Here is a 288,358-nt window from a genome sequence, read left to right on the forward strand (position 1 = left end):
TAAATTGCCACAAATAATTCCCATCATTTTGGAATACCCAGTGTATTATATTGTACATGTAAAAGAAAAAATAAATAGTAGTGAAATTGAAATATTACAAAAATTTAGTTACATTTGTATATATGCAATAACCCTTCACATGCATTTTAGAGTACACAACATTTTTTTAAGTTTTGAAAACTTTAAATGGTTCTTACAATTTGGCATCAACACCCAGAAGTGCGATTGGCAGGAAATCCGACCCGAGGACAACAATATCTATACAGCCAAAGGTGCCACACCTAAGAATTATGAATAGGACACCATATGACAATCATGTGTTTCAGTTTGCATATTATAATAATCATATGTTTCCAAGCCTAAAACAAGAAAAACTTAGCAATGCTCACTAATTTGAAACCCCCAACTCCTCCAGTTGATAGCATGTACATTTTGGCCTCCATACTGATTTGGATAAAAAAACTAAAAAAGGTGGTGTTTAATGGGACTAAATAATACAGACTCTTTGAAAGTTCCATTTAATTCCATTCAGTGGTATAGGTGTAGTAACAAACAAGAGGCTCCCAGGAGCCTGAATTGCTCACCTGGTTAAATTTTTGCCTTTCAAGGGCAATAACTCTAACAAGAAGTTGTCCGAGAATTTTTTACTCCATGAAGACTTGGGTAGGACTTATCATGAGGATCATTTCATCAATTGAAAGTTTCATTCTATCTATTATAGTTTTCAAAGTTTCAACATCTTATCTTTAAACACTCCTAATTTTGGGGATTTGATACATCGTATCTACCCCAAATAACTTGAGATAAAGGATACTACAAACACTGTGAAGTCAGCCTCATATCTTGACCTACACTTAGAAATCGATGGTAAAGGAAAACTATTGACCAATCTTTACGACAAACATGATGACTTTTCATGCAACATTGTCAACTTTCCTTTCATCTGTGGCAACATCCCTTCAGCACCTGCATATGGAATGTTCATATCACAACTCATACGTTATGCCAGAGCTTCCCGAGACTATGCAGACTTTTTGTATCGCACTAGAATTCTAAGGGTACCAAGGTTATAGCGGTAATCAAAAGAATGTAATCCAAGGACAAATTCCAGACATGCAAAACAAAGAACACAAAGTAACCAAAACCATACATACAAAGTAACAAAAGCAAATGAGCAACTCAAACTCCACTAACAACTGGGAGCATGGACCAGATGCACCAGTAGGGAAAGTGTCCTCTGCTTTTCTAGAGACACCTGCCAAGTTGCTCCTAAAAAGTCCAGTCTGGGGTAGACGTTTGTCATAAGGATTGGTCAATAGTTTTCCTTTACCATTGATTTCTAAGATATGAGGCTGATTTCACTGTGTTTGTAGTATCCTTTATCTCAAGTTCTTTAGGGTAGATGTGATGTATCAAATCCCTGAAATTAGGATTGTTTAATGATAACACATCATCTTGGAGCTTAAAAAAAACCCAAAATAATACAACTTTCATTGAATTCTATTTACAGTTGTTTTTGAGAAGGAAATTTTTGAAAGTGATAACATCAAAAACAGCAAAAAATGTTCAAAAAGGGCAATAACCCCAACATGGGTAAACAGATTATCACCAAAATTTACTACAGATAGATATCATCATGCTGAATATTTTTACATATGTCAGAATTTGGCTAAACCTAACGATTTTGGAGATATATGCAAAAATCTGCTGTCTGACCCCTATGTTCTATTTTTAGTAATGGCAGCCATTGTTTTTAACCAATCAGAAATCCAAAAAGTTATTTTGTGCAGGATACTCTAAGGAACAGACATTATAAGTTTCATGCAAATCTATGCAGTAGTTTCAGAGGAGAAGATGTTTGAAGAAAATGACGACGGACGCCAAGTGATGGCAATAGCTCACCTGACTGACGGCCAGGTCAGCTAATAAGAGATGGTTCCTCCATGTCCCCATATTCATAAATTACTAAGTCTTTGTTTCACTACTTGAAACCACCAACTTGACTCGGATCAAAATCTAAATTAGGATGTGCACAATACGAACATGTAATAAAGATTCTGTGAAAGTTTCATTCAATTCCATTCAGTGGTATTGGAGGAGTAATAGATAAAAGATGGTACCCCCCCCCTGTGTAACAGAAGGAAGGACAGACAGACACTCCTATCAGGTGGGAGTTTAAAAACAAGAGAATACAGTCGAGCCTTGTATAGTCGAAGGGACCAGGTAAAAATGTTCGACTTATCCAAGGTTTGATTTACCCAAGGTCAAGTATAATCTGGAAATTGCTTGATTGATGATTGTTTCTGCATTTATATCATTTGTTGTGATTGTAAATGTAGATATAATTTTTTTTGCTGGGACTTTGATATTAGTTCGACTTACCCAAGATTTGGGCTCTTCTGAGTTTGACACATCAAGGTTAGACTGTAATATGACTATCATGTGTTAATAATCATATGATTATCATTCGAACTGAGCAGCATATGATAATCATATGTTGCATATTTAGCTGTGTACAACTTGTAGAGAATAATTAGAAAGATAAGAGAGACGTAGTGTGTATGTTTATGATTTACTGGTTCTTTGATAAATGATTTTTAACATCAATAAAATATTTCATTTTTAAAGACAAAATACACAAAATATGCAGATCAAATCATTTTTTAACTTGCATTGACTAAGATTTTAAAAAGCATGAAATACACATTTCTTTTACAGTTTTTAACACTTTTTTATCTTATATTTCAAGGTGAAAGTATCCTCAGGCATTAATACCTTATGACATTAAACATAATTTCTATATATCTTGACAAATTTCTTTAAGCCTTGATAGACTGATCCAAGCCAGTATACATGTAAAGCTGACACTGAATTATCAGATTGCACAGGTCCCATGACATATACTTCTGATGTTCATTCCACTTCCTTGATGATAGATTGTTTTCTGATGGGTATGTACGGTACAGTGCCTGGCTTGCTGTGTTTACGACGATTAGCCTCCCTGTAAAAAAAGTTCATAACAATAAAGTTTCCGTTTTCTTTGGGTAACAAATCTTAAATAGAAAAAAAAATTATCATTAGAGTGGGTCTATATTGCAATCACCTTATCTCAGCTTTTTATTAAAAGAAAATGCTCTGAAATCCTTAGAAATATGAAATATTGCTTTGTGCATGAGTTGTACTGTGTTTTGGTTGAGTAGGGTATTCTTAGCATAGTGTATTGTGCAACATCTTGATAACAATACTTTATTTGACAATATTTTAATTTGATTTGTAACAAGCTCTCTTATTGGTTGGTTCTCTTTGGGCCAACCAGCCAATGTCATTAATGTTGATTGGTCTGCACTCCACAATTCAAATAAACCACAAAATAATGTTTTGAAGGCAAATGAATTATTTTATATTTTGACTGTGTCATCCATTAGAAATTAATTGAGAAATGTTTCTATTTTTTGAACAGCTTACACTAAAAAACCTGTTCAACATTTAAAAACAGTCCTTGAATAAATTTTGATTCACAGCAGTAACAATGTTAAGGAAGGTGACCATGTGGTTTAAATATCTGCACATTTTAAATTTTGTAGAAAAAAAATAATCTATTAAGTTCACTTGAAATGAAAAAAATAATAACATCTGACCAACTAAATGCAAAATTCAGGAAAACCTGTCTTAACAGAACCAATGTTTAGTCTGAAGGTTCAGTTTTAGATAAGTTTCCCTTTACAATGAAATTCAATTTAGGTGGCATTTTATGGTCAACAGCAGTATTTTTAGTTTAATAGATTATGTTGAGCAGTTCCTTGCAATCATTCAAAAACCAAAAGGTCACATAGGGATGAACAAACTTTAGAATCACTAGTTGAAAGATTCATAATTAAATTAGTCCATATACTAAATCTTGCTAAAGCATGTAAATTTCAGTACTTTCTCAGAAAGCATATTTCACTGCAAATCTTACTATCTATATTGTCCAACAAAAAATTTCAAAACTCTGAATTTGAAAAAAAAGTTGCCATAACTGACTTCAGAGGAGAGGGTCATGACCTCACAATCAAGGCAAGCAAGCCACCATTAGACTATCAAAAAAGTCACATGATCATGATGTAAAAAGCCACAAATGACATACTTTCGTTTCTGTGATTGTTTGATAATTCTCAGTTCCTTCTGTCCATGGTATATCATCTTAGGAACATGGCGATGTCTATTGATTCGCTTGATTTCTGGATGGTAAGCAAATTTTTCCTTCAGTTTGGTACTGTAGTTAAAAGCAGTCTTTTCTCGAGGTTTCAGCTGTTAAAATGGAAAAGTGATTCATGGTCAAGAAAAACATACCAAACAAACAATGCTTTTTTAGTCTACATATGCTATACTTTCACATAACATTTTCTGTATTCAGATTTGCACTTTTGAGAAAATTATACATTTATCTCCCACTAAAAGCAACCAAATGAAGCCAAATCAAGAACGATAACTCTTGCAAAGTACAAATTTCATGTACAAAATATATAAATTTTATTTCAAAAGAGCAACACCCAAATAAAAAACTAAGACTGGTTATGTGATCTGTAACAGTTTCCAAACAAGAATAAAACTGAGTTTGGTGGGATTTTGACAGGCATGAATCACCTTCTGTCTGATTTTTAGAAATACTGATAGTTAAGAGCTTAAAATTCATTTTGTCATTTATTTTGGATAATGCTTCAAGTGTGCTTTACTTCAATAATGACTTAAGGAGGTAGATCTAGGGTAAGGGACACAACTCTTAAAATTCATTGGAATGTTTGTATTCAGCATTTTACATCAATCTAATGTAAGCATAAAAGTAACTTGGACTGATTTCATTCTGTTTCAAAGGAAAGCTTGAAAGGCTTTGATGAAATTGAATATGACATAAACAAATCACTGATTTCAAGAGTTATGTCCTTTACCCTAGGTCTATGACCTAAAACTTTGGAACTGGTTAATTCTTACTTGTATTATATTTCAAACATTTTTATCAGTAAAGACCTAGGTGAGTGGAATTTCCATGAAATTCTGTTACTTTGTTTATCAATGAGTAAAAATTTACATGATGAGTATTAAGTAAGAGTTATGTTTTTCACTTTGCAGACAAGGATTCACCTACTTTTAGCCATGTGAAATTTCCTAAACGATGTATGAGACGTAAAATAAACCTTTATGGTTTTGTGTAGATTCAAAAGAATTTTGGCAAGAAGGGTATTCTGGATTTGCAACAAAACTGTTTTTTAAAAGTGGGTAAAAAAGTCTGCCCGAAATACAACACTAGGAAATCTCAAGACACCCTTGGGTAACATTTCAATGTTCTCTAACTCTGCAGAACCTCCTTAGAGGACTTGAAATCTTATCCTTAGGTGCACTCTCAGAAATGTTAGATTATTTTTATATTTCCCTTTGTAATACTGAGTTGAAGTTTCTAATAAGATACTATTTTAATCTAATACTTACAACACCTAGTTTTTCAGAAGCATTTGCTTTCCAGATTCTAATATTCATTTCATCTGAACCAGACAAAATATATTTGTTATCAAGTGACCATCGTACAACTTCTACTCTCTGCATTCTTTTTGTGTGATAAATCTCTCTGAAATTATAACATACATGTATGAAAATATACAAATATATGTACATGTATAGGTCTTCTTTTTCTGACTGCAATACCATGAAAATTCATATTTTGTTGATTTTAAAATGGTCTGACTTGGAAAACTACATTTTGGATTTTGCTGAAATTTGATCTTGACCTACATTTTATGATACTTAACATCACTAAACTACATTCTTTGAGACGTTTAGGTATCCCACTCGCACGATACTTAAACACAGACTAAACGCTTACCAAACGCACAATTAACGAAGGCTTCTATCTTGTGTTTCAACAAATGCTCCCATCATGCGTTTAAATGCCCAATACACAATCAATCATAGCATGCAATTAAACACACAACAGACGAACGATTAAAATAAAAATATTAACAAATATTAATGAAGAAAGAAAAAAGCGAAAATAGAATCAATGAAAATACAAAAAATAACACAATTTTTGAATGAAATAAATAATGAATGTACAAAAATAAACAAATGCTGCTATCATGAATTTAAAGGAATGCTCCCAGCATGCGTGCAAACAAAGGCTTCTGTTGAGCGTTCAAATGAATGCTCCTAGCATGCTTTTACATTAACGCTTCTATCATGTGTTTAAAAAGATGCAGAACAATGTGTAAATGCATGATAAGCGATGCACTACATTAAAATGGGAAACATGAAAGTTTCAAGGAGTGAAGCAGAAGCATACTGTAATTGTACTAAATTTCGCAGGTACTTTTGAGGTACTTATTTTCATTGTAACCATTATTTTCCCATAGAAATTCTTTTTACTGTGTTCTTATTTTCACAGATAGTGCATGACCGCGAAATTTGTGAAAACAAGTATCGTTGACAAAATAAGTACAATGGTAATGGCATTATAAATCTCAAAAAGTTTTACTAGGATTCATTATTGGTTTATGACAAGTACTAAATTGGTACCTCATACCCCTATCTAGGTCAAGCATGAATGGCATAGTCCCTGTTAATTATAAGCTAATAGATATCAAACATTTGTTGAGATCCAAAAACATTAACAGCAGGCAAAAAGTATCTCACACATGGAGCATTCCTTTTTAGTTTCATAAAAATCCAAAAAGCCAATTTGAAGGAAAGTGTCTCATTACAGACAAGGCAAAAAAACATATTTCTTCAACAAAATGGGTGAGGAAGTGAAATACAATGAAGCCATATAAGACAAGTTGCATGTGTTTTATTAAAAATCTGTAAGAAAAACTTTTTTTCTTCTATATTTGAATACCCAGAAATGTTTTCCTGGTGTAAATTTACCTGCTATGAATTCTGTCAGTAGGAAAAATTCTGATTACTTTATCATAACCAGCAGAGGCAAATTCCTTCCCTGTTGGAGAGTAATCTACATCCATCACTGCAAGAATGTAACAAATACTTGAAAGAAGATAACAGATACTAATATTTAGAACAATTTTATACAAACAATCATCCTCCAGTTGTATTTACCGACTATAAGAATACCACTTGTATAGATAAAATGCATGACCTAGAGTGTTATCTCCCCTGATAAGATGATTTTATTTTTATCATTTCTCGGAACAAAATTTAAATTGAGCATGTCAGTTTCTCTCATACTATTTCTTGATAGGACTTCCAGTGGTGTAGTCAGGGCCATATCAATGTTGAGGCCTTTCATAGCAAATAAATGGGGGAGGGATTTATTTGTGTTGGTTTATGTTACAAGCATTTTGGAGTTTTGGCTTCTTGAAATACACTGTAGGCATGCCACTGACTTCTGAAGTGTAAATAAAAACTTGTAAAGTTTGGAAAATGTGGTACAGTTTCCCAGTTTACTGTAACTGATTATGAGTTTCTGAGTTCAAATTACATCAGTTACAAAGTTGTGATAATTTTTTCCTCTCAAGAATAATTATTTGTTCAATTTTAACATGTTCCTTACAATTTTAAGATATTTTCATCCTTTTTTTCTATTAACAATACACATGGGAGAAGGTAGACCAACATTTTTTAAACCATAAACTTCAAAATCAAACCTTGGGTGTAATGGTGGAAAGATGAACACACATAGGCTGTTGATTATCACATTTCTCCAGGCTTGGGGATTATTAAATTTAACACACCAGACTGTAGATATAGGATAAAGCATTGTTCTGTGCATGATTTAAATCTCCAAGTGTACTTGGCACAAGTAATAATATTTTGGTTAAGGAAAACCAGTGAAAATTTGATTGCTACTTACCAGCTGAAACATGGTCTACATGTACATTGATGGGTGTTGACAACTTCCTCATGTCAAATGAATATAAACTGTGAAATAGAAAATACAAACTACAAATGTAAGTCAACTAAAATGAATCGCTTAATTACCAATTAACAAAGAGACTTTTCTATTGCTTATTTCTGAACCCTGTACAATTATATTTCATCTGCTTTTAATTAGTGGGATATCCTAAAGCCAGTAGTATTTCAACACCCATTCTATTAATTCATTGATTGGGGTTTTATATCCTATGGACAATACATTTCAGGATGAGAACTTTTAATAAATTAAACAAACCCTGCTCTCTACCAGCTCGACACACTGAATAAGATTTTTTTATTATGCTAGCTCAAAGAAGCAACAGCCCAATTATTTGTACGTCACACTCCTAGTACACTATGTTTCTCCTACTCCCAGCTCACCATTGGTCACTCCTCCTACATGCTAACCATTGGTCACTCCTCCTATATGCTAACCATTGGTCACTCCTCCTATATGCTATGTGCTTGGGGAGTAGAAGTGACTACAAATTTTTCAGCTTAGGTGACTTGGATCGAATCAATGACCTCCCTGAGGCGATTGTACTGAGGCATTAATAATATTGAAATCAACATACTTGTAATCTTCATTAGCTACAGTGAAAACAAAAGCTTCCATTGGGTTCCATGCGATAGCATTAGATCTCATCTTTAGAATGACCTATTAAAGAAAGCAATACAAGAATATGACATTAAAACAGCGACACAAAACAATAAACCCAGTAAGTTGTATGCGCTACATACAATAAGTTTATATCAAACAGCATCCAAAATATTCTCCATCTACATAAGGCCACACATCAAATTTTAAATCAACACATCCACTGGAAGCCAAGATTTTTGTGATTTATACAGGTTTGAGAATTTTCATTGTACATTTCTAATTCTATAATTGCTTTCTAGGCTGCAATGCAGATTAAGCAAGTATTTAAAAACAAGGCCTAATCCAGAAGGAGTCCAATAGGTGCACATGCATCGCTTTTCAGAAGAAAAAAATACCCGAAAAATTACAGGAATGATTATCAAAGTACAGGTCAATTATGCAAATAAGGAAAAAACAGTGAAAATTTGAATTTCTTTTAATATCCTTCACATCCTAAGATCATCTCAGGCTCTTCAATGGGTCCACAAATTTGATCCCTGCTTTCTCCTTCATGTACATGCCTTTCCAGGTTAGGGGCTAAAAATTTGTATACTGTATCATATCAAGCTGTCTTCAGGTAAGCAATGGTAAGGGGTATTTTCAAGAAGCTCTGCAGCAGTTGTCAAGAGAGAAGGGACAGTTTCATGAAAATGGTGCAGTGAATTTTTTTGTTTTTTGCTCACTTGAAAACAATAACTAATCTGTCTACATGTGGATATGGTAAAAAGGTTAGACCCAATACTTACTTCCCTTTCCTTTGCTACCTGAACATTAAGGTCGTACTAGACATAGAAAAGGTCATGCATATTAAAAACTTACTTTTCTGAGAGGAGCAGAGCCTCTCATGTCATACAGTATAACACTTCTGTCTGATGCACAACTACCAACAATATTGGTCTAGGAAAAAAAAAACTGTTCATTGAATACAGAATACAAATAAGTGTACACAGTTAAAAGTGACTGCATGGATACAATATGACGCTCAATTTACATGTGTATGTACATGCACTTTTTTAATAGATAGCAGTGAATGTCTATCGAAATTCAAAGTTCACTGTGTTATAATTTTTGATAGTTATTAAGTGCTATGATCTCTAAGATATTACTTTTGGCATCATTTACCAAAATGTCACTTTACTTTTTATTCTTGTGTTAACTTTTTTGATGTCATTGATAATTTTGAATATCAATTAAAAATGTATATGAAAATATTAATAAATCATTGAGAAATGAAAAATCAATGCATTTAAAATCGTGAACAAACAAATAATAATTACTTGTGCAGAGAATGCTCTGGGATTTAACTCATACATGGAACAATTTAATCATACTCATTGGATCTTGGAGGTCATTGGCACTTACTATCATACATGTATTTGAAATCAAATGTTGATTGTATGAAATACTACCAAGGATCCGAAAATGGTAAAAAATGGCAGTCATTGACCGACAAATTTGGCAAATATCCGTCAACCATTTTCCAATATCAAACACAAAAAATTTGTCAACCCTTATAAATTACAGTAAGCATGGTTTTATTACTTTTTTATCCTGGCTACATGTTTCCTAACTGTTTATTGGAAATTATTTGACAGGTGTATGTCAATAATAATTAGCCAATGTGCAGCCACCTGTGACTGTGACTTTACCTGTAACTGATTAGTTGATTGCATAATTAAATTAATGCTACACGTGCAGCACCATTGCATATACAAATTAATTGAAGTGACTCAAAGAATTTTCATACATTTATTACTTGATTTAAATAAGAAAAAGATTGACAAATCCTTTTTCCCGTCGTTTTTCAGTGGTAACGAAAGTACACAGTGCTGAAACTATGAATCAGTCGTGGTTTGTTATTATTAATTCATTGATGGAATCTTTTTAATACAGAAGTCAACAACCCATTCAAGTCAATATACAAAATGTATCCGCGATTTTCATTTTTAAAATGATCAACATTTTTTCATCACCCGGAAGGTTTCGGCTGTTTGCCGATGTGATGAAAAAGTCCAGTAGACATGATGTTTTGTTTACATGTCCGAACATCCACATGTGGTCAAAACAAAATTTGTTCATGCGTTCGGATATTTTGTAAAAGACAGAGTACGTGATGGAATAAGACAAATTCTAATACTTATCTTTAAATAACTGCAAAAAGGGTTTTTGAAAGTTTATTCTCGATCTAGGCAGGTGAAAGACTAACACAAAAGTCTGCTGAAATTTGAAAAAATGTCCGACATGGGCTGTCCAAATTTACGGACCCTTAAATACTACATATGTAATTTTCACATATGTAAGCATTGGCTTGTACATAAATGATAATCACTTGTGATGGGATATGATTACAGTATGAAAATAGTGCAAGAGTGATATGTAAATTGAAACAAATGATTATCATTTGACCTTCAAATCATGTGAACAGTGAATTATATGTTGCATTAGGGGCATTGCTTATGATTTTAATGAGTGCCACTTTTGGCTGTTCACATGAGTCATGAATACAGACACAACAAAAAACAGAAAAAAACATATAAAAATTATATTAAAATTATACTTATGCACTGGTGTGATTATTAATTTTTTGTTTCTAAATTTCAGGGATGATTTTACGAGGTCTGCAAACAAAGCAGATATTGGCAAAATTGGAAGTACACGTAAATATACAGTAAGAAAAGAATTGTTGCAGTAAAATCTGGATTTGAAATAGCGGAATTCCGCTAAAAAGCGGGAAAAAATCATCCCTGAAATTTGTATAAAAAATGTGAAAATATTTTTATTTAATTGAATTTACAGTGTGGTTTAATGAGGTTATTTTTTGTAACAGTACCTGTACTTTTGCATTTAAAATCAAACTAACAACAGAATTGTGACTTTACCTCAGTTGGGTAGAATTTTTAACTGCCTGAAACTTTAAATGATACAACTTTACCCATTAGGCAATAGGCTTTAATTTGACTTCCTCAAACTAAATGTGATTTTACCTCAATTGGGTTGAATTTGACTGTCTGTAGACTGTCAACACCCCATGTAAATGACCGCATGGGCTCTGTCCGCTCCTCGTCCCAAATATCTAACTGCTGCCCACAGGTGGCATACTTATTCTCTGACCAATGGTGGTCAATAGAAGTAAATATTGTCTACAATGTCACGTAGAAAGATATAGTATTAAGATGTGTAGAATAAATAAGTTATTATAGAAGACAGTTCATCTTCACTTTCAATTTGTATTATGAAGTCCATTGCTGACATGCCAGAAGACTTTTCCTATACCAGACCTGATTTTACGAGGTCAACAAGCAAAGCAGAATTGGTAATGAAATTGTTTATTATATAAAAAGAATTATAACAGTAAAATCTCAATTACAAAAAACAGAATTCAACAACTTCCAATCAAGGAATGCTTATTTTAAAAGTAAAATAATAAATGATTTTAACACTGTATGCCTACTAGTAGTACTTGTTCCCCTGATTTTTGTAATCAGGTCATTGACATTACAGTGAAACTTCTCCAAATCAGACCCTCAGAAAACCTGTCTTCCCTTCAAACCAGATGTTTTCAAAAGTCCGGGCCGATATACCTTAAAACCTGCATGTTTTGTTTTCAATAGACCGGCCACCCCCTAAAACCACACATCGGCCGGTTTTTCACCATTTAAGTTAAATATTTCAAATAAAAACAACCTCTCAATTCCAGCTGCTCGGTCATTGTTCACCTGTAATAAAGTGTCAACAAAACTGTAAATGATTACGTAATATTATTTAATTAATAATTCAATCACTGACTGGTTTGCATTTCATCAGTGGACAGATGATAATTGAAGGGGATAGTAGTTTAAACAACAAATTTAATCCAGATATTACATTTTGTCACTGGTTGACTGTTAATTGGTGTGTACACACGTCAGGCAACCGGGTCATTATATAGCACAATTTAACGATCTTTTAACTGTCAATTAATGTGACCTGTACCAAAGCCAAAACAACATAGGGGTGAAATTATTAGACTTTGTTGATAGGTAATTTATGAAAACAATACATATAATTAATTACCATCAATAGCCCTTTGATCTTTAATACACATTCTTTCAAAACTGTGAACATTATTTTGTCCCGCAGTACCATTTTTAAAATCAAATCATTTACAAATGATGCAAGCTTTGAAATGTAATAAAAGGCCAAAAGTTTTGAATTGGCATTAAACATGTCTCGACCAACAAACTGACAAGGTGTAGGGTTATAGAACACATTAATGGAAGCAGCTTTTAGAATGCATTGTTATTTTTCACAAATCCAGCCATTTTTTCTTGTCCCAGTGGTGGTGGGTTTGGAGAAGTTTCACTGTATACACTTTCTTAATACCACATGACACTGGTTTAAAATGATAACATTATGTTTCTGACCGTGTTTTTACAGATACAGAGTACAACCCTAGTCTTGAAAGTACTGCAGAGAGCACACAAATTTTCATCTTATTTGTTTCATTTTTATCCTATATATTTTATTGGTTGTGATTTTATGTTGTAAGACAGATATTTCATGCATTTCAGAACAAGAATGTTTGATCAATCAAACAGACCCTGCTTTATACTACAGCTATCACATCAACCTGAGCTGGTTTTTTATTGTGCTAACTCACAGAAACAAAAGACACACATTATTTTAACTTGGAGTCATCACTCTATCTTCTATATACATGTATATGCCACATGCTTGCCAAAAAATCAGTGACAATCAATTTTAAAGTCTTTGATGTGACTTGGCCAAGGATCAATCAACAACCTCTCAAGTGTGCACACAACCATGGGACCACCCAAGTAGGTTTTTTCCTATAAGGTACATACAAGCTCATACAGTGAAATCAGTCTAAACCCAACCCTGAATTAACCAAAAACCTGCCTAAACCAGACCCTGAATTAACCAAAAACCTGTCTAAAACAGACTTTTGAAGTCTTATTGTGTCAGTTTAAACGTATTTTGAACCAGTATAAACTGTACACCTGTTCAAACCGACTGAATTCTACAGTCCTAAAGAGGTTCAGTTAAGAGGTTTTACTGTACATAACAAACCTTGCCAAGGATAGTAGTTACAGGTTCATCCTGTATCTCTCCAGCTTCTGATAAGCTCCATTGTTTTACAGTCTTATCATTTCCAACCTACAATATACAAATATAATTAAACATGTGTATGAATGCAACACTGATATCAGAATACTCTAAAAATTACATAAATCTTAAAAAGTTTACGTGCTTTTAGCTTCATGTTATTGTGACCCTATATACATACATGCATGTACATACAGATATACATATGTACCTTGCTTATACAACTGTATACATGCAATTGCCAGAGTTAACATGACATGTTCTTTTTTTTCAGTTTCACAAAAATAAAAAAAAATAGGTAGAATTTAGTAGTTTTCAAGCTATAGTTTTTTTAATTGTATAAAAGCACATGAAGATGCATGTGTTGTCATGCTCAGCATATCCAAATAGTACATGTTGTACAGGAAGCGTTGATATCAGACAGCAACCAAAACTGATTTAAACATTTGCCTATATAAGGCTACATACCAAATTTGAAATTAATCCATGATGTAGGAACATGTCACTTTGACATCTTGAATTCACAATTGTCTGTATATACCAGTTCCATACATGTGTATTACTCATTCTAAAATAACTTCCATGGAACTTAAAATGTACTTTAACTTGAAGACTGTTAAGTCAGCATATAGACAGACAGACAGACATATAAGAAATCTTACTGAAAAGAAAGACTGTCCTGATTGATGCATACATAGTCCCTGTACAAAACCTTCATGGGCCTGGATTGTCTGTAAACATGTTCTTTTAGATAAACTCCACACTTTTACCTACAAAGATAAAAAAATTCTACATACCTGAGGACAATCTTGAGTAAGGACAAGATGGCTCACCTGCCCGCTTAAGGAGGTAGATGTAAGCCGCAAGGAACATAACTTTTGAAATCAGTGATATGTTTGTACCATATTAAATTTCACCAAAGCCTATCAAGTTTTCATTTGAAACAGAATGATAAAAGTCCAAGTTACTTTGATGCTTATACATGAGATTGATGTAAAATGATGAAAACATACATTCTAATGACTTGTAACAGTTGTGTCTCTTATCCTAGGTCTACCTCCTTAAGTTGAAAAGTTGGCAAAATACTTTTTGATGCTTGGGATGATTAGAGGTACAATGTATATTAACATACAAAAAAAATTAAAAAGAATTTAATAAAAGTATCTTTTAATCTAAGTGGCAGGTTCCTTTCATTTTATAAATGCTTGGCTTCTATGGGAAACATAATGTTTTGATGATCTCAATTTTAAACTAACTAACATGACTAGAATTGTGTACACTTTATTTTATGTTTAAATTAATGGGTGATGTTAAAGACATGTGTCTGACAATATAACCGAAATTTGTGTTTTGTTTACCTTGCACAAAATAGCCAATACAAACTGATTAGGCCAAGAAAACAAAACCCTGTGTTTCTGATAACTAGCTCTAAAAACTACGGTTGGTACATAGAGACAGTCAAATTTTTTTTTATTTCAAAGTTTTATAGTTTTGACTGGTTTGTGTTGTAAAAATGGCAAAAAAAAAACTTTAAGGTAGGTGCAAAAAATTACAGAGGGTTGGGAAATGGGAAACATGAGTTACAGGTAATTTCTTTTTAGGCCTAATGAAAGACTACTCTACAATCTGAATCATGCAAACAATTCATCTACGTATACAAATACTAACCTCTCCATCACAAGCCCCAGACAGTAGTTGGCCTAAAGATGTTGGATGTTTACACAGACAGTGAACACCATCTTTGTGACCATCTAATGCTCCCAGGAAAGGTTTGGCAAATACTCTCTCAAGTTTAGTAGCATTCAGAGCTCGTACGTACTCTCTTGGTGCTTCAAATGGATGTAATTCAGGGTCATAATTTCTTGGAACTGAAAATAAATAACACAATACTGTGATTATATTTATGTTTTTTTTTTTTGGAAGGTACATTCATGTAGCCAGTTGACCCCATTTAAACAAGAGGCCCCCAGGAGCCTGAATCGCTCACCTTGCTAAAGTTTGTCTTTCAAGGGCAATAAATTTAACAAGGAGTTGTCCAACAATTTTGACTCAAGAAGACTTTGGTAGGACTATCATAAAGATCATTTCAGCAATAGAAAGTGAAAAAGTCTTTCTGTCTACTCTCTATTACGGTTCAAAATGTCAACAAAACAGGGTCTCTAGTGGAAAATTATCAAAACTTCGATAATAAATGTAATTTTTGTACCAAATTTGGTATCAGCATACACGAAAATGATTCTGGAATATCAATATCCAAATAAAAAAGAGGAGGGTTGCAGGGTCAGAGGAAATTTGGACTATACTCCGCGGTACCGTGGTATTCATTTGCAAGTATAGAAAATGGAATTACAGTACTAAACTTATCTTACTTGTTTATTATTTATTAGAATACATGTCCTTGAGATACAACTTCATATCAATGCGATAAAATATTCTAGCGGTGAAGTATGATTTCTCCCCATTCCAGACTCACTTCTCCCTATCACTCCTGGAAGGGAGAAGTCACTTCTCCTATTCACTGAATCCAAGATAATGCCCTGTAAGGAGTCACCTGACAACTTTGATCCCTGAAAACTTTTGAAGGCTTTATAATAAGGGTCATTTCAGCTATAGAAATAATTTTGCTAAACCTAACGGTTTTGGAGACATATGTGAAAAACTACTGTCTGACCCCTTTGTTCTATTTTTAGTAACGGCAGTCATATTTTTCGACGAATAAAAAATCCCCACATTAGTGCAATGCATGGTACCCCAAGAAACATTCATATCAAGTTTGGTTCCAATTGGTCAAGTAGTGTCAGAGGAGAAGAGTTTTGAAAAATACGACAGACATCAAGTGAAGGTAATTGCTCACATGGCCTTTGGCAAGGTGAGCTAAAAAGACTGAAAGGATAATATTAATTTCTCAACAGCATTTATTGTTTATCATAAATTGATTTGACTAGTACTTAATGCACATGTACCGGGGTACATACATTTGTACATGCTTATCTATGAACAGGCTTCAACAGGAGGGTTTGAATCTAAAATTTTGGCTTGGTAGTCAATAAGTAGTTCTTTAAAATATCACAATAGAAATTTTAGTAGCCCACACTAATTTTAGGTGCCATTGGTGTGTAGTATGGGCATCAGATGGGACAAAAAAGACGTAACTTCAGAAATGACATTTTTTCAACCAAATTATTTACATGTACAGTAAGAAACAGGTTGTTATGTTTATGAATGAATAGAGTAATTAGACTATAAACTCATTTTATCAGGAGGATTCGTACTACTTTATTATTGTTAAAAAATGGACAAGCATATACATGTACATTGTATCTCCAGTAAGCTGAAAGATATAAATAGGTGTCATTTTCGGAAATGAACATTGACACATCAAAATATATATCTCTAGAAGATCTGAAATTGTGCTTTCACCGTCTGTAGACTAAATTTTAACGAAAATATTGAAATTATTGTACAGTGTGTCATCAAATCTGACATATTTAGTACTAGATATTACTTTAAATAAAGCTTACTAACTTACTTCACTACTCAAAATCCAGTCCACTGAACTTGTAGTGACTGATTATTTCTAATGTGGGTAATTTTGATGGTCTTGTCATTCTTTGATATGTTCTATGCTATAATGTAGCATTCAGTAACTGCAACTGATCTTTAATTGGCTATCTCATTTTGTCTACAGGTTCTTATTGTGCTTACTGGAACTGTGCGACTTTCCATTAAGTCAAAGTCTTTCTATTGCATATTTGTGTTATAACTTATAATAACTTTCATTACCCTTGCGCAAAAAATTGTAAACTTAGTTTTCCATATGGCCATATACATGTAAGATGATGGCATAATAAAATACAAAGCCATATTGAATAAAAATGTTATAGATGGAACGAATGTCTGTTAAGTTGTAAAAATCAGTTTAAGGATGGATATATACTTCATTAATAATTGTCCACTAATACGGTACACCCTGAAATATGTACCCAGTACCCGTACCAAATTCCCCATACCCAAATCACTACATTGATGATTTTTCTAATATTATTAGGAAATTTTTACTGAAACTTGGTTCTAAAGTTCTGAATGATGTTTTATATCAATTGAAGGTAAAACTAGTTGAAAATATTAATATTTTCAAATTCAGTCAAGTTTATGTTCTCAAAAGATCCTGAAATGTGTAACCAGAAGTTACCAGTACCAAACTAATAATTAACTATTTCTCACTTTCCTGTCCGAATTTAACATTTTTCTGAAAACATTCAGAGGTTAAAACTTCACTTTTGAACTTTCGATAATGTTTTGACATATTAGATTCAAAATAGAAATGTCAGGGTTTGAATTCCATACTGCACTGTAGCATGAATGCATGAATCCCCGTATCAGCAAAGAATGGATACCATCTTTTCAAGAATGAAAAAGAATCAAGCCTCATAAATAGAATTTGTTGTGATTTTAATTTATCAACCTTGAATATTTTATTGATACTATGGAGTTCTAATGTGAAATATATCATAAAATTGTACAAATAACAAAAATACCGGACTTTCATTTTGGTTAACACATTTCGGTACTGAAAACTGAAAAAATTGAATATAAATCAAATTTTTGAACAACATTTTTAAAATCATTGGTTCTAGCCTAGCCATCATATCATTTTGTAAACATGTACAAATTACCAGATAGAAATATCACATAATGGAGAAATCACCTAAAAAGTATTTTGGTATGGCAAAAGTTGGTACGGGTATGGGTTACACATTTCGGTATGTACCTACTGATACTCATAAATCAAATTACATTTTTTGTATCACAACATGTATTATCATATGATATGCCTGCTCCTTTACCTTGGTGGAACTGATGTTTAGATTTCTTTTTAGGAAGCTTAATTTATTGGTGGATTATTGCATACAAATGAATGTCATGTAAACAACATACATGTATACAATAAAGCCACCAATACATTAAGTTTCCTAAAAAGAAATCTAAACATCAGTTCTACCAAGATAAAGGAGCAGGCATATAAATCGCTAGTCAGACCATCACTGGAATATACCTGCTCTATTTGGGATCCATACACTATAGATGACATAAATAAAATAGAAATGATTCAAAGGCATGCTGCTAGGTTTGTGACAAACAGGCATCACAATACATTTAGTGTCTCCAACATGATACAACATTTAAATTGAAGAAGCCTAGCTAATAGAAGATCAGACACAAGATTAATAATGTTATATAAAATCAATTACTTCCTAGTAACACCATCACAATGACAGACCTGTTAATTCCACCTCTCAGACATTCCCGAAACATACATGTACACTCATTATCCTTCCAAATTCCTCAGTGTCGGTTACAAGTCAGACAACAATCTTTCTTCCCAAGAACCATCAAATTATGTAACAGCATACCAATGAACATTGTTATGAGTGACTCAGTCCTGTCATTCAAAACAGCCATCTCAACTTACACCCGGAGTCATTAAACATCCACCAATGTATGTAGTTTTAAACACACTCTTATTGTTTTTTTTTAATTCACTCTTATGTCAATGTTTAAATTCACTTGTTTAATTTAGTTCAGAATTTGTAAATAGCATGCGCAGAGAAAAGTGACATTATCTTCAACTTTGGTCAGGAGATTGCAGAAGTAGATAATATGGTGATCATGACATATGATGAGGTATTCCATGAAGAGAATTTGATATATTACTGAGTGAATTTTATCGTGTGCTCGTTTGCTGTGTCAGATTATTTTATTACCTTTCATTAAAAGGCCGTTTAAAACTATAATTTGTTGCCTTAACCAAATACATGCAAGTCCCTTTTTTTCTAATATATTCTTACCTTTATGAATGTCTCGTTTAGTTTCTCTAAGATAATCGTCCGGATTTCTACTTAAAACTTTGATTTTCATTGCTATTTTTTTCTTTTAACCATTATTCATTTCCAGGTTCATGTTAATAAAAATGTTTATACAAAAACGTGCTCGATGTTTTCGTTTTTTTTTTATTCAGGGGACGTAACTTAATCAGTGACATTTCTAAAACCGAGTCAACATTTCGAGTGTGTACCTTAAATGTAGCAATTTAATATACATATATATTTAATCGTCTAAATAATGGTCAACAATCACTCTTTCGGGGTGATGGATCGTTAAAAACGATACGAAACATAACAATAAATTAAATAAACGTCTAAATATGTTTAACATCACCAGAAGATGGTAAAATTTAAATTGAATATTTCGGATTTGATATCCTTCTTCAGCATAAAACTCATAAAACTATATGAGCATAAAACGCACAAAACTTCACGAGCATAAAACTCACAAAGTTCAAGATCAAAACTATTTTTCACAAAGTAAGAGTTCTATAACAGACTACGGGGAGATCTATACGTAAATACCTGTCACAGTTTTTATTTTCTGTAGCTATGGATGTGGATTTGACAGAAGTAAACAAAGTGAAAAACTGAAAGTATTTATGGTATTCCATAGAGAAAAATGTTTTGAAGTAAGATTCTCAGTAAGTTTTTTTTTCAAAATCCTAGTCGAATTTTTGTATTACAGATTGTGGAGGCTATTTTAAAATAACCAAAACGAAAGAAGGAAAGAATAAACTATTTAGTTGGAACATTTATCAGGATCTTTATAAGACACAATTCAAAGCTCTATGGCAAGCCAAAGTGGACACAAATGATTATTTTCTAATATTAAAATGATTTTTTGACATTACAAATTCATTTTCTAATTTTACAAATTAGATTTCTTATATCACAAAGTACTTTTTAATATTAAAAATTCAATTGAATTTCTAATGTTAAAAATTCAATTGAATTTCTAACATTGAAAACGATTTTTTAATATTAGAAATTGATTTTCTAATATTAGAAAATGGGTTTGTTTTATTCAATTGCGATTTTTTAATAATAGAAAATCATTTTGTAATATTAAAAAATATGACTGATTTTGCAATATTGCAAAGTGAGTTTCTAATATTACAAATTCTTTTTCTAATATTACAAAATGAGTTTTTAATATTACAAAATGAATTTCTAATATTAAAAATATTTTCTGATATTAGGAAATGATTTTGTAATATTAAAAAATATGTTTTCCATTATTACAAGATACGTAATTTCTAATATCAAAAAGTGATTTTTCAAAATTGCAAATTCATTTTCTAATATTAAAAATTCAATTTGTAATATTACAAATTGTGTGATGTTTTGTAATATTATTTAATCAGGAATTTGTAATATTAGAAAATGAATTTTTAATATTACAAAATGAATTTTCAATATTACAAAATGAATTTCTAATATAAAAAATCTTCTCTAATATAAAAAAAATGGGTTTGGAATATTAAAAATTCATTTTCTAATATTACAAAATATTGACTTTTGTTCACTTTGGCTTGCCATAAAGCTCCTCCTCATGGAAAAAATGACCGAAGCATTTAGGAAAATTAATGGTGTTTTAAGAAGGAAGGAAAACAAGGGTCTCCCCGGAGCCTGAATCGTTCACCTGGTTAATTTTTTGCCTTTCAAGGGCAATAACTCTAATAAGGAGTAGTCCAACAATTTTGACTCATAGAAGACTTTGGTAAGACTTAACACAAGGATCATTTCATCAATTGAGAAGTCGCCCGAAAACTTTGATCTTCACAAACTTCTGTCGACTTTATCTTAAGGATTATTTCAGTCACCCCCCTTATGTAGTGTAATGAAAGTGACTTTTATCTGTTTACATGTACACATGGTTTTGCTATTATCAGGTGATTATCGCATGATTTTGTTATGCCGGATATGAAAAGTAGTGAGCTGAGCTCGGGGTGTTACATTCAACTGTTGAGTCTCAGTATTTCACATAATTTATAATGCTTAATGTGTTTGAAGACGATATTGAGTTAAAAACGTATGGGTAACACACGTCGCTTTGATTGATGTAAAATATTCCGGGACCAGTTTCACACTGTAATACCCGTGTTGAATAATCTCATTCTGCGACCATGGAAGTATAGTTATATAGATATCCATGGTGTAACATACTTTTTTAATCACAATGTAATATACATGCTTTATCTCATATCTTGACTAATGTACATCGTATGGAAATTTTTTTGTTTTTTGTTTGTTTGTTTTGATTTTCAAAGTGCCACGGCCGTTATTAATAACGTCCTTCTGTTATCTACAGGAAGTCTATAGGATATCTTTTTTGCGCCCATTCGAAGTTTGAAGAGTATACAACAATAAAATTGACCTGTTACACTGTGGATTATCGAAACAACTGATAACTACGGTATTTTCCTTACAAGCTGTAAAATGCAGTCGTCTTACTATAAAGATTTGCAAAATATTGTAATTCACGACTTATTATGTAAGAATTATTATATAAGGTAAATCAACTTTTCATATCATTACCGCCCGAATAGAATTAATCCAATCATCTTCTGTGTACGTAGGAAAAATTCACAGTCAGACAGATAGACATTTTTTTTTTGGAAAGTCTCACTTCTATTATACGTTTTAAGCTCCCAGGTGACCGTCTATGATTATTTAGACATTCAGTAGATTCTTTTGGAGGGTGAGGCTTATATACATTTATAATGCTCATCATAAAAAAATATCAACAAATACTTATATAATATGTGAGATATGAACAGTTCTAGAGATAGTTGAAATCGCTGGAAATTAGTAAACATGAATTATGATGATGTACATGCTACAATAAATTTACTACTAGTAACACACACTTTTTGTTGAAAACACAGACTGACCGACCCTGAATTCAAGGACTGGGTTGTCTAAAAGTTCTTCAGTACATGAACTATTATATATAACATGGGAATTAACTTTCAGTTGCAATGAACACTGTGATGCAAAGGTTTAAATTATGAATAACATGAAATGTATATAAGTAAATTAAAATTTTTGAATATATTCATCTTTTCCTTTTCACCCATGTTTTGGGTTCAGTGGAAAGTACTGATTGCAATCTTCGAAACATTTTCTAAGTATTGAAGGATCAAATGGAGTGAGATTTCATTCATTATCGAACATTATGATATTATGGTAAATCAAACTTTCTCGCAAGACAAATAAACCATGGAAAATTTCCCCCTATAACATGACCACAAGTTTGGTAAATGTAATTTCTAAAACAAACAAACTATGCTAATTATACAATAACACAAATCTTAGACCTTACTAAAACATTTGATCGTGAATACTTTACTTTGAACACACACAAACATTTTATTCTTTTCTAATTACAAATTGATTTGACATTTTAACATTAATATCATTGTATTATGATTGAATGACTAGAGTGCATTTCACTTGGAAGTTAATGATATAATTCCAAAGGGTTTTTGATCTTGTGTTGGATTATAGTTTTCCTTACGAGGAAATATTTAATGCAACAAACATTTTATGACGAATTGTTTTTAAGTGTGGTAGCCATAAACTCTATACACATTTAATTCTCCTAAATCTATCATATTTTAATACCTATCAACCATATATATTACAATTGACGCATTTACTGTCCGATGGAAACTTTTTGTATCTTTTCCAATAAAACATTAAACTTAATTATCCATATTTAGTATAACACGTCATTCCGCTTGATGTATTTCCCCTTTCAATTGAGATGTAGGAACTATCACTTGATAAAAGTGGGCCTACATAATTAAATTATATGCCACATTTACACTTTACGATGTATAAAAGGTGACATTATTATTTGCAATTAAATTTATCTGTATCACACAAGGTTCCATATACACTTTGTGGCGATTACTTATTTACAATTATTGATTGTGATACGAAGTTAATGATTAGACAATTAACGATATGAATACAAAGAATTATTGAGTGCGACAAAAGATATACATTTCAGTCACCTTCATTAAAATTTTCAGGTAACACAAGGGATTGCTGAAAGAGTGTGACAATATGGATAACTCTGTTCCAATCGCATTGCATTCACGAGTGAATTCAATGGAACCATGGTTTATTTTTGCAGCCACAGTGTCCTATATAGCAGTAATTATTAACATGTTTGTTTTCTGTGTTTTATTTAAGAAACAGTTCATGTCACCAGCAACGGTGTTACTACAAGGGCTAGCCTTCGCTGATGGACTCACAGCTTTGTTTATGTACGGATTTGAACCACTCTTTTTCAACAAGTTAATTCCTATTTCTGGAATGAATTACACGTTAAATAGAACGTTTGTCACCATTGAGTATCCATCGTGTGGACTGTATGTAAATGTAATGTTACTGGCCTGTGATTTTTTTCACCTAATGTCTGTCGCTATAACAACATGTCTTGGGTTACAAAAAGTCATCGCAATTCAGTTCCCATTCTGGACAAAAGCAAACGATTCCGTTCTATATTCAATCATCTGCTGTTTTATTTGTTTCTTTATTCCTGCGGGAATAAGTACTCCATTACTTACTGCACAAACATTTCACAGTTTGCAGGAAAACGGTCAAGATATTTGTTGGATGCGTGTCGGAACGTCGGGAATGGAAAATTACTTTCACAACTACCAACCTCTTATCGTTTCATTTATCTTTATCATTTTGTGTATGTTGATGTTGTTCTCTTCATTTTTTATAACTTTTAAATTGTGCAATAATGCATTTCGTCAGAAAATGCCCAAAGACATGTACAAATCTATAATTTTAGTTTTCATAGTTCTGATCATTTTTCTAACATCAGAAATACCAAGAATAATTGCAAATATAACCTACATTACAGAGATATCAAAAATCAAGGAAATGTTAGACAATTGCATATTCCGGACAGTTATGTCTGCCAGTCAACAGGACCGGAAGTTCTTTACATTTCTGAGTGCGATACAAGAAGGGGAATACCCTTTAGACTTCAATGAGACGGACTTAACAAGAGCGAGGACATTTTTTGAAGTAGTTAAGTTTTGTACTGTTCTTTCTTCCTTAACAAACTTTTACATTTATGCTGCAATGAGCAAATCTTTCCGTGCAAAGTTTAAAGCAGTGTTCATATGGAATGGAAGATTAGTGGATATCAAAAGATATCGGAAAACCTCAAACAGAAAGACAAGCCAAAACGCTCTCGTCTCCAATACATACACATGAAATTAGCCTTATATGTCCCCTTATGGCTTTTATACCTAAAAAAAATGCAACCTTAATGTGATGTCATTATATGTTCAATTAATGGAAATATCAATTTCAAAAGAGGTCGAAACTGTATTATTTTCTGCATTAGAGAACTCAAATTTAAGTAGTCTAAAGGCGATGCATTAAAAACTGAATATGCGTCATCAAAATCCATCAAATTTGCACTATTAAAGTGAACGATAAAAAAATTATACAACTGTACTTCCCTGACGTCAATTACGTCATTGACAACCAATGTTACTATGTTACAAAATTCATTATGGTCTGAAGAGCTTAGTGGTCGACTAAAATATTATGCCGAGTTATTTTCCAAACATTTATCATTGTACTAATAATAATCCTTCACATATAAATTACTTGATTGCTTACTCATCAATTCGATATTCAGTACTAGCCCTATTTTTTTTTTATTACATAAATGTTTTTTTTACATATGTTGTCGTACCAGCAGACAAAGCCCAAAACAACATTGTTTTTGTCTGCAAAATGTTTTATATCCAATGTTTATTATCAGAGGTAGACGTAGAAAATAATAGCAGTGATAAGACCTATAATGCTACCACTCTCCAAAGAAGAGATTGTGGAAAACCATAAATCTGTGCTATCCTCTTTTGGTCTCTCTACCAAGGACGATGATTGTGATTTACCGTCTATGTACTGGATTCCTAAACTTCACAAGAATCAATACAAACAACGTTTCATAGCTGGATCTGCAAAATGTACCACCAAACCTCTTTCAAAACTTTTAACTTCTATACTCACAACTGTCAAAGAGGGTCTGCAGTCCTACCACAACACTTGTTACTCCCGTAGTGGTATTAATTCAATGTGGATCCTTAAAAATTCGAAAGATCTCTTGAAGACAATCAGTTCAAGACTATTATCTGAATATAATAGCATTAAAACCTATAATTTTAATAGTTTTAGGTAGAGATTCCTCATAAAAACCTATAATTTTAATAGTTTTAGGTAGAGATTCCTCATACTTTGTAAGAAATAATTCCAAATCATCTTCCAAATATACAGAGGAAGATGTTTACAAAATGCTGGAATTTTGATCGACAACATATTTGTCCAGTGTGGTGGACGTGTTTTTCAACAAACGGGCGGCATTCCAATGGGAACAAATTGTGCTCCTTTACTTGCTGACATATTTCTTCACTCTTATGAGGCTGACTTTATAGCTAATTTGATCAGAAAGAAAGAATATCGTTTGGCTAGTTCCTTCAATCTCAGTTTCCGCTATATAGATGACGTATTTTCTTTAAACAATCCTAGTTTCTGGAATTTGATACATCGCATCTATCCAAAAGAACTTAAGATAAAGGATACTACAGACACTGTGAAGTCAGCCTCATATCTTGACCTACACTTAGAAATCGATGGTAAAGGAAAAATATTGACCAAACTTAACGACAAACGTGATGACTTTTCATTCAGAATTGTCAAGTTTCCTTTCATCTGTGGCAACATCCCTTCTGCTCCTGCGTATGGAGTGTTCATATCACAACTCATACGTTATGCCAGAGCTTGCCGAAACTACGCAGACTTTTTTGTATCGCGCTAGAACTCTAAGAAATAGGCTTCTGGAACAGGGCTATGTTGCTACAAGATTGAAGTCATCACTGCAGAAATTTTATGGTCGTCATCATGAACTCGTGGATCGTTAGGATGTACCCATCTGCACCATGAAAACTGATTTATTCAACGGGTCACGGTTTACCTCTCCTCGTTTGTTTACCCCGGACTTGACTTTTTATGAGCAACTCGGCGGGTGTTTCTAGAAAAGCAGAGGACGTTTACCCTACCATTGCACCTGGTCCATGCTCCCAGTTTTTAGTGGAGTCCGAGTTGCTCATTTACTTTTGTTACTTTGTATATATGATTTTAGTTACTTTATGTTCTTTGTTGTGTATGTCTGTTTTCCATGTCTGGTCTTTGTCCCTGGATTACATTCTTTTGATTACCACTGTAACCTTGGTACCTATGATTACTCTTTTACTTGATATTTAACATTGACTTAAGTACGTAAGTAATATAAAAAACCCTGAATCGTATTACTATATTATATTAGAAAAAATTGAGCAATATATAACAGATTAGCAAGAAAATTCGTTGAACGAAATTCGTTGTTGCTCAAAATTGAATTTTTCAGTCGGAAATAACACTAAAATATTACAAATATAAAAAAAAATTACAGATTGTGATGGAATGGAATTTTCGAGAAAAAAAAAGCTTATTTTTTTAAAAATGCAAATGAACTCAGCTTATTCAGGTAATTACTACTAAAAGAATATCGACGCAAGTTTATGCGTCTGGATTATCATTCGTTTACTGTTTTGTGCGAACGTTTTTGTAAACAATGCTATTCCTGATTTCCAGGTTTTTGTTTCTCTCGTACTTTTTCAAAAAGAGAGCTTTGATAAATTTGATAATCACGCGTAATAGAATACATAACCTGGGATTATTCATTGGATATGAAGAAGTAATGATGCTGAAAGTGCAGATGATGAGAGGTTCGTTGACAAACAATACCTGGATCATAAATATTACAACACGATAAAACTTATATCACAGAAGAAATAAAAAGTACAAACACAATAAACGAACAGCCTAAAATCCATAAAAACCATAACACTCGGGTGAACTCGTATGTTTCGGATGAGTGAGTGATTCTTGGTTCGTGCAAGACACCAGGAGAGATGAACGTTAAATGTCAAGTTCATTGGAAAGGAAAAACACCCATCACAATTTGGGGTTGCTGATCATACTCATGAGTTCGTTAATGGTTTATTTTATGAGCAACACGGCGGATGTTTCTAGAAAAGCAGAGGACGCTTACCCTACCGGTGCACCTGGTCCATGCTACCAGTTTTTAGTGGAGTCCGAGTTGCTCATTTACTTTTGTTACTTTGTATATATGATTTTAGTTACTTTATGTTCTTTGTTGTGTATGTCTGTTTTCCATGTCTGGTCTTTGTCCCTGGATTACATTCTTTTGATTACCGCTAGAATCTTGGTTCCCTTGATTACTCTTTCCAGATGAAGGTCAAGATTAGTTGCACAAATTAATGTGTCAATTGTGCCTTTAAACTCAAGTCATCGAATGTAGGAATATTTAGTGAAAACAAAACAAAATAAAATGTATACCAGTATGTAAACTTGTGTTCGATCTGTTAGAGTTTCTTACAGATGAATTCTAACTATGTATATAGGAAAAGAACAAGAAGTAAATGAGCACAGAAAGTGCACACTGCATACTGCATGCTGAACAACTTACCAAAGACACATAACAAATGTTTTGTTTATCTCAAAGTTCTTTTTAAGTTCATTTTAATTCTCAAAAAATATACATCTGATCAATATCACTTTTAGTAATATATAATCACAATAATTTTGAATGCCACATTTCAGTTTTGATATGGAGGTAGGCAAGTATGTAAGATACAATGTGTTTAATAGTGCACATGAATGTTCTAGCAATGAAACGCTCCTTTTCATGCACATGTAAAGAGTTAATGTATCTAGTGAAGAGAAGGTAGAACATAATCGTTACTTTTAAAGGAACGCCATGAGAAGGCAATATCGTTTAATAATCGTATATCATTCATGACATGTTTTAATACCCTACTTTGAGTACTTTAAAAAAGCATGGGAAATTAAACAGATTCCTTTAATAATCGTTTCGATTTATAAAAAAAACACATTCTCTTAAATTTTAACTACATATTGTGAAATGACACTTGATGAATTTATAAGTGCCAATTTCCGAGACGAGACGCCTTTCATCACGTTTTGTAGTATAAACAGATATTTCCGTGCAGAATGAAATTACTATGTCCGGGTACATTGATGAAAGACATGAGTCATGCCAATTGAAAACAAAATAAGTCATGTTTAGTTTTTTTTCCAAATACGTTCATTATATGTTTCTTTTCTCCACTCTCCACTGCAGCTTTAGAAATACTTGTGCTGTATTTAATTGATTAAATTGAAACTATTTTTTTTCGCCCACAACAGATCCTGTTAAAGGTAAGTTCACAGTACTGGTGAAAATAAATGTTCAATTGTCTTGAATATAGAGAATAGGTAATGGAAAATAAACAGATTTAAACAAGGAGGGGCTTGGGGATTTCAAATTGGGAGAATAGAGAAATTAGCTTCAAAATACTTTTTTTCATAAAGCTTATATTAAATTTTGTTAATAACTATATTTCAAATGTTTATAAATTAAAAAAAAAATTAAAAAGAAACTACTTGGTAGTGTCAAAATATTATTCAGACTAAATGTAATAGGGATTCTGTGGTGAATGGTAATTTTTCTATGGGGAATAAGGATTTCCCTGTGGAGATTGGGGATGGAGATAATTGGGCATAGGGAAAAGGGTGGTAAATGGTGAAAATAGGATGTTATGCCATTTAAAAACTATAAAATGGAAAAGAAAGTAGAAATATCTTAACATTTGGACAACGGGTTTGATTTGCCAGTGGTAGATATTAACATCTGAACTCTTTAAAGGATATTGAACATGATAAAATACTTTGTGGAAGAGATTCAAGCGACCCCTTCCAAGTCACTAACACAAGCCGCTACCTATAAGAAAATAATTGGGAATCGTCGGTTTATTAGTTGTTCAGGATTTGGCAACACAGCGCTTATTTGAAATGTTGAATTGACGCCATTAGAATGATAGAAACGTTCATAAAAGCAACAGACAAAAATATTAAGTTGACTTCATTTGAGTTATTTAATCGTGCGTTGTCGCGTATAATATTGTCTGCATTTGCTGGAGTTAGGAAAGTGTTGGAATCCCATTGCACTACTTCGTCCCCGCCGAACCTTTTTGCGACTGTTTTATGTCCGGAACCTCTAACTTTTGTTTAAATCGTGTTTTACGGTATAGTGTGATACCCATTTCACTGAAATGTTACGTTTGTCTTTACAGGGGGCAGGCAAAAGCAAACGCCTTTCCATCGGTCATTGAAGGCCAATATACTACCTTTTGCTGTTTTTATCTGTGGTTGGTGTCCCCTCAATGTACCAACTTTCTCCTCTATGTTCTGAAACTTGTTGCGAGCATTTTTTTTTTTAATTTTAAAAAGTATATAGGGTCAAAATATTTGACATTATAAGGTTGTTAAAACTTTAAGCAAACAATAAATATTTCCTCAAGTGAATTTACATATTCGAGTATACGTGCACTGTATATATTTTACGACTTGTAAACTTGACATGGCTTTTGACATATAACTAAAAGTGTTAGTTATTATTTGGAAATTCTGAATCGTCCAATACATGTACATGTATATTCAGAAACCGGGACCGAAACCCAATTAACCCACTCCAACATGTAAGTGTTTACAAATCGTTTTATATGGGTCCCCTAATTTCATCGCATCTACCCCAAAGAACTTGAGATTAAGGATACAACAGACATTGTGAAGTCAGCCTCATATCTTGACCTACACTTAGAAATCGATGGTAAAGGAAAACTATTAATCAAACTTTACAACAAACGTGATGACTTTTCATTCAGAATTGTCAACTTTCCTTTCATCTGTGGCAACATCCCTTCAGCACCTGCGTATGGAGTGTTCATATAACAAATCATACGTTATGCCAGAGCTTGCCAAAACTACGCAGACTTTTTGTATCGCGCTAGAACTCTAACAAATAGGCTTCTGGAACAGGGTTATGTTGGTACAAGATTGAAGTCACCACTACAGAAGTTTTATGGTCGTCATCATGAACTCGTGGATCGTTATGGTGTATCCATCTGCACCATGAAAACTGATTTATTCAACGGGTCATGGTTTTCCTTTCCTCGTTTGTCTACCCCGGACTTGACTTTTTATGAGCAACTCGGCGGGTGTTTCTGGATAGGCAAAATACGCTTACCCTACCGGTGCACCTGGTTCATTCTCCCAGTTTTTAGTGGATTCCGAATTGCTCATTTGCTTTTGTTACTTTGTATGTATGATTTTACTTACTTTATGTCTTTTGTGTTTGTCTGTTTTCCATATCTGGTCTTTGTCCCTGGATTACATTCTTTTGAGTACACCCATAACCTTGGTTCCCTTCATTACTCTTCCATAAATCTCATGCAAGCATCCAGTTAACTTAGGTTTATTTTAGGCTTTGATGAAGTTGAATATAATACAATCATATCACCGATGTCCATATACATATAAACTAGAAATACTGTGGGCAAATTTCCCTTGTCAATATTCCCAGCTCCCTTCCATGGAAACCATATGGGAAAACCAATCAATCAGACGGAAAACAAGAGAAGAGGTAGACAATGACATCATGTAATGAAGAGTGAAATATTCACCAAGATCTATCCTGTGGTTTTAGAGGAGTAGCAGATTAGAAAATAGCTCTTTGGTGTACCTATGACAATCTCTATGAATTGAACAAGGAAACCAAATAAGTAATTCAGATAAAAAAAACGAAATTAAAACCATTTATTAAAGGGTTTGTTTCAACAAGTTCTACTTAGTGGTTGCAAAGAAGTTTCGGATAAGAACTGACATCGGACATGATAACTATACACCTCTCGATTTGCGGGCTATCAATTGTTATACACGTTCTACTATAATTTTTCAGAGTTATTTCTGCTTCACAATGCATCATATCTAATTTTATGTGCATTGAATATAAACAAGTCTTATCTTAAAAAAAATAGCCAACTTTTGCTCTTTTTACTTATAATTTTTCTACATTTCATTCAGGAAATAACACATGGCATGCGATTTCGATACAGTTTTTTTGAACGCCACTAATTTATCAGTATGTGGCCAATTAGGAAACAGAATTGTGATCAGGTGACTTGCGATTCCATGGAAGAGCGACTTTAAGGTCAAAGGGTAAAAAGCGACACTATACGAGTGCGTCGCAAAAAAACAAAACAAAACAAAATCAAAGTTGTTTTTTCTATTTGTATCTAAATCGAAAACTACAATAGAATGTCTGCATTTGTATTTATTAATAGCTATTTAAAATATGTATTTTAGACACTTGCTCGTTATTATGACTAACTAGTGCATTGTTCATAAGATGAAAATCATATAATCTGGATGTATATACTTTCATTCTTCACCACAACTCCTTTGGTGTTTGTTTTGGTCTCCTCACATTAGGATTATAGATGTGGTGTGTCTGGTTGTTCAACCGATTATCAGGAAATAAATCTGAGAAAATAAATAAATCCTAATCTCATTTTGTGCTATTTGACCTAGATATGTTATAATTATTTCAAAGGAACGACAAAATCAATGGGATGAAATCTCTTTAAATTACATAACAAATCCTACCTGAATTGTTTGACGTCTGATAAGAATTTGAACTACTATGAGACATTGAAGATTTCCCATCTTGAATAAAGGATGTCTCGTTCTTAGATGAAGTTCTTACTACACTTGGTTCCGTTCCGGCGTTCTGAAAGAGACATTCGCGTCTTGTAATCTTCGGGAGTTTAAGAGCAGTATAAGTTATGGTTTATTACGCCAATGAATTCGAAAATGTCAGTACAAAGACATGACGATTGCAATAGATTATATCAATTTGAGTATATTTTGGTGGGATCGTTGTGCATGTCTTGTTGGCAATTCCCCATAACACAAAAGTTTGAAGTAAAGGAATATCCGCTATAATATAGCTAATTGAGACTAAACAACAACCTAGAAATCTAATTACAAATACCAAAGAACTCAAGATTCAGCAACTTCGCGAAACCTTTTCCGTGAACGAGTTAATATCCAAGGTTTCTCGACATGAGCTATCTGTACAATAGACCCTTTTGTGGTAAGTTTGTGAGCATGCTCAAAATACACTTCCGCGAGGTACGGCTTGAGTAGAACAAAAGAATTTTCCTCATGGAAGTGTATATTAAGCATGTTCTACGCATGTTTATCGACTACCCTACAAAAGGGTCAATAGTCGAAAGCGTAAATCTAAGGTACACAAAGAAATATAGAGTGATATGAAGTGACCTGTGAAGCAGCTATCTCTTTCTTCTTATCACTTTCTGGTTTACTATAGTTGTCATACAAATGGACACTCCATGGGTCGTTTGAGGGTAGAAACTTTATGGCAGCTATCGCCTTTCTCTGTTTCATGGCCTTGATTCTCTCTGCCTTTTTCTGAGATTCTGTGCGTTCATCGCTGAAACAAAACATTGTTTTTGCAAACAAATAGTACATTGAACCAACCATTTGATATTCTAAACATCAAAAACTCCAGATGTTACTTCTTGAAGTAAGCTAGCTTATATAATATAAATAGTCCGTTACCAAAAATTATTGTAAACGCATTAATTTTCTCGGTGTACTAATTTTCGCGACAGAAAAGCGCAAAAATTAGTACGACCGAAATTGATTTTCAACACTGTATCGCGCTTATATAGACGCGAAAATTGAAAACCGCCCATATGTCTACATGACAAATCCGCGAAAATTTTATGCGTTTCCAATATTGTTATTTTGAAAAATTCCTTTTAACGAATGCGTATGGTTTAAAATAACATGTATACACGTGTTAGTACATCTTAATCGAGATTTATTTTTTATAGACCGACCAACACAGTACATTCATTTTTAAACATTAACAAAATTCTTTTTCTAAAGTTACAGAAGAAATTATAACAATACTCACGTAGCTTTACATGAACAATGACAGTATCTATGACACAAAAACATCATCATCCCAATGTTTAACAGGACAACGAGAGCAGCCAAAGAATACCAGTAACCGTTATCTCCATAATTCTTTACCTCAAAGGGCTTCTCTGTAGTCGTAGTAGATGTTGTTGTGGTCTATATTATCAAACAAAATTATTTTTATAAATTTACCAAAATGACAGGCAAAATATTAGAAAGAGTCAAAAGTAATAATGAAAGGAAAGTCGCATTGCCATATGAAAGTAAAAACCCAGATATCGACGGTTGGAAACAGTCTTAATAGTAATATTTGGAACTGGTGGGTTAAACTGTGTGGTTCCATCAAATTTGTCGTTTTTAGATGTGAATAAAATATTGTAGCTTGACCAAATCACGAACATTTCAACTTTTCGTACCATTCGAACAATGTTTCATGAACAATACTTAATAATTTAATCGAGCGCCAGTTAGGTCAACTAATATAAAGCAATGACATGATGGCAAGCTTAAATGGTTCTACACTAAAACATTATAGCGACACATTTAAGCATATTCTGTTTATTAAAAAAAAACAAAACAAAACAAAACAAAACAAAAAACAAAACAAAAAAAAAAAAACCCCAAAAAGCGCTTTGATAATTCGATTTACCAGTATATTTCAAATACCACAGTGCCAACCGTTCAGCATACAATGCAACTTTGAAACATTTCGAAGGTAGAAACCTTCGTTATTACATGCGTCTAGGAATATAAAAAGATAGAAAACTTTTATTTTGCATACGTCTGGGAATATCAAAGACAGAAACTTTAGTTATTGCATATCTCTTGCAATATCAAAGATAAAAACCTTATATTTCGCAAATGTCTGGGAATATAAAAGATATAAACCTTAGTGATTGCATACCTGTGGGAATATCAAAAATAGAAGTCATAGTTATTGCATATATCTAGGAACATCAAAGAGAGAAACCATAGTTATTGCATACCACTAGGAATATCAAAGATAGAAACCGTAGTTATTGCATACCTCTGGGAAAATCAAAGAGAGAAACCTTAGTTATTGCAAACCTCTGGGAATATCAATGATAACGTTGCTGTGCCTTGTAGACCACCACCATCAGTAGCAGTTAACGGCATCGACACTGTTTGTCCATAATTAAAAATTGCTGAAATATCCTTGGCTACTGATATCGAGCCGTTCACGTCAATTGCAAAGTAGTCGTCGCCTAATGCTGATTGATCGATCGCATATATAATGGTATTCCAGGTCTCCGTGATATCCCCATCAGACGCCGACACGTTTACTAAAATAGTTCCTATGGACTCTTCTGGAAATAAAAACGCCGTGTATACCTCATGATCAAAAGTAGGAGTAAAATCATTCGTATCAGCAATATTGATTGTAAGATATTCCACAGCTGTGAGACCTCCCGTATCCGTGACAGTCACATTACATTCTGTTACTGGTGGATGACCGACATCAGAATCAAAGTCTCGTCCGAAGTAAACTTCTGCGTCATCCTCATCCATTTCAAAGTAAGTGGTGTTATATCCATTGCAATCCAAGGTAAATTTAAGGTTAGCTGTATCACCAGCGTCTGGATCTGTCGCAGCAATGGAAGCAGTTGCAAGCTGAGTTTCACCCTATATATGAATCAAGAAATTAAAAAAAAAATGATTTGCTTCTATACAATAGAACAATTTCAAACTTCTTCCGTTTTAGTGTATGACTGTTATTGAAAATATAATGAAAGAATAGAATAATTACGAGATAAATAAATTTGTACCAATGGCACAGCGATGGAAAATAGACGCACTTTTTCAAATGTACAAATCATAACAACACAAAAGTTGTTTTTTAATTTATTTATTTTAATAATGCAACGTTAGGTTTTCCACATTCGATCACATTCGGTCACTTGGGGATAGAAACCCATTAAGTCATTTGGGTACACAATCACGGACCAAACTTTAACGTAAGTCGATATTTATGACAAGGTGTGTCCCACAAAGACGCTAATATTATGAAAAGTTGAAGATAAGGAGGGTTGCTAAAAAAAGAAATGGAAAAACAAAACAAAAAATACTGGCAAATAAGATTAAAAAACCATTGTCCCATGATATAAGTGACGCACAAAAAGGCTTAAAAAACCAATTTATTGGAGAAAAGACAAGGTTATTTTATGATCTTACGCATTACTTGGAAGAAAATAATGTGGAAGGGTTGTTTTTACTATTTGATTTCGCAAAAAGATTTCATGAAACCTTATCATAAAAGATCTAGAAAGTTTTAATTTTGGACTCTCTGTATTTAGTTGGGTCACTTCACTATATAAACAGGAAAAACATTATTATTAAGCATTATTATTAAGGCAATCGTTCTTAATAACCACGTTTTACTTAGTCAATATGCAGATGATACCTTTTAAAACTTTAAAATTTCATTACGTGAATCTTTAAAGATTTCTGAGTAGTACGTGGGCTGAGATAACCCCCCGTTCACCCGGACTCATCAACCAAAATATGATTTTCAGATACCCTTATCCTTCCCATTTACGAATATTCTTCTCGCCAAAAAATAAACTGAAGCATTTTTGTATTTTTTGGCTACTTTTTATACCTCGTTGAGGCAAAAATCGTATTTTAAGTTTTTTTTTGATTCTACGAACTTCTTTTTTCTACAGAACGTAGTGAACTTACATATGTATATATCAGCATGTAGTCCAATGTCTCTGTTTTACAACAGTACCAAGAAACTTGCGGTAACACTAAAGGTTTTGCAGTAAAATGCGAAAAATATACCCCTACCCAGCCGAAAAATCGCTTAAATTGACATATTTTTCAATGTAAAAATCCCTAGAGTATTAACGCTTCAGTAAAAAATAGCTTTTGTGGTATTTTCTCTTTAGTATTATCACAATTTATACTTCTGGGGTTCTTTTGATGAATTTTGGCGATTTGCGTGGTCAGAAATTATCAAAAAATGCGAAAAATGGGATTTTCGATTTTTCGGTCAAAAGTCACATAAATTTGATTCTACAAGTTATTGCTCAACTAAAATGTCTCAAATTTGGTATCATTCGATAGATAATTTAACTTGCTACATAAATAAACCACGAAAAACTAGAAATAATTTTCAAAAAATGTTAAAAATATTACCCCTACCCCTAGAAAACTGTTCTCAGTATCAAACAAAATTCTCATTCACAGAATATCGCCATCGTAAAACTCATACCCTAGATATTCATAATTAAGACAATGATGTTCTCAATATATCTGATCAATTCAGGTGCTTACATTATCTTTTTGGGGTAATTTCTACTATAAAATCTTAAATTGGGGAATTTTTCAGAATTTCTTCTTTATCACCCATTATTTCCTTTTTGTCAGAATACCGTAGTTCGATAAAGCTTTTCTCTGATACAGTTCAGTAATACAATGTCTTAGCTTTAAAATGAGCTCTAGTAATAAATTTTTGGAACTTTTTTAAGTCAAGTTAGGTGAAAAATTTCCACCCCTACCTATGAATAAAAATGCTTCAACATGAACCCCCATGTTAATAATTAACATATAAACGGTGTGCAATAGACATGTTTGGTACTGCTGTTTTAATTATCGATGTATTCAACATATATTCTCATTTCAGAGGGAGGCGTATTTTTTCAGTTTCAATGCGACAATAATGAGTTTTTCATAAAAGGGGAATTTTAAGAATTTCATATTTCCTTCCATTTCACCTATAATTGGCTTTTTGTTTTTCAAATACCGATCTTCAAATAACCTTTTGTATATCCAAAAACAATTTTACAGTGTCTTAACTTTGTAATGAGCCCGCGTAATAAATAATTGAACTTTTCCTAGTCCAATTAGGTGAAAAATTGCCACACCCACCATCAAAAGAATACCTAAATATGACATGTATGAACCAATATGTTAATTTTTAGCACATAATCGATTTAAAAAGACATGTACTATTGTTTTAATTATCGATGTATTCATTATATCTTTTCATTTCAGGCGAGTTTTTTTCAGTTTCAATATGACAATAATGAGTTTTTGAAAAACAATTGGGAATTTTCGGATTTTAATATTTTCTTCCATTTCGCCTATAATGGGCAATTTTTTTAAGTACCCTACTTCAAACAAGCTTTTGTATATTCAAACACATTTATGTAGCATCTTACCTTTCTAATGAGCCAAGGCAATGCACAATTAAACGTATTCCAGGCCATTTGGGCGAAAGAATGGTACCCCATACCAACTAAGATCTGCCCCCATGTGAAAGAAAATGATCGTTTATAGCATACACGAACTGTACGCAATGTCTGTCTGGCATTTATTATGGAGATCTTCTTGTATCAATCACATTTTCAAGCAAAATTACACTTTTATTGTCCCGAAGACGACAAAATATTACAAAAAAGGGGAAATTTAAGAATACAACAGATTATCACGCATTTTAGCACGTAAATTGTATAATTGTTGTTTAAAATATCACAATTTTTACATGATTCAATTTTGTTTGCTATCATTATTTTTGTACATAAAAGGTTTCAAAGAAGCAACGACGATGAATGATTGGCATACATGTATCCAAAAACCATTAAAAAAATGCAAATCTACCACATACGAATTCTAGGTTTTTCAGACATTTTAGTAGGTATTGGGTACCATTCTGTCGCCTTTATCGCTTGGAATACGTTAAAGTATGCGATGCCTTGGCTCATAAAACAGCTTAGATGCTACATAGATGTGTTTGTATATGCCAAAGTTTGTTTGAAGTAGGGTACTTGAGAAAAAAATGTTAATTACCGTTGAAATGGAAGAAAATATGAAAATCCGAAAACACCCCTTTTTATGAAAATTTCATTATTGTCATATTGAAACTGAAAAAATTGCGCCTCTGAAATGAGAATACATGTTGAGTACATCGATAATTAAAATACTGGAACACAATATGTCTATTGTACACCGTTTATATGCCAAAAATTAACTTTCGGGGTTTAAAATGAATAATTCGAAAACAAGAGAAGTTTGACTTGGAATTACTACATGATTTGATGATATTTTATCTTAACTGGACTTCCACAGATGTCACACTTCTTGGAATAAAGTTTTCATTACGTGTTGGGAAATGGCAGTATGGTAAAAAATTACCAAAAAATTGTACATCTGCTTACATCCTTACCAAACCCAGAAGTTTCCATGATGAATATTCTGATCTTTTACAGTTTTATATGAGATGAAACATTAGGAAGTTTAAGAGAAACACTAATAAAAAATGTGATGGTGGTTTAAATATTATACACATTGAGTTTTATATTACATACCTAAAACTTAGTTGGTTTACAAGAATCATAAATGATAGTTTAGGAATTAGGCTAGATATTGCAGAAAAAAAAACAATCTATGAAGTTAAGAGGTTTCAGAATTTTTAGGTTGAAAAGATGAAAAAAAAAGACTGGAAACTATGGATTAATTTACAAACAGTTGTTGGAAGAATGTTTTAAAATGTTAATATATTGTCAAACCTGCAATAAAAACAAATTTAAAATTAAATTAGTAAACTCAAGACTTAGTACATTTTGTAAAGGTTTTAATGAAACCATTGAACATTTGTTTTTTAACTGTATTCATGAAAATAATCTGTATCACGATGTTTTATCAGTACAAAAAAGCTTATTCAACAAGAAAGAGTAATCAAGGGAACCAAGTTTATAACGGTAATCAAAATAATGTAATCCAGGGACAAAGACCAGACATGGAAAACAGACATACACAACAAAGAACATAAAGTAACTAAAATCATACATACAAAGTAACAAAAGTAAATGAGCAACTCGGACTCCACTAAAAACTGGGAGAATGGACCAGGTGCACCGGAAGGGTAAGCGTCCTAAATTTTATTTGGTTTTACTAAATAATTCCTTACTTCTTAATTTAGTCATGAATATTGCTAAACAATTATACATCTATGATGTAAATCTGAGGAAAAATTTCTATCATGAAAAAAATAAACTACAGAAAAACAAATAAAACAAACAAAAACAATAAGAAAATACGGACAAACCAAAACAAAGCAAAACAAAACACAAATAAAAAACAAATTCATGTGAATGTGATTCAGATGTACAAAAACCTTCGGACTGGATGAAAGCCAGAAATGACAGATTGATGGTTAAGAATGTCATTAAGTAGAAATTCACCAAGTGAGTGGGATATACCGGTTCTAACCCGGACCTGACTTTTTATGAGTAGCTCAGCGGATATTTCTAGAAAAGCACAGGACGGTTACCCTACCTGAGCACCTGATCCATACTCCTAGTTTTTAGTGGAGTGCGAGTTGCTCATTTACTTTTGTTGCTTTGTACGTATTACTTCGCTATTTCGTGTTCTTTGTTGTGTGTGTATGTTTTCCATGTCTGGTCTTTTTCCTGGATTATATTCTGTTGATTTCCGCTAGAATCAAATATTGTTTACATAAAAACATAGTTGAAACAACATTGTCTATTCCGACAATGTCACATAGTACGCTATCTTACGTAAAATATCAAAACGAAACGTACCGGTAATCAATGTTCGAATGAATCACTTATTTTTAAATAGCATGGTTCTGAAAAAGATACCCACTTAAAGCGAAAAAAATGTTTTTATATCTTCTTTACATACCACATTTTCAGTGTCGCTAATGATATAGTTTGCACCGGTAAATGATGGAGCTTCATTGACGTTTACGATGGATACCGTGACCGACGTTGTCGCAGTGTCCTTCCCGTCAGTGGCTTCGACACGTATAGCATAAGATGTCGTCGTTAACACGTCAAAGTCTATTTCTACTTTTGTTGCCAATTGACCGTCTGAAAAAAGTTTAAGTTTTGGTATTTTTAGTATGGCTATATATATTAGTCTTTTGTGGCGCTACATGTGCATGTAATGTCTGTAAAAAAGTGAAAGTACTGTGGTTTTATTAAACAGATGTTCGGTTACTCTTTGTCACACATGTACAGAATACCGACAAGTACAATATTTATACGATTAATATTTTTGTATTCTACAATTTTTAAAGAGTTTTATAGTTAATTACATGTATTTAGAATAAGTTAGTACATATGTATATATGGAACAGTATGAGATTGTTTAAAGAAAACATATTTACTGCTAGATCCTAGTTCGAAGTAGGTGTCGGCATCAGCGGTAATGGCTGCCATTGAATATGTTACTAGATCAATGGGACCAATATCTAGGTCAGTAGTCGAAAATGTGTAAATTACAGTTCCAGTGGGCATGTTCTCTTCCACTCCTATCTGGGTGTTCGGCGGGGTGTTTGCAAATTCTGGGATATCATTTATGTCTGAAAGTGGTAGAAATATTATATGTTACAGAGCATTTTTCTAAAATAAATAGCTTAAATCCTGCAGTATAGATATTAAGCAACGTAGTTTCTTTTCTTTTATTTTTTTAGCCTTCTATGATGTCATCTTTATCTTCGTGAAGTTGATAGAATATATTAAAATCATTTAATATTTCACAAATGGTAAAATAACACAAATTTGCCAATAATTTGCTTACTTGATATGTGTGTGCTAAGAACTTTCGGGCCGACAGACGTATGTCCGTCATTGACCGTCACTTTGACGTCATAACCAGGAACTTGTATTGTAGACAGATCTACAGTAGTCACCAAAATTCCAGCTTAAAAATAGTACGAAGAAATTTATCAATTTATATCCAGATTTACAGTTCTTTTTAAAAAAAAAAACGTTATGCATTTCAAAAGGAATATATATCAATATATCTATAACTGTGCTTTAACGTTATAATTCAAACGTTATAAACAATATCTGCTTGTTGGAACTATCATTACATTCAGTTTATCGTTTACACCAAAGTCTCTAGATGAATTTAATTCTTTGTATTGGAATACTGCAGAAGAATATGTTGACTTAACAAAGTAATTTGACCGATAAGAAACTGAAAACAGGTCTTTATAAAACAATAAACTAAGGTACAAAATCAAAGCAATGAAAGGTTTCGTTTTTCTTAGACTTATTAAATTAAATTATGAGTTTATTGTTTATACAAATGCCATTTTGTGAACTATTTCCTTCTATGAATTCTTCTAGAGAGTGTGTTGATTGACAAATAAATGCCCGAAGTTAAGACAACATAATATGGAACGGAAGTACTTGAATTTATCTTTATAGTCATTTTCTTGATTTTCTGTCTTCAATGTACAAGCACAACTTACCAGAAGTTATGCTAAAAGGGCAAGATGTTACAGGTTCACAGACAATTGAATACGTCAGTGACGTAGTGTCTGGGTCAGTCACGAGAACATCAAAAGTAGTTCCGGCGTCTGTCGTCTGCTGTGGAAATGTGGTGTCATCTGGAGTATAAATATGATGTTTCTATTTTTTCATTTAAAACACTAAACTTACTGATAATGCATTCCGCAGTGTATCGGCGATTGAAATAAGATTAAAAATTTCCAAGTATTTTGTACTGAATTTTAAATGTTTGTGTTAAAATCTTATCAAAGGAAGCAACCCTTTAGCTTTTCTGGGGTGCTAGAGGCAGGTTGCCTTTTTCTATTCTGCATTCAATTTTTCAATATTATTTCAGTAATATTTTCATCTTGTCTTTCATTGAAAATTTCTTCCTATCCATACAAAATCAACTAGTAGTTTCGTGATATAACTTAAAATATTTATGTATCAATAAACAATAAAATGTCGTTTGTTCACGAATTATCCCTCCATACACCAATTTTCAACACTTCCTACTTCTTTTATATATTTGTAACATCGCATCAACCCATTCTTTGTTTACATCGTTAGATCTGAAGAATATTACAGTTACCTGGTAAATTGGTGAATTCAGGTGGAGTATTTTTCAATACATATACCATCAAATGACCTATTTCCGATTGTTTACGTTCATCTGTACATGTCACACTGATGTCATAACGAACTACAGTGTCATAATCAAAATCAAAGCTTGTTCCACTAACAGGCACGTAGTATATCCCATAAACTACAAAAGGAATTTCCATTTAATACATATAAGCACATTTGCTGTGATAACCGACTTCTGTGAACTCCGGTATAAAGCGAGACCAAGTTACATGCATGCTTAAGGATGTTTGCTGCTCATGTTAAGCCGTTTTTGTCAGATTTTCGGACTCCTCTGGTTTTATCCATTTCATAGGATTGATATTTATTGCCTAGTGACTCGCACTTTTCTTTTCATAATTTCATAAAGCACACCTTAAAGTGTTATTTGGTGAGTTCTTGTTATTTTTCATGTGTTTTGATAGACAAGACCTTCTAAGACAAAAACCCATCGAACATCAAGAGAAACCCTTTTCCCTCCAAAATTTCCAATGCTTATATCTCAAAAACGTGTACACTGACTCATCAATTGTTGTGTTTTTATAACATGAACGATCTTACAAGGCTTCATAACCCTTACAAATCCTGATCATTTTTAAACAGAGCAGTGAACATCCTTAAGAAGCATAAAAGAAACATTTCTATATCGATCGAATAGGTTGAGTACATGTATACATCTCGAATAATACCTCGTGCCTACATTCCACAGACGCAAAATAACCAGGCGTTGTACACATCACGAACAAACCTCATGCCTTAATTCGCCTCACTCAAATGACCAGTTGTATATACCCCGAACAATACAGTACCTCATGTCTAAATTCACAAAGAGTTGATATATCACGAACCATACCTCATGTCTAAATTCGACTCGTTCAAATGACCAAGAGTTGTGTATATTATGAACAATACCTCATGCCTATATTCCACATTCCAAAGACCAAAAATGACTAGGCGTTGTACACATCACGAACAATTCATCATGCCAAAATTCGACTCACTTAAAGTGCCAGGAGTTGTATACATTACAAACAATATTTCATGCCTAAATTCCACTAAAAACCCTAAGAACAAGATGGAGTATGTATCACGAACAATAACCATGCCTCAAGGCAACTTAAAACAAGAGGCTCCAAGGAGCCTGAATCGCTCACCTGGTTAAATATTTGCCTTTCAAGGGTAATAACTCTAACAAGGAATTGTCTGACAATTTGACTCAAAGAGGCATTTGGTTGAACTTATCATAAGGATCATTTTATCAATTGAAAGTTACTTTTTGTAGATCACAGTTTTGAAAATATTGACTGAAAACATCATTCTTCACAGTTCTAGGGCAATAACTCTAAAACGGAGTCGTCTGACAACTTTGATCTCTGCACACTTTTGTAGACCTTATCATAAGGATCATTTCACCAACTGAAAGTTTCTTGCTATCTATCATAGTTTTCAAGATATTAACTGAAAACTGTTAGCACATCATTTTCCACCTTTGACGGGCAATAAGTCTAACAAGGAGTCATTTGACAACTTTGACTTATTGCAGACTTTTGTAAGCCTTATAATTAGAATCATTTCAGCAATTAAAAGAATTCGGCTAAATCTATCGATATTGGTGATATATGCGAAACACTTCTGTCTGACTCCTATGTTCTATTTTTAACACCAACGGCCATGTTTGTCGACGGATCAAAAATCCTCACACCAGATCTATGCAGAACACACTAAGGAACATTCATACCAAGTTTGGTTATGGTTGGTCTAGTAGTTATAGAGGAGAAGATTTTTTAAAGAAATAACATTAAAAATGCAACATGTAGGGAAACGAACGTCGAGAAATGGCAATAACTCCAACATGGCCTTACGGATTAAAACGAAAATTTAATCGAAGATAGATCTCATCATGCTGAACTCTTTTATCCATGTCAGAATTTGGCCAGACCTAATGGTTTTTGGAGATATATGCAAAAAACTTCTGACAGACCCTATGTTCTATTTTTAGTAAAAGCGGCCAAGTTTATCGACGAATGAAAAAATCCTCACATTAGATCTATGCAAAACATCCTAAGGAACAATCATACCAAGTTAGGTTCTGATTGGTTAAGTGGTTTCAGAGGAGAAGGTTTTTGAAAGAAATGAAATTAAAAAATAACAAAAAAACATAGATAAAGGGCAATAATTCCAACATTGCTTAACAGATCAAAACGAAAATTTGACCACAGATAGACCTCACCATGAACACTTTTATTCAGTCAGAATTTGGCTTAACCTTACGGTTTTGGAGATATATACAAAAACTACTGTCTGACCCCTATGGTCTATGTTTAGTAACAGCGGCCATGTTTTTCGACAGATAAAAAATCCCTACGTCAGTTCTATGCAGGGTACCCCAAAGAACATTCATACCAATTTTGGTTCCAATTTATCAAATGGTGTCAGAGGAAAAGAATTTTGAAAAATTGTTAACGACGACGACAGACGACAAGGACGGACGCCAAGTGATGACAATAGCTCACATGGCCTCTGGCCAGTCAAGCTGAAAATCAGAAGTTGAATTGATCACGAGTAAAACACCATGCCTTAATTCCACTCACCAGAGGAACCAGGAGCTGTTTCTTTGACTTGAAACACATTCGTGTCCGGTTTAACGCTCTGTATTGAGCATGAGATTGGTTCGCCATCTGTTACCGTCATTGAATGTAATAACGTTTCACTTGTTTCGGTTTCATCAATTTCTGCTGAAGATGGTAAAGTTGTTATGATGCATTGCTGAAATGAGTCTGATACGTCATTATAGGTTTTACGTGTTTTTGTAGAGTTCTGCAAGCTAAATAGTTGACGTATGATTTTATCCACAGGCTTATAAGTATCTACGTTTGTGGCGGTTCACACATACTTCAAATTCAATTCCATACTGGGAGGTCAACAGTTGTAGGATTGAAGAATAAAGAAATCGCAATGGGAGTAAACGGAATAGCAGTTTTAATCGAGTACACGGTGTTTCTACGAACGTTATACTACCTTTGATATTAAAGCAACGGAGATGGTTTTTATATTTGGAGACGTATTTCTAACGTACTTGTTTTCATGAATTCCGAAAAATCTTGGCTTGTCTCGTATAAAACTATTAACCGGTTTCCATTAAATAAAAGGTAAATGGCAAATATACAACTGATCCTTTGCAAAGAAAATAAAAACTCAGAAAAACATTTGCATACGGATACTAGAAGATGAGAGACAGATTATATAGAAAAAAAAACTAAGAGTAAGCTCCTAGTAACTATATGGTCAAAATATGAAAAATGTCGTCAAACAAAAATTGGATCTTACTTCATTCTAATATTGTATGTCAAAATGCCTATATATCGCTTATGTCAAAATATCAAGTAGCTGTGACAAGAAGCTGCACTTAATATCCCCATATCCAAATAAGCGGGAGGACATATGATAAAAATATGAAAAACCAGGTATATCCACCAAAGCCTTTTGCTTCACAAAAAGGAAGGTGATTTTTTAAAACACTAAAGTTATCGTTTTAATTTGATGATTTTGTTATTCCCTGAATAGATTGTACTAAATAGTAGAAATAAAGTATTTCTGTTTGAACCAAATGGGGCATAACACAGACATCTTTACATTGACTTAAATGGTTAAGTTTAATAAACATATATATATTGCTCCAACGTACAATCAATTTACTTATGTTGTTATAACATTATGGAGGTCATCTGCAAGAAGTGACTTACTTGATTTTGAATGAATATAGTAACCGATTCCAATGTGTTCTCAGAACAGGAGTCTGTGATTTTGGGGGATATTAGCTCTGAAAAGCTGGTAGTTTGACTCAGAGACGCTGAGACACTAAGCTCATCTGCAATATTAACAGAAAAGTATTTATATTTCAAAATTAAAAATATTAAACGCCATACTAATGAACCAGGACATCGACGAGCTAATTCGTCTGGATTATTTTCGATTATATCTTTACAGTTTTTGAAAAATATCGAAGGAAATCATGTCGAGTAAAATATCATATTGTGCAGGTTACAGTTTTCAATACTGTTAAGTTACTTAGTATTCGATTATAAAGAAATGTATGCTGATCTAGTTTTTCGTGATCTGTTGGTGGCACTCCTTACATATCATTTAAGAGTCAGAATATCAAGGTTATCAAAATTGGCTTTCAAATGGGAGTGATCCATTGGTCTGGCCCAAGTACCAAAAACCAAATATGAAAATTATGTAAGTTGGAGAATGTTCTAATGTCCATAAATGATATAAATAATTTTTTACACTACACGATCCTATAACTTTGATTGTAGTTACCATGGAAACTAAGACTATCGTCAGACCTGAGTATTGTTTTATTTGTAATTCTAAAGCAACAGATACATTATTTTCACAAATTATTCAGGTTTATTTTGAAATTGATTAATTATGACATGATATGTAACTTCGGCATTAACATCTTCCTTTACTCTTTTTGATAATAATGCTGTCCATTCAATTCAATTTTCATCTGAATGTGACAAAAGTTGATGGAAATTGTCATCTACTTTCAATTTATAAAATAGTTAGAATTGTGCAGTTAAAATATTTTTTTATCAAGTTTTTTTTATAGATAAAGCCAAATTCAAAGATATTAGCCAATAAATCCAAGACATTCTGATTTGTCCAAAGGTCTGTTGTACAGCAAAAGTCCGTGGTTTGGGGTTTAACAAGCGGAGAACCAAGTGTGTTGTTGTAAATAAGGGCAGCTATACATTATATAGCTGCAGAGTAATGCAGTCTTAACTACAAATACTGTCAGAGCATATTTGTATAAAGACTTGGTTCCGACCCAGCACTTATTAAAAGGATAGTTTTCAGACTATAATTTCTCATTTTTGCCACTATTTTGCGTAAAATAATTAACTACATGTATTATTGATAATTTCCATCTTTTACCCTTATTTTCAGTTTTTATATGAAATCTTTTTTTATTGGTTGTTTACAGTGTGTGAAGATCATCTCTGTTTCATATGTTCACGTTAAGGCCATGTTTGAATTATGACGTATCTGAATCATCCTACTGTTGACGTTCAGGTCTTGTGTTGCCGCTACTGTGCTACTGACTGGTATAGAAAATTTAAAATTTCAAAAGAAGTTGGCACGTACACTTAAATACATGTAACTTGTTCATAGTATTGTACACTTAAACACGTTACTTGTTCATATTATTGCCACGTTGCGATTGTCAATCTAGACTGGAATTATTTTAAGAAGCATTCCAGCGATAAATCATGTAAAGTGTGATTCATGGTTGAAAAGCCTTCATATTTTTTATTTTTTATTTTTGATATTTTGTTTAAAATGCTATAATTATATAGAAAATACTGTAAAATTCAAAATTTAGGGAGATAAATCTGTAAATGATACTAAAATACAAAAGAAACTCTTGGATTTTTCAATATGGATGGACTATTTCCAAAGAGCAGACCGATTAGAAGAATAATTATACATTTCATCATATAGACCTACCTGAAAACAAAGCAACTAAAAACAAAATTAAAAATGTGTAACATTTTTGGGGTGTATTATATATTAAAGAATTCGCATGATTCTTACAAAGACTGCTACTTAATTTCTCCCATCTTCAATCAACTTACAGGTAAAGGGATCTAATGTGAAATAGCTACTAGCAGAGTTCAAAGTCACGGCATAATTGTCGTTAATTGTATCATGTGGTTCCAAAGTCATTATAACGTCACCAATAGCCAAATGATCATACACGTGAAGTTTGGATGGCAAATTGGTGAAGTATGGCAAAACGTCTGAAATACAAACAAAGAAGGTTAATGTTTCTGAAAAAAAATGTGAAAAATACATTTTTGTAGAATTGTAGAAAAAATACATGAACAAGTTTTACATGTAACACTTGACTCGACAATGTAACAAATATTAAAGCCACAAAGCCTGGTCTATTAGGAAACATCCTTTGACTCGTAATATTGGTTTTTCCTTTTTTTGAAGAATCAACTAATGGTCAAATACTTGTAAAATGACATTTAGTAACTGTTAAGTAGCACTCCAGCTAAGGATCATGCAAAATGTGATTCATGGGTACATATTTTTATTTTTGATATTTTGTTTGAAATGTCATAGTAAACAGAAATTATTATGTGGTTTTTCATATAACCCGTGCTCTTAGGAGATAAAAATTATATAGAATGCACTGTAGATTTCAAAATTAAGGGAGATAACTCTATAAATGACACTCAAATACAATAGAATCTACTGGATTTTCAATGTGGATTATCTCCTTAGAGCAGGCAGATTTGAATGAATAATTACACATTTCATAGTATAAACCCATAAAACAACTTAATTACAACAATAAAAATATGTAGCCTTTTTTGGGGTGCATCACATTTTTCAGATTTTGCATGATTCTTACAAAGACAGCTACTTAAATACATACAGCTAAGGATTGTTTTGATTGCTTGTAAGATTATGTGATTTAAACGATATTAGGTCGGTTTACATTGAAAAAACCGCGATGCGGTATATGTTGCATTGTAAACCGACTCAAAGTCGTTTATATCCCATAATCTTACCAAAAATTTAAAGCTGCTTTAACTGCCAGATCTGTTCATTTTTGATTCTACTGAATTTTGCTGATTCAGTGAAGTAATATGGTAGTAATGCAATTGAAGCAATAAATGTCGATAATACCTAACAGAATATTGTGAAAACAACGTTTTTTTAATCAAAGAAGGTCGATATGCTTTGCTCTCATCTAATATTTTTTTCTCCATTACTTCTGAAGATTGCTGACATTTACCTGGGTTAAAAATGCTTTCACTTTGGTAAAAAATAGCAATAACAGATACACAGGTAAGCACATGTCTTGTTTTCATTTCATTTCATCTATTTCTTGATTAGTTTTCAAATAAATAATGTGATTACTGACCACATTTGTGCCATATTATTTCACTATACGTAAATTACTAAAGGAACCTTATATTCAAACATTTTACTTTTACGGCTAGAGTCCATCAAAGAAACGGGTCATCCATGCCGTTGATCAGCCACTTTCGCTTTGCAATAAGAGCTTTTTAAGAATCGACCCTTACAGCACATGTGCGGATTCAGGTCACCAGAAGTTACATGCATACGAATTTTATCTAGGTCGACTTTTGTCGTGCAAGACGATATACGTGTCGACACCTATTTTATGTATTTAATGCACTTTATTGGTGATTATCAAATGAAATTATACAGGAAAGGTACAATTTAGTAGAATTAATTCATATATTTCAACAGAAACAAACAATTACGAAAATGACAGCTAAAACAGTTTTAAAACAATTCTTATATTTTAATTAAAAAAAACCAAAAAAAAAACAAAAAACAAAAAAAAAAACAAAAAAAAACAAACAAACAAACAAACAAAGCAAAAACAGAAAACAGAAAATAAAAATAAATATAATATATAAAATCAACATTTTTAACGCGGATCAATACCGATTGCGCCATTTGTAATGCATGTTTTTTAGTGTATTGTGATAACCCATTGAAGTAGTTCCGTAGTAAAGGGACGAGGCTAAAATACCAAGTTAGCTTATACGAAATAGACAATTTGCTCGATAACACGGAATTAAGATTTTCACAAAAAAATTATACATTTATTGTTAAAGATATAATTTTGCGAGGAAATAAACACACAATGATGAAACAATACAGCTGTAGAAATATATGTGTGATTTTATTCACCTCGTTTTGATCTACTTACTTGCTACAACATCGGCAACAATGGCAAAATTTCTGTTGTCATAGTAACTGTTTATTGGAAATGTATATTCGTTTCCTACTGTAACTGATGCTGTATAATAGTATGTTTTATCTGCATAAGAACTTGAGACGCCGGTGTAGGGTATCATTTCACTTCCCGTTGTATACCTGTATCAATATACCTTAGCCAGATACATGCAAGTTATTGTAGCCATAGGCATGATACGGATTTCCGCCGTTTAATAAAAAGGAATTTTGAATTTGTTCACAATTAAGACGTCATATGAGCTAAAATTATATTACGAGCTTGGACGTATCAAATAAAAAACATAAAGAGCTTTTAATAGCACGCATAGTTTCCTTTTCGTGAAAAAAGGAATCCAGAAAAATATATGATTGTTTTTACTATACGTTCTCTTAATTTAACCGCGTGCAAGGTTTACTTTAGATGCGTTAAATATCATCAGTGCGTGTAAATTCAGTGTTTAGTAGGTCTATCAGCACAAATTAATCCTGTCAAAAAAAACCACCACCGAGATTCCCAAGAAACAATGGTCTGTAATGTAGGATATAAACAGTTAAGATCAAGACTTTGTGATTGCATATCAATAATAAATGTGCATTATCTAATAATTACCATCCAATAAAGTCGTTCTCTACAAATGCTATCCTCTGATCCGGTGGAACTTCAAACTCGACCAGAGACGTAGATCCTCCAGGGATATCTGGGGGTAAAATATAAAGGCCCTCTTATAATACCATCTAAGAAAGATCGGCTCGATATCTACCTTAAGTTTATATGATCTAAAGCTTTGCCCTCGGAGGTACGGATCTATTTCAAACGAAACAATTTTGTTAGTAATGCAGATATCGGTGATGTCTTGATCAACGTGACTATGAGAGACTGTAGAACCCCCGATCTGCGTTAAAAGGTTCGAAATACGTCATTAGCGACATTTTTACATTTAGTAGTCATTCATTGTTTTCGACCTCTGACGTTCATGTTTCCCATTTAGCGTTCGTGCATCGTTTATCGCGCGTTTACACATCATTTTGCGTTTGTTTGAACGCACGATAAATGCACGATAGAAGCATTCGTTTAAACGCACGCTAGGAGCGTTGTTTAAACGCACGATATAAGCGTTAGTTTATTTTTGAACTTTGATTATTTACTTGATTCAACTGTTATTTATATATATATTTTGTTATCATTAATTTATATATTTTCATAAATTCTACTTTCTATTTTTCCATTCTTCATTATTTGTTAATATCATTATTTTCCATCGTTCGTCTATCGTGCGTTTGGTGAGCGTTTAGCGTGCGTTTTGATATCGTGCGTGTGTTAAACCTAAACGTCTCAAAGAGTGTATAGAACAGGAGCGGATCCAGACAATTTGAAAAAGGAGGGGTGCCAGTCGGTCAGAAAGTGGGGCGCTAGAAAATTATTTGTCATTTTGTTGTCAAATTTTACATTAAAAAGGAGGAGTGCCAACCCTCTGCACCCTCCCCGTGGATCTACAACTAAGCACTGTCTACCTGGACATTGGTTGTCATCGACAAGACCGCTTGTTCTCTTACAGGTTAAACCTGTCTCATATTTAAACTGACAGTTTTGAATTTCAATTGTCCATTATTCCATAACACGGTAGAAATGTGTAGCTTTCTCTTTGGCATTTTAAATCATGATGGTACAGATTCTGTATACATTTACAAATGTATAATCGAATGGCAACATATAATGCTTAAATTGGAGATAATCTATATATACTTACTTGGTACTGTAAAAGAGTTTTCTGCGACAAGTGTGTATTTGTTACCCGACCCTCCGCGCCACACCTGAAGCTTAATTGTACCAGTATTTGAAACATAGAACCGCCATGATTTTATCACTCCGCAACAATCAAACTGAGTTCTTCCGTCGGTCATAACATAGGCTCTACCTATTCAAAAATAAATCATGAAAACTTAATGTTGAATTTGGATGCAATACATTCATGTAGTTCTATTAAAAAATATCTTTAAAACAGATATCTTTGCCATTTTAAAGCATTGCCTGGTAAGATACTTGTAAATCAAGATGCAATCAAAATCTCTTCTCTTTGATAGTTACCTGTACTAGATACTGTGTTGCCAATATATGACGAGGGAGGGTCAGCTAGGCCAATAGTTGTTGTACTACATACTGCAAAGTAAACAGTAAATAATTATTAATTAGAACATAACAAAGATAAACGAATAAAAAATTCAAAATTTGAGGAATTCGATAAATTTATCATAACATTCATTAAAAAGAAACAAATGTATCTTTTTGACAATCTTGCCAGGCTCCTTTGTTCTTGTCCAATTTAATCTAACGCTAAGTCTTGTTTATACGTGTCATTTACTTGGTACAGAATTATAGAATATTTATTTATGAATCAAACAAATTTATAAAAATTGTCTTTGTAGGATAAATAGTAGTTCACATCATGTTTGTTCAACAAGTCACCTAAACTGAGATTTTTTTGTGTCTAATAAATTAATTCATATATTTTTTATTCTAATTGTTTTTTTTAATATTCTACTATGTATCACAGGTGATTTAGACTACAAAATGAAATTCTAACCTATGATATCTACACTTATGTAAAATTGATCATCCGAAATTACAGCCTAAAACACACGTATGATATTGTAACACACGAATAAATGGTATTCAAACTTGAATCATGGGTCGTTACGATGTATCCATCTGCACCATGAAGAAGTGATTCGTTTCACTTGTCATAGTTTTCCTTCTTTCTTCGTCTACCCTGGACTTGACTTTCTATAAGCAGCCCGATGGGTGTTTCTAGAAAAGCAGAGGACGCTTAATCTACCAGAGCACCTCGTCCAGTTTTTAGTGGAGTCCGAGTTGTTCATTTATTTTTGTTACTCTGTTTGTATTGTGTTGGTTATTTTATGTTCTTTCTTGTGTGTGTTTTCCATGTCTGGGTTTTGTCCCTGAATTACAATCTTTTGACTTCGGATAGAATCTCGGTTACCTTGATTGCTCTTTGAAACAATTTAATAAAACATAACAAATACTAGAAATTCAAAACTTAACAATTTTTCAGCCTACTTCTGAATGTACAAAAATGGTCCTTTGTCAGTGGTCTATTATGTACAGTGAATCCGTCAAAACCTACTCATATGGACTTTAAGTAGCACTCCAGCTAAGAATCATGCAAAATGTGATTAGTGGTTTGAAAGGCTACATATATATTTATTTCTGATATTTTGTTTATAAAGTGTCATAGTTTACAGAAATTAACATGTGACTTTTCATGTAACCCATGTTCTTAGGAGACAAAAATTGTATAGAATGTACTGGAAATTTTCTAAATTAAGGGAGATGATTCTGTAAATTACAATAGAATCTGTTGGATTTTCCAGGTGGATTATCTCCTAAGACCAGACAGATTGGAATGAACAATTATATATTTTATTATATAGACCTATAAAACAACTTAATAACAACGCACAATAAAAATATGTAACCTTTTTTTCAGGTGTATCACATTTTGCAGAATTTGCATGATTCTTACAAAGATTGCTACTTAAAATTTGTTCTGTTTAAACAAGTGCTTGGTTAACCTAGGTTCAAAGTAAAAATTACAGATAAGTTGAGTTCTAACCTCTCAGGGGGAACTTTCAGAAGAGCCGGCTCTACGGCAGTTCTAAAAGTGTCACAGAACAGTTCTAGAGCCAGCTCTTCCGACAGTTCTGCTACTAAAGCCAGCTCTTCTGACAGTTCTATCAGTAGAGCCGACTTTACGAGAACAGTTCTACTAGTAGAATCAGCTCTACTGCTAGAACTGTTTTGTGAGGAGTAAGAACTGATCTCAATGACATTTGTATTTAGTGATATAAACACACTTTATATAGTGTCTGGTTTTTCCACTGTTCTGTTTAGACAGGTTTCAATGTATCTAAATTAATTCTTACCTGCGGCATTGAATGCTTTCACACTGACTAGAAATATTAGAACTTGTAAAATGACCATCGATCTTTCAGAATATACCACCAAAATACTGCTTTATAACCAGTCTATCCAAATTCATTTTTGTTGAATGTAGCCATTTTGTAAAAACACTGTCACCATATTTGGTTCTTAAGTTTTAAATTCCCCCTTTTCGTTTGATAAAAGAGTAATCGTGATCATGTTACTATTGTTTTTACGCAGTCAGTATTGTAGTATGGTATATGATATTCTATTGTTTGTTTAAAGACTGTTATGAGAGTATTTAATTGATTGACCTTTCAAAAAAAATATTTTATAAATGTCAACCGTAAGCCGTCGAACCGCAAGTATTTGCTCTCACTATCCAATATACAGACCGACTATGATGATGATTGGTTTTTTTTTACGGTAGCCCTTTATAATAATAGTAAATACTTATATAGATCACCAGAAGGTCTTTAATAAGCGTAAACACAAATAAGTAAGCTCTGGAAGGCACCGACAACAAAAGTTATGACATCCATGGTAACAGAACGAAAACACTTCTTCAAAATAGCTAAAAAAATCATATAACGACACGAAAACTCATTAATGTGCTACATTTCCTCACTGTGGACAGGTACATGTACATGTCTCCGATTGGGTTAAACTTGTTTTATAAGGCATAACCCATTCCCATTCAATATAAAATACCTAAGTGTCGCATCATACCAGCCCCCCTCATTGTTTTCTTAGAAGTGAAAACGTTGTTGAGTTTTGTATACCTGTATCCCTATAGAGAGCTGGTTTGGATGAGTGCCCAGTGCCCCCCTCATTGTTTTCTTAGGAGTGAAAACGTTGTGGAGTTTTGTATACCTGTATCCCTATAGAGAGCTGGTTTGGATGAGTGCCCCCTTCATTGTTTTCTTAGGAGTGAAAACGTTGTTGAGTTTTGTATACCTGTATCCCTATAGAGAGCTGGTTTGGATGAGTGCCCCCCTCATTGTTTTCTTAGGAGTGAAAACGTTGTTGAGTTTTGTATACCTGTATCCCTATAGAGAGCTGGTTTGGATGAGTGCCCCTCATTGTTTTCTTAGGAGTGAAAACGTTGTGGAGTTTTGTATACCTGTATCCCTATAGAGAGCTGGTTTGGATGAGTAACATAATTCAGATTGAGCTGATCCATTATATCACCCTCAACTGCAGACGATATGTTTTATATTAATATCTGATTATCATTAAGTTGTTATTTAGATACATTTTTTTGTAGAAATTGTCCGAATGTAATTTTTCTTTTTTCTTTCACACAACTTATTTTTTAACTATTTCTTACCCAATTTTTCAAAGTCAGGATCGAAATATTATTTAACGACCAAAGAACCCCCCTCCCCCCGGAAGTTAAATGGTGCATCCCTAAGCAAAGTTTCATATCCTCATGCCAATGCACTTTCCTGAAAAAAAAAGGTTTAATCTGGGACTAAGACGCTTATTGATCCAAGGTTTAATTTGACCCAAGGGTATGGGAGGAGCTGATGTTTTACGACGACAAACACAAAGAGAAGACTTGAAAAGGTGGTATGGCCCGTTGGGGAAAAAATACAAACTCCATTAAAATACACTTGGAATAAACAATCTGACTGCTCCAGACATGCGTTGCGTCAATGACGTATTTTTGCAGCGATCGATTAATTCAAGATTAGCAGTCTCTACATGTATCTGTAACCCTGGTGCTATTCGCAGGTTATCATGAGGCTTTGCCCAAGTTTTCACTCCATGGCCAGTGGGCAGCAAGAAAGTATAACCTATATTTTTATTTTATCATGTGACCCGTGCGGGTCCGGGTGTCAAAAGAATAGGCCCGCAGCAGCGCTACGCTGGTCGTAAAAGGTGACTAAATAGTGCTCAGAACCCTGGCCGGAGACTAGGGCGCTCTGCCCATAGAGCAACTGGGTTGTGTGCCCCAGGTGGTCAAATGGGGTAACCCTTGCATGTTACATGCTGGGGTCGTCAGGCCATAATCCGAAAACCTGCCTGCAAACCATAGTGGTGCACCGTGTTGGGAAATATGCCACTATCCTCGCACGTTAAAGAACCCTTCTGTGGTATTCTCCCGTAGTAGGAACCATAGGACTCCGCCACAGGAGGCTAAATTGCCTGACCCTATCCACCTCTCCCAATTTCCAGTGGCAAGCAAAATTTGTCGACCCAATTATCCTTTTGTTCCATCCCATATTTTATTTCATCATCATTTCATGTTCATTAGATTATTCATTTCATGTTCATCGCCTGAATGTAGCTGAAATATTGCTACTCGGGCGTTAAACCCCAACAATCAATCAATCAATCAATCAATCAATCATATGTTATTAATAATTCTGCTTATGTGCACGTTATTGTGGAGCTTTCTTGGTCTGGTTTGAGTGTGTTAACGGTTTTCCATTGTTGAAGACCCTCATACAACATCAAGACGGAGAAGAGGCATTAAAGCCCTGTTCCTTGATATCGGTTATTTTCAATGTATCGTGTCAGTTTTTTTTTCAGACGCACATTCACTCCGTAACCACCATTTAATATGCATATATACAAATACTGCGATCAACTCCCAAACTTGTACTTATTCGCTTATAATTTTTCAATGGTTGAATTGGCAAGAAAGCCGAAAGGGGGCTTTTTGTTCTATTATTCTGCGAAATTTTCTGTTAGTTATCAAAGAATTACGCCCAATAATGCTTTCAGGTGGGTTATCAAAGTGGTCTCTATCTTCTCGAAATATATTTTTTTATCTTGCTCAAAATCGAACATGCATATATTTTTGTGCTTAACAACTGTACAGAGTTTAGTTTATCAAATGGTAAACGCCGGGAGACGAATGGACAGACAGGCGGACACTCAACTGAATTTTCATGCATAATAAAAAGTTTAGGCTTCATTCACACTTTATCCAACTGTACATATTGCTCGAACAAAAAATTTTATCATACAATGTAATAAAAGAAAGACAACTACATGTATACTACAAGATTTTCCAGACTTGATACTACATCCAAATGCGTGAAAATGTCATTACCTGTTGTTTTTGAGTGATGAACCAGACGTTTTTGTTTTTGTTTTGTTTTGTTTTGTTTTGTTTTTGTTTGTTTGTTTGTTTTTTATTTTTATTTTTTTTTTTTTTTTTGGGGGGGGGCCGTTTGTACACCCTTTAATTTTCTCTAAGTTCTACTCTATCTAGTTAAAAGGTGCATAACAAATTCTATAATTTTATTTAATTCAATATTGTACTCGAAACAATGGATAGGGGGTTTACCAGTTATGCCAGTTTACACATAAAATGGGGGAGGGGTCCGGACTTCGGGCGCAGATGTTTACACATACATATGGAAGGGGGAAGATTTATTTCGACACGTTCTACGGCTTTCCATGTCTGGACAGTTTTGCACCTCAGAAAATTGGTGGATGTCGTTTAATTAAGCAAAATAATGAACGTACAATATTCGTGTAACACATGTAAACATGATCCGGACAGTACGTCGATTGAGAATGCGCGAAAGCGTATGAAAACACATGGACCAATGACGGTCTCCGAATTGGGATTTTCGGAGGAAAAAGTCCCAAAAATTCGCGTTTTCCGAAGAAAAAAGATCGTTTCAAAGATAAATTTAGGAAGTACAGAACACTACATTTATACCTCATATCACAAATATATTTGACCTTGTATGGTTTCAGAGGAGTTGCGGCTCAAAGAAATCGGTCTCTGTATTGGAGTTAAGAAATGGAAAAAAAAGAAAAAGAAACGAGTTACATGTATTTTACTTTAAGCGGCATTTTAGATCCTGTACACGTTCAATAAAACATATTCCGTGCTTCATAGAAATGTGATTTATTCCATAAATTAAATACAAATTAATTGAAGACATGGAACTTATTCAACTCTTCCCTTCAATACCTTAAGGTTAAGAAAATTATATAAGTATATAAAACGCAGACAAGCCTGTATGCATACGGACGATAGTCGTGTTGATTATTCAAGCGCTTCAGACTATATAAAATGACTGAAAATTAGCTTCACTTATTATAAATTCTAAAAAATATATCTTCATAATTTAAATCTACTGTCGCATGGGTTCAGTCGGTGGTACCGGAGTATTAAACCCCCCTTTTATTAGAAAAGTTTGCCAATTTCATGCAAAATTAAGACAACTAATTCATGTAATAGCATGGGTCCCCCTTTTTTCTCCGGTCCATTCATGTTTACAATCTCTTGATGTTTCTCTGCTGTTCCATTAATCTGATTATAGGGGGTATTGCACAAAATATGATATCTGTATTTAATATTCAAACACAGGTTGCAAATTCTCCAATGAAGATATGAACTAGGAAATAGATATGAATGGTTCCATGATTTTCACCCGCACTAGTCTATTTTTAAATCATTCCTACCTTCCTTCACGGTCTGTCGCATTAGGTTCTATAAGGGCGGGTTTCGTTGGAAAGGCGAATCCATGGCCCGTTTAGCGAAGGTGTCTTAAGGGTAGGAGAAGGGAGGTAAATAGTGAATGTTTTTTAAAGGATACGTTCCTTCAAGAACTACTTTTTAATTGTGTAAGTTTGTTTGTTTGTTTGTTGGGATTTAACGTCCGAGCAGCAATATTTCAGCTATATTCAGACGATGAACATGAAATGAATAATCTAATGAACATGAAATGATGATGAAATGAAAAAGGGATTGGACACAAGGACAGTAGGGTCGACAAATTTTGATTGCCACTGGAAATAGGGAGAGGTGGGTAGGGTCGGGCAATTTAGCCTCCTGTGGCGGAGCCCTATGGTTCCTACTCCGGGAGAATACCACAGTAGGGTTCTTTAACGTGCGAGGAGCGTGGCATCTTTCCCAACACGGTGCACCACTATGGTTTGCGGTCAGGTTTTCCATATTATAGCCTGACCACCCCAGCATGTAACACGCCAGGGGTACCCCATTCTACCACCTGGAATACACATCCCAGTTGCTTTGTGGACAGAGCGCCCTAACCCCCGGCTAGGGTTCTGAGCACTATTTAGTGGCCTTTTACGACAAGCTTAGCGCTGCTGCAGGCCTATTCGTTTCACACCCGGACCTGCACGGGGCTAATTGTGTAAGAAATACCATTCAAGATGTTGGAGTACATGGGGAAGTGGGATTAGAAGCGAAAGCTTTTTAGGATAAAGTTTGTGAAAATTAAGATTTTAATTCAAGCATTTTTTAATGTTAGGGCGCGTAAAAGGGACATGTTTCTTCTGTAGATTATTTATTAGACGAAAATGTGGACAAGTACGTATTCAACAGTGAAAAAAAATGCGAGTAGGTTTCTGTTGGAGATTGTATATTAAACGAAAAATTGTGAATGTTTCTTCTGCAGATTATATATTAGAAGAATCTCCTAGGGTTTATTCATCAAAGGATAATGTATGAAAGCTTCTTCTGGAGATTATCAATTAGATGGATAAAATAAGATTATCTTCTGCTATAGACTATTTACCAGAGGAAAAGGTGTGAATGTTTCTTTTTGAGATTGAAAGAGAGAGTGTTACATTTTAGAGAATATTAATGAGAGGAAAACGTATAATGTTTCTTCATAACTTCATTAATTAGACGAAATTGTACGACTGCTTCTTCTGGAGATTATTTTTTACACAAAAATTTGTAAATAATACAATCCATTTCATGAATTCTTCGCCTATCACTGATGTCAGTTATTTTCGTCAAATATAAACAATGCGAAAGACAACACTGGATATCTTTCGTAAAGTGTTTCAAATTCAATAGCAATTGCACAGATGTCCTGAGAGTCCTCTCTAGATTCAGCACTATCTCGCAGAAAACAGCACAACAAATTCTGAAACATAAATATTAAATGTTGATTTATCAATGTTTACGCAATATTTACATGTAAAGCTACACACCATTTACACGGGTATGCCTTTACGAATTTGCTGCATATTGACTACACTATTTATATCCAATTCTTTAAGTGTTACACTTATCGCAGTCTTGAAATTTTAGTATAAAGTGAATTTGCTTTTTGAAGTAAAGGACTTATGGAGGTAGACCTAGGGTAAGGGACACAACTCTTACAAGTCATTGGAACGTTTGTATTCAGCATTTTACATCAACCTCATGTAAGCATCAAAGTAACTTGGACTGATTTCATTTTTGATTGCTTGATAGGCTTTGGTGAAATTGAATATGATACAATTAAAAATATCACTGATTTCAAGAGTTATTTCCCTCACTCTAAATCTACCTCCTTAAACAAGAATTATGTGCAATATTACCCTGACAAATATCAGCAAATATACCAGTTATTGTAGATATATACAATATAAGTACATTGTCGATAATTATTGAAGGTATGTGATGAGGCGACGGAACGGGTAGGAAATTCGAGGCTCCGCCGAGCTATTTCCCCCGTTCCAAGCCGAATACACATATCTTCAATAATTTTCGACAATGTACCTATATTGTTTTTATCCGCTTATATTAATAGTTTTGTGCGTGTGTACATTTTTAAAATAAAAATATAAAATGCATATTCCCTGAGGAGCCCCGATCGTTAAACCGGAAGAAAACAATTAATACGCATGGCGCATGACTCAGTAAACATTGAAATTTAATCCGCATCATATAATCCGTAAAAGTTGTTTGAAGAAAATAAGCATTGTATCAAAATTTATTTAATTCCAATAGACAAATAAGTAAAATGAACAATAAATACAAATATTTCAAATGTTGTAAAGTCGATTTTAAGAACATTAAGGTTTTGAATTTCGCGAGGAATGTGGAAGCGGACTTGTTTCTGTTTGGTATATGGCAGTAGATTTCAGGGGTGAAATTTGTGCACTAGTTTCTTTGGAATTTGAAATATTTGTTTGAGATTTTTGAAGAAGGGAAGGCAGTTGTATGGGCAGATCTATAATGTAGTGTTCCTTTGATTCATTATCTTGGGGTTTAGGCAGTAATAAATCCAAGAGCATTACAGTTTCCTGGACATTTGTCTCTTCAAGAGTTTTATCAAATTGTGATGCTTCAATTTCTTTAAGTGGGGACCAGTTTATGTTAAATTGTGACGGACACTCTGGCTCCGAGTCCGACATGACTGAAATGACAGGGGAAGTCGTCTTCAAACTGATAATGAATCAAATCTGAACGAAATTTGGGATTTGCCATATATATGACGGTGAAAAAAATACAAACAAAATCATTATTTGGTTTACATAAAATCTTTTATTTCATTCAGCTAAAAAATGTAAAAACGAAATAAAACATCGAAAAAAAGATTAACCGGATATGCAATCGCAATTTGTTTATATCGTATCTATGGTGGATGCCATGATTAATTTATGAATACCAGAAAAAAGTAGTTCCGCCGATCACGTGAGTGGGAGGAGCCAGAAAGTCGATAACCTGCTAATGTACAAATACAGCAAAAAAATAACCGTATTCCTTTATTCGTTTAATTAATAACCTCATTGCAGGATAAAACTAATTAAGTGTCAATCAAGATCCGAATCCCTTCAGGAGATCAAAACTCATATATGATGAGAATCTCTTTTTGGACCATTCCTGCGACTCATTATATATTTTATTGAATGGTGCTTTTTTTCTCACGCGTATTAAGATCCTTATTCTATCCCTTCTCATATACGAATCTTTCATGCGAATCCTTGCGAAACTTCTAATTAAATTACAAGATTCGTAAAACTAATACGAGTCCTTGCGAAAGAGACCACTTATACGAGTGATTTGCATGTGTTTTATGATTGGTTACGAGTATGAATGACCATTTTACGATTTACTACGAATGATTGCGATGCGTTTACGATAATAGTTCACAATTAATTGCGATTAAATACAAGTCATGTACGATCTATTAACAAATGCATACGATGTTGTAAAGAATAATTGCGAGTGCAATACGAATCGTTACGTCTTAGTCCAAGCTTCAATTTACGGATATTTAACAAATAGTTTACGATAACATAACAAGTGCTCTACTTGCGGTTTATTTTCGAGCGTTTTACGATCGTAAATGATTTTTCAATGAGATTGCAGTTTGTCATATAAATGCAAGCCATACAGCCTTATACATTCTTCAAATGAACATTTGACATGGTTTTGGAAAGAAATAAGTCAATATTATACCAACAAATCTTTCGACTTCTCCGTCCACTTGCACAACAACCTAACGCTATTCGTCCTGGGCAAATCATTCGTATATATTTAATTTAGCAAATTGCTCGCTTGAATTCGTGTTAATTCGTAAAAATTGAAAAACCATCGTAAACTACCGTAACATTGGTACTTGCAATCATTCGTAAATGAATCGTAAAACAATCCTATAAAATAGATATTCAAAATTTAATTTTCTTACGAATGTTTTACCAGTTCTTGAAAAATCGGTTGACAATGCCTTACGAATAGTTAAGAGCGGTTTGCGAGCTCTTCAATGAAATTTCAATAAAGATTCGTGGACATTTGCATTACAATTTTGGACATGTCAGAAAAGAGTTGTTTACGAATGCCGACGAGTTTAATATGATTGATTGCGAATGACTAAGAATTGATGATTGTGAAGGATTCATAAGAAAGGTTCGTGTAGGTGAAGAGGATATCAGACATTAACTTGAAAACTTATAGAGAACGGTTACGTCTATGGTAGTAAAAGTAGATACACAAGCGGATTTAGAAATTTTGGAACGAGTGGGTTCTAGAACTTTTGCTCAGAAAAAAATTAACAAAATTTTCCAACAAAAAGGGTGGTTTCAATCCATTTGGTACCCCCACTGGTTATACATGTAACTAACTGCATGCAGAGCGTAGCATCCAAAACGAGGATGGTTTGATTAGGGCGGTATAAAGAAAACACAGCCATTTCGACCATTATCGACCCATTCGGAAGCGAAAATTTCGTACCTTCTATATCAATTTTTCCATCTTTATTTGCGTCTGTCAACTGAAAGAACTCCTCACATTCTTCTTCCGTTAACTCGTCACCAACGTTCTTAAGAGCACGTGTCAGCTGTTTCCGGTTCAAAAAGCCTTTGCCTTCTGTATCGAAACGTTTAAATGCTCTGCGCAGTTCTCCTTCTTGATATTCCAGGACGTCGTAGTGATGGACCATCATTTTTTCAAATTCTTCAAAACTGATGTAGCCGTTTTCTAGAAAAAAAGTAAGTGTTATTTGAAAAGGCAAAACACAGTGTCTAGATAACAATATAAAAACTCTAAGGCAAAAAAAAAATAATAGTCAAGTGTTTTCTGCTACATGCACAAGCAAGTCAAAATGAGGTAGGTGTGTAAGAAAAAATATTTTATTTTCAAAAACGTTCTATATTGCCTTAAGAAACAATCTAGAATTTAACATTGCTTATAGGGTAGGTTAGGTAGCAGAAACAGATATATTATTTTTTTCGGCCTAATGAAAAAAAAACAAAAGTATTGGTCCGATCTATGACCCTTTTGTGGCAAGTAGATGAGCATGTAAAGTATACACTTTCGTGAGGTAGGGCTTGGGTAGAACAAAATGATTTTCCCGTGGAAGAATTTATTGAGCAAATCTCCACGCATGCTCATCGACTATCCAATAGCACAATTCCCACTAAATAAATAACACTCATGCACAAAATACAATATGGATTCACACTCGTTCCCCAAATACCGTTATCGTCAACTTCGGAGACCCATTTCTCCGCCTCTTTTAGTGTTGGATTCAATCCTAGGACTCTGGCACCCCGGACTATCTCAGTGGCGTTAACTTGGTTGTCGCCGTTCTGGTCTAAAACGCTCCATGCCTTTTTGATTTCTGTAAATAAATAATGTGAGTTTATGGTATGCCTATGATGGACGGAGCTGAAAAAAATAGCGCCCTCGCACTTGCGCAATCGCCTACTTCCGCGTCGACAAATTTCGTCACTTCCGTCATAACATTCTTAACCAATCATACATGAAGTTCTAGTCTGCCATTCTTCATATTAAAATAATACATCTACTAGTACCAGTCCATATAAAATTCAGACACTGCCCACATCAAAGTGGTTAATTGTTAAGAAAAACCCAATCAACAAACGCGGATTTTCCAATCTACATATGCTATATTTTTATGTAGCAATTCTCTTTCAATATTCAGTTCTTTACTTAAATTGAGAAAAACATTTATCTCCCACTAAAATCAACCAAGTTAAACAAAATCAAGAACAATAACTCTTTCAGAATGCAAGTTTCATGTACAATCTTTATATTTTTTTTCTCAAAAATGCAACGACAAAATTAAAAACTAAGACTGGCTGTTTGATCTGAACAAGAAATAAAAATAAATTCATTGGGATTCTGACATGCATCAATCACGTCCTGTCTGATTTTTGTAGACAGATACTTAAACAGACACATAAATGAATCCCGCTTTTCTATATTTCCTTAATTTTAATTTTCTAATATTTTTTCTTTATCAAACATACTCTGATTAAAATCATTGATAAAAGTTACATTGACTGCTAATTTGATGCCCCTATCTATTGCAATATAATATTGTGTGTATACTAATGGGTTTATACAGTACCTCTTTTATATTTTTCTGCATTTTCTGATGGTTTTATATGATCGTCCATTCTGCAATATTAAAACAGATCTGATGCTTATAAATATAACGAGACAAAATTCAGGGTAAAAGAAGAAAAACATAATATAAGTACCCTCTGAAAAAAGAATACTCCTGTAAAAAACAACAAAAAAACCCCCCCCCCCAAAAAAAAAAAAAAAAAAAAAAAAAAAAACTTAAAACAAAAAACAAAACAAAATGAAAAATAAACTGAACGAAACAAAGGACACAAAGACACTAAACAATAGCAAATGATAAACTTCAAAAAAATGTATATCCTCTATAATGTACCGCTATCATGTGTGTGAGTTGAATAAACGAAGCCCCATTTTTAATGAAACGACGTGGTCAAATAAAGTGGGCAAAAGAATAGACACGATAGCCAAAAATAATCAAAGAAAAAATACTTCGTGCACAAAATGGCTCTTTTTCTTTGGTTATGTCGATATGAACATTATAAGAATAAAATAAACGGACTCATGTGTAATTATAGAACATCAACATCAAGTATCCACCCAAAAATATCATTTATTGAAAGAAAATGTAAAACAGGTGCAAAAGTAATAACTTACTTTAAAATATTTGGAAGTACGTGGTGGATCCTCGTTCTAAAGTGTCAAACTGGGGTGTGAACTTAATATAAACTTTAGCTAAGATTATCCTAAAATGGGACAAAACACCAGATCATATTGTATGATTCCATATTAAATCCAACAATAACTCCACATTTAAAAATTAATTGACCGTTTACAGATTAATTGTTAAGACAAATATTTTCGAAATAGCCACGGACAATTGCAGATCAAAGGAATGAGCTATATAAACCATTTCATAATCTCCTTAACTAATTCGACTTTCAAATGTAGGTTAATCATGATTTAGATAAATAACTATTCCAATTCATCTTTCTGACTATCATTTATAAGGTTTTAAATGGAATGTCAATTTTTATTGTCAAGGAAGGCTATTTATTGCCTGAACTTGACTTAAAAATCGTCGGCAAGGGGGATTCAACCGGAAGTGGATATTGCCACATGGAACTGCCTAAATTTTCCGCGGTCTATTCTCTTTACCCTCCCCCTTTTCCATCTTGCAAATTTACGTTAGTATATCGCTCCGCCGCCGATCAATATATGATGCTTTATTTTTCGTAAGACAATTTATTCTGACATCAAAGCTTTTGTAATATTTGTTGAATTGCAATATTTCTATGGTTTTGTGCTTATCTTAAATGTCCTTGCACCCGTTTTTCTGAGGAACCCAAGCTGCCAACCCCCATTTTCAAAGTGTGTGGATCCGCCTCTGCCAGATGGGTCCTGAAGGTTTGAGAAAGTGTTCTAGTGTTTGAAAATTACAGATATTTTTGTGAACAATTTTGATAAAAAATATTTTTACATATGCTAAGGGTTTTCAAGTTGTTCTATATTTTATACACATTGTACTGTTAAATACATGTAAATCCTGTATATATCATTTGTGTTTGATTTGATCCCAGGAATTTACAAATGTACATGTAGCAAATAATATGAAGTATTTAAACTAGAAAATAAACATTTGAATCATGGAATTGTTAAATTAATATGATTTCGAAAGCAGAAACATAAACAATGTCTGTTTCAAAGGTAAGAATTAAAGGCAATGTAATTAAAATTAGATCTTAATTGCTCCCCCTTTTTTTCTATGTCACATGAAGTCATGGGACAAAGGAAAAAGGGGGAGCAATTAAAATCTAATCATGTGATTCATATGAAATTAAGCCATATGGCATATTTATCACATTCAGTAGTTGATCTTGATCTATCAAAAAGAGTGATATCTAGTAAAAATTAGGTATTTATATGTAGCCAAACAAACTTTTAGAGCATAAAGAGTCCCCGCTTATAATATTACTGCTGAAAATTTTCATAAATACGTAAAAAACGATTTGATTACATTTTTATTGTATTAGAAATTGCCCTATTCTCAAATTTTCAATCATTGTGGCTGACCTGTGATTTAAATACCCTATATCATACCCCTAGACTTATATTGCATACCCTTAATCACAAGCCCAGACCTATTTCGCGTACCCCTAGACCTATATTGCATACTTTACAAATGTATATCACACCCCTAGACCTATATGACATACCCTATATCACACCCCAAGACCTGTATGGCAAACCATATACCACACCCTTAGGCCTACGGGGTATATGGCATACCATATATCACACCCCTAGATCTATATTGCATACCTTATATCACACCCTACACAGAACACACTTGAAGTATAATTAAAATATATGTTTTGATGAACATGACATGTCAAAATCTGTATTTGATGGGGTATCAATCCTCGACCTATATCACCCTGCCACCAATAGCCCTAAGTGGGTTGACATAGGATCCTTGTGTTCATACCGCATGTGATACAGATTTTGGCATGTACTATTCAGTATGGAATATACATGTGTATTATATCCATATACATGTAAGTCATAATTGATTATCAATATGGTTCTTTTTTAGTGCATTGTCAAGATATACATTTAGAATGCAGATCTTTAAGTTACATACTGAAGAACACATTTAATTAGGTTAGTGAAGGTATACATAAGTTTGTTCATATACTTCCAATGTACACAATGATTTGAAATTTTCAGAACCGGTGATAGGTCTACTGTAAACATTGCTAGTGCAGAACAGTTCTCATATGCCTTAGCAAAATTTGCAGTTTACATTTGTAAATCTGTGAACAGGAAATTTATACTGAAAACTTCAAAAAATACATGTGCATGTACTCTATGGTTACTGCCATATGCAGTACAGTACTAATTAAAGATTTCATACATGAAATTATGATATTTGTAATATAATAATACTTGTATCAAATACATTACTTGCTCATAAATAAATCAACATGAAGGGATGGATCCCGATATTTTGAAATCGGGGGTCCAGACATCATTGTAAATCATCGGATAACTAGAAACAATACATGGGAGAAGCCCTAAAGCAATATCATTAGTAAACTTTCCAGTTTCTGTATCTAGAAGTTTTGTCTAGTACATGAAATGACATTAATTTATTGTTTTAAACTCACCACTTCAAACTACTTTAATGATCTTCCTGGTTATGACTGGATGTTGTTTTAACAATGACCACCTGTCAGCCAGGTGAAAAGTAACCTGTTCTACTCTTACTTATGTTATCTGTTATTAACAGTTATTGAAACAAAGATGTGCTCATGAAGTACACTGTACTACATTTTTGTAAAGTTTGTTATGTTTTCTTTAAGATAAATTTGAATTATTTTAGAGAAAGAAGTGTTTATTTTTTCTTAATTAAGACATCTGATAGAGATAGTTTAAGAATAACATTTCAGAACACTAAAATATAATATATATTTATCGATTAACTTTTTACAATGTAGGACAGAAATTATAATGCTACAGAAATGTTGTTTGCAAAATTTCAATCAACCAGTACTGACTGGGTGGCTTAAAAACCAGTAAAACATGGGACAATGATAACCACCCAACCTCTATTTTGGCCTGATTTTGCACACAATTATATGTACATGTAAGAATATTTCTCATCAAGAGGAGGTTTCTGTACTTCCATATGATGTGACTAAAATACATGTATTTTTTCATGCATTTACATATTGTAACATTTTGCAATTATCAAAGGCACTGTTATCATCTTTTCCTTGATTTCTTTTCAGTGGTAATCCATTTTAAAGTTTCACTAGATGTAGCGAGAAGGAAGCAAAAGCAAAATGAACTAGTTTTTTGACGGGACACTATTTAGGCATGAAACAAAGTTCATGATTCTCAAGTGCTGGTACATGTCAACATCTCTTAATAAAAACTACAAATATGAAGTCTGATTTCGTAGCACTTATTTGTTGTCAAAGCATAATAATTACTTGTATTTTAATATAATTCGTACCGGTGAAACAATCATGCAGAAAAAATGAAAGAAATGCACATACATTATTGAAGGCAGACAGGTATAAAACACTCTGCTTAAATGCAATAATGATTCATCATAAAAAAAGATACTCGTGGGGTATGAGTTCACTAGTAACCTTTTTGTTTTGGAAAGTAGAAAAGATGGATTCATATTCAAAGTGCGTTTGTTATAAAGAAAGACAAAATATTTCCTGTATTCACTACATCTCTTTATCCTTGACTTTCCATCTTGACTGGAATCTTAAATTGCTAAAATATATGAGGTACAACCAAAAGTTTTTTAGTTTAAAGATTGTTAAACTGCATAGTAGTTTTGATAACAAGAGTTTGTATCCTTGTTTGAATTGAAAAGTTCCGAGAGAAATGTAATTATTTATTGTACAAAAGTGTATAGTTTTGACATTTTCAACTTATGGCCTAATCTAGACAACAATGATAAGAACAAGCTTTATTAAATTTTGTTTGAAAACTAACAACATTGACATATTTGTTCATTTAATCTATTATAAATCACTGTCAAAGAGAGCACAAACAAGGAGAAGTTTTTTTTTGCTCATTTCTCCCTTTAGATTAGGTCCTTGGTCAGCCTAGCTCCCCTAGTCCACAGGATTCATTTCTACTTCATGCATCTCCACCCGAAATTTCAAAGTATGGATTTTGTCCTACTTTGAAAATCCATATAATATTGATAGTCAGTGATTCACAGTGGAGATAATATTTTTGAAGAAATGCTGGTTTAGGTGTAAAGTGTCAAGAAATTTGAGAACAATAAAAGAACAGAAGATCCATAAATGCATTAATAAACAAGCAGTATTGATATGCATTTCATTAATACAGATGGTTCTCTTTAAAATGACTAAGTTTTTTATCGTTTTTTTAGCTAGCATTTTGGTTACATGAATATTTATGAGGTCTTCCTTGACTCAGTGCCTCAGCTCTTTGGTTATGATAAGTGTTTACCCGTGAGTGCTAGTAGCAGTTGTCAAATATTTGAGTCTTTTTCCTGCGCTTTGCCGTGGATTATGGAGTTGAATTACAGTACTGTAGGAACGTCCCATTTTATTGATGATTTTATCTTTGTTGGTCCTCCAAATTCGTCTAAATGTTTGAATGACCAGAAGATTTTTTTTGGGCATTATGCTCAAAATTAGGAGTTCCAATTAAAAAGGAGAAAACTGTTCGCCCTATGACAGTACTTACAGTATATGGCATTGAGGTTGATTCCAGTCAGTTAGACTTGCGTCTACCTGTGGACAAGATAGCAAAAATTCGGGCTGCTTTAGCCACCAGTTATAAGCGAAAGAAATCCATTTGAGGGATTTACGACGTCTTATTGGGCTTCTTAATCATGCATTCATTGTGGTTAGCCCTGGTAGAGCTTTCCTTAGACGTCTCATCGACCTTACTTTGGGAATTTCTAAGCCACATTATCATATCAGATTAATTGAAGAAGCTAGGGCTTGGAAGATTTTTCTAGACTCCTTTAATGGCAAATCAGTCGTGGTTGTCTTCTGACCATTTCCGGTTATTCACTGATGCCTCTCGGGTAAACTTGGTTTGCTGGTGTTTTCGGTTCTTCTTGGTTTGCTTTATCTTGGCCACAGGAATTTATACATTACCGAATAGCTATCAAAAACTTACTCAAGCAAATTCTGGAACAGGATTATGTTGCTACAAGATTGTAGTCATCACTACAGAAGTTTTATGGTCGTCATCATGAACTCGTGGATCGTTATGGTATATCCATCTGCACCATGAAAACTGATTTATTCAACGGGTCATAGTTTTCCTTTTGTCTACCCCGGATTTGGCATTTTATGAGCAACTCCGCGGGTGTTTCTAGAAAAGCAGAGGACGCTTACCCTACCGGTGCACCTGGTCCATGCTCCCAGTTTTTAGTGGAGTCCGAGTTGCTCATTTACTTTTGTTACTTTGTATGTACGATTTTAGTTACTTTATGCTTTGTTGTGTATGTCTGTTTTCCATGTCTGGTCTTTGTCCCTGGGTTGCATTCTTTTGATTACCGCTATAACCTTGGTTCCCTTGATTACTCTTTCCCATTATTCTTTGTCTTGATTTGGGGTAATTCCTTAGCCAAGTCGAAAGTTGTGTGTTTTTCAGACAATCAAGCAGTGATTGAAATTATTGATAAACAATCTTGCAAAGACAAAGTTCTGATGAGATTAGTCAGGAGGTTAGTTATTGCCGCTATGCACTGGAATGTATGTTTTAGAGCAAAACATATTCCTGGGAAATCAAACAAAGTAGCTGACCATATGTCTGGTTTTCAATTTCAGGAGACCCGACATCTAGCTCCGTGGTTTTCTCCCAATGCAACTTCAATCCCAGACCATTTGTTCCGAAATTAGATTCTCAGTCAAGAACGCTCCTACAGTCAGATCTTTCCAAGTCAACCAAGTCTGCATACAGATATAGTTAAAAATTATTAATTGAATTTTGTATTCTTAAGAACTTGATTTTGTCATTACCTTTATCTTCTGTGCTAATGTGCAACTTCATTGGTTACTTATTTGCCAGGCCCTATGGTCCTTTTACTATTACATCACACATATGAGCTCTAAGTTATATCCATAAGATTTTTGACATGGAGGACAAATCCAACTCATTTATTGTCCGAAAAATGCTAAAAGGTTGAGATAATGCCCAGGGTTCCAGGTGTGACTCTTTTACCTATCACTAAAACTATTTTAACCCAAATGTTGTTTAAGATTGAAGTAGGTATCAGTGACTATGCTTTAAGATTACTCCTCAAAGCTGTTTTTCTGTTATCATTTCTGCCTTCTTGCGTTTAGGAGAGATTTTGTTAAAGTCAAAGGAGGACTCAACGAGAATAATACAAACTGGTGATGTTCAATTTTCTGATTTCGATACGGATATCTTTTCCTCTCTACCAAAAATAGCCACATTGACGCTGCTCCATTTTATGAACATCAAATTACACCACCCTGTCTCAATATCTCTGGCAGCTTGTTTGTCTGACCAAACTTTCTGCCCTGTCAGAGCTTCGTTTGTATACTTACAGCATTTGGGTCTCTTTGATGGTCCTCTCTTTCAGTTTTCTAACCATAAGTCTGTAACCCACCATTTTGTTACTACACACATTACCAAGATTTTACAATTCATACAGACAATACTTTCTATAAAGGCCACAGTTTTTGCATTGGTGCAGCTACCCATTTTGCCAATCTAGGTAACTCAGAATCTTACATTAAGAAGCTTGGCCGTTGGAACTCAAATGCAGTAGAAAGATATACAAATGCATTATAATTGATAATTTTAAATTGTAGTAAATTTAGCTGTTGAATTTTACTTACTTGGATGAGGCTAGATTTTGCCTGCTCATTTGGACTTAGATCCATTTATAACTATGTACATTTACCTGTACCAGATATATATTCAGTTATTTACTATACGTACTTATTTGTTTTATTGCCTGTGCTTATTTTCATCATATCTGAGGCCAGAATTTGACTGCTTAATGACTTTTCAAGTTTGAATTCACTTATTCACTTTCATGTGAATACAGCGCAATTTATTGCCTTCAATAAAGGAGGTCGGGATTTGCCTGCTCAGTGACCTTTCAAGTTGGATTCACTTATTCACTTTCATGTTAATACAGCATAATTTATTGCCTTCACAGATAAGAGGTCAGGATTTGCCTACTCAGTGACTTTTCACTTATTCAATTTCATGTGAATATAGCACAATTTATTGCCTTCACAGATAAGAGGTTAGGATTTGCCTGCTCAGTGACCTTTCAAGTTGGATTCACTTATTCACTTTCATGTGAATACAGCACAATTTATTGCCTTCACAGATAAGAGGTCAGGATTTGCCTACTCAGTGACTTTTCACTTATTCAATTTCATGTGAATATAGCACAATTTATTGCCTTCACAGATAAGAGGTCAGGATTTGCCTGCTCAGTGACCTTTCAAGATTGGATTCACTTATTCACTTTCATGTGAATATAGCACAATTTATTGCCTTCACAGATAAGAGGTCAGGATTTGCCTGCTCAGTGACCTTTCAAATTTGGATTCACTTATTCACTTTCATGTGAATATAGCACGATTTATTGCCTTCACAGATAGGAGGTCAGGATTTGCCTGCTCAGTGACATTTCACTTATTCAATTTCATGTGAATACAGCACAATTTATTGCCTTCACGGATAGGTCAGGATTTGCCTCCTCAGTGACATTTCACTTATTCAATTTCATGTGAATACAGCACAATTTAATGCCTTCACAGATAGGTCAGGATTTGCCTGCTCCTTATATTTTTCAACATTTATATGTAATTGTTTTTTCACGTGACAAAGCACATTGATAATTATGGATGTAGGTACATGTAATTCCCTTATGTTAATAAGTGGGTACATGTCTTGGGACAAATTTGATTGCTTTATATAAATTATGTTTAGTATGGGTGACTAGGTTTTCACCAGCCCTGGCTGGTGGCTCATGATTCATTTCCTACATAATATTTGTTGTATCATATATATAGGTAATTGTTAAATGTACGTATTGTTGGTCAGCAAGTGGCCGCTTCAGTACATGTACACGGTGCATTTCAGTGTTACTCTTACATGTATGTGTTTTAATGTGTTGAATATATTGTTTTGTTCTTTTGGTTCTATCCCTAAACTCCCTGTGCTCACTACTCCAGGTATGTCGGCGCCGCCATTGACTGTTCAATGTCGGTTACGGCCGTTTTTTAGGCCATACCATTTTGGTTGTAAGGAATTTTGTATACTTTTTAGGGAGTGTCAACTGTATTATCAATTTTACATTATTTGCCTCATCTCTGACAGTGACACTCAAATTTAATGTACATATGTTACTTATTTTTACTGTTTGAGTTTTCTTCATTTAATAAATGACAATTATAGGATATTTTGTTTTATTTATGTCCTTACCAAAAAAACTTAGTGGAGTAGCTTGTTGTCCTCCTTTTTCTAAAGGATAAACTTGAGAATTGGTGCAATATAAATAACGATGTATTGTCAGTATACCATATCCATCTCTTATTGACAGTTTAAAGGCAATTCAGTGTAGAAAGTTGAGAAGTAATGTTGTAGCGCCGAATGGTACGTCAGCCTAGTCTCCATCCTACAACCCTGACCATTTTTCAAATAGGCAGTGGCGAATCCAGATGTTACATCCATGAAACTCCGTCTTTTGTTGAAAATGTTGTTAATGTTAAGCAAAAGTGGGCAATTGATAGCCTAAAATTTAAGATTATGATTTTAAACTCAATTCTATTGAAAAATGTAGCGCTGTATGATTAATTTAAAGACAAAACCAAAAAAAAAAAAAAAAAACAAATCATACGACTACTTTTATCTCTTATATAAAAACGTTATATAATCCCTTCTTTTTCCCCTTTCATAGTAATTGATCCGGAATTAATTAGTACTATCGGGTCAAAATGAAAAGAATCCGCAGCTTATCACGTCAATATGTAGGTTAACTGATTCTAAAAATAACTACCTGGTCTTATAATTCATGAACCCGCAAATAACCCAGGCTTAACAATGGTCAAGTAACCACTCCTTGATCTGTATGCGACTTGACATTAGCGTCAACGCAGTAGCCCAGTTGCTGCCAGGACATACTCCAACATAGTTCTTCGGTCAGGTATTCCGAAGGCTTGGCTCCACCACCCAAAACTGCTGGTCAATTACTTACAAAATCGGTGTTGCGAGACCAGAAAAGTAGATCAGATAAAATAATAATAATAATAATAATAATAATAATAATACCCCCACCAAACAAACAAAGAAGAAAAAAAAAAGACCAATCATCAGAGCGTGTAAATTATCGCAGATAAGCTACAATATTGTTTACTGATGTGGCATATGCAGAAATTTCAATACGAGATGAAATGTGGCTTCGGTCCTTACGGTGCACCTATTATCACCTGTTAGCATGTAGTCCGGGAATACCTCTTGCTCACCTTCGTTTCAAACATTGCGAGTGTAAAGTGTTTTTTGTTCAAAAGCGCGTTCAATAAATAGTATTTTTTTCTATTCACTCAAACCATAGTGAATCAGAAGCACAGGAGAGTCCCGGGGATAGAAACTTTTAAGCTCGTGTTTGAGGTCATTTCCTTTTATAGTCAAAAGATGCTGGTTCTCTGTTTCGATTTAATGGTTTTGTAAATGACAATTTTTTCTATGAAATAATCTGAACCAACGGCAATTGTAGGAGTAATCAAGGAAAGCAAGATTTTATCGGAAATAAAAAAAAACATATAATTCAGGAACATAGACCAGATATGGAAAACGAAAACAGACACACACAGCAGAAACCAAGAAATAACCAAAATCATACATACAAAGCAACAAAAGTGAATGAGCAACTCGGACTCCACTAAAAACTAGGAACATGGGCCTGGTGCCCTAGTAGGATAAGCGTCCACTGTTTTTCTAGATACACCCGCCGAGTTAATCATAAAATGTCAAGTCCGGGGTAGACGAAAGAGGAATAAAAAGCTAGGACATGTTGAACAAAAACGGTTCTCATGGTACTTTAATCTATCGTAATCCACTAGCTCCACGCAGCGGCAGATGTGGTAAGGCCTCCGTTTTCTTTCTTACTTAACCGCTGCAGACAACCTCGCTTGTTTTCCCAATAACCGATAGGAACCAACTTTCTCTAATTCTACTTCCGGTTTATCTGGTACGTCGTTTGAGACGAACAAATTATGGAAAACAAATTTGTGGTTCAAGTGGAATTGAGAAATTTCAAATTGGAACTGAGAAATGTCAATTTGGAGCTGAGAAATATTACGTCGCAACCGCGAAATGTCAACTTGGGAGTGAGAAATGTGAAAGAAGTCATGGCACTACGGTCTTTCGAAGGAACCGTATAATGAAAAGCAGCCACATTTACATTGCGTTGAATCATCCACTTCAACCTAAAATTTCAAGATCTTGTAAAATCTGTGAGGGTTGTCTGTGGCGTTTAGAATTGCGTATTTGACGATGTAATATTTGGAAGCAGGAGAATCTAGTGATAACCATATTAACTACGATTGCTGATTTTTTTGTTTGTTTTTATTCAAGTACATGCACTATGATTCTTACACGTGCCTATACTTAATTCCATAATTGCTCTAAAATTTCAAGTGCTTAACTAGTTGATCTGAATGGCGCCTTTTGAGGATAATTCGATAATGATAAAGAAAGAAGGAGAATTAAATGTGATCAAAGTATTAACTTTACAGCCATATTAAATCACTTCAAATCTAAACCATTTTTGAAGGGTACTTGGTTTTTCATAATAGAGATTCCATGATCTCCTCCTTATTAAAATGTGTTAATTGCAATTAGGTATCATTTTAGAACAATCATTTCAATGCGACAGAAGTTCTTCTAAAGACATTGAATAATTTTTATTAAGTCACCTTAATTACAATATGCTTAAGGTAAGTGGATAGTAGATTTATTCATAATTATATTCAATTTATATATAGTTTTTCTATTTTCTTGACTCATACGTAACGAGGTCATATTTTGTAAAATTGTCAGGGTGTACATTGTAATTTCAATGTGTTTGTCTCAATGAGATTTTCGGCTACAATGTTTTAATTTTCCGACTCTGAGACGTTCATAGAAGGTAAGCGTATATTCTGTTCATTGTTTCACATGTTCGTTTTCATTTTTTAAACATATTCCGTATATTACCGATGCATTCAATGGACAAATCTTAACAAAATCAAGGATCCCTCCGATTGATAAGACTTAGTACCGAGTCGCGATTGCAATGCTCTCAATATTAGAATGTTTGTACTCGAATGGTCTAAGTCAAGATATAATTTATCACGGGCGGATCCAGTAATTTTGAAAGAGGCGTTCCAAATAAAAATGGGATTCCAGGCTTTATCTGCTGATTTTACCAAAAAATACTGAATGAAATAAACGAAATTTGCTGACAAATTAAAGGGGGTCTGAGCATTTTAACTCTTTCATTGGGGCCAATCAGATCTGGGACACGTGCCATCAAAATTGTGAATCTTTGCCAATTAGAGCTGCCCCGTGCAGGTCCGGGTGTTAAAAGAATAGGCCTACAGCAGCGCTAAGCTTGTCGTATAAGGCGACTAAATAGTGCTCAGAAACCTAGCCGGGGGCTAGGCGCTCTGCCCACAGAGCAACTGAGATGTGTGCCCCAGGTGGTGGAATGGGGTAGCCCTGGCGTGTTGCATGCTGGGGTTGTCAGGCTATAATACGGAAAACCTGACCGCAAACCATAGTGGTGCACCGTGTTGGGAAAGATGCCACGTTCCTCGCACTTTAAAGAACCCTGCTGTGGTATTCGATAGGAGTAGGAACCTTTGCACTCCGCCACAGGAGGCTAAATTGCCCGACCTTACCCATCCCCCGTTTTTCCAGTGGCAATCAAAATTTGTCGACCCCATTGCCCTTGTGTCCCATCCCGTTTTCATTTCATCATTATTTCATGTTCATTTTATCATCCATTTCATGTTCATCGTCTGAATATAGCTGAAATATTGCTGCTCGGACGTTAAACCCCAACAAACAAACAAAAACAAACCAATTGGAGCTCAAGCAAACTATCTGTGCCATCATCATATGATAATCATGATGCGTATTAAGTACCAGTCCGTATAAAATTCAGGCGTTGCCATTTGTAGAGGTGATTCATGGTGCAGAAAATCAAAAAAAAAAAAAAAAAAAAAAAAAAAAAAATTGGGGTCTTTAAGTACATTCCATTGTATAGTGTCATTTTGGTTTTCAGATTTGTATTTTTGAGAAAACCACGCACTCATCTCCCATCTTCCAAACTATACAATACATTGTAACTCTCGCAAAGAACTAATTTTATACAGAATCTATATTATCTCAAAAGTGGAACCACCAAGTGACAAACTAAGGAAACTGTCTGTATTTGTTTCTGAATAAGAAAGGGTTTGACATACTCGAATCACCTACTGTCTGATTTTTTTTTAAAAGTTTACCTTTGTTTGCGAAAGAAAGGTTATTTCTGCTTTGTCATTATGAAGCTGAAAATTATAAAGAAATTAAAACTGATAAAAGACAATCGTAACATCTATATTTGTATCTTAATCTGTATTTTAATACAAAGCTTCCGTGTTCTAGACCAATTAACGCTTAAAGGTCGCAGTGGATCTAATGGATTTCTGTAATGTCAGATCCGGAATATTTGTCCAACCGGTTCCGGGCAAATCAATTCAATGCCTTAAAATGAAGCAATTTCCGTTGTTTCGATCAATGTACAGTAAGTTCAAGGTTAGCAATAGGTGCACATGTATTCGATGCTGAACTGAACGTTGTTTTCTACTTTTCTTACATATATTACATGTACTTGAAGGAGCCATATGCAATTCGTTGTAATTAGTTGTTGAAAAAAAATGATGATTGAAATTTAAGAATTACGTCAGAAAAAAATATGAAAATGCAGCTAGGAACTATAAATGAAGTGGACAACAAAATCAAAGAAAAGGTTTGTATTTTACTTTCCTAGTTAGCTTATATACCATAGATCTAAAGTATTTCATTATAATCTCTGATACTTCTAAACAAAATTAGATAGAAGTTCGAAATCTTTAATAAAGATGTTGCAATACCAGTGTATTGATCTTATAAAATTGGCATGGATCCAGGGAAAATAATAATAATAATAATAATAATAATAATAATACACATAGACCAACACACGTAAATTGTCAATTATCTTACGTAGTTTTTCGATGTTTGTCAGTCTTCCTGAATTTCAAATTTTTCACTTTATTTACTTAGAAAATGAAAATAAAGATGTCTATGAAGACAGATTTCTGTTTTTATTCCGTCCATTATACTGTAAACTATACATTTAAATGTGCGCCAATGCAAATACCAGGCAGTTGTTGGCACGTGACAAATTTTGTTTTCAAAAATAATTTCATCTATTTCATATCGCAAATGCATTCTTTCTAAAAGCTGAATGTTAATTTTTGATTAACTGCAACAATTAAAGAGAAATAAATTACATTAAAAGTATTAAAATTCAAAATAGAGATAACTCTTCCATTTTGTTCAAAATTTTGTTGCTTTCTTAGGGAAGTTAAAAATTATTTTCTGAGCCATCCATTGTCTATTAAAAAACTTTTTGTACTATTGGATGTACATATGATATAAACATTACATTGGAACAAAAAAATCCGTGGGGTAAAATTTACCATGTGCCACTCATATCATAGAAATTGTCTGGTTCCTAAATGGAGAGTCTTAAAAAATAACGCATGGCCTGTTCAGACTTCGTACACGCAGCGCTGAAATACGGTTATGATTAGGATAAAAGTATTACAATTCGTTTTGAAGTCCAGTATGTTTTTTTATTATTTTTCTTTTGTTTTGATGAAATGTGCAAGCAATAAAAAGCCGTTTTTTATTTTTGAGTGTCTTAAATTTTGAGACATTCTAAATTTTTCATCGGTATTTCGTAACTCATACAATGTACGTATTGTCAGTGACATTTTAAGAATTCCGATAAATCAATTTCAGATTGATGGAGTATTCTCCTATTATATTGTACCAGGCTTCGTAGGCATTATTTAAATATGTCTATCGTAATAAAATCGTGATTGGGAAATCGTTCCAAGGAAAAAAAATCTTATTGCAATTGGAAATTTACCCAGAAATAGACATTTATGACCAAATTACGTGTTAAGTAGATTTTGATCCTGAATGGAATTTCCTCTTTATTATAAAAAACCAAACACGACCCTTTGAAGAGAGCTCTTTAAAAAATATTTTCATCCGAATGGCATAACTACGTGGATTATTCTGTCAGTTTAAAGAATACTTAGTTAGATATTTCGGAATTTTATTAGCGAGACTGGTTGGAGGAGTTTGGTTGTTTGTCAAATCATAAAATAATTTGAAATGAAAATATATGACTGTATTTATAGGCTGTTACATAACATTTCCCCTATCGCCCTCGGTATCAGTCCGGCCCGCGTAGTCGAGAGCTGATATGAGGGTTTTTACCTGGGCAATATGGAAAATACCATGTAATAAAATATTGATCACATGTTGATTATTCTAAAACATGCATAAATATCAGCAATTTCTTCAACCAAAATGAGCAAGTACATGTATCAACGAATAAAGAACCATAGAACTCAAGAAAATATGCAAGCAAGTTCTATTTAAAAAAATGCCACTATTATCTGTTATCGTACCTATAAATATCAATTGTCTAATTTCCAGTAGAGGCCTCGGAAAGAATTCAAAATGTGGATAGCTAAGAAACTTTGAAGCATACATATTTATGTCAGTATTTGTTTCTTAATTTCATTACTTGTACTCTTTTGATTTCTGTTCGAATCTTGGTTCCTTTGATTACACTTGTAATACACACTGTTGCAAGTTCGATACATATCGTATTCCACAACGGTATAGACAATGCACATGCTTACTAAATAAATAGCCCTGGCTGATAACAAGTTATTGTCCCGACAGATCAAGTTATTGCCCTGGACTGATAACTTACTTATACGCCCGGTATTATCAAATATGCAAGAAAAGAATAAAATAAACGCATCAAGATAAAAAATGTGATGAAAAGAAGCTTATTACATGGATTTCTCCAAATCGCCATCGGTACCAGCCCGAGAGTCCAGTATCAAGGCCGAGATTAATAATATAATATTGCATTTTGATATTTTTTAGGGAAGCAATTTAAATATAGTAGAAGATAAGAGGCTTAGGGCCTCTAGTGGACGTAGAAAGTCAGGTTTAGAAACTCAGTCTGATAAAAATACAACCTCAAATTCGGAAACGTCGGAAAAACCCAAAAGTCAACTTATACAAAATTTGAGCACTAAACTTGAAATAAGAAGAAAGAGTGAGGAACTCGAAAGCCTTGATGCACTTGAAAGAGAGGCTTTCAACCAAACTTTGATATACGCAGCAAAATCTGCTCTTAGTAGTATACAAGCATCCAAAGTGTTGGAACCAGCCTCTGAAAATAACGAAATTGGCAGTGAAGTAAAGCAAGAGAAAGTTGAAGAGACTGACAAATTCATTACTGAAAGTAGGCCAACGAGTCGAAATAAGTGCAAAAATTGTAACTCACGAAATTCTGCAAAAACGGGAAGAAACAATAGGCGCGACAGTTATTCAGCTGATAGTTCTAGAAAATGTTCCGCATGTGAAATTGAACAAGATTTTAAAAGAATGGCAACGAGGAAGAAATCAACACGGAGGAAAGAGTCAGTAATCTTGATACCAGTTAAAGAAGTTAAAAATCTTACTCCAGCACAGATTTCAGGTATATATTTTTAAAGTAATAAATGATGATGCAAGGTCTTAGACTATTTTACGTCAGCTCAAAAGAGGTGGCAAACCGAGTGACAAAGAAGTTGGTCATGTATGCTTTTGGCTGGAAATACTATGTTTTGTACTTTTTAAATTTTTTTAGCAATTGCCACATGCTTGTTCATTCTCATGCTTCATATATTTCTTGTATGATTGTCAGTTACAACTCATGTGAAACTATCTTGAGTAAAAAAATGAGTGGCCACTGCCTTCCACACTTTAAAATTGCAGAAATATTAAAAATCAAATTATTTCTGGATTAACATCATAAATCTCGTCAAAAACAGCTAATATTCAGTGTTTGTGACCATTTTACTATACTACTTTATATATATATAAACTTTTCTTAATTTGATAATCTCACTCTTTGACAGATTTTCATTGTAAAGTCATCAAAACATGGTATTTATGTTTTTGCTTCATGACGTCATGCACAAACATTGGGGGAATTTGAATCTCTGGTTATTTTTTGTTGTTTTAAGAAATAAAAAGACAAAAAGGAAATAAACAAACAAACACAAACAAACGAACAAAATCATCACTTTCACCGATCTCTATCATAATGGTTAAATGACAATAATTCCGATCTAATTTGCAAATGCCTTTTTCGTGCATTATGACTGGTTGTTCACTTTTTACGACCTCAGCGACGACAGTTTTTTTAACAGTGTTAATTCTTGTACAAATCGTAAACAGCATGGCTTCTATCGCTCCGACGAAAGACAGAATCGTTTAGAGGCTTAAAACGGTATTATCTGCTTTATTTAATTCATTTTGACATTATATATTCAAAACAACAGTTTTGAAAGAATATAATTATCAGTAGCCCTAAATACTTTGTATATTGAAATTGACAACCTTGTCACGTTGTCCGTTGAATGACGCCATTTGCAATGTCGATATCGGGTGTCATTTCACTGAATGAGAGTCAAAAAAAAAAAAAAAAAAAAAAAAAAAAAAAAACACAAACAAAAAAAAAAAAAAAAAACAAAACAAAAAAAAAACTGATACTGTTCAGATAGGGATTGGAATTTTAAGGGACTAAATACTGTATACCAGAATTTATGGATGAGTAAAATCGGACCATTCATTTACAAACCTGCCACAAAAGTACTTCGCCTTTTATTTTTTTTGTGAGTGAATGGTCCGATTTTACTCATCGATAAATCCTATGATATTTTTAATACTGAGAAATCTGATAATCCATTAGTTACAATGTAAGAAACTATATTTACTACCATATCAGTATCTAATTTTACACAAAAGTTATTTTCTTCAGAAATCAAGAAATCATTTAACGACCTCGATGTAAATAAAGATGGCAGGGTGTCAAAACGTGAACTGATGATCGGAGCATATCGGCTTGGTATGAATCCGACCGACGATGACGTGGACTCCATGTTTAAATCGGCTGATAAGAATGGTGAGTTTTTCTTTCATGAAATTTTGTCGATTTGGAAAGAAAGGCGAAAATACTGAAATTCCTACAAAAAGGGCGGTGGTATCTGTTTCAAAAAGGGGAAATCCTTGTGGAAAAACGTTCGATAACAAATAAACTGACAAGTACAAACAAGCAGAAAGACAAAGCAATATACAAACAGTGACGACTAACACAATCCTAACCGAAATCCGGGATGTGAACTCAGATGTTCTGAAATGGAGAGCAGTTCCTGCTTTCAGAATAAGTATTGTCGTGCTACCCGTTACCCTAGATTTTGTCTGACAATGAGGACGAAAATCTACGACAAATGTAGTTCATTAGTAATTCTTGAAACAGTTACGCCATTGGGCATGGTGGCGACTGTAAAACTTTGAAGCAATCGATTTAGGCTTTTGGACAACATATCCCTGTTCGTTTGAGTAAGTTCACCTGAAAATAGACCGGTGCAAAAACGTAACTCACGATATTAATTCTACAAAAAGCTGAAAAATCCCTTTACGTCAATCTCTCATCTTTTGCTCCTCTGAAATATCTTTTTTACCACTCACACGATTTGTTAGTCTGACATTGATTGATTGATTAAATATGGTTTTGATGGTTTTACATCCTTTAGCAGATATTTTATACATTTTGCACGAAGAGAATTTTTAATCTATTAGCGCACAGGAGCAACATGCAAATTGAAGGAAAAACAACATAACATTTAGTATTATGAAAATCATTTTGTGAATCCTTGCACGACTGATACATGAAATAAATTTGAAACATATAATAGACCATTCCTCTCATCCCTTAAGAGTCGCCTGCAATAAAATCCAGATCTTTTGACTATATAGTGTCTTGATTGATTTTGGAGTTAACAAAGTTCTTCGCGACAATATACGAATGTAGTGGAATCTTGCTTACAAGACAAAAATAGGAAAAGTCACAAATTGTTTTAATTTTATTGTACATTTCTTTCATGACTAATGCAATTTATGCTCTTTGAAATGATGAAACTGTAGCTAATTGATAAAGGCATCATCACGGAGGTCAGTATCACCAGCCACTTATCCATAATGAAATCACTACACCGGAATAACACTACAAGATTATCGTCCAAAGGGCAAAAATGGTTACTCATTAAATCTGAAAAAATATAATTGATAAAAGCTGTTGAAAATAAGTACAAATGAAACTAAAACAAACATATTTAATTACAATGTATTTGGAATTTTTAGGGGATGGATTTATCGATTTCAATGAATACGTAGACATGATGAAACAAAATTACGTCACAATTGACATAGAGCGGGAAAGAATGAAGGCTGCATTTGCCATGTTGGATTTTGACGGTGATGGATATATCTCGAAGGAAGAACTTGTCAAATCTCTGGTAACAAAGCAGTCGGGTATTACCGAAGCGGACATTGACGATATTTTACGAGATGCTGACATGGATGGAAATGACCAGATTGATTTTAACGGTATTAATTATATTAGATATTTGAGGGAAGAACATTTTTTCCCAGCTTTCCTTTTAAATTCAAAGTCCTATATATGTAGAATGTAAGACCAAGACTACATGTATGAATGGCTAAAAAAATGTTCTGACGGAAGTTACGAAATTTGTCGACACTTGCTTGTGCTTGTGTGTTAAATACATAAAAAAGATGCATTTAGCAATCTTTCAGCGCTAAATGTAATGTATCATTAATGTATGAATGAAAACATTTCATTGCGGAATGTCCTAGATATTGACTTTAGCTGAACCTTAATTTGAATGTTTTTCTTTACTTTTTTTCAGAGTTTGTCGATTCAACAATATGCGCAAAGCTATTCTAGTATGGACCAAGTGATGACTACTAAAAGTCAAAAGCAATATTACATTTCTTTACAAACTATAGATAGACTATGACTGAAGTTTTTTTTTATAATTCCATTATTCAAGTTCCTTTCTTTATATCTAATGGTGTATATATATATATTGCTGGTCTAGTGTTCTAGGGCGGTGGACTTTGTGCAGGCGGTGTTGCCATAGATGTCACAGCAGTACGAGTTCGAGTCTCGCGGAGGGAACGACCAGAAATTTGCATCGCAAATGTGACAGTTTTTATCATCGTTGGGAATTTTTCAGACCTTTCTATATATATATATATATATATGTATATACAACGTCTCAGAATGTGACGACTCTATTCGCTACACTGCTCCATCGGATCAAATTGATACAGGGAAGATATGTAAACGTATAGAAAGGTCTGAAAAATTCCCAACGATGTTAGAACTGTCAAATTTGCGATGCAAATGTTTGGTCGTTCCCTCCGCGGGACTCGAACTCGTACCGCTGTGACATCTATGGCAACACCGCCTGCACAAAGCGCCCTAGACCACTCGGCCAGCTAGGCTATATAAAAATATAGCTTTCGCTGGCCGGGTCATTCCTCCTCGTAGGATTAATCTAGGGCTGTAACTTAGTACACGATGTATGGTAGTACGGGACAGTTCATTTAGGTGTTATTATGTAGGATAGAGGATCAAATTAATGGTTAATCCTACGAGGAGGAATATATATATATATATATATATGAACGTCTTAGAATGTGACGACTCAATTCGCTACACTGCTCCATCGGATCAAATTGATACAGGGAAGATAATATAAACTTGTAGAAGGGTCTGAAAAATTCCCAACGATCTCGTACCACTGTGACATCTATGGCAACACCGCCTGCACATGGTCAAAGACCCTAAACCACTCGGCCATCTAGCCTATATAAAAATATAGCTTTCGCTTTTCGTCATTCCCCCTGTATTTACGGAGCGGAAGGTTTATAACTGGATCTAAATTGATAAGTATAGCGCCAATATACATATAAACAGAAACAATGCGTCAATATATTTGAACATAGAAACAAGGCTTCAGGTACGTTGAATGTATTTTAAATCACTAGACCAATGAAAAAAGAAGACCATCTGTAATATAACACAATATGGCCCAACGCAGAATTATAGGATCCTGACCACCCTCTCATCTTGCCAGATCCTGCCACCAATCATTGCAATCGTTTAATTTCAATCATTTACGTTGCAATAAAATACAATCCATAAAAAATGTCATACTAAGTAATAAAAAACATTCTGAATGCGCGAAAAAAGAATAGAAAAATCAATGATTAATAAGTATTGAGTTCACTTCAAGAACAAACACGTGCAGTTTTCCGACCTTGTCGGATATTTAAAGAAAATCATGAAAAATGGTAACACTATACAGTCAAATCTGTACCATAATAAAGAACAACGTTTGGCTTTTGGAACTTTTTCATGTGATCACAAATTCAACCTCGCAAATCAATAACGTTGCACTTTGCGATTCTGTAAATATTAGGGTTTTGAAAGATAGAAACGATAATACCGCATCCTCCTAGTCTGTAAATATCCACATTTTGACTAACACCCTTCACCATCAAAAAAAAAAAAAAAAAGAGAAAAAGAAAAAAAAAGATCCTTTTTCACCTAGTGATTACGAAAATGACGCCTTGGTGACAAATCCAGCACCATACAAAACATGTACTTCTAATTTAATGTCTATAGGCAAATTAACTTTCGCAATGCACAATAAACTCTGCTTACTTACTGAACAATAATGTTAAACAAAGTTTTCCCAGAATTTATCGATGTGTAAAATCGGACCATTCACTCACAAAAAAACGAAAGTCTGAAGTACTTTTATGTCATGTTTGGTAAAATATGAGTGTGGGACCCATTCTTGTGCATTCACGCAACCAAGTGACCATATACGGAGTGTCACACAAAACCTACAATTCAATATAACAAGAATAGTTATGGCGTACATATATAAGCGACAACTCCCCAGGGATGGTAATGTCAGCCACCAATTGGTCTTCACTGAACGACGAGGAAACCTTTAAACCATAGGGCAGGCTGCAGCTGACCCCAAAACATCATTGTACACAGGTACAGCGAAACATGCCCCTATATACTTAAGTAACTTAAAAAGTGAACTAAGGTGAAAACGAAACAGACATACAGAGACCAGGCTAAAACATATGAATTGAAAATGAAAATAATTCTTCAGTATCAAATACAACAATGTTACAATATAAAATACATGTTAATCAAATGGTAACGTTGTCATATAATTTTGATGGATGATTGCACAACACTAAATTAATAATTTGGCAACTAATCTAGTTATGCTAAGTGTTAATTAATGATAATTGAAATTATGTTGAAAGCTTACATTCATGTAATTTTATAAGACTAAACCTAGTTTTAGTGAATGGCCTTACGAGTTATTACGATGACGCAATTTGGTAGGTTACATAATTTTGTCTGGTTTACACTTTATTATTTTACAAAGAAAATAAAAGTACATCATGCATACTGATGACATTATAAAAAGATTGAAACATGACTCAACACAAATTCTCCAATCCAATAATATGCCACATGGTGAGTTTACCTTATTACTTAGCTAGATGACGTTATCATATGTTGCATTTTACTTTCATCCCATGACCTTCTCCATCACATACCTCATATCTACGTCGTGCTCAACTCAAGTAAATGTCAATAAGCTGTCAAAGTTGAATTTGAAGATTTTGTAAAGACGTCAGCACTACTCGATAAGTGTATGCAGGGATTGATCCTGATATAAAAAAAGTGTGTCCCCAACGTGATCTTTTCTTTCTTCTTCGATTCAAGTGTATTGAAGAGTCATCTAATCATGCCACCAATAAAACAATGTCTTTATATGATCAGTCAGAGTATGTCCTTCTCGTATCAATCAAACTTTGCCATTTTTTGTCAAACAAACTAGACAATTCTCAAATTATAAACATAAAATTTTGTTGTTCTCTGACCAAACAATTCGACTCTCTTAACGACCAGACTGACTATTACTGACTATTTTTGATCAATCAACCTATCATGCTTTTCCCTGGTCGGTCCCATTTTGTATTATCCCGACTGAACAAACCATGTGACTCCCTGAAAATAAAACGTAGTCTGCCATTTTATGATCAATCAAACTATGCATCACTCTGACCAATCAAACTATGTCTTACTCTGACCAATCATATAATACATTTCTCTGATCAATCAAACTATGCCTCTCCGACCAATCAAACCATGCCTTACTCTGACCAATCAAACTATGCCTCTCTCTGACCAATCAAACTATGCCTTACTCTGACGAATCAAGCTATGCCTTACTCTGACCAATCATACAATACATTTCTCTGACCAATCAAACTATGCCTCACTCTGACCAATCATACAATACATTTCTCTGACCAATCAAACTATGCCTCTCTCCGACCAATCAAACCATGCCTTACTCTGACCAATCAAACTATGCATCTCTCTGACCAATCAAACTATGCCTTACTTTGACCAATCATACAATACATTTCTCTGACCAATCAAACTATGCCTCTCTCCGACCAATCAAACCATGCCATACTCTGACCAATCAAACTAGCCTCTCTCTGACCAATCAAACTATGCCTTACTCTGACCAATCAAACTATGCCTTACTCTGACCAATCATACAATACATTTCTCTGATCAATTAAGCTATGCCTCTTTCTGACCAATCAAACCATGCCTTACTCTGACCAATCAAGCTATGTCTTACTCTGACCAATCAAGCTATGTCTTTCTCTGACCAATCATACAATATATTTCTCTGATCAATTAAACTATGCCTCATTCTGACCAATCATACAATACATTTCTCTGACCAGTCAAATTATGCTTCACTCTGACCAATCAAACTATATCTCACTCTGACCAATCAAACTATGTCTCACTCTGACCAATCAAACAATACATTTCCCTGACCATCCATGACTTGCTCTCACAAATCGATGTATTCTCTTGCTTGATCGTTAAAATCTTTAAACATGAGCTTCAAACATGAGCAAAATTTACATTTGACAATCAGGACTAAAATGATTTTCTTATTATCTGTATTTCAGATTTATATACTTGTGGTATTTGAAATTGAACACCAAAAGTCAGACAAGTATGAAATTTGATCTGAAGAGCACTTTGACCGAATTCAGTGATGGGACACATGCAATAATTTTAAGTCTATTTTTAAATAATAAATATTCATGTTTTTTGGCCCTTTAATGCATGATAAGGTTACGGTATCTGATATGGTTAAGATAATCTTTAGCCTTAAAGTGGAGTTAAAATCTAAGTATGAATACTAATTGGATGTTTCTTTGTAGGAAAATCCATATTCCTTTATTTATTTGATGATAAGGTTTGCAAATTTAACCAGGCGCGCCTTTATATATGCTGAGTAGACATATTAGTTATTCATTTACCGGTACATTATTATTTAGTGGCAAGGTGTATGGGCTTTAAGATATGAATAATGCCCAAAATAATAACTTTTCTGTAATAATATGAAAGTTGTTTATAACATAGTAAAATATATTATATAGAGGAAAATAATATTTCATGGCATTAGTTCATAGAAATTTCGACAAATTGGTGCCACAATTTTACGTCATTCAACAAAAAATGCTGAGAATTATGAATTTTTTTTTTTCGAACATATTCACACCACTACGACTATGTCCACACCCAAGAAACAACTTCGTATTTACACATATGATAAACTATGTAATAATAACTGTATTTACTAAATATGAAGTTGTTTCTTGAATGCGGACACCTTTTCTTTGCCAAAAATATGTCCAGAAAGTGACACAAAAAAGTACAAAATGTGACAGAATATCTGAATATTGGTAGCTACAAGTATTTTGTCTGCCCTATCAATGCCATAATTATCAGAAGTTGTATATTTTCTCATTTGTGATGGATTCACAATCACAATCAAGTGTAAGTGTCAGTAAGAATCAGGCAAAATGGTAAAAATCAGAAACATGCATGTCAAAACCCCACCTATCTGATAATGTCATATCACTCAGGAATACTTTCTCTATTTGAAATGGCCATTATTTGATCTCTGCATCAATGGCTTTGCGCAGAAATTTTTCAATAAAATCTTAGAAAAAATGAGTTAGCGGCCCTTTAAATGTTCATTTTCAGTGCATTGCAATGAAAGTATAGGTTAATGGTCCAGCATGGCATGGCAAATCTTTTTTTCCTTGATTCTGATGGTGCAAATAGTCAAGTTACACTATCAAAATTATGTTTTTTTTCATATCATGTTTCACCTACTGCCTGATTCTTACAAGGGCTGTCACTTAAATCATTCACAATGTCTGATTAATTTTCAGTTGTATTTTAGGCCATCAAGATACTGTATAACCTCTTCTCCCTTACGAATCGACATTAGACAAATTATTTGAGTTGTTTAAATTTGTCCTTTCTTATATTAAAAAAATAACCTATAGCTAATTACTAATTAGCTGCACGTGACTTCATTGACCCTTTCGTGTTGACTGCGGGCAGTCGAAGGACATGATTAATATACACTTCCACCAGGAGAACCATTTGGTTCTAAACCAAACCCTGCCTCGGGATAGTGCACATGTATATAACGCATGCTCATTTACATCCCCGCATCTAACAAGATAATAATCATGATAGATACGAAATATATGCTTAAGGCACATTCTTTATAAAAAAATTTGATGAGACCGGGATTCTAACAATTCTTGCTAATGTCATATTTCTGGTATAAACGATGTTGTACAATTGTGTTGGTAAGAAGAACAATGAAAAACAATCCACAAATAGTTATGCTAATATCCAATGTAATAACAAAACCCTTAATACTGGAACAGGTTTGAGGCGTCTCAGCAACGTCAATAGAATAGCCACCGACATTTTCAGGATTGTATAATTCCGATGTTGGACGATCGACATTCTGTCACTACTTAGCGGTTTAAGTAAAAGACATATCGGTTATTAGCCTCGGGGTTACCTTAATTTTATTCTACAAAATGTCAAAAAAAAAAAAAATTTCGAAAAAATGATTTAAAAGTTAATTACACTATAAAAATATGATAAAAGTCTTTCACCAGTATAAATTAGGCAGCAGATATTAGATGTCTTTTTCCTACTACTTACCCTATTTTTGTGCCTACTTTAGACATTCTATGGCTATTTTGGCCCAAGCACCGTTAATGTTCAAATTGTTTCCTATTAACTCAATGAAAAATGTAACATCAGCAAAATCATATTCCAGCTGTCTAGTTATAAAACCTGTTCTTTTTAAACTTAAGGGAGTGATGATTGAAAACCTAGATGGTAAGTGGCACATGTTACTTTCTTACCATGTCATTATCAACCCATTCAAGATACCAAAAAAAACTTATATTTTATAAAATATTAAGCCCGTGCAGGTCCGGGTGTTAAAAGAATAGGCCTGTAGCAGCGCTAAGCTTGTCGTAAAGGCGACTAAATAGTGCTCAGAACCCTAGCCTGCCCACAGAGCAACTGGGATGTGTGCCCCAGGTGGTGAAATGGGGTACCCGTGGCGTATTACATGCTGGGGTGGTCAGGCTATAATACGGAAAACCTGACCGCAAACCATAGTGGTGCACCGTGTTGGGAAAGATGCCACGTTCCTCGCACGTTAAAGAATCCTACTTTGGTATTCTCCCGGAGTAGGAACCATAGGGCTCCACCACAGGAGGCTAAATTGCCCGACCCTACCCATCTCTCCCTATTTCCAGTGGCAATCAAAATTTGTCGACCCCATTATCCTTGTGTCCCATCCCCTTTTCATTTCATCATCATTTCATGTTCATTTTATCATCAATTTCATGTTCATCGTCTGGATATAGCTGAGGTATTGCTACTCGGACGTTAAACCCAAACAAACAAACAAACATATAAAACATTAATGTTGTTTAAAATCTACTGAGACGGTAAGAATTAAATGAATACAAAAAGGACTACACGTTTTAACACTGTAAAAGAAACGATTCTTTATCCTGTAAAAAAATATGATGAATTATTTAGAAAGTTTGAAAATATAGTTTAAATCATCCACTTTTGATACAGAAAATGTACTGTACGTTTTCATATCATCATGAGATTAAAATGGCTGTGAAAAAAAACAATAATAAGAATAACATTTACAGTGTAATGTCATATCTAATGATCTATCTTGTTTCTTCAATAAAATGATTGGGTTCTCTCTATAGCTAAGTTGTCTTGAAAAATGTGTGATTTGCTCGATTGGTCTTCCCATTTATCAATAAGACATCGACCGAATATATTCGTGCAAAAAGACAGGTATTCTTGTTTGACCTATTTGTATAATTTTCTTAACAAAGAATGATAGCTTTAACTCCTGTGAGTTACAAAACGCATTAAAAACATTAATGATTGATCATTGTCGAATGAAAACTAATCAGTGACTGTCACATATGAATCTCCTTTTGGTTGATACATGACCATATATGGAACCTGCATGTTTTGGAATATCAACATCGTGTGGAAATATATGTTTCTCTTTCAGTGTATTCTTGCTTAATTGATTATTTGCTTCTTTTTTCTGTACCTATTTTTTGGCGGAAGCCTTTGCAAAGACATTGTGACATCAGATCCAACATCAAAGTCCCTGGCCGACCAAACTTAAACTTTTCTCACAACATAAAAAAAGTCACATTCTGATTAAATCGTTCACCAAAGGTTTCATACACGAACAAAATAGGATAGCAAAACAACATACAGAATACCAACACTTTTTGCAGTAGATAATCAACACAAAGAATATTGTAATTTTGAACATCACAGACAATGTTATAATAAACGAGAAACATTATTTTAACATAGTACATCGGTACGACCGCTTTAAGAATAAGATCTGGGAATTCCAAGTCTAATCGAAACGCTGTGTATTGAACAGATAAAATAATATAGCAGACTATGTTTAAAAAACATCCTACGCAAAATTTACCAATTACTTACATATATAGAGGTTAACCGGTGTACTTACATAAAAAAAGTATTTTAATTAATTGATAAAAACATAATATTATCTCATGCCCTATCTTTAAGATTTGTGATATTCGAAATTGCATTGACGTATATTGTATGGACATTTGGTTAGTCAAATGTTAGACAAGTATGAAATCTAATTTGAAAAGTCGATTGAACAAATCCAATAGATTTTGATCTATCTTTAGAGCGAACATATTCATGTTTTATCAGCACTTTCATGCTCGATAATGTTAAAGTATCTCATATAAATAAGATAATCTTTAATATTTAATTCATTTGATGATCAGATTTGCAATCCAGACGTGTCTTTACGTATGGTACGTACAACTCATTGTCATTCATTTGGGGGCAAATGTTTAATTCGAAAGGTAAAAGTGAAAGTTTCTTTTTATTGACATTCGATAAAAGGTTTGTGTTGCCTCATCATATCTTTACCAACACGTTTGAAATTAAATTATAAACAATGAACTAGTTACTCATTAGTAGCTAGTGACCCAGTATACCATTTAGCGATATCTTCGTTGTAGTTGAAATCATAGTAATATTTTCTTACGCTAGTTCTACACGAAATCATGCCTCACGGCATTATACAGTACCTGGCCGATCAGTGCAACAAAAATCACGATCGGTCATCGATCACCGATCAGCTTCCGGTCAGTCATCGATCCGTAAAATCGATCCATTTAACTGGTAATCGCATCACATGACCACAGAGCGGTCAATGTATTTTACGGTTTTTGTTGTTTTCTTTGTCAATTTTACCAATATTTACATGATGTAAAATATTTAAATATCAATTTATACGTTTTTCTTTTATTTAAAACAGATCTTAAGTCATTTTACATAACAAAACTGCGATCAGATCGGATACCGGTCATCGGTCATCGATCAGTCAGCAATCAATCAGTCAACGGTCATCGATCCGTAAAATCGTTGAGCGGATCGGTTCAAGGACTGTACGTGAACGTCCCGCATGTTCAATGACAAAATCCCATTTTGCAGGAAAACATCTCTAACTTAAAAAAGGTAAAAAACGAAATATAGACAAAATAATGTTTTAAAACATGGTATAGCCGCATAACAACCCTTTCTTTAAATGCAATGTCTATTGAAATATCTGTTAAATTAAATTCAAATAACAGACCACGATATGCTTTTGTTAAACTTTTAGAAAGCTGCATATTTAACAAAATGGCCGTCAAATTATACAAAACATTAACATTATTATTATGAACAAGACGATCTCAGGATCCTGAATCACTTCCCTGGTTAAATTCTTTGCCTTCCAAGAGCAATAATTCTAACAAAAAGTTGTCCCACAATTTTGACTCAAAGAAGACTTTGGTAGGACTTATCATAAGAATAATTCCATCAACTGAAAGTTCTTTCTCTCAGTTATTGTCATGAAGATATTTGTAAAAAACTGGTAAAATATCATTTTTTACCTTTCATCGGCAATTACTCTAACAAGGAGCTTTGATCCGCGCAGACCTTTGAAGGCCTTACCATAAGAATAATTCAGCAATTGAAAGTTTCTTTCTATCTTAGATTTCAAGATATTGGCTGAAAACTGTGAAAAAAAATGTTTTCATCTCACAAGGACAATATCTTTAACAAGCCACGAAATCTTTGATCAAATGCTGACTTTTGTAGGCCTTTAAAAATATTATTTCGGCATTAAAAGAACTTGGTTTAACTTGACGGTTTTGGAGATTTATGTGAAAAACTTTTTTCTGACCCCTTTGTTCCATTTTGGTAGGAGCGGCCATGTTTCTCGGCACATAAAAAATTCCCATGAGAGATCTATGCAAAATAGCCACAGAAATATTCATACTAAGTTTCGTTCCAATTGGTCTGGTAGTTTCAGAAAAGAAAACTTATAGCACAATCAATTAGAAAGAGTGAATAACTAAAATGTTATCACGGGTGGTTCTTGTTTAACAAATTTGATATTATAATCTCTTGATTTAATCCGGTATGATGAGTATTTTAAGTGTATTCGCCAAAGGAAGTTAAAAAGTACATTTTGTTGATACATCTTTACCGAACATCATGATTTTATTTGAAAAAAAATATTTTTTTGGTCTGGAGCTGATATGTCATTTAACTGCTTGTTTATTTATATTCAGTTTTTTTTTTTATTATTTCCGTAGACACATGGGACTCAAAACTTAAAACAAACTGGTCTTTTAATGTGTGTTTAATTGTATAATAGGTTTTCCACAGTAGCCAGATTTTAAAGGAGGAGGGTTGTGATCATTCCAAAGTACTTTAACCACGACGCATTTTGTGAGCCTGTCCCAAAATAAGGAATTTCTGGCTTTTTTTATTCCTTGTTTCGTTTTCACCTTTAGTTTATTTTTTTATTTTACTGAGTATATAGGGGCAATTTGTTCGCTTTACCTGGGTATAATGCTGTTTTAGGGCCAGCTACAGCCTGTCCTGTGGTTTGAGGGTTTCCTCGTCGTTTATTGAAGACAAATAGAAGCTTTGACGTAAACACCATAACTATAGGATATATAAGTCTCGTTCTTGTTTCATTTTCTTAACCGGAATTTACGACGTATAACGTATTGAAAACCGAAGACCGATCTGTATTTTATTGTTTATTTCCGGGTACTCAAAACGCTGTATAACAATGCAAAATCTTCTATTTTATGTTTTTTTCTTAATATCTTTATCATGTAGAAATAGATATTTGTCATTATTTATCGATATTTTTTACATAAAAAGATATTTTGCCCTCAACACTGAACTCAACGCTCCCTAAATAACCCATCCTCGTGAAATCACAGTGTCACATGACGAGACTTACATACCCTGTTCTCGTTATATTTAAACAGACGAATACAACAAAATTAAAGTAAAAGGAACTACTTTGACCTTTACGTTTCATGCTTTTCCGGTTTCCAGTTCCTGGTTATTCAGTGGAAGTGTAATGTTAATTTGAGCGTCAAGACTCTAAATGGGTTGTACAGACAAAAGATGATATTAACGATTATTTAAGAAAATGACAAAATATATGTTCTTTGAACCGTTTAAACCTTTAGCTTAATTGTGATAAATATTGTGATGCTCGGCAAAATATAGAAGTCTTTTAAAGTATTACAAAAAAAAAATACGAACAACTTATAAGCGTTTTAACAAATTTTCAAATTTTACCTTTAGGGTGATTTCAAAATACATAATGTGATTAAATATTTTCCCTGATTTAAATATTAAAAGATGTATCATGAATCAACTAGTGAAGAACGAAGAAGTGAAAAATAAAAGCATGATAATGGCCAAACTAATAATAATAATAATAAAAAAATAGATGAATTTATTTCTTCTCTGTCAATGAAACGTTTGCCGTATCGGCATATCTTTAGTTTATATTACTTGTACGGTAAAAGGTTACATTTATAAGTGATCGGTCTGTCCATCTGTTAGCTTGTCCATCCGTTTGGTGTTCGGATGATCGTAAGGAAAACCCTTTTGACTTATTTTCAATAGTGCCTGAATGGACCACAATGTACTAATTAAGTTAGAATATTTTTATGACATTTGTTATTTGTTGATAATTGCTTCTTTTCCATAACTTACAACGGAGAAGTATTTTGATCTCCAAATCATTTATTTTTAAAATAGTACTTACTACTATCGAGTCCCTATAGAATATTTCGCATCAAATCTGTACAATATCAAATAAAATTTAATATTTAAGAGTTCTTTTACAATTACATTGTTATTATTTTTCATTAAAAAGATACATTTTTCGTATGAAAAAATACTGCAATATTTCCCCATCCTACCAATTCAAAATCCCCACCCCAATACGCATCCCCTTCCCCCCTGCACTATCCCATTCCCCATCCGCAATATACCATAGAATTGGAAGATTTCCACATAGAAGTACTGTACGAGTTTTAATTTTGAAAATTCGTTTTTCATCTGAGGTATTAAATTATAAAACTTATTTGTAATTTCAAAATGTTTACAGACATCCAAGGTTATTCTGTTTACACATATTTAACAAGTTACATAAATTACAATTATATCTGATAATGAAATATCCTTAGAGTACATAATTTCAATTGTAATTCAAATGATATTTCGCATTAAAAAGTTTCATTCACCGATTTTCAACCGCGCAATCGCTTCTTTCACATTAATCCACGCCTGTTAAATAAATTCGTGAATGTTTAATCTCACACTTTCTACTGCGAAAACGTCACAACACGAATATCATTCCGTCGTTCACAAAATTAAAAAAAATACGTTGAAAATAGCAGCGAATAATGAAGGAAAACTTTATAATAATTAAAATAATAATAATGAATTGGTTATCATGCATAACCAATAGTAATAAAGGGAACCAAGGTTACAGCGGCAATAACAAAAATGTAATACAGGGACAAAGACCAGACATGAAAGAGTAATCAAGGGAACCAAGGTTACAGCGGTAATCAAAAGAATGTAATCCAGGGACAAAGACCAGACATGGAAAACAGACATACACAACAAATAACACAAAATAACTAAAATCATACATACAAAGTAACAAAAGCAAATGAGGAACTCGGACTCCATTTAATACTGGGAGCATGGACCAGGTGCACCGGTAGGGTAAGCGTCCACTGCTTTTCTAGAAACACTCGCCGAGTTTTTCATAAAAAGTCGTCAGTGGTAGACAAAGGAGGAATAGAATCACTCGTGCAAAGAACGCATTAAGATTTAACTCGTCCGCAGAACAATATCTGTAGATTCGTTAAATCCAGGCGTTCTTTGGCACTCGTGATAATATTTAAGTTATTTACTCTTTCCAATGAAATATCCTATTATTTTTATCATCAGGATGCTGTACATGTGATTCTTAAGGTATAACTTCTAAACCAAAGATTTGTATAAGAAGACTTTGAAATAGAAAGCCAAATAAAGTAACGAAAAAAATTTCTACCGTAAGTGTAAATAAATATGATCGAAGGTAATTAAAACTGAAATCAACCAATCAATCAATAATTCATATTTTGGATGTCAACTAGTAGTCAACTTCCCGAGTACTCGCTCGGCATTCCGAGATCGAGTACCATTGAAGTATTAGGATAGCAATATTTCATACATGAATTAGAAAATTGTAAACCTGTAAAATTCGTGTCAAAAATCATATCTCTATTTGACATATGAATGGCTTTTGCATAATTTACTGAATAAAGTATGATATATATATATATATATATATATATATATATATATATATATATATATATATATATATATATATATATATATATATATATATATATATATATAGCTTATGCGTATAATGAAACCAGTGAATCGTGCTTTTCAACATGGAATCAAAGCGATGACTGTCACGTTTTAATCTTGTTTTAAATATCACCACTGGATAAAATTCCAGTGTCAGGCTGATAATTGGCACTCACCATATTACTATCAAATATATACGATAAGTCTTATGGTATATTTGACAGTCAATGAAAAGAGTAGAGTCATTACGCGCTTCTCCAAGTGTAACATTTTAATATATATTAAGAAACTATAGTCAATTTATTCTTATACTTTGTTTGAAAAGTTGAATAATTTAAATAAAATTAGCCCATCAATCTCCTTCGTAAATAAAATTTTCGCTTTTTCAATGCTAAACATCTCGGATGCACTAATGCATAACCCCTCCTCTTCATGACAATAAGTACAGTACAATGGAAGTAACTTTGCTGACTTGTCATGACTATTTCTCATGCCCTTTAAATTAATTTCACATCATGTATAGCAGAAATTGTGAGTTAGCGGAGTGATACATAGTATACCATGAAACGGCTATAGGTCTGCGGAAGAGATTGTTTATGCTTCTTTATGAAACCAATTTACTGGCACGTGGCCTTAGACGTACATTATAAGTAGATTATTTTGTAAATAATTAAATTTGATTTCGTATAAGCTTTTTGATTGTTTGATTTTCGTTTCGTATAATCTGTTAAAACAATCCTGTCATGTTCTGAGAATTAGCCTATAGAATGGTTAATTCAACTTTGCATGTTTTACTCAAAACCGACCAAAGCAATATATAGATCAAGTGTTTATTAGTAAAACAAAAATACTAATAATACACATATCAAAATTTGATATCTTCAATTTTCAAGGAATAACTTCCATGTTGATAATTTCATTACACTCGGAATAAATTATAGAATTTATGGAAATTTGATAATTATGCAGAAATATATCATTTCAAGGCACTTGAATTGATTATATTAAAAACATTTGCAAAAACAGTCCAAAAATTTTCACATACTATTATTTTGATAATTTTGATATGTTGGGCTGTTTTGATTAAGTCTACTTCAGTTTATTTAAAGTACACAAAATACATTTTCATGTCTATAAATAGTGACGAATTGACAAAAAACATTATACACGACTTAATGTAATTTTATTACCTATGCATTCAACTTTGAATACTATGTTCATGATGGTGTACCCGCCATGGAGTGATGAAATGGATTTTTTCATAGTATTAATGTACCAAAATAAATGGTTATATCAAAATGATTGCTAAAAATACATAAACAAATATGAAATTGGTATCTTTACTAACATGAAAGAATATAGCACTTGTTTGAACTTTAAATTATTTTCAGCTTGGTATTAAGTTGAAAAAATAGGGTACATAAACTTTGATTTTAAACACTTCATGTACTTAATAGACGTCCACAATTTAAGTAACAGTCTTTGTAAGAATCATGCAAAATCTGAAAAATGTGATACACCCCAAAAAAGGCTACATATTTTTATTTTTGTAATTAAGTTGCTTTATGGGTCTATACTATGAAATGTGTAATTATTCATTCTAATCTACCTGCTCTTAGGAGATTATCAACATTGAAATTTCAATAGATTATATTGTACTTGAGAGTCATTTACAGAGTTACTGTCCTTTATATTGAAATCTACAGTGCATTCTATATAATTTTTATCTCATAAGAACACGGGTTATATGAAGAACTAAATGTAGATTTCTGTTTACTATAGCTATTCAAAATAAAAAGAAAATCAAAAATATAAATATGTAGACTTTTTACCCATGAATCACATTTTGCATGATTTATAGATGGAGTGCTACTTAAAACGCTGGTTTGAATGACAATGAATGACATTTTTGTACTTTTTGAGGAATAAGAAGTCTTACAAAAACCTGATTAGAATTTTACTATGTTGCACGGTTAAACAGCATTTAAGGTATCCGACCCATAAATAGCCCCAAAACAACCAGCGAAATAATTTGGTTTTTTATCAGTAGTTATAAGCAGAGGTGTCAAGTGGTTCTTACTGTAAAATAAAAAATCCGTAAAATGTTCAAGTTATTAGCACAGGGCATGGTTATACCACCCTTTTTGACATATTTTGGGGGGTAGGGGTACAAGAAATGTTCAAATGACAGTAGCCACTTTAATATAATATACTACTATATACCTCAAGAGGAACCATAATGATGTTCTTATCAATTGCAACTAATAAAATTTTCATGGATATAAGTTGTTTTAAAACCTGACAAACAGACTGTAAAGATATGTAATATTATCTTAGATATTTTTGTCTATCCCTTTTTACAAATTTCGAAAGAAGACCTGAATGATATTATACAGGTGCACCATTTCCTTATTTAATTATGATCATACATGTTCATATATGTATTCATTTTAGGTTTTCCATGGCATAAAACGAGCTGATTGATAAACCTTAAACATGTTTAAACATAAGGAATGACAGGATAATACTATATAAACGCATGGATATAAACAATCATCTTAAGATGTGTGATCTTTTTAATGTTCGTCGAATAAACGTACATCGTACAAACGTGTATCTTGCATGTACTTTGCGTTTTCCTTTCTCTATGGAAAACGGCGATCGAAAAGTTAGAAACAAATGCTGTGACTATAAAGACAGGATATACAGGATATAATATTATTTCTTTTTTAATGATTGATTGTTTTATTTGAAAGCATTTACTTTAACTGTACAATTAAGAGTGCTAAGTTTTTGGTTGATCTGTAATTTCCCAGATAGCTGGTTTCTTATCATCTATAATCTCTTGAATGATATAAGATTTTAATTTTCACAATATATAGCATTCACAATTTCCCATTCCTATTTTTACGATCAATTTCCCTGTTGTGTTTTCTTTATTAAATTACTAGCTTATAAACTTAAATTTTACATTCAAATATTCAAATATAATAACATTTTCAACTTTTGAACTGTTGTTTTTAACTAAATTATAGAAATCGTAATGTTCAAATGATTCCTTCAAAACTCCACATAAACATTCTCGATTGCCAATCCCCGCCACTAATCCCATATATAAGAAATTTAATCTATACAAGTACTTTACATGTGGCCAGCATGAGTTCATTTGTAAAACGTTATATTCAATTGTCCGTAAATAAAAGGATGGAATAATTACAAAATACAACAGCTTACCTCAAAAATAATGTAGTGACGTCACAACACACCCATAAATACGTCTTTACCAATTGGAAACGTGGTGAACAATATCGATCCCAGAAAGGGATACAAATTTAATCATACCATTGCTTTATTTTTAAAATCATTTGATGTAAAATTTGAAAAAAAAATTGTTTTGATTGTTGGGTGTATATCAATTACCGTTTTTATAGAAATCCTTGATTTTTGGGATAAAAACTTCATCTAGGCTTTGACATGATACTTGCATTCTGAACTAATTTTAATTTCCTTTGTAAAGAAAACAAAATTTAGAAAAGCAAATACAAATACAAAAAACAAACAAACAAAACAAATAAAAAAAAACAAAAAACAAAAACAAAACAAAACAAAACAAAACAAAACAAAAAACAAAATACAAAATAATAATCATTGTCAGTGTTATTTACATCCAATCAGATAAATCGCAAAATATGAGAAAAAAATTCTGATGTGTTTCAACAAAATTTATTGAGACCGTTTTTTGTAGGATTAAATAAATATCTCCATGTTTCCGATAGAACGGGATATGACCGCAAAGATCATGATGATTTCGAATTTTATTTCGATGTCTATTTTATTTCTAACCCAATTTACCGAGAGAAAATTGGTTTTAGTATTTAAAATAAGTTAAAGCTAATATGCATTTATGCTTACAATGTAATTGTGTTTACAAATTTACGTGCATTTTTTTCAAGTACAGTTATATATGATGTATGACCATTTTGTCGTGATTTAAACAAATTCTTGTAAAGGAGTCTCGCCAATGAAAGAGTAATCAAGGAAACCTAGGTTATAGCGGTAATCAAAAGAATGTAATCCAGGGACAAAGACCAGACATGGAAAACAGACATTCACAACAAAGAACATAAAGTAACTAAAATCATACATACAAAGTAAGGAAAGTAAATGAGCAACTCGGACTCCACTAAAAACTGGGAGCATGGACCAGGTGCACCGGTAGGGTAAGCATCCTCTGCTTTTCTAGAAATAAAACTGCATGCCAATTTTATAATGATTTTACATTTTACGATGATAAACAACTAAAATACAATCATAATATATTACAATTTTCTATTAAAACTCCTAAAGTACATATTAAAAATGTTTTATTATTTGTAGTCTTCAGCAAAGCTAATGTTCCATAAATGAATTTTCTGGATGATATATGAGACGTGCATTAAATGTAAATGAATATAATAACACCACTATAGGAACATACTTACAATACATTGTAGAACATATTTTGCATGATATGTACTTCTAAATGTTTGTCTATATTAAATGTTATTACATGACGTCGATACGCTGTAACAATGTCAGAAACATCTGTACGGTAATAAGATGTTTAACTTTCTATTAATGAAACGAAACTCAAGGTTCATGTGAGTGTATGTCATATTTTAAACGATATAAAGTGAAATATTCTGATTCATTTTTAATCAAAAGACATGTTTTGTAATTGTTATCAAAATCCTTAATCATCGCATTTACAATTACTTTTCCAAAACGAGAACAAACCCGATTAGATGAAAACAAATCGTAAGAAAATGAAATTCTTTTTCAACATTACTTACATCTACATTTCTCTTTTTGACAGCCACATAAATTGAAAAGAGACGAAGTTTTCGTCTTCACCCAGCGAATTCTGACGAGTTTGGGGCGAATTCAAAAGACAGAGTGCGCTAAATAAAGTTTCGTAATGGAAGACGACTCAAAGTGCGGGATAGGTTGCTTCAGACCGGACAGTCTGCAGTGTTTTACAACAATCAAATACTTTACATTTTTCTATTCCATATCAGCGTTGATGTCATCAACGCTTAGCGTCTATGTCTCATCACAAATTACGACGCTCGAAAAGCAATTCGGTTTCACTAGTACTCAAAGTGGTTTCTTAATGAGCTGTAATGATATCGGATACCTTTCTGTGACGTTGTTTATTAGTTACCTGGCAGATAAATTGCACGCACCACGTGTTTTATCACTATCAACCGTTCTGTTTGGCGTTGCCGGGATTATATGTACCATTCCGTATTTTATTTCCCCATCTAAACAACTAGTCAATCAAAAAACACATGCGATTTCGAACAAGACTCTACCCTTATCGCCCTACTTAATGCCATCAACTAAGTTGTGCGACACTTCAAGGTCAAGTGATCAATTTCATCAAGGTGTCAGCTGCGAGTCACAACAAGAAATTCATTCATACGTTGGCGTAGCCAATAGTTTTACACCAGTAGCTATGTCAATAATAGCTATGGGCATGATTATACAGGGAATCGGAAAAAGTCCAAGACAGGCTTTTGTAACGGTCTTTATTGACAGCAATGTTCCAAAAACACAAACAGCAGTTTATGTTGGTATGGCGATATTATTCCGTTTTATTATGTTGAAGTACAAAAAAATGTCTGGATGTTCACTATAGTCATCCGCAATGATTATCAACATTATAAATTACAATGATGCTTCGACAGAAAAATCATAACAAAAAACATCTCCTAAATATACAACTATTTATTCATACTAGCCATGAATTCCAATTAATCCTTTAAAATGCAATTACTGATCCAAGCTTCGCCTGAGATCGGTTATACGTCAAATTATTGCATTGTAACTGCCCATTTGATGGTGTTAAGTGTCAGTTTCTGTAAGAAGCCAGGCAGTGGGTGACACAAGCACGAAAAAAATCCACCAATTGAAAGTTTAATTTGCTTATTTGCATCAATGGTATCGAGGAAAAAAAAAAGTTTGTCATATCATGTTGGTAAAATGAGTTATGATTGTATCGAAATGCACTGAAAACGATTATTTCAAGGGCAAATAACACTGTCAAAAAACATAATTTTTCTAACATTTAATTGAAAAATTTCTGAGCAAAATCAAAAGAAACATAGATCAAATAATGGCTTTTTCAAATACATTAAGCAGCATTGAGTGAAATTATACTGTTAGATCGATGGGGTTTTGAAATGCATGTTTCTGATTTTTTTCATTTTGTCTGATTCTTACAAATACTTACACTAAACAAGACCGATTCAAAACATTATTAGCTCAGAACTCATTCTAATTATGTATCACCTAAATGGAATCATATATCATATCATATAACAAAAAATCAAACAAACAAAAACAAATATTCAGAAAAATGAACTTGAAAATATTGAATTTTCGCTAGTTGGTTCGATTATATTTTACTATAATATCTTATATAATATATGTAGGCTGTGTTATTGGTATTTCAATATTTGGACCAGCTTTAGGCATGGGACTTGGAGGACTACTTACTAGGATATACGTTACACTTGAAGGTAATACTAATTTGTGCAACGTTGGAGATATGCGTGATCACCACAACGCACACATAAGATGTTTACCAAGTATGTTTCATACGTGTACAGAATATCAACGATCAATTAAACTTTAAATTAAAGTTTTTCCAACGAAGTGTTTAGTTTAAAAGTTGTTTTACTAAATTTTCAAGTTCAAAATTTTACGAATGACGTTCTGACAAGCCACGGAGACTATTACCGTTTCAAGCGACTAAAAATTTTTACAAACTGCCATTTTCATTCATGTTCATATCGGATAAAGCCCACTCCGTGTCTCCTGGAATATAACAAATATAGATTTTGTATCTTTTGTATTTAATACTTTAAGGAGGTAGACCTAAGGTAAAGGACAAAACTCTTAAAAACCATTTGAACGTTTGTATTCATTATTTTATATCAATCTTATGTAAGCATCAGAGTAACTTGAATTGATTTCATCCTGTTTAAAATGAAAGCTTGAAAGACTTTGATGCAATTGAATATAACATAAACATATCACTGATTTCACAGTTATGTCCCTTACTTAGGTCTATCTCTTTAAAATTGCATAATAAAAAAGATACAGTGCATTTGTGCAGTAAAATATTAATTACAACTTATGATTCATGTGTTTTTTTTTCAGATGTGAATATCTCACCAAGAGATCCTAGATGGATTGGGGCATGGTGGTTAGGATTTTTGGCTTTTGGTTTAGGAAGTATTTTGACTGCTATTCCAGTCATGTGCTTTCCACGGAGGCTGCACAAAATACCAATAAAAAAAGCTGCATCTGATTCACATAAATCAAAAATTTCGATAAAGAAATTTGCTTACAGTAATTACGAATAAAAATTTTTTTTTTATCTATTCGTTACGGTAGCCTAGTTAATAAGTACTGTAATATGTTTCAAAGTTTGCAATGCATTATTTTTTGTTATATTCCCAGTGAATATAAAAGCGCAAAAAATAGTACCCACATTTTTTATGAGCAACTAGTTGGGTGTTTCTAAGAGTAATCAAGGGAACCAAGGTTATAGCGGTAATCAAAAGAATGTAATCCAGGGACAAAGACCAGACATGGAAAACAGACATACACAACAAAGAACATAAAGTAACTATAAAGTAAACTGGGAGCATGGTCCAGGTGCACCGGTAAGGTAAGCGCCCTCTGCTTTTCTAGAAACACCCACCGAGTTGCAAATAAAAAGTCAAATCCGGGGTAGAAAAGCGAGGAAAGGAAAACCATGACCTGTTGAATAAATCAATTTTCATGGTGCAGATTGATACACCATAACGATCCAAGAGTTCATGTTGACGACCATACAACTTCTGTAGTGATGACTTCAATCTTGTAGCAACATAACCCTTTTCCAGAAGCCTATTTGTTAGAGTTATAGCGCGTAGTTGCGGCAAACTCTGGCATAACGTATGAGTTATGATATGAACACTTCATACGCAGGTGCTGAAGGGATGTTGCCACAGAAAAAAAGCAGAGGACGCTTACCCTACCGGCACATCTGGTCCATCATCCCAATTTTAGTTGAGTCCGAGTTACTTTTATTACTTTCTATGTATTATTTTGACTATTTTATGTACTTTGTTGGGTGTATATATTTTCCATGTCTTGTCTTTGTCCATGGTTTACATCTATTTGATTTCCGCTAGAATCATGGTTCTTTTGATGATTACTCTGTTACTCTAACGTTTAACTTCTTAATTTGACAAATGTAGGTGATAAAACCAACTCTGGAATTATTTAAGGGTTATGAACATCGTATAAATTTGTTAACTAGTGTGCTTTTTCACTAAAATGGTTTTGTTATATATAACTTAAAGCAACAAAAAGAATATAGTCATTTCGCGAAAAAATCTTCAATATCCTATACATACGATTGCTGTTTCTCAATTACAGATTTTTTTAAGCAGATGTTCGAACTATTAAGAAACAAACTTTATGTGTTGATTGTCCTGGGAAAATGTCTCAGTTTTCTCGTCGTAAGTGGTGGCATGGCGTTTGGACCTAAATATTTAGAGACACAATTTAATTTGCCTGCGTGGAAAGCTAATATGTTAATAGGTAAATACAAATAATTCTAACGATATGAAAAAATGTTAATTTCACTCCTTTTCCTATGTTATAAGTAAGAAGCAGAATAGTTTTGATCCATCCTTAGAAACATTCATACAAAAAAGTAATAATAAAAGTGTTCTGAAATACATACCTAATATATACATATTATTATTTACTTCATTTTTTCACGTAAATAAGTATGCTATGGTATTTTTTGTGGGATAATAAATAAATCAATGAAATGACTGAAAGAAAATAATAGATAAACATTAATTTGTATACAAACACAATAAAAATGCTAATGCCTGCAGATTCGAAGATCGTTGTATTCTTATACACTTTGTCAATTTGCGAAAGAGTTTTAAATCTATATTAGGGAGACATACTTAATTATGGATATGTTTTAGGACTTAGTAAACTTGTCACTATTTCTATCGGCACATTCATGAGTGGTTTTTTAACAACCAAAAAGAAACTGGCACCACTGCAGTGCAGCAAGGTCATTGTATTGATATCATTGCTTGGCACAGTTTATTATGCAATTGTACTTGGTATTGGATGTGGTAATCCTGAAATAACTGGGTACAACAAGTAAGTCGGTGTAATTCAATTTCACAGTACATGCGCCAAAAAGGAAAAATAAATTTATACACGCTTTCAATATACTGGTAGATAAATTGTAAGTTTTAATTTAATTAATTAGGATTATGTCCCTTACACTAGATCTACGTCCTTAAATGCATTTTGAACCTGCGTAAACCGAACAACTGTATACCCCGGATAAGTTTTATAGTTAAAAAGAATTTTGGTGAGTGCTGACAGGTTGCACTGTATTTTAGATAAAAAAATATATATCATATTTCCTGCCACCAGAAAGAAAAAAATAGGGTAGATAAGTAGGGGTTATATTTTATTTTTCGAAAACATTGTATATTGAATTTTGGTGGAAACAATCTAGAAAGCCAAAAGTATCATAAGATGTTTAAGGTAGATAGAGCAGTAGGAAACTAAAATAAAATAAGGTATATGGCACGGCATTTTATTAAGTGTATAATTTGCAGATGGAAATGCTGGTTACTAGATACATTGTATGGTACATTATATGGTTACAATTCTATATCTTAACATGAATGACGGCGTTGTGTGAAAAAAGTCGCTTACGGCTGAAAACAATAGTAGGACAAAAATGTACATTAAAAAGGAAGGTAGCTAAAAACGCTTGTTTTTAATTTTTCATTCTAGATTTTACCCGAACGCAACAATAGAATGTGTTAATACATGTAAATGCGGACCAGACGAATATTTTCCGATATGCGGATCAGATATGAGGAATTATATGTCTCCTTGCTATGCTGGATGCACCGTGACATCTCTGAAGGTACACCCACCATTCCTTTTTATAGTATAACATGTCAATTTATGTGACGTTCTTTCCATTTTATTTGTAGATGACTGTAAATCAAATTCTCTATTGAATTTGTTTTGGCTAGTTGGTTGATCACTCTTCTAACACTGATTGATGTAAACAAAAATCAAATCACACTGCTGGTTGACCAAAGATTCCTTAACAATTAAACAATCTGGTATTCAGACTTGTTTTACCCCGACATAAACCAGATTTTATTTATCATATTTTTTTTAAAAAGTGCCGTATAATGCATTTCAAAATGCCTAAAGCACTATGGCCTCATTTTTTGTAGTGCATATGGTTTCTTTTTCGATAGTTTTAATTGTAATACTTCTTGACAATTAATCTTTGGATGTAGATCTTGTTATATAATTGATTTTAATGCTGCAGATGAGAGGTAAGTGTAGTCAAGGAAAATTATGGCGGTAATCAAAAGAATGTAATCCAGGGACAATGACCAGACAAGGAAAACAGACATACACAACAAAGAACAGTTAACTCATTGAACAGCATATTTGCAATGTTTATGATTGGCACCTTTAAATTGTATTAACTCAATCAAACGATTCAAAAGAACAAAATGCAGCATTTGTTTTTATACTTTTATACACATTGATAGGGTAAAGTCTAATATGAATTTAGGCTTTTCCTATTAGGGAAGAAGCTAATTGTACTAAACAAAATTTTATCTTGTTGATTATGCATCGCTATGTTGTTATAGCGCTGATATCTCGACCAACGTAAGTATTAATATACATAGGACATCACTGACGTTCCGTTTCTATAAACGGTATACACATGTCCATTAGTTGAATAAGAGTATACGTAATGCTATTTATAATCATGTTTTTTTTTCATGAATTTTCCTACATATAAGTTCATATGTTTCATTAAGAATGAAAATCTGGCTGGAAAATGTAAGCAAAAGTCTTATCTGTGCTTTTCAGTTATATGAACAATAGTTTTATTCGGAAGACAAATTAGTCCATTGGCTTCAAGTGTCCACCGTACACCCCCATTCACCAACTTCATGGTGATTTTTACGTCCACGTACTAAATATCTTTATGTCAAAAATTCGATTGTGGTTTGATATCAGTTGTTACCGTTCACTTAATTGGCTTGCATAAATGTAAAACGGAAAGGGGGGGTTTCCACGTCTAGGGGAAAGGTTATGGCGATACTTTGTAACACAACATGTAACTGTCAAGGTTATCCTGATTCGTTGTTTGCTGTTCGATGAATTTTCAAAATATAATTTTGTCGGTACAGTTGCAATATTTAAGGGTTACTGACTTATAAATGAATTTAAAAAAATGCAGACTGTATGATGGATAAACAATATGTACTCAATATATTTATAGTTTTATTTATTAGCACTACGTAATGCATAGACGAAAGACAAACATGGCCACGGGAAAACGATCCAAAAAGCAGACATTTGTTTTTGAGGTTATGTCTATACATATATGACTTATGGCACACATCACTTTTGTATGCCTTTTCTCTATCATGTTTCATTTGGTGGGCCAGTACGACCTGCTTGTGGCTAAAGCTTTCGTTACAGGTTCCACATTTGTAATTCATTTTGCTTTCACGTACAGCTCCTTGGTGACATCTTAAATTCTGGACGGCTGCAAAAGACATTCAACGCAACCATTCCTGGGTATGGCGGAGTGAGTCAGGGCATGTCTTCTTAGTTCTGACTGGTAATGGAATCTTTTGGGACAATCGTCCTGATAAGTGGTTTCCCGTGACGTTTTTTATGTTTTCTTAAGCTGTCCTTAATGAAAGTTGTTTTCCACGTACAATGTTTTACATTTAAAAGCATATATCTACATAAATTGTTTTATTTTATATTTTGAATTATATCAAAAACGTCATTTTACACACTTTGAATTAACTATAGGAATTATTTTTGCCATCCATGTTTAGATAAAGAAAAAAAAAAGTTTGTATGTGTTGTCAGTTTGTTTTACAAAAGTTATAAATTTACAAATAGGTAAACAATTGAACATTTGATTGTTTGGAATATGAATTGCAAGCATATGTTCGGGAATTATGCATGGAAATGACGACTCATTTTTTGCTAAAACCAAGTCATATACATTGTTCTTTATCCCTTCTAAATATATTTGTACGACTATTGCCCTCTCGTATATCGAGTGTACCGTTATAAAAACAACTATTTTCAGCACATTTATACTTGCAAATATTAGATTCTTTCTTCATTAATCAATTTCATGCGTATATAAAGAAATAATAATTGAAAGATTTAAAATTTTGCCCTTTAACAGTGTTTTATATCCCCAGTACTTCCGTTTTACGCATGCCTTATATATTTATGCGACGGTTACGCAATGTAAACTCGATAATAACCTATCTAAATTTAGCATTGTATGGTAAGATGGGACGGACATATATACATATATTTATCCCCGACTGGGTATCAATACTGACATTTGATTGGATAGCTAAACGTCGCTAAAAATCCCATATCCCCGGACGTTGCCAAGCAATATCCCCGGGGTTTGCTAGACATTTCCCTGGGAACGTCACGCGCACTGCTGACAACGTACAAGATGGCAAAGTGATTTGCTTCACACACAGCGAGTGCAATCCTCGATGAAAGAGCCAAAGAGCATTGCACCCAGCATCGAAAAGGCAAACAAAAAAGCAGCAAACTTGGTATGACAATATCTAGTCAAAAAAATGAAGATTTGAACACTTTAGCCCCGAAAGATTAAATGAGGATCTTAACCACCTCAATGAATGATGAATTCTGTACACTCCATATATATAATTAAATGTCGAATTAATCCTTTGATGGCAGTAATTTGTCCTGTTTTTAAGATTTTTTACGCACATGACTTTGCTTCGTCGTCATCATCGTCAATGAAATTCCTGACCTAGTTTAGTTCGACGTCACATCTTTGACCCATGAACTTTTGACATCTGTGACGTAGCGCTCGATACGTTGACCGGCAAAAAACATTGTCGATTTCCATTGTTATTTCAATTATAACACCTTATATTTGGGCACCTGTATGGTTCTGCCAAAGGTAGTACCCTACATCCGATAAAAAGCACTCAAAATTTGCATATTTCACTATATTCACTATTGCAAAAACGTCACATTTGCGTTACATGTTGTGTTGAAATCCCCTAGAATAACGCCAGTTTAAGCTTGAAACCGGGAACAAAATTATCATCTACGTTTGTATGCGTAGATATGGAGATTTTAAGCCCTTCAGTACTACCGTACACCCTTCGGTTTCGCCTCAGGATGTACTAACGTACTTCAGGGATTTAAAATCTCCATATCTACGGATACTAAAGTAGATAACTTATGATATTCTCCGAATTGGTTCGTTTGATTTTGCTTTGCTTCTTTAAAAATAACTTTAAATCGGGTATTTTGTATCCAAAACTTGTGTATTCCTTCCAGAAAGCAATCATTTGTTTTTTCTCAGCCAACCCGCAACTTAACATTAGACATTAGACCGCGTGATATGGTTTGATTTCATGTGAAAGACAGATGTAATGGTTTTCCTTGTATTGTATAAATGATATATGTCATGATTGGTTCTTTCATTAAAGCTTACATTTTGTATAGAAGCATTCATTCAATCATTCACGAATTAATTAATTCATTGATTAATTTATTCATTCATAAACCATAACAGAGATGTTCAATGGCAAATGTGCTAGTATATCAGTCTCAAAATCTAAATAATTTCTGTGTACCGAAAGCAGGTCATGATCATTACTTGTATTACAGGTGTTCTCTAACTGTTCATGTATTGACGACGGGGGCACTGCTGTCCCAGGGCTCTGCACATCCGACTGCGATATGTTGATTCCATTCATCATTTTATCATGTGTCTTTGGACTATTGGATGCTTTAACTATAATGCCTACAATGATATTTTTGATAAGGTACAAAGTTATGCAGTTACAGGTTCATCAAACGTGAAAAAAATATATCAACATAATGCAGTTACAAATTCTAGGCGAAACTAAAAGCATCACAAACACGAAAAGCAAATAGGAAAAACAAAATTATTATTGCAAATACTATAGTAAAAGTCAAAACATTTCAAATTTGTTGCGTCGCACATCACCATACAAAGCCTTTTCTGAAATTCGAATGTGGTCTTCTATTTCGAATTAGGATTGGAATACTTTTGCTGTATTTTCTGTTTTTCATTCCTGAATTTCTTACGTATTCGGTTCAGTTGCTGCTGATGAAAGGAAACAGGTGCACAACTTATCAAAATCTGAAATACGTATGTGTCTAGTACTTTTATTGTTAAAGGTCAGAATCATTTGATCTGTATTTTAAACGACAAATATAATACACAGAGCTCACAAATGGATAGTTCACATTCATTCAAATTGAAAAAGAAATTACATGTATTCCTATATCAAAACGGGTTCACAGGATACATGTGGTAGCAAATAATACAAAAAAAGCTACGTTCATGTGTCCAAATTACATGAGCATAATAGAGAAATGGCAATAAATATTTACATTTTTTATTTCAGATCTGTGCGTGACAACCAGAAAGGAATAGCTATAGCTCTCTCTGCTTTTATGACATCGTTATGTGGTAACTTCTAAATAAACTAATAGGTTTACAAAGAATTACAAAATGTAGTTATAATGAACCATTCAAACCCTAAGTGAACAAATGACTGAAAACGATAAATGTACAAATACATGTACACAATCTTAATAAATAAATGTTCAAAAAAAAAAAAAAAACTGGCTTGGGTCACAACGTAGATTTAAATATATTCTTTTTTATTTGTTTGTAATAATATTTCGAAACATGATTGAAAAGAGATGCAAAAATGTAACAAGTGATATAATAAACAATACCGGTTCACTTAAGGAAAGATTTTAATCAGTCTTATGAAAGAATTTACCCAATTACCGCATCTTTCATATTCATAGTCTGTACAGAACATTAGTCGAACACGAATAAATACCTTAAATGGTTATTACAAGATGAAGTCACACGTACATGTAATTAAAAGATAGTATTAAGGATATAAATTCTTTATTTTAAATAAAGCCTTCTTGTATTTCACTATGAAAGGGTTCTGGAAAAAATTAGTGTAGACCATGACTTTAGATATAATAGACAACTCTAGTTACAGATGCAAGCAATAAGCATCAATGCAAATTTGTTATTAATTTTCATAATTTGTAAACTTAGTATTCATGTGGTAAAATGAGTGATAACTTATCATTTTATAAATGTGATTATATCTGTTATACATATGTTTAGGTTGGTTCCTTGGGCCGTTAGTTTTTGGAGAAATAATTGACTTGTGCTGCCAAATATGGTCATCAAAATGTGGTGCAAAAGGATCATGCGCGTTATATGACAATGATCATTTCCGGTATGCAATATTTGGTACAACCTTAGCCATTCGCTTTATTGTATTTTTATTTGACTCAGTATGTTACTTCCTTGCAAGAACGAAAACCGATTGGAGCACGAAAGATGCTTTTGAAACTAACATTGACATAGAAGAGAAAGATGGTTTTATCAACAACGAAGAAAAAGAAACGGTTACCGTTCCGTAAACGCAAGCCAAATATTACGACTATACTGAATTCGAGCAGGATGCAATATAGTTTTAGAATGGAAAATCGTGCCGCAAACACCTTCTTACTCTTCAAACGTTTTTTTTATTATTGCTTATACTCATTATTAACAGATTTCTTTTTAAATGGCTTGCTTTGGCAACCTCTTTTCGTTTAATTAGAGAGTTTATCGTGCTTAATTTCTTTTAACACTTCAGTAGCGAACTATCTTATTGTGGTATCTTGTCGTTTATTTCCTTTTTAGTTAATACTGTAACTCTGGATATTTGAAATAAACTTCAATTTTCCACAATTATGAATGTATGTATTAGACATGCTATTAATTCAAGGGTCGTTATGAAAGTAATACATGCAAACAAAAACCAAAAAACAAAAAAACAAAAAACAAAACAAAACAAAACACACACAAAAAAAACCGAACCTAAACGAAACATTTATATTTGACATACACGTAATGGGAAGAAAATTACTTTAACATTAAACCAGCTCAGATAATAATTTTGCACAGTTTTAATTCAAGTATGAATCTCATAGAAGTAGCATCGCATTAAACGCTAGCCAAAACACAATTTGACTTCAGAAACTAATATGATTTCTGACTTCGCCAATGATGGACGGAGCTCATTCATTATTTACGGTGCACCGCCGTGTTTCGAGGGTGGGTAGAAATAAAATCCAAACAAGATATTAAAACATGCATTTCTCCTATTTTAACTTCTGGTCATTTCTTGAGTTATTTCCATCCACTCCACTTTGCCCTGGGTGTAGTCTCATTCGCAATAGTATACTTGTCATACTCTCATAAGGAGTATTCGCAATGAAATTTCGGATTTCAAAGTTTTTAATGAGCCCTTATTCGCTTAAATCCCTGAGGTAACATTTTTGTACCTAGTTTGAAATATCATCTATTTTACGAAAATATACGTGATTTTAGGCTCGCATAAAAGTGACATTTGTTTTCACCCTCTTCTTCAATTAAATGTTGTCATTTTGGCAATGAGCATCAGTATCTTCCTCGCGAAACTAAATAACTACATTGCACTGAGTGAATTAGTTTTGGGATTGAAGTATTCAGCTGATGGTTAATATTTCAATGCATTACACAAATTTGACACCTAGTGTATGTATACATATATTAGTAGACACTAAATAAATTTATTTACACGATTAAAACGGGATAAATGTTAGCGTTTACTAGTATGCATTGATAAAATTACTAATATTGTACATGTACATGGTATGTTTCCTTTAATTTTCACACATTTTGAAGTTAATATGCAGGCATCTCCCTTTGATTCTTCCAATTTAGGCCAAATCTCACACATTTGCATCTTGGAAAGGTTGACAGCTCTGGGTTTTGTAAATTAGTTTTGTAAATGTTTATCACTGTTTTGCAGGTAGAAGAATTTAATCTCTTGGAATACAACTTATTAACTTATCATGCCTGATATGGTTATACAAACCTTTATATCTAATATGAATTACATTGGTTTGCAGTGTATATGCTAGTTTAAGTTTGAAATTCACAGCACATGGAATGTTGTTATTGACTAAATTTAATTTTGTTAAATTGTTTATTTTGTTGTGTTTAATCTAACTTTGTTCTTCAAACTTTAGTTATGCATGTATTGTTTGAAAGTGGAAGGCACAGTGGAAAATCCAGAAAATTTTCAAAATTAACTCCTTGGATTAAATTTTCAGCGGTATTTTTTTTAATCCATGTAGTCTTACTACCCTAACTATCAAATCAATATAAGGCTCAGAGTTAGCAAGCATTTGATTTTTAATATGGGGAGGGGCTTAGGATCAAATTTCTATTCTGCCCATCTTGAAAACATTAATTAAAGTTCCAGCTTTCTTTTTTTCTCTGGATTTGTTTAATATTACAACAAATAATGATACAATAAAAGGTTCTGCCGTTTTCTTAAAATGGGCTGTCCTGCCTTTTTTATTTCTTGATACTTTTAATCGTAATGATTCTCACAACTTGTTGACTTTTTATTACAAATTTAAAGTTGTACAGATGTAAGAATAAATGCACAGCAGAAACATTTACACATCTTTTCAGAATTATTAGTATATAATAAAGGGAAACTTGACTAAAATTGCACTGCATCATTAGTTTCTGTTAAAAAAAGAAATTTACCTGTGCATGTTGGTGAAATTGCATTTCTAAAACCTTTTTTTCTCATAATTTTCCTAGCAAAACTTTTTATTTCTTGATACTTTTAATCTTGGATTTTCATTTCAAGTTGATCGTAACCCTTCCCAATTAAAACTAAATAGTAGTTACCTAAGGATTGTATTTGTATTTGATTAACTGAAAGATATAAAGATGTCAGTACATTTAATGATTGAATTTAGAATCTTAACAACTAAAATGTATTTATTACAACGATGTTGTTCATAATAACATACAAGTATCGGTTAAACATGTGTGTACAAGTAAGCAACTGATAGATTTTAGAAAGGGTGCATGGCACAGATAGGCTTTGCATTTTGTTATAACATATTGACCATGTTGTATATTTACAGGTCATGTTCATAATGGCAACTTGAATATTGACCCTTAGTATAGTTACCGCAGCTGAATTAGTATGAGAATATTATAATAATGTGATTTGTTTAGAAAAATTTTAATAATACAATTTGATATTGAAAACAGTCTGTGGTATACATGAATAGGTACTGTAAAATGTCATTAATAAGTCTGCATCAGGGTCATTCAGTGTCTATTGTCTCTGCCAAATTCTATGTTGATTTCGAAATGTATATGTATACCTACATGTAACCCTTGGAATACGCTTTCTTCATTTGATGTTAGCGTTTCCATACTTCTGATTTATTTTTATATCCGTGAAAAAAGTAAACAATTTACTAAGTTTAAGAAAAAAGTATGAATTTATGTCATTTAAAACTACATGCATACCAAGCTAAAGGATTTTTGAGTATGAAGCAGGAAGAGTATATAACAATAATTAAGCCAATTTTAAAGATTGGTTTTTAAATCATCATTATTACAAGGAAAGTAAAACATACAACTATGTTAAGATTGCTTTAGTATGCACATATTTCTCCTGAATGCAGTAAGTTAAACGTAATGGACTTTATCAAATCTAAACTTCTCAAAACTACACTGTTCAATTACCCTTTATATTACTTCATGTACTATATAAATGTAAACTAAAATGCAAATATGGGTATGTTTTATCAGATATGAGTGTATAAAATAAATGGTGTCAACAAGTTTTTTTATGAAATAAATAAATACATAAAGGTGGCAAAGCATGAAAATATTTACAAGTAACTGTAAACAATACAAGGTACTGCATGACACATACATGGACTGATCAGAATATTCCTACCTACCTGTTAGAATAATTTTGTCCTAAGTCGGACTGAAGAAATAAGCACACAATGTCTATTTAACAAATTCAAAATGCCGATTAGAGTGTAGATCTCTATACTGGACCATTCGTTTGATCTGTCAACATTCGAGTTAAAAACAAACACATGTGTAACGACATTGTTTACATTTCGGTCGCAACTAAACGTTGCGGATGGTCACTGATTAGGGCGGATCACATTTGTTTGCCTTAAATACCTTGTCCTGCTGGTTTTGGGTATTGATTATCGAAATCTTACATGTTCTTCTATTCTTCGAATTTAACGAGTTGTAATCCAACCTTTTGTTTTAGTATTTTTAGGGAAATTATTGACGTAAACTGAAAAAGTTACATACAAATAATTACAGAAGACTGTGCTTCGCACATGTTGTGTAATGATAAGGTCGGTATTAATTGCCTATTTGTTTATTTGATATGTTTGAGTTTCCGATTATGTTGCATCTATACTTTGTATCTAGATGTTATGTTAAGGAGGTAGAGGTAAAGGACATAACTCTAGAAATCAGTGATTTGTTTGTATCATATTCAATGTCACCAAAGCCTATCAAGCTTTTGTTTGAAACAAAATGAAATAAGTCTTAGTGACTATATATATAAAGTTAGCAAAAAGGCTGAGCGGAAATAGCCGCGTGCACGTCCGGGTGTCAAAAGAATAGGCCTGCAGCATCGCTAAGCTTGACGTTAAAGGCGACTAAATAGTGCTCAGAAACCTAGCCGGGGGCTAGGCGCTCTGCCCACAGAGCAACTAGAATGAGTGCCCCAGGTGGTGGAATGGGGTCCCCCTGGTGTGTTTCATGCTGGGGTTGTCAGGCTATAATACGGAAAACCTGACCGCAAACCATAGTGGTGCACCGTGTTGGGAAAGATGCCACGTTCCTTGCACGTTAAAGAACCCTGCTGTGGTATTCGATAGGAGTAGGACCGTTTGCGCTCCGCCACAGGAGGCTAAATTGTCCGTCCTTACCCATCCCTCCCTTTTTCTTATGGCAATGAAAAATTTGTCGACCCTATTATCCTTGTGTCCAATCCTTTTTTTCATTTCATCATCATCATTTCATGTTCATTTTATCATCCCTTTCATGTTCACCGCCTGAATATAGCTGAAATATTGCTGCTCGGGCGTTGAACCCCAGCAATTAATCAATCAATCAATCAATCAATTGAGCGGAAATGTTCCAAGTATACAGACCAGGCAGGGAAAAAGACATACATTACAAAGCAACAAAATAAAATGAACAAACTGGACTTAACTAAAATTTGAAGGCATGTCCCATGAAATCCAGTTTTTTTAAAGTACTTTTAGGAAAACCATTGACGTAAACTGAGGAAGATACATACAATTAATTACATACACATGTGAGACAGTGTCGCGTACATGTGTTTTGTCTAAATTTTTTATATAAATAACAGTTTGATTAAACTAAAATACTAGGGCGACATATAATGACAAAAGTAATGACCCAGAACTAAGCTACGAATACTCAAATACGTCAAAACTGCATGTCCATAAGTTGAATAGACTATTATTTTACAGTTTGAACTAATATCTCAATGGTAAACTTTTACTTTATCTGTTTCTGACTTTCATCATGTAAGGTATTTTATTAAGGAATACTTTTTAAATAAGGATGTTCTTGCATATCAACATTTTAGTTGTCTTGTCTTTCAATTACGAGTCTATTTCAACAGTTTATTAAAAGCGAAACTTTTGTGCTGGAACGAAATACTGTTTAAGTATTATAAATATTCAAGGTCAGTCAAATTAATTTTGGTGACAAATGCATACATTTAATACGTTCTAACGATTCAACGCATGCTCAAGAGATACCGTGAAATATGCCTAAACAGAAGACCTTTTTGATCTTAAACTTCAATTGGTTTCAACAGATGTTCATTTATCATTGTTCAGATACATATACAATTAGTGTAAAGCGTCTTTCAAAAGTGTCAGATTAGACAGGTTTATATAATTCTCAGGGTTCGATATGGACGATTCTTACTATATGCCGATGTGATCATAGTGTCATCCACCATGCTTTTAGTTCAATTCATGTCTTCTGACTTTAATTGTATGAATACAATCAGACAAAAAAAAGATAAAAAATCATGATAAGACGAACTTTGCCTTGAACTGAAAAAAAAGTATTCTCTGGTAACCTTCAACATAAGTTAAAGATCAGGTATCAATTTTAGTCGATTTAGTGAGACACACGCTATATTTCATGTACACATTATTGTAAAGAGCAGAATATGTTTCATACCTGGTCCATGCTCCTTATTTTTAGTGGAGTCCGCGTAACTCATTTACTTTTGTTACTGTGTATGAATTATCTTAGTTTCTTTTTTGTTCTTTGTTGTATTTTTCTGTTTTCCATATCGGGTCTCTGTCGCTGGATTATATTTTTTTGATTTCCGCTAGAATCTTGGTTCCCTTGAAAACCCCTTTACAGAGATATTCATGTCGATATCCCTTGTCGTCACGGGTTGATAAAAAGTGGGTCAGAGGTCAAACGTTCTTCTTTCTCTTTGCTTTTACAAGTGTATATATGGCACCGTTTTGTAAGAAAATCCCATGTGTATCAAATGTTATCTTAACTTCAAGGATTTATTTTAATATAATAATATTTCATTTCATTTTATTCTTGTCAGTTGTATATGAACGTGATTGAGTAAATATTGAGTATTTGACGCTATGTACATCTTAAATGTAAAGGTGTTATTGACATTTTTAAAAATTGATTTTTGTGTAAACGTGACACTAGATTTCAGATAACCCTATTTTTTGTAAAAGTTTCTTGTAGGAACGCATCACCATTCAAAAAATCTGTAATAACCTTTCACTTTCCACTTTGTTGTGCTAGAGCATATACCACTGCAAAGTACAATAACAGGTGTAAGGAATTCTTATCTAAGAAAAATCATAGCCGCTTTTAAGTTAGAACGGGATTATCAAACCAGGAGAGTGACTCGGGCTCTTCGGAGCCTCTAGTCTCTGGTGCATGTTTGGGCAAGTTTAGTATTCACTATTGTAAACATTTAAACAGAATGTTATGTTCAACAATCATCTTTTTCAGTTTTTAACAAGGCAACTTTCAAGACCGACTGATTATCAAAGTAATACGTTTTAAGTGACGAAATATTATTTTGATTTGTTCAGGTAGGCTCATTTTCACACACAATGAAAAAAAACAAACATAAATAAAACGACCATTTACAACATATCATGCTTTCAGTTAGATTTTTGTAAACTATAGTCCAAGTCACCTCAGATTGTTTGCGGTTTTTTGCGTTTATTTTTGTAATTACTCGACGGTTCCTTTCAAAAACTTGCCATTTTATTCATGTCGTTCTGTACTACGATTTCCTTACAATTATTTTTCGTTCTTACCTCCGAAATTGAAAAAACTCAAAATTTATTTTTCCTACGAGAATTTTGCATTGAATGTATTGTTTATCCGCCATCTTGTTTCTATGGATATTTTGAAATGTTCCCTATTATCTCACAATTGAAGAGCTGAAATACCATGATTTCCCGCCATATTTACTAGATACTCAACAACGAGTTCACGATGACGACCATAAAATTTCTGTAGTGATGACTTCAATCTTGTAGCAACATAACCCTGTTCCAGAATGCTATTTGTTAGAGTTCTAGCGCGATACAAAAAGTCTGCATAGTTTCGGCAAGCTCTGGCCTAACCTTTGAGTTGTGATATGAAAACTCCATACGCAGGTGCTGAAGGGATGTTGACACAGATGAAAGGAAAGTTGACAATTTGAATGGAAAGTCATCACGTTTGTCGTAAAGTTTGGTCAAAAGTTTTACTTTACCATCGATTTCTAAGTGTAGGTCAGGATACGAATGATGTTGTAAGTACATGTATGTATTATAATAATTTTAGAGGCCATTTTCCATGTACATTATTGTTAATAATTGTATAGTGTGAAGAAAGTGGCATAGAAATTGGTTCGAAGATAGCCCTAGGATTGATTAATGATCCTAATGACTTTTTTATTCTAATTATAATTGAAATGTTTTCAAAAGATACAGAAGGTTTCATTTGTTTGTTTTATATCAACGACAAAGGTATGAATAGTTTAAAAAGTCCTGTTGCATTAGAATCCTATTGTACAGCGTGCGCAAACTGAATGATTTTGATAGCCTATCTTAGTGCATACTACCATTCAAACTGGTTGTCAATATCACCCTTTCCTTGTTCGATACAATTTCGTAGTTCGTTCTCATTGCATATTTTAGAACTGAAAAGTTATAGGTACTTCAATTTATTCGATTAATTCAAAGTTATGTGAAATGCAACATGTTTAAAGATATAATCTTTATTAAATGCAATTATTATCTTTGCACATCATTTTATATTGTCAATTTAAGTTGTTACAACTGTATTTTAATAAGATGAGTAAATGTGTATATAGAAATAGACAAGATAGATACGAGACACTTTATTTCATATGTGAGGTGTATGTAGTGGTAAAGGTTTTTTTACGTCCCTGACTACCCTTTCAGGTCACGCACGGATGGCGATGTAAGTTTTTTTTTTAACGTCCCTGACTACCCTTTCAGGTCTCGCACGGATGGCGATGTAAGGGTTTTTTTTAACGTCCCTGACTACCCTTTCAGGTCTTGCACGGATGTCGATGTAAGGGTTTCTTAACGTCCCTGACTACCGTTTCAGGTCTTGCACGGATCGCGATGTAAGTATTTTGTAATGTTTGATCAGTATTGTGTCCATAAAATTTGATAGCTGGTTGCATAGAATGCAAAAAAAGCACTACAAGGTCGAATGGTAGCGTGAAATGTGTTTTTCAATGATTTGTTTGTTTAGTTTTAATACGTTTTTTGACTGGTTGGTTCTCTTTAAGCAAACCGAATTATTTTGAATGACATGATTTGGTAATATGATGTCAGTCTTGTTATTCCATATAAATATACAATTTTCTTATAAGCACATAATTGTTTGTATATTTCAAAATCAGAAAGATAACTGAGGCGTACGAATTGTCACGACAATAATATCAACTGTATGTCCCATTTCTATCATTTCTGGTAAAGCACTGGTTAACGGGTGGTTTTAGTTTTTGCAACAAACTTGTAACAACTTTATATTTTTTTCTGAAATTGTCTTCAGAGAATAGACTTTTCCGGTTAAGAGTAATCAAGGGAACCAAGGTAATAGCAGTAATCAAAAGAATATAATGCAGGGACAAAGAGCAGACATGGAAAACAGACTTACACAACAAAGAACATAAAGTAACTAAAATCATACATAGAAAGTAACAAAAGCCAGTGAGCAACTTGGACTCCACTAAAAAACATCAAAGAAGAGAAAATATCAAAAATAAATCACTTTATAATGGAATACATTATTTTCATAATAAAGACTTTATGCTCTATACATCAGTTAGGGAATAAATTACTAGAATTTATCATTATTTTACAACTGACTGGCCATTTGTGTCACATTATTTTAACCCCGAGCGATAGCTAATGATATATCCCGTAGAAAAAGCTCCATAGACACTAATAGTAGTGCAAACTACTAGTGAATAAAACAAAACTACGGTTGTATGCACCTGATTTGTTTGAACTTTCAATTTACTGCACAAACCAATTCATTTTCCATTATTCTTATCCCATTACCAAAGGGGAATTCCTCTTTCCCATAAAATACACATTGCATCTTCCTTTACCAAATATGCATATTATTATTATGTCTTCAACATTTAAAATATAATGTGCAGATTTTTAAAGACATTCTTTCATATAAATTCATTATTTAAAAACTGATTTCCCCATCTCTCATACACCAGATACCATGTTCCCATCACCCTACCCCCCATATACCATTGAATGGGAAGATTACCTCTAACAAGTACGGTATGTTCGACCATTTCACTTAATATGGCTATAAAAAGATTGTTTTTCTATTATCTTGACCATGGTCATATTTGTAGATATCATATGGATTAACTAAGGGCACAAGTATAAAGTATTGATTGAATAACGAAACAAATCCAGACCTACCTGATCAAAAGACAACTGTCAACCCGGACGAAAAAAATAATATCTTTTCTCGTTCAGTGCTTTCCGTTTCTGTTAAGACCGAATAAATTAACCTTTCTTTCTTCTTTTCACTTGGTTTTATTTGAATTGTTACCTTTTAAGGAGTTAGACCTAAGGTAAGGGACATAACTCATGAAATCAGTGATATGTGTGTATTGTATTCAATTTCACTAAGCATCTCAAGCTTTCGTTTGAAACAGAATTAAATGGATCGAAGTTAATTAGATTCTTACATAGGATTGATGTAAAATGCTGAATACAGACGTTCCAATTTTTTAGGTGTTATGTCCCTCACCCTAGGTCTACCCCCTTCAATGAGAATACTTTTAACTAGTTTATTGTTCACCTGTAACATCCCCGTATTAAGTTATAAACTACGAGTGTACTTATAACGGATTTTGTTCAAATAAATGACGATGATTTTTATCTCTATTTACAATGTCATATCACAAATATATAAATAATAAGATAATCGACCTTCGTTTGATGTATTGTGTATGATAGAAACTGATATATATCTAAGTTTTTAAATTATGAAATCTGGTTTGAGGGAATCGCATCACTAAATTCTTTGGCACATATTTAATCACAAACAAAGGTAAGCTTATCTTAAAGTATGACATGACACACATTTTTAAGCACTTGCACGACAAAAAGTTTGGGTCATCATGTGCTGGTATAAATTACAGGGACTTTCAGTATTTGATCGAAATGACAATGAAACATATGATTAATGATTAGTGCAGTTTCTTTATACATTCAATGCCGGAAAAGTACAAAAGTTCGCTGGATTATGCTTTTGATGCTATAAATGAGGTAATCTTTTATCAATCTAAATATTTGTATCGTGAGGGTAAGTGGTATACTGAAATACATGCAGAAAATAAATCAAAACATTTGTCATTTATGTTCATACTGCTTGGTGGTGTGAAACCTCTGCTATTAAAACGTGACTATAGTATGCTGTAAACAGAATACAACGACTACACTTTCTAAAACCATACATGTCGCTTGCATCATAGAATTATGTTGACCACATTTCCATTTTAAAAAAAAAAAACAAAACAAAAATCAGTTAAATTATATGCATCTTTTATACTCAACACTTAAAAAATAGTTAAAAAAATAGGTAAAAAAGTTAAGATATTTTGTTCAGAAGAAATCTAATAAGGACCCTAATACAAACACAAACAGAACAGCGGCCAACAAAATATTAACGTGGGTAATCTCCCATTGTTTGTTTCACTTTTATCTCAACACTTTTTATTCGAATTTTGGGTCAACATTTGGAAATAATTAAATTGAAATAACGTATCTTCAATTCAGTCTGCGTATGCAATATTTGTACATAACATTCTCTTCCGTATTTAAAGTTTTTAGAGCTTGCAAAACGCCACTCTCATATACAATTTCTCTCTCTCTCTCTCTCTCTCTTTAGATATGACAGTTGACAATTTTCATATTAGTGTTTTTTTTTACTTTTCTACTCATCATATCCATTCTCGTTAGTAAGAGGAATCGAACGTCTGTCGCAGCGTAGAGCTTGGATCCGTTACTGTTTCTTAAATAGAAAAAGAATAATTCCGCAGGCTTTTGATATGCATGATTCACCTTTTGCCTAATTTCCATAAGGAATCCTCCTAAACAGTCTGTGTTATTTAGTGGTTGGATACCATAAAAAGATGTTAACAATAACACTTAATACTAATTAGACATTAATCTACAGTAAAACCTGACAAAACCGAACCATTAATAAACCAAAACACTTTTTAAAAATCAGACAAGTATTAAGTAGCCGTCATTATAAAAATCAGACAGAAGGTGATTCATTCATGTCAAAAACCCACCAAAGTCAGTTTTATTTCTTGTTTAGAAAAATTACTGATCATATAACCAGTCTTAGTTTTTCATTTGGTTGTTGCGCTTTTGAGAAAAAAAGTTATATAGATTGTACATGAAATTGGCATTTTGCAAGAGTTATAGTTCTTGATTAGGTTTGATTTGGTCGCTGTTAGTGGGAGATAAATGTCTGATTGCAGAAATAATTCTTGTTATGTGAATGTATAGCAAATGTAGATTGAAAAAGCATTGTTAGTTTGGTGTTTTTTTTATGAATCACTTTACCATTGGTAGCGTCTGAATTTTATGTGGACTGGTACTTAATGTCTTAATATCGAATTCAAAGTATCTAGAACCTGAGTAAATCGAACCTGTGTCTAAACAGTACCCATTCTACAGTTGTTCGGTTTTTTGAGTTTTTAATGTATTAGATTTTCATGCGTTATGACTCTTATGGCCATGAACAAGTTGTCAACTTTACTCTATAATAAGAATACATTTATGATAATAACAAAGTATAACAAAAGCTCAATTTTCTCATGTGTGTAACTCCAAATTATTATTTTTTTTGCAGAAGACAAATTCCCAACAGACACAAGTGAAACTAAATCATTAAATCCGTGATGGAAGACGATATCAAGTGCGGGATAGGATGCATCAGACCAGACAGTCTACAGTGTTGTACAACTGTCAAGTACTTTACATTCTTCTATTCCATATCAGCGTTGATGTCATCAACACTAAGTGTCTATGTTGCATCACAGGTTACAACGCTCGAAAAACAGTTTGGTTTCACTAGTACTCAGAGTGGTTTTATAATGAGTTGTAACGACATTGGATACCTGTCTGTGACGTTGTTTGTCAGTTACCTGGCTGAAAAATTGCACGCACCGCGTGTTTTATCATTGTCAGCGATTTTGTTTGGTGTGGCTGGAATCATCTGTGCAGCTCCTTACTTTATTTCTCCATCTAATCAACGTTTTGATAAAAATATTCAGGCAATGAACAACGAAACAACCTTTTTCTCAGGTTTCATGCCGTCAACTAAATTATGTGATTTGTCAACAATTAATTCTTCACTTCATGATTTCAGCTGCGAATCAAAAGAAGGAACACAGTCATTTGTTGGCGTGGCAAATGAATTTACTCCAGTTGCCTTGTCGTTAATTGCTATTGGTATGATTGTTCAAGGCATCGGAAAAAGTCCAAGACAGGCTTTCATAACCGTTTTTATTGATAACAATGTCCCTAAATCACAGACAGCATTATATGTAGGTAATGATCTATTATAGTGAATGTCTTTATTGAACCATGAATAATCCGAAATTCTCTCTAAACAGATTTGCAAACCCTAAACAACCTGAAAATATGTCGAAACCATAAATATCGTAAAGTTCCTATATGTCATATGAATGTCATTTAAACCGAACATCAATCTTGACCAAACGAGTTTTAAAATAAAGAACGAGTTCGGTTTAGACAGGTTTCACTGTATTTAGTCATTCATATGTAAAACCAAGTTGAACACACACAGATTTAAACTTTACAAATAAATCTACAATAGTGACTAGTGGACTTATATCATATCAAGTTTGGTTTACCTTTTGTTAAGTCGTGATTTAGCAACCTTTTGATATTTAAATCTGTACACAAGATACATTTTTTTTTAAAAAATACACAAATACATGTGGACAAGATGCTTGTTTTCTGCATGAATGATATTATTATCAGTTATGTAAAAAAAGTGTGAAAAAAAGGCAGACAGTCTTATCACAAATGTAAGATTTTCTCAAATGTGCAGATCTGAATAAAGAAAAAAAATGTTATGTGAAAATATAGCATAGGTAGACTGAAATATCGTCGATTGTTTTGTGGGTTTTTACACAATGAATTACTTTACCATTGGCATTGTCTGATATTTATGTGGACTAGTATTTAAGTACAAAGAAATATTTCGAAATCAGTCTACATACTTTGAATAATATATTACATATAATTAGCAACTGTTAAAACAGAAGATGGGGAAGAGGAAGAGTTAATTACAATTATGTCGTCGTAATAAAAATAAATGCTAAACAAGTTAAGAACCTGCAAATCCAAACACATGGAATGATGACAGTTGTCGGTAAACAGGTAATCGAGATTCCATTATTGTCTAGTATATCTTTTCTCTTCCCAAAGCCGATAGACGATAAACTATATACCGCTTGATTATATACAGGTTTCATCATCGCTGTCTCTATATTTGGTCCTGCTTTAGGATTTGGACTTGGTGGGCTGTTTAGTAAGATTTACGTAACTTTAGAAGGTACTTTTATTTCTGAATTCTTGAAAATGTACTAGATGTATATATACATTTAACAACAATATATATATATATATATATATATATATATATATATATATATATATATATATATATATATATATACAGTTATGATTATTTTCATATTGTCCAAACAATTTATGATACCAGTTGCAGTTTCAGTACTTAATTGTAAAAAGAATTGTTCGAGCTAAAAGCTATGTCAGACAGTTTTAACTTAAAGATTCAATTTACTTTTGCTTAAATGTATATACTTCGATAAATTAAACAGTAATTTGTTTGAAGTTTCAGTTATCTCATATTTCTTTAGATGTCAACATTTCACCAAGAGATCCAAGATGGATTGGTGCCTGGTGGATAGGGTTTCTTGCATTTGGTATTGGAAGCATTTTGTCAGCATTCCCAGTTATGCTCTTTCCACGAAGATTAGGAAAAATTAAAAGCAAGAAAAATGCAGATGGCGTGCAGAAATCACAAACGCCCATGCGAAAGTTCATGCTTGGTTCGTATAATATAAAATGGATGATTGAAATTTGAAGTTCAGTTTAGATAGACAACACTTGCAAAGTCTTAGTTATTGCTATAATACTGCATATCTCATATATAACTATTAAAATATTCTTCAATAATATTGAAGCAATTTAGCATATTCCTAGGTTAAAAAGAAGAGTGAAGATGATAATATTAGCAATCGGATACATTTTGAAAAACAAACAAACAAAAAAAACCTGAATAAGTTAACACGTTTACAATGTAATAAGAAGTTAAACTATTTTTGTTGGTTGTCTTAAAAATAATATAAAACATCCATCTACCCAAGTACTTGCAATAATCCGAATGTACAAATTCAATGACGAGGTGCGAAGAGAAAATATAGACGACACGAGAGTATCTAAATAACATTCATGCTCTGGAAGATAAGCTGTTAAAACAATAAAAACAAATAAATTAATTTAAGATAAATACTGTAATTTGATTGGTTAAAATAATTTTGTTACATCTCAATGGGTAAAACAAATATTGACACGCCCCTATTCAGTTATCAAAATATGTTTTAAAATTAATTTATAAGAATTGGCTATGATAAAAATTTTGTTTATAAAAAATAACATAATTTTTCCATGTACATATTTTGTTTATTTCACTTCGCGCAATAAACAATATGTTATTTTTCAATAGGCAAATTTTTGTTATTGCAATTCTTTAATAACAAGAGTAACACAAAACGTAATTGTCCACAAATGTTATTTTTTAGATTTTCTTAAGCAGGTGTTTGAATTGCTTCAGAACAAGCTCTACGTATTTATTACTGTCAGTAAATGTCTTGTTCTCCTCATTGTTAGTGGTGGAATAGCTTTCGGACCAAAATATGTCGAAACACAGTTTTCCGTGCCTGCGTGGAAAGCAAATATCTTAATAGGTAAATACAAGGAAATAAAACAAAAATAAAAAAATAAACTAAGAATGTTGTCTTTTGTAATGATAGAACAAAAAAGCATCATAAAGGCGAAATCCTCACGCGAGTTTTACCTATGTCCATAAAATCAACGAGGGTTTAATTTCAGTCTGTTAAGAAGTAATATACTGAACAAATGCCAATCAAATTTCAAGTCCTTCTTGTCATTTTAAAATGAGGAATCGTTCATGAAAACACTTTGCAGTTCCGATTGTGCAAATACGAATTTTTATATTTTTTGGGACAACAAAGTCTCAAGACTACTAAGACTTCAGTCGGCACTCAAATTTAGATAAATGGCAGATCTTTCAAGAAGGTTTCTCCAGTTAATGACTTTGTCTGAATATACAACGACCTAACAGGAAAGGGGATAGTTTATACAATAATTAGCATAAATAGATACATCTCTGTATTGCTTATATGTATATTTTCGGAAGACAATTATACATTTATTGTGTTTCCAGGAATTAGTCGAATAGTTACGACTTCTATCGGTTCATTTATTGGAGGGTTACTTACATCAAAAAAGAAATTAACGCCGCTTCAGTGCAGTAAGCTCATTGTCTTTGTGACCATGTTCGGAGTAGCTTATCATGCAATTGGTTTTGGAGTTGGTTGCAATACTCCTGAAATAATAGGTTATAACAAGTAAGAAACATCTCTTTAATTTAATATTTTAATTCAGACGTTTTAAGAATAATTTCCATACTACAGTTTGCATGTGTGTTTAATAGTATCTCAATTTAACTTCCCGTCTTCTAAAAGACAAACCATGGTTTGCGGTTCTCCGTTCGACAATCGTTCATCCGTCCGATAACACATCTAAAATTAACTCGATTTAAGAAGATTTTGATCACTTTATACAATATTTATTAATATTGCTAAACAATATTTTCATCAAAATTCATGGATCTTATTCACTTATTCATTTGAGGTAGATCAATATTTCTAATAGATCAATGTTTCTAGTTCGGCTGGAAGATTACATTGAATGAACATACATTAGAATTTGAATGTTAAAAAATAGGTCAGCAAACGAAATAATTGCGTTTTAATAAAGTCATATTTATATTGATTCTGTTGGGGAAATTTCACTATTACGCAAAGAATCAAAAACTGGGATTTAATTCTTCCACAATTTATATCAAGAACACTTAAATAACATTCCTTCATATAAAGAAAACCGGGGGTCACCGAACATTTTCTTCTTGTAGTGAAATAAAATGAAACCTAAATTTCCGATTACACTTCTATAGAACATTTTCCCGCCAGGTATCTCTCTTTAAAAGAGGCTTTATGCAATTAATTTGGTAAATTTACCATACAACTGTTTACGTTAAAAATACTTTTGAAATAATTTTAAAATATTGTTTAGAAAAGAACGTTCATTGTATTAGTTATGATCTATCTTAAATCAAAGTAGTATTTCGTTTAGATTTTTTACCAGTTTAATGCGATTCTAAATTATGAAAATGACGGGAAAAGATGGTTGATACTAAATTTCAAAATTGCTAAGTTAGAAGTCTCTAAATAAAATAAACATCGTAATAATAAACAAAAGTGCCCTGTGTGTGTTGTGTATAAAAAAATACCGTTTTTTCCAGTCGAAGTGAAATTTGCTACCTCTTTTTGTTGTAGATTTAACGCGAACTCGACTTTGGGATGTGGTTACACGTGTAACTGTAGGAGCGATGAGTATTTTCCAATATGTGGTTCAGACAACAAGAATTACTTGTCACCGTGTTATGCTGGGTGTATTGCTAAAACTGTAAAGGTAGCATATACTATTTTTTTATATTTGGTTCACTTGAATGCTCAGGAAACAGTTGCTGGAAGAAAAAATAATGAATATTTGGAATATTTACACAATAAAATTTATAGAATTGTTTAAGTGGCAGTCTTAGTAAGAATATGCAAATTCTGTAATATGTGATAGAATCCCATAGAAGTTTTGTATTTTTGTTAATAAGTTGCTTTGCAGGTTTACATGATGAAATGTATAGTTATTCATTCCAAACTCTCTGAAAAAAATCCACAATGAAAGGCAAACAGATTCTTAAGTTATATTCCTTTATTTTCAATTATACGGTACATTCTAATTATTTTTTAACTCATAAGAACAAAAGTTATATGAAAAAACCACATGTTAAATTCTGCTTACTATTACATTTTAAATAAAATATTTAAATAGAAAATATATAAGCTTTCTAACCATAAATCACATTTTCCATGTTCTTAGCTGGACTACTACTTAAGTAAACGATAGGGATATTCCCGTTATCTGGGACTACAGTAATGTTAATCTCACTCACAATTCGTTCAACATTTTGACATGTGAATCGTTTATCAGGACGAACCAAATAATGTTTTAGAAATTGTCGTGGTGACAGCTGCAGCCTGACATGCTGTGTTAGGGTTTCAGGTCATTCATTGAAGACCCATGGGTGACCTTGAGCTGACATTGTTTACAGTTGGGGTTATTGTCTCTTTCACATATTCATCATATTAATTCTCATTGTATTTCAGTCATTATATTTTCTGGTTCATGTTCCCAATTTTTAGTGGAGTCCGAGTTGCTCATTTACTATTGTTACTTTGTTTGTACTATTTTAGTTATTTTAAGTTCTTTGTTGTGTATATCATTTTTCCACGTCTGGTCTTTCTCCTTGGATTGCATTCTTTTGATTTCCTCTAGAATCTTGGTCCCCTTGATTACTCTTTGACCTTTGTCATTAGAGGAACTGAAAACCAGACCAGATTTTACTCTGACAAGAGTTTGGATATTTATCTGTATATTACTCTCATCTTGAAATTTGTTGAAATAAAGCCTTGTTATTTAAGACTGTTAAAGGCGTAATTATTCTAAAGCATATCAATTGATATACATAACTTGTTTTTCGTATACAGGTTACTCCTGCTTTACATTAATTTTCCTGTTTCGAACTACGATGGAACCCTAATTTAACAGCTCCTTTATCAAAGCGCCATTGGTGAAGTTTGAATTGGGCAATTTTTGTATAACGTACATAACTTTATATTTACATTCTTTGTCATGTGTACACTTTTAGTAGAAGTTTTACTTTCTTTCTATAGAAATGTTATTATTAATCATTATATAGATAGCAATGATTTACCGAATGTTCCCAGTGTAAAAATAATCGATAATTCGCACGGTGAAATAAATTTGGTAATTTCACTCTCGCAGTTTATCACGCCAAAATTTTACAACACGAATATTAATCCGCCGTTCACAAAATATAAAATTCATTTTGGAAATAGAAATTAATAATGGAGAAAGTCTGCATAATAAATAGAATGATCAATTGGTTATCGCCAATTACGAAAATATGATCATAAGTGCCAAGAACGCAGTAAGACTCAACTCGTGCGCGGATAAAGTTCCGCACACTCGTTAATGGTTAACCGAGGGAACCAAGTTTCTAGCGGTAATAAAAAAATGTAATTCTGTAATCCAGGCGTTATTCGGTACTCGTGATCATATTTTGGTTATTCACTCTTTCTAATTGATTATCCTATTAATATCTCGATTTGTGTCAAACTGATATTGTTATTATTATTGCAGGGCTTCTCCAACTGCTCCTGTATAAATAATGGTGGAACTGCCGTTCCCGGACTGTGTCCCACCGAATGCAACATGTTACTTCCATTCTTAATCTTGTCATGTATGTTCGGACTTTTGGATGCCATAGGCATAATGCCAGGACTAATATTCATGATAAGGTATATAACAGTCTCTTCCTACGTGAGAAACATTAAGTTAAACTGGCAAAGAAATTGATCTCAAATGTATATCATCTGCATTTCTTATTGTCTTTTATAATTGCGAAAGAGATAAAAATATACTTAAAGCAAAATTATTCGATAAACTTAATGTCAATATCACACACCAACAGAAGGGGCGGAAATTGGGACAGTTTCTAATATCAGCGTCCGTTATATCTATCGATGTTAATTAATCTGGAAATGCTAGCTAGAGATGTTCACCATCTTCATTTTATCAACCGAAGAACAACTTGGAATCAAAGAAATTATATACACTGTAATCTTCCTCTTATCTTGATCTTCATATTGAGAGGTTGTCCATGAGTAAACCATGCAAAACCGTCCGAAAGTGATATTGGCAATATCATATAAACGTTAGTGCATCTGGTAGGACACCATGAGAAACTTATAATTGCAAAATATTTTTCTCGAAAAATAATCAGGGTCTGTATCAGTCTCTCGCTAATCACACAAAAATGAATCACTTGGATAAATGTATTTAAGCTTCTTTACCTGAAATAGAAATAACAATGGTTTGTATTTAAAAAAAAATAAATTTATTCTTCAGGCACATTTTTAACTAGTATCAATCCATTTAAATGAAGGAGTACTATAAAACCCATGTTTAAAACATACACAACTACATTAAATAGTTTAATACCTCATTATATGTACTTAGCATTTAGTTGTTTGATTAAAAATACATGCACATGCACATGTATTTATATATCAAATATCAGAAGCATGTGCATTGTATAAGAGACTGGATTCGTATACATGTATATCAGAATTTATTGACATACATTAAGGCTGATCCATGTAGACCCCATGTGGCTCATCCCTCTTATAAAATTCGAACTAAAAAAAATGTTATATTTTGTTTGTTACGACACTAAAAATATTTCGAAAGAATTCAAATAAATAATCAAGCATATCCGTTATTTAAGCAAAATAATTTGTAAATGCTAAACTCTTTGTAAAATCTGTTAATTCGCCTTTCAACAGATTTGAATATGGGAAAAATAAAATTGAATGAAAAATAAGCGTTCTTAACCATATATATTTTACCCCTTTTTCATTTAATCATTTTTAAACCTACAAATATATTGAGCATGTTGAGTATGCTTGTTTCAACCATTGTCTATTGATGTGTCATGACCAATTATTGTAAATATTCGTATTTGTACAAAAAACTAAAAGTACCTTACCTAATAATCAGTACATATAAAATGTCTTTAATCGTTCCAGTTTCCTTCGATTAGTTCATCTTTTGTACACAAACAGTGTGTCCTTGTCCCAGCTTATATGTTCAATGTTCAATGATAAATGTGCAAATATACTTGTTTGTATGACATGTAAAATAACGCAATGATTTGCAGGTCCTCTTCTTTCACTTCAGTTAACCGATGTTCCTTCACAAACTTATCGTAATCCAGTGAATCCAAAAACTGTAAAAGTATGATGTCCATCTGTTACTGAATATCGAAAATATATAAACAAGACTTTTTCTTTTACTGAAAGGCATTTATAAAATGATCGGTCCTTTGTACACTTAGGAACGATTTACATCCCGATGAACTATTTTCGATACATTCATTTTCTGTAAATCGAAGTATAAAAACACATTTCAAAATATAATAGCATTAAAACTTATGATTTTTCAACACTGTACACTTCTATTCCCCATACTCAGTTAAAATCGCGACTTAAAACTATTATACATCGTTGTTTTTCCAAAAAAGATGATACACCTGGATACATATATATATAGTTCTTGGTAGAGATTCCATATACTTTGTACGAAATAATTCAAAATAATCTTCCAAATATACAGAGAAAGATGTTTACAAAATGCTGGAATTTTTAATCGACAACATATTTGTTCAGTGTGGTGGACGTGTTTGTCAACAAACGGTCGGCATTCAAATGGAAACAAATTGTGATCCTTTACTTCCTGACCCATTCCGTCGTTTTTATGAGGCTGCCTTTATAACTGATCCGATCCGAAAGAAAGAATACCGTTTGGCTAGGTCCTTTGATCTCAGTATCCTCTGTATAGATGACGTATTGTCTTTAAACAATCCTAATTTCGGGGATTTGATACATCGCATCTACCCCATAGAATTTGAGATAAAGGATACTACAGACAGTGTGAAGTCAGCCTCAAATCTTGACCTACACTTAGAAATCGATGGTAAAGCAAATCTATTGACCAAACTTTACGACAAACGTGATGACTTTTCATTCAGAATTGTAAACTTTCTTTTCATCTGTGGGAACATCCCGTCAGCACCTCCGTATGGAGTATTCATATCACAACTCATACGTTATGCCAGAGCTTGCCGACACTATGCAGACTTTTTGTAAACTCTAACAAATAGGCTTCTGGAACAGAAGTTTTATGGTCGTCTTCATGAACTCGTGGATCGTTATGGTGTATCCATCTGCACCATGGAAACTGATTTATTCAACGAGTCGTAGTTTTTCTTTCCACGTTTGTCTACCCTTGACTCGACTTTTCATGAGCAAATTGACGGGTGTTTCTGGAAAAGCAGAGGACGCTTACCCTACCGGTGCACTTGGTCCATGCTCCCAGCTTTTAGTGGAGTCCGAGTTGCTCATTTGCTTTTGTTACTTTGTATGTATGATTTTAGTTACTTTATGTTCTTTGTTGTGTATATCATTTTTCCACGTCTGGTCTTTGTCCTTGGATTGCATTCTTTTGATTACCGCTATAACCTTGGTTTCCCTGATTACTCTTTCAATTAATGTCAGTAGGTACTTACGAATACGTCTTTTGAACTAAAAATAAAAAGGCATTTTTATAGGGGGAATACATGTACAGGGGAAGGAAACGTCCTCCTGGGCACTGGACTACAGCGTAACTAACTCGTCCCATACATGTTTGTCTAAGCATATTGTATTCAATGAGTTTTAATACGTCCTGCTCTGTTTAATTAATTCGAAATCACATATTTCTGTACTTCAGATATAAAATTTGAATGGGAATATCGCTTAAATATTGTCCCAATTTTAACAAAAATACCTCTATTTTACATGGTAAAAAATATGAAAATATTAAATGCCCAGCATGAAACTCTATACCATATAAATATAATACAGTTTCAACCTTTCGATTACAACAATGATAACTTTTAAGCGTTATTTTAGCTTGTATGGGCTTTTTGAATATCAATGGCAAGTCATGATGAAATCTGGCACGTCTTTAAAGAAATGCCCCAATACTTAAAAATGGTTGTTACTAAAAATAGAACAATGTCTGGTCATTATCATATAGGTTTTAAACAGTTGTATACGGAGCAATATAAAATCGAATGTTTGGCATGGGAAATGGGGAATAAAAAAATGGAAAAAATTCTTCTAATTAACAGCATATCGAAATTTACAATATATAAAACTGGTATTTTTTGTATTTAAGAACCTCTGGGTCGACACAACTGCTGGTGGACCTGAGGCCCCCGAGGGTATTCACCAAACCAGTAGTCAGACTTGTCTGACCCCGAGTAATATCATATTTTATCTACCCTATTTATGAAATCTTGCTGTATTCCAAATTTAAAAATATGTAAAACACCGAGGCGTCATTCCTTACAATTCATATGGTAGATCCTCTCGGTGATGGATTTGGCGTCCTCTTCCGACAGATTTGGTTATGAGTACTTCTTGTATACAACTAATATTTTGATCATCCTACATAATTGATTTTAATGCTCTGATGATAAGTTTCTCCTTGAAACACGTATACAGCATATCGAAATTTACAATATATATAACTGGTGTTTTTGTATTGATAAGAAAACACACCCTTGCATTTTTTGTATTGATAAGAAAACACACCCTTGCATGACATAGCATTTCTTGTACTTAAAAAGAAAACAATTAATTTATTTGAATTTCAATTGAATATGAAAGGAAAATTTGGCTTAGGGCAAACAAGACAGGATGAAATTAGAAGTTTTGTACTACAAAGGAACTCTAAATAAGGTTCTTCTTTCGTTAGTTAAAGTATCAAGATTTTCTAAATCTTCATCTAAATATTCAAGTGGTTGTAGTAGAGCAAGGTTTTCTTGTTTCTTCTAGTTGTTTTTTTCGAACGCCCCCATGTATATTTTGTAAGATATTGCAGCAGCGTTACTTAAGGAGGAAGATCTATGGTAAGGGACATAACTCTTGAAATCAGTGATATGTTTGTATCATATTCAATTTAGCCAAAGCTTTCATTTGGAACATAATGAATTCAGTCCAAATTAATTTAATGCTTACATGAGATTGGAATAAAATGCTGAATAAAACGTCCAAATGATTTGTAAGAGTTGTGTCTCCTACCTTTGGTCTACCTCCTAAGTGGGGAAATGTAAGCAGTGAAAGGGTGTCCGTCCATTTTTACTTTGTTTTTTTCTTTTCTACCTTCTTCCCCCCATATAAAGTTGCATGTCTGTCATTCTAATCAAATATTCATTCACTATCGATATACTGAACAGAGTCAGCCTTATGTACAACATATGGATAGTGAATATTTACCAGTGTATATATATTACTTGTAAAATATTTATACAGAGACTTATAAGGAGTTAATAGAGAACCAAATCATTGAACTATATGAACTTGTACAATATACTGGTGTGAAAATATTGCAAGGAAGGAGGCAATTAAGTACAGTTTTACTTTTTTAGATCAGTTCGTGAAAACCAAAAAGGGATTGCCATCGCTCTACATGCTTTCTTGACATCGTTATGTGGTAAGGTACCTCGATATATTAATATTTTTTGAGATGTACATCATAATTAAATGTATTTTTTCATATTACTTTGAAAATGGGGAAAGAACCATACGCGTCGTAGTTTTTATATCATAACGTATTTCGAAATGATATGTTTAAAATTGTTTCTTCTTTACAATGGAATGATGTGATTCTCCACTTTATATGACTAATCTCTGTTTTGAATTACCTCATGTTTTACGTTTTAATCAGATTTGATATCAGAAATGATTTTGCGAAAAACTCCAACCTGCAACCATATCTTCAAATCACATGTATGTAATGCGTACGTTAGTGAATCATGAGAATCGATGTCGAGTTCTTTCTTTTTTGTCACATTGTCCGTGAGTTTTCCTCTGTTTACTGCTGTGATGTGTTGGTGTACTTTATTCAACATTTGTTACTTGCCAATACATGCATACACTATAATGGTAGAGGTGACGTAAGGTGCGGACAATCCATCCAACGGACAAATCTGTTTTGATCTATGAACGCCATAGTTTAACGTAAAAATGGAATTTGCTGGATACCAATCTACTTTTTCCAAAACAAACATTCTTTTCCTAGGTAAAACAATCAAACCAAGGACATTAAATTTAGCAAAAAAACCATTTAATGCACAATATATGTTATGTCTATTTCAAAAGCGCAACTGTCGATAGGTAAACTAAAGTTTTAATCTGATCTTTTACTCCTTCTATGTATGTACATTTATAGAGGCATGTGATGGGATTAGACATGTCCACATCAGCTTTTTTCGATATGTATTATAACTTCTACTAAGATACGCTTCTTTTGTTGTATAATATGATTATTGGATATTGTCCTGAATATTTATCAGATTTACTTCCCGCATTAGTATCTGAGATATCAGTGTATAACTTACACAATAACCGCTATTATAGCGTCCCTCCAACTACACTTTTATTGTATCAACAGTTCTTTTTGCCCGTTACATTGAGCCTATGGAACAATTTGAATATCTCCTTACGAGAATCACCTTCTTCTGTTATATTTTAATTACGTATAACATTAAAATATCGTAATAATAATGCTATCAGTATGCCACCACCGTTTTAACTTATTGGTAAACGATTCATGATTTTGACTTGCACGAATTAGAAATAAGTGTAGTGTTTGAAAAACGACTTATTTAGAGCACATATTATTTTTTATTAAAAGCTGTTCTTGTGGGGCTATGTCAGAAGACGCAGAACATTTTTTCTCGACTGTCCAAATTTTACTGTGCAACGAAACATTTGACTGGTCTAGTAACAAATATTTGTCAAGACACTCTGCTTTTTGGAGATGATAATTTGAGTTATGAATTTAACTCATAGATTTTTAGTTATGTTCAAACGTTCATTGAAGCTACTAGGCGGGTTTCACATGAATAATATAATGTCGTTACATTCAGCTTGTTGGGTATATCGTGACTACTACTTTATTTTTATCATGTTCCACTGTAACATTGATGCATGCGCGTCTTGAAAAAATCAACTTATAACTCATTTAAACATAATACATTCAATTTGAGTAAATATTTTTCGATATGGCTGTCTAATTTTATTCAAGCTTACTCAAGTGTATATTTTAGGAGAAGGCATTGATAAGTTGTACAACTTGTGTTTAATCCAATTGTCTTTGACAATAAATATGTTTAAATCAAATACGCGTTATATATATTTCAGGTTGGTTTCTTGGACCGTTAGTCTTTGGAGAGATAATTGATTTATGCTGCAAAATATGGTCATCGAAATGTGGTGCAAAAGGATCATGCGCATTATATGACAATTACCAGTTCCGGTATGCAATATTTGGTATAAGCTTAGTTATACGCTTTATTGGCTTTGTGTTTGACCTAATTTGTTACCTTATTGCTAGAAATAAATCTGACTGGAGCACAGAGGATACTTATGTAGAAGAAAACAAAATACCAGAAAAAGAAGGATTTATAACCGAAATGAAAGAAACAGCTATTTTATCATAATTTTACTAACAGTCCTAGAGTTGTGTGTCAGTTAGGGAAGAATTTAATAACGAATCTGTAAAGTGAACGATAGAAATATTTACTTAATGACAACGACTATAAATATTGACTTCCATTGGTGTACGAATGTAAAGTTACCTTCAGCCTTTGTTTTCACTATTTACTTAAAGACTGTTACAAATAAACTGTGAAAGGTTAACACTTTATAACATCATATGCGGATAAACGATCTGCAAGGTATGTAACAAATACATCAAAGAGCATGTATGGTTCTGAAATAGTGGCAAAGTAATGAAGTGAAATGAATAATGTATGATATACATTATATACCCCAATTACGAAGTATATTATAGTGCACTGTGAAGCCTTCTCCCAGCATCTAAAAAATGGATATATATATTGATATATATACATACTTTTCGTCCTTTTTTACTGTTTTCATGCATGGTAATGATTCAAGAAAGGTAGAGTATTACATAGAAACCTAGACCAAATCATAGTTAATCGGTTTTACCAAAAAAAAAAAAGAAAAATATTTTACAATTTATTGACAAACATAAGTTTAATTTTGTTTGCTCTATTTAAACAAATCCAATTGGCATGTATTACGTCGATAAACAATACGTTTTGATAACAGAACACTTATTGTTTTGCATGTTGCATTTAATTCAAAACGATTAGATTTAATGACTACGACAAAACATTCAGTTGTGATGCTGGGCATATTTAATCTATCATTAAGTTTTCACAAAGAGTTTCAAAAGGAAGGAAAAGAATCCAACGCAATTATTGCATGACTGAATAATTTCAGACACACTCCATTAAGATGTCTGTGTTCAGGGACTCGTTAGTGAACATGAAATTTCACCTTTGGGTCTTGCACTCACTGTGAACAATTATTAATATTCTACCTTTCCGCAGCATGATGATTTTTGTATTCGAGTAAATATGCCACTTGAAAGAATGTGAGATATGTCAGGAAGAATCCCCATCTTAATATTTATCATTAAAAGAAGTATGTGTTATTGTTTTACTCGTAAAGTTCGCATAATATTTTTGTATCAAATATTCGAATATGAATCAACATATTTTGAATGACGGTTTTTTTTTCAAATAATTTCACGAGAAAAACAAACAGAAAAAATATACAATTTTTTTTGAATATCAAAATTGAAAGTGTGTGAAGCGTTTAAACAATACTTAGAACATTTAAAAAATGTAATTGGTAATTACTGAATACTTGAAAAACAAACTTGAATGTGACTATCAATTAAAGCAGACGTAACTTGAGAACATGTTTCACCCGAGATAAATGACCGTATAACCCTTAAATCTTCATTATTTTCCAGGAGCTAAAATATTTTTTTAAAGCTTATTTTTATGGAATATTGCTTTGTAAATTTAATTGCGAACTACACATTTCAATAATAAATATTCTTATTGTTAATGTTTTATATATTCATATTTGACGATTAAGGATTATTGTGGCTGCAAACATCGCATGTCCCACAACAAAATATCGATTAGGCTACAAGGTTGTCACGAAGGCTTCACTGCAAACTATTTATTGTTCAGGCCTCACACTTACAAACATATTGAGATAAGGATGAAATAGCTACAGAATCGTATCTAGCTCTTGACAGGTCCGACAAAAACAAATTTATAAAGACCGTATTACCTTCGCCTCTTCTGCATGAACAAGATGTAAGCCCCGGTATATTTTGAAAGAAAGGAAAAATGGAAAGGATATGGAAATTCGGGAAAGACGCAAAATAAATAAGTAAATAAAATGAAATAATAATAATCAAAAATTTAATAAGAATAAAAAAAAATAAATAAAATAATTCAAAATGCAGAAACATTAGTAAATATAATCCAAATTTACGGTCAATGGTCAATGGTCACTTTGTCATAAACATCTTTACTCTCGTAGTCCTAAAACATTTAATTTTACTTTCTTGGGACGTTATATGTATTTTTTACAATAATATTAAATTCTCACAAATAATAATCATAAAAAGTGATATATTATTTACGTGTCACAATCATTTATAACTACAGTGGAAACAGGAGCCCCAGTCAAATTTGTAATTTACACCATGAACAATCTGCATGTTCTCCACGTGCCACTGACATTAGATTAGAGTTTTCATTTTACTAGAAAAACCAGATTTAAGAATATCTGAATTTCATTATACTTTATTTCAAAGTAGTAACTTACTGATAACAAGACCTACATATATACCGAAAATTAATAGACATTGTACATTTTTCTACCTAAAAAAACCAACATAAATCCAAGTATACCATTCGTTGTAAGACATGCATCCCTACTTTAGTCAATGAAACTTCACATATTTCACACTATTTCTAATATCGTTATTGAAACCAGTTATTACATGTAGATGAGTAATCAAGGGAACCTAAATTCTAGTTGTAATTAAAAGAATGTAATCCAGCGAAAAGACAAGACTTGGAAAACATGCACGCACAACAAAGAAAATAACCAAAATAATACATACACAGTTAAAAAAGTAAATAAGCAACTCAAACCTTACTAAAACTGAGAGCATGGACCAAGTGTACCGGTAAGGTAAGCATCCTCTGCTTTTCTAGACACACTCGCCGAGTTGCCCACAAAACGTCTGGGGTAAAAAAGGCAAACTGTAAACAAATCAGTTTTCATGGTGCAGATGGATACATCGTATCGATCGACGAGTTTATGATGACGACCATAACTTTTGTGGTGATAACTTTAATCTTGTAATCTTGTAGCAACATAACACTGTTCCAGAAGAATAATTGTAAGAAGTCAAGCGCGATAAAAAAAAAGGTCTGCGTAATTATTGTAGATATCAACAAAAACACACATATTTCAACTATGTCATTTCCATGTAAGAATAATTCCGCCAACAAATTTCAATGCCGTAACATAAATATATCAATCGCTTCTCCTAAAAACAACTGGGGCACATAAAGAATTATTATATAAAGTGATACTTTCAAGTGAATACACTTTATATCTACAAAGATAAAAGTCTAGAGCCAGGGTCTTGTTAATGAGTCATTTTGTTTAAATAAGACGTTTGTATTTGAAATGAAAATGAACGTAAATGACATGAAGATTTTCCATGACCTTTTTTTCTACCTCCGAATTTTCATACCTTTAAAATGCTAGGTGACTGTTCAAATTGTTATAACATTTTTTTAAAGAAAACAAATGCATAGAAGGCGGGAAATGTTATGGATAAATCATCTCACAGGTAATTGAAGGGCTATTGGCAATTTTCTGAAAGTAACAATTCCCATACATATGAGAATGTTGCCTTGAATCGTTTCTTATACATATGTTTTTTGGTCATGTACATGCAGTAAATTGTGGTTATAATTTAAGAAAATTCACAGCACATAATTGTTATAAATATCAAACGAAAAAGAAATAGAACATGATCATGTATTTAGGGAAAATCAAAAGACCAATATATTTGAAAATAATTTATCATGAAATCGTTTTTGCGAGAGTTGGTGAATGTAAAGATCGCTAAGCGTTATTTATTGATACTAAACAAGTATTATTCTATCAGAACTTAATTGGTGAGCTTGTGATTCTATATCTTGTTATTTCACCTACGAGAGATTTTGTTAAAAAGCGTAATTTCACTCAGAAATTGCAATTTCTTTGCTAATTTTATAGATGATTCACGCGATCTTGTATATTAGTCGTCTCCAGCTGCAGTTGTGGCTGTGTTACGTGAAAGTCAATAATTAATTTCTTTTCTCGCCATTTAAGACCATATGTTGACCTGCATCAATATAATTGTTCATTGCGTGGTATTTAGTTGTTGATTATCTTATTGGCAATTATGCCACAACTCATGTTTTTATATTAGATGTGCCATTTTATGATTCTTCAACATATATTGTTTATTGATATTTTTCATTTACCCATGAGTTAATGATATTTTTTTTTCAGTTGTTAAATATGCCGTTAGTGTTGTTTAAGTAAAAAAAAATTACTGATTACTTATTTTAACGAAAACAAAACACAAACAGACAAGCAGACAAAAATAAACGCTGATAAAGTCTTCAGTGTTAAAATGAAATTACAGGAAATTTTCTAATATCACAATTTTACAGATTACGTTATATAACAACAATATTTCTCGGGAGTTGTTAATCATATGACGGGTTTTGTCAACCTTCCTTTCATCTGTGGCAACAATCCTTCTGTACCTGCGTATGGAGTGTTCATATCAAAACTCATACCTTATGCTAGAGCTTGCCGAAACTACGCAGGCTTTTTATATCACGCTAGAATTCTAACAATAAAACTTCTGGAACAGTGTTATGAATCTACATTGAAGTCACCATTACAGAGGTTTTATGGTCGTCATCATGAACTCTTGGATCGTTACAGTGTATCCATCTGCGCAATGAAGACTGATTTGTTCAACGTGTCATAGTTTTCCTTTCCTCTTTCGTCTACCCCGGATTTGACTTTTTATGAGCAACTCAGCTGGTGTTTCTAGAAAAGAAGAGGACGCTTATCCTACCGGTGCACCAGGTCCATGCTCACAGTTTTTAGTGGAGTCCAAGTTGCTCAATTACTTTTGTTACTTTGTATGCATAATTTAGTTACTTTATTTGTTGTGTATGTTTGTTTTCTATGTCTGGTCTTTGTCCCTGGATAATATTGTTTTGATTACTGATATTACCTTGATTACCTTGATTACTCTTTGCTACAGGTGTGCTAGAGGTGTTAATATTTTTTTCACCTTTTTAGGTGGCAATTACTACAAGCTATACAGCATTTTTAGTATCAGTTGTTTATAAATGAAAAAGTAAAGTGTCCATTTTAAGTACCGCTATGTTTCTAAAACACCGTTAAACCGAATGTCCGCGATAACAACCGATTAGCCGATTACATGTATACCTGCATAATGAGTATTGTCTGTCGATTTATCACAATGTATATTGATTAAGTGAGTATAAGTGAATGACTGATAGATATCTGAAATAAAATGATTTTTTATTGTAGTCATATCTTGTTTGTACAGGAACAGTAATACTTTCATTTTAAATTTGTACTGGTATTAATTCTTGTCAGTAGTAAACATATGTTTTCACTGTTTAGTAAGGTTGTTGTTGTTTCTTTCCCTGCTTTCATTTTCTAATATTACTACGTGGGCATCTTTATTCTAACATATACAAGAAATATTGTATGCATTCACGCATATACAATTACCGAAGTTAATGTTAAAAGCCTATATAAAACGCAAAGCACCTCATATAGAATGCATGTATAATATATTTCACACGAAAATCATGGTAACATTTTGTACCGTTGAACAAGTACTTAATAAATTAGGAACCTGGGTTCCTACAAACAAATATATGTGATGCGTACTTAATATAACAGTTATACATGTAACAAAACTTCTGCGATTCTATGCAATAAAGAAACTCAATTTAATTGTGTTGGCTTATAGGCAAAAGACCTACATGATATGAATACTAACAAAGTCATGTCCAGTGCACTCCCCTGTCATTTTATCTGCCTTTATACTTAAAAAGGGAATCTTACACTATTTGATATAGATCAATTTCAACACAAATCTAGCTAGCTTAGTGTGTACTTTAAATAGCTCTCTAGGTAGAAATCTGCTCTTTTATTTTAATAATAGTATTGTATGTTCTGCATGTCAGCATTCCGTTTTCGTTGTTTAAACTTCAGTAAATATTGATCAGGAAATGCTTGTAGACATAAACCCTTTTATATCCACAAACAATTTTAATCGTCATGTCACGTTTGTTATCTTCTTCCTTCTAGATATACTTGAAAACAAATGTAACACTTTGTAAAATATATAATGGAGATAATTGTCACTGGGATATTTATTACTGTTTATTTCTTAACTACTTCACAGTCAATTGGTTCTTGTGAGTAAACTAAAATATAATGTTATAAAAATACATTGTTAGATTATTTAGTATAATGTATTGATAATTATAACTTCATTTCTAAGTAATGCAAAGGAAAAGTGCATAACTGGATAGTGAATAGTACTTGTTACGATTGTAAGTACTTCTTTGTTTATCTTCTACGTCATACGGCTTATGGTTAAACTTGTATGTTTGTGTAACTACGTTTATTCCTTGGAACAACCCAAATTGTTTAAAAAGGTAAACTTCACAAGCTTTACACATGTGTTTTCTCATCAATAGACACTAAACTTTATCAAAGTATGGTAAAAGAAGCGAATGATTGAGTATGTTTCTTCATTTTCCACCAATAAATACATTATTAATCTTCTTGACACACGACTTTGTTCCACTCCCATGGGATAAAAAGTCTATATTCGAAGAAAGTTATGATTGTATTTTTTTCAATTGAAACGAATAATATCCTGTAGATAATTAAGCAATATGAATATATATTACGCTAGATTAGACGGAAATATTTAATTTAGACGTTCCTAGTGAACTGGTAACATGGGAAGAAGCAGCAGGAATATGCAAAAAGAACAATTCTTCAATCTCAGACAATATTACAGACATTACAAGAAGAATATGGAATAGAGAATATGACTTTTGGTTGCCACAGTACACAGCTATTACTCCGTGGATTGGTTTAGTAGGTATGTTAAAATATATAAAATAAAGTCTATGGTTAAGTTACAGGTATAATATCCTACAACCAGTGTAGTTGTTGATAAGGTTTCAATATAATCTGTCATTTCAAATAGATAGTGTAGAATAATTGTTACATTTTCATCAAACAATAATTAAACTAAATGTTTGTTTATAATTTTCGTTAATGAATGATCGCCTGTACTTACATGTATTTTAAGTTCTTATTACCTTTGTGGATAACAATTTAACTCTATTTACTTGCGTGTCTTGTATTGTAAGAAACAATTTGACGGAAAGATTCGTTTTAAATAAAATGCCCGTAATTGTATCGTTTGAGTGCCAATGTGAGCCTAAAAAAGTCAAATACATTTTTTTTTATAAAAGGTCGCTTAGTCGGTATGGTACTGATACCAATGCTAGTAGATCGACATTGAAACAAAGAATCTTCCGTAACTACTTCTACGTGTTTAGTTTCCTTATTACCAAAACATGCAAGTACAAAAATGAAAAAAAAGATAAATATTCAAAAAGATTTTTTACCAGTAACACGAAACATTTTTTCAAAGTTTCTTAAAAAAAACACCAGACTCCCATCTGCAAACCTTATCGTTCGTCAATGCTTTCCGTCATTTCCTTTTCACGCTATGCCTCAAACTCTTTTATTTGTACTCCGGTTCGATATTAGAAGAAATAAGTTCCAAATTTGCTCTTTCTTCAGACTGTTTACTTTTACTATACAAACGTAAATAGCGTCATAACAACCCACATAGGTCATGGTAGCGCCCCGTAGGCAAGGGAAATTAAAATTTCTTAATTGTAAAAAGATCAGAATGAATAAGTACAAAAGAAACATTTTTTTTTTCATTTAAGTATTCAAGATCATTTTTCAGATTAGTTTTAACATGTTTAACTTGCATAAATAACAGTTCTTGCTTATATTTTGTGTATTTTGTATGCAGAAACTTTTCATTGTCCATTTTAAACTAGAAAGTTACACACACAAATGACGTGAACTAATTGGTTATGTTATATCCAATAGCCATTTCATAAAAGCATTTAGACATCACGCTTATGAGAAGCCCTACAACATGTCCATAAAGACAATATCTGCCTCTGATTGTCGCCTTTAAAATGTACCCCACATCGTGACTGTAGCATTGCATCGAAACGGATAAAACAAATTAAAGATCGGAACCGCAGCAATTATATAAACTATATAATTCGTTAACAGTATCTAAATTAACGTGGTTACAAGGCATTTACATTTCTATTATATACATTAGGCTAACAAATAACATTATATTGTAAAATGGGAAACATTAATTTCTTAATTTTAGGTTGTGTAAATATTGATGGTATACACTATAATACGAAGACAGATAATGTATCATTTGGAATCTGTTATATCTTGTGCACCATGTCTTCAATTTTTGCATACAAGGTAACTTATTCAGAAAAAAAGATAATTTATGTTATTGTTACATCTAATAAAAATATCTATGTGATATATTGTTATATCATGAATACTAAGGAACATTGTCCTGGGTAGAGTTTATATTGCAAGAGTTTACAGTATTCGTGGAAAACCATTTTAATGTATGGCAATATAATTAAGTCTTCTTTAAAATGAACTTTTGTAACGAATAACGTCATAAATATTGAATATATTTACACTGGTGCAATATGGAAATTTAATGCATTGCCTTCTATAAGAAAATTATATTGCTTAAGAATAATTTAGTTTATTGATCATTTTTCGTGTTTGAAATAAGGAACGAAGAAGATAGTGAGATAACGACTAGAGTGTACTTGTGTCGCGCATAATGTGAAACTAAAAGTCTAGTTTTGGACGATACTCTAGTTCACGAATGGTGGGCTATGTACAAACACCGAAACAAAGCAAAACACATTTGTCTTCGTTTTAAACGTGTAATTGGATAACTAGTGTACTTAACTTGTTTTGTTGAATATGTAGTTAAAAGTTGTGAAATACCCGTCAAAAAACCATATATCAGTACAATATTATACATGTTTGTGATTTTGTTTGTATATTAGGCCTCTAGTTAATTAAAACAAGTCGTATCGGGTTTATAATAGCCGTACTTGTCATTTGTAATTTAGTGCAGGGGTCCATTGTGACTTAACAAGAACCAGTTTGAAAATAAACAAAAGGCGTAGTCAGCAGTTTATTTATAACAATGACACCAGAGCTCTATTTCAGTGTGTTTTCATGATGTTTTCAAGATAAGGCTATAAGAATATAAAAATGATTTTAATAGTTTACAAAATGTACATCCACAACTGTACGAAACATTATGAAAACAAGATTTTATATTGAACAAGTTGACATTCGTTTATTTGGCAATGTTATATTGAACAAGTTGACATTCGTTTATTTGGCAATGTTATATGGAACAAGTTTACATTCGTTTATTTGGGCAAATTTATATTAAATACGTTAGGTCGTATTGTTGTATTAAAATATTTTCCCAGTTTTATTTTAATGTCGAATTTGATTATATTTTTAATATAGTTGACAACGCCGTTTAGTAGTTAAATTATCGTTTTATTGTAGACAAGATTTGTTACACTAAATTTAAGACAAATGCAATCTTAAAACTTTGTTTTCTTATTTATTTGCCTGGATTCTTATTTACAGGAAAATGTGTGTTTGTGTTTGCAAAGCGATATATTCTCAATAGTAAACAAAGTTAGCTGCAATATAAACTCGGAAGAGGCTAAAGAATTTCTTGTTTACAAAGGTATTTACTTAAAATGCTTACAAAAGCTATTTAAGATAAAATGGTTCTGATTCGCACAGCTTCCTCATATCCGCGGTTTTGTCCAGGTGTAGGATAATAATTCTTCTTTCGGGTTTACTTTTTGGACATATTGGTATAACGAGAATAGGTATTGTGAATATGTCAAAGAGCCAACAACCCCACCGGATAACAAAATATCACCCAAAGGCCACCTATTTGTCTTTGATAAACGACGAGATAACCATCGCGCAAAAGGGCAGGCTACAGTTTGCCATAAAACACCATTATACATAGGTACAGCGAAAGTATTGTCCCTATATACTCAAGTAACATAAAAATAAACTAAAGGTGAAAAAAAACAAGACAAACTGAGGTAAAAAATATTAGACTTGGGACAGGCACAAAAAATGCGGCGGGTTTAAGTACTTCTGCGTGCTTACAACCTTCTCCCTTTAAAATCTTGCCACTGTGTAAAACTCTTACACAATAAAAACATATACATTATATAAAAATCATTATAAAAGGTCTGAGTTCCTTGCTAAAACGGAAATAACGAAAAGAAACTGAATATAAATAACACGCATGTACAAACTAAGTACTTTTAGCAGTTAATTGACTTGCAAGCTCCAGACCAGTTTACATCTACAAAAAGTTATGTCCGTATTGTATATAAAATAAATCCCAATTCTTGCCATGACAAGTTTATAACCACGATACATCAGGAGTCATAGAATAAGGACATAAATAAACTTACAAAAGGGCACTTCATTTGTACAAACACATACAATTGTCTGGGCTATTCAATACTTATTGATAATAAGAATATTTTATCCATACTTTATCTACTATCTCGCAGAGTATCACATTTTACTCTCAGAGTGTGCAATACAATATCTCCTCGGAACAATCTATGTTTAATTCAAAATCAATCACTTTAAGTTTTCATTCTATGTAAGGAAGCGTGACAAGTCCATGAAACTGTGATTTAAAACATGCCTTAGACTAACATCGTAAATAGCAAAGGTGTCGCGAAGTAATTACTAATAAATAAGAAAAAATATTCTTTTACAAGGAGCAGTAGATGACATAGGAAATCCAGGGGCATACAATGTCATAATGTCGTAAACAGCGAATGTTTTCTTGCCACTGTGTAAAACTCTTACACAAAAAAACACATATATATTATATAAAAATCATTATTTAAGGTATGAGGTCCTTGCTAAAACGGAAATAAAGAAAAGAAACTGAATATAAATAACACACATGTACAAACTAAGGAATACTAGCACTTAATTTGACTTGCAAGCTCCAGACTAGTTTACATCTACAAAAAGTTATGTCCGTATTGTATATAAAATAAATCCCAATTCTTGCCATGACAAGTTTATAACCACGATACATCAGGAGTCATAGAATAAGGACACAACCCTTTTCATGTCAAAAACTGCTTTTAAATATAGTATTCTATTTTCGATGAAAAGACCCAATGATCGAACCAATATTAATACCATAATGCTATCCGTATCGATTTGACAACAATGTCATAAATATATCCCTTACGAGTGAACCTATCCCACGGTTCAGTTAGCTTTTTTGGTGTGTATCGAGCTTTTCATGCGTTGTGTAGAATGTTACCGTAAAACAAAGGGTGGGAGATAACCGCACGTATTAATCCTTAACAAGTTTGCATTTTAGAATGAGTTACTTAGTATCGGTTGAATGTAAATGCTTTTACGTGCTCGTGATGCCGGAAACCTTAATGTAGTAATTTCTCGGTTTCATCAATATATATTTTGTTAAAATCCGAAACATTGTTACAAATACAAGCAAATCGAACATATTGTGATATGTAAATAGCATATGGTGGTGCCGTTTGATAGTATTAAGTTTACCATTATCGAAATGAATACTAAGATCAAGAAACGTACATTTGTTAGTACCATTATTTGCTTTATACACGTTTTAGCAAGATATAGTGGTTGAAGAAATAAAATTTATTGTTACCTTTTTGTACACCTTTGAATTCGTTTTATAAGATGGTCGGTCGCATGCGACACTGTGTGTGGCCTTGTCGTTGTATTCAGACTGCGATTTACGAGGAAAGTGATTACTTTCTATTATCTTTACATAAATATGTTTCAGGTTTCTACACTTCAACACTTAACCATGATTTCTGTTATATTTACCAATTTCTATCCACAGATAATGTGAAGTACAATTGAGTGCATAATGTATTTTTTACAGTTATAACAGATTCGTATGAAAATATCCAATCTGGTACATGTAGGATAGGCAAATGCCGTAACCAGGCGCCGGATATGCCCACATATGTTCCGGATTTGAAAAGCTACAGGGCTTCAGCATGTAATGGTGGTTACAATATAGCAGTCAAATGCAGTAAAGTTTGATATTATTTTTTTATAGTTCTTGGAAGAGATTCCTCATACTTTGTAAGAAATAATTCCAAATCATCTTCCAAATATACAGAGGAAGATGTTTATAAAATGCTGGAATTTTTAATTGACAACATATTTGTCCAGTGTGGTGGACGTGTTTTTCAACAAACGGTCGGCATTCCAATGGGAACAAATTGTGCTCCTTTATGTGCTAACATATTCCTTCACTCTTATGAGGCTGACTTTATAGCTGATCTGATCAGAAAGAAAGAATATCGTTTGGCTAGATCTTTCAATCTCAGTTTCGCTATATAGATGACGTATTATCTTTAAAAAAGCCTAATTTCGGAGATTTGATACATCGCATCTACCCAAAAGAACTTGACATAAAGGATACTACAGACACTGTAAAGTCGGCCTCATATCTTGACCTACACTTAGAAATCGATGATAAAGGAAAACTGTTGACCAAACTTTACGACAAAAGTGATGACTTTTCATTCAGAATTGTCAACTTTCCTTTCATCTGTGGCAACATCCCTTCAGCTCCTGCGTATAGAGTGTTCATATCACAACTCATACGTTATGCCAGAGCTTGCCGAAACTTCGTAGACTTTTTGTATCGCGCTAGAGCTCCAACAAATAGATTTCTGGAACAGGGGTATGTTGTCATCACTACAGAAGTTTTATGGTCGTTATCATGAACTCGTGGATCGTTATGGTGTATCCATCAGCACCATGAAAACTGATTTATTCAACTGGTCATAGTTTTCCTTCCCTCGTTTGTCTACCCCGGACTTGACTTTTTATGAGCAACTCGGCGGGTGTTTCTAGAAAAGCAGAGGAAGCTTATCCTACCGGTGCACTTGGTCCATGCTCCCAGTTTTTGGTGGAGTCCGAGTTGCTCATTTACTTTCGTTACTTTGTATGTATGATTTTAGTTACTTTATGTTCTTTGTTGTGTATGTCTGTTTTCCATGTCTGGTCTTTGTCCCTGGATTACATTCTTTTGATTACCACTATAACTTTGGTTTCCTTGATTACTCCTTTAATCATGTAATAAATTATAAGGCAATGTTGCTTGTGATTGAATTAATAACTTATGTCTTTGATATGTCACAGCATGAAGTTGTACGATACTATACTAGGATTTTTAAGTTTTCAAGTGTTAAACAAGGACACTTGCAGTAAAGACTAGTATCAACAAATACATAATGTTGATCTAGGTCTCTGATACTTTCCTCCATGGTTTCGTTTCTAAAGAATACTTTTTCGCCTGATATTTGGCAGCTGCCATTGGGGAATTTTTCAGCGATCGCCGACCATCTCTGAGGACACAAATTGTGATAAATCTGGTATGCCAATTTTTTCCGATGCGTTTGTTTATACAATGCGACTCCATCACATAGCATCAATATGTTACGTACATTGTTGTATAGCCTTGTCATATAGCAAATGTTACATCGAATTTGTTTTAGCCTTTGATCATAATTCATCGTCGATGATGTGGAATCGCAAATATCGAGCCGTCCAAGAAAAATAGTAATAAAGAATAAGTTATGATAATATTTACTTGCTATTTTAATCCCAAGGAAACGACCATGCACTATACCCCCGCATTTGTACAGAACTATGTTCTAAAATAGTCGTCAATTATATTTCTTTTTGATCAAATAGACAAGATTAATGTCAATTAGCAGTAGATGTAAACAGATGAATGGAAAATAAATTTAAAGTCACATGTGAATTATTTAAGTATACTGTTTTTTTCCCTCAGTAATTGCATTGAATAAACTTACAAAAGGGCACTTTATATGTACAAACACATACAGTTGTCTGGGATATTCAATACTTATTGATAATAAGAATATTTTATCCATATTTTATCTAATATCGTGCAGAGTATCACATTTCACTCTCAGATTGTGCAATACAATATCTGCTCGGGACAATCTATCAAAATCAATCACTTAAATTTTCATTCTATGTATGGAAGCGTGACAAGTCCATGAAACTGTGATTCAAAACATGTCATAGACTAACATCGTAAATAGCAAAGGTGTCGCGAAGTAATTACTAATTAATAAGAAAAAAATATCCTTTTTTCAAGGAGCAGTAGATGACATAGGAAAGCCAGGGGCATAAAATGTCATAATGTCGTAAACAGCGAATATCTTCTATTTGAAATGGGTTATGATTGCATTACAGATTATTTTCTACTACTATAATTAGGATCTGGAGCAATGGAACAATGGAGTGTCAAAATTAACCGCTGAACAGAACTGCCAACAACATAATTCATCAATGTTACCATTCAATTTAAGTAGTTTTTGTGCAATTAATGGAATGAATGCACAAACTGACTTTTGGTTAGCTGTAACAAGGAAAACGTTTAGAAATGAAATTCAATTCGAAGGTAATAATTCTTTTATTTCATGAAAGGAAACAAAAACCTTTAAAAAATAAATAAGTCACATGAAACTTACATTGATAGACCAAACTGCCAAACGGTTAGTCAGCTAATTTTCCAGTTTTACAAGAAGCTGCATTTATGTATTAATTTCTAGTAGTTCATATGCTAATTCTTTTACGATCAATCCTTAATTTCGTTTCTGAATACAAACAACTTACTAATTTTTCATAAATGTGTTTAAAGAATTAGCAACATTGGGAAAAAAAAAGAAAAACAAAAAACAAAAAACAAAAAAAAAAAAAAAACCAAAAAAACGGGAGATCTTAATACACGAAATGAATAGTATAGGAGTACTAAAACTTAACATAACGAAATAGTGAGCCAAATTCGGAGATGAGTTATCCACAAAATACCATATGATATCAATATTAAAGATTCCAGTATTATATGAACGCGTTTTAAGACGTGACCTCTAATCATGATCAGAAGTAATAGAACCAAATGTTTGACTCTTTTCACAAGACGGTTTGCTATTATGTAATGGTGTTGCTGTGATCTCAAACATTTCCACAAGGTTTAATGCTTTCTCTCCATGAAATCAAATAAAAAATCCGAAACGTCAGCATTTGGATAATATATATACGGTACAATCCAAAAACATAGCCTGAACGTGAAAATAGAGAACAAAGACGATCTACACAAAAGTTCCGCCAGCGTCATCCGGCATATTGTCCCGAAATAGCCCCCTTAAAAATGAAATTAAATTGTTTTTTCTCGATATTTCCCGTAAATATTATATTTACATCGTTCTTTACTTTTGAAAAGCAATTTAAGGCAACAATTCTTTTTTAATCACACGAACAAAGAGAAATGGCATTTCTTTCAAAAATAAATTTAAAAAAAGACGACCCTTTTTCGAAAATAAAAAAAAAAAAAGAATCAAGTATGCCCAAATCAAATACGGGCGTGCACTGAGGACAGGTATAGTTACTCCTACAAACAAAAAACTGAACTTGCTTAAAACGTGAATGCCACAAACCTGGAATTTTGATGATTGAAACGCTATACCACTCATTTGCCAAGCACTCTGAGACTTTAGGACCTGAGACTTAAATTATTAAATTATTGCATATTATTCAATAAAATACCCCCACAGTATTGTTCTTCATACTTAGTTCATGGAAACCTGAAAGTAGATGGCTACTAATAAGAATCATTGGCGCAAATTTTCTTGACAAAGTTAGTATTGTTTTCATAATTAATATGTTTATAAATATTCTGCTGACTTCACAAGTTGCAAAATGTTTGAAAGTTGGATGCACCATTTTGTCTTTGTGTGGACAAGAAATTTTTACTGCTTCCATTTATACTTTTTCTCGGAGTATACTTGTTTATTGAAGGCAAAATGCTTTAAATTTTATTTAGTAAATCAAGAAATCATACCTAATCATGCCGAAGACAGCGTGCAAAATCGAAATCTCAAGCAAATAAAATTCAAACTATAGCTCGAAATAATGGAGAAATTGTATGCAAGTGAAAAAAAATGTATTCAGTTCACATATATTACATTTGTATTTGCAAATTTATAACTACTCAATGTAACTGATTTGTATTATCGATGGTTGTTAACATAGATATACTTTTGATAATTTCAGATCCGATTCCAGTTTCAAAATCATTACTAAATTGTAGATGCGGGTGGTTTGGGAATGGATCCTACAAAACGAAAGATTGTGATTGTAATGTTACGAACAATGTATTTTGTGCAACAGAAGGTGTGTTTATTTATGATATGGATGAAATGTGGTTTCTAGGGTGAAAATGAACTGATGAGGTTTCGTGACGATTTGATTAAATAGGTGCTGTTGCCAAGAAAATCGGTTTATCCGCAAAACTTCAAAATATTCCGATTAGGATGGAATTGGTTTTTGGAGAAGAAACTGATACGCTGAATCCAAATTCTGCAATTTTGGGACTGGAGGCATAGTTGCGGTGGGTTTTTGGAGCCTTTCCTGGTCCTTCACATTATAATTATCTCTGGTTTCTTTTTGCAATTATCTGTAGATAGTTAAAAAAAACTACTTTTTTGACAAATTAGTTGTTTCGTGGTCGTGTAAATGTTTTATGATGGAGTGACCTATTTACTTTACTCCCCATTGGCTTTCTTAGTTAAAATTTTAGCAACACTTTTGAGGCAACATTGATGCGAATATCATTCGTCGCTTCTCCTATTAAAATCAGATTGTAATTCATTGATAAAGCTATATTGTGGGTAACATATTCCGTTTAATCAGCTACACTTAATTGATGGAACAATTTTTCAAACAAGATTTTGTATAAGCCGTAAAAACTTTTTGAAATCTGATGAGTGTAAAAAATACAAACAACTGCAAAAGCAAAACAAAATGAATGTATCATGTCAAAAATAAAAGATACAAGAGTAACTGTGCATAAGTCTACCAAAATGTCATATTTTCCTGTCCTATTGTTCACAGCTACAACGCCTGTTTCAAATCACTCTGTCTCTAGACGTGTAGCATTAACACAAGGTAAGTTTTTGATGTTGTTTGTGTACAGCTGTTATAGAAGACCATATACCAAAACGAGATGCGAACTCAACAAAGTTAAATACGTTAAGCACAAATACACAAACATATGAAGAGATTGATGAATAACAAAAGCGATTGATGTAATCATTTCAGTTTATTTTATTAGGTGAGAGGCCCACGACAATGAAACCGTCATCAAAGCACACAAAATCTCGAGCTGAGAGTACAACAAAACGTATGATATTCAAACGTGAGTTCATCAATTTACTGAACCAAGGGCATGCCAACTGTGGTTAATGTGAACAGGCACATAATAATCGGATCTAGCATGACTAAGTGGATGCACATGCATGGAGTTTCTCGCCTCGAAATATATGAAACGTTATACCACAATCAATTCATTTAATATGTCTTACATTATTTCAAAGTATGTTCAAAATTTAAAAAAAACCCACAGCTTTAAAAATTACTCTTATTGTATAAAAGCTTTTCCATTAGGAACAAATTGAATTTAAAATGTGCATTGAAGTTCATTGAAGTCTATAAACTAACAACTTCTTATGAAAATAACATTTTACCATGATCACTGATTTTGAGTTGCTTATAATAAATCAACAAAACAAGAACCAAATCAGATACAAGAAAAAGAAAAGAAAAAAAAAGCAAACCTATAAAACACTTAATAATAATAATTAACGTTTTATCTGGTATAGTTACACAAAGTTACGTTTCAGACAGTTTTTTTGATTAAGTACTAACGAATCTGTACTCAGAATTGCGGAATTAAAAAGCGCGATTCTTGCACTTTTGTTGTAATGACGATCAAGTGCACTTGTATTCTTTGGGTAGGGTAGAATTTTCGGCATTCATTTTGTGGTTTGAGCAAGCGACAAACACTATCCTGTGGTCTCGACGTTATCGCCGTCTTACGGTGACTAGGCCACCATTATGAAATACAGTTTGCATTAGGTTAAACAACAAACAATAAAAAAAAACAAAACAAAACAAAGCAAACAAACTTCTTCTATTGTTTTTTTTTCTCCCACGGATATAGATTCACCAAATTCAGCTCAGTTACAAACAACTTTGTAAGTCATAGGGAAATCTACAAAGTATTAGTTATTATTGAGTTAAACTATGTTAGTTAAAGAAATGTATAATGAATTTGTTAAGACATTAGATTAAATCTAGATTACTTTTAGATAAAAAAGGAAAACAAAATTATTAATAAAACAAATGAATATAAAAACGAAAGGAAATAGGAATACATACAAAAAGGAGTAATAATTCAGGTTTTGATGAACACAAAACTGAGACATATGACTTTATTTTACCAAGGCGAGTTAATAATATCTTCTACTAGTGAGACGTTCCTTTTAAACATATTATTTATAAGGCTTAATAGGGGAGTGTGTTACCATCATGCCTTCAAGTCAAGGTTTCCACTATCTTCAAACACAAGGACATCTAGCTTGTATTATGTTTTTTGTATCATGTTTAATATTCTCATGCCGCTTTGTATAGCTTTTATATACCAAAAGTATATAGTTTGATTGTAGCAAGTCATCCTTTATATTTTCAGAAAACAAAGATCTGTCACCAAATTCAGTACATGAACCACAAAAAACGACAACAAAGCCATCCATAGGTATTACCGAGAATGAGAACAAAACCGGAAATAAGAAAATAGGTAATATATATATATAAGAATATTTTGAGGAAATCTGAACACTTTTCTAAGACAAATGTGTAGGTTTATATAGCTAAATCAAGAACGTAGAAAAAAAACTTGCTTATACCGTTCAATCTGCAGATATTTTAAGGTTAACTGTACATGTACTGCTCAAATAAAAAAAAATAAATAAACGTTATCTCTCAATCAATTAATAATGTTATTGTTATATTGAATATTTTATCAGCATACGAAATGACATTAAAGTATAAAGTATTGAAATAATTATAAAATATGCTTTCTTGTAACAAAACACATTTTTCTTACCGTTTTCTAAAAACAGGACCACTTGCAGGTGGAGTTACAGGGGGTGCACTTCTATTGGGTATTGTTTTAGTGATTGTTGTCCTTCTAAGAAAAAGGTAAAACACATGTAGCTCCTACAAAGATATCTCGGTTGTGTTTAAGTATTGATCACACGAAATAGAATAAAAAAACAATGGTACTTTTTATATGGAATCTTTCTGTTCACAATTGTTATGTGTTTAATTAAGATGTGCATTGTCTTCTTATTATTGATATGCTATCACTCCTTTGTCCAACGAACTATTCAACCATTCTGCATATGCATACTGTAAAATGAACACACGCCAAAAAAAAAGGACAAAAAAATTAAACGTAAAACACATTGATCAAATTATATCAATATTTATGAAATAATTTCTAGGTTAAATATTTATTGTATTATATTTGCCGTGCATAATTTTTTATCAAACACACAGGTTTGGTGTCAACAAAGAGCAAAACGCTCCTGAATTTGTCCAGAAACGAAATTGTCCTATTATTGATAATATATTATCTACAAACATGACTATATCGAACCAGAATGATGGGGAGGAACCACATAAATTGGAATTACACAATGTTTATGCAAATGTCAACAAGCAAAGAAGCGACATCCAGGGGAAATCTGAAAATAAATTAACATACGTTGACTTGCCCGAAGGTGAATACGATCGTTTGGGAAATATGTTGGTTAGAAAAATAGACACTGTCTGTGATATGTATGATACAGGTATGGGTTAATTACGACAGTTGTGGTAATATATCGAGCGACATAAATGATATTTATGACACTTCGTATAACACTGGATCAAATGAATATTCTTCATATCCAAGTTCAGGACTATCAATTCGCAAGGAAATTAATGGCGAGGATAACTACGATCATTTTATGCTAACATGACTTTAACGAAAAAAAGAAATATGTTACTAAAGACAAATTCATTCCGAAATATGTTTTTTTTTATTTCTTGTTTTAATAAAGACTGATTATTGTCGCATTATCATAACAAAAAGGTTTGTTAAGCAAACTTTCATGTGAAACTATTCTTATATGTAATTAAACATGTATACATGTATGATCATCATTATATGTTTCACAGATCATTATAGCAACACATTTGTGATTATTTTCATGAAATTTCATTGCAATTATTAAGTTCTTTGTAGTGGTAATTTTGACTACCTGTACTCTTCTTGATGTCGGTTTTAAGAGATCATAAGCAGGTAGTATAAAAGGTGAAGGAACACGTGCATTTCTATCGCTAACGTTTGTCAATTGCGTCCAAAAAAGTATTGAAAGACTTGAAGATCGAGGACTTCAAAATCCAAACCACGTGATCGTTCCTGTGAAAATTCTATATATTCTGATTCGATTCCTCTGGTCGCGTTATTTAGAAAAATATGTCGGTAAAGTCCCTAGTAAAGGGCCAAAATACCATATACTATACTACGTTTATCGGAATAATAGCTGTACAATTATTAAATTTAAAAGGAAAAGTACAGGCACATTTGTACCTAAGATAAGTCAAACAGAAAGGACAAAGTACGATAAAGCCCACATTTGGCTTTCTGCGTGACTTAACATTAGAGATAGGGAACGTATTGTGTTTCTGTTGTATATCATATATAAATCACATTTATAAGCATATCATGTTTCAAGAATTAACAATATGATGTGAACATTTGACAAATCTGTTTCTTGTGCGTCAAATATGCCAAAACTTGGCACTTTGTGGAACATTTTTTTTTAATTTTGATTGTGTCCGCCAACTTGACTCAAAAATATTGTCTATAATTTCTAGTTGCACCTTTAATAAGAATCCAAGTCGGCGAATATAAACATGAGTTTCAATTGCGGCGTCCTTTGAAATTTGACGATTTCTTTTAATTCTGTACTTTCTGGCAGGTTTTCGTTATCGACAAAACTTAAAATTGATGAAATGACTAACATCTAAAACCATATTAAAACAGTTTCTTCATCCTTTTAACAATGCGTATCGCATTTTTGTTATTTACTTCAAAATATGCTTTGTTTGTGAAATAGGGGTATGGCCATTATTGTTACTTATCTTCTAACGAAAGTACAATACATTTAATATTTTAAACCGTGCTTCATTTTTTGCCTATTCTCTACCTGATGAATAGTTTGCCTTTTGTCCTTTTCTGAAACCATCACATATCATATACATTATATTTTCTGCGAAAGGGTTTCGGCCAGGAATTGAATGACACGAGTACAAAAAGGCTTTGATTACATTTCAGTGCAGGTGAACGCCACGAGGTCTTTAATCTTGAAACGTTGTTTTCATAATGGCAATTATGTTTTCATACCGGTAGACAAAAGCTCAAAACAATATAGATGTCGTCTTCAAAGTAATTACATCCAATGTTTTTGATCAAACATGATTGCAGTAAACACCAACATTAACAAAAAGCATATTGCTACCACACACTTTAAGTACCAAAAATAGTTGAACATCATAAATCCTATCCTTTTTCGAGTTCTCTACCACTGACGATTACTGTTATCTTTTGTCCTTATATAAGAAACTTACCAAAGAACTATTACATATGACGCTTCAAAGCACAATCTGCAAAATCAACTTATAGGAAAAGGAACAGATACTCAGATGGTGAAACGCAACAAATACATCACCGTATTAATTTTATAGTATATACTTACAGAGATCGTCAACAATGTCTCTAACAAGTGTAAACATACACTAAACATGATGAAATAAGCTCTGAAAGGCCCCGACAACAAATGTGATAAAATCCGCTGTAAAAGAGCAATGTCATTTCAAAAGAAACTAAAAGTAAAATAACGTAAACGCCAAGACACATTTTTGACCACCATTTCCTAAATGTAGACCGGCGCATGGCTGATAAAATAGAAAATGATGGCACTCACAACTGTCAAAGAGGGTCAACAGTCCTACCAGAATACTTGTTACTCCTAAGGTGGTATTAATTCAATGTGGATCCTGAAAAAATCGAATGATCTTCTAGAGACAATCAGTTTAAGACAATGATCTGAATATAATAGCATTAAAACCTATGATATTTTTAACACTGTATACATGTATTCCCTATACTCAGTTAAAATTCCGACTTAAAAACATTATACATCGTTGTATTTGTTGCAAAATAAATAGTACATTGAGATAAAATATATATAGTTCCTGGTAGAGATTCCTCATACTTTGTAATAAATAATTTCAAATAATATTCCAAATATACAGAGGAAGATGTTTACAAAATGTGCTCCTTTACTCTTTTACTTGCTGACCTATTCCTTCACTCTTATGTGGCTGACTTTATAGCTGATCTGATCCGAAAGAAAGAATATAGTTTGGCTAGATCCTTTAATCTTAGATTCCGCTATATAGATGATGCATTTTTTTTTTTAAACAATTCTTATTTCGGGGATTTGATACATCGCATCTAACCAAAAAAAAAAAAAAAAAAAACTTGATAGAAAGGATACTATAGACACTGTGAAGTCTGCCTCATATCTTGACCTACGCTTAGAAATCGATGGTAAAGGAAAACTATTGACCAAACGTACAACAATTGTGATGACTTTTCATTCCGTATTGTCTACTTTCCTTTCATCTATGGCAACATCCCTTCAGCACCTGCGTATGGAGTGTTTATATCACAACTCAAACATTATGCAGAGCTTGTCGAAACTACGAAAACTTTTTTTGTATTGCGCTAGAGACTTCTTACATTTGGGCTTCTGTGACAGAGTTACTTTGCTACAGGATTGACGTCATCACTACAGAATTACTATGGTCGTCATTATGAACGTGTGAATTGTTACGGTGTAACCATCTGCACCATAAAAACTGATTTATTTAAGGTATCATAGTTTTCTTCATTTTACGTTTACCCCGGACTTGACATTTTATGAGCAAGTCGGTGGGTGTTTCTAGAAAAGCAGAAGCCACTTTCCCTATACACCTATAATAGATACTCCCAGTTTTTAGTGGAGTCCGAGTTGCTCATTTGCTGTTGATACTTTGTATGTATGATTTAAGTTATTTCATATTCTTTATTGTGTATGTCTGTTTTCCATTTCTGCCCTTTGTCCCTGGATTAAATTCTTTTTATTACCGCTATAACCTTGGTTCCCTTGATTATTATTAAAGTGATAATTTGACATTGGCACATAAATGCCTTAAAAATAAACAATTAATATGTTTTACTTGCGAGATTGTAATATAAATAACATTAGAAATAATATGTCACTACATTTCCAGTGGACTGGAATTGCTATAGAAACACCAAGTACTAAATATGTTAGATGTGATGTAGTGCAACACTTAAAATTATTTAGATTTTACATAGGAGTCTAAGATCTGTATTTGTGAAAAGAAGATTCAAATAATAGATTATGATTTAAAAATAGCATCCTATACAAATACATCTACTAAGGGCAATTGATAAATCCGTCGAATATTTTTGAAAGAATGTGCTCTATATTTTCATATAAAAACTGGTTTGAGCAAAACCATATTTTCAGAGCCCGGAACCGCTGTCATACTTCAGATCAAACTATTGTAACTTTGTTTATAGATGTTTGTGGTTTCCAAAAAAGCTTTTTCTGTGAGTAAACTGTTGCGTTCATCACAGTCTGGCACTTTATTTCAAATAGGAGCAAAACAGACAAGTTATGTAATGTAAATAGCATGGAATATCACCATTTAGTTATGTGATATTAAAAGTAGGAAAATCAAAATCGTCTCTTTTGTCATAAATTTTGTATAAAGGCTGCCATATTTAGTGTTATATACACATCGACAAAACATGTGCGAGTACAAGTTCTTGAGTTGATTTCTATGGCATTGATCGCTTAGCAAGGATTATTAATGGCTTAAATGTTATCAAGATCTCTTAAAGTATTATTATTGAATTTAAACAACAGATTTAGATCATGTTTTTAAAGATCTTAAAAAAAACTGTCTGTACATGTAAAACGAATTACCAAAAAAATATAAATATTGTAAATTAAAAGATGCAATTGTTGGCCGTATATAAATTTATTAAAAGCCAGATTTGTCAAAGGATTGTTTAATTTAATTTGAAACTTTTCCTGAAAAAAGTGTATGTGGCAGTATTTTACACAGGGTGCATAATCATCACGATCTACAGACTCTTACAAATCTACATGATTGTGAATCACATCTAGTACCTTAAACTAATTTTGAAACCACTGAACAGTTAACAGCGTTATATTCATAACCTTTAATGAAACAGTTAATAACACAATTTTTAATAATAGTTAATGTATAGATACATACATCAACAGTATTAGTAGTAGAAGATGAAATAAAACGTGATTAAATCGGTCATTTCATGAAGTTTATGTATCCAGTATAAGGTCGGAACGGTATCATGAGCAGTGTTAGTACATAATAAAGCAGCTGATTTATGATGTTCTTAAGTTATTTCACTCTAGGTAGATTCCTTATTCGAGTAAATTAGTCATTTTGTGGCATTGCACTTAGAGATTTGTGAGTAGCCATATTTGTAAGCACTATATATCTGAGCGGCGGTGGCAATACCGTCGGATAAGTTTTTAAGCCGTTTGCCAAATATTTACTTACAGCTATCAAAGATAGTTTTCTGCCTTAAAACGGCATTTCCTTCTAATTGATTTTGATCCTAAAATACTAGAAAGATAGGTCGTCTAAAAACTCCCAATATTAGATTATAACTTTAATATAATAAAATCAAAAAGTTTGATTTTTACAATTCTTAAAACTACTGTTACCCATATCAGGACACATAGCATTATATTCCGTTGTTAATCCAAGAAAAACGGAACACCAATACACAAATACATGTGCGTAACAATTTTCAGAGATTCTTCATACTAAATTTGTAAAAAAACGATACCAACTTATCTGTTAAATGTTAAAATATACCGAAATTATATATATATATATTATATATTTATTTATATATAAATTATCAAATCTGATCTTATCCGAAAGAAGTAACAATCTCATATCTTAGAGATCGACGGAAAAGGGATATACATGTTCAAACTATACAAGATACATGATTACTACTCATTTCGTATTATCAATCTTTCTTTCATCCCTTTAACACATGTATGTGGAGTTAAACAATGTTGTACGGCGCTTGACTACCTCCAACTAGGTGTCTGAAACAGAGTTATGCTTCTACAAGATTAAAGTTATCACTACAAAGGTTTATCGGTCGTCATGATGAACCTCTTTCGTCTACCCCGGATGTAACATTTCATAAGCAACTTGAGTTGCCATTTAGTCATGTTTCTGCTTGTATATTATTCTATCCTGGCAGATATCAGGGTCAATGACAAAAAATATACACTAATGGCGTAAGCTCAGCAAATGGAGTTTCAAGACTTGCTTTGTAAATAAAGTGCCAAACGTGAGAGTTAGGGAGAACAAGAAGCTATGTACAAATGTGATAGTCCAAAAAGTTTTTGTAGGAGAAAGGTAGACCATCTATCAAGTTATATTTATATTACGTCAAATGGCAAAATTTATCGTGTGCTTTCAGAGAGATACACATTTTACTTCTTTTCAAGTCTTCGTGGTAATTTATAGTCCTTTATTAATTTGTACCGCATGATTTATTGCTTTAATATTTCAAATTAAAAATCAATTTCCAGCGGTTTAAAAAAAAAATAATTGCTTTTGTTTTATGGTGGTTTTTTGTTACCTTAGTATAATTTTTTAGATTTGTCAAAATGTATCCAACCTACGTCCTACGTCTACATCATGATATTTAGTTGAAGTGAATGATTTCTTCCTATTGTATAAAATGTTTGACACGTGTCGGCGAGCTTCATTACTGTTGCTATATAATTACTAGATTATACTCACTTACAACACGCATGACGGGTGGTGCTGGCGGAAAAGGACATGCTTACCCTTTAGATCACCTGATGTCATTCCCGGTTTTTTCTTGGAGTTCATATTGCTTATGCTTTAGTTTTTTGTCGTGTGAGGTGTTGTTTTCCTTAACTTCAGTTTGTATATTTAATTGCTTTTATTCGGTTTGAAACAGAAACGATCTACACTGTGTGTGTAGATCGTATCTCTTTCGTGTACCGGGGTACTCACGTGTAGGACATGTATTTTTTACTTATTTGAATCATCATACTTATTTGTTGCCAGTATTTTACCAGATCCGTATATCTAAGTTTCCGCTATACAAATGGCGTATTGTCTATTAGCAATCCTAATTTCGGTAATTTTATATATCGCGTCGACCCTAATGGACTTGAAATAAAGGACACTACAGAAAATGTGTACTCTAGATATTATTTTATGAGATGTTTTATACATTGATTTGTATCTAGGTATCTTTTTATGGGTAACTAATCATTTAAAGAAAATAAGTAACCAAATTCCAGGATATCATGAAACAAATAATAATAATGATAAAAACTTCCGGAAGCAAAGTTAATTGGAAACGATATCCACAAAATTAGATTTCTTTCGGATGGCATTATCTTTGATATCCGATTCCACATTGAGAACCCTGTTGTTTTTTTACCTTGTCATAGTTTTCCTTTTCTCTTTCGTCTACTCCGGTTATGTCATTTTATGAAGAAGTCGGTGGATGTTTCTAGAAAAGCCGTAAGCGTTTTTTCACCACCGGTGTATCTGTTCCTTGCTCCCAGTATTTAGCGTAGTCTGTGTTGCTACTTTACTTGTGTTTCTTTGTACATATTATTTTATTTACTTCACGTTCGTTTTTGTGTGTGTTCATTTTTCACCGGATTATATTCTTATGGTAAACATTCGAATCTTGGTTTTCTTGTTACTTTTTCAGTTGAAAGATAACCTTTACTGTTGACATTGTCATAGCATTCATAAAGTATAGCATTACTATGTTTGGGTATAAAGTATATATTTCTTTTTACGGAAATTTTTTTTTATAAAAAGGTGAAACTGTTCGTTGGGAGGTATATCATTAAGAGAAAACGAAGCTTAATAGGGTGGATGGAATTATCTTGGTGATTGAAATCAATGGCCGAAAATGTATTACACACATGATATCAGTTCTCAAATAAAACCAATTCCAATATGTGCAAAAGTCTGTGTGGTTTATAAGAGTTTATTTGTTCATTAAACATTTACAATACCAGAGACAGTGATGAAAACGACCTACGAACTCCTGTATCAGGAGACAGAATAATTTGTACTTTTTTGAATAAAAAATCTATTACATAAATATTTAAAAAGGAGATTCGGAGATCAGGCAGTAATTTGAGGTGTTACAATTGTCATCATTACATTACTTTGACATTGCCTTTAACGATATCGAACCTGATTATCAGTTCTTTACAAAGTTCATTCTAGTTCTATGGAGCTTGAATAGTGGGCAATGGCTGTTGGGACTTTAATTTTGTAACGTTTGAATGTTTTAAGTGTGTCAATAAGTGTCAATGCTGCACCAGTTTCCGAAGACCACGATGTAGCAAAAACATTGTCAACTATGCATCAACAGTAGTTGTCGCACAAGCAGACAAAGCCAAAAACAACATTTAATTTATCTGTAAAACAATATACATCCGCTTACCCTACCGGTGCACCTGGTCTATGCTCCAAGTTTTTATTTGAGTTCGAGTAGATCATTTACTTTTGTTATTTTGTATATATGATTTTAGTTACTTCATGTTCTTTGTTGTGTATGTCTGTTTTTCATGTCGTTTAGCTAGATCATTTAAACCTTTAATCTCAGTGTCCGCTATATAGACGTATATCGTTAAACAATCACCGTTTCGAGGATTCCAAACATCGCATGTACCCCAAAATACTTGAGATAAGGGATAGTAAACTTTGTGAAGTCAGTCAGCTACACTAAGCAATCGATGGTAAAGGAAAACTATTATCCAAATTATACGACCAACGTGATGACATTTTATTCCGTAGTGTCAATTTTCTTATATCTGTGGCAACATCCCGATAATACCTGACATTTTTATATCACAACTAATACGTTATGCCAGGGCTTCAAATAACTATGCAGACTTTTTGTTTTGCGCTATAGACTTCTTACAAATAGACGTCTGGAACAGGGTTATGTTGCTACAAGATTGCAGTCATTAATAAAAAAAAATATGGTCTTCATAATGAACTCGAGGATCATTACACTGTATCCATCTGCACCGTGATAACTGATTTGTTCAACGTTTCATAATTATCTTTTCTTCTTTCGTCTACATTGGACTTGACTTTTTATGAGCAACTCGGCGGGCAATGCTAGAACAGCAGGAGACGCTCACCCTACATCCTGGTCCATGTTCCCAATTTTAGTGGAGTCCGAGTTGCCCATTTAATTTTGTAAGTTGTATGTATTATTTTGGTAATTTTATGTTATTTGCTATGCGTTTCTTTTTTTCAATCTGGTCTTTGTCCATAGACGACATTCCTCTGATTACCGCTATAATATTGGTTCCCTTGATTGTTCTTTATTATCATAGGTAGACGTAGAAAATAATAGCAGTAACAAGATCTGTACTGCAGCCACACCCTCCAAAGAAAATATTGTGGAAAAGCATTATTCTGTGCTATCCTCGTTTGGTCTCTTTACCAAAGACGATGGTTGTGACTTACCGTTTTTGTACTGGATGCCTTAATCGACAAGAATTCATACTAACAACTTTACATTGCTGGATCTGCAAAATGTAACTCCAAACCTCTTTCAAATCCTTTAACGTCCGAACGAATAGCTGTCAAAGAGACTCACCAATCCTGCCATTGCACGTTTTAATTCCGTAGTGAAACCCTCAATTCAAGATTATCATAAGAATACAATATCATAAAAACCTATGCTTTTTCAACTCTTTATACTCCTACATGTATTGTAGATTCCCGTGATCAGTTACAAGTCCGAATCAAAAACATTATACATCGTTTTGACTCCAAAGAAGACGATACACGTACATACAAATCTATAGTTCTTGGTAGCGATTCTCCATAATTTGTAAACAAAATTACCGAATCATCTTCTAAATATACCGAAGTAGATGATTTTAAAATGCTGGAATGTTTTATCGACAACGTATTTGTCCAGTTTGATGGACGCGTTATTCAACAAACGGTCGGCATTCCACTATGAACAAAGTACGGACCTTCTTCTTGCTGACCCATCCTTTATTCTTATGAGGCTAATCTGATCCATTGAAATGTAACCAAATAATAGTATTAATATCTTCAGTGGGCAACTTTCACATGCACTTTTTTGACATGGTTTCTATTACGTCTACTAACGGATTTCGAATAAAAATATTTGGAATTAAGAAATGCATAAATCACGTGTAAGCTCAAGTCTGGTTCTTATGCAGAGCTGCACTTATTGCCTTATTTTTTTTAAAAAATATTAAAATAACATGCTGAACCGTACTTTCAACTGAACAGAATCACCTATTATTTTTTCAGTATATACGGGTAAAATGACGATACATCCCAAGTAAGTAAATACTGGCTGTCAAATATGCCATAAAAATACATGATATCATTATGTAACCTCCTTTATTGACGTAATTAAGAAGGAAGTTTTTGAATAGACACATAAACCGATAAAAGCCACACAGATTTATTACAAAAGTGTATTCATGTTCACGGTAAACAATGCGATATACCGTTACACGTCCGTGTCCGCTTTTTACACTGAGTGCAGTTTTATATAGATTTATAAATTAGAATGAATTCCCACAATAAAGTTGGAATTTATGTGATATTTATTCAAAACAGTAAGTCTTACTTTTATTCCTGAGAAGAATATCATAACTTTTATGTTTTATAACATATATGGAATATTGATAATCATAAACGTTTTTTGTTAAAGGCATGCTTTGATGAATATCAATACATAGAACGTATACATTTTATGAACGTCTTTGTATCAAGCACATAAAGAGGATGTAAATAAGGTTTTTCCTATAAGACGATGACATTTCTATTTTATAAATTATTGATAATTTCACAAATTAGTATGCTCTTTTCAGTTTCGTACTTAACAGGGTCATAAGTAACCAAACTTTTAAGATGTGGGCTTTGAACAGATAATTACATTGTTTAAAAAGAGACAAAACAAGAAAATACCCGTACTCAGTGTTTCAATTTAACTCCCTGTCAGACAAAAAGCAAGCTCTTAGTGATTCTAAGGTCAGGAGTTAAATTCTAAATGGTTATTTTTCAGAGGACTTTGTCATGTATTATCTGGCAACGATGTCTGAATTATTGATTCCGTAGGCCTGCCACCTATGTTCAATGACATTTATTTTGTGCAACCGGGCAATAATGTCGCGAATATGTAAATCCAGAGATTATGAATAAACGCCCTATGCGACACCATAATAATAATAATTGAAACTGGTAGTCGGTTCACTATAATATAATCAGAGAATTTTACTATCTGGACATTTAGAACTTAATCAGAAAAAAACACGATCAAAACTTCAAAATTCAAAATAATTAATTTACAATGTGCTGATAATAAAATTAAAACCTAATTTGAAGTTCATTTGCATTTAAAAAATAGTACGTGATTTGTTTATATTATTTTGGATTTGTCTCATAACCTCAGCTGAAAAAAATGATATCTTCTGTATAGTATTTATAACAAAATGTTTGACGGACGTTCTTTATTTTTAATGACGTAACTAAAAATACAATATGGATCAATTAGTGGTATTGACACCCTTCAATTACGACCACGTTGCATACTTGACATGTGTACGTTCATATCTCTCGCTTGGCTTGACCGTCCTAAATTTGTGTAATACACTTTAGTCTGATTATGAAATAACAAAGATTTTCTTCCACTTATTCGAATATTAAGTGTCAAGTACTCCTTTTCGTGTGACTGGGGCAAGGTTCATTAGAAATATGATGCTATCTGTAGAAGGAGTTTGAGTTTGAGTTTGAGTTTTGACCTATAGAATATTGGCGCTTTAGAATTTATGTTTATCATTGAACTCAACGGAAATTAAAAAAAAAGAGAGACTAAGTAATCAAAAACGTTTTTTTTTTAAATTTTATCTAGGCGTAATTGTATTTTGTAAAATATGTGATTCCGAAATAAATGTAATTAAGCAAAAAATCTTTTTTTTCGTTGTTGACAGTAAAATCTACGTGCCAAAAACCGGAAACTCATTAAGCCACCTCACCTAAGCGATTGTTTTGAATTGTTAACTACATAGTCACACTTAATAATCGCAGACAGAATACGGAAATAAATTGTCCCATGATATGTATACGCTCCGTAACTAAGATTCGAACCGGCTATTGATATTTTCTAGGGACATTTGTGTAGTGAACTCCAGAACCATATGATTAATTTTTTCCTAAGTGTTAAAATAACCTTTTGGTTCATTTCTGACAAAGTATATATTAAATATATTGCGTTGTGAAAATTCTTGTCATGGATTGATTGGACGTGAATTCATATGAAGGAATATTAATTTTAGGCCTTACTGTGAGATCACGGTTCAATATTTTACTTTTTTGTTCATTGAGAGAATGGATTCTAATTTCAAACAACTAAGTCTTTCAAGCAGTGAAAATAGAGCTTAAACATAACCGAAAAACGAAAACGAAACATATTATAATATATACATGCACGCTGTCAAAACAGTTGTGACTGTGTAAAAACTAATAGAATCAAGTTCTGATTTGAGAACTCAGCATTGACATATTTGATCACAAATGCATAACATTTATGATACGTGTCGACCTGTGTAGTGAGTGCTTTTTTGTCAAATCAATTTGTCTGTTTTTTTTTCAAAAGTTTTTTTTCTCACTTTTATCAGTATTAAAATGATATATCTTATATTTACTTCGGTAGTGATCATGGGTGAAGTGCAGTTCGATGGAGCAGGAATAAACTGGTTCAATGCATCTATAGAGTGTAGAGTGAAAGGACTTGGACTTGAACATGACAACTTTACTTTGTCAAACTTTGATGAATTAAAAGGACAGACGTTTTGGATTGGTATCATAAAGTATAGAGAAACTTCACCTTGGCTAGAGACAATCGGTAAGGACCCGTGCGAGTTTCGCGTAGTATCATTTTAGTATGCTTCGAACAAATCCGACATGAATGTTCTACTTTTTATTGGACCAAATTATATACAGCATGTAGGTAAACTGACATTATAGAAGTAATAAATCAGACATTCAGACATGCTCTTTAACACATAAATTTTAATAATTAATCATGTACTCATGTAATCATGTAATCATGCAATATAAACTACCAAGAATTGCAAGTAACAGTGACATAAGTAGCAATTTAAGTAGAAGTCTTGTGAAATGTGATTCACCCAAAAAAAGGCTACATATTTTTATTTTTGTAATTAAGTTGTTTTATGGGTCTAAACTATGACATGTGCAATTATTCATTCAGGTCTGCTTGCTCTTAGGAGATAAACCACATTGAAAATCCAATAGATTCTATAATATTTGAGTGTCATTTACAGAGTTATCTCCCTTAACTTTGAAATCTACAGTGCATTCTTTACAATTTTATCTCCTAAAACCACGGGTTATATGAAAAACTGAATGTTAATTTCTGTTTACTATGACAATTCAAACAAAATATCAAAAATTAAAATATGTAGGCTTTTTACCCATGAATCACATTTTGAACGATTCTTAGCTGGAATTCTACTTAACTTCATAGAAATTTATCTCGAATTTTGGAAGCTCTGTAAAAAATATTTTTTCCAAGGATGCGCACTTGTCTGATATTTCTAAATGAATAAGCTGCAGTAATTGTAAAAAAAGGCATTTTTCAAAACCATACAATCTACAAAAAGTAGTCACTAAACATTATTTTGTAAGAACAAAAAAAACACTGCATTTTTTATTTTTTTATTAAGTGTAAAACTTTAATCTTATTTTTCGTTGAACTTCGCTCATTGCATAGCAAGTCAATATTTTTAGTGACCTATTATGTAACTGTAATAAAAGTAGTATATCATTCCATTCTTCTGTGTTCATTTTAAACAGCTCGATTGATTTTGTTCGTGCAACGTAGTTATCTACAGTTATAAACTTTTCTTCCTCTGTTTCGTGATTGTCTTAAAATGTTAAGTAGTATTCGATTTTATATCACTATATATTTTTATTTGATTTCTGCTTACATTTGCCTATTTGTAATACATTTAAACAACCATTTTTGTTCCTTCTATTAATCTTGTATTTTTTTCCAAGAGGCAATAACCTAATAACAAATTAAAAAAATGACAAATGAGTCACCTTTTTTAATTTTTTTACAAAACTTAAACTGATGATTGATCGCAAAATTGGCACTGTTTTTATTTTAATTTGGTCTTTCTCACAATATCACTATAATTTTTAGGTTGCTTTTATTTCAAGGGAGATAATAATGCTGTAACCAATTTAAAGTCGATTGTAGAGTGTCAACTGCACTGCAATTCATCAGTATATTTAAGTTACCAGGTAAAGCTCATTGCATCAACGTTTTCTTTCAATACACATGGGAAAAACGTATGTATGTATTCATTTGTTTTATACATGCATGCTTTTCTCTCTAAGATTTCAAATGTTAATGTCAGATTTTTAACACAACATGTTTCAATAATGAAAAAAAAGCAACAAATTTATGAGTTTTCGATGATGCATATAACAAACATCTGTTATATGGTAAAGGTAATTCTAATTACAAAATTAATGCATAGCAACAACAGTTTGATCCGAGTGTTTCTTTTATTAGTCAGACAAAAATAAATACAAAATACTTTGGCTACGAACTGTATCGGATGGAGATGTTGACGGTGACTGCTTTAAAAAACTGTTTTAAATTTTATGTTATTGTTAATCATTCACACTTGTTCGAATATTGATATATCTTTGAGATAACAAAGTAGTAGGAAGAATGCTTGAATAAATTAAACATGAATTAAATCAGAATAGTTATTTTGATAAGAAATTTCAAACAGCTTTTCCTAACATATAATCTACTTTGAAAACTTGTCTTTATAGTCTATATTAGTTATTTGGTCTCACACTGATATGCTGCACCGTCGAACAACTTTCTCTGGAGGGGTAGGGGTAGCACATTCGAAAAGTCAGGCGGAGATATATTTGAACTTTTGGCAGACGTTTCGATTCTTGAATTCCATTCTCCAGATAAAACTTTCATTCAATATTAGGTAGTACTCAGATTCCATAGAGGGACTTTTATAATTTCCATGCTTAAAAGAAGATACTCTTCATCCTTAAAATATAAATGTTGTCCTATTGCTTGTATGTCTTACATGTATATATTGATTTCTCTTATAATGTGACGGATGTCTAGACATTGTATTTTTTTCAGTTTTGATAATGCTGTATTCAATTAGTTTCCTTTTTCAGTTTTGGTCCTGCACTTGAATTTTGAGGTCTTCCTGAATTTCCGTTCTTTTTACATGCTGCAGTATTTTTGTTTGCCGGTGGTCATTTTGTAGAGGCTAATGCGGTACAGCTCTTGAATGGTATAAACTTCCGACTTCCAGTATGGACTGCAACATATTTAATGATAACTAATTTATAATTTGTATTTCTGAAGAAATTCACAGGAGATTGTAGATGCTTGATGGAAGTAAACGATACAGAAAAAGTCAGTGTAAAAAATTGTTCCAGCCAATTTCCTTTAGATGACAAGGCATTGGTTTACAAACGTAAGCTAATATCTCATAAAATAGTAACAAAAACCCCCCCCCCCCAAAAAAAAAAAAAAAAAAAAACAACAGTTAACTCTATCGTATTGCTTCATCTTATGGTTTATCATACGAGTGAACACTATAAATAGAAATATCACTAAACAATAATAAATATATTCTGCATAAAATACAAGAAAAAGGGTTATGTAAATATTATTGAGTAGACATTGTAGATATAGATGCAATACATTCAAACATGTATTTTGATAGTGTGAAGATATAAACCGAGTTTTTTTTTCCTTAGGTTTTCAATTCAATGAGTTGTATGACGTGAATGAATACAAAGACTGCATGGTATCAGTTTGTAGAACTAACGTATCATTACAAGCTTACAGCTGTAAAAATGCCAACTTTACAGTAAAAACTTTATGCGGTACGAATGTTATCACTGATAAATGTTTCTCTGTAGGTTTTGCTTTTACTTCAAATCTTATGTGTATGTTTATTATACCTTTTCAACTTTGAAACAAAGTTACAAATAACGTTTAATTCAACTATTTTGTCTGTTCATTGTAGAAAGATACATTTGCTTGGATCCTCATTTCATGCATTTAACCTTTTTTTCAAATTTCAGAAATAATTCGTTTCTTTTTATCTTATTATCGAGAACCAAGTCTGAATGATACTGAGCCCTTTTACTGTCTTGTACTATACTTATCTTCAGATTCTTTTACCCGTACAAACTTTTAAAAAATTGTCCAGTTTATGACCGTCTGGTACGTGTCATTCGCATACAATGCACTACATGACCATCATGTTTTTAATACATTCGAGTACAGCGAGATCTCCCGTCTCAAGTAGCATAATGGAAAAATATCTTAAAGCATTGAAAAATATATATAACGGTCTAAACAATTCCAGCGATGTTAGAACTGTCAAATTTGCGATGCAAATTTTTGGTCGCTCCCTCCGCGGGACTCGAACTCGTACCGTTGGATATCTATGGCAACGTCTTAGAATGTGACGACTTTATTCGCTACAATGCTCCATCGGATCAAATTGATACAGGGAAGATAATGGAAACTTTTAGAAAGGTCTGAAAAAATCAATTCCCAACGATGTTAGAACTGTCAAATTTTTGGACGTTCCTACAGCGGGACTCGAACTCGTACCGCTGTGACATCTATAACAGCACGGCCTGCACAAAGTACGGTGCCCTAGACCACTCGTCCAGCTAGGCTATATAAAAATATAGCCTTCGCTGGCCAGGTCATTCCTCCTTTTTTGGGAATTTTTCAGCACGGAAGATAATGTAAACGTATAGAAAGGTCTGAAAAATTCCCAGCGATGCAAATGTTTGGACGTTCCCTTCTAACATCGGAATTTTTCAGACCTTTCTATACGTTTTCGTTATCTTCACTGTATCAATTTGATCCAATGGAGCAGTGTAGCGAGTAGAGTCGCCACATTCTAAGACGTTTGAATGATAATGATTTGTTGTGACATGCATCATTAATTTTATCCTCTATCCTACCTAATGACACCTAGATGAACTGTCTCGTACTACCTTGCATCGTGTACTAATTTAGAGCCCTGGTTTAATCATACAAGGAGGAAGGACCCGGTCTGCGAAAACTATATTTTTATATAGCCTAGCTGGCCGAGTGGTCTAGGGTGCTGGAATTTGTGCAGGCGGTGTTGCTATAGATTTCACAGCGGTACGAGTTCGAGGAACGACCAGAAATTTGGGATGGAAATTTGATAGTTTTAACATCTTTGGGAAGTTTTCAGACCTTTCTATATATATATATATATATATATGCATGTATATACAAACAATAAAAACATGGTATTTTTTGTATTATGTGTTTGTTGTTGCTGCTGACACTCGAAAAGTTGATTGAACGTTAGCGCTAATTTGTATATATATTATGTTTAGTTATCTAGTGATTTATCTTTTTACATGTACATCCTTAAATAACATTATTGTATAAGTATATATGTCACAGAGGACGGGAATCCTCCAAGCAGAGAAACATTCTGGACATACAATTACTCAAACGCACGACAAAAATGCTATGAAACTGGTAAACAATTGCTGTCGACAGAGGTTTGTGATCAAAATAGAACTCGAAGCTGGACAAATGCATTCCGAAAAACAAAACTTGTGGAATATTTTGAGGGTAAATATTTATAATCTTACACATTTTACATACTTTATATTATGCTGTTATTTTATTATGGAACAGAACAAGCATTAATGTCCATTTGGTTTGGTAAAGGCATTGTTTTTTTTTAATTACATAAAGATTCAACGATTGCATGATTCCATTTTTGTCAAGTTCAAATTTAATAATAGACAGGATCAACATAGAAAAATAAAGTAATTTAAATAATATATTGAATGAAAACCTACCACAGTTTGCTTTGCTTATCCTTTGCAATGTGGTCTTAAATTATAATTATTTTTCAAATTAGAGCTTATCAAAAGCATGTTTGTTTGTTATGACGTTAAAAATGTATTTGTAGCTAAATCCGAAGATGTTACTCCTGTGGAATGTCTGACCGGTACAATTGTGAACACCACAGGAAAGCAAGAACTGCAACTACTGCCAGAGTCTTGCCATGACAAGTTAAATTATTATGCCTGTAAAGTCTATAAACCAAGTGAGTTTTGTCTGGAATACAAATCATTATTGATACAATTACACTTGCGAATATATTTCGCCAGAATTCGATTATATGCATAAAAATAACCAAAAATATGTTCGGATATCTCAATTGTATTTTTTACGCATCTTATACATTCCTTGGCAGCCAACGTAAAATTTGTCTAAAATCGAAATAAATTTCTTATTTGAATTTAGTCGTGATTTAATTGACAAAATAAATGTGAAACGTCAAGCTTACATTGATATTGGACTTCTGTGTATTTTGTAATTTATTATGATACAAATCTGGATTGTTTTAGGAAGTAAATTCCGTAGTTTTGATGCATAATGAACAAGTAAAATATGATAACTAACCGTTACAATGCAACAATCGTAAAATCACAAAGTAGACTTATTTGTGTGCACTATATTCGTTAATGCTAATTGTATACTGATGTGTTTTTTTTTCTATAACCAATTGCCTACCTCACCACTTTTTTATGCTGAAGACGAATATCGCTTATCCGAAATATTCAATGTAAATTTTACCATCTTTTGGTGATGTTAAACATATTTAGACCTTTATGTAATTTATTGTTAGGTTTCGCATCGTTTTTAACTATCCATCACCCCGTAAGAGTGATTGTTGACTTTAATTTAGTCGATGATTATTATACTACTTCATTTTATACAAATGATTTCAAATGAATAATACTTTACCTGATGAGGTTGATTATACGTGTGTTTTGTGAATTGTATTCTTGAATTTGGTACATAAGTTTATGTGAAGACTTTACGGTAAGAACAATAAGATCGTTTGTCATTTTCTTTTTGCTTATCGTTACTCAATCAATTGTATCTTTGCCTTTTTCATCCGCACATTTCTTTGATATTTACAGATTCCAATTTTCCGATTCCTTATATCTTATCTGACACGTACAAATATCACAAAGATTATAATTCTTATATTTTTAAAGTAATTTAATTCGTGAATTAAAGAAGAAACACAAATTCGTGGATTCTTAAATTCGTTGTTTTGAAGTCTTATGTATTGAAGTGTATACATCGATGGAAATTTCCTTTTCGTTGGGAATCAAATTTCGTTGTTTGGCCTATCCATGAAAACAACAAAAATTGGTACTCCACAGTGGCCAGATTGAAAACGGGAGGGTTGTGATCAAGCCACAGTACTTTAACCTACCTGCATTTTTGGACTTGTTCAAAGTAAAACAAATTCTGACCTTTGTTTGTCTATTAAAGCAGGTAATAAATTTTCCTGTATTTGTGTATATTAATGTTTTGGGGCCAGCTGCTCCCTACACTAGTCTGTGGTGTGAAGGTTTCTTTGTCGTTCATTGAGGATCCATTGGTTGCCTTGATCTGACTTTTTTGTCGTCCCAGTATTGCAGTTATCTCTTTAATACATACACAATATCCATTTTCGTTATATATTGTGTAACAGAAATCTCATAGTCTACAGAGGATGTATGACTGTGCCATCTTTATATTGTATACTTCTTTGTCGTAGGTTTAAGTAAATCGTTTTTGCTTCAGGAAATGTCTTCGAATACTTATATTTATTGACTGTATCATTCAGTGTGGTTATTGACCAAATAAATTGATTTTGTATACACACTAAAAATAATTACTTTATTTTCTAAAAATCATGCACGTCAAAAAATGTTAATGACACGATGACAACTCCAAATGAAAGATCAGACTTATGAAAAAGGAGGCAAAACAAAATAAAAACGAACAGTTTTTTTTAATTAAATAAAAATAAAATAAAATAAAACATAACAAACGAACAAAGTTTGAAAAAAAAATGAACCAATAAAGGTACGCAAAATACACGCATACCAGAATAAAGACTCAGAAAGTATTTGTTTTCATAATTGCCTAAAAAAGGTGGCATGCACCAATCGTCAGTCATTTGTTTGCATCCATGAATCGTATATTTTAAGAATACACGTATCACTTTGTTGTGCAACAATTGGTTACAAGTATGATATTATATCTTCTCGGAATATTTCAATAACAATAAAATGTTATTGTCCCTGGTCAATAAATTCTTTTTTAGTCAACTTTCCTTTCCACCCAACAAGGTAAGACTATCACTGATCTTTCTTTCAAACACTCGAGGCTAACATATTTGCTAAACTTGTTACCTGTTGCCATGTCTGTCAACTTTGAAAAGTAATCTATCTGATCCGGGAACACCAATAAACGGCTGCTTTACCTCTTAATAGTTACTAATAGTAACGATTTACATTACGTTTAATATTACAAATTATATACAAAATATAAAAAAAATACTTATAGTTTGATAACTTCCAAGATGGAAAGGATGGCAGTGGTTGAGTTGTCCTACTCACAAAATATGAATGTTTTATAAAACAAATCGTGCTTTGACTTCGTATTACTTTTGACGATTATCAGCCAAAATGAATTATAGTGGTTCTACCCCAGCACTTTGTGTAACAATAATATTTCCGACGTTGTTAGTCTCGTACGAATCTAAACAACTGTATGCTGGTGATTCTATGCTATAACGATTTTACGAGCTGACGATTATACTTTTTTCCTGCAAATTAATGGGGATGAATAATAATTATCATTTGAACTGTTCACTACTATCTGATATTGATGCGAGGTATATGTTCTTGCTAAATATGTATAATCTACTAGAAAGAAAATTTAGGTTTTCTTCTTATTCCATGTAATATTTAGTCGTGTTTGTTTTCGGCACTGAAGATATACAGAATTTTGTCCTAGCTATCTGTTAGCATATTGAATATTATATACATTTTCTACTCTCTGTAAAAAGTTATGAAAATGTATCTTGATTCTGAATACTTGTAATATTATAGTGTATAGTCTTGCTTCAATATGTGCTGATTCCTCAACTTTGAAGATAATTATCATTCACTAATTTATCTGGCATTTCATCTTCGCGTTTTTAGTATCTCAAATTTTGTTTTGCATTATTTACAGAAGTCATGGAAATATAATCTTGATTTGTTAGGCGCAACGTGACCTTAAACTGTAATGACCTAAGTTTGATTTGATTGATTTGAACCAGGCCAAAATTGATATTGAACCATTTATTCTGTATTGACTTCGTTCGTTGATGTATATCGTATGGATCCTAATATATATATATATATATATATATGTTATATCTAACAATTTTCTCGTTGAATCGTTAGTCAACTAATTTACTGTCATTAGTGATTAAAATTGTACTGCTATCAGTTTACTATCAAAACTTACTTAAACGTATAATGGTAGTTAAAACTATTCTACCCTAAAGCGATATAAGAACAATGAATAGCAATGGTTTATAAGATGGATTTCTGTCATTTTATTCTAGATACCGATTCCTCGGAAGATCAAATCCAAGTCTGAAAACGTACATGTCATGTATACAACTACGTTAATCTTAGATTTACACTGCTGCATGTACAATGTACATTCCCATATATTACTTCTAATGAGAGTATTTTGTGATAACTTGCATTAAAAGAACCTTTAAAAATTGTGTATATATTTATATTACTAATGTGTCAACACAAAATCATAGCATGACGGCAAAGCAATAAATGAAATCCCAATTATTTAATATGTCCAGTTTTATACGATGATATAAGTTGTTTATTGAATCATTAATTGTTAGTTATATTATATCATTACTTGTAAACTATAATGATAAAAAATGCCAAAATAGCATTTAAAAATTGTAACTTGTCTGATATCAACTGCACCAAAGAACTTTACGTTCGTTTATATTTTTTGTTGTGTTTGTCTGTTTCCCTGTCTAGTATTTGAACCCGGATAACTTTCTTTTTTTATTTCCGCTGTTAGAATCTTAGTTCACTTGATCACTCCTTCAGCACTGATCTACTTTGTAATATTTGTTACTGCTAGTCACTGAAATCACTATTTTGTATATTGTTATAATGATTCGCTTTCAAGAGCTCTGTGAAGCGTTTTGTTTTTGTAACTCAGTCTACTTATTATTATTTCTTCCTGTTTTTACAAGAATTTGAAATATAAATTCAAATCGTTCTTTTTTCCAGATCATATAGTTATGACCACTAAAAAACCGTCGATTACAGGTATGTATTGGGATGTAATTACTTACATGAAAATACAAAAAAAAATGATGTAAATGGCACCAAATTGTATATAAAAGTTTGAATAATTAAAAAATGTAAGCGGACGATAACGTTCCATTTGCACTAGTGCAATTATAGCAGCAACACCTTAAGAAAAGATTTCATTCTGTTATTGGGTAGGTTGCTGATTAATATATATATATAAACATCTAAACTATAATATTTTTCATTTTAACGAAGGAGGTAAACCGAACAAACGGAAGTGAAAGAAGTTCATTCATAAGATCAAGTATTTCAAAGACAATGTATAATTTCTTTCCAGTACCCTTGGTTGGAGGCTTAATTGGCGGAAGTTTGGTAACATGTGTTTCTATTTGTATCCTCATTTGGAAATTCAGGTAACAATCTTGATATGTATTTAAAAAATATATATACATTATTATACAACACAGTTAACATGCACTCATCTTAGATTTGTCGGCAAATCAATTTCCAGTTTGTATTTTAGTTGTTTCATGAAAGGCTGCAATGTAATTATACCTAGAAAATTTTAATCACACATCACACCTAAATGAGACATTTTAGGGCCAAATCTACGACGAAGAAAAATATTTTGTCTATGCATATATGACTTATGGCTATATTCGCATGGAGGTGCAAATGTGGCGGATGCAAAGTATTATCAATAATTTTAAACAAAAATTTCCCGGACAAAGTCAGTTTATCTGTAATCGGCATTGTTGTTGAAACAAGTATGTTATTTCTAAATTAATAGTAATATCAGCATCGATATTTCTTTAAGAAGGAGCAATAAAGATAAAGATAAAAAGAACAAAACAGAAGAACTATCTTGGAAACGAGAACAAAAACATGACAAACATGAAGGAAATCTACAGTTTGGTTTAGTTGAAGAAGACGTGAAACACTTACCTCATTATCCGGTCACCAAGAACGAATACACATTTGTTGACAAATCCGTATCCGAATATGCCGAGGTCGAAGGGAAAAATTCCCCAGCTCCCGATACAACGTATAGTGTAGCTACAGAAGATGAGTATGAACAACTGAACAATTTATCAAGAAAGATAACACGAGACGGGAACGTTTATGGCATTGCAGGGCTTTGTGGTGAAGATGAGTATAACACTATAAACAGTCTCTCGGCTTCTAATATTATATCCTCAAATGGATTATATGATATAAATACAACGCCGTATAAAGGAAATGACAAGGCATAATTACAGTTCTGAAGGTGGTTTGACAACGATTATTTACACGTTTTCTAAAGAATGCATTTGTCTTTATATACAATATTAAGATTATATAAAAGAAGACTGCATTGTTTGGACTCCTTTATTTGTGTATCTTGAAACTTCATGTTTAAACATATACAACAGCAATACATGGAGGAAGATCGTTAGTAAAATCTGGTCAGGCACACGTACAATGTATGATAAATTATTTAATTTCTGTTCTTTGGTGTGGATCTGATGTGTTTTTAATTGATAAGATAGAGCAATGAACATCTAAAACAAAATGCTTTACAGGTAAAAGGATTTTATGCCAATATCATAATGCCAATATTTTATGTTTTTTTATTTTAGAATCAAATAAAATGCTTGCTTTATAGAACACCAATGTGTGCGCATAAATTAAGCACTGAATCTTCGAAATAAATAAAGGTTATCGCTTCCCCACTCAAAAGTGAGAAAAAAAATTAGTTACTGGTTGATACAGTCATACTCTTATCCATGTTAAGACAGTTTGCATTTGTACTTTTACTTCGAACTACGCATTTAAAAGTTTGAAGCTTTTTTATCTCCCGTTCCGTACAATGGTGGTTTTTAAAACCTATGATTTTTTTCAACACTGTATACTTCTTTTCCACATACTCAGTTAAAATCCCGACTAAAAACATTATACATCGTTGTTTTTTCCATAAAATATGGTACACCTAGATACAAATATATAGTTCTTGGTAGAGATTCCTCATACTTTGTAAGAAATAATTCAAAATCATCTTCCAAATATACAGAAGAAGATGTTTACAAAATGCTGGAATTTTTAATCGACAACATATTTGTCCAGTGTGGAAGACGCGTTTTTCAACAAACGGTCGGCATTCCAATGGGAACAAATTGTGCTCCTCTACTTGCTGAACTATTCCTTTACTCTTATTAGGCTGTCCTTGTTGCTACTATATTCCAAAAGAAAGAATATCGTATAGCTACATCCTTTAATCTCAGTTTTCGCTAAATAGATGACGTATTATCTTTAAACAATCCTAATTTTAGGGACTTGATACATTGCATCTACCGCAAAAACTTTGAGATATAGGATACTACAGACACTGTAGAGTCAGCCTCATATCTTGTCCTACACTTAAAAATCGATGGTTAAAGAAATCTATTGACCAGTCTTTACGACAAACGTGATGACTTTTCATTCAAAATTGTCTTTTCATCTGTGGCAACATCGCTTCAGCGCCTGCGTATGGAGTGTTCATATCACAACTCATACGTTATACCAGAGCTTGCCGAGACTACGCAGATTTTTTGTATCGCGCTAGAACTCTAACAAATAGGCTTCTGGAACAGGGTTACATTGCTACAAGATTGAAGTCATCAATACAAAAGTTTTATGGCCGTCATCATGAACTCGTGGATTGTTATGGTGTATCCATCTGCGCCATGAAATCTGATTTATTCAACGTGTCATAGATTTCTTTTCCTCTTTCCTCAACCCCAGACTTGAATTTGTATGAGCAAATGCGGGCGTTTCTAGAAAAGCAGAGGACGGTTACCCTACCGGTGCACCTGGTCCATGCACCTAGTTTTTAGTGGAGTCCGAGTTGCTCATTTGCTTTTGTTACTTTGTTTGTATGAGTTTAGTTACTCTATGTTCTTTGTTGTGTATGTCTGTTTTCCATGTCTGGTCTTTGTTCCTGGACTACATTCTTTTGATTACCGCTATAACGTTGGTTCCCTTGATTACTCATTCAACATAATCGACATAATTAAAAAAAACACACTTACATAAAATTTGGTGATCATCGACACGAATCAGAAGAGATGAAAAAAATATAATCATATTTTACCGTTGCCACCTCAACTACATGGTAGCACTGCACGAGCGACTGTATCTTAAATGACTGCAATTTATAGTAACTGACGTTTCCTGTGCTAAATTGCAGACCGACAGATCCCTTTTGTGTTTATATATTTTCTGAGTACAAAAGTAAAATACAGTAAGCACGTACATATACAATTTTTTGTTGATAAACTTACTATTACTTTCATTAGAAATCAACAATACTATTAACGAATGAGTAAATAACAACAGACACTGTTTTATAATAACATATGACTACGAATAGTAGTACATTGGCCTGGAAACAAACTTTAAGAAAAAAAACTGCCTATATAAGGGTTAACTCTTTCGCTTCCTGTGGGAGCCTGCTGATATTGTATCACACATTCATCACATAATACAGATAAACCAGCATAAAATTAAAGACAAATTAATTTCACACAAAATATAAACACTAACGTTTGCGTGAAATAATTCGATAGGGCGAAAAAATAAATCTGAACTGCTGACAACAATTAGCACGACATGACCGCTTGACACAAATATAAGATTATTCATGTAAAAAAAAATTCTTTAAGAACTACATCTGCATGTAGGGTATTGAGCAGAAATTGCAGATTTTTAAACATGACCGTTGAGAATTTACATGTACATTCATGCACCTCATAAACTGGCAATGCAATTCATCAGGTAACAGTTTTGTTATTACTACTGGTCAGTGTTTAGATTTTTTTGCATATATTCAGAAAGATGCACACTGGATACGAAGAAATGTAGTTTGTTCATTATATACAAGAAACTCAAGCAACATTTTACACCCAAAAATGCGTAGAAATTGAATATACATTTTACATATAAACTTTGTAATTTCGTTTACATGTAGGGACATGATTGATATGTGTACATCGTACATGTACAATCATTATTTCCGGATAAAGAAAGCAAATTGTTAGAGAGGATTGTTCGTTATCCTTTCGATTGATAAATTCTGAGAGCCTGGATTTTTTTACAGGCAAACAAAGCCAATGTTTGTTTTGATTTTCCAACATTCAAAAAACAAGGGTCAAATAAGAGTTCAAAGCCGATATAAAAACAGTTTCAAATTTAGCCGGATCGCATTAAGCAATCAAATTCAAAGCCAGTCAACGCAAAGTTAGGTAGATCATAAGGTAGATCAACGAAGACATTAATACGTATACTTAACCAAACAAATATTGAATACTATTGGATTCAAATGTTAATGCATTCACATACATGTATGCATGTTCACAGCATGGCTTTATGTCAAATTCAATATTTGATGGAATAATATATTATTTCAGACTTTATTTGATGAAAATGATTGTGTTTATATGTGTAAGTTTCATTAGCTGATGTCAAAATATGCAATCAAACGTTATTTGCAACAAAAGTTACTCCGATTAACAAACATTACAGTATGTAAGATTCTGTAAGTTTTATTAAAAAAGCAAATTGGGTTTTCAATTTTTTTGTCTGTGGACAAATATACAAGTATGAATTCTGTTTATTCGTTTGTTTGTTTGTTGGGGTTTAACGCCTGAGCAGCAATATTTCAGCTATATTCAGGCGATAAACATGCAGTGGATGAGAAAATGAACATGAAATGATGATGAAATGAAAAATATGATGGGACACAAGGATAATGGGGTTGACAAATTTTGATTGCCACTGGAAAAAGGGGAGAGGTGGGTAGAGTCGGGCAATTTAACCTCCTATGGCGGAGCCCTATGGTTCCTACCCCGGGAGAATACCACAGTAGGGTTCTTTAACGTGCAAGGAACGTGGCATCTTTCCCAATACGGTGCACCACTATGGTTTGCGGTCAGGTTTTCCGTATTATAGACTGACAACCCCAGCATGTAACACGCCAGGGGTACCCCATTCCACCACCTGGGGCACACTACCCAGTTGCTCTGTGGGCAGAGCTCCCTAGCCCCCGGCTAGGTTTCTGAGCACTATTTAGTCGCCTTTTACGACAAGCTTAGTGCTGCTGCAGGCCTATTCTTTTGACAACTGAACCTGCACGGGGTAGTATGGATTCTGAAATCTAGGGGAATCCCTACTCTTCTCATTTATGTCCGTACCCCTTTTCACATATTAAAGTTAAGACAATGTACTATATACCACTATATACCAATACGTTCACTGTCCAGTTAGCTTAAATTACAATTAAGTACTAGTCCATATACAATTCAGAAACTGCAAATGGTAAAGTGATTCATGATGAAAAATAAACCCACCAAACAAACGATGGTTTTTTTTTCAGTCTACACATGCTAACCTTTCACATAACGATAAGCTTTTCTGCAATCAGATCTGCGCTTTTTGAAAATCATATATTCATTTTCCACTAAAATCACCCAAATGTAGCCAAATCAAGAACGATAACTCTTGCAACGTGTCAATTTCGTGTACAATCTATGTATTTTTTTTGTCAAAAGCGCAACAACCAAATGAAAAAAATAAGACTGGTTATGTGATCAATAACTGTCTCTGAACAAGACATAAAAGTGAATTATGTGGGTTTTTTACATGCATGAATCATCTTTCGTCTGATTTTTAGAAAGACTGCTTCTTAATACCAATAAATTATCATGGAGCTTGTTCGATAAGGTATACATTTATACATGTCACATTTTTGGAGGAACTCAAATCTTGGTATCTCGACTACACGTTGTAAACAAATTCTAAATTAAACACACATAACCAAATTTAAACGTTTTGTATTGAATTTGAACTAGACGATTTAATTTAATACCAGATTTGTCACAATTAAAAAACAATCAATCGAAAATGGTAAAGTTGTTTTTTGATTAATGTCATTCAAATCATTAGCAGCTCTTAAATTTAAAACAGTTATAATTTAAAGTGCCAATAGTGCATGGTCTTGCAACAATTTAGTATAACAGACGTGTCATTTTATTTCAGTTTCATTGTTTAAGTAGAAAATGTTATAGTGCATACATTTTCGTTTGATTTTTCGATAAAAAGTGACTATTTGTCAATTTAGTTTTGCTTCATCCTATTATGCATGCTGTTGTAATACACTCAATGATAGAAGTACATTCCAAAACGCTGTATATCTGTAGCTCTAACTCGAAGGCAGCGTTAATGAGGTTTCGTAATACCTGCCCCATGCAACCTCCTACATCGTTTTCTCTTAAATGAAGATACACCCAAATTATATGACCGCAGCTCTTAGATAGTTTGTACTATGTATCACTCTCATTCTGTATAAAAATGACCAATTTCCCATTATACAAAGAAAATTCTTTTATTTTTTTAAGAACAGTTTTTGTTGTATTTTATATTCCATGCATTTCGTGTATCTGAATACTTTTAAACAGATTCCACCCATTTTTTTTCATTCAAAATTCACATTCCTTATTCCTCAAATACCAGAGTAGTTCATGTATTTGCATACTTATTTCATATCACTGGTAATTCACTACATACTTGAGTTAACATAGAGTTATCAGTTTAAATTATTATACTTGTCATGCTTCTTTAAATATCAAACAAATTAATATTATACTCATGGAACAAATAATAAAAAGAACGATGTCTGTTCAACGGTTACAGCTCTTGAACTTCCAATAAACAACATATAATATTCCCCCAAACCCTATTATCCACGTTCCAACTCTTCATTTGACATCAATAATTCCTTATTTCCGATGAATTATATTGCTTGTTACCTTATTATATTTTAAAAATTTATACTTCAGTTATCATTTACAAAATTGTCGATGTTTGAATAGTTGACTTCAATCTGGATATATCTAATTTACATAATAATATCAAAACTGATTTCCCCATTATTTCAATTACCCTAACCCTTCCCCCGTTCTCCATTTCCAATATATCAAAGAGTGGGAAGTGTACCACAAGCAGGTACTGTATCAAAATTCATATCATTACACATTTACATGCATCTATGCCAAGGGGTAATAAAACAACATAAAAACACTAGACGTCACGGAAGATATTGCTACGAGATAACGTTTCGTACAATGTTGTTAAAAAATGAAAACAAGTTTCGTCGGATACTTATTTTTTCAGAAATCTAACAAATGCCCACTTTAATATTGTACTTCTACGAATATTAGCTTTTTTTCTCTTATTGATAAGTTGTGATTTATCTCACACTTTACAATAGTATAAACAATATATAATATCATATCAAGCACATAATAAATCACACGCCCAAAAATCGTCATTCATGTCCACGTCAATTCAAGTATACGTTTTCCATGGCTGACATCACAAAATGGAAGTCTTCATTTTTGTCATCGGTATACAAAGCAAGGATTATTACTATAATTAACCACATTTGACAACTTATTATACCCTTGTGAGAAGTTATCAAAAATCATATCAGTGTATAGCTCAAGTCACCTAGACAATTTCGTTAAGCACAGCCATCCGTGAAAAAAAGTCAAGACAAAGAAAAAAGAAAAACTAGGACACGTTGAACAAATTAGTTTTCATTGCGCAGAAGGATACACCGAAACGATTGACGAGCTCATGATGACGACCATTACGTTTCTGTAGTGATGACCAAACTTGTAGCAACATAACTCTGTTCCAGAACCTCTGTTTGTCTAGAAACACCCGCCGCTCATAAAAGACAAGATGAAAGAGAAACGGAAAACAATGACACGTTGAACAAATCAGTTTTCATTGCGCAGAAGGATACACCGTAACGATCCACGAGTTCATGATGCCGACCATAAAACTTCTGTAGTAATGACTTCAATCTTGTAGCAACATAACCTTGTTCCAGAATATATTTGTTAGAATTCTAGCGCGATACCAAAAGTCTGCTAAGTTTCGGCAAGCTCTGGCATAACGTATTAGTTGTGATATGAACACTCCATATGCAGGTGTTGAAGGGATCTTGCCACAGATGAAAGGAAATTTGACAACTCTGAAAGAAATGTCATCACGTTTGTTGTAAATTTTGGTCAGTAGTTTTGCTTTACCATCGATTTCTAAGTGTAGGTGAAGATATGATACTGACATCACATTGTCATATGTATATGGAATATATATGTCATATGAAAAAAATGTATTCATTGGTGAACATATCGTTAAATTTTCAAATAGTTAAGATGTGTGCCCTTAGTTGTTTTTCCCGCCAATGACTGGAATATAGTGTTAATAAATAATAGGCACACGCATGTAAAGAAAATTTGTGCTATGAATTTCACTGGACTCAATTACAACTCATCCCTAACAAGCATATTTTTTTTTTAATTCGGAGAGGGAGGCCTCACAGACCTAACACTACTAAGTTATACTAGTCTGAATAGGGTACACTGTGTTTTAACTTTGTCTTAACTTTTCCATATATGTCTGAAAAATACTCGGATAGACTTGACCGAGTCTCACCTTATCCAAACTAGTCTCAACTAGTCTCGACCGTGTCTCGACTTGTCTTGACACAGTCTGGACCTGTCTCGACCATGTTTGCACAAGTCTTAACTTGTATCAACCAGTCTCAAACAGTCTTACCAGTCTAAAATAGTCTGGACTTAGTCTCGCCTAAGTCTTAAACTGTCTCAACGATTTAATTCAAATCTCCATTGGAATGTTTGGAAATTGTCCTGTTTCATTTAAAAGTGGGAATGTTTATTGTATTTGAAGTATATATTCCGAAAAAAGATACTTTTATTCGAATATCTAAACATTAGATATACCTTTACTTTAACATTTCATGACTTTCGTCATTTTGTCAATTTTGTACCTTTAATTTTTATTGTTTTTATTTTCTTTCTTTTTACCTTTTAAAAGTGGCTATCGTTCACTTATTCGTTATTGCAATTAACGTTTAATTTGAGCCAATTCACAACATACAATATTTTTATTTTTCCTAACCTGGGTATTTTTAAATAGTTGTGAGCCTTGCAAAATATTGCGTTTAACTTTGGCATATAACTTATGAAATAATGAAAATAAAAATAAACTTTAAATTACACAAATATTCCCACTTTTTAACAACATTGCATACATGTATTTCGAAAACTTTAAAGTTTTACAATGGACTAAAAAAAATGCCATATAAGGGGTAGCATCCCTTTGCGAACATGGGGGAGGGGGTAACCTGAACTTCAGGTCTTGTAACCTCTGACAGTCGGTATAGGGGATATTTCCCTCCTTGGCAAAAATATTATGTATCGGACTACAATTGTAGTTAATGCAAGCGAAAAATGTACGTTATACGTATATATATAATCTCGGATTTATCCCAGGGAATCCGATAAACTAAAATAAATAGCCGACAACAGTGTTGTGGGACAATCAACATAAACCGATATTTTTTAAAAGAATTATTAAAAAATAGAAATATTAGTTTCAAGCTCCTAGTCTAATATTACATGTAAACATATGTTTAATTAATGATCTCAAATTTGGTTGCACCGTTGCGATGAGTATATCACTGAAATACATAAAGTTCTATTTTTTATGATTATTCCAATGAGGCATCTCTAAAACTTGCATTTTATGCATAGCATACACATCATTTATATGCATAGCCCATGTAACTTGATAAAGATAGTACTTCAATTATAACATTGTATAAATGGCATTACTTAGTGCGTGATCTATCAATTGCTTTCAATTTCCTTTCCTCGTTTGTATACCCCGGACTTGACTTTTTATGAGCAACTCGGCGGGTGTTTCTAGAAAAGCAGAGGACGGTTACCCTACCTGTGCACCTGGTCCATGCTCCCAGTTTTTAGTGGAGTCCGAGTTGCTCATTTACTTTTGTTACTTTGTATGTATGATTTTAGTTACTTAATGTTCTTTGTTGTGAATGTCTGTTTTCCATGTCTGGTCTTTGTCCCTGGGTTACATTCTTTTGATTACCGCTATAACCTTGGTTCCCTTGATTACTCTTGCATATTTCAAACAATACATGTGATGTATAGAAAATGATCGTCTGTACCAAACATCACACAATGGAAATAATTCATCGTTAAGGTAATTCTTATGTTTATACTTGAGCTGTCTAATTTTTGAATAGAAAAAATCACGTCAATTTTGTATATGTAAAAGTGTAGTATCCATTCAGATCGGAATTTTATCAGTTTCGTAAAATTCTTTGTTACAACTTCATAAGTATCTCTCATATCTTCAATTCCTTTTAAAATGCTAAAAACATATTTTTGTTTCTCTACTAACAGTTTAATTATTGTCGTAGACGTGCCACTGTTATTAAACCTGACGAGCAAACTGAAAACCCTCAATACAAAATTATCAGAATAAAATAGCATTAAAGCCTATGATTTTTCAACTTCTTATGCTTCTATTTCCCACACCCAGTTAAAATGCCGACTCAAAAAACATAAAAATTTTTGTTACGAAAAGAAGATACACCTGGATATGTAGTTCTTTGTATAGATTCCTTACTATTTGTAAACAAATATCTTCCTATTTTACTGAAAAAGTACTCCTGTACTTGCTGACCTATTTCTTCAATCTTATGAGGCTGAGTTTAGCTACATCCTTTAATCTCAGTTTTCTCTATATAGATGACGTATTGTCCTTAAACAATCCTAGTTTTTGGGATTTGATACATCGCATCGACTCCAAAGAACTTGATATAAAGGATACTACAGACACTGTAAAGTCAGTTTTATATCTTGCCCTACACTAAGAGATTGATGGTGAAAGAAAACAAGTGACCAACTTGCCATACCGTAGTGTCGACTTTCCTTTCATCGATGGACATATCAACGTCAGCACCTGCTTATGGAGATTTCATATAACACTTCTAATATCATGCCAGAGCTAACAGCAACTTTTTTGTATCATCACGCTAGATTTCTTACAATAAGGCTTCTGGAGCAGGTTTATGTTGCTACAATAATAAACTCATCATTACAGAAGTTTTATGTTCGTCATCATGAACTCATTGATCGTAACAATGTGTCTATCTGCACCATGAAAACTAATTTGTTCAACGTGTCATAGTTTTATTTCTTCTTTCTTCTACCCGGGACTTAGTTTTGTACTTGCATATGCTTCAAAGTTCTAAGTTCATAGTTTATGTAACGAAATCCAACCTTGGCATGAACCCCCGGATCACATTGTTTTGTTTGTTTGAGAATCATTGATTTATAGTTTTATCTTTAAAGTTTGATTTGAAGTCCAAGCATATACAGACAAATGTAAAACAAACTATGTATGCTTTTTGTATGAACAAAAAATAAACCTCAAATCCGTAAGACAATTCACCAAAACGTATGGTAGTCTCGATACTTAACAAGTGTCTCTGTTTATAAAACAGCATGGAAACTACATTAATTGTCCCGAGGCGTTTCCATATTATATAATTGTAGTGCAATTGATAGTTGAAATATGTGAAAATTCAAAACTTCAAACTCATTTTGCAAAGCCCATGTTTCAGATCGAATCAAACATTTTGTGTTTATTTTATTTGTAATTCAGTACAGAATATTTTGATACATATTGTAATATTATTGGTGTCTCATTACTCTCAATGATTCTGATATGAAGTCTCTAAAAGGTTTTGAAACCACAACTGTGGTTCATTTATGATTGCTATATGAGCAGCACGCGACTTATTGGGCGTTGCTTGTGTGTGTAAAGTACTGCCCACCTCAACCATGTAAACAAACACACGTAACATGTCGATATGCATCAGCTGTTTTCATTCATTTCAGTAGTGTAAATGAACATAAAATTCAATTGATAAAAATATTAATTGTTATGATTTAGGAAAGTAATATTATATTCAGTAAAAAATCCCTTACACACGTACACGGTAGAACTAGCCAAGTGCCACGTACGCCATAATGTATGAAAATAAACAATAACAATCGTCAATGAATGAATTACCGTGCCAGTTCATGTGTTTACACCGTGATCTTATATTTCAAACAATTATTGCCATAACATCGTTCTACTTAATTCGTCATTTCCTTCTTTATTACAAATACTTAGCAAAGTTTCACTAACGAGCATTTCAACTGACATACCGTAAAGTGTACAGGGAAATATATGGACAAATATGACGGGTCTAGGGTAATCATAAAGTTTCACAAAAATGTAAAATTGTATCGTAATTGTCCTACTAGAATCGAAATAAATCACAGAAAGGTTATGAACATCAAAGAATTACGAAGCGAAACAGGACTATAGAATTTGTACATTGCACTTTTTTTCTTTTAATTTTAATTTTAATTTTAAATCTTTATTTAAATTGAATACAGTAACGTTCAGATTTTTTTTAATAGTTGGTAATCATTTGCCAATTACGCTCCACTAAAATTTATCGCAGGTGCAGATCATATTATATTTTTAAGTGCGTGTGTGTGTGAGTGAGTGTGAGAGAGAGAAAGAGAGAGAGAGAGAGAGAGAGAGAGAGAGAGAGAGAGAGAGAGGAGGAGGAGGAGGAGGAGGGAGAGAGAGAGAATAGTTAAATACAAAGTCTTGAGAATGTATTTATATACCTTAATGATATTCAGTTTAATACAAATTGAAACTTGAAAATTTATTACTTTATTTAACGCCTATTTCTACATATGAAATATATTCAATGACGTTTTACAATTTAAAAAAATATATATTGTATAAATATGAATGAATACAGTATGTACACATTATAATCATACACAATTTTAAATAGTGAAATATAGTCTGCAAAAAACAATGATTTAAGTTGACTTTTGAAAATATTCAAAGATTCACAATTTCTTAAGTTTTAAAGGTAACTTATTCCATAGTTTTGGACCTACAGTGCTGAAACTTCTATCAGAAAATGTTGTTTTTCTATTTAAAGGAATTACAAAGTAACTTTCACTAGAAACAGATGATCTCAGAATTCGTTTAGACTCTTTACGTGACTAAAGATCAGTCAAACATTGTGGTGCCTTACCTACTGAACAGTTGTACATGTATGTCAATATTTTAAAGCTTATTCTTGCTTTAGTTGGCAGCCAGTGTAATTCAAGCAATGCTCCTTATTCGTTTTAAAAAATATACTACATTGTTGATATGGCAAATGTCCATTTTTATTATACTTGGTACATTGAGAAAACATTTTGACTGGTCTCAAAGTTTTAAAATTTAGAAATTTCAATAAATTGTGGTAAAAAAACCTCAATTTTAGATAAAAGAGTATTTTTTGCTGTTGCGATTTATTGCTCTAAATATGAAAAGAAAGTATTTTTTGTGAAAAATTTCCATATGTGTTCTGTATGGACCATTGAGGACACATTGCTCTTGTTCCAGGAGAACAAAAATACCAAAAATTCATAACGTATTGGTAAAAAGCACTCTATTTTGAAATTAGTAGCTATACTAGCTAATGCGATATCATTTTATTTGTCTAAAAAAGAAAATGTTGCATTGCTGATATGAAAAGTGTCCAGTTTTATTATACATGTACATGGTATATTTCGACTGGACTGTTATTATGAAAAAAAATGAAATTTCATAAAATTGGTGTGAAATTTACTCAATTTATAGATCAAAGAGTCATTTTTGCTTATGCAATACCATGTGATTGCTCTAAATATGAAAAGAAATATTTTTATGTGAAAAATGTCTATTTTTGCTGTATATAGATCATTGGGGACACATTTTCCTTATTCCAGGAGAACAAAAATCATAAAATATTGGTAAAAAGTACTCTATCTTGAAATAATTAAGCTATTTGAATTAATGCAATATCATCTTATTATTCTAACAAAATAACATTACATAGTTGAAATGAAATATGTCTAATTTATTATACATTGCAAAAACATTTTAGCTGTTTATGCAATAGGATATGAGTTTTGACAGTAATTAAGGACTATGCCTCATTGATTTTAAAATTTTGCATTACCGTTTTACTTAATATGACATGTTAATGTACGTTTATTCTATATATGAAGCTGTCAAATCATGTTCTTATTGATTTCACAGGAAATCCATGAAATAAATAAATTGTTCACCTGGTCATGATTTTTTCTCGTTTCATTTCAGCTGGCACAGAACCTGCAACACTACCCCATTCACCTCGTGGGAACGAACAACTCTTAGGAAACCTAGACTCAAATGTTCAGGACTGGATCCACCAAGTCCACATCAACGCACAAGGATCAAGGCATTCAAACACCTACCAGAGGTCTTTGCCACCATATGTCAGAACTATATTGACAAGATTAGCACCGTAGTACAGGAACATAAGGTACCTGACTCACATATCATCTAATAGGACCAGACAATGTGTCAACTTGCTCCAGGTGTTTACCAAAGGGCGTTGAATTTCTAGAAACCTGGGCATAACCTACGCATAATCCCATTAGAACAACGAGAAGACAATATTCCGATACGCCAACAACGTCATTATTCCATATATAACAGACATTCGATTGTCGCTTCAACTCACCAGGGACAACCAGAAAGCCATCACCATCTTGAATGTCTTCAAATGGCATCATGGCTTAATCAAACAGAATGACATCGTACAAAATGTACTATTAGTTGTCCAAGGCGTCTGCACGGACAAGCTAAAGCCTCTTGACCTGTCTGTCAACAGAGAGTGTAAAGAAAAACTCAAGGCACACTTCCACAACTGGTACTCAGGTCGTCCAGCTCATCAACCAGCAAGAAGATAACAGTGGGCAGACCGACAGTGTAGTCGTAGACATGAAAACATCGGTGCTGAGACCAATCCACGCTACCTGGATTCTACTCACATGAAGATGGAAGCCCGTAAAGACTTTTGATACAGATTTGCTTCCGAAAAGCCGGTTTGTTATAGACTTTTACAAGCATACTGATAGATAAATATGTTTTTTTGTGCTTTAAGTATTTAAAGTATGAAAGACATTTTTACGTGTTCGTTTTTCCATGTTGCTCTGTAAAACATGACTTAATAACACTATTTTTTTGTTATTTTTGCAATGCTTTATTATTTATCATTGATGAAAATATTCATGATATTGTAATAAATATGAGACAGAAATATTTATTAAAATAAATAAACCCAACATATAGATATGAAAGAATTGGGCTCTTCATTACAACCACAACAAAGAACACTCAACACTTTAGGAACAATGACCATAGTAAAACCGACAAAAAGAAAATGAAATATATACTAATAAAATAATAGAATGATGAAATGAAAACATAAATTAAATATTACAAGCGTCTCAGACTCCAATCAAACCTAAGATGACATTTTAGACGATTTGGCATAAAATAAACACTTTACTGAACCATCGATTCTCATAACGGAAACAAATTCAAATTTATTAAAATTTAGTTAATAATGCATTTAATGCATTCTCAAAATTTTCAACACTTTTCGTTTTTTGTTCTTATTGTACCATCTTTGAAATATCCCAGTGATGTTTGAATGTAAAAAAGATATTGGTTGATCATTCATGTTTGTATCATTAAAATCTTGATTGAGCAAAAGGGGTTTTATAGTTTTCAATTAGTTCTATTTTTGTCGGGCGCATGAATTCTGTTCAACACATATATCCTGTAGTATTAAATAGTAGTATCCTGACTACAATTTTCAGGAATACCTCTAATTTTTTCATAACAACTTCAATACATCAATCAGGAAATATATAGTTTGTTTTTCCTCCTGAAAAAAGTTAATATGAAATGATATACACAGGATAAGATTTTTTCCGGATATCGTTATCTAACATATCCGTATTAAACGTAAAACCAAATTTTTTATCGTGTCATAAAAAAACCGGTTTTTGGTATTTTATGAACAAGTCGGTAGATGTTTCTAGAAAAGCTGTAAGCGTTTTACGCTTCCAGTGCATCTAGTCCATACCCCAAGTAACTAGGGTTTGCTCAGTTACATAGTTTAATTGTACGTGTTATTTCGGAACTATATCCCATGTCCTTTGTTGTGTGTATGTCCATTTTCCCATTCTAGTTTTCCCCCGATTATATTCTTAAGGATCACATTCGAATCTTTGTTTCCTTGATTAATCAAAAGGATTTCTTTTACTTTTGATATTGGCATAGCATCCACTAGGTATAACAGTACTTAGTTTTGGTATGCAGTATTCATCTGTTTTTTTACGACAGTGTTTGTCTAAAAAAAGATGTGTTCTATGGGTGGTTGATCGTCCAAATAATACTAAGTTTAATAGGGAGGATTGAATGATCTTGTTTATTGAAATCAATGGCGGCAAATTCATTACGTACAGGATATCACTTCTCAATTAAAACCAACTCATAAAGACATCCAATAAATGCAAGATCATTATGTAACCTACATTATTAAATATTTAACACGGAAGTTGTTGAAGGGACACAAATAACAATAAAAGTCACAGTGATTTACTACACAATGCAATCAAGCTCAAAGTAAAGATTTTCCGATCTACCATTACACTTCCTTGTCTGTTCGTTACATGGAGTACAGGTGTATAAAAAAAGAATGAATACACATATGATAGTTGGAATATATGTGATATTAATTCAAAACAGTAAGTCATACTTTTTTCCCCTAAAAAATAATAAAAATATATGGGATAATGACACATTAATACACCTTTTTATTCAATACACGATTTAATGAAAACTATGTATAGAATGTATATCTTTTGTTTTTATCAAGAACTCCAAGAGGAAAAAATATGTAAGTCATGTTTTCATCTATAAGAGAATGGCGTTAAATATATATATATATATTTTCAAAAATAGTACTGCCCTATTCAATTTTATATCAATTAAGACTTATTGTACATCACAATTCAAAAGAATTTTTTTGAGATGTGAGCTATGAACAGATAAACGTTTTGTTTTGTTAAAAATATCCAAAAAAATATAAATCCTTACTCAGTTTTACAATTTACATATGTCATTCCAAAGAATTCCAAGAAATCGGGCTCTCCATGATTCTAAGGTCAAAAGTTAAATTCGTCATGTATTATCTGAGCAATAATGTCTACTTGCATTTCGTCATTGCCATTTATTTTGTAAACCTGGTGCAGAATTGTTTATCTCGATATATGTGTCTCCCTAAAAAGACCGCAATTTTCATATGACACTCTGTATAATTTAAAGTTGTCAATTTTGTCGCTGATACCTAAATCTCAAGATTACAGATTACAGATAAATATCGGATGCAACACAATGTTAGTCATATAAACTAATACTTGGTTTACTACAAATAACATGTTTAGCATATATTTAAATTCATCCACACAAAGTCAAAGATTCAATAAATTTGAAATTCTCAAATATTCTTATTGATCGTGACTGGAGGACGTTAAGAATCATGAAGCAATAACTAGGACATATTTAATTCCATTTTTATTACTTATTTCAACATTTACAGCAATGTTTCAACTTTAACAATCAAAGCAAGATTGTCTGTTAAAATAATCACCATGTAAAAACGATATCAAGTAATGTTTAATTGATTGAAACAGTGTGCTAGAAAATGCAAAAGGCACCACTAAAGATTTCTACTATTTCCCATAATTTTGTAACAATTCAAGATTTACAATATATTTTTACTTGAGGTAAAACATTTACTATGTTGTATGTAATATCATTTTTTGTTTGTTTTTGTTTTGGTAAACTGCACAAAAATTGATCGAATTACACCTACAGTGATCGTAAAGGAAATATTTTAGAGTTGTTTAAGTGTCAGTCCACCTCAGAATCATGCAGTGGGTGATTTATCGATGTCAGATATTTGAACCAAATTGACTTGCAATACGTAGGATGTAATGGAAAAACAAGAATTTAAATTAAAAAGGAAATATATTTCACCGTAACCATAGCAACGACCATTCCTTAGCAACCACCAATTTTGGGCCTAAAGAACACAAAAACATCACAAGTTGAATATATTTTTTATATCTAATGGTGAAAATTGTCAAACTACATTATTATATTAATGAAGTATGTCTTAGGAAAAACAATTTACAATGAAGTACAAAGCAATCTGATTGATTTAGATCTGGTTACCATACAACCAAAATTCTTAATTTTTGGCAATTTGAAATATACGAAAATAGGCTATGTTCAGACCCGTTTTGCCAACAAGAGCAGGAAGATATTAATTAAATGTATGCATGGATATGTAGTAGATGTTCTCTACTGAAACATCAAAAATAAAAATATGTAACATATCTTTGTTTTTTGCTCATCTAGACCCTAAATCACCCCCTGTTAGTACTTGTCTTCTTCTTAACGTTTTTCATACCAGACCATAAGTTTTTTGTTTTTTGACCTAGACTTCTAATATTTGGTATGTTGGTATATCCTCTCAGGGCTGAGTGACGCGTATTAAAGTGGGTGACCTTTGACCTTGACATTTAACCTCAAGGTCAAATAACATACAAATTTTGGCAAAATACGATCAAACATTTTGTCTATGCCATTACTTTTTGGTCTTTTTTACTTCGATATCTGATCTTTAGCATTAAATTTATTTAAACCAAGGCAGGGAGTAATATTTAAGGTAGGTGATCTTTGACCTTGACCTTTGACCCTAATGACAGATAACATAAACATTTTGGCAACATATCATACAAAAATCTTTGTCCTTGCTATATTGTTTTTTTGTCTTTTCACTTAGACATCTGATATTTGGTATGGATTATAATACCTGAAGGCCAGGAATCATGTACTATGGTGGTTGACATTTGAACTTGACTTTGGACCTCATGGTCAAATAACATACCAAAGTTTGAAGCCATTCATACAAAATGTCTATACCATAACGTTTTTGTCTTTTGACCTAGACTTCTAATATCTAGTATGTTGGTATATCCTCTCAAGGTGGAATGTTGCGTACCTGAATAGATGAAATGTTTACTTTACCTGTAACCTCAAGGTCAAATATGATACACATTTTGGCAAAATACCACCCAAAATTTAGTCTGTGCCATACATAACTTTTTTGTCTTTTCCCTTAGATATCTTAGATTTAGTATTTGGATATTTCACGCCAAGGCAGAGTGTCCTGTAACAAGTTTCGAGACTTTTGAACTTGACCATTGACCTTATGGTCAAATGACATACAAAATGTTGGCTTAAGGTAATGACTCATTTCATGCAATATTTCACCTCACAGTATGTCGTTAATGTAAAGAATCTCTTGCCCTTTATCACCTGATTTTGCTTAACTCCAATAGGAGTACTAATCATTTATGGAATATGTGTTCTCTTGATTTTAAGGGAGAAGAACCTTGAGCTTCAATAATTATACCCCACGCAATGAAGTTGCGCAGGGTATAATATTTTTGACCCGTCCGTCTGACGGTCAGTCCATAAGTCCATTTCAGTTTTCCGGACTTTTTTTTGAAACACTTGCAGATATTGAAATATTTTTTTGTTAATAAGTTGACCACGATAAGTTAAAGTTAGGTTTACTTTTTGATCATTTTTACCGAAATTACGGGCCTTGTACTTATCAAAATTCACAGAAATAACCGTTTTCCTGACATTTTTCCTAGGCGCTTGCAGATATTGACATAATTTTTGTTATAAATTAACAGTGATAGGTTACAGGACAAGTTTATGTTTGGTTCCGCTTTGATAATTTTACTGACATTACGCGCCTTGAACGTAGCAAAATTTACAGAAATAATCTTTTTAAGGACTTTTTTCCTAAACGCTTGCAGATAATGACATGATAAGTTGACAATGATAAGTTACAGGTCAAGTTTACATTTTGTTGCGCTACGATGATATTTACTTTAGATTAATTAAAACTGAAATTTATCAAATTATGGAGTTTGAAACTAACATTCTGAGTAATACGTTTTAGTTAGAAGAGGTTTGTTTTCTCATCGTATATTTAAGCTCATCTGGGACGAAGGTCAGTGTAAGCTATTGTCATCGCTTTGCGTTCGTTGTAGTTGTCTGTCATTAACATTTTCAAAAATCTTATTTAAATTTTATTTTGTTGCAATTTTTTCTATATATGATTTAACACTCTAATTCCGTTTTTATCTAGGTCCTTCTACATGAATTTCTTTTATAAATCTATGTACATGTTTATGTCTGTGTTCCAACATAGTTGAATATAGGGAAAATGTATAAAGGAATATGCCAAAGAAGACAGAAAACTTATTTTTTTTTGTAAAAACATCACGATTTAGTACTTTTGGTATCATACTTCATTAAATATAAAAGGCAGGAGCATATAACTGAAGTTGATGCATCAAGGATATTGAATCCGCATCCAAACGAAGGATAGTATCTGCAACCTAAATTTTACATTTAACTGACTGTGTTAAAGTTTACTTCTGATCTCATGTATGGGCAATAATAAGTAGAAAGATCATGTAAACTTGTTGACTATAAAAGTAGTTAGCATTTTACTATTATTCAATTTATTCTTAAATGCCACGACAAGATAAAATGTATAATTTTAGGTTACCCATCTTTGGTTCTCTCATGGTTTCTAGACAGCTACAAGTAATAGATATAGGGTAACAGGCCAGTAAACAAATATATTTTTTCAGAATTAAGAGACAGACCTATGACAAAATTCTGCAAACGATATTTACAACTGATGTAGGAGTTATGACCCCTATAACAGCTTTTTGGCATTTTTCGTATGTACAACTTTGGAAACATTCTCCTCAAAAACAATTTTACAGAATTCATTGAAAATTTTCATAATTGTTCTGTAGGGTATTCCACACAAAATGAAAGTTGGGATTCTTGATCCATTAAAAAAAAACATAACCCCTGTTAAAAATAAATAGAACATAGAGTCAGAGAGCAATTTTTTGCAATATCGTTCAGCATCATGAGACAGACCTATGCCGAAATTTTCAAAACAGTTTATCATTTTATTTAGGAGTAACAGCCCCGAAACAGTATTTGCCAGTTTTTGCATGTACAATTTCCTAAATCTTTTTCTCTTAAACAATTGTACATAGTTCAATGAAAGTAGTCATATTTGTTCCTTAGGCTATCCAACGCTGTATGTCTATCGGAACTTTTAATTTGTGAAAACAAACATGGCTGCTCTTACTAAAATAGAACATATGGGTCAGGGGGCAGTTTTTTGCACTTTACTGAAAATTTGTTACCTTTGGTAAACTTTTTGCAAGGTTATAAAGTTCAACATCATAAGACCGACCAATACCGACATTTTCGAAACGATTTGTCTACTAATGTAGAAGTTATGGCTCCTGAGACAATTTTTAATTTTTTTGTCACATTTGAATATGCAACATTGAAAATCTTCTTCCCTAAAACCATTGAAGATCAGTTAATGGAAATAAAGCATATTGATTCTGTAGTCTATTGTACCCGAAATGACTTGTGTTTTTTAATCCATTAAAATATATATATGGCTGCCTATACTAAACATGAAACATAAGAATCAGAAGAGTTTTTTTAAATAATTCAAAAACTGTTGCCTTCAGGATAACATTCTGGTTCGGGTCATAAAATGCTATTAAAAGCATTTCCTGCATTTGACTATTCACTTAATTTTAAGTTAGCCTGTCTCATTGTCATTTTTTTCTTATGAGCCAATAGTAAACCAGACAATCAATCCAGGCTCTCTTGAGCCTCTAGTTATCCATTAATAATGTTTCTAGTAGGTCAACGTATTATTACATTATTTTAAACAACAAAAATATAAAGCATTTTGAAATGTTCTGTAAACAAGAACCTACATGTTCATGTTTACAAGAGTAATCATGGGAACCAAGATTCTAGCTGAAATCAAAAGAATGTTATCCTGGGACACTTTGGTAAGAAGATGTGCATTTCAGTAAAACATGAGCTCAAAAATGGAAATGAGATATAATGTCAAGAGTTGATAAAAAAGAAATATTATTCTTGGGTCTAATTGAATTTCTCAAAATACAGAAATTAATAAAAACAATTTATTATCACATATGACATCTGTCCTCATTTACACTAAGTCAAAATTTGACATGTTATTTGACTATGAGTCAAAGGTCAAGTTCAAATGTCAACCACTCTAGTAGAGACACCTTGCCTTCAGAAAATATAACCCAATACCAAATATCAGATGTCTAAGTAAAAAGTAAAAAAATATGATACGGACAAAATTTTGTATGTCATTTGACCTTGTATTCAAAGGTCAATGTCAAAAGTCATCCAATCTAGAACATTACACTCTACCTTGATGGGATTTACTTAAATGTCAAACAGGTCAGATATCTAAGAAAAAAGACCAAAAAATTATGTATCGTATTTTGCCAAAATTTGTATGTTATTTGACCTTGAGGTTAAAGATCATGGTCAAAGGTCACCTACTCTAGTTCGCAACACTCTACCCTGAGAGGATATACCAACATACCAAATTATAGAAAGCTAGGTCAAAAGACAAAAAAGTTATGGTCTGGACAAAGTTTGTATGAAAAACGTCAAGAAGAAAAATCCTTATGGGAGGTGATTTTGGGTTCAGATGAGCAAAAAAACAAAGATATGTAACATATTTTTATTTTTGATATGTTTCAGTGGATATCACCTACTACACATCCATGCATACATTTAGATAATATCTTCCTGCTCTTGTTGGCAAAATGGGTCTGAACATAGCCTATTTTCCTATATTTCAAATTGTCAAAAAAAAAAAAAGAATTTTGATTGCTATGGTAACCAGATCTTAACCAATCAGATTGTTTCGTACTTTATTGTAAATTGATGTCCGTAAGACACATTTTATTAATATAATTATTTAGTTTGATAAGTTTCCTTCATTAGATATAAAAATAAAACATTCAAATTGTGACATTTTTGTGATTGTCAGGCCCTAAATTGGTCATTGTCAAGGAGTGGTTGTTGCTAGGGTAACGGTGAAAACATTTTTCATTTTTCCTTTTATCCATTGTTTTTTTATATATCCAACTGATGTAAAGTCAATTTGGAAAAACTATCTGATATCAATTAATCACTTTCAGTGAAAAATTGCATGATTCTTAGGCGGATTGCTACTTAAATATTTATCCATTTGCCAAAGTGTACATATTGTATTGTCAATATTGCAAAACTTCCTCTACATTACATGTAAATAACATAAATATTATTTAATCATAAATATGTCACATTATTAATTATTTTAATATTTTTATATTCTTTATTGGATTGCGTATATTCTGTTGATATCCACTAGAATCTTGGTTCACTTGATTTTTACCCTTTCATACTACAGGGGGGTTCATCTACCTTTGGTTTTCATTAGCCCGGTAACATATTTGATGGTATTCAAAGAGAAGTGATGAAAAAATTGCTCGAACCTGACAACCGACCGGACACACTGTTGTCTTAAAAGTCTGTTATCTCCCAAAATGGAAATCTTAGCATGGTATCTCGACAATTCTAACACAATCGTCCCAATATAGATTTCAATTTGCTGACCACCCTTTCCAGTATTTTTTTTAAAACTATTTCAAACTAATTAAAACCATTTATATCTTGGACTTGATCACATTCGAACTAATTATATATAAACTATATTTAACTAAACTCTATTCTCTATCTCTCACTCTACTACACTCTCTTTTCAAAACAAGTCTTGACAATCCAGTTTCTGACCTGTCATCACCATTAAACAGACTTGTGGGCATCATTTTGGATATTCGGTACTACAGACTTATTTTACAAATCTGTGTTAAAGGACAGGATAAAAAACAACGATAATTTCTTCAATTACAATTTGTCAATAAAGATATAGATGCAATTAACATCACCCATCAAAAAAAAGTTACAAACTTCCGCCGAATTTCAAATAGAAATCAATACCGCTAATTTCACATTGCTGTAATTCACCTATTGTATCCAAAATTTTCAATTATATAAGGTAAAATTGTTTTAGTCCGCAAAATGCACTGCGTCTTTTTTGTTATTTGAGGTAGACGTCTTGAAATGGCAGTAAGGAAACCTGTTCTGCTTCCACTCTCTCCAAGGAGGAGATAGTGGAAAACTTTCAAACTATCCTGTTTTTGTCTCTATACTGAAGACGGTGATTGTGATTTACCCTCTATGTACTAGGTTTCTGAACTCCACAAGAACTCATACAAATGCCGCTACTTAGTTGGATTTGCATAATGTACCACAAAACCTCTTTCAAAACTTTTATACTCACAGTTGTCGACGAGGGTTTCCAATCCTACCACGACATTTGGTACTCCCAAAGTGGTATTAATTTAATGTAGATCCTGAAATATTCAAAAAATCATCTGGAAACCCTCAATTCAAGATTATTATGAGAATACAATAACAGTTAAACCTATGATTTATCAACCGTTTATACTTCTATTACCTATACTCAGTTGAAATCCTGACACAAAAACATTATACGTCTTTATTACTCCAGAGGACTCAGTACAACTAGATGCAGATACGTAGTACTTTTTAGAGAACGCTCATACTTTATAAAAAAGAAAAAAGGTCCTTAATCATCTTCAAATATACCGATGAAAATTCAAAATGCTTTTTAAAAATATTTTACCAGTGTGAAAGACGCAATTTTTAATAATTGGTTGGCATTCCAATTGGAACAAACTGTGCTCCTCTACTCGTACGAGATTGACTTTATAATTGATCTGATCCAAACGAAAGAACATCGTTTAGCCATATTCTTTGATCTCCGTAAGACTTTCTTCACCTTATTCGGGCAAAGGTCAGAACTAAGTGCCTGTCAACACTTTCATTTTGGTTAGAACAAGATTCATTAGGAACAAGAAGAAGTTTGAATTTTGAACTATAGACAATACCAAGTTATATTAGTCTGAATAGGGTACACTGTGTTCTAACTTGTGCTAACTATGTCTTTTCTAAATATGTCTGAAAAATACTTGGATTGTCTTGGCCGAGTCTCACCTTGTCCAAACTAGTCTCAACTAGTCTCGACCAGTCTCAAACAGTCTTACTAGTCTCTATTAGCCTCGACTAAGTCTCAACCAGTCATGACTAAGTCTTAAACTGTCTCAACAATTTAATTCAAACCTTGAACAGTCTCAACAACATTACCAGTCTCGACATGAGGTTTTCATCCATGATAGCATTATCATGTTTGGAAATTTCTTTATTTTTATTTAAAAATCGGAATGTTTATTATATTTGAAGTATATTTTTTCCGAATAAAGACACCTTTTATTCTAATATCTAAATATTAGTTATACCATTACTTTAACATTTCATTGTGATTTTGTCAATTTTGTACTTTTAATTTATATGTGTATTAATCTGTACCTTATAAAAGTGGCTATTGTTCACTTATTTATTAATTAGCGTTTAATTTGAGCCACTTCACAACATATAGTATTTTAATTTATTTTTTTCAACCCGGGATATATCTAAATAGTTGTGGGCCTTGAAGTATTGCGTTTTACTTGGGCCTGTAACTTACGAAATAATAAAAATGAAAATATACTTCATTATCAAAAATTACTTCAAATTACACAAATATTCCTACTTTTTATTAACATTGCATACATGTATTTAGAAAACTTTGAAGGTTTACAATTGACTTCAAAATCTGCCATATGACGGGTTAAGTACCCAGAACATAGGGGAGGGGGTAACCCTAACTTGAGGTCTTGTAACTTCTGACAGTCGGTATAAGGGAGATTTCTCTCATTTCATTTATTTCATGTGGATGATTTTGCCTGACAAACTTTTTCCTCCCCAATTCCTATTGAAAAAAAAAATCTTGTAAAATGTTTTTTATTTCTTGCTATGCAACATTTACATTAAACCCCTATGTTGGATGAAAACTGAATGCTTTCGTGATTTTAAAACACTGCAACTTGTTTTATAGTTAAATAATTAAGCTGCACCATATGAAGTCCTACATGTATACATGTCGCAAGCCCACACCTGTGTCAACAGATCCTAGAACTGTTAAAAGATAAAACAAGCTGCCGACGCTATCTTTAATTAAAAGAAAAGCGTCCCTTGAATTAACTAGAAATGTAGTCTGATACACAATATATTTGCAAATCAGTCCAAATGAAAAATGTACATTATAAGTATATATCTGTATATATCATCGTGGATTTATCCCAGGGAGTCCGACTAAATAAAATAAATAGCCGACCACAGGGTTTGGCACAATTCACATAAAACATATATTTTTTAAGAATTATTAAATATAGAAATATTAGTTTCGAGCTCTTAATCTACTTTTACATGTAAGCATATTTTTAATTAATGATCTCAAATTTGGTTGCAGCGGTATATCACTGAAATAAATGAAAGTTCTATTTTTAATGTTTATTCCAATGAAGCATCTCTAAAAATGCATTGTATACATTGCATAAAAATTCTTTTATATACATAGCCCATGTAACTTATCCAAAGCAGATAGGACTTCGATTATAAATGACATTATTCAGTGCGTGGTCTATCTCCTGCATATTTCGAAACCCATCGCGAAAATTAATTTTGCATGTGAATTATACATGTACGATACATGTGATGTATAGAAAATGAGTCTCCGTACCAAACATCAAACAATGAAAATAATTCATCGTTAAGGTAATTCGTATGTTTATACGACAACACTTGTTACTCCCGTAGTGGTATTAATTCGAAAGATCTTTTGGAAACAATTAGTTCAAGACTATTATCCGAATATAATAACATTAAAACCTATGACTTTTCAACACTGTATACTTCTATTCCCCATACTCAGTTAAAATCCCAACTAAAAAACATTATACATCGTTGTTTTGCAAACAAAGATGGTACACCTAGATACAAATATATAGTTCGTGGTAGAGATTCTTCATACTTTGTAAGAAATAATTCAAAATCATCTTCAAAATATACAGAGGAAGATGTATACAAAATGCTGGAATTTTGTTATCGACAACATATATGTCCAGTGTGGTGGACGTGTTTTTCAACAAACGGTCGGCATTCCAATGGGAACAAATTGTGTTCCTTTACTTGCTGACCTATTTCTTCACTCTTATGAGGCTGACTTTATAGCTGATTTGATCAGAAAGAAAGAATATCGTTTGGCTAGATCCTTCCATCTCAGTCTCCGCTATATAGATGACGTATTATCTTTAAACAATCCTAATTTCGGGGATTTGATACATCACATTTACCCAAAAGAACTTGAGATAAAGGATATTACAAACACTGTGAAGTTAGCCTCATATCTTAACCTACACTTAGAAATCGATGGTAAAGGAAAACTATTGACTAAACTTTACGATAAACGTGATGACTGTTCATTCAGAATTGTCAACTTCATTTTCATATGTGGCAACATCCCTTCAGCACCTGCGTATGGTGTTCGTATCACAACTCATACGTTATGCCAGAGCTTGCCGAAACTGCACAGACTTTTTGTATCGCGCTAGAACTCTAAAAAATAGGCTTCTGGAACAGGGTTATGTTGCTACAAGATTGAAGTCATCATTACAGAAATTTTATGGTCGTCATCATGAACTCGCAGATCATTCTGGTGTATCCATTTGCACCATAAAAACTGATTTATTCAACGGGTCATAGTTTCTTTCCTCGTTTGTCTACCCCGGACTTGACTTTTTATGAACAACTCGGCGGGTGTTTCTAGAAAGCAGAGGATGCTTAACCTACCGGTGCACCTGGTCCATGCTCTCAGGTTTTGGTGGAGTACGAGTTGCTCATTTGCTTTTGTTACTTTGTATGCATGATTTTAGTTACCTTATGTTCTTTGTTATGTATGTCTGTTTTCCATGTCTGGCCTTTGTCCTTGGATTACATACTTTTGGTTGCCGCTATAGCCTTGGTTCCCTTGATTGCTTTTTTATACTTGAGCTTTCTAATCTTTGAATAGAAAAATGCATGTAAATTTTATAAATGTAAAAGTGGAGTAAGGGAAGAGCCTTAATTAAATCTAATTAATCTTAATTAAAGATGTAAGAAAAGACATATTTCACCTCTATACCCCGCGTTACTGACTCCTCTCTGACACCAATACACAATAGACACATGTTCCTTTAAAATGAAATCAATCTAAGTATTACACAGAAGCTACCGTCTCAAAAAAATAAAAAAAAGTATAGCTTATAAACCATAGAAACAACTCGCTTACATCCCAGATGATCATGAGGATTGTATGTTATTGTAAACAAATTCAAACATTCGATTTTATAATGCATAGCCAAACTAAAAGAAGTCAATAATTGCATGTTTTTATGACATGTATATAGTCTAATATGTAACTGACACAAATTTGCTGCCACTTGTCTGGTTTTTACTGTATAGTTCATAAACCTCTTGTATAGACAGACGTAAAACAAGATAGCCAGACACATTGTTTACGGTGCCAGCGAGAGTGTGGACTTCTTTACTTCTTTTATTTCGGCTGTACGACTTGTTTAAAGCAGGGTCTGTTCGATTGGTAAAATCGTTGGTGAATGCCAACGACATTAAACCATATCATTAAATGAGCAGGCATTTATATATCATTTTTGTACCCTAACTTGCAAAGTGAGGATATATAATAATGTAGGGTGTCCGTACTTCCGTCAGTATGTAATATCGTCCTTCCTTCTGCTATGTAGGTGATGCATGCCGCATCTCATATCGTCAATTCTTTTTAAAATGCTTAAAACATATTTTTGTTTCTCTTCTGGCGTTGAAAGTATTAACTGAAAACATATGAATATTCGGGATGGTAACCTATTCATGTAGCTTTTGCCAGTTGCTTAAACTACATTCCCGTATGCAATGTATATATATATAAATTATTATTTCATGATATTCGAAAAACAATAGTAAATGTAAACAAAAATAAATAAAAGTATAATTATCTGTTTAATTAAGTTTGCAATTAGTTTTCTATGGCTCAAGTACATCTATACATGATATAATCGATTGCAAATATATTTAGAAAGATAAAAATATTATTGACAGGCATGATTTTTGAACCCATTTTCCCCCTATATGTATCCTTTTATAAACTTTTATTATTTCATAAATGAAACAGCACACAACATAAAAAAAAACAAATTAAAGACGAGAAAAGAAGAATTGTATTACTTTTAGTAATTAATCTACCACACGAACATTATATATCAACATAGATCTGTATATCAATGATACAACATAATCATTTTATACGGTACCATGTTTATCACTTATGTGATTCAAGTATTACATGTGCTTTCCAGGATCGTAATAAATGCCACGTGTCGGGTCGGTTGCACAGTGTATAATTGTATATTGTCTGAATAACGTACATAATCGTATACAATTTTCTCTGGTAAAATGAAGAACGTCACATACAGGTACGTGTTTGTAGTGTTTTCATGTGGTCATGTGTGTACCCAGGACTCCTAAGGAGTTTTAAGATGCACCGAATGGCGATTCAGGTCATTTAAAAAAAAATAACTTTGGGCGTAACGGGAGGGTTTAAGAAAGTCGGGCTTTAGAGGTTACTACGAAAGGGTTTTCAAGCTATAATCTGCACAATTTTGTCCAAAATTCTACATTTTGTCAGTTGTTACAGATTCAATTGATCAGCACAATATTGCTGTTTAAATATAAAAGTATGTAGAATCTGTTATCTACTGTAAATGTTTGTATGCATGCATTGATTTAAATTGGGCAGAGTAAATTTTATTTAAATATTTTTTTCCGAAGCTTGTTTGATTTTTTCCATATCATAGTATGCAGGGGCAGATCTAGGATTTTAGATTAAGGAGGGGGGGCACAGTTAAAATTTAGCCGAGCGAAGAAAGGCTAATTTTTTTGAAATATTTTTTCTAGAGTGGGTGCAATGTAGATATCTCTGCTGGTAAAACTAGCGAGAAATTAACGTTTCAACCTAAAACCGCCTAAATCTACCCCTGACAGCCCATGCTTTGCAAACTTTAAGGGGGGAGCACATCCGGCACGCCCCCATCTGAATGCATCCCTGGTATGAATGTTCTTTCCCATAACCTGAATAATCAAGTGTCTATAAAAATCATGCAAAAGACAATGCATGCAAAAAGAGGTACAGTAGTTTTATCTGTGAATTCTTAAATAATGACTACTTTCAGTCCTAAATTGTTAAAAATAATTCCTTGGGCTATTGGTCATTGGAGAAGGCATATATGAAGTTTGTTGTATGACTTTATAAAATGCTTATGTTTGGAATAATAAATAAAATGTTCTCCTACTGCTATCTTTCTAAACTTCAACATGTTCAACGAAGGAACTCTTTACATTAATATCAAGACAACAAATCAAGACGCACTGAAAATTATTTAGATAAGTCGAGACTTGTTATGATTGTCGAAACTGCTTGAGAAATATGTTAGTCGAGATCAATCGAGACTCGGAATAGGTCGTCGAGACAGTTTTAGATTTATTTGGACTTGTCGAGACTTTTTAAGACTGTTCAAGACTGTTCGAGACAGGTTGAGACTTGTGAAACTTTGTCAAGACAAGTCGAGACAAGATTAGACAAGTCGAGACACGGTCAAGACTTTTTGAGACTTGATTGGACAATGTGAGACAACCCAAGTATTTTTCAGGCATATTTAGAGAAGTTAAGACAGAGTTATTACAAGTTAGAACAAAATGTACCCTATTCACATTTATATAACTTAGTAATGAGAATTCTGGCGTTTAAGAAGTTTGACATATCATCCAATATGATGTAAATGCTAAGAAGGAAAAAGAAAGCTACGTGATAAAACTATTGTAAATTTAACCTAAGCGTATTGATATCTTTGTAAAATAATTGATCCGACTAAAAGCGATGAAGCAAATTGTATGTTATACTAATTGTTTTCGACAGCCTGAATATTTAGTTAAGGATACAATTTATTTATATAGCAAAATGCATTTACTGACAAGGAAAGTATGAGCGGAAAATAAAAGGAAGTATGTATCAAGATATATATGTTGGAAATGAAGGACCTGTGCATATTGATTTAAACCACCTTCAGACGCTAGATTAAACATTAAAAAAAAACACACACACACAATACTTTTATTTTGTTTCTTTTACTGATCAAAATGAATGTTAAAGTTTAATAAATGTAACAATGTAATTGACTTAACAATCAAGTCAATGCAATATTGTACCTGAATAAATTATTTTTCATATTGAATATGAGACAAGTTAAACCTTAAATACCACGAATACACAAATGTGTATACAACCTAGGATGCAGAAAAACAACGTGCCAGAAAACAGACACACATTAAGCCGCCTCATCTAAGAAAGCGATTAATATTTTAGGACTGGTTAGCTTCATAGTCACATTACAAAAATTCGCAAAAATTATACGGAAATTAATGTGTCCGATATTATTTTTCAGTTTCGTAATAAAGGTGCGATCCATACATTGATATTCTCTGAGAAAATTAGTACATCGAATTTTGGGGGAGTACAAAAGATTGTTCGTACGTCTGAAATGACTTTTAGGTTTATTCCTGACTATGCATATTAAAAGAGAATAGATACCCTTTGCAACATGTGGGGTATATTGATAGTCTTTTTTATAATACAAAAGTAATCTGAAGCTGATTTTCCTTTATTTTTCTTAATTATTCAATTAGAAAGGAACATTGCTTTAAATCAATCTTTGCTGTAAATAATCTCCCTTACTGCAAATTAGCAGATGACAGCAAAAACTATGATGACAATGTGGCACTTCAACTGATATAGTATTCAGTTAACAACCATGGAACTGTGTGGAATGTACAGTTTGTCACATATAAAAATGATGAAAGTGGTTGTTTACATTTAGTTAGTGTTAGTTAAATTTACCTTTCTGTTATGCAAGATGATAGCGGAACAAAAAGGGTATATATTTATTATTTTCCCGACGCAGTTCGGTAAAGTTTCGCTTTTTACCCTTTGACCTTTAAGACGGTCTTCCATGGAAATGCAAGTGACCTGATCGCAATTCTGTTTCCCTATTAGCCAAACACTGATAACTTAGTGACGTTAAAAAAAAAAACAAAACAAACTGTATGGACAATTATAATTGCGTGCCATGTGTTATTTCCTGAATGATATATAGATTATAATAAGTAACAGGAACAAATTTTATTGCGTCGGGGATCTTTATCTGTGTAGCGAATATAGTTTTTTTTTTGTTGTGACATGCATCATTAATTTGATATTCTATCCTACATAATTACACCTAAATAAAATGTCCCGTACTACCATATATCGTGTACTTAGATACATCCCTAGGTTAGTCCTACGAGGACGATAGACCCGGCCAGCAAATTCGAGATCAAATTGATACAGGGAAGATAACGTAAACTTATAGAAGGGTCTGAAAAATTCCCAACGATGTTAGAATTGTCCAATTTGCCCGAAGCAAATTTTTGTCGTTTCCTCCGCGGGCCAGCTAGGCTATATAAAATATAGCTACGGGACAGTCCCGTACTACCATACATAGTGTACTACGTTACAGCCCTAGATTATTCCTACGAGGAGGAATCACCCGGCCAGCGAAATCTATATTTCATATAGCCTAGCTGGCCGAGTGGTCTAGGGCGCTGGACTTAGTGCAGGCGGTGTTGCCATAGATGTCATAGCGGTACGAGTTCGAGTCCCGCGGAGGGAACGACAAAAATTTGCTTCGCAAATTTGACAGTTCTAACATCGTTGGGAATTTTTCAGACCCTTCTATAAGTTTACGTTATCTTCCCTGTATCAATTTGATCCGATGGAGCAGTGTAGAGAAAAGAGTCGTCACATTCTGAGACGTTGTATATATATACCTTCCTTCAAATTTTAGAGAATGTTCAATAAACTAGATTACTATAAAGTGTAGTATTATTTTCGTCTTTGAGGGAATGACTTCAATAAAATATGTCTTTAAGATACAGTATAATTGGAGCTTTAACATATTTGACACGTGTACGCTGTCAACACAGTTGTGATAGTGTCAGAAGTAATAGAATCGAGTTATGATTTGAGAACACATGATTGATATATGTGCTCGCGAATACAAAACATTCATTTTACGTTTCGACCTGTGTATATGTAATGCTTTTTTTTATTTTTTGCAAATGAAAATTATCATTGAAACATTCTGCTTAGGCCTTTCTTTTCTGCATCAAGGATAACTTTTAGTTATTGTATGCGAGAACAGCATAATACTAATATATGATTGCATTCAAGAAAATATAATGGTAAAATGTGATAAGGTAAGCATTGGAAAGATCTAGTAGTTTTGGGTTGTCAAAAATCTAACCTTTCTTGAAATTCAATGAGAAAAATATTTTTTGTCGAATAAATTTAATTTTGAATTTTTTTCTTAAACCTCTTTAATTATATAAGCATTAAATTAATATCTCTTTTATTTACGTCGGTAGTGATCACTGGGGAAGTGCAGTACTATCCAAAAGGAATAAACTGGTTCAATGCATCGAAAGGATGTAAAATGAAAGGGCTTGGACTTGAACATGACAATTTTACCTTGTCCACCTTTGACGAATTGAAAGGACGCAACTTTTGGATTGGGATCATAATGTATAAGGAAACCTCACCTTGGATAGAGACGATAGGTAAGGAATTGAGAGAGTTTTATTATTTTATTAATATGCTTCTAAAAATTCCGACAGGAATGAATTATTATTTTCTTTATATCACAAAATGATATACAGCATATAGGATCATTGACATAATAAAGAAATATTGCATACAAGCTATTTTGAACACATAAATATAAATTAATAATGTACAATATAAAAAAAAAAACACCAAGTAGTGTAAATAACAGTAGTACGTAATGAGAGTTACTTCGGATGTTTAAGTTATATAACTGAATTTTCCAAAGTTGCACAATTACCCGATTTTTTTGTGAAATAAAACAGCTGCAGTAATTGTGAAAAAACGGTTATTTTATTTTTCAAAAGCACTTTTCACCGATTAAATACTCCGTTGCTTTTCATAAGTATAGACATTGATTCTTTGTCAGAGTGGGTAAAGGCATTATAATCTTTCAGTTTGAAACGTATGAAAGTTTTAAGTAAGTCAATGAGTATCGAAGTTTTCAACGACCCCGATATAGTAAAACCATTGTCTGCTATACATGACAAATATATCGTCGTATCAGCAGACAAAGCCCAAAACATTTGTTTTGTCTGCAAAACGTTTTTTATCCAAAAGTTTATTATCAGAGGTAAACTTAAATATAATAACAAAGAAGACATTTTCAAAATCTTGAATTATTGACCGCCAATATATTTGTACAGTGTAATAGGCGCATTTTTCAACAAACAGCCGGCATTATAATGCAATAATTTGTGCTCATCTACTTGCTGACCTATTTCTTCACTTTTATAACACTTATTTTATAGCTGATCTGATCCAAATTATGAACATTCTATAGTCAGATCCTTTAATATTAGTTTCAGCTATATAGATGACGTATTAAATAATCCTAGTTTCGGGGATTTCATACATTGCATCTATCCCAAAGAACTTGAGAAGAAAATAAGGGTAATACAGATACTATTTAATCTTGGCCTACATTTCTTAGAGATCGATGGTGAAGGAAAACTATTGACCAAACTACACGACAAACGCGATGAGACTTTCCATATTTTCTACTTCCGTTTATCTCTGGCAACATCCTATCAGCACCTACGTATGAAATTTCATGTCACAATGTTATTCCAGAGCTTGCCGTAACCATGCAGACTTTTTGTATCGCGCTATCTTGAATAGGGTTATGTTGCCACAAAATTGAAGTCATCACTACAGAAATTTTATGGTTATCGTCATCATGATCTCATGAATCGTTATGACGTATCCATCCACACCACCAAAACTGATTTATTCAACTTGTCATAGTTTTTCTCTCTTCTTTCTTCTACCTAGGGCTTGACATTTTAGCAGCAATTCGGCGGGTGTTTCTAGAAAAGCAGAGAACGTTTACTCTACCGGTGCATCTGGTCAATGCTCCTAGTTTTAGTAGAGTCCGAGCTGCTCATTTACTTTTGTTACTTTGTACCATTATTTTGGTTATTTGTGTTTATCTTTTTTCCATGTCTGGTCTTTGTCCTTGGTTTGCATTCTTTTAATTTTCGCTAAAACCTTGGTTCCCTTGATTACTCTATAAAATTGTAATTGCATTTTTTGTTGACCAGAGCTTATTGAATACATAGAGGTAGTATTTCAGTATATATCTCGGGTTAACAACAAGTGAAACCAGAAACTAACGCGTATTCACGGTGAACCAAAATATAATAAGTCATTCCAATCTTTATTGCTCATTTTCTAAACGGATAGTGTGATATTGTTCAAGGATCATAGTTATTCAACAGTAATAACCGAATACAAAATTAAAGAAATCTTTTTCTTATGTATCACTAGAAAAACAAATTGTTGATTTATTACAAGGTAATCACTGTTTGTTTTTTAGGTTTTGACCCCTCTAATAATGTATAATTTGCAGGTTGCTATAATGTCAGTAGAAATCATAAAGCTGCAACCAACTCTGGTTCGATTGTAGACTGTCAACACCACTGCAATTCATCAGCATATTTTAGTTACCAGGTAAAGCACATGCAAATCTGTGACACAGACGTTTCCTTATGATTCACACAGGAAAAATAGAAACATTTGTTCTCATTTGTTTTAAACAATCATGCTTTTCTCATGTTTTCAATTGATCATGTTAGATTATACTCGACGTCACATACCGCATATTTTCGATTTGAAGCTCTATTTTTTAAACTGTCGGGACTTACCGCTAGAGTTGTCTCTCTTTTATTTATTCTGAAGATAGTTTGCATATATGCATGAGGTGATAGTTCCAACGAGTCGTTTATTGGCTGAAATCGTGCGTAACAAATCCTTACGGGAAAATCCTATACTAATATCTCCCGGAAAGATTTGTTTACAAACGGAGTTCGTAAGTTCCCGTCGAATTCCGGTAACAAACGTCTGCCATATCAACTTCTCGGTGTTGTACGATGTTTGGGTAGAATAAATCCGAGATATCCGAATTAGTGCCGAAATGCATTATGGGTTCTTTGGTTTTCGGACAAACCATTTAAACGTAAACAACCCGATCACTGCAAACATGGCCGACTTTTGACAATGTAAATATTGGGACCGAGAATTAAAATCTCACCGGATTTTAACGATTCAATGTTTAGGGAGAAGCCGTTTGGATAAACGAATGAACAAGTCATTAAAGACAATTTAAACGACGGTAGGTGTCAATAAAGTCGTGGAAAACATTTTTTTTTAAAATGTTAATAGTATCTTATTTATGTGACGCCGAGTATGGTAACACAAAATATTTTAATATGTTCACAAACAAATAAAAAAAAAGATGATTCAACTGCATATAGAAACATATTGCAATTTTCATATGTACTTCCACAATATTAAACAACATATTGTGAAATAGAACATCATTTTTTTCGTGCTTCCATGATGTACACAACTAATGTCTGATATATACACAATGATAGAATTATGAATTAATTCCACTTTTTATTTGACGTCTTCATATCGCCAAACAGTATATGTCGGTACAACCCCACCTTTAGCACCTGTGTACTGTCGCTTCAAGACGAAGCACTTATTTGAAAACGTTTACGCGATGATTTAACGGCTGAGAGGTTATCTAATTGGGATCAATTATATAAATACACACATTTAACACATACCATATTTGTCATATTAGAAAAAAAATAATTCCTTCCGGGGGTAGATTTGTACTCATTTTAACATGGGTTTGGTATTTATATTCCCATTAACACCTCGCTGTCACCCAGTGTAAAATAATCGATTAGAAATGCCGTACCCATGTTAAAATGAGCACAAATCTATTCCTACACGAATTATTTCTTAATTAAGACAAAAATACCTTTGGTTACGAACTGTTTCTGATGGACATATTGACACTGACTGCTTTAAATACTGACTGAATAGAATTTCAAAGAAACTATTTAAACTGATGTAAAAAATATTTGTAGAAGAAATGTCGTAATATAAGCTTTATTGGTACAAGGGTCACAAGTTTTATAATTCTGCCTGACGTTAAAAAATGTTGTGTGAAAAAAAATATGAATAATTAAAGTAAATCACATCACATATGTTGAATATTACATACAAGTAATGAGAAAACAGTTTAGTACGAGGGACATTTTTAACCAAATGAAAATACACCAATTCAAAAAATGATACTTTTTGTACTAAAACAATACACCTATAGGCCTTCTGATTTTTTTATTAACATGTAAACCAGATTTTTTTTCATTTGCAATTTGTCGGATGCGAATTGTGAAGCAGGGAATGTGGATTTACTCCCGTTTTCTGGTAGGAGCATATACTGCTTGTGCTATTGTTTTTATATTCGATCTTGTTGACCTTATGTTTCGCTTACTGAAATAATTACATTTTGTTTTCTTCATATTTTTGATAATGTAGAATGTCATTGTTTCTTCCTATTTTCTAGTTTAGGCTCTGTAGCTATATTTTGTTTACATGCTTCAGTATTTTTTGGTTACTTTTACTAGTTTTTTTTTGTGTAAGATAAAGTGGTATATTCGGTTGGTATCATATTCTGATCTAACAATAACCATAGTCGTCAGTATTGATAGTGAATGTTTATTAGTAAATTGTAAATATTACATCTCGTTACTCACTTTTGTCTGGGTACTTTCAGTAAAACATTTGACTGAAAACTGATATAATCGATTGTAAAACACAACATTTTTAAACCTCGGTGATGACAATTTCAGCCTCAAACACGAATGAATCAATTCGTAAATAATAGCTGAACATGCTAAATTAATGACCAAACACAATTTTTAAATATTCCTTGGGTTGTATTGAGGTCATTTTACGTACGTACACTACGAATTCGTGAATGTATTTTATTTGGAGATTTGCGTTTCTCATGTTCTGCCACTGACAGTCGACACTAAACCTTCCGACCCTTGCATCAACTTCTGTTGTCTCTTTCAAAGGTCAAAACATATCAAAGCAACCGAGAGGATAAAAAAAACGTTTATTTTCTGTATACCCTTTTTCCTTTCTCAGGTTTTATTTATGTTGTCTTACTTCCCATCGCCTAGAGTTTTGTGTAAGGGTTTTTCTTTTACATAACAATTGTTTAGTAGTTTCTTGGGCTTTTATTAATATAAATTTAAAAGCCCAAATCCGTGCAGGTTTGACCTTATTATCTATAAGAGATGACTTCTATTTTAGTACAACAATGAATATGAAATAGCAGTGGTAGAGTTTCTACATCTTTTCAAATCAGCCAACATACAATTGTCACCACATATAAATGTCCCTTAAACAAAAAAAAAATAAATATGCTAATTTACGTTAGTTGTTTTATAGGACTTTAACATACCTGTCCCAAGACAAATTTTTCAAAACATATTTATTGATATTTTAATGGCGGAAATACAAATGTATTGCTTTCAAAATTTGATTTTAATGCTTTCAGTGCCATAATTACGTTGTTTAAAAGAAATGATGTTTCTACTTGTATTAAAACCTTAAGCTTGTCATTATCATTTATATCGTTTTCATTTAAGAATACCTTGCATTATGCGTTGAAATGTTATGATTTGTTAAAATTTGATCAAGTTAAATGCTCGCTCTGTTGGAAAAGTGTAATTATAAAAAAAAAAACATATAAATTATTTTTTTTCTGACCAACTTATTGGCCTGCTTCTTGGTTTACTAGCCGGCCTTTTTTTTCAAATTATTCACAGTCAAACCATCAGGTCGAAAATGTTTAACTTTGATATGTGACCTCGTGCTTCTCTGGGTTAATCATCCTAATGTTTGTCCTATGTATTGCTATTTCGACGTCTATTTAATTCTGAGTTGATGTAGTATATATAAATAGCTATAAAAAGCTTGTTTAAGAAAATATTCTGAAATTATTTACAGTGATGGAAAGTCCGCAGGCAGTTGAATGATATTGATATGTAATAAAAGTGGAAGTAAATGGATTATTGGACCTTAAAACAGCAAAACATCTCGAAATTTCAAAAATTGCAATTTTAGTTTAAAACGTCAATGAGAGTTGTGAGTTTTTTATTCTTGCAGAAAGTCACTAAACAATGTAGATGCTTGACAAGTGTAAATGCTGGAAACAACGTCAATTTAAATGAATGTTCCAACCAAAATGTTCCAAATGACTATGCATTGGTTTACAAACGTAAGATTTAATGATTAAATATATATCAAAAGCTTCCAAACGATGCAATTATGAATTGTTGTAAAAACAGTTAGTTCTATAAAAATATAAAAAAAATTACAATATAAAATACAAGAATACCAGTTTTCGAGTTTTATATATTATAAATTTCGATATGCTGTACACATGTTTCAATGAGTAACCTCTCATCAGCATTAAAATGAAATATGATCATAATCAAATTATTAGTTGTATACAAGAAGTAGTCAAGACCACAAATGTTGAAAGAGAAAGCCAAATCCATCACTTAGAGGTTTTACCATATGCAGTGCAATAAATGAAGCCTAGGTGTTGAACTAGGAAACGCTACATCTGAATAAATATACATTGATTTATATTCAATTTGTTTAAACAAGCAGTTTAAAGATATGTACATACAAGCTTAATTTGTTTCTTAGAGTTTGATGTCAACAGGCTTTGTGACACGAGCGTCGATAACGAACCTAAAGACTGTATAGTATCAACTTGTAGGCCAAGCGTCAAGTTGTGTTCCCACAATTGTAGTAGTACAAACACGGTAAAAACTTTATGCGGTAAGAAGGTTATGTTTTACGTCAAAAGTAGTTTTGTGTATATCAAACTATGCAATGTTATTGTATATACAGCTTAGTTTGACTGATTTACGTTCAAAGTAGAAACAAAGGTGCATTGTTGTGCATTCTCGATATCAAACCATTTACACACGAATAACTTTTTACAAGTGCATGCATGATTTCAACGTAAATAACAATACAGATATAGAATGACATAATGACATTGTCACAGAGACTATGAGAAACTATTCAATGTGTTTTAAAATCAATACATCTAAAGTAATTATATAAAAATCGGTAATTTACACATTACATGCAGGCAGTACATCTGCATTTGTTGCGATCCCATGTTTTAATATTTGTTTACAGATATTTGGCACCTCATTCCTAGTATTTGGTGCAGAATATCTAAACTAAATGTTCTTGTTCAAACATTTGGAATGTCAGCTGTTTGCAGTTGATATTATCTAGAAAGATAATTATTATTTTTGACATTTATTAAATCTTGTAAATATACAGGTATTTGTTTATTGATTATTTTAAAGTTGCTGTTGATCCTAAGCTTTTGACTTTCAGTGATTCTAATTTAGATTTGCTGATAGATGTTCATAAGAAAGAACACAATCTTCATAGATAAACATCTGTGCTCTTTTGTTTTTTTTTTTGTATGTTTTCTTTGTATTTTATTCCCGGCAAAAAAATAATAACTAAGATTTGATACTATGGAAAAAAATAGTTCAACGACCTAATTCATTCAAGTACCTACTTATTCTTTTCAATACATTCAATTACCTTGTTGCCTTTTTACATATTTCAGGAATGCGCTTATCAAAGTTTAATTGATAATCTTAAGTGACACTGAGTAATTGTACTTTGTTTTGATTTAGAATGTTACTTTCTGCATGGGTTTACACAATACTCAAATTAACAATATAAAAAATGACGTTTATAAAACAAATATGAAATAATACTGGTCCAGAATTGAACCTTAAGGACCACTTTTGTACGTTGTTTCAAATATACTACATACACTTTTCATGTCAACACATTGTTTTCTGTTTGTAAGGTACCTTGATAAACGATCGATTAATTTTTCAAACAACCCATATTGTTCAGGTTTTTATCAAATTTAATCATAAGGTAAACAATCAAACCATCAGACAAATAAATATAACAGCTAGATATTTGTTTTTATCCAATGCTTTTTCCCAGTCTTCAATATTTTTTATTAAAACAGTTTAAACCAAAACCTTTTCTAAATAGTGACAACAAAGGATTATAATGAATTTCGGAAACAATTGAAAGTTGATCAAAAATAGTTCTTTCAAGTTATTTACAAATAATTGAAAAGATCACGAATAGGACGATAATTACCCTATTCTGAAACGTTATTTGTGTTAAATAGTGATCCTTCTCATAAACAATCTTTTTTCTCTGGAAAAAAAAAGAATTTCCTGTACATCTATTTACAGTATCTGTAATGGGTTAATAATTTGTATAATATAATTACAAATTGTGAAAATATCAAGTTTTGATGAAATGCCATCAAAACAAAACTATTAAAGATCTGTGACACTTTAGATGGATCATTTACTACTTCACCATTGTCACCGAATGTTATTTGTTCTGGGACATTTTTTTTTTATATAAATGGCTTTATGGTTGTACAAACCTCCTCCAATGCAATCTCATAATTAATGTTGAATGGATATTTTTAATCACCGCATTTTTTTCTCATGAAGCATAATTCAAATAAATCTTAAATCATTGCAAAAAAACAAAATCATATACACATGAAAGAAATGCAATTGCTGACGCTGAAATAGCTGATTGATAACAGCGTTAACACTATAAATTCAGAATAAGTGAAGTCAAAAGGGTTAAACTGAATTAATGGTTTGTTTTATATCAGGTAATGTATTATATACACCATAAACTACGTTATTTTTTTTTAACAAACCTACTACAGCAGACGGATATCCTCCCACCAACCACTCCTTCTGGACATACAATTACTCCACAGCACGACAAAAATGCTATGGAATTGGTAAAAGATTGCTCCCAACAGAATATTGTGGACATACTAATACACCAAGTTGGACAAACGCATTCCGGACAACTGAAATAATGGAATACTTTGAAGGTAAATGTTTTAATCTTATATGTTTTAATTACTCTATATAATGATGTTATTTCATTATTGCACAGAAAAAGCATATGATATCCCTACGATAAAGGCACTTTGCTCTTTTCATATACATACAAATACTACGATTATATTTTGATCTTATAGCTGATCTAGTCAAATGGAAGAAACATCGTTTAGCCAGATCCAGGATACCAGTTACGCTATGATGATGACGTATTATCGTAAAACATTCCAAGTTTCGGGGATTTTAAACATCATATTTTCCCCAAAGAACTTGAGATAAAGGATAGTAAAAAAAATATGTAGTTATTTTTAGTGGAGTCCCAGTTGTTCATATACCTTTGTTTTTGTACGTAACGTTATGTTTGTGTATGCGTGTTTCCCCTGTCTGGTCTTTGTCCCTGGATTGCTCTCTTTTGATTTCCATCAAAACATTAGTTTCCTCGGTTAATCTTTTAATTTTTGTCAAGTTCAAAATTAGTCTCAAATGAAATGCATGGTATCAAATCAAGATATAGAACAAAAATAATTATTCATCAAAACGTGCCTCAGTTGACTTTGCTTATCCTTTCCAATGTGGTATACATTAATAGATCTTTTAATTAGAATTTGTCAAAATTATGCTGGTTTATTATGAGGTTCAAATATATTTGTAGCTAAATCCGAAAGTGTTAATCCAGTGGCATGTCAGTCAGGTAAATTTGTGAATTCCACAGGCAAGCAACAACTGCAACTACTACCGAAGTCTTGCCTGGAAAATTTAAAGTATTTTGCCTGTAAACCAAGTGAGTTTTGTCTGGAATTAAGTATTATCATCGATTGTATCTGTGTATATATCTTGCCCGATCTCGATTTCAGTTATAATACAACAGTTGTAAGGCTTATATTGAACATAAATTAGTTAATGCTAAGCAGCGATGGCTTAGAACAAGTCATGCTTTTTTTTATTGTTATGTGTTTCTAATCGATCTGGTAAGAACAATTTGATTGCTTGTTTGCTTTATCTTATTGCTTATCTTACCTCTATTACTTGTATCTTTTTTCTTTCAATCTACAAATTCCTAAATGTTTATAGGTTACAATTTTCCGCTTCCTCATATTATGTCTAATACGTAAAAGCATTATAGAAATTCGATTGTACGCTTATTCTAATTCGTTTCTACGTTTTTTCCGCAGCGTTCAAATTTAAAAGACGATAGTCGTTATCATGCCAAAATACTTAAACCCCCTGCATTTGTTAACACTGTTCCAAGTCAAAAATATCTTGCTTCTGTGTGTCTTGTTTCGTGTTCACTTTTTACGTTTGTTCTGCTTAAGTCTGTGATGACAACTATTTTGCTGTACCAGTGTAAGATGTTGTATGGGGCCAGCTGCAGCCTGTCATGTGGTGTGAGGGTGTCGTTTGTTGAAAAACCATCCGACGCCTTGAGCTGACGGTTTGGTAGTTGTCTCTTTAACATATTTACCATATACATGCTCGTTATATATTTCATAATGGAACATTATTCAATTCATAGTCTATATTGGATGTATGGCTGTGACATCTTTATAACATATACTCCTCTGTGATATTTGAAGTATGATATGTGGTTTCGGAAAACTTTTCCATGATTACTGTCATTTTCATAAAATTCATTTTTATTGACTGTGTCATTCAGTGTAGTAATTGCCAACATAATTTGATTTGGCTTACATGTACACATTAAAAATGACTTTAAAACCTAAAGGTAGTGCACGTCAAGCAATGTTTAACAATATTGACAATTCCACACCAAAGAAAACACACGCAAACAAACAATTACGATTTAAAAAAACAACAAATAACGGACGCGAAATATACACATATATAATTAAAATAAAAGTAAATGTATTTAGATTTGTTCCCAGATCTTCTTCAAACTGTTGACATGCACCAGTCATCAATCATTTGTTGTATACATAAATTATATATATTTTAATTGTAATCAAGGGAACTAAGGTTCTAGCGGAAATCAACAAAATATGTATTAATTAATAATATAACACAATGATAACATTTATGATAGTATCTTTCTCACGATATTTAGGAAAACTCTTACGTTATTATTCTTGGTCAATTATTTCTGTTTTACTCAACTTATCTTTACACCCAACATGAAATGACTATCACTGATTTTTCATTTTAAACACTAGAGGCTATCACATTTGCTAAATATGTTGCCCTATCATTTAGCTTTAAAAAATGTAAACAATCTGATCCTGGAAACCAACATAATGCTTTATGTCTTATTAGTTACTAATACAACGAATTTACATTTCACTTAATATTACCATTTAAAAAAAATCTCTATAGTTTTGATAACTTTCAAACACTGGAAAAAATGTTGGATATAAAAATTGTGAAAGGTTGGCAGTCCTTTAGTTGTCCTACTCACAAAATTTGAATGTTTTATGGTAAATAATGTTAGGACTTATTATTACTTTGACGATCATCCAATTCTGGTGGTTCAACCCCAGCACAATTTGTAACAATTGTAAAGTGAAACAATTATATTTTCGACGTTGTTAGTCTCGTACGATTCTGAAAACTCTGTATGCTGGTGATTCTATGGTTTAAAGATTTTACAACCTGACGATTATACTTTTTTTGTAAATTATTCGGAATAAATAATTAATATCATAATCACGATTCACTACTATCTGATATTGATGCTAAGTATATTTTCATATTAGATATATCCACTAGAATAATGATTTATGTTTTATTCTTATTCCATTTAATATTTAATCGTGCTTTTCCGCTACTGAAAATAAACGGAATTTTGTCCTAGCTATCTCTCAAAATATTGAATATTATCTACATTTTCTACTCTTTGTAAAAAGTTATAGCTTCATTAGGATCAAATTGTAGGATGGAGCTTACCCGTTATCTAGATAATCCATATATTCGTAAGAAAACATTAAAGTATTTATCTTGATACCTGTAATATTCATGTGTATAGTCTTACTTCAATCCTCAAGACAATTATCCTTTACCAACTCATCTGACATTTCTTTTTTGCACTTTTAGTATCTCAAATTTTGTGCTTTATGATTTACATAAGTTAAATAAGTATAATCTTGATTTGTAAGGCGCAATGTTAGCTTAAACTAAAATGACCTGTATTAGATTGATTTGGTTGATTTGAACCAAGCTAATATTGAACCATGTGTTCTGTATTGACTCAGTTCGTTAAAAAATCATATGGAATCCTAATAAATATATCAGGAGTATCTAACAATTAATTTTCTCGTTGAGTCGTAAGTCAACTAATTTACTGTCATTAGGGATTAAAATTTTACTGCTATCAGTTTACTATCAAAACTTACTTAAACGTATAGTGGTAGATAAAACTATTCTATCCTACAGCGATATTATAATGACTAGAAATGCTACATTGGATGGGTTTTAACACTAGAAAGATGTCTGTAATTTTACAGTTGATGTCGCGACGATTCCTCGGGAGATTAAATCCAAATCTGAAAACGTACATTTCATGCATACAACTACGTTAATCTCAGATCAACTCGGCCTGAGATGAATCTTCATCTTTCATGTACAATGTACATTGTCATATAATACTTCTAATGAAACTAATTTATGATAAGTTGCATGAAATTCTCCTTTTAACAATTGTGTATATATTTATAAGAAATGGACAATAAACAGTCATATATTTGACCCTGGATTACATTTTTTTGACTTCCGGTAGAATCTTAGTTCCCTTGATTACTCCTTCAGCACTGATATACTTTGAAAATTTTTACCACTGCTAGTCACTAAAATTACTATATTTGTATATTGTTATAATGATTCACTTTCAAGAGATGTGTGAAGCTTTTTCTTTTGGTAACTCTATCTACTTATTATTATTTCTTCCTGTTTTCACAAGAATTTGAAATCTAAATGCCATTCGTTCTTATTTCCAGATCATACAGTAATGACCACTAAGGAACCGTCGATTACAGGTATGTATTGATATGTAATTATTTATACGAAAATACATGCATATAAAGGGCATTAAATTTTGTAAAACAATTTATATAATATAAAAATGTAAGCGAACACTAACGTTCCGTTTTGCACTTTTGCAACTATAGCAGCAACATCTTGAAAATACATCTTAATCTGCTATTGGGTAGGTTGCTGAATACTATATATATATCGAATGTGTGAGCATCAAAACTGTAATATATTTTTTTTCCTTTTAACGAAGAAAGTACACCGATCAAACGGTAAGGAAAGAAGTTCATAGAACAGACACAGTTTGTCTAAGACAATGTGTAATTTCTTTTCAGGACCCTTGGTTGGAGGTTTAATTGGCGGAAGTTTAATAATAATTGTTTCTATTTTTATCCTCATTTGGAACTTCAGGTAATAATTTTGATATGTATATTAAAAAAAAAACATACTGTATTAACCAACACAAGTTACATACACTCATCTGAATATGACGGACAAATCAAATAAAAAGTGTCAATTTTAGTTGTTTCAAAAAAGGCTGCACTGTAACTATGCCAAGAGTATTTCAATCACACATCATATCTAAATAAGATATTATAAGCATTTTAGGGTCAAATCTACGATATAGCAAAATCTTTTGTCCATGCATGTATGACTAAAGGCTTTAACATTAGCATGGAGGTGCAGACAATATATTATTAATAATTTTAAACAACAATTTGCGGGTGAAATCTTGAAATTGAATTTTTTTTAAACACGTATGATGTTTATTAATTACTCTTATTATTAGTAAAGTTATTCAATTTTAGAAGGAGCAATAAATGTATGGATAAGAAGAAAAGAACAGAAGAACTATCTAGTCAACGAGAACAAAAACATGAGATTCCAGCCGAAAATCTTCAGTACGGTTTAGTTGAAGAAGAAGTGAAAGACTTACCTGATTCGGCGGTCGTCACGAAAGAACACCCATTTGTTGACAAATCGTTATACGAATATGCCGAGATCAAAGAGAAAAGACCCATAACTCCCGATGCAACGTATGATGTAGCGAAAGAAGATGATTATGATAAACTGAACAATCTGTCAAGAAAAATAACAGGAGAAAAGAACATTTATGGCATTGTAGGGCATTGTGGTGAGGATGATTATGACACAACGAACAGTCTATCGACTGCAAATGTAAATGGTTTATATGATATGAATTGACACGAAAATAGTAAAACATAACTGCAATTCTGCGCGATGGTTACAATATGAATAATAATACTTTTAAAAAATCACATTTGTCTTCATATATGGTATTAAAGAGATTTAAAAGTAGACTGCATTGTTTTTGCCTCATTCTCTTCGCATTGTGTGTGTAACTTGCTACTGGCTTTGCAAAAATTCTGGTTTGTTGTTGGAAAGGTTTTCGTTTGATTGCAAAGATCTCGAAAAAAGAAATCACGGATTTGATCACCAAACCATCTTGTATAAAAGTTACATAAATCAGTATTTGTCGTAATATTTTTCTGAATACACAAATGAAATTTAATCACATAAAATCGATGGGCAATGTTTCAAATTTTGCTCCGGTTTAACTTCTATGAACATAAATGTTACATTAAGCTACCTTTACACTGCAAAATGCGTTACCAAACCTCTTTCGGAGATGTTAAATTTAATACCAGCAGCTGTCAAAAACGATCTCCGGTCAATGCAGCCAGACACTTGTTCCTCTCGTAGTGGTACATTGTATAAATTCAATGTTGATCTTGACAAAAGTAAAAAAATCTTCAAAAATCTCTCCATGATATCATTATTGAAAAATGATAGAATCATAATAAATAATTTTTCAACTCTTTTTACTACTGTCCCCATACTAAGTTGACATTCTTCTTTTCCTGTTTTGTTATTCTACGAAAAAGGCAATGCTTATATAAAAGTACGTATAATTTGGCAGATATTCTTATTATTGTCGACAACAAATGTACAAAACGATTGAAAATCATTTTATGACATACATAAATATATGTTTTAAGGAGTAATTAAGGGAACCAAAGTTATAGCGGTAATCAAAAGAATGTGTTCCAGGGACAAAGACCAGACATGGAAAACAGACATACACAACAAAGAATATAAAGTAACTAAAATCATACATACAAAGTAACAAAAGTAAATGAGCAACTCGGACTCTACTGAAAACTGGGAGCATGGACCAGGTGCACCCGTAGGGTAAGCGTCCTCTGCTTTTCTAGAAACACCCGCCGGGTTGCTCATAAAAAGCAGAGCCTGGGGCAGACAAACGAGGAAAGGAAAACTATGACCTGTTGAATAAATCCGTTTTCATGGTGCTCATTGGTACACCATAACGATCTACGGGTTTATGATAACGACCATAAAACTTACGTAGTGATGGCTACAATCTTGCAGCAAAATAACCCTGTTCCAGAAGCGTATTTGTTAGAGTTCTAGCGCGATACAAAAAGTCTGCGTAGTTTCGGCAAGCTCTGGCATAACGTATGAGTTGTGATATGAACACCATACGCAGGAGCCGAAGGGATGTTGCCACAGATGAAAGGAAAGTTGACAATTCTAAATGAAAAATCATCACGTTTGTCGTAAAGTGTGGTCAATAATTTTCCTTCACCATCGATTTCTAAGTTCAAGATATGAGGCTGACTTCACAGTGTCTGTAGTATCCTTTATCTCAAGTTATTTGTGGTGAATGCGATATATCAAATCCCCGAAATTAGGACTGTTTAAAGATAATACGTCATCTATATAGCGGAAACTGAGATTAAAGGATCTAGCCAAACGATAGTCTTTCTTTCTGATCAGATCAGCTACAAAGTCAGCCTCATAAGAGTGAAGGAATAGGTCAGCAAGTAAAGGAGCACAATTTGTTCCCATTGGAATGCCGACTGTTTGTTGAAAAAAGCAATGTGTTTGATTAAAAATACGGACTTTTTACCAACATATTTTGGAGAACGTGCTTTATCCATAGGAACACATGGAACCCCTTCTTTTTCGACTTTTTCCTGACTGTAATGTGTGAAGTGTGATGGAAACTCATGACTAAACTAAACAAGATTTATGTAGACCTTTCTATTCTCCAGCATTTACATTGAAATCCAAAATATCGATAAATAGATACTGGAGCGGTAGCAATGGGATAATACAGAGCGTCAAAATCCAAAAACATGGTCCGATTGTAAACACAGAAAAAATAGACGATCAACATACACAATGTACAAATGCAAAATTAGATTACACATAAAAACCAAAGAAGAGAAAAAAAAGACACCTCACATAAAATTGACGCACTAGCACTGTGTACTCCCACAAACTTTAAAAAAAACGGGGATGACATTAGGTGCTCCAGAAGAGTTAGCATGTCCTGCTGCGCCACTGGCATCCGTCATATTGTAAGTGAGTATTTTTCCGTTGATAGTCTGGCAACAATAATGCAGCCCCCGAAACGAGTCACAGTGTTTTAATTCAACAAAGTATCAAAACAAAAACAACAAAATAATGCAGTAACGGTAAAAATTAAGATAACTATTAATCACCATAAACAGGACACTTTACCAACTGATTCATTCACAGAATTCGACTTCATATAAGATAGCAATAGACAATGCAATTAACGAAGGGCCAAAAATTTACTCCAAGATTTCTAAGGAGATAAAATATATCTATATGTAATTTCAATGCCCTCACATGATGGTAGCGTTATTCATAATTGTAATTGAGAATCTCAATTGGGACATATAACCGGGCTCCCGTGACTTGCAATGCTTATTTACTTTTTTTCAAATATATGTTGTGTGTTTATATATTTTTTGTCTAGTCGTTATTTTTGCATTATATATATTCTTTTTGATTACTGATCGAAAGTTCCTTCATTTTACTTTCTAGCATATATTATTTTAATCACTACAACAACGGTGAAAAGTAATTTTTACTTATTCCTAATATTGTTTATAAGTAATGCAATATTGCAATAACTGGCGACTTTGGCAATCTTTAATTAACTCCCAATCCATTATGCATTATGTGCTACAGAAAGGGTCTTCAAAACTCTGTGATTATTGAAACCTTAGTTATTTAAGAATTCACTAAAAATATTTCACCTGGAATCTTTCTCTGTTAGGAACAACGGAGTTAATGAAACAGGGATTCAATTTTTTGTAGATCTTTCAGGTTTTCTGACAATATTAAAATTGAGAAAAAGAGAACAGGATACAAATCAAGTACACAAATCTTTTATTATTAGTAAGTTTAATTGTAAAATAGACATAACATAATTAAAATGAAGAATAAAGTTTAAGGAGTAGTCTAGCAAATCATGCACCCCCCCTTTTTTTTTGGGGGGGGGGGAGAAAAATGCTGAAAATACCACACATTTCAATTGGATGGTACAATCTCATCCATTGATGACTGCAGATAAGACCACCTGGTACTGCAAAGTTAAAGGAAAGTGCAAACTGATTTAGAAATAAAAAAGTTGGAACTCATGTTCTTGTATATCCTACACAGATATGAAAATGATGAAATTTTGCATTTTTCAGACAACGCTTAAAACACATCATTTCTTCATAAGACAAAATACAAATCAAATGAATCACTAAATATCATTGATTTGGCATAGGGTGTTCATGTTTAAATGAACTTGTCAGAAAACTTAATGTTAAGTTGGAGGACGCCTTCACCGTCGATAACGTAGCAGGAAAAGCAAAGCCCAAGTCGCAGGCGGGACCAAAATTAAAGCAGACAATTAGTTTGCCCATGTTCATGTTCAGGTAACAGGTAGTTGGATTTAAGTTCAAATTAACTCACAAACAAATGCACACATGAAAGAGGAGAAATGTTGATAAAAACAAAACTTTTTTTCTTCTAAATTACAAATTGATATGTACGTTGTACATCCTTACCATATGTGTAAAATTATATATTATTATTGTATTTTGTTTTTTTTTCAAAAATCAAATACAAACATATAAGTTGAAAACTACAGGACACAGCATGATGTTTGATGTGGGGCTCTAACTAATGCAAAAATACATAAATGTTTTATAACACCAGTCAAGTCAATTATGCTTTTGTGATTGTGACATTACAATTATCTAACAGTACATAAAGTTGATAAAGACCTGTACACAAAATCTTATCAGTTAAGTTATTTGAGACAACACATTCTTGAGGTCATTTACAGGGTCAGTGTCCTATGCTACAAAATCTGTCCTACCTTGAACGTTGCCTGGATGTGAAACTTGCAAACAAGCTTTAAATTTAGCTAACAGATGGCAATTCAAGTGGGGATAGGATTTTTGATCCATCATTCCCTCTTTGCTTCCTTAACCTCTCACAAATCATCATATTATGTTCTTTCACTGTCATCGTAAATGTGTTTCAAGAAAGTATTAACTTTGGGAGAAAAGCGAATTCTTCGACGAGTTTTCTTTAAAGCCCATCCTTTATCAACGGCATCTTCTGTGAAACATATGGTTACAGATTCCTCAATTACTGTGTGTTGTATTTGTCAACTTACATTTGTTTGACAACATCTGTTCCTGACAATTTAAAATACCGATGTGATCCTTTCAAAATGTTCCTTTCATGATCACAGAAAGAAACAAACTCCTTTTGACATGCTGGCTCTGGACAGGCAAACCTACTGCTGTTGACACTATCTGGTTCATCCAGATAACAAAAAATGACTGACTTTGGTGGTTATGCACTTTAGTATTATACAGCTACTGTGTCATGATTTATTACTTGTTTTGAACAGTATATTTCTATAAATTGTACAAATTCATTGTTTCCTTGTATATTCAATAAATTATGAATTGAAAGCGTGTAAAAAAGTAATTTTAGGTGTAAATAATGTGATTCCTGGTAAAGTGTATTGATAAGAAACTAGCTGGAGTATGCAAAGATAACCCCTGATTCAATGTTTAGAGTTAGAGTCAAATGAAATGTCTTCAATCAAATCAGATTGCAATATTTTTCTCATGCATATTTGCTCATCATGGTCTTCCGTTGTGTAAAAGGACAATGGGCAATAAAGGGTCTAGTTGATCTAACATACAACCGAAAATTGATAATAAAGTGTCGAGTGATTTGATTTTGAATTTGAGACTTGAATCCATTACAGAAGTGAAAAAGACTTCTGATAATCATTGCATTGAAATGATACAACAATTGTTTGAAATTTACCAATATTCAGATATTCTGTCAAATTTTGTACTTTTTGCATATGGTCAACTTCTGTTCATATTTTTAGCAAGGAAATGGTGTCCACCCCAAGGCACAGCTTCATTTTTAGTGAACATTTTCATTATTACATAGTTTATCATATTTAAAATTAAAGAACCTTCCGTCCACATATTGGGCCTTCAATAAGATCGAAGAAAGCGTTTAGAATAAAAGTCAGGAAGGCTGTTATTTCTATGAAATTGAACAAAAATCACGTGCCGTAATTTCTGTAAAAATCAACAAACCGAAACGAATCATTCAATGTAATTTACCTGTAACTCATCAATATATAATATTTAGAAAAAAAAGTGTCGAAAACTGGTCAAACAGTAATTTTACAGAAAGTAAAGGGGCACAACTCGTTCAAAAATGTACGAACTAGTACAAAATTCAAACTTGATCTGTAACTCATTAATATATACACCTGTGTACAAAATATAACTTCAATATCGCAATTGCATTTAGCAAAAATGTCATGAAAACTTATAATGGACTGACAGACTGGTAAAAAAAATTGTTTCCTCTACGGGTAAATCCAAACCAAATTTCGTCTATACAATATATTTTTGTTGGGGTTAATTTGATATGGGTAGGTTGGGTAGTGGAAAGAGTAATCAAAGGAACCAAGGTTATAGCGGTAATCAGATGCATGTAATCTAAGGACAAAGACCAGACATGGAAAACCGACATACACAACAAAGAACATAAAGTTACTAAAATCAGACATTCAAAGTAACAAAAGCAATAAACAACTCGGACTCCACTAAAAACTGGGAGCATGGACCAGGTGCACTGGTAGGGTAACAATTTCTTTTTAAATGGTTTTGTTGTTGATCGTTTATGAAAATCAATATCATTTCCCCTGAAAATGGAGAAAAAGGACCATAATTGGACTTATTCTTCGGCAAAAATAAAATTAACTTCTATCTCCCCTTTTTCCCTCACGGCTCAACCTATCAAATAAATTGGTTGTCCCTTAAATGTTGCTTCGTTTATTATAATCTTACCATCGTCAACTAAAAATGTACATTTTCAGTACAAATAAATTGATACTGTCTTGGTGTAGGACATCCCTCTGTCAGCTTTTTTGACGCTCCATGAAGTTGATATTTACATTTTGACGAATAGCATTTCCAGTACAGTCCAAGTCTATCCCGATAAATTGGCATACTTTGGCATATTTAAAGTTTGTTGAATCAATATAAAGTCCAACCCGAGCTAATATCAAAGAGGATTCAGTTATTTGGTTATTTGTTTGTTCTGATGCATTTATGGATCTGAGGTGTGCATAAACACTCTTGTCAGTCACTAAGTAGGATGTAAAAATCTTAAATTTAAAGTGTACACAGTGCATGGTCTCACGACAAGTTAGGAATCAAACGTGTTATTTTTCTAGTTTAATTGTTTAAGTAGGATTTTTGAGATAAAAAGTGACTATTTGTCAGTTTAGTTTTGCTTCTTCATATCGTGTATGCTGCTATGATGAACTTGATAAAAATACATTCCAAAACGCTTTATATCTGTAGCTCTAATTTGAAGGCAGCATTAATGAGGCATATCTATATTTGATACTTCTATTTTTTTAAGAGCAGTTCTTTGTGTTGTATTTCATATTCCATGTATTGTATGTATCTGAATACCTTTTTTCTCTTCAAAATCCTTATACCTTATTCCAAAAAATACCAGAGTAGTTCATGTATTTGCATACTAATTTTGTATTACTAGTTATTCACTGCATACTTACTTCAGTAATCAGGTAAAGTTATCATCGTTATACTTCTTTAAATATCAAACAAACAAATACTCTAGTCATATGCATAATTAACGCGATGTATGTTCAACAGTTACAGCTCTTGAACGATACAAACTCCCCATTAAAACATATACTATCCCCATACCCCAATGTCTATGTTTTCATTCGTCTTTTGTCATAGAGCATTCCTTATTATCGATGAATTTATATTGCTTTTTACCTTATGTTTAAATCTTGAACTTCAGTTTATATTTACTAAATTTTCAACGTTTGAATAATTGACTTTAATACTGTTATATATCATTTATGTAAATATAATAATATCAAAACTGATTTCCCCATTTTTTTTAATTGCCCTAGCACTCCCCCGTTCTCCATTTCCAATATATCAAAGAATGGAAAGTGTACCACAAGCAAGTCCTGTATCAAATTCATATCGTTTCACATTTATATGTTTCTATGCCAAGGGTTAATAAAACAACATTAACGCAATAGTCGTTACGTAAGGTATTGCTGCGAGATAACGTTACAGTCATTATCGTTAAAAAAGAAAACTAGTTTCGCCCGATACTTATTTTAACAGACATCTAATAAATGACCACTTTAATATTGTACTTCTACGCATATTAGCTTTTTTCCCCTAATTGCTCAGATTTGAACAAGAATACCTCGCACTTTACAACAGTGAAAACAATATATAGCATCATATCAAGCACAAAAGAAATTGCACGCCCCAAAAATCCTCATTCATGTCCACATCAATTTAAGTATACGTTTTCCATGGCTGACAACAATCTTGATGACTTCAATCTTGTAGCAACATAACCTGTTCCGGAAGCCTATTTGTTAGAATTCTAGCGCGATACAAAAAGTCTGCGTTGTTTCGGCAAGCCCTGGCATAACGTATGTGTTGTAATATGAACACTCTATACGCAGGTGCTGGAGAAATCTTCCCAGAGATGAAAGGAAAGTTGACAATGCTGAAAGAAATGTCATCACGTTTGTCGTTAAGTTTGATCAACAGTTTTTCTTTACCATCGATTTCTAAGTTTAGGTCAAGATATGAGACTGACTTCACAGTGTCATACATGTATGCATATGAAATATTTATGTCATATGAAAAAAAAATATGTATTAAAATTGTTCTTCATTTGTGCAAATATCGTATTGTTGCGTGACTAAAAATAACATGTTTTTCAAATAGTTAAGATGTGTGTCTTAAGTTGTTTTTCCCGTCAATGTCTTGAATATAGTGTTTATATAAATTATAGGCACACGCATGTAAAGAGAATCTGTTCTGTGAAATTTTTTAGACTCAATTTCAACTCATCCCTTACAAGCATAATATTTGGAATTCGGAGGGACCTCACAGACATGAGATGGGTCCACTCGTGCCTTATTTATTACACTTTAAATCCTGGTATCTTCAGTTCCCCTCAGTCGATTTTAATATCATCTGAGTTCCATCTCCCATTTACCAGATCTCACTATGACATCGAACATACACCAAATGCATGTAGCAGTTTGATAACTTACTTTTAGGTAATTTATTTTTTTAACACAACATTATTGATAGCTACGTAAAGAATAGTCGCTACCTTTCATACTTCATAAAAAATCGTTTCGTTTTCCGTTTTGCGACTTTAATGTACAAAACGATGTTTTTGTGGTTTTGGATAAAATGGCTAGACTTTTGTTTTGTCACATTTAATTAAAATATCTCAGTGATAAATTCTTCTGTGTAAAGCTTCCTTCGTGAAATATTAAAGCAATGCTATTCATTCACACTATTTGAATGTAAACCTTTTTTCTACGGCTACCCTTTTGCAACAATATAGCTTTAAATGCAAACACTAAAGCATGGGAAAAGGATCTAAACTTGCGGATTTTAGAATTAAAGTGCAGCAAGTTTGTTTACCAAATAGATACGTATATGAAACAATCTATACATTCCATAAAGTGATATGCATTATTTCTATATTTATTTACCACATGTGGCTTTTTTTTGGTCATTTGAAGTGTTTTGACATGAACATCAATATTGCTTTCCCGGAACTTTCAACAACTGCTGTGTGAACTGACACCAGAGCCGATTACAAATCATAATATGTTATAAATTTAACACAGTTTCTGCCCTTTCAGGGTATTAGGTTTCAGAAATTTCGACATATGATATACATGGAATTCGTGAAAGTATCATTTTCTGCCGAAAAATTAATCATTTAAAGAATGAAATTGTAATAATAATTTAATTAATTTTTTCGTGCTTTAAATGTTCAAAACCATTTTGCAGAAACAAAAATACTATTTAATCCTAACCCAACAGTTAAGTAAGCTTTAATATCACTCTTTTAACGCTTAATGACAGGTTAATTTGTCTTGATAATAAATGCATGTCTTAGACGTTTTAATGTTATTGAACATGTCGAGCAAACTGAAAACCCTCAATAAAAGATTGTTATCAGAACACAATAGCATTAATGCCTATGATTTTTCAACTTCTTATGCTTCTATTTTCCACACCTTTGTAACTCCAAAGAAAAGAAGATACACCTAGATACAAATATGTAGTTCTTTGTATAGATTCTTTACTATCTGTAAACAAAAAATTACAAATTATTTTGCCATTATACTAAGGAAAGTGCTGGGATTTGTTTTCGACAGCAAATTTTTTCAGTGTGGTGGACGTATTTGGACGTTTGGATTTGATACATCGCATCGACTCCAAAGAACATGAAGAACTTGATACAAAGGATACTACGTCCCGTGCAGTTCCGGGTGTTAAAAGAATAGACCTGCAGCAGCGCTAAGCTTGTCGTAAAAGGCGTCTAAATATTGCCCAGAAACGTAGCCGGGGGCTAGGCGCTCTGTCCACAGATCAACTGGGATGTGTGCCCCCGGTGGTGGAATGGGTATCCCTGGCGTGTTTCATGCTGCGATTTTCAGGCTATAATACGGAAAACCTGACCGCAAACCGAATTGGTGCAGCGTATTGGGAAAGATGTCACGTTCCTCGCACGTTAAAGAATCCTGCTGTGGTATTCGATAGGAGTAGGAACCTTTGCGCTCCGCCACAGGAGGCTTAATTGCCCGACCTTACCCATTCCCCCTTTTCTAGTGGCAATAAAATTTTGTCGATCCTTTAATCCTTGTGTCCCATCCTTATCCTTTTTTTCATTTCATCATCATTTTATGTTCATTTTATCATCCATTTTATGTTCATCGTCTGAATATAGCTGAAATATTGCTGCATGGACGTGAAACCCTAACAAACAAACAAACAAAGGATACTATAGACACTGTAAAGTCAGCTTGATATCTTGCCCTACACAAAGAGATTGATGGTGGAAGAAAACAGTTGACCAGCTTGTCTTACCGTAATGTCTACTTTCCATTCACCTATGGAAATATCCCTTCAGCACTTACTTATGGAGTTTTCATATCACAACTCCATTGTTATGCAAGAGCTTACCACAACTTTTGTATTATCACGCTAGATTTCTTACAATTAGGCTTCTGGAGCAAGTTTTTATTGCTACAATAATGAATTCATCATTACAGAAGTTTTATGTTCGTCATCATGAACTCATTGATCGTAACAATATATATATCTCCACCATGGAAACTATTTTTGTTCAACATGTTATAGTTTTCTTTTCCTCTTTTGTCTGCTCAGGACTTACTTTTGTTACCGGTAGGGTAAACGTCCTCTTTTTTCTTGAAACACCCGCCGAGTTCCTTATGCATAATTTCTTTATTCAAAACCAGAGGATAGAGAGAGAGAGTATAGTTATTACAAATACAAAGTCTTGAAAATGTATTCATATACCTTAATGATATTCAGTTTAATACAAATGTGTGCATTTGAGGCTAGTATACTTAATTACCGCACACCAGATTTCGTCCAAGGCAGGTGAAAATCATGTACGCCGTGGATGTACGATACCACAATATCAAGACAGTCTTTTGCCGAATTTACTCTACCATATACATTGTATACAGGTGTACATTACTTTGCAAGACGAAAATGAACATTCCGCTGTAAAAAGCACATTTTACCGCGCAATTCATCGATCGTGAGAAGGAGGAAACATTTCATGGCAATAAATACCTGCAAATATAAGCCTTAGGGATGTAATAAATAACCAAATTGGCACTTCGCTTTGAAAGTAACTTTTTTGTAAAATTTTTAATTTTTATAATTTTTTTGATAATGTATAATTTTTTAGCAAAACTCACCATGCCATTTTGGTTTTCTCATAAAATTAAGAAACATTGTAACTAAAGGAAAAAACATAATAAGGGAACAAAATAATGGTCGACAATAAACTATTAAAAATACCGTTCCTTTCAAATTCCTAGCAATAGGTACATGTATTCATGCGTTACGGAACGAAATGTATGCATGCAATTTGAACCTGATTTCGAATGCAAGGCCTAATATTTAAAGTTAATATAAATTTATTTTAATTTTATTTTCAGTATTATTGAAAACAGTTAGACTCTTTCTTGTTCATCGTTTCTACTTTAATTTAAGTGTTTTCCACTTAATCACTTGTATTTCCATTACGAACAACGACAGTCCTGGTATAAGTGGCGAAACAACACGCTTTTAATCATTTTAATATATGCCAGTAATCACTATAGACAAAGTAAACGAACAGTTTCAAAATAAGTCATGATAGACAAAATACAATATTGAAGGAGGATTTTCTAGGGTATGGGATACAACTGGATTGGAACGTATGCATTCAGCATTTTTCATCGCATTAAAGTAACTTGTACTGATTTCATTCTGTTTCAAATGGAAGCTTGTAACTCTTTGGTTATATTGAATATCATACAAACATATGACTGTTTCAAGAGGTATATCCCTTACCCAGGGTCTGCCTCCTTTACATAATGCTTAGCGTATTAATTGAAAGATACCACATTCATATTTCATGTTTTTTAAAGTCATTAGTAAAATGTAGTTGTGTACAAATGGGATATAGTCTCTAAACCAAAGATGTTTGTAACTACCTAAACAGAAGACATTCTTGCAATCAGTAGTACTATAAATCATATTTGCATACACTCAACACTTGTATTAATTTTGACATTGTAATTTTTGGTAATTGTTAGTTTTCGTAATATAAAGTAATGATAAACAAACGGAACGATACTTGGCATATGAGGATGTGATTTGTTCAACAGCTCTTTAAAAGTAGATCATTTGCGCTTCCTCGTTACAACTGTTATTTTTTGAAGATGAATTCAGAAGTATATTGATCAAATGGACGAGATGTTTCATAGGGATCTACAAAGTTTCAGATGTATCACCAATTCCTGATTCTTACACATATTCTTCCAATAAGTAGTAATACTTATTGTTTTAATATCACTGATACATTTTCTGGCACATGTATCTTTAGTATGGTGAGGTGTGAAAATATTATTTATAGCATCACTTACAAATTTTGTTACATAATGTCTCACAATAAAGTTTGCAAATTAAAACTGGAAGTGTATTTTTTTTATATCCAGGAAAAGGAGCTAAACTGGATCAATAAAAAACTTTCAAATATATACTCCTTAAAAGCGCCCATGAATTACCAAATTTGTCTTAAGTGGACTTAACAGTCTTTTCTAGTAATATTCTTTTCTAGTTATATAAATTATTCATTAGAGAAGCAATTATCTACAGAAATTTCAATCTTCTATCATCAAAACTAATGTACATATCCATTCTCGTTCATTTGTCAGGAATCAAAAACTAAAGAGTCATTGCTTTTGTGTATTTATTTATACTTTTTATGATCTAATGTTTGTCCATTGTAAAAGACCTGTATTAGCAAGTGACACCGTGCGTCTTTAGAATAGCTTTTGAAAATTGTTTAAAGCTGCTAGAACATATTGCCACTTCTCAAATTGCAAGTGATCTATTTTTCGCCTTTAATTATTATGAACATAACTGCAGTGATTTTAGAAAATAGAAACCGCGTTACTTCTATTAAACATACACAAGTTTATTCCTAAAGTTAATTGCATCAGACTACACATATCATTAATTTTGAATTCAATCGAATAAATAAAATCAATCATATTGAAATAAAAACAAAACAATGTCAACATAAACAAATGTTAGAAGCTTTTTGTTTTGCTGAGGTAGAAAATAAACTTTCGTTAACTGGTTGAACATGTTGAAGGAAGATAACACCGATAAATTATGCATGACGCATTAGACACTGTATTACAACTTATAGGTAAGTATAAAAATACCCTTAACTTCCTTGTTTGTTATCTACACTCATCCGGATATAGTAAAACAGTATGAATATACAGTTTATCGTTGGAATATATATGATTCTGTTTAAGGACAGTAAGTCATTATTTCATTTGTCTTAAGTTAAGAGAGAGTAATGAAAATGAACATATTTTGACTGACATGGTATCATCAACACACACACATATATATATAACCGCGTCTTGTGGCGAAGTTTTTTAGCACTGTATTTTGTGTGTATTTAAAATACTTCCTCACTTTTACATGTATGCCGTATTTACAAAAAAAAAAACAAAAACAAAACAACACAAAAACAAAAACAAAAACAAAAACAAAAAAATATGTATATTTCAAGGACAACAAAAGTCTTTTCTGGTGAATAATTCCTATTATATTTCGGGCATATAAACACTGTATAACTTTGTGTTTGAATTGAAACAATGGAAAACATATGAAAAAATTGTTTAGTGCACTTTGAAATCCATTTACGCTTATTTTACACAATAAAATAAAAAATTATCATTGGGGGGGTGAATATGAAGTCGATTTAAAAACACTGTGAAAAAAGAGAACAACGAAGGTCTCTCACCTACTTAGACTGGAAGAGCTTCACAATAGTGTATAAGTTGTAGGACGACTCCTTCTCAAAATTATTGCACTCGAAAGCCGATAAATGGTAATATTGCAGTTTTTGCCAATATCTTGAAAACCATAAACTTCAATAGATGAATCGATTTGAAAAAGTCTCTATTAGGTCGAAGTTGTAGGAAAACAACTTGTTTTTATTTAAAGGCAAAAAATGACTGTAGGATGATCTTAGCGACAAGGCCCACAAATAACAAAATCTTCATATGTTGAATTTGCAGGACGAGTCAATGTTAGAGTTATTGCCTTTGGAAGGCAAAAATAAATCAGGTGAGCAACTCAGGCTCAATGAAGCCTCTAGCTTGTGTTTGTCAGCTCAACATCTCACAAATTACTGCACTAAATATTTTGCAGTAATAAGACCTATACCGCCACCACACTATCCGAGAAGACGTGTGAGAAATACTTATTCAGTTAAAATGCTGACTTAAAATCATTATAAATCGTTGTTACTCCAGACAAAAAGACGGGAGAAATATAAATACGTAGTACTTGGTAGAGATTCCTCATACTTATTAAAGTACGATTCCAAATCATTTTCCTAATATACCAAAGAAAGAAGATATGCTGGACATATTTAACGACAACATACCTGTCCCGTGAGGTGGTCGCGTTTCTCAAGAAACAGTCGGCATTATAATGCTACCAAAGTGTGATCTGCTATTTGCTAACCTACAGTCCCTGTATCGAATAAACTTCCCATTTACGCCATACACCATTGCCCCATCCCCATTCCCCATTGCCCCATGCCCAATTACCCATACCCCACCTCCATTTCCCATATCCCATTCCCTATAGCCCCATTCTCTATTGCATTGACTTATTTCCTCTTGTTCAATGCTTTTACCCCATTCCGAAAGGAAAAAAAGTAAAGTAAATGTTTTGTGAAACACATAATGCATAAGGATTGAGAGAGTTTTGTTCAATCAATGCTTTTTTTAGAATCCCGCCGACGAGTTCGAGAATTACCGAAATCACGCGATATTTCCATTGTTTAGATGTTTTATCGCCACTCCGAGCTGCATGATAAATAATCATGCAAAATATTCTAAAAAAATGGTAAAATTGTCCAAATAAGGTTTTTGTTGATTGTTGGTATACACATATTTCAAACCAAATGCTTGAAAATGAAATTGGCAAATTAAATGAGTGCAAACACTTGAAATTACCTTAATGGTCTTATATAATTGTTTAATATGTTAACACTTTCAAAATAAAAATCAAATGTGTGGCTGTGGCACATTAATTTTAATCAAATTTATCAAAAATGACACATTTCTGCAGATTGTAATAGTGCGAATAGTTTTAATTTCAATAATGGTCCAAAATTATTGTTTAAAATATTAAAGATGGCACTGTAATATCTGGTTGGTGATTGCGACACTCATATTCCAGTCAAACATCTTCATGACATATTTGTGCAAAGTGTATGTGTTCGAACACTTTTAATACACCTATTAGTCTAAAATTATTGTAAAAAATGTTAAAATTATCCACATCATTTTTATGTTGATGGCTGTGATACATGTATTTCAGACCAAATCCTTGAAAATGATATTTTGTTGGAAATTAAATGATTGTGAACACTTGGAATATAACTAATGGTCTTATATAATTGCTTACAATGTTAAAATTGCCAAAAACGTATCATATGTGTGGCTTTGACACATTAATTTCAATCAAATTTATCAACAATGGCATATTTCTGCAGATTGTAGGGGTGCCAACAATTCGTATTTCAATAATGGTCCAAAATTATTGTTAAAATAAAAAAATGGCCATATTAGTATCCGCTTTGTGGTTGCGACACTCATATTGCAGTCAAACATCTTCAAAATGACATATTTTTGCAAAGTATATGTGTGTGAACACTTTTAATATACATATTAGTCTAAAATTATTGTAAACATTGTTAAAATGTCTATATCATTTTATTGATACATATATTTCAGACCAAATTCTTGAAAATGATATATATCTTTCCAATTGAATGATTTGGAACACTTGAAATATCCTTAATGGTCTAATATAATTGTTTAAAATGTTACAATTATCACAAAGTATCACCTGTGTCGCTTTCACACTATAATTTCAATCAAAATTCTCAAAACTGTTGTGTTCCCAGTATTTGATCTTTAAATAGAAACTCAACAGGTGTTTTTTTGGAAAAGCAGAGGACGATTACCCTTCTGGAGCACCTGGTCCATGCTCATAGATTTTAGCAGAGTCCATATAATTTTGTTTCTTTGTACGTGTAAATTTGGTTATTCTGTGTTCTGGGTTTTGTATGTTCTCTTTGTCCACCCTTTATCCTTGGTATATATTCTCTTGATTTCTACTCGAATCTTGGTTTTCATTATAACTCTTATCCAATTATTTATTGAGTGTATTGATAATATGCGACGAGATCAATAACCTCTGCTAGGAAATCTTTACAAGTTATTTAATTTAAAGTATCGGTACATGTTTAATGCTTATTGATTTGTTTGTGTTACGTAGTACTAAATAAAACGTGAAAATCGATGAGGAACACATTAATCAATTTACAAAAAAACTGCGTTGTATTGTCCACTGAAATTATATTTTATAAAAAAAGAACCTTGTCATTTGTAAGAACTCAAGACAAAAACAAATTAATTATTCTAGTTGTACATTTTTTTTTAAAATGACAACACATTCCACTGCCAACTTAATTGTTAAAATGAACCTACTCTCACGGTACATATTTATCGATCGCCGAAATTTGGATGGAGACCGAATGGCTCGTTTATGTTTTGAAAAAAAAATTCGTGCTTGTCTCAGGAAACGATTTCTTTAACATCATTTGTTTTTATCACTGAAACCGTTTGTTCTTGATTCATTTAATAGAGCATAAAACATTACCGACTAAGTAACCTCCACAAGTTTTTACAAATGTAAAAATATATATTCGGAAAATGAAATAGTAGCTGTATGAATTGATTCATGTGAGGAACAAATATTTCTGTTTTTTTAGTGATCATTGGAGAGGTTCAGCACTATCCTACAGGAATAAACTGGTTCGATGCATCTACAAAATGTGGTGAAACTGGGCTAGAACATGACAGTCTTACCTTAGAAAATCTGGAACAACTGAAAGGACATGAGTTTTGGATAGGGATTGTTCGGTATATGGAAAAATCATCTTGGATACAACCACTTGGTATGTTGCGTTTAATAGTGTTCTTGTTTTTTATGTTTAATCGACGATTGGTCTTTTGTATTTTGAAAACAAAAGATATATGGAATATCATCATAAAACTCATACACTTTGAGTGACCCTTTTGTCATTATGCCGCTTTTATAGACAGTGGTGAATGGAGATTATAAGTCTAATATTAACTGCAAAAATCAACGTTATCTACTTTTTGACTTAACGTTTATTTTGATTTTTTTATTGTGATGATAATCGCAAGTATATTTAGGGAACACTTGTTACAAAACAAAAAAAAGGCTTTCCCTAGAATTTCTCCAAAATCACCAAGTCATTGTACAGAATAAGAAATATCTGTCTAAAGAGTGAAACATACAATAAAACAAATGGGCAGTTGTTTTTCATTAGTTTTCCCTTGAAAAGACTAATCAAAATTTCATTCTTTTGGGAATCGTAAATTGCACATGTATTGACACGTCTAGCTGAATAAAACCTCAAACATGGATAATGAAATGTATACCTATAATAAGTTTACTAATGTTGTACTGATTTGAGACATTCATGTACAGAAAGTTTCTAGAAAAAAATAAATTACAATACACATATAAGTCTGATTATCAAGTTCAAGACCAACTGCTCATTGTAAATTTAAGAAAACTATAATTATCCGTCTTTCAACAAAGATGTTTGACACTGAACAAAATATCGGTATGCACATAAGAAATGAAGCTTTATTCGTTTGTATTTATTCCAACATGGTTAATAGTTTCAATTAATACATCTATAATCGTACGATTTGAATCAAATCACGGGACTTCTCAGTTTTTATAAAGGGACCTCTTTATAGCTCCCTCAAAATACAGTCCATGCATACAATACCTATATAACTGTAGCTAGAATTATTTATGCACCGAGATGATCGAAGGTAAGTTACATGTACATTTGTAAAAGAAACATTCTTTAAGTAGCAATGCATTTAGAGAAAACATATGTATCTGCGGAACATGTAAAGGTTAACTGCACAGTACTCTGTGCAAAGGTTCATTCAATCGGAGAAAAACGAGGAGACTATTCCGTTTATTAAGTACATTATATCTATTCACCATCTTTGAAAGAAATTCTCACAGGTAAACCAGGTGCACTTATCATCAATGAAATAATGATTATATATATACTATACTGTAAAAATATCTTTAACACTTATTTAAATCGGTTTTTTTTCTAAGCTCACAAGGACATTTACTCCTAATTGTCAAAACAACCCACTATTGAAAAAAAAGATAATAACTTTATTCAACTATATTATCATTTGAAGTTTTGGCGCTTTGACCTTTAAGTTATCACGATAATATAAGTTTTCACCGAAAAAAAATTTTTTTACAAATTTGACCAAAAACAAAAGACGCACGACATAGCGAATTGTATCGTTGTATCCTAATATAATGCCTAATGTTGAGACAGAGTTTTCCTAAAAAGTTACAGTAGGAACACAACTGATTTGAAAACAATATTTTTAGTCGCATTCCACAATAAAGTTGTTTTGAAATGCCAAAAAAAAAAAAAAAAAAAAAAAAAAAAAAAAAGCGATATTACGTTTCCTATTATGTTTGCTTGATTTTTCTACTTTCTATTTTTTGGGATTTTCCCTTGTGAATCACGTAATCATTTCGTGAGATATGTCAACTGAATTATGAAATGCTTTTGCATTTGCCTGACCTATTAATCGCAACCAAATTTGATTACATTTGGAAGAATGTTTGCACTTATGTATTCGTCCTGAGTTTAGCTGAAAAAAAAATGAATCAGCAGATCTGCCAAGAAATTCATTTTTGAATTTTGTCATGAGGTGAAATCTGTTAATCTTTCAAAGTCGACGGAAGATTGTTTTTCCCCACTTTGCATCACTGTATTTCCAGATGTAGATATATTCCTGATTTCATTCGAATTCTTTAGATGGATGACACAAGAAAATCGGTTGGGTATAACTGGTCGGGCGAGAAAAAAATAGACATAGTAGGTGTCCAACTTTCGTTTCTTTTTTGTTTACAAATGCTCAAATGATCTATTTTTAGATGAAAGATAACGTGACGCGAATGTTTAAGGTGGTAATACAAATGTACATGATGATAAACATTTCGTTGATCTATATATAGCAATGAAATGCGTTGTCAAGAAGATGCAATTTATTTCATTTACACGCTTGTGGACATAATTCATTGATGTTTATAATATAGAATCTGTAGGTTAAATTCACATAATGATTAAACATTGAGTAAATAATTATGCTAAAAAGGGGTACCGTGAGATGTTCAAGCTTGAAAACCACACCGTCTTCTATAGATGGAAAATAAGCCGCACCGGCCAAAATCATAGGAAATGTGAAATAAGGAAACTTCATAAAAATATTAAGGCCGAAAACTCTCGTGATGTTTAAAACTTCATGTATTTTCTATTTTCTTCCAATGTTTCCAGGTAGAATTACCAAAAGTGTGAGTTTAATTGAAAATTGTAATCGCCAGCAGACGTTGACGTAGATTATGCTTATTACATTGTGGCATTTTATGACTGTTATTATACGTAGTAGAAAAATACACATGAAGTACCTTAGTTATCCTGCGTAGAAACTTAGTTCCCCTAATTACTCTTACAATCTAGGAAGGGGAAAATGGCTAACTGGTTTTCATATTAATGAAGATAACCAAGATCTTCAATTATATTAAAGAAACATTTAAAGAGCAAGTTTGCGATTTTTACAACTGGGGTTTTATCGATTCATTTATACATCAAAGGCTATCGTGCAAATTGTTTTAGTGAAGAGCATAGATAAACGACGGTCGTAAGAAAAAAGACGTCAAGGTTACTGCGATATTTATAGTTTGGTAATCAGACACATCAACTGTTCATGTAAAAGTCATTTGACCTCTCAAAAGTGAAGAAACGCATTTTTAAAATGCTTTTTTGTTAAAACTAGGTATTTTAGCAGCAAAACAGTAGTTTTCCTCGGAAACTAAAGTAAGCACTACGCATATTACAATTTTGAAAAAGAATCGCTAATTTACTTTCAGAAACGTTCTTTTTTAAAAGGTTATACTTACAAATTAAAAATATCAAAATATGATTAATTTTCCACTATCATGATTAAAACAAATATTTTTTAGAAATTTCTCAGTCTCAATTTTAAATACAGACTAAAATTTATCTGTGATTATGCATAATTTATTATCAACCTTTTCATTATCATATATTAAAAAATATTCCTTTTATATAAACGGGCATTCCATTACACCTTTGACACAACTGTAAAAAATGGTCGGATTTGTGAACTGACTTATTAATTACCAATAGTTATTCAATGATTAAAACAACGTCTTGGATTACGAAAGTTTCAGTCTATTATAAAGTCTCTGACTGATAACTCATACAGTTTTAACGATTGATTTGTTGTTGAAACGGCGCGATTACTTTTACAAAAATGACATTAACAAAAACATGACACTTTTTTTTAAGTTAAAAAAAATGTCAATGAGATGTCAGCAATGTAGTTAATATCAAAAGATGTCAATTTTATTTCGAAAAGATGTACTTAAAGAATACTGAACAATTTATTCAAAGTAATTTATTTGTTGACATTGTGGCAATCATATTGCGAAAACCATTTTGAACTGATTTAAGTTTTCGTCTTACAATGGGCTTTTCTATCGTTAATCAACATATTTTGGTTTTACATCATTTTGAAAGTACAGTCGTCTTGCAAAATTGTTTTGTACTTAAGTGAAAGTCGCAATACGCTGTATTTTTTTTAAATTATGAGCTTACCTGTACGACAGGGGTTTAGTATAACAGCAATATTTCTCAATAGCACGTTTACAACCGATACATGTAACAATGAATTGTTTTTATAGGTTGTTTTAATTTCGTCAGTGATAAAAGACCCACCACAAAAACTGAATCAATCGGTTTATGCCAGCGCTACTGTCGCCAGTGGTCGCATTTTAGTTATCAGGTAAGTTAAACTTTACTAGCATCATTTTAATATATTTTTGTTTTAGATTTTTTAAAAGATATAGTTAAACATTTGTTTCATGTAAAGCAAGAAAAGATAACCTTTCTTAAAAAAATGTGACAAGGTTCAATTGAAAATCATACTTACTATTCAACAAAATACAGCTCGTAACCACAGATTGAAATAGTTATGAAATAAGATCAGACATCAACTTAAGCAGAAATCCATCATTTATGAACGCTCCAATACCGGTTAGTTTTTTTCATTAGAATTGTATTTTGTGCTACCTTAAAAATGGTTGTTCTGAAGTAATAAATGTACTTGCATTACAAGACCCGAAATGGATACGATGAAATCCGGTATGTCATTTTTCCGTTTGATCATCGACTTCGCCGTGAATGGATAAATAATTTACATGTTTGATGTCAATATTTCGGCTTCTGCATCTGGTAAGCAAATTAAAAAAAATTCAAAGTGGAAAACAAACCAAGATTTGAATGCAACTGTTAATCACAAAAGAGCACGAAGAGACGGTGGGAAGGGTTCTGTGTAAATTGACGCATTCCGATTTTGCAAATCATTTTCATGTAGCAAGAATACCAATAAGACTAGTAACTCGTCTGACATAAAATACCTCACCAAATAATGGCAAGGGAGAAGGAGGACGTCGTTACGCGATAAGTCTTTCTCTCATGCGCAACTGCACAGAAAATCTTAAATGAGGAAGACCTGATTGTCAGAATTACATAATTTTGTGTCAGCTTTTTTCCCCTTATGTTATCCGCAAAACTGAAATTCTGGATATATATTTTGATCCATATTTGGTCCAGGAAGTATTGGAAACGTTAGTGTGGCACATAGAACATTGGATCACTGTTATCTGACAGAAATCCAATGTAGCTCACGAAGTCAAAGTTTTTGCCTTTCTGTTTTATTTTGTATACTTAATTCCCACTTAAAGGATAACATCTAAGTTATGCAGATAAAAGTTGAATAATGATACGTAACCTTTCTTGTTTAGTTTCCAATCCATTGTATGGACATACACATGTATTCGATGGGATGATATATACAATGTGAATCGGTGCTAAGTTCGACTTATAATATTAGGCAGACACATTAGAATCCAAATACATGACATGAACTTGAAAAAAGAAAGAAAAGAAGAAGATTTACATACCTATTGTAATGAACAGAAGAAAATGCAATTATATATAAAAACTAAAAAAGGAAAAAGATATAAAACGAATGAAGCATCGCCAATATGAACTCCAACAAAAAATTCGAAATGACATTGTTGCCAAAAGTAAACAGGTTTAATTGAGATTGACATAATGGTATCATAATGGCTTAAATGCTTTGTTATAACACAGTAGGCGATTCGTTTAGACCCCTAGTCCATGTACCTAGGTGACTCCCTTTGGAATTTTCTGAATCACAATATGTTACCTCTGGGTAACATATGAAATGATAATTGCTGTGTCCATTAAGATTACGGCAAAGTGACATTTTCTTTCAAAATATATCACTGCCATCGATGTTTGAACATTAAAGAGGTTTCACTTTAACCAACATTATAGAACTTACTAATTTCAAAAAGTACTGATTCTTTATCCTAAACTATCATCCGGGGTTTCTGTTTTACAGCGATTTAAGTCTAAGCATTGCACATGGAAGAACCTCTCGTTGGTGGATTTGGCTTCCCATTTCAATATTATTGGTTATGAGTACTTTTTGAATACATACATTTTCCGATTAAGATCTTTCATGGTATTCGGTGTTAAAGCTGCTGATAAAAAATATTTTCTTTAAATATCTGCACAGCGTAATGTAAATTACAGTATTTATATGGTTGGTGTTTTTACTATTGATCCTTTAATTTCACTTGAGAATTAACTTCAAAATAGGAGATTGTAATCTTGGTTTTTGTTGGTTTTAGAAGTGGTGAATATATCACTGGGACAATGAAAAAAGAACGGGAACAATATGTACACAAAGAATACCGATGTTTAAAAAAATCACTGACAATTTCCGATTTATGAACAACTTTTAATTCATAGAGTAAACAGTTTTGAATAAATCAAATTCCAAAACTGATATGTAATATAGCAACTATCGTGGTACATAATTAACCAACTTAAATCTTAAAGAGGACTACTTCAGATTTATTTAATAGTTCTATTGATTATTTCAATAGCCCAATAAAAGGAGGAATTTGGGACAGAAAAAAATAAATACCTGAGAAATTGGTTTGTTATTACCTGCCATTTGGTTTTATATTGTGTTTTTTTTTTATAGAATATTGTGCTCAGTATACTATTCGACTTACCATATTGTTATTTGAAAAATAAGTATAGTTAATTTAATATATAACCCCTTTCTGAATTAATGTATTCCGACGTTTTTATTTGTTATTGACTGATTGAAAATCAATTACCCGGGGTATTTGTAATACGCAAACTGAAACACTTGACACTCTCTTTGCTAGAACATTTTTACTTTGCAGTAACTGCTAAATCATCCTTTAATTTCTACTAATATGGAAAAGGGGGATGGTTGGGTAAGGGTACTCTATGTTGCCCATTGGCAAACGGGGAGATATGAAAAGGTTCATTTTAACTCGTATGTTCGTTTTGGCTATCACAAGGCATTTGTAACAGTGTCGTGGGAAACTATGCCAATTTTTTCCTGGTGTAGTATAATCACTGGTGCCAAAAAATATTTGTCTCCGGTTGAAATTACCAAAGAAACAAGAAGCATAAAAATGGTTTAGGGTCAAGTTCACTAGATCTACTGAAAATAATTTATTACAGTTTCGACCGTTTTGGTCATGATATCGTGTGTTATTGACTCAAACCGGATGTGTGGACGATTAGCCTGCAGAGGATCCCTGTCCATGCATTTTCCCGCTACTTATCCCCCTTCGAAAGAATATTCCCGCCAATTTGGAAAGGAATATTTACAGTTCATATTTGTAATTTTACCACACAAGTCTTTATGTCAAAATTTAAATATTTTAAACATACATTTTTTTCATCTTTTGTATACTTGTAGTTAATTGAAAGTATCTACGTCAGTATAGTTTTATGAGATGACAGAAACGAATGCTCCGTGTAATATGTATTATCTACATAGAGTTAAATGATATATTAATAGCCTACATTTCGAACAGTTATTACTTTACTGCGATTGTTTTAGAAATCGACAAAGAAATGCCAGTGCTTAAGATATGAAGACTCAAGCTATAGCAGAACTAATCTGTCAAACTGTTTGCATATTTACTCAGAGACGAACGGGTCATTTATTTACAAACGTAAGATAAAGTCTATCTTTTACTAGTTGAGGATAAACAAAGCAAGTACTCAATCATACGTTAAATATTTTCAGGTATTTCCTTCCAGTATGTAGGGTTACATTTCAGTTATCTTTATTTTTGGCTACTGTTAAATGTGTATATCTTAATTTTTTATTCATGTCTGCCCATGAAAGAAAGTTTTTGAAATAGAAAGTCGGAGAGTAGCTATACATATTATTTTGACTGGCCGAGTGGTCTAGGGCGCTGGACTTAGTGCAGGCGGTGTTGCCATAGATGTCAAAACGGTATGAGCTCGAGTTCCGCGGAGGGAACGACATTTCTAACATCGTTGGAGATTTTTCAGACCCTTCTTTAAGTTTACGTTATCTTCCCTGTATCAATTTGATCCGGTGGAGCAGTGTAGCGAATGAAGTCGTCACATTCTGAGACGTTGACGACTCTATTCGCTACACTGCTCCATCGGGTCAAATTGATACAGGGAAGATAACGTAAACTTATAGAAGGGTATGAAAAAATTCCCAACGATGTTTGAACTGTCAAATTTATGAAGCAAATTTTTGTCGTTCCCTCCGCGGGACTAAGTTACAGCCATAGATTAATCCTACGAGGAGGAATCACCCGGCCAGAGAAAGCTATATTTTAATATAGCCTAGCTGGCCGAGTGGTCTAGGGCGCTGGATTTAGTGCAGGCGGGGTTGTCATAGATGTCACAGCGGTACCAATAACCAATCACCAAAACGACCAATAATTGCTATCGCAAATTTGACAGTTCTAACATCGTTGGGAATTTTTCAGACCCTTATATATATATGCTCGAAGAAGGCTTAAATTTGATTAGACAAATGTTATTGCTCATTGATAAGTAAGTAATATGGGACTTCGTATAGGAAAGCACAACAACAGTGTACCTAAACAAATAAGAAAAAACAACATGTGACAGAAGATCACTGATGAGATAAATGCAATGAGGATGTGCTTCATTGTTTGTAAGTCCAAAGTTTATATTTAATAACTAACAGAAAACTATCAGGGGCAAACAACCCTAGCTCATTCATGATTTATTACAGTTAGTACATGGTTCCATTTGGTGTTTGGTAAAAATAAACCCTTGTCTACCAAAACTTCATCTTTACCTTAATATGCTTAAGTCATCATCACCAAAATCACTGGAAATGCCTTTTTTAACCTTTTTCTCGAATATGTCTTTCATATATTTGACAAGGAAGATGAACTTTCATGAACGACGCAATTTTAACCAAGGGCTGGTTTTTATCGACTTTTGTTCACTGATACAAGTACACAATTTTTTGTTAAAATATTGGACAATTCATTGCTATGTTAGCGTAACGATATTATAAACAAGTGGATCCTGGTTTTCACATAGGTCATGATTATATTATTATAATGTATACATTTTATGCCGCATGACTGTGTATATATTTTTATGCTTTAAACTTTGTTTTCTTTATCTTCGTAGGATTTGATTTGAATACATCAGAGGACGACGATTGTATGGTTTCGTCTTGCGATAAAAATGTGTCTACCCTAAGTACTCATACTTGCAACTCGACAGGATATTCAGTACAGACTTTGTGTGGTAAACACAATGCTTATCATTCCAATTGTCTTATACGTGTAACCCTTTCAATTTGAAAACACGACGAAATGTTATTTTTTTAAAATTCAAAACCCTGTTCAGATCAGTGTTCTTATCTTTTTTGTGTTTGGTTTTAGTTGTTTCCCAAAACATTCGTATGTTTTGAAATGATTCCATGTAAAAACGCCATAATTGAAAATAGTTATTTGACACCATAATGCACGCTAAAATTAACACATACATCTAACATTTTGTAAAATTGTCCATTTGATCACATATCCATTTCAAGTACCTGCACATGGGGTAAATCCGCGATTTCAAACCTCGTCGCATCTACCGCACTCAGTGTTAAACTCCATCTTGTATGCTAATAAGTACAGTGCACTGGAAATAGTTTCGCAGATTTGAATGAGTTGTTCCCATTTTGTGAATTATGTGTTTTTCCTATACCATGTATTGCCGAGACTACAATTTAGCAGGGAGACACTTCATAAATCAAGAAGTGGTTACAGGGTTTGCAGAGGAGATTGTGCCCATATCATATCATGTTTCAACTTGTCGACGGTAGTCTTTCATAGATATTTTTGTGACAAAAACCTAGAAACTACTCGGCCTAAAAGAAGCTTGGTAGGAACGGTATATAATTGATAGTCCACAAGAGCTTTTTTCCCACGGCATTATACAGATCAAAATCCCTCTGAAAATACAAGGGTAATATCCATAAATATTATTTGGTGTTTGACCCTGTACCCGCTTTAACGACCATTATGTGTGCTTTGATGGTGTTCGGATGACTATGCCATTTGAAAGGTGCCATGGGGATATTTTTTTGTAAGCAGTTGGGACATTGTTTGGTCTATTCAAATTATGACTTAGTAAATTATAACAACATTTCCTAAAATGACGTATATGCAATATGGATTTGCCTTTCATATGAGATAAATATGTTAATAAATTCTTGTATATGTTAGGTAATATGTCAAAATGTTTTTACCTGATATATACAAAATGTACAAAAAGAATATTTACACTTACACTAATATCAAAGATTTCTGAAGGTTTTCAAAATCAAAGCCTGGAAGGCAAACATACATACAGAAGAATGTTGATATTTTCATACATTAAAAGCTTAAAATGCAAAATGCATATCATTATTTTCTCCATAAACCGTGTAAATATTTTGATTTTGATTCATATACATTTATTTGGTAAAAAATGGAAAGACATTGTAAACCTGTCATCCAAAAATTTGTAACTGCATTTGTCCTTTTGATATATTACAGAAGCTCCCTTCCTGTTTATTTTAATGTAAATGAATGATTTTTTGTGAAAGGCGTATCAATTCATTTAGATGATTTCAACATGATATCGAAGGAAATGTGAAAATACACACAAACACACAAATATATGTGTATATATATATATCGAAATGTTAATTTGTCATGACTGTGCAGTTTTTGGAAAAGCCTCCATTGAAGGAATACACAACCAAAACCACATTTTTGGTGCAACGGAATACACGTAAATTGATTAGAATATATAGTATAAGAAACAATATAAGAAACAGAACAAAACAAAATAAAACAAAAACAAACAAACAAAAACAAAAAAGAAAAAAGAAACAAACAAACAAAAAACAAAAACAAAAAAGAAACAAACAAACAAAACAAAAACGCAAACAAAAAAATCATAAACAAAATGAAATAACAAAAAAAAGAAAACGTAGATTAGCCTTTTAGTTCATAATTAATTAACATATAGAGAAAAAAAAATGACACCTTTTAAGTCTATATGTGTGTTCCAGATCTTGACTCTGGTAAAATCACACCAGTTATGTAAACATACAAGTTTCCTTAAAATATCTACAGGGGCTATATCAACGAGTATATCAATAAGTGTTTTAAGATGACCTTAGGAAACGCCTATAAAAAAATCAAAATTAACTTGAGATGTCATAGTTTGAAATAATAACAACAAATATGGGCAATGAAAACGCTGGGGTATTGTTTATCCTAGAACGAAGGAAATAAAGTATTTAGAGACAGAGATAACCAATTATAGTATTATTTTCGCACCAGCATTTATTTTAAGGCAAACATTCTCCTTCCAACTTAATTTCTGCATCATTTCATTAGTAATGACATTTTCTACTCTGTTAAAAAGTTGTTGCCTTATTCTTCTTAATTTCAGTTAATGTAATTTCAATTACACTTTACGAAAAAAATGGTTACTTTTCTTAATGCACATGACTTGTGCAATACGTGTTTATTAACGAGTAGACCTCTGCTCCAATTTTTAGTGTATCAAACCTATAGCCTCTAATTGACCATGGATAGGTTTAAGTTTTAAAATATTCTTGTATATATAATATCAACGACAAAAAACATTAAAATTAATAGACTAGTGTGACATTTTTTGCAGAACTTATCTGTGCTTTGTTTATATTATAAATCTGATATACACCTTTTTTCAATATATTCACCATTTAGCTCTTAATAATTATCGAAGATTAAATCAAAATAAACACATTATCGTCTGACGACCATTTCAGGATCATCCAAAGATAGCTTCGGTTTACACCATCATAGGGCGTGTCGCAGACATGTCCTAAGACCATCCAAGTTTTATTCTTAAGACATACCTGATGATACCTTTATTGACATTGCCCAAGATTACTAAATATACTATATATTTCATAGATTACGCCATACAAATTGATTGATTTTGTAGATGATTTAGAACCGGCTCCTGGTGAAAATTGGAGCTATGACTATGCAACGGCTCTTGCCAGATGCCATTCCAAAGATAAACAGTTATTGTCTCCTGAGCAATGTTCGGCAACCACTGGCGTGAAATCATGGACAAGTGTTTTCCGTAAAAATGTTTTAATTGAATATACATCCAAAGGTAAACATATATGTAATATACAATGTGTAGGAATAGGCTAAAGTGAATAACACCCCACTGAGTGTCCTTCATGTATTTTGACCTTAGATGGCCTTTTACATTTTTATTTCGACTTCGATATTATTATATTTTGTAAAATGGACATTAGCATAACATAGGAAGTAATCTCTTGTGTGCAATTGAATTCACTCTTTGTCTGCATTCCAATGAAAGTATTTTGAAAATGTGTTCGAAGTAGCGATACAATTTGCATTTATTATAAAATCATCACGATGGATATCACAAATATCACAAATAATTCAATATCACACGTTTGACATAAAAAAAACTCGCTTCTGATCGTCTCGAGTATTAAAATAATGTTTGCAGATAATCCTAAAACTGAAACACCATTTGATTGCCTGTCTGGAAATAGTGGAAACATCTCAGACATTCAGAAAATAAATGTCTCACCGAAATCCTGCCATGAAAAACTACAATATTTTGCTTGTAGATCAAGTAAGTCTTGTTGCAATTTTTTTCTTCTTGGTGATATTAATTTATCTATTTCCATTTTCATTTTTGTAAGAATGTAAATCAAGTTTATTTACCTCTGCGTTATTTCTAGAAAAAAACAGTTTTATTACAGTTTATAAGTATTAAAAACTTGAAATTTCAATAAATTTGTTTACGCCTAAGAAATGTCCGTCATTCTTTACCGTAACGTTTTTGATTGTATTAATATTTATTTTGTGTTTTGTTGGTTGTTATTTGTTCGTTTTGGCATTATTAAGACATATAAATCACAACGATTTCTTACTATTTTTTTATAATTTTCTTTCTACATTTAAAAAAAATAGTTCAGTTTAATTTCATTACTTAAATTGCAAAAAAATTATACTATGGGTCACCGACCACTTTTGGACAAAATTATGTGATAAAAACATATGTTTCATTGTTTTCGCCAAATGAATGAATAAAATATAAAGAACGCATCGACCATTGATTTTCTGCGGTTGATATCATTTTCGGTCCGCTGAATTTGTAACTCCGCCTTCTTAAAATTCCGTACGGGGATTTCCATTGTAAACTTGTATCTGTCATGGCCGTCTTCATCGCCTAGCAACATCTAATTTGCATAATTTTTTTTCCATTTTCTTCGAGAAAAACCGTAGTCCAACCAATCGACCTACCATGCCCTTATGGGTGCTTAACTATCATTTTGTAGCAACTGAGAGTGAGGGAAACTGTTCACGGAGTTCGAAATTACTAACTTGACTGGGAATTACGAAATAAAAAAGTAAGCATTGGTTTACATTAATCCGATTATGTAGACATGTATGCTGATGGGGATAGGGTGGCAAGCTGGCAGATTTTGGAAATAAACATAATGACCAATACTTTCTGGAAAATAATTAAATATTCTGACCTTAGTCAAAATACTCTATACAGTTAAATGAAATAAAAACTTAAGTAATCGACCAAGTAAGGGTGAAAATATATTTCCTTACCCATAAAATCTGCCCCCCTTTCTGAGTAAAATGATCGCTCTTTAATCTACAAAAAACGGTTTTGGAATATGTAATGAGTGAGATGTGATGGGGTGAATTCTATGAACAAGCTTTTCTGTCTTTTGTTTATCCAAACAAATTCCTCATTACTTTGCGTAAATTACTAAGTAACTTATTGAAAAAAAACATTCACAATGTGTAATCACCTTATTAGGAAGACAGGAAATGCTTGTACGTCAATTCTTGAAGCTGACATATTTTACTTCGGGTGTCGAATAATATACATTTGTACAACTAAAAAAAACGTAGTTTCCAAAAAATATATTCGCTGTCAATATCAGCTGATCAGCGTCTGTTTGCAGGAGTAACTCCCCTTTGCGCGGAAAACACCATCTAGAATACCATTGTAACGTACGTTAGGTTTGCCGCCTGTGACCTCCGAGAAAAAGTGGCCGTCATCTTGTAATGTAAACACGGCATAGCAACATAAAAAACGTTGTATCTTTTGTAATCACCGATCTACGTTCGTATTAGTGTGGTCGGCAATCTTGGCAATACGTCCTGAGTTCGGGATTATGGTATTTATTTGCATCAGGTCAGCAATGTTTGAGACATTTCAAAATATGATGTCCCCAGTTGTAGGTGACCCAGAGTATAGTAACAGATAACTATTGGAAATGTATTTTTCTTTCACAGTTGCCTATTTGCACAGATTCCGATTAATTTTCCTTAGTGATAAAAATGATAAGCGTTAATGTACAATAATGTGGGCAATTGTTTCCCTTTGAAATTAAAACGGATATAAATCCACCACAGTTGCAATTGATGCGTTTTATTTTTGCAAAGAAAACGTTTTCGTGAATGCTCAAGATATGACCTTCAAACATCCCTTATCATACCCACATTTTGACAGAAAGGTTTGTACATTAGACCTTATGTGTTTGTAGACTTAAGCATTAAATCTTCAACTTCACCAGTCGTACGTCCAGAACACGACTCTACTTCTTCGAAAACAAGTATGTATTACTTGAAAGACTATCTTGATTTGCTTTTTCTTCATTTAATTTCAGGTTCTTTTTCATTTTTACCAACACATGTACAAGAAAACATGTTTGCTCATATAAATTTCTATAAATATACATTTGAATGGAAACGAAAATCCAATAAACATTTAATAGAATGAAGACACTCTTTGAACATAATAAAAAAAAAAAACGTTGGGCGTGAAACAAGCATTATCTGACATTTTGAAATTTATTTCAAGAACTAATGGTTTATTTTAGTAAAATATGAATGAAAATTTGATATTCTATTGAAGTTTGCTGGTCGATAACTTCCCCTTTAGACACATTTGTTTGTCATTATAGAGGGCGTTTAAGTGAAACTAAATTAATTTATGAAAAACTTGTTTGCGACTCAATCATTTATAATTCATAATCAAATTAAGCCTCTTAAAGTGTTTAAAAATTGGAACAATAAAAATAAAAAAAAAAATAGACACGCTTCATTTGAAGATTTATGATAAACCATGAAATGAAATCTATAATGGTTAAATTGGTTAAAACATAAAATAATATCAATGCATCGAAAATCATTTTTATCGAGGATACTTCCATTCCGTCTGTTTTAAATTTTAAATAGTTTATACATTAATTTTAAACTATGATAATGACTAGTGCACTTGATTCGTAATTTGTCTCACGTGCATATGACTTAACGTTTGAGTTTCCGAAAAAAAAAATCACAGTATTTATGATAAAAGAGACAACTTTGATTTTAATATCATACATTCCTTACCTGTGCAGCAATATACCTCCAACCCCTGCATATGGGTTTTATATTTCTTAATTAATTCGCTTCGCTGAAGCAAGTACTAATAACTGATTTCATTGAACGCCTTAAATATCTGCATAACAGACTCCTTATTCAGGGGTATGAGGAAATGATTCTGAAAATGTCTCTAAGCAAATTATTTGTATAATCTGTATTTGGTTGAAAAATACTCAGTTTTCACTAAAAATAATAAGTAATGAAAATTATTCTTTATGCTCACATGACCGCTGGTTCCCCGATTATGATAATAGCATGCATATGATGTTTAATCACCACTGGCATATTCACGCTGCAATGGAAGAGGGAGGTTTATCGCCCTGTAAAACCTAGATTTAACCCACCAATATTTCCATTATTACACTGGTTCTCAATTCAAAAATAATAACTTTTGTTTAAAAATGATTTTGTTTTAGGCTTGAATATTGGATTATTAACTACACATTTCATAGCTCAACATAATAACACCGCCATTAAAGCAACCTCATCAAATGAAGGTAATACAGATACCAGTATTCGATATGAAACTCAAAACAGATAAACATTAACTTCTACAAATTGGTATTATTTATTGTCATTCATTAACATTTTATATCATATTAAAGTATGTAATATAACAAACGTAAGTCTTCCACGTATTGAAATCTGAAATCATATTTTTTTTAATTGGTTGACTTGAAGATTCTACATCAAGATTGTATATGTTATAACACGAAAAATGGATTCACATTCTACTTCTTTATTTACACCACTAACCATCACTATACAATTCAAGAACCGTCCATTTTTGCAACAGAATTAATGACCCTACTTTAAGAATGTGAAGGCTAACTGGGCGTCTTTGTACTACTTGTAGGTGACACAAGAACGGTTAATAGTCTCTTTGATCAGCTTTTGGTTATTACTTTCGTTTCTTTGCTGTCAAATATTTATTTACTTTGCATCTGTGATATGGACAGGCTTCGAGCAGATGAAAAGTGCAATTAAATATGCTTTGAAATATATTGATATACAGTCTTAAATCTTTAAAAAAAACTTCTTACACAAAAAAATATGTCCGTCTTTTTCCTATATTCTTATTTAAAAAATAGCTATTGGTTATAATATTCAAGTCTATAGTATTTGTCAACAAAATAGCCAAAGGTTACCAGCAGCTTTGATAATTGAACTTCTGTACTGTATTAGTACCAATGGAGCTTAATTTTTGTGGTCATTAAAATAGAAATCTAGCTTAGTTCAAGCAGTTAAATAGCTGAAAGTAGGAGATGTTTACCTACAGAATAGGAGATTTTTAACCTACACGAACAAGACTTGGTGGTTGTCAATTTGTAATGAAAAACTTGAAATCATTGTAACTTTGGGATGAAAGTGAAAGAACATTGAACTTATGATGAATGATTAATGCTGTATCATTTTTGTACGATGTTAATTATTAGTGGACAAGTTCATACTAAAATTATACGAAGATTAAACTAAATCCTCTGTCACTTTACTGAAATGAGAAAAAAAAGATTATGGAAATGTGGATTAGTTATGTGAAATAAAAACACTATTAACTCTTACAGAAAAAAATATATAATTTGTAACATGATTGTCACAATATCCATTGTATGTCACGGTTTATTGTCCTCTATAACTATGATTATATATAACATGAACTTCTATGGAACTGTAAGTATTGAGAAAACAAAATATTGTTATTGACACTGATAGTTGATGTTATTCCATCACACTCCAGTGTTCACCTACTGAAACACCTATGTGAAGGTTTTTTTTCCTACAACAGTTTAACTGCCTGAGTGAATGAAGACAGAGTTTAAACGCCATTGTTACTCAATCAATAGGTGATTTAATTTAGAGAAACTTGTATTTACTTTGGGGTTATCTGAATCAAAAAGATTGAATGTCACTGTAAAATTTTCGCAGGATTGATTGGTGGCGTAGTCGGTGGCATTATGACAGTAGCGCTTATCACATTACTTCTTCTGTGGATACATAGGTAGGTTCCACCCAAGAGAGACATAACAGGACATAACTGGAATTTAAACAAATATAAATATACATTCTTAAATACTCTAAAGAATACAGTAATATCTTTATCGTAAGAAGCAGATAACATTAAAAACTGATACAGCAACTCACAACAGAAAGTTATCTTAAGTCTAATTATATAAAAAAAATATTTAAGACAGTATGTTTTAAGTTAAAAAGACAAAACAAAAATATTTGTGAATGTCTATTTTTATCCCATTTACTATTTCAAAGTAAACAAACACAAACAATGTTTATTAAATACGAATCGGCCAAATGATAAACATGCACATCTCAATTATACCCTTGTTTACTTAACACAGGCGGAGACATAGTAACATACCGAAACTTAAGAAATCAACAGCCAATTCCGACAACGGAAATCAAGCAACAAATATGCTGTGTGGTCTAGTGGGAAGTGTAAATCAGACAGTAGACCAAAATACCTTCGTCAACGAAGGAAATGAAATGAATGATAAATCGATGTACGAATGTGCCACTTCTCAGGAAAGTCACAGATTTTCAGCCCTCGAAGATACATATGTCGTTGCTGATGAAGATGAATATGATAAGCTTAACAATATTACGTCAAGGAAAAAAGAGAATGATGGGAATATATATGGCATTACAGGACTATGTGGTGAGGATGAATATGATACGATGAAAAGAGTATTAGGTTCAAATGATGATTTGTATGATACAAATGTTCACATGAATAGTAAACATGGTGATCAAACTTATAATAGTTCAAACATTTTGAAACTCAAACAAACTGGTAGCAATGATGTTAATGCTTATGCTAAATAATAACAATGTTGATGAAAAAGAGAAAGCTTAAAAGACGAGAACAAACCAGTGTTATAAAAACAGAACAATTGAATAGAACACAATCATGCAATGAACTGACCCAATAACAAAAATAAAATGAGTTGTGCGTGTTATTCATTCAATGTGTTTTTACTATTATTCAGCATCTTCAGGTAAAGAAAGGATTGCAAATTGATACGAATTTTTATTGGTTTTTTTAAAGGTCAGGTAACAAAATTATCAGTCCTAATTATACATAGTGACACATCTTACCCTGTAAAAACTTCTAGCAACCCTGTAAAACACGTTTAGCAAACACACAACTTCCTGTGTCTCGTCTGTGGCGTACTTGTTCCCTTTTCTATTGGTTTGTGCAGGAAATAAACAAAATAAAAAAAAAGGTCGAAAAAAATTCAATATTCTTAAATTATACTGTCTAAGAATAGAAGGATAATCAACTGGAAAGATCAAGATTAAGTGTGGTGCCAAAGACCGCCTACATTTTACGAGTGCACCGAACTTGTTCCGCGCATGAATTACATCTTCATCCATTCATGGCAAGAGTGATCATATTTTGGTTATTCACGATTACCAGTTGATTATCTTTTTTTTTGCACTGGGAATATTCAGTTAATCACTGCTATTTATATAATAAAGAAACATTGATTGTGTAAGTTTAAGACGTTGTTAAAAAGAAATGAAGGGAACAAAGACTCTAGTGGGAGTGAAATCCTAGATTAAAGACTAGACAGGGAAAACAGACACATACAAAATTATAAACTTACCAAAATAACATGTACAAGGAAACAAAAGGAAATGAGCAATTCATATGATATTAACGCAGTATACGGATGTAAACTACCAATCTCAAATAAATATTGCAAATTTCGAATTCAAGAAGAATATCATGAGACCTAGATACGAAGTCACTACTATTGGGATTTAAATTCGAAAATAAAGTGCTTACAAATTATGCTTTTACACAAAATATCGAAATAAAAAAAAAGATTCAGCATTCAAAAATTAACTATGAGCAATACTAGAAATAGGGATCAATGGTTTAGGGGAATTTATTCTTTTGATATCGCAAATGGGTAGTTAAAATATGTAATGGCTATACGAGAACAATTTTTATTTACAACCAATCACGTTTTAAAACAAGCATGGGACTGGAAGCCACAATCGGTTCCATCACTTGTAAAGTCATTACATGACATTGTTTGAATCCATTTCGCAGATCTGAAAAGAACCCTGTTTGGTACAGGGAATTATGAACTATTTGGTTATTTTGATTAATTTATTTAATATAATTACTTTAGTGTAAGCCCCTTCTACCTTATATACTTACTTATCACTTATATATTGCAATCTAAACTGTCAACCCACGACAATGTTTATTCAATGTTTATTCGTGTGTATGCTCTTTTCCTTGTACCAAACGAGGTTTGAGTGCTAAGCCACACCTCTATGTATATCGATATGCAATACATCATCATTCAAATGTGTACACGCATATATTTACAAGTTAGAAAAAAAAATCACCCTTAAATGTCACACTGACAAGATGTTTAGCAATTTATGTCCAAATTCGCATTTTGAAAGGACTGATTACATTGTACATCGATTTTTAAGACTTACAATCTCCGAACTATTGGTGACTCTGAAATGCTATAATAGTATCTAAAATGTTTCTCCAGGTAAAAATATATATGATCACCAAAGACTGCTTTTTCACTTCTTTAAATATAATTATAAATAACTCCTTTATTTTGGAATAATCTATTATATGCTACATTTTAATAAATCCTGATGCACTACCAACAGAACAGTTTCAATCTGCAAGCACGAAACCAAGGAGGACTGGTGATTATGTACCGGGTGTACGCCCCTCCACATAAAATTAAAAGTTTTGTTTTTTTTTTTGTTTTTTGTTTTGTTTTTGTTTTTGATTATTAAATCTTTATTTTTCATAAATATTACCTCCAGATATTGGGTTTATACAAACTAGATGTACCAAAATAAAATAATTTGAGAAACGTTAATGCTAAATGAAACTATAACCAATTAAGGCCTTAATGATATTTGTCCCCCTTTTTCAATTCACGTATATATTATCAGAAGTATGAATAATAGTATGAAGTATTAACAAATGAAATAAACAATAGCAAACATTAAGAACAAACAAAAAGGCTTGGCTTTTTTCTTGCAAACCAGACAGTTAATGTTATAATATTTAAGTGGATAGATCTACTCTAATAAGTTTTACTACAGTATTAAACTCCTCAAAAGTAATTAAGAGATTGACTTTGAAATCTGTTATTGAAATCGAAACCAATCAGGAATTTGAAAAAAATATAGGGGAAAGTGTGATTTTGGTATTATTTTAATCTGTGTCAAATGATAATAACAAGTTTAGATACATATAAAGCTAGAATAGTTATTAATTTACTTAAAGTTGATGTAAACGATTAGTGCCCTTTTACGACTGGCCATGGACAAACACTTCTGGTTACTGCATAAATATGAATTAAACATATCTGACCCGTTTTAGTAGAAAAAATAGTTTTTTGATTACTTGAAGTATGTGTCCCGTGCAGGTTCGGGTGTTAAAAGAATAGGCCTGCAGCAGCGCTAAGCTTGTCGTAAAAGGCGACTAAATAGTGCTCAGAAACCTAGCCGGGGGTTAGGCGCTCTGCCCACAGAGCAACTGGGATGTGTGCCCCAGGTGGTGGAATGGGGTACCCCTGGCATGTTACATGCTGGGGTTGTCAGGCTATAATACGGAAAACCTGACCGCAAACCATAGTGGTGCACCGTGTTGGGAAAGATGCCACGTTCCTCGCACGTTAAAGAACCCCGCTGTGGTATTCGATAGGAGTAGGAACCTTTGCGCTCCGCCAGAGGAGGCTAAATTGCCCGACCTTACCCATCCCCCCTTTTTCTAGTGGCAATCAAAATTTGTTGACCCTGTTGTCCTTGTGACCCATCCTTTTTTTTTATCATTTCATGTTCATTTTATCATCCATTTCATGTTCATTGTCTGAATATAGCTGAAATATTGCTGCTCGGACGTTAAACCCCAACAAACAAACAAATAAACAAACTTGAAGAATGTTAAACGAACCACGGAAAACAGAGATATAACGACTGTTTGAATTTTCAAGATATACACTTAGAATTATGCACGTACGCAGAATATAAGAAACAATCTGAAGTGCATTGGGTCGTTAATTATATGTATATCACACTGTCAGTGCAGGGTGTGTACATTTAATTTACAAAACCGTATCCACAGACCCCTTGTGAATTCGCTTGAAACTCGTGTGTATTGTATAGCCGATCATAAGTAGGTTATCCCGGCCCATGGGGTAAGTCATTAATTAATGATACGCTCTACCAAACCAAACAATCAAACCAAATCAAAATACCGTATTGCAATTAAACATATGATATGCATAAGTAATGACTATGACAAAAAAATTGAACATTACTGAATATTAAACATGTTGTGATAATAATATTGTCCTCAGTTCTAACGACGGCTTAAAAATAAGTCAATAACTCAAAATACTCAACAACAAAGAGAAAAAAGCAGTCCTATTAAAAAGATATTGTATGTTTTTTATTGGTCATTGTTAGGTAAAAACATTAAGGGAAATTATTTTCTTACCTAAAAAAATATTCTCTCAAATTATTATGTTAACAACTAATACGAAATTGAGCTTCATCTTCAATTTAAGTACTCGAAATTTTAACATTTGCCATCCGCCTCGACGGGATGGCACATATAACGATGCATTGTACAGTAAGCTGAATGGGGGATTTTGTCTGTCTTTTTGAAACAAATCCTAGCCCCGTGTCAAAAGAATAGACGGTAGCAGTGCCAGCCTTGTCGTAAAAGCCGACTTAATAGTGCTTAGAACCTTGTATATGGGGTAACCTTGGCATGTCACATTTTGGGATCGTTAGGCAAAAATACGGATATCCCGATCGCACATTATATATGCGCAACGTGTTGGGAAAGATACCACGCTCCCCGGACGTTACAGAACCCTGTGTGGTATTCAATCGGAGTAAGAACCTTTGCGCTCCGCCACAGGAAGCTAAATTACCCGATCCTACCCACCACTCCCTGTGCCAATCAAAATTTGTTCACCCTATTATCCTTGTATCACAACCCGTTTTTTTTCTTTATTTTTAAGGTTTATTTTTAATTGCACATCTTTAAATGACAAAAGATTATCTGGAAACGAATTGTTCGAAATCAACTTGATAACGTGATCTTTGCAAATTTTATAAGATATTACTAAGACATGGTCTATTAAGAGGTTACTCTTATCCGTGCGCCGACAGTTTTTACCAGCATCAATTAAATCTAAGTGTGTAGTTAACACACTTAAGCCAGTTAAAGTAGCTAACTATCAAAATCACTACATATTCCGTCCATCCGAAAATAGAAAAATAAATAACAGACATGTATATGTTATTATAGTAAATTTTATAGCGATTTAACAAAAAATATATATAGCATCAACAAGATACATATTTGAGTTGTTCTTGTACTGAATGAGAAACTCAAATCTTTTACTGCCATAAAAAAGTTTTGTTTCGCAACGGAAAATACAATAAAAAAACATGCATTGTTATTGTAAAGAAGCTCTAGTTCCCCAAACTTATTTGTGCATATCACGCATACAAAGCATAATTTGATTTGCCTTTTTATATTTTTTTTCCAAAATCGTTGATAGTGGGGTAGAACAGTACAGCGGCTCATCCCTATCACATCGGAAGTTACCCCCTCCCCCTAAGAAAACCTCGAGGTTGAAGACTCCGATCTTTCAACAAGCCATACGTGATTAGGAACAGGATGTTTATTTCATTTATGTAATTAACAGGTAGCGCCCTGAAGCGTCAATCAATCAGCACATAGTGTGTGTGTTTTTGAACGTTATACAGCTCACCTGTCTGGTCTGTCAATAAACATAATATATATATATATATATATATATATATATATATATATATATATATATATATATATGTATACATAGTGAAGAATGCTGTTTGAGGCTTGTGTAACAATTCTTTTCTTCCACAGCTTGCCGAAAAAGTTTGCTGAGACACTAATATCGCTGTACACAGCACGTGCGATTGCACTGCAGGGTGAAGAAACTGATGGACGCTGTAAACTGCTACCATAGTGAAGAGGATTATGGGCTTCTGTTAAATAAAATTTACTGTTTTTTTTTTGTTGTTGTTATTGCTTTTTTTTCTTCTTTTTTATTTTATATTAATAAAACTTGAAATAACTTGTAATTAATAACTCCTATAATGTTTGCTCCTGAGCTAGTGCGTTGTTGTGAAAAGCAATGGATACATAACAAAACACTTTAGAAATTAATAGTTGCATATTACCGTAAACACGATAATTTTGATGTATACAAGAAAAGACCTAGATCATAAATGTACGTTGTGTCACTCATCTGATTTCCCCTTTTATTCTTAAAATGAAATTTGTCATTGTGAAAAGCTAGAATTTAAAAGTTATTATATAGTATTCGCTTGAGAATATATGCATGTACAATGTATTGACCATAGAATAGCGACCACAAGTAGTAAAGCTATATTATATACACTTCCTGATACAGTCCTATAAGATGAAACAGGTATTGTGTTACTGAAGATAATTGTTTATAAAATTATTTTTTAAGTAAAAATGAAATATTTGTTTGAGAATAGACTTTGTAAAGTTAATTTCATAAGTTAAATAAATGATATCATTAGAAACAACATGTGCATGCATAAATCTATAGCATGTATAAAATCATAAAAGTTTACCTATCTTGTATAATATTTTTTTTTTCTTCGAAAGATCACCCGTCAGTTAGGAAACTGTGAACCCGACCGCCGTTGACACCCTTTAAATGTGCACAATGTATGCGTAATAGATAAAAAAGCAAAAAATCCTACGTACAGTACTAGTGTACAGCCGAATCTGTTTGAATCTACTTTAAAATATGACATACTGGAAATCATAATTTCATATAGTTGTCTTATTGTCCAATAAAAACAAATAAACAAACAAACAAACAAACAAACATCCCCAAAAACAGAATCAACCTTTATATCTACTGGCCCGAGACAATTAAGCAATGACACCAGTATTTTAAATATAACTAGTGATACAACAATACTATTCCCACAAGATAATTATATAAGAGGATGGAATTCCACCTTCGTCTATACTGTGCTCTCATGCGTATAACTCCAAGTTAAAACATTTATTCCTTGTGAAATCCCCGTTAACTACCCGGCTCCTATAAAATTGTTTTAATTTACAAAGTCTGTTCTTTTTTGCAGTGTTGATATCTATAGTTCATAATTTTATATTTCATTGTTACACAACAAAAATTCTTGCTATATTGTACATTGAATCCAACACCTTTTAGCATGTTCACGTTTTAATTTTACAGTTTACCATGTCTTTATAGCATTTATTCCGGGCACCAGCCTTTTCTCTTTAAGTAGGGCCCCACCTACACTCGTGAACAATTTAGGTTTCAAAAGAAATTAATGACACATTTTAAACAAAATTAGTGATAATTTAACTGGAACATCACCGAATTTAACCGAGAACAACTTCGAATTTTATTAGGAACAACCTCGAATTTTAATACGCTGTGTATCCTAATTTTATCGTACACACCGAATCTTATGGGGAATATCCGAATTTTAAATCGATACCCTAATTTAATTATTTACTCTAATTTTAAAGGCACAACTCCGAATTTAACTCGGAACATCGAATTTAATATGTAAATCCTAAAATTGGGTATTTCACGTTTAAATTCGATCAAACGTGAGGAAATTAGGCATTTTTGATGATCAGTGACGACAACCATGGTGTTCTACCTAATTACCTTATCGGATCAAACATTGCAATTCTGGCTATTCACATTATTTCATGTTTATGTCTACTTAAAATAAAAAAGAAGATACTGCGAGTCAACAGGAAAAAGTTGGGATTTTGTCCTCAGTGACTGCATCAACATTGTAAATGGTGAATAAATGTCTTTTAAATGCTAGTAAAAAATTCGGAGTTATACCTGCACCTCTTGTTTGAAAATTTGGTAATTTTGTACAGTCTTACTTACGTTTTTTTTGTTGAGTTTTGGGCAAACGATAAAAGGCTTGGATCATTTTCTTGCAAAGATGTTAATATTTTCAGACATGTTTTAAATTCCTTAACCAAATTGTGGTGTTACACGAGCTGTTCCTCTGTGACCTTAATTTATACTTAACCCTTCTGTAGGCATGTTACCTTCTTTTACGTCATGTGTTAAAGACAGCATAAACAGGGTAATACGGCGCCAAAATCAAAATTTAAAGACGCAACTCATATACATTATATTTTCATTACTTGCAGAGGATTACCAAAGGTAGAATCATAGACATGAATAAAAGCGATTCGAATTTCTAACATTCGTAACCGCATTAAAATACTACTGAAAAATGTTAATTTCATATCCCTGTACACTATTCGACTACGTCTCATGGCGTAAATTGGTACTAGATTCATTCTCTTAGTAATTCTTCTTAAAGTGTGCATATTTTACAATTAGGACACGACAATTTCACAAATTATTCTGTTAAAACAATTTATACCTCATAAGACAATAACCAAGTCTCAAGCACTTTCTCTGTAGATCGATAAGACTGCCAGATATTAGTCTAAGGCATTCTTAAGCTTTGTTGGTTTTATAACTACAGCATATATAGTGTCTTCATCACAATTCGATTGACCGTAATAAGTTTTCTATCTCACAGATGAGACAAACTGTCATTTGTTACACTTCATGTCTTATTGGATCGCCAACCTACCTGCCTTAGCATGAACGGAATGTTACTATCATAGCGTGATGCTGGTAGAACATGCCAAGCTTGCGATTCGGGATGAACTGATATCATTCCCAGTTTTTTTTTCTTGAAGTGCATATTGCAAGTGCTTAAGCTTTAAGTTTTATGTTCGCTGTGTCGTTAATCTTCAGATCTTCAGATTAATTTAAATAATTGTATTTTATTCCAATGTCTATATAAATAAAGATCGTCTCTGATTCCTGTTTTCACACTTGGCCATGTAGAATGTTTTTTATTCTACGAGTGTTTTTTTTTAATTTGATACTGCAGTATTTTCGCCGACATTGCATATATGTCAAAGAATTATTTAAGGAACACAGCCCTATTTTCCGCCAAATTGATTAATAATAGTATACGACATGGAAATAGAATTAAATTAGTAGAATTAATGAAAATGTGATCAAAATACTGTATAGCGGTTAGTTTTTGTAGGGTGCTTATATTGGCGTATTTTAGCGGTATGTCTAAAAAGCCAGAATCAACTCAATGAAATATTCACTCCCGGTTTTAAGTATTTTGTGTACTACTAAGCATCCTCAAAATAAGAAACGTCAACATTTTTTGTATACCTTAAAAATCTCATAAATTCACATTCGTCAAATTAACAAATTATTCGGTAATTAATTTACATGTCTATTAACAGTCGTCTAACGACAGGGTCCTTACTTATACAGTGCATTAGCTATACTCCTGTCGTATACAATTGAACTGAATAAACATTGGGTAATTTATGGCAAATTAAAACTGTTATATATCTTATTGAACGATGTAAATATCTTAACATATTTATGGTTCTTCAATAAAGAATTACATATTGGATATATTGTAAAATATTTATATTGGCTGCGTTACGATTCAAACTGTTTAAACCGAAAAAATAGATAGTAAAAATTTACAACGAATTAGACTGAAGTGGTAATTAATCACAACTGTAACTTCCATAAAAGTTCTATTTGTAACTATGATATAGTATATGTTATCTGTAATAGTGTGGATTACTCAAATGCAAATAAAGAAATACCTTAGATCACTTCAACTGTTGAAACATGACTGTCTCGTCGTATTTGTAATCTTCAAGAATGAATACGATAAGATAATATAATATTCTCTTCACGTGATAATTTTCAATTGTAAAACAAAATAATAAAACAATACAGGAAATTGATATCGCGGAACGTTTGAACTTTAGTGATGCTCCCCGGGATAACACATGTACCTTTAAGGGTATTGCGACAGAACACGTTTGGTAAAATATTATCTTTATGTACACCTGCTGATAAATATAATCCTAGTAAAACCTGCCGAATGATATTAGGTTAGTTCGTGAATGTAACTAGTTGGAAAGTATTATACAGTGTTGAGTTACCTCGTAGAATGGGGGATGTAGGTTCATTGAAAACTACTTGCATCTGAAATATCTGCTTGACACATGTAATTAACATCTTCTATAATTAAGTGGGTCTGCAATATTTATAAATATAATTCGTCATAATTATTTGAAAACCATTGGTTTTATGATGGCACTAGTAATGCAATAGACAAAAACTTTAATAACAAAACTGCGTTTTTTTTAATTTTTTTATTTAATTTTTTAATATACAGTCGCGATCTGCAGATATTGATTGTTTTAATAATGATTTAACTGACTCAAATGTCAGCCATGCTACTGCTCGACCATCCATTTAACGACACGCTTTAGTTGTTTCAGGAAATTTATCAAAATAAAGTATATATAAACATTATATCCATAAGGTTTCCCTGAGTGATGTTTCTCCTTTTCGTTTTAAAAGCAACCTTTCTTAATATTTACGTATTTCAGAAAATGAACAATCATATCATAAGCACAAAAAGCAACGACTTCATGTAGTAAATGTTTTCTTATTTAAGAGCAGATAATCAGTTTACAGTACACTGAGAATCTTGATAATTGATCGTTTTAACACCCCGTACAAAGTGTACAAGTACCATTTGTTTTTAAAAAATAGGTAATTTTAAAAGAAATAACACTTTTCATATAAAATGCATCGATTGTTTTTTTAACATAAGAGAGGGTCTATACCTTCGTAGTCAATAAATGGCCTTTTTTCCATTTTTTTCGAAGATGTTTGGAGAATCTACAATTCATTGCAATATTTAATTTAGGCATCTTTTGATGATTAAGGCTAATAATGTTTTATAACTGTTTCACTGTCTAATGTATTATATGTGCCAATGCAAAATATGACTATTATCGCGTAATATAAATGGACTTGATTTTCATACAGCGTTTAGAACAATCTGGATGGCGTAGGCTGGTTTACAGCCTCACGCACATGCAAGGAATTTGGCAGTAATTTAGAACACGACGTTTCGATATCATCAAATTTAGACGAACTAACAACTAATAAGTTCTGGATAGGACTAATTAAGTATGATGAGCTGACACCTGGGATAGAGCTTATCGGCAAGTATTAATATTACAACACATGCTTTATATTAGCCTAAACATGTACAGAAACAGTGCCCATTATGGAATTCATTCAATTTCACTTTAGTTGAAACTGGTCAGATCATCCATCAGCTATTTGTTTTACTAAAAAGTTTATATCTTAATATTTGAAAAAAAAAGAAATATGGAAAGTTTTTAATAAGATGTTTTCCTGTGCAATTTTATAGATAAATGCAAATATCGACTAGACTAAAGGAGTAGTCATCGCTTAGTCACCTTACATTAAAAATCTAAGAAATACAATTACATATTATCATTGGAAATTTGATTCAGGGAGGAACGTCTCATCAGTAGGATTACAACCAAATTATTCTCCAGACACTTTATTTCAGAAACCAATTCTTAAAAATACGTGAAACAATTTTTGTTGGAGTTATTGACTTATTTTGTTGTTTCATATATGTTTTGAATTATAGGCTGCTTTTATTCAAAGGATAAAAATGGAGACGAACATATGAACCCCGCACTCTCCGTAGGTTTTTGTCAGCAACGTTGTCAGTCATGGCTGCATTTTGGTCATCGAATATGTTTATTACAGTCAAACCTTGGTAGCTCGAATTTCAAGGGACCATTGAAATGTGTTCGAGTTATCGGGAGTTCGAAAAAAATTGAAGTTCGTATATTTCCGGATTTTTTTCGGTGCCGGTCCGAGTTCGACTTTATCGTTAGAAATTGCCTACTTCCTACGAAGTTGAGTTAGTTTATGGATCTTTTTCGTTCGCTTTTGGAAGATTATGTTGATTTGTGAACATTAAAAATGCTATGTTCGCTTTTAAAAACGTTCAGAGTTCGAGTTCCTTGGTCAATTATTTGTTTTCATCCGATTTTCTTTCATGCTTATATCATACCGTCTTCGGAACATTCTCGAACTTCAATCAGTGTTATGTTGAAGATCAAAACTACCTAATTAGTGATGACTTAAATTTTACCTGTAATTAAATAAAATGATACTGATTAATGATAGGGTTTCAGTTTTTCACACCTTTTATTACACAGGCAGACAAAATTGCTGACGAGTTCGAGTTAGTAAGGGTTATTCTCTAAGATTTATTACCGAACGGACCGACTAGTCAGTTTGAATGTTCGAGAAATCGAAGTTCGTGAAATCCAAGGTTACTTATATTGATTATATAGGAGAAAATTTTGATACTTTGAATTGTGTTTGAGAAATCCCGGGTGTTCGAGCCATTCGAGTTATAGCGAGTGAAGTTCGACTGTATATTTAAAACCTTAGGCTTCTAACCAAACTATTGAAGAGTACAATGAACATTTTCATATTAAATATCAAAACAAAAATAAAAATATAACAAAACAACATAAACAAAAAACAAACAAACAAACCACTTCTTTTAGTAAATATCAGTAAATACTGTATTGAATTTTACTTGCGTAAATCTGGTTAAATGCTGCAGCTAGATCCTTTAAATTCAGTTTCCGCTTTATAGATGACTTATTATCTTTACACAATCCTAATTTCGGGGATTTGATACATCATATCTACCCCAAAGAACTTGAGATAAAGAATACTATAGACAGTGTGAAGTCAGCCTCATATCTTGATCTACATTTAACGATCGATGGTAAAAGAAAACAATTGACCAAACTTTGCGATAAACATGATGACATGTAATTCAAAATTGGCAACTTTCCTTTCTTCTGTGGCAACATCCTTTCAGTACCTGCGTATGAAGTGTTCATATCACATCTCATACGTTATGCCAGAGCTTGCTGAAACTACACAAACTTTTTGTACCGCGCTAGAACTCTTACAAATAGGCTTCTGGAACAAGGTTATATTGCTACAAGATTGAAGTCATCGCTACAGAAGTTTTGTGGTCGTTATCATGAACTCATAGATCGTTATGGTGACATCTGCACCATGAAAACTGATTTATTGAACGGGTCACAGTTTTCCTTTCCTCGTTTGTCTACCCCGGACTTGACTTTTTATGAGCAACTCGAAAAGCAGATGACGCTTACCCTACCGGTGCACCTGGTTCATGCTCCCAGTTTTTAGTGGAGTCCTAGTTGCTCATTTGCTTTTGTTACTTTGTATGTATGATTTTAGTTACTTTATGTTCTTTGTTGTGTATGTCTGTTTTCCATGTGTGGTCTTTGTCCCTGGATTACATTCTTTTGATTACCGCTATAACCTTGGTTCCCTTGATTACTCTTTGATTACCGCTATAGCCTTGGTTCTCTTCTTTCTAGACAAATTTAAAGTGATCACCAAGCTGACGCAAAAAATATCTTGTACTAATTTCATGGGACCAAATGCACCGTATATTTTATACTTAACACTGCTTCTCCCTTAGGATCAAACTTAGTCGGAAATGCATAGTAATAGATTTTTACGGTATTTTGTGTACATGCTACATATGTCATACGAACGAACTTTAAAAATATAAAGTAATCTAATGTAAATGTTATGGTTGCTTTGGAAAAAATGTTTTATTTTTTTAAATTTCATTTGACTGCGTTTTTAGAGGTATCTGGTAATAAAATGTGATTAATTTATAAGTAAATGACTTAATGCTCATAAATCTTTATTCAGTGCATAAAAGTGACCCTATATAACAAACAAACATATTTTACTTGTTTAACAGCCCATTAATTGGGGTCATCTATTTCAACTTTTGAGCCATTCCTGGTGTATTTTACACTCATATTACACAAAATGCACCAAAATATATTTCTTGATTAGTAGATATTATAAAACTATACATCAATAACTTTAATTTAAGAGCAAAACATAAGTGGGGTATTCAGTCCTTTTCTTAAAAAGAGCATAAAAATTTTTCCTATAATCACCCAAACTGCATTAGAGTTATCTCCATTTTCACCATTTTCCATAACATCATATCAACAACAATGTTGTCAGACGACCTTCACCAATCTTGTTTTTCATGTGCTACTTTAGACTCAAATTTGGCAATAAGTAACTGTAGTTTTAATATTGTGAGCAAATCTGTGTGTTGATGTTTCTTTGCAAAGGCTTTAAAATGTAAACAGAGACATGCAGTGATTCTGTAAGTTCTGTACTTCTGTCAGAAAAGGGTCTGATATTTAGCTAGCACCAAAGGACAAAAAGTATACAATATGTTACATGTCTACTATGAATGTATCCTGACCAAAAAGATCAAGAAGAAAATCTGTATGATGGTGGAATAATTCCACAATGCATTGTCATGGAATACGAAGAAACAACGAAGTCAAACGCAGAGATGCATTTATCAAGTGTTCAAAATCCACAAAAGTTATTTCCGCCCATTTGCACTGGTAAGTTGACACAGGTATGATTAGATATTTTTAGTGGACCAAGGAGATGCTGGAATACATGGTCCTTACTTTTTGATAATGAGCGACAAAACGGGTTCCTGAGGCTAGACAAATGTATCATCCCTAATACTTTATGTAGAAAGGGTCAGAAATTTTATTATTAGAGAGTGGCTCATGCAACTAGTTTCAGTGTCAATAATTAGTGAAGAAAAGGTGCGAAGATATGCACATCTTGGTAAAGTCAGATTCAATAAATTAAAATAAGGTAGTTCTAGCTTGATCAAGTATTTATCTCCTTATTTCGAGATGATATGATATTATATAATTCCAAACCCAAATTGTATTTCAAATTAGACCACGATTTACAGGGTTACATGGGCTGTGTAATGTTAATGAAATATGAAGTATAGTGAATCCTGAACTTGGGGACTACAATGACATCCCATATATTTGGTCACAATACACACGTACAGTACATGTAGGGGGTGTACATTATCCATGTTAAAATCAAAACCTTAATGCAGGTTTAATGATTTTTTCCGAGCATCTGATAAAGTACCTATGTAGCCATGCCATTGTATATTACCTATTGTTTCACGATACAATTATTTTTTTTTCTGTTATACAGCTTAAACAATGTACTGTAGCTACAGCTATAACAATTTCTAATAGATTAATATTACATGTTATTTGGCAGAAATGAGCAAATTGTAGCCTGCCCCCCTTTTATATTTTTCCTTTTGGATCTGACACCCCACCCCCAACATTTGACCCTGAGTCACTTCAGTGGGAAGAGTCCTCATTCGTCTATACCTTCAGATATATTGTTTGTTTATGTTAAATTGAAAAAAAAAGATATGTGTTTCCAATTAGCCTACTCACCCAATGTTTGCAGCTAAATATAATGTAGCTTAACTTTTCAGTAAGCAATGTTCAAGTCTCAATATATCTCCCATAGACCCAATGTAAAATAAAATCACTACTTACATACCTACTTTTTTAAGGTGTAATACTGGAATCACATATATTTTGTTTGCCTTAGAATAATAACAACATAAATTTACTATAGTACATGTAGCTAATATACTTCCACCTTCTTTCTGAGTGGAGAGGGAAGATGGCTACTACTACCAAAGACATAAGATAACTAAGATGTGTGTTTTGGTTTGTGATCATATCTTAAATATAGCAAATAATTTGCATGGATAAAAGCCACTTTAGAATAATTTACGCATATGTTGTTGTTTTTTTTTTTTTCATATTTTGATTGCACTAAACCTGCATATGTTTGGTATGTTTAAAATCATAGCACATAATTATCAAGTTGTTTTGATGATATAAATACCATGAAATTACCGATGGTCTCATAAATAAACATGCAGCGGGAAAAGCACCATACTATTACTTTAAAGAATATATGCTATGACATAGAACATCTCAATATCTTTGAAAAAAAAATGTTTTAGATTTTATAGGGCTAAACAGTATCCTTTCTTTACAATTGTCCAGCATTACCCCTTTTATTAAAAAAAAACAGAGGCATTTAAATTTTGCTATATGTTCACAGGTAAATCAATTTAGTAAAACACTTATCCAAATACATATGGACAGACACATACTTAAATATGCACTTCATCTCGAACAAATGGTGCAAATTTACACACATGGACGGATTTGCATTTGTAAATTTACATATATGCAAATAAATTTACATATGTGCAAATGAGTTCATTAAAATGGGGCTTAAGATGTCATTTAATTTAAATAAATGTATATATATATATTTATTCTAATCATAAATCAAATATCTTATTTCTATTTGTTTTTAAAAACAGCAGAAATCAGTTCAACAAGCAAGTGTTCTAGATGAAGATTTAGTATCTCTCATATAATATCATATCACATCTTTTCCCCTGCTTCAGCCTCAGCTTTACCTACACCACCATCTATGAGCCTGAGATATTGATCCTATACCCTAACTTTCTGAAAACAAATTGAATGTGGCTTACAAATTATCCTTTATATATCAATTCTGATGCATGATATTACATACATGTACACGATCAACAACCTTAATTTTAGTTTCTCTACTTTCCAAAATGGAGTATCTTCACTGTGAATCCTCCATATCTCCACCAAAGTAAAAAAAAAACATAAGATAACATTGCTTCTTTTCAATACTTTTGATATAAAGTTTGGCGGTATAAAAGGACCACCCCGTCTGTCTGTCTGTCTGTCTACCTGTCCGTCTGTCCATATTTTTTGCAAGTGCATCTCCTCCTAAATCAATCAAGGGATTTTGATAAAATTTTTATAGGAAGATTGGATATCATATCTAGATATACATGAAGGAATACAGTTACTGTCAGAGAACTTCAAAGGGAGATAATCGAATTCAAGATTTTATATAATAAATTTTCGTAAGTGCAAATACTTCTAAGCCACTCAATCGATTTTGATGACACTTTATAGTAAGGTTGTAAAAATATGTAGATGAGCATGATGAAATATAAAAGCGTAAATTTCCAACGGGAGATAATTGAACTAACGGTTTATAAATTTAACTCTATTTTCGTGGGGCATTCCCTTTTATTTTTTTTTCTGTACATGTATGAATGTAACAGAAATGTAATAAAACTTCAAGAATCATATACTATATTTTTTACTGTATTGGGTGCACATGGACACACAGTGATTCAACTCACATATTACAGTGTTTTCACTATCTTTTCTTCTAAAATGTAAAATGAGAATTTGAACAGGACAAATTTATTGTACTTTTTCAATTGAAGTGGACAGACAGGTGTGAAGCATGCAAATTGGCATCCAGCCTGTTCCTATTGAAAACACTACATATTAACCATCCAAGAGTGGACAAATTAAAACTTGTGTTGACACCAGTGTGCATTTACATTATACATGCATATCTATTTTTTTACGTTAAATTATGTTTATGTTTTCTTTGACATTCTGCCTTTACTGACAATAGTATTGAAACATACAAAAATGTTAAATATTCATAGCAATATAACAGGTTAATTAATTACTTTACATATGTTGGCTATATGTGAACTGAAATTTATTAAAGAGTAAACCAATGCGGTCTTGAGAAGCACACCAGTTTTGTAATTACAATTAATCATGAGGTCTTATAATGACTAAATAAAACTTGATTTGTCAGTATTGAGAGGCATTTCAGCAATTCGTGTGTACAAATCCAGTATAATGAACAATTGCATCTGGGACTGTACATATTCATGAACATGTATCTCAGATTACTGTATTAACTATTGTTTTTCAGGAACAGGAGGTGCCAGTATGACCAAATATTGCTCATGTATGAAAAAAACTGTAGAAGGACTCATGCTAAAGCAAGATTAATTACCTGTGACCTACATGTGACACAATTGTATAAATTATGCATAAAGATCAAATTAAATAGTAATCAGGGAATACCATGGACACATAATCAGCTTCTCATCCACACAAATACATTGTACAATGTAAACACAACTTACACTGAAATATCGTAAAATTGTTCTAAAAATATCTGAAATTTATGATGGCCTGTGCAGATATATTAAATGATCTTTCATTTTTTACAGGGTATATGTAGCAATTCTAGTCAAGTCTACTCAACAGAAAGAATGGAGCCTGGACTAATTTTAGCCACATCTGCTGTAGTCACAGTAAATGAACAATCTAATTTTCGTCGAGACTGATACAGAAAACGCAAAAAATATGTGCTTTGAAATCCTTGCAACGCATGGCTGTTGTGCGTGAAGCCAGTTTGTCAGGAGAGGGTAACATGTAAGAACAGTTAAAATTCATCATTTCAATGGAAATACCTCTCTAATCGATTGACAAAACAACTTTGTTTTAAAAGATGCAAACAATGAAGCAGAAAAATGAACTCCGATTCTTCGAAACTTGTCAATCTTATAAATTATTTACAAACTAGAGGAAGTGCAAGGGATTTGTCTTTTGTGAAAGGAATATCTTCAGTATTACATTTGACCTGTATGCAAGTGATTTACAAATCATCATTTCTTATTGTTAATATGTTTTGGAAACAGAATCTACCTCAAGTTTCGTGCATGCCACAAATCTTATTTTGATGTAAAGATACTTGGAAAAAAGTTTGTGTTGTGACTATTATATCATCAATGTATAATTCATTACAAATGATAGCAAAGGGCGACAAATAGTGTCATTGTTTCTGCATTTTGACCCAAAATCACCAAGGTATGTTGCCATTGTAACCGTCATGACTTTGTTACATATGAAGTCTTGTATGTTGTTACATGTTGGTAATAGTCAATGTATATAAGAATCGTCCAACTCTGTGACTATGCATGTCTGACCCCTGTGTAAAAAGTTTGGTCCTGAAAGAGAATTGGTCTTAAGACTTCTTTTGCAAATTTAGATTTAACTTTTGATAATTATGCTCATATAATGGCCGCATTATATAGTCATTTGCTAGGCCATTCGGCATTTAAAAACGTATTTTTTACTTTTAAGACAATGGTTATGATCTAAATAAATAAAACGAATATTACAGACCACATTAAAATAGTTTATATTCATATTTTCACTTTAATTTAGGAACCGTTGTCGTTGTTTGAGTAGAGACGGTTTAATACAAGTCAACATTTCGTCCTATTTTAACAGCTTCTTTGTGAATGACACAACTCTTGTTTAACAAAGTAAGATTACTCGGTTGATCGTTACAGTATACTGTAAATGTATTTATTTTTGTGGTGGACATACAACTACAAAAATTGCACCCCGCGATATATTTTAACATATATATAACGTTAACAATTTTCAAAAAGCTCGAAAATTGATATACGCGAATATGTTCACTTAACAGAATCCGCGAAAGTTAGCAGCCGCAAAATTGATTAGTCTACAATAAATATTGCACAAAACTTATTGTTCTACTTTATGTGCTCCAGAATTGACATGCATCATTTTTGGAGGGGGTCGGCAGGTCTTTCACGTTTTTATACTTTTTATGTTAACGAAAATATGTGTCTTTTGAGAGTCGGATTTGTGTTGTTTTATACTTTAAGGCTTTAATTGTACTAATTGTGATGAAAGTAAGGGAAACTCTATGGCGTTGCAATTCACTGAAGGAAATCAGCACGTAAAACGGAATTGTACCAAGGAAAACTATACAATTAACACATTGTGTGGTAATCATGACTGTTTTATGTTAAGTGAAGGCATTATTGATTTGTAAATATTACATTAGACACTAGATTTTATTTACATAAATATGTGACAAAGCAACATTTGAATAAGTAGACAACCATTGTAGTTGATATTTACTAAAAACATGTTACTAGCAAATTTTTACACAACGTAAACATGGTAAATGTACAAGCGTTGGTAGATCTGTATTTGACTTCGAAAAAATACAATAATTTTCAAATGGATTACACACAGTTTGATTTGCTTTTCTCCATTATATATTTGAATCAAAATTTATTTCTACACGATAAGCCAGGATTCATGGGGCGTGTTGGGCAAACGGCCGATCGAACATTTAATAAAAAGGCATTATTTGTGATGAACTCGAAATGTGAGCAGTAAATATTATTAGTAATCGCTGAATAGCTGCTGTATGGTAGTAACTGGATAGAACACGATCATGGGCACTTTATGTATAGTTAAGTACGTGGATACTCAAATAACCATATACATGTACCACCTTTAATTCGATTATGGTTTGAATATCTTAAAAGAAATGTTCACATTTTGATAGAAAGTCGAGAAAGACAATATAAACCGATTATGGTTGTGCGATTGAGTCTACACCCTCTCATGCAACATTTAGCAAGTATACTGATAGTCATGATCATTTTCATAAAAATGTATCATGACGTTGTGATAAGGAAAGTTCTTGGAGTAAAGTGCGGTGGTTATCTGGGACCACCATCCCTGTCTACATTTATTTGACATGACATATATTTCAATTCTTATATTTTATTTGACCACTCGCATATAATTGTAACACACTGTCATAGGCACACTTTATGAAGTGTCAACACAATTTCTGAAATGACTAAAACACAATGTATGCGATAAAAGACTTCCTGTGTTCTGCAAAGGACCTTTTGTGTTCAGGTTTAGGCTTCCTCAATTATTTCCGATTGTACCTTACCTTTAAAAAAAAACAGGAATGACAGGTATTGACTTCATTATTATAGTAGTTGTCAAAATTTGAAATGGTGACTGTTTATATATATATATATATATATATATATATATATATATATATAGATATTACAGTAAATAAGGATAAAAATTATCAGAAATCACACGTAATTACTGAAATTAGTTTTTAGAAAAATTCCTAACTGGTTTAGTAAATACAATGTATTTTCTATTTTTCTTTTGCTATTACGAGTAATTACCAAATAAAACCGACATTTTGATACTTATTTACTAAGCATAAATTAAAAAGCTTGGCTTGTTTATTAATTGAATGTTGAAGTAAACAATTTAGCTGTAAAATACATATAAATCACCTGTGCTAGAAGTAAATCCTCGCATTTGTAAAAACAAAATGAAAACATTGTTTAATGTGGAATTGTACATGCCTTTGCAGTTTAATGAGAAAATCAGATAGAAAACAAACATGATAACATTTAGGAAAGACTTCAATTGTGGAAAGTCTGACGATATCTTCTAAAAGGCAGGGAAGACAAGACAGGCGCGTGGCATTAAATTAAAACGGTCAACAGAATAAATGGTTGCAAGACACGTTATTCATTAAAAACCCATGGGTGATCTTTAGCTGACATTTCTTGTCCCGGTTGAGAGAGAGGTGGTTGTTTCTCTTACATATGCACCACATTCATTCGTGTAATAAAATTGCGGTCTGACCGCTGTCGATTCTAATACTGAAGAGTACAGACTCAGTGCAACTAACGTCAGCATCTTCAGAAATAGGTTTAGCGATTTTCATGGACTATTGTAATATATTATTTATCAAAACAGTAAAATTTGTGTTTGGAAGACAAAACTATAATCCACCGGAAATTGACAATGCTTTGTAAAATACAGCTGCAGGTTGTTTGCGTAAAACGTGCAAAATTGTTAAGGGCTAAATTAAATGTTTTATGCAATTCAAGGAATCACAATTGTAACACTTGCCATAATCATTAACATTTACCTCAAGTTATTCTTTATGTAACTACGTTACTTTATACTGTACAATAACATAAACAAAAACTATGATTGTTCAATCCTTTGTACTTCTATTAACATTATTACTTAACTAATTGTGAATAAATATTTGCACTTTCAGACAGTTTCATAGAACCACCGATTCAGTCATGGGGCTATAGTTATACCAAAGCACAACACAAATGCTTGCAACTGAACAAAAAACTGATATCTCCACACAACTGCCCTTAAAATATAACAAAATATGCCTGGACGAGTGCATTTTGAGAGGTTGTTACTTTGGAATATTGTAAAGGTAAATATTGTTAAGTAAGTTGATTTTCAATTTTTAGAAAAATAAACCAGAAAATTAAAATCATTGAAAAACAATTATAAAAGTAAGCCATTAAAAAATAGAAAATGATACTGTAACGTTTTTATTATTATTATACAAAACATTAGCTCATACAAATATACAATTTTTATTACCTGTATCATTATTTCAAGGGAAACCCGGATTAGAACCAGACATGTCTGTCGGGTCACAGAAGTAAAACATCCGAATATAGTGTTGTTATAATAAAGTCAAGACCATGCAACGATACATTGGAATAGTTTGTCTGCACATCCAGTGAGTAGAACTATATCTAACAAAGTTCTCAAGCCTTGCATACAATTAAAAATTATCAAGGACAGTTTACATTCTTTCCTTTCGTATCTAATAATATTGTAATATGTAACTGGATAGCAGAACTTATTGTAGTAAAATAAATATCTAATATAAAAATAATGTGTTGTATATGAAACACTGCCACTCGGAAAAGTAAAAGTGAATAGCATTTTAATTGTCCACGACACTTGTAACTCCCGTAGTGGTTTTAATTGAACGTTGTTCCTAAACAATTCGAAAGATCTTCTGGAAATCCTCATTTGAAGATTATTAACAGAAAATAATAGCATTAAAACTAATGATTTTGAACTTTTAATACTTCTATGTCCCATACTCGTTTTTATTCCAAAGAAGACGGCATACGTAGATAAAAATATGTATCGAGAAGTGTTGGAAGAGATCTTTCATACTTTGTAAAAAGCAATTTAAAATGATCTTTCAAATATACCGAAGATAATGTTTTAAAAATGCTGAAATGTTTGATCGACAACATATTTGTCAAACGTTGGTGACACGTTTTCAACACACGTTTGGCATTCCAATAGTAGCTTCTCTCTTTGCTCATCAATACCTTCACTCTTATGAGGCTGACTTTATAGCTGATCTGATCCAAAAAAGGAAAATCGTTTAGCTAGATCTTTTAATCTCACTTTCCGCTGTACAGATGACGTATTATCGCTAAACAAACCTAGTTTAGGGGATTTTATACATCAATCTTACCCCAAAAAATCTGAGATAAAGGATTGTACAAACACTGTGATGTCCTCTTTATATTTTGACCTACACTTTCAGATCGATGGTAAAAGAAAACTAATGACCACACAATACGACCAACGCGATAACGTTTCATTCCATAATGTCAACTGTCCTTTCATATATGGCAGTATCCTTTCAACAACTGTGTACGGAGTTTTTATATCACAACTCATACCAGAGTTTGCCATACCTACGCAGCCCTTTTTTTATCGTGATAGACTTCTTACAATTCGGCTTTTGAAACAGTGTTATTTTGCTATAAGATTAAAGTCATCACCACAGAGGTCTTATGGTTGTCATCAAGATCTAGTGTATCGTTCCGGTTTATTATTCGGCACCGTAAAAAACTAATTTATTCAATGTGTCATAGTTTTGCCTGTCCTCTTTCGTCTACCCCGGACTTGACTTTCTGTGAGCAACTCGGCGTGTGTTTTAGGAAAGAAGAGGACGCTTACCCTACCGGTACACCTGGTTCATGCTCCCAGTATTTTGTATACAGTGTACATTGTTTAAGCGTTTCTATGTGATCATGCAAAATAGTAACTCTAGCTAAATATTCAGATATTCAAATCACATATAAAAACACATGTGTATTTTGCAGTTATTACATTACTATCTTATATATTAATACCCTATCAATTATATAAGAACATGTAAAATTGTTTCATTCTCTTGGCTGCGTTTAAATGTTAGTATTTCCAATGTTAAGTTAGTCTTTTAGTTTGTACATTTTACCTTGTTGCTTGTAGATATAAGCACGGGTCCTACAACGTCTATAATTATTCGTCCAGAATACAACTCTACTGTTTTGATCTCTCAAAGTACAGGTATATAAGACTGTCTCTGACTGAATTGCTTTGCATTTTCTATTCATGTATGTAATTTTTACTTTGGTTTCAGTTTTTGCAAACATGAGAAAATATGTTGTACATGTATGTAGAACAATTTATTAGGGCAATGAGGGAACGATGAAAGTTGCGCACACGATACATAAAGTATTTACTATAAATCCCATTTTAAGTCCAATTGTAAATCAGACTTATGCGTCCTTTATATACTTAATTAAGAGACATACCAAGAAACAAAAGACAATAATTTGATAATTTAGTGAAGATACTTTGTATTTAAACAAATTTTAGTTTTGAAGTTAAAAACAACAAAAAGTGTGGAACAAATGAAGTTACTGAAACGTTTTCAATGGAAGTTCTGTCGATAATCAATTTAAAAAAAAGAAAGAAAACAAACTTGAAACTATATCTATTTCTTTGACTTTGTAATCCATGATTTTGTTTTAACTGTTTCATACTGAGTCATTTATTCGCGTAATACATAGTTTTTATCCTTTGATTGCTTTGAATTTGTATAGTGATATTTTGATGCTAATACTATTATTAGTGATATTTTCATTCTTTTTATTTTTGCACTTTTTATAGGTGATTAGTTTAAATGTATACAAAAGTTTTGTTTTGTCGTTGTACTTCTGTCGATGTTTTGATATTTTAGTACGGTGTAAAGCGAATGGGGTATGTTTACATAAGGCACTATATAAGTGTTTTTTATTAATACTATATCTTGATTTCCTGTATCAATAGATTAAATCATCAATATATTACTAAATATGATCAAGGTGGAATCAATTTCAATACAGAACTTGTCAATCGAAAGAAAAATCGCAATTTCCAGCATTTTAAAGAGTTTTATCCATAAGAAGATACGAAATGCCATCTACGTATTCATATACTTTATTGTTGGAAATATTAGTTGACATCAGTGAATATGTCAATGTGTCTGTAAAGCAGTATTTATGTCATGATTTAGCAAAATAGACACAATTGGTTTGTAACAGTCTACCATCTAAGAAATACTAAAATATATCTTCCGAAGACCCTGATTTGTAATTCATGTTCATCAACAAATAGCTTAGGTTATTCGCATACTCAAGCATTCGTAAATTGAAAATTGTGTTTTCATACGATCAATTTTCAAAGTTTCACACGCATAGATATCATCTTCGTGGTTACCACTTATATGACTTGGGAACTTAGTTGGTGCTTTATAAATAAAAAAAATAAATAATTTGTTCATTTTCAAAAAATATATAAATGTTTTAGGTTTGAATAAGGAATTAACAACTACCGTCCTTGAAGGAAGCTCACCAAATAAACATAATACAGGAAACAAAACATTAAATGTTACTCGTAACGAATTAACTCCAACTATTCGTATCAATTTACATCACAAAACTAACATTGTTATTGTATAATGCAAATATAGAATCCCACTTACTGTTTTTATTCTCCAAGTCCAGATGTGATTAACTTTCATGCCATTACTGTCAAATGTTTATTTATGCTGTATTTGCGATACATTTTCGTTTCAGACGTGGAGACATTCCAGTTTTCAAATCTGCCGACTTTCTTAACAAGTTTTGTTTTTGTTAAATTGAGACTTTTGAAAAGGGCATCGCCTTCTATTTGAATTAATTGAGGAATGATTAACGAATGATTTTTTAACAAATAGTAATTTGGAAAGTAAAAAAGAATACAAATATCCTCATTTAATAGAAGTTTATTTTACATTTTCAGCGGGAGACACATACAACAAAGAACTTAAAATAACCAAAATAATACGTACAACGCTACAAAAGGTAAATGAACAACTCGGAATACACTAAGAAATAGGAGCATAGACTATTAATTCTATCTGTAAATTTATCTCGATCTTCAAATGACATTTCTATATACACAGTGCCTTAACCATGAACTTGTTTACACTAGTTGAACATTTTAACGTAACACAGGACGCGATATAATAAAACTCCAAAATCTGAAAGAAATTACCAGCCAATAATTCCAGCAACGCAAATCACGCAACATATATGCAATATGGCCTAGTGAAAAATGCAAATCCGACGGAAGATGAATATGGAATTGTGAACAATGGAAATGAAATGAATATTAGATCGATGCCCGAAATTGCTATCGTTAATACAAACCACGCGTTTTCAAACCACGAAGATTCGTATGTAATTGCTTTCGAGGAAGAATATGAAAACTTAACAACATTTTGTCAAACAGAATGATGGAAACGTTTATGGCATTACAGGACTATGTGGTGAGGATGAGTATGATAAAGGGAGTACTAGTTTCAAATGTTAGACTAACTGGTGATTTGTATGATACACATGTTCATATGAGTAATGAAAAGGGTAATTAAACGTATGACATTTCAGACATAACAACGAAAATGCACTGAAAGCAAATGCAAATGAGCTATGCGTATGACATGTATAGTTCACTCAATGTTTTGTTTTTATTTAATTCAATTTATCTATGTAAAAGAAAAATTACAAATTTGATACGAGGTTTTGGTTTTAAAAAGCTAAGAAGCAAAAATATCAGTGATAAATTACACAAAGTGACAAAGCCTACTCTACAAAACACTTATAAAAACACACACTATGTGCCTCATATAATATTAAATCAATTAATTAATTAATTATATACGAATAAAAACTTCCAATTCCAAATAAGTAGTGCAATTTTTAAGTTCAAAGGAGTTACCTCTAATCAACATCATTATACCTAAATACGTAGTCACTACTAAGAGGATTCTAGTCCGAAAAAAAAGTGTTAATAATTTGTATACAAGAAATACGTGAACACAAAGTAACGAAATAAGAAGAATAAATCATCATTCAAAAATCGACTATGTGCAATACAAGAAATAGGGCTCAGTGGTTTAGAGAGTTTGAATGTTGTGCTACGGTGAATAGGTATTTGAAATATGCAATGATAAATGTTTATGAACAATAATGTCTTCCTATCGAAGACAATAAAAATAGACCC

The 288,358-nt window shown here is 32.5% G+C and overlaps 10 protein-coding genes and 3 long non-coding RNA genes across 25 annotated transcripts; 7 read left to right on the forward strand and 6 right to left on the reverse strand.

Moving 5' to 3' along the window:
* Nucleotides 1–2,558: 2,558 nt before the first annotated feature.
* On the reverse strand, nucleotides 2,559–19,683 carry LOC148598439 (DDB1- and CUL4-associated factor 13-like). The gene is made up of 12 exons (XM_088560996.1): nucleotides 19,495–19,683; nucleotides 15,314–15,513; nucleotides 14,308–14,415; nucleotides 13,610–13,696; nucleotides 11,524–11,679; nucleotides 9,359–9,436; nucleotides 8,475–8,557; nucleotides 7,838–7,905; nucleotides 6,895–6,991; nucleotides 5,467–5,602; nucleotides 4,127–4,290; nucleotides 2,559–3,001 (listed from the first exon to the last, which is right to left on the reverse strand). The coding sequence occupies exons 1-12, from the start codon at nucleotides 19,562–19,564 to the stop codon at nucleotides 2,914–2,916; spliced, it is 1,335 nt and encodes a 444-aa protein (XP_088417122.1). The 5' UTR covers nucleotides 19,565–19,683; the 3' UTR covers nucleotides 2,559–2,913.
* A 12,061-nt stretch (nucleotides 19,684–31,744) lies between these two features.
* On the reverse strand, nucleotides 31,745–54,296 carry LOC148598440 (uncharacterized). Its single transcript, XM_088561440.1, has 18 exons — nucleotides 54,114–54,296; nucleotides 52,258–52,329; nucleotides 51,920–52,087; nucleotides 50,782–50,869; nucleotides 50,146–50,312; nucleotides 48,020–48,184; nucleotides 46,118–46,242; nucleotides 44,966–45,140; nucleotides 42,343–42,516; nucleotides 41,732–41,869; nucleotides 41,053–41,175; nucleotides 40,640–40,834; nucleotides 40,153–40,340; nucleotides 34,552–35,127; nucleotides 33,479–33,639; nucleotides 32,818–32,989; nucleotides 32,140–32,263; nucleotides 31,745–32,016 (listed from the first exon to the last, which is right to left on the reverse strand). Exons 1-18 carry the CDS (start codon nucleotides 54,169–54,171, stop codon nucleotides 31,922–31,924), a joined length of 2,964 nt encoding a protein of 987 aa, XP_088417566.1. The 5' UTR covers nucleotides 54,172–54,296; the 3' UTR covers nucleotides 31,745–31,921.
* A 5,459-nt stretch (nucleotides 54,297–59,755) lies between these two features.
* LOC148598441 (neo-calmodulin-like) lies at nucleotides 59,756–64,877 on the reverse strand. The gene is made up of 4 exons (XM_088561560.1): nucleotides 64,701–64,877; nucleotides 63,804–63,947; nucleotides 63,059–63,304; nucleotides 59,756–59,981 (listed from the first exon to the last, which is right to left on the reverse strand). The coding sequence occupies exons 1-4, from the start codon at nucleotides 64,747–64,749 to the stop codon at nucleotides 59,953–59,955; spliced, it is 468 nt and encodes a 155-aa protein (XP_088417686.1). The 5' UTR covers nucleotides 64,750–64,877; the 3' UTR covers nucleotides 59,756–59,952.
* Nucleotides 64,878–78,074: 13,197 nt separating this feature from the next.
* On the forward strand, nucleotides 78,075–84,452 carry LOC148598442 (uncharacterized). The gene is made up of 5 exons (XM_088561602.1): nucleotides 78,075–78,209; nucleotides 80,420–81,020; nucleotides 82,347–82,490; nucleotides 83,729–83,974; nucleotides 84,295–84,452. The coding sequence occupies exons 1-5, from the start codon at nucleotides 78,156–78,158 to the stop codon at nucleotides 84,330–84,332; spliced, it is 1,083 nt and encodes a 360-aa protein (XP_088417728.1). The 5' UTR covers nucleotides 78,075–78,155; the 3' UTR covers nucleotides 84,333–84,452.
* An 18,112-nt stretch (nucleotides 84,453–102,564) lies between these two features.
* On the forward strand, nucleotides 102,565–113,984 carry LOC148598443 (solute carrier organic anion transporter family member 2B1-like). The gene is made up of 9 exons (XM_088561959.1): nucleotides 102,565–103,315; nucleotides 104,177–104,263; nucleotides 104,907–105,098; nucleotides 106,176–106,340; nucleotides 106,742–106,925; nucleotides 107,577–107,712; nucleotides 111,522–111,679; nucleotides 112,289–112,353; nucleotides 113,038–113,984. Exons 1-9 carry the CDS (start codon nucleotides 102,658–102,660, stop codon nucleotides 113,337–113,339), a joined length of 1,947 nt encoding a protein of 648 aa, XP_088418085.1. The 5' UTR covers nucleotides 102,565–102,657; the 3' UTR covers nucleotides 113,340–113,984.
* Nucleotides 111,521–116,826, reverse strand: LOC148598444 (uncharacterized). The gene is made up of 3 exons (XR_015918680.1): nucleotides 116,730–116,826; nucleotides 112,275–112,369; nucleotides 111,521–111,657 (listed from the first exon to the last, which is right to left on the reverse strand). It is a non-coding gene; the product is annotated as an uncharacterized LOC148598444 (long non-coding RNA).
* A 6,478-nt stretch (nucleotides 116,827–123,304) lies between these two features.
* Nucleotides 123,305–140,470, forward strand: LOC148598445 (solute carrier organic anion transporter family member 2B1-like). 3 transcript variants are annotated; one of them, XM_088560147.1, is made up of 10 exons: nucleotides 123,305–123,447; nucleotides 125,263–125,963; nucleotides 126,910–126,996; nucleotides 127,325–127,516; nucleotides 128,270–128,434; nucleotides 128,935–129,118; nucleotides 130,109–130,244; nucleotides 132,054–132,211; nucleotides 136,948–137,012; nucleotides 138,725–140,470. In XM_088560147.1, the coding sequence occupies exons 2-10, from the start codon at nucleotides 125,312–125,314 to the stop codon at nucleotides 139,021–139,023; spliced, it is 1,938 nt and encodes a 645-aa protein (XP_088416273.1). In that variant the 5' UTR covers nucleotides 123,305–123,447; nucleotides 125,263–125,311; the 3' UTR covers nucleotides 139,024–140,470. The 3 variants fall into 3 exon arrangements, with proteins under 3 accessions (XP_088416273.1, XP_088416275.1, XP_088416274.1); XM_088560148.1 differs by lacking the exon at nucleotides 123,305–123,447 and adding an exon at nucleotides 123,479–123,665; XM_088560149.1 differs by lacking the exon at nucleotides 126,910–126,996.
* Nucleotides 132,170–135,738, reverse strand: LOC148598446 (uncharacterized). Its single transcript, XR_015918339.1, has 3 exons — nucleotides 135,040–135,738; nucleotides 133,462–133,701; nucleotides 132,170–132,766 (listed from the first exon to the last, which is right to left on the reverse strand). It is a non-coding gene; the product is annotated as an uncharacterized LOC148598446 (long non-coding RNA).
* Nucleotides 140,471–144,773: 4,303 nt separating the features above from the next.
* LOC148598447 (uncharacterized) lies at nucleotides 144,774–159,898 on the forward strand. Of its 3 annotated transcripts, XR_015918338.1 has the most exons (9): nucleotides 144,774–144,963; nucleotides 145,494–145,661; nucleotides 146,994–147,097; nucleotides 148,316–148,418; nucleotides 150,663–150,815; nucleotides 153,047–153,230; nucleotides 154,403–154,466; nucleotides 154,883–155,002; nucleotides 155,943–156,026. XR_015918338.1 is itself a non-coding variant. In XM_088560150.1 (7 exons), the coding sequence occupies exons 1-7, from the start codon at nucleotides 153,119–153,121 to the stop codon at nucleotides 158,532–158,534; spliced, it is 861 nt and encodes a 286-aa protein (XP_088416276.1). In that variant the 5' UTR covers nucleotides 150,822–153,118; the 3' UTR covers nucleotides 158,535–159,898. The 3 variants fall into 3 exon arrangements, 2 of the variants coding, with proteins under 2 accessions (XP_088416276.1, XP_088416277.1); XM_088560150.1 differs by lacking the exons at nucleotides 144,774–144,963; nucleotides 145,494–145,661; nucleotides 146,994–147,097; ... (1 more) ...; nucleotides 150,663–150,815; nucleotides 154,403–154,466 and adding exons at nucleotides 155,723–155,776; nucleotides 157,359–157,466; nucleotides 157,792–157,870; nucleotides 158,231–159,898 and having other exon boundaries at nucleotides 150,822–153,230; XM_088560151.1 differs by lacking the exons at nucleotides 144,774–144,963; nucleotides 145,494–145,661; nucleotides 146,994–147,097; ... (1 more) ...; nucleotides 150,663–150,815; nucleotides 154,403–154,466 and adding exons at nucleotides 157,359–157,466; nucleotides 157,792–157,870; nucleotides 158,231–159,898 and having other exon boundaries at nucleotides 150,824–153,230.
* An 8,463-nt stretch (nucleotides 159,899–168,361) lies between these two features.
* On the forward strand, nucleotides 168,362–227,488 carry LOC148598448 (uncharacterized). 4 transcript variants are annotated; one of them, XM_088560549.1, is made up of 10 exons: nucleotides 168,362–168,558; nucleotides 170,655–170,846; nucleotides 172,173–172,273; nucleotides 173,382–173,493; nucleotides 173,780–173,908; nucleotides 175,485–175,658; nucleotides 176,005–176,142; nucleotides 226,135–226,173; nucleotides 226,504–226,579; nucleotides 226,978–227,488. In XM_088560549.1, the coding sequence occupies exons 1-10, from the start codon at nucleotides 168,510–168,512 to the stop codon at nucleotides 227,372–227,374; spliced, it is 1,407 nt and encodes a 468-aa protein (XP_088416675.1). In that variant the 5' UTR covers nucleotides 168,362–168,509; the 3' UTR covers nucleotides 227,375–227,488. The 4 variants fall into 4 exon arrangements, with proteins under 4 accessions (XP_088416675.1, XP_088416678.1, XP_088416677.1 ...); XM_088560551.1 differs by lacking the exons at nucleotides 168,362–168,558; nucleotides 170,655–170,846; nucleotides 172,173–172,273; ... (2 more) ...; nucleotides 175,485–175,658; nucleotides 176,005–176,142 and adding exons at nucleotides 196,673–196,839; nucleotides 213,638–213,829; nucleotides 215,725–215,825; ... (2 more) ...; nucleotides 222,007–222,180; nucleotides 222,843–222,971 and having other exon boundaries at nucleotides 226,144–226,173; XM_088560550.1 differs by lacking the exons at nucleotides 168,362–168,558; nucleotides 170,655–170,846; nucleotides 172,173–172,273; ... (2 more) ...; nucleotides 175,485–175,658; nucleotides 176,005–176,142 and adding exons at nucleotides 196,674–196,839; nucleotides 213,638–213,829; nucleotides 215,725–215,825; ... (2 more) ...; nucleotides 222,007–222,180; nucleotides 222,843–222,971.
* LOC148598449 (uncharacterized) lies at nucleotides 179,355–181,586 on the forward strand. 2 transcript variants are annotated; one of them, XM_088560555.1, is made up of 3 exons: nucleotides 179,355–180,244; nucleotides 180,485–180,642; nucleotides 181,047–181,586. In XM_088560555.1, the coding sequence occupies exons 2-3, from the start codon at nucleotides 180,548–180,550 to the stop codon at nucleotides 181,480–181,482; spliced, it is 531 nt and encodes a 176-aa protein (XP_088416681.1). In that variant the 5' UTR covers nucleotides 179,355–180,244; nucleotides 180,485–180,547; the 3' UTR covers nucleotides 181,483–181,586. The 2 variants fall into 2 exon arrangements, with proteins under 2 accessions (XP_088416681.1, XP_088416680.1); XM_088560554.1 differs by having other exon boundaries at nucleotides 179,360–180,244; nucleotides 180,567–180,642.
* A 12,905-nt stretch (nucleotides 227,489–240,393) lies between the features above and the next one.
* Nucleotides 240,394–262,362, forward strand: LOC148598450 (uncharacterized). Of its 5 annotated transcripts, none has more exons than XM_088560480.1 (12): nucleotides 240,434–240,522; nucleotides 241,219–241,341; nucleotides 244,067–244,252; nucleotides 248,146–248,246; nucleotides 251,445–251,559; nucleotides 253,040–253,159; nucleotides 255,890–256,066; nucleotides 256,436–256,564; nucleotides 258,504–258,572; nucleotides 259,803–259,883; nucleotides 261,313–261,385; nucleotides 261,741–262,362. In XM_088560480.1, exons 2-12 carry the CDS (start codon nucleotides 241,278–241,280, stop codon nucleotides 262,222–262,224), a joined length of 1,599 nt encoding a protein of 532 aa, XP_088416606.1. In that variant the 5' UTR covers nucleotides 240,434–240,522; nucleotides 241,219–241,277; the 3' UTR covers nucleotides 262,225–262,362. The 5 variants fall into 5 exon arrangements, with proteins under 5 accessions (XP_088416607.1, XP_088416606.1, XP_088416610.1 ...); XM_088560483.1 differs by having other exon boundaries at nucleotides 240,444–240,522; nucleotides 241,293–241,341; XM_088560481.1 differs by lacking the exon at nucleotides 241,219–241,341 and having other exon boundaries at nucleotides 240,394–240,522.
* On the reverse strand, nucleotides 261,283–271,238 carry LOC148598451 (uncharacterized). The gene is made up of 3 exons (XR_015918375.1): nucleotides 271,163–271,238; nucleotides 262,498–262,585; nucleotides 261,283–261,421 (listed from the first exon to the last, which is right to left on the reverse strand). It is a non-coding gene; the product is annotated as an uncharacterized LOC148598451 (long non-coding RNA).
* Between the last annotated feature and the right edge of the window lie 17,120 nt (nucleotides 271,239–288,358).

This window comes from Perna viridis, chromosome 14 (genome assembly GCF_037379345.1).
Source record: "Perna viridis isolate PV_CMFRI_1.1 ecotype Kerala chromosome 14, ASM3737934v1, whole genome shotgun sequence".
In the NCBI taxonomy this organism is placed as follows: Eukaryota; Metazoa; Mollusca; class Bivalvia; order Mytilida; family Mytilidae; genus Perna; species Perna viridis.

Excerpts from the sequence above, each read along its gene's own strand:
- LOC148598439 (XM_088560996.1), bottom strand. The coding sequence starts at position 19,564 with ATGAAAATCAAAGTTTTAAGTAGAAATCCGGACGATTATCTTAGAGAA. Across the intron at positions 14,416-15,313 it reads CTGGGGCTTGTGATGGAGAG|GTAAAAGTGTGGAGTTTATC; the intron begins GTTAGTATTTGT and ends TTATCTTTGTAG. Across the intron at positions 3,002-4,126 it reads AAACAATCACAGAAACGAAA|GGAGGCTAATCGTCGTAAAC; the intron begins GTATGTCATTTG and ends CTTTTTTTACAG.
- LOC148598440 (XM_088561440.1), bottom strand. The coding sequence starts at position 54,171 with ATGGTCATTTTACAAGTTCTAATATTTCTAGTCAGTGTGAAAGCATTC. Across the intron at positions 46,243-48,019 it reads CACATTAGATCCCTTTACCT|ATGAGCTTAGTGTCTCAGCG; the intron begins GTAAGTTGATTG and ends TTAATATTGCAG. Across the intron at positions 45,141-46,117 it reads CTATATTCATTCAAAATCAA|CAATGCATCATAACAACTTT; the intron begins GTAAGTCACTTC and ends GACTCATTTCAG.
- LOC148598441 (XM_088561560.1), bottom strand. The coding sequence starts at position 64,749 with ATGGACGATCATATAAAACCATCAGAAAATGCAGAAAAATATAAAAGA. Across the intron at positions 63,305-63,803 it reads CTCCGAAGTTGACGATAACG|AAAACGGCTACATCAGTTTT; the intron begins GTATTTGGGGAA and ends CTTTTTTTCTAG. Across the intron at positions 59,982-63,058 it reads TGGAAAAATTGATATAGAAG|AATTTGTTGTGCTGTTTTCT; the intron begins GTACGAAATTTT and ends TTTATGTTTCAG.
- LOC148598442 (XM_088561602.1), top strand. The coding sequence starts at position 78,156 with ATGAAAATGCAGCTAGGAACTATAAATGAAGTGGACAACAAAATCAAA. Across the intron at positions 78,210-80,419 it reads ACAACAAAATCAAAGAAAAG|GGAAGCAATTTAAATATAGT; the intron begins GTTTGTATTTTA and ends GATATTTTTTAG. Across the intron at positions 83,975-84,294 it reads TGACCAGATTGATTTTAACG|AGTTTGTCGATTCAACAATA; the intron begins GTATTAATTATA and ends ACTTTTTTTCAG.
- LOC148598443 (XM_088561959.1), top strand. The coding sequence starts at position 102,658 with ATGGAAGACGACTCAAAGTGCGGGATAGGTTGCTTCAGACCGGACAGT. Across the intron at positions 103,316-104,176 it reads ACAAACAGCAGTTTATGTTG|GCTGTGTTATTGGTATTTCA; the intron begins GTATGGCGATAT and ends TAATATATGTAG. Across the intron at positions 107,713-111,521 it reads GCACCGTGACATCTCTGAAG|GTGTTCTCTAACTGTTCATG; the intron begins GTACACCCACCA and ends CTTGTATTACAG.
- LOC148598445 (XM_088560147.1), top strand. The coding sequence starts at position 125,312 with ATGGAAGACGATATCAAGTGCGGGATAGGATGCATCAGACCAGACAGT. Across the intron at positions 127,517-128,269 it reads CATGCGAAAGTTCATGCTTG|ATTTTCTTAAGCAGGTGTTT; the intron begins GTTCGTATAATA and ends GTTATTTTTTAG. Across the intron at positions 137,013-138,724 it reads TTTCTTGACATCGTTATGTG|GTTGGTTTCTTGGACCGTTA; the intron begins GTAAGGTACCTC and ends TATATATTTCAG.
- LOC148598447 (XM_088560150.1), top strand. The coding sequence starts at position 153,119 with ATGTTACCATTCAATTTAAGTAGTTTTTGTGCAATTAATGGAATGAAT. Across the intron at positions 153,231-154,882 it reads AAATGAAATTCAATTCGAAG|ATCCGATTCCAGTTTCAAAA; the intron begins GTAATAATTCTT and ends TGATAATTTCAG. Across the intron at positions 155,777-155,942 it reads ACGTGTAGCATTAACACAAG|GTGAGAGGCCCACGACAATG; the intron begins GTAAGTTTTTGA and ends TTATTTTATTAG.
- LOC148598448 (XM_088560549.1), top strand. The coding sequence starts at position 168,510 with ATGAATTCCCACAATAAAGTTGGAATTTATGTGATATTTATTCAAAAC. Across the intron at positions 170,847-172,172 it reads ACCTTGGCTAGAGACAATCG|GTTGCTTTTATTTCAAGGGA; the intron begins GTAAGGACCCGT and ends TATAATTTTTAG. Across the intron at positions 173,909-175,484 it reads TACAGTAAAAACTTTATGCG|AGGACGGGAATCCTCCAAGC; the intron begins GTACGAATGTTA and ends TATATGTCACAG.
- LOC148598449 (XM_088560554.1), top strand. The coding sequence starts at position 180,217 with ATGACCACTAAAAAACCGTCGATTACAG. Across the intron at positions 180,245-180,566 it reads TAAAAAACCGTCGATTACAG|TACCCTTGGTTGGAGGCTTA; the intron begins GTATGTATTGGG and ends ATTTCTTTCCAG. Across the intron at positions 180,643-181,046 it reads ATCCTCATTTGGAAATTCAG|AAGGAGCAATAAAGATAAAG; the intron begins GTAACAATCTTG and ends TATTTCTTTAAG.
- LOC148598450 (XM_088560480.1), top strand. The coding sequence starts at position 241,278 with ATGTTGAATTTGCAGGACGAGTCAATGTTAGAGTTATTGCCTTTGGAA. Across the intron at positions 241,342-244,066 it reads GGAAGGCAAAAATAAATCAG|TGATCATTGGAGAGGTTCAG; the intron begins GTGAGCAACTCA and ends CTGTTTTTTTAG. Across the intron at positions 244,253-248,145 it reads ATCTTGGATACAACCACTTG|GTTGTTTTAATTTCGTCAGT; the intron begins GTATGTTGCGTT and ends TTGTTTTTATAG.